The following is a 288,358-nucleotide window of genomic DNA, read 5'->3' as shown; positions in this document are numbered from 1 at the left end:
ATCAGGACGACGAGCTGAGCACGGTGGTACCATTCAATTTATTAGAAAAAAAAATTTGGCGGTCCCAATTTTTCATCAAGTTGGTGTATGGTAGAAACTAGAGCTCAAGCGATGGCCAATGAAAGGCTAGACAAAATTGAAGCAGATATGGATGACCTCAAAACTATGATTAGCGGACTAACTCGCCAGGTACAGCAAGCACTCGATAAGGGCAAGGAGCCAGCCCTCGAGGAACCGTATAATGGCCATGAACACCATGAGGGTGAGTCTAGCCACTCTCCTCACGTCTGGCACACCCATTCACCACCCAGTCAGCGACCTCCCAAGTTGGATATGCAGAAATTTGACAGTTCTCACACGTCCGCATGGCTAGCACAAATGGACCAGTATTTCAAATTGAATCGCCTCCTAGATGATTGGACTAAGCTTATGGTGGGGACCATGTACTTGGACAATGAACGATGGCAATGGGCGGAATGTTATCAACGTCGCAATGGACCTTTTCAGAGTTGGGCCCAATTTACCAAAGCTCTTCGAGATCGCTTTGAACAGGGAGACTCATTTTTGGGACGTCTCACTAAGCTCTGACAGATGGGTACAGTGGATGAATATATCACCGCTTTTGAAGCCTTAGCCTTCCGCACTCAGAGTCTCTCAGATGAGTTCTACACGGAATGTTTTATCAGTGGTCTTAAAGAAGCCATCAAAGCTCAAGTTCTACTCCACCACCCTCCCACGTGGATGGAGGCTTGCCAGGTAGCTCATAAGGTGGAACGTGCCATAACAGCCCAATACAGCTGCCCCAATTTCCCCACTAAAGGTCGTCCCCCACAAGCTCACAACATGACTCAAACACTTAAGGTCCAAAAGGTGTCACCTCAGGAAATGGCCGAAAGAAGGAAGTAAGGACTATGTTACTACTGTGATGAAAAATATTCCCCTGGTCATAAATGCAAGGAGCCCAAGTTTCTTCAAATAGATGCCACTGACTACAGCTCCACTGAGGAAGATCCACCACTTGAGGAACCGGAGGCGATCGAAGAAGAAAACCAAAAGGAGATTGTATCTGACGAACCAGTTATTTCGCTAAATGCATTGGCAGGAATTTCTTCCCCTCAAACTCTCAAAATCAGGGGTTTTCTTAAACATCGCCCAGTAGTAGTCTTGATTGATAGTGGAAGTACCCATAATTTCATCCATCAAAAAATCGCCGAAGCAGCGCATTGTTTTGTACGGGCAGTTTCTAACTTCCAAGTCCAAATTGCAGATGGGGGCACAATGAAATGTGAAGGCCGCTGTGAAAATGTCAAACTTCAAATGGGGGATTATCAGTTGAAAACTCACATGTTTGCCATACACATGGGGGGATGCGACATTGTCCTAGGCACTGAATGGCTCCGCACTCTTGGGCCAATCACAATGGATTTCCAGGAGTTATATATGAGTTTTAAGCAGAACAACTCCACACATACCCTCCGTGGCCTCCAGGCGGGAGCACCCTCTGTCATCAGCTCGCATCGGATGGAAAAATTGTTAAAAAAGGGCCATCATGGAGTGGTAGCTCAATTTAATGCCATCCAGGTAGTCGAAACCAGGTCTCTGCCAATTCATCCTGAGATGCAGCAGATTTTAAATAACCATCGGACGGTCTTTGACAAGCCTCATGAGCTTCCACCCTTGCGAGGGGAACATGATCATATCATCACCTTTTTTCCAGGGGCCCAACCCCAAATGTACGGCCATACAGATATCCGTTCACGCAAAAGAATGAAATAGAAAAAATCATCAAGGAATTGTTGGAAGCAGGTGTCATTCGTCCCAACATTAGTCCTTATTCATCCCCAGTGGTCATGGTCCTCAAGAAAGATGGGGAGTGGCGGATGTGTCCCGACTTCAGGGCCCTCAAGAAGTTGACAGTCAAAGATAAATTTCCCATTCCGGTGGTTGACGATTTGCTGGACGAACTCAATGGGGCTCAATTCTTCACTAAGTTGGATCTTCGCTCCGGCTACCACCAAATTCGCATGAAGGAAGTCGACATTCCCAAGACGGCTTTCAGAACTCATGAAGGCCATTATGAGTTCTTCATCATGCCATTTGGTCTCTGTAATGCCCCTTCTACTTTTCAGAGTCTTATGAATCACATCCTCAAACCATATCTCAGAAAATTTGTCCTTTTCTTCTTCGATGACATTCTCATCTATAGTGGCACTTGGGCAGCACATCTTCAGCATGTAGATCTACTCTTGCAACTTCTCTGCAAGCATAAATTTTTTGTCAAGATGTCTAAGTGTTCGTTTGGAATGGAAGAAGTTGAGTATTTGGGCCACATTGTGGGGTGTCAAGGTGTCAAGGTGGACCCCAAAAAGGTCCAGGCAATCCAAGAATGGCCTCAACCTAAGACTTTGAAGAGCTTGAGAGGATTTTTGGGTCTCACAGGCTATTATCGTAAATTTGTCCGCAACTATGGCCGCATAGCAAAGCCCCTCACTCAACTCCTAAAGAAAAATTCCTTCTTCTGGAACGCGGAAGCACAACAGGCATTTACCGCTCTAAAAAACGCCATGTGTTCCACTCCAGTCTTAGCACTACCTGACTTCACCAAATCCTTTGTCATTGAATGTGATGCTTCGGGTACAGGTATTGGGGCGTTCTTAATGTAGGAAGGGCGACCATTGGCCTTCACAAGCCAACAACTCAGTGGGAGGAATATGGGCCAATCTACCTACGAGAAGGAAATGATGACCATCTTACATGCATTCGAGACCTGGCGACCTTACTTATTGGGGCGACATTCCCAAATCCGCACAGATCATCACAGTCTTAACTATTTTTTGGAGCAACTCCTATCCTCCCCACAACAAAATAAATGCTTAGCCAAAATACTGGGATATGATTATGAGATCACTTACAAGAAAGGGAAAGACAACAGTGTAGCAGATGCATTATCACGCCAATTTGAGGAGGAAAGTACTCTGCTCGCAATTTCCCTTCCCATTACAGACTGGATTGAAGAGGCTCGCAGGGAATGGTTTTCACACCCAGGGCTCTCCCAACTCATTTCTCAATTGCAGGTAGATCCTAATTCCAGCAAGGGCTACTCGTGGCAAGATGATATTCTTCGCTACAAGGACAGAGTCGTAATATCACCAACATCTACCCTCAAAAGTCGCATTTTGGTAGAATTGCACTCATCTCCCATTGCAGGACATTCGGACTTTCAGAAGACGTATGCTCGCACCAGAAGATCATTCTTTTGGACAGGCATGAAAAAGGACATCCTTACTTTCGTAGCAGAATGTGATGTCTGTCAACTCCACAAAGGGGAAACCGTCAACACACCAGGCACATTACAACCATTTTCCATTCCGGCATCAATTTGGACGGAGGTTTCTATCGATTTCATTACAGGTCTTCCAAAGTCAGCGAACAAGTCAGTCATCATGGTGGTTGTGGACCAACTGTCAAAGTATGCTCATTTCTGCGCCCTACCCCACCCGTTTACACCAACTTTGGTTTCTCAATCTTTCACGGATCAAATCTTCAAATTACATGGCATGCCCACTTCTATAGTGTCCGACCGCGACCCGATCTTCACCAGCAATTTTTGGCAGGAACTCTTCAGAATATAAGGCACTCAACTCAAACTCAGTACTTCATATCATCTGCAAACAGATGGTCAAACCGAAGCCGTCAACAAATGTCTAGAAACCTACCTTAGGTGTTTCACTTCAGAAAAGCAACACCTTTGGGCACAGTGGTTACCTCTGGCTGAATGGTAGTATGACACCAACTATCATGCCACCACCAAAATGACTCCCTATGAAGCAGTCTGTGGTCAACTTCCGCCTTCCCCTACATCTTATCTCAAGGGATGCTCCAAAGTACAAGCAGTGGATCAACTCCTACAACACCGCGCAACCATGCTTGCCCATCTTCGCGAGAATCTTCATCAAGCTCAGAACCGCATGAAGCAACAGGCCGACCAACATCGCTCAGAGCGCCAATTTCAAGAAGGGGATCAGGTCTTTTTGAGGCTGCAACCATATAAGCAAACATCACTCAAAGACAAGGGTTGTCAAAAGCTCTCTCCAAAATTCTACGGACCATACCAAGTACTTCAGCGCATTGGAGAAGTGGGTTACAAGTTGGCTTTGCCACCTACGGCAAAAATCCATCCAGTGTTCCATGTATCGTGCCTCAAGAAAGTGATTGGGAGCAATTGCCGAGTTCAAACCAGTCTACCTGAATTAGACGAAGAAGGGTCAATCTGGCTTCAACCCAAACAGGTTCTAAACACACGAGACAAGAACCTGCGTGGCTGCATGATTAAGGAAGTCCTCGTCAAATGGAATGACACCTCTCCGGAAGATGCAACTTGGGAACCAGCCACTATTCTTCAGCAGTTTCCGCAGCTTCAGCCTTGAGGACAAGGCTAGTCTTAAGGGGGAGGGAATGTTAGGGTCCCACCCTAACCCCCTTATTTATGTCATGGGATCACGTCATAGTCAAGAGTCAATAAAGCCCATATTAATATTTGTAAGTGGTTAAGCCGCAATTAATGACGGGACCACAATTAGTTGCAAATGGGCGGTAGTATTAGATAGATGGTATTAATAAAACCCACGGTATTGGCCCGTGGTATTGCATGTATGAGTCATATATAAAGGATAGAGACTCCCTGCGAGGAGCATCGTGTCTTATTTTGTAATCGAGCTTTGCTCTATTGGAGGTGGCCCCCTCGAAGAGGCATGTGAACATTGCTCTTTGAATAATAAAATCATTGCTATTCTGTGTTCTGGGTATCTATTCTTCGCATATTCTGTGTTCTGGGTATCTTTTCTTCGCATATTCTGTATCTGGGTATTATTTTGCAGGTTAAGAGCATAACAAGTGGTATCAGAGCACTTTCCAGGGCTCGGTGGGATCTCTAATTTTTAGCAAATCTTTTTTTGGCTAGAGACGTGTTCCGGCGTCTTTAAACCACGAGATCTATCGTTAAGCGCATAAACCTACGGATTTGGGGAGGCATGCACGCAGGAAATACAAGAGGTGGTCACGTCTGTTAGACTTCCTTGTAACCCCTGTGGGTACCCCTTCGAGTAGTAGGGCATTAGACAGAACCGCGCATGGACTGTCTTCCACGTACCCTCTGGGTATATAGGAAGCCCCCTAGGCTCCCTTGAAACCTCGCCCTAGATAAACCTTCGGTCGTCTTGTGGCTACAGTACACCGAGAACAACACTCGGAGAGATTACTCGCCCGTACGATAGGGTAGTCGGGTTGTACGACTAAGGGTACGGTCGATCCTCCTTAGTTAGAGCCCTGAAACATTGGGTCGAGTACTACTGTCAGACCCTTATGTATATTGTGATATGTACCACCTGACACTCCTCTCGACCATAGTTCCTTTTTCTATCAGGGATCACATATTAGATCAGTGTGTGCAAAGACGTGTTGCAGTAGCAGACATCAGTCCCGCAGCTCCATCAGATCCGCAGCAGCAGTTGTTCTACCATTCAGATCTCTCAGATCCACCAGATCGGAGTGTTGTGCAGGGTTCCTATACAGGGGAATACTTTTCGCAGGACTTTTGGCAGCATTGACATTTTGAGGATTTGGCGACTGTAGTATTGAAAGGAGTAAAACTCCATTAGGAGTTTTCCAAAAAAAAAAAAGGAAGTCTGAGATCTTCCAAAGCGCTTATTTGTAATCTAGCCCATCAGCATCAGGACGACGAGCTGAGCACGGTGGTACCATTCAATTTATTAGAAAAAAAAATTTGGCAGTCCCAATTTTTCATCAAGTTGGTGTATGGTAGAAACTAGAGCTCAAACGATGGCCAATGAAAGGCTAGAAAAAATTGAAGCAGATATGGACGACCTCAAAACTATGATTAGCGGACTAACTCGCCAGGTACAGCGAACACTCGATAAGGGCAAGGAGCCAGCCCTCGAGGAACCGTATAATGGCCATGAACACCATGAGGGTGAGAATAGCCACTCTCCTCACGTCTGGCACACCCATTCACCACCCAGTCAGCGACCTCCCAAGTTGGATATGCAGAAATTTGACGGTTCTCACACGTCCGCAAGGCTAGCACAAATGGACCAGTATTTGAAATCGAATCGTCTCCTAGATGATTGGACTAAGCTTATGGTGGGGGCCATGTACTTGGACAATGAACGATGGCAATGGGAGGAATGGCATCAATGTCGCAATGGACCTTTTCAGAGTTGGGCCCAATTTACCAAAGCTCTTCGAGATCGCTTTGAACAGGGAGACTCCTTTTTGGGACATCTCACTAAGCTCTGACAGATGGGTACAGTGGATGAATATATCACCGCTTTTGCAGCCTTAGCCTTCCGCACTCAGAGTCTCTCAGATGAGTTCTACACAGACTTTTTTATCAGTGGTCTTAAAGAAGCCATCAAAGCTCAAGTTCTACTCCACCACCCTCCCACATGGACGGAGGCTTGCCGGGTAGCTCGTAAGGTGGAACGTGCCATAACAGCCCAATACAGCCGCCCCAATTTCCCCACTAAAGGTCGTCCCCCACAAGCTCACAACACGACTCAAACACTTAAGGTCCAAAAGGTGTCACCTCAGGAAATGGCCGAAAGAAGGAAGCAAGGACTATGTTACTACTGTGATGAAAAATATTCCCCTGGTCATAAATGCAAGGAGCCCAAGTTTTTTCAAATAGATGCCACTGACTACAGCTCCACCGAGGAAGATCCACCACTTGAGGAACTAGAGGCGATCGAAGAAGACAACCAAAAGGAGATTATATCTGACGAACCAATTATTTCGCTAAATGCATTGGCAGGAATTTCTTCCCCTCAAACTCTCAAAATCAGGGGTTTTCTTAAACATCACCCAGTAGTAGTCTTGATTGATAGTGGAAGTACCCATAATTTCATCCATCAAAAAATCGCCGAAGCAGCGCATTGTTTTGTACGGGCAGTTTCTAACTTCCAAGTCCAAATTGCAGATGGGGGCACAATGAAATGTGAAGGCCGCTGTGAAAATGTCAAACTTCAAATGGGGGATTATCAGTTGAAAACCCACATGTTTTCCATACACATGGGGGGATGCGACATTGTCCTAGGCGTTGAATGGCTCCGCACTCTTGGGCCAATCACAATGGATTTCCAGGAGTTATATATGAGTTTTAAGCAGAACAACTCCACACATACCCTCCGTGGCCTCTAGGCGGGAGCCCCCTTTGTCCACAGCTCGCATCGGATGGAAAAATTGTTAAAAAAGGGCCATCATGGAGTGGTAGCTCAATTTAATGCCATCTAGGTAGTTGAAACCAGGTCTCTGCCAATTCATCCTGAGATGCAGCAGATTTTAAATAACCATCGGATGGTCTTTGACAAGCCTCATGAGCTTCCACCCTCGCGAGGGGAACATGATCATAGCATCACCTTGGTTCCAGGGGCCCAACCGCCAAATGTACGGCCATACAGATATCCGTTCACTCAAAAGAATGAAATAGAAAAAATCATCAAGGAATTGTTGGAAGCAGGTGTCATTCGTCCCAACATTAGTCCTTATTCATCCCCAGTGGTCATGGTCCTCAATAAAGATGGGGAGTGGCGGATGTGTCCCGACTTCAGGGCCCTCAAGAAGTTGACAGTCAAAGATAAATTTCCCATTTCGGTGGTTGACGATTTGCTGGACGAACTCAATGGGGCTCAATTCTTCACTAAGTTGGATCTTCGCTCCGGCTACCACCAAATTCGCATGAAGGAAGTCGACATTCCCAAGACGGCTTTCAGAACTCATGAAGGCCATTATGAGTTCCTGGTCATGCCATTTGGTCTCTGTAATGCCCCTTCTACTTTTCACAGTCTTATGAATCACATCCTCAAACCATATCTCAGAAAATTTGTCCTTGTCTTCTTCGATGACATTCTCATCTATAGTGGCACTTGGGCGGCACATCTTTAGCATGTAGATCTACTCTTGCAACTGCTCCGCAAGCATGAATTATTTGTCAAGATGTCTAAGTGTTCGTTTGGCATGGAAGAAGTTGAGTATTTGGGCCACATTGTGGGGCGTGAAGGTGTCAAGGTGGACCCCAAAAAGGTCCAGGCAATCCAAGAATGGCCTCAACCTAAGACTTTGAAGAGCTTGAGAGGATTTTTGGGTCTCACGGGATATTATCGTAAATTTGTTCGCAACTATGGCCGCATAGCGAAGCCCCTCACTCAAATCCTAAAGAAAAATTCCTTCTTCTGGAACGAGGAAGCACAACAGGCATTTACCGCTCTAAAAAATGCCATGTGTTCCACTCCAGTCTTAGCACTACCTGACTTCACCAAATCCTTTGTCATTGAATGTGATGCTTCGGGTACAGGTATTGGGGCGGTCTTAATGTAGGAAGGGCGACCATTGGCCTTCACAAGCCAACAACTCAGTGGGAGGAATCTGGGCCAATCTACCTACGAGAAGGAAATGATGGCCATCTTACATGCATTCGAGACCTGGCGACCTTACTTATTGGGGCGACATTTCCAAATCTGCACAAATCATCACAGTCTTAAATATTTTTTGGAGCAACGCCTTTCCTCCCCACAACAAAATAAATGGTTAGCCAAAATGCTGGGATATGATTATGAGATCATTTACAAGAAAGGGAAAGACAACAGTGTAGCAGATGCATTATCGCGCCAATTTGAGGAGGAAAGTACTCTGCTCGCAATTTCCCTTCCCATTACAGACTGGATTGAAGAGGCTCGCAGGGAATGGTTTTCACACCCAGGGCTCTCCCAACTCATTTCTCAATTGCAGGTAGATCCTAATTCCAGCAAGGGCTACTCGTGGAAGAATGATATTCTTCGCTACAAGGACAGAGTCGTAATATCACCAACATCTACCCTCAAAAGTCACATTTTGGTAGAATTGCACTCATCTCCCATTGTAGGACATTCGGGCTTTCAGAAGACGTATGCTCGCACCAGAAGATCATTCTTTTGGAGAGGCATGAAAAAGGACATCCTTACTTTCGTAGCAGAATGTGATGTCCGTCAACGCCACAAAGGGGAAACCGTCAGCACACCAGGCACATTACAACCATTGCCCATTCCGACATCAATTTGGATGGAGGTTTCTATCGATTTCATTACAGGTCTTCCAAAGTCAGGGAACAAGTCAGTCATCATGGTGGTTGTGGACCGACTGTCGAAGTATGCTCATTTCTGCGCCCTACCCCACCCGTTTACACCAACTTTGGTTTCTCAATCTTTCATGGATCAGATCTTCAAATTACATGGCATGCCCACTTCTATAGTGTCCGACCGTGACCCGATCTTCACCAGCAATTTTTGGCAGGAACTCTTCAGAATATAAGGCACTCAACTCAAACTCAGTACTTCATATCATCCGCAAACAGATGGTCAAACCGAAGCCGTCAACAAATGTCTAGAAACCTACCTTAGGTGTTTCACTTCAAAAAAGCAACACCTTTGGGCACAGTGGTTACCTCTGGCTGAATGGTGGTATAACACCAACTATCATGCCACCACCAAAATGACTCCCTATGAAGCAGTCTGTGGTCAATTTCCGCCTTCCCCTACTTCTTATCTCAAGGGATGCTCCAAAGTACAAGCAGTGGATCAACTCCTACAACATCGCGCAACCATGCTCGCCCATCTTCGCGAGAATCTTCCTCAAGCTCAGAACCGCATGAAGCAACAGGCCGACCAACATCGCTCAGAGCGCCAATTTCAAGAAGGGGATCAGGTCTTTTTGAGGCTGCAACCATATAAGAAAACATCACTCAAAGACAAGGGTTGTCAAAAGCTCTCTCCAAAATTCTATGGACCATACCAAGTACTTCAGCGCATTGGAGAAGTGGCTTACAAGTTGGCTTTGCCACCTACGGCAAAAATCCATCCAGTTTTCCATGTATCGTGCATCAAGAAAGTGATTGGGAACAATTGCCGAGTTCAAACCAGTCTACCTGAATTAGACGAAGAAGGGTCAATCTGGCTTCAACCCGAACAGGTTCTAAACACATGAGACAAGCACCTGCGCGGCTACATGATTAAGGAAGTCCTTGTCAAATGGAAAGACACCTCTCCAGAAGATGCAACTTGGGAACCAGCCACTATTCTTCAGCAGTTTCCGCAGCTTCAGCCTTGAGGACAAGGCTAGTCTTAAGGGGGAGGGCATGTTAGGGTCCCACCCTAACCCCCTTATTTATGTCATGGGATCACGTCATATTCAAGAGTCAATAAAGCCCATATTAATATTTGTAAGTGGTTAAGACGCAATTAATGACGGGACCATAGTTAGTTGCAAATGGGCGGTAGTATTAGATAGATGGTATTAATAAAACCCACGGTATTGGCCCGTGGTATTGCATGTATGAGTCATATATAAAGGATAGAGACTCCCTGCGAGGAGCATCATGTCTTATTTTGTAATCGAGCTCTGCTCTATTGGAGGTGGCCCCCTCGAAGAGGCATGTGAACATTGCTCTTTGAATAATAAAATCATTTCTATTCTGTGTTCTCGGTATCTATTCTCGCATATTCTGTGTTCTGGGTATCTTTTCTTCGCATATTTTGTATCTGGGTATTATTTTGCAGGTTAAGAGCATAACAATGCATGTCTAACTTCCCCTCACACTTTTCCCAAAAACACTTACTAACCTCCCCCAAGGATATTGAGATTTGCTCAATATTCCTAAATCATTCCATTTCATGAAAAAAGCCTGAGAAGTATAACATTCTTACTTTAGGCAAAGAAACCACATTTCTTGTGTAAAAAAATTCTCTTGTTCCCTCAGCCTAAGTTATCAAACTTTATAGCTTGGTGCCTTTTTCACAAAACCATATTAACTGCTCCCCGCGCATAAAAAAATGTTCCAAGGTTAATTAACACCTAGTTAATTAACCATTAAAATACGCCGACAGCCAATCAAACCCGCTCCGATATGGTTAAAAAAATCATTATTTAACACATGGGCCCCGTGTCGTACCCCTCCGCCAGCTTTGTTGAGCACCAGCCATCAGATTCGGTCCTGTTGATCGAATGGCTATAGATTATATCGCGAGGCCCTTCCCTTCCGATGATTACTGCCCGGGAAGCCGGCAGTATTCTCGCCGTACCTGGGACATGCAGTGCCCTCCCGACATTCTCGCGGCCCCTCCACCCAAAACCACCTTAGTGCTTAAGTGGTGCGGGACGATACCGCTTAGCACCTTCCCACTGACCCTGCCCGCTTACGTCATCGCCACATCACCACTGAGTCAGCATCCGTACCCTGCGCCGCGACAAAACATCACATCATGTTGATGTCATCCAACTCAAAAGCGCCAAAAAGCCCGCGAAGCTGATTTTTGTCAAAAAACCCGTAAAAAACGTTATTTTCGTTCATTTTCATTCCTCTGTTTCCCAAGATTGTTGCATGCAAAATTATGTTCAGCAACTGACGAAGCTCCAGTCCGCCACCCGACCAGCAAAGTCTAGCATCCTGCTCTCAACTCATCAGTCAACCTGCAACTTACTCTCTTGCGCTGCCAAAACACAGGTATTTACCCCGTTTAACCTCCTAAACCTATTTTTTTGATTTTCCTCTGCAAAATTGTACCTGTAAGAGCCAAATTCAAGCCAAGCAGTCCATAGTTGCCATACCGGCCCATTTAGAACTGTTCTTTTGTTCTTTTTTGCAAAGAAATTCAACCCCAAGTTAAAAACTCAGACAATTGAACGATGGAAACTCCTGTGGCCCTCAATGTAGCGCCCCTCAATGCACCTCATACAGACCAGCATCATTTATCCTTAGCCGACAGGGATTTCCAAATAAAAGACCCAATTGGTTTACAAAATCATCTTCATACCTTCTGTCTTATCAGAAACATTCATTTGAACAATTCTGATATCTATGGAATATGGGAATCCTATATCACCAGGTATTACCTACCCTCAGTCAATATATTCCCAGATATTGTTCGCCACTGCTGTGCCAATTATGACCCTGTCAGTAAAGCAATTATGACTCCATCACAGATTGTTCTCTTTTACATAACTGCTGAGTCTATCAATGAAATGTTGCACTTCCTTCCAGTTCAGCCTCTTGCTCCTCTTTCCATGGGATTTTTGCTGGAGCAAGGCTCTCAACTGTCCAGTGCAGAAATAGCCTGGATTGTTAAGATATTCATGAAACTAGAATGCCATCCCCAAGGCCCACCTCCTTACATATATGTCTCATTTAATGAGACTGGAAGAATTCTTCTTGACATGATATCAGTAATTTTGGGATTCAGGTCCAGTTAATTTGTGGATGAGATGGTCCTGGTTGTGTTATCCACCTTTACTCCAGAACAACCCCCTACTATTAAGTATGACTATGCCTCTTTCATTGCTGATAAAATCTAGCAGATGTTGTACAGCGAAAATCCGAGGAGGACATGATGGACCTGCTCATGAGGTTGAATGAGAAATTGAGTGAGATAGAGCAGGCATTGGATAAAGCACTACAAGAAAAGCAAGGAGAGTTGACCTCCTAGCCACCTGAATTAGCTCCAACAGTCACAACTACCCCTCCCATAGTTATAACAGTACTGCCTTCCACTGTCCCAGCATCAACTGCAGAAATCACCACAGGTACCTCAGCAACAGCAACAACACCAGGTAGTAGTACAGCCATGACCACATAGAAATTAATAAAAGCCATGGAGGAGTTGAAACTCCAAGTATCTGAATTGAAGCAAGTCAAAGAAAAACTGGCAAAGATTGATCAAAGCTATGATAAATCTAAAATGAATGTGGCAGAGAAAACAAGGGAAGTCATAGCATTGGAAAATAAGGTAAGAGCCTTAGAAAAGGATCTCTCTCTGCATAAGCCTCTGGCAGAAATTAGAGGAATTTTGTGGACCAACATCATATAATCACTTAGTGGTGTATGGAGGTCTATTCAGACCATTTATGAACAGATTGATTTGATAAAAGTAGCCCAAGTAGAAAATCTTCCATCTAGCCAGTCCCTATATGACAGCCTGGAAAATCTTTTTTACATAGAGCATGAGGTGAGGCATCTGTTCACCACCCCACCTAATTTCTTCAGGTACACAGAGACTGATGAGACTTTAAAGAAGCTATAGAGAGATAAAATACCAAGACCAGAGTGGTGGCAAAGTATGTTAGAAATCCTGTAAATTTATCATTGGTCAAATCAAAATTGTGCACCCTTTGTTATAAATGCGCATAACAGAAATGAACCACGGTCCTGCAAATCAAAGCGTATCACATTAGCATTAAAGGAAGTCCGGCCAAAGCAAAAATATCAACGCAGAGGATTCGTAGGAAACAACTGGGAACCAACTTGCAGCACCTACTTTTAGTACTTCTCATAAAGACGGATCAACCAACACAACACGAATTTATTGCATCTATTTATTGTCTTCCTATTCTCGAGATTGTCTGTCTCTATCTATGTAAAAGAAACATTAATTGTTAGCAGATATTTATTTCTATCAGATATTTTGCATAATATCTTTGCATTTTTGTATAAATACCCCCCCAGACGAGGTATTTGGGGTTGGTTTATGGTGGATGTTCATAGCTTTGAATATAACACTGAACAATTTTTGGAATAAAAGGTTGTTGGTACCATTTTGTCTTGCGCACTGGATGAAGAATTGATGCTAAGGACCATGTTGCAGAATTCTTGAATCATTTCATGGACCAATAAGTCCCTTATAACTTTTGTTTTACATTTTCTGTGTTTATTATATCTATGTTTCATGATCTAAATAACAGAGAAAAAGAATAATTCAGAATTTACTTGTCTGCACTCTATGTTCAATCTTTGTTATTTTCTATGTTTTCTTCAGAATTAGCATTACAGTGAATTCTTAAATGCTCCTATATCCCCTGATTCTTCACCTTGAATATTTGCTAAGGAATTCTTAACTGCTCCTTGACAGTAATCATCCATTTTCCCTTTGTCAAACATGATGAAGGATTCTTAATTTCCCTTCATCTATTGACTCCATTCCATCTGATTTCAGCTTATAAATTGTTCCCTATTTGAGCACCTTGCTCTGTGATACCTCCTATGATAAGAAAATTGCTCTAGGAAACTATCCTTCTTTGACTCCATCATGCCCAATGGACTGAAGCTCTTTAGTTTTACCTCACAGTTCTGTTGAATCTTCACCCCTCCAACCAAAGCTCAAAACCAAAACTTTTTGCACTTCATAACTAGCCTAACACACCTTAAAACAAAGCTAAATTATAAAGAGAGAGCCCTCTCTGGATACAGATTGGCTAGAATCTGTGTCTAAAAGATTGGTTTGTGGTTACCTCGGCCGTATTCCCTTTCTTACAACTTTTGGGAACAACCTGAGTGATAACAGGTTGTAAGGTTCATTTTTATAAATCCTAGCATGGTGGGAGATGTTCTTCTTAATGTAACAAGTTATACCCCCAATGTATCTATGGGAGGATCCGTTGTTCTAGGTAGACCATAGTGCAAAGCCATCTATGTTAGTGACCTTAGATTCTTCGTGCTCCCAAGTTTCAACAAGCAATATAATATCAACATTCTTCGAGATCCAACTTAGCTTGGGGCCTTTGTTCCATGGAAAGCCCTGGCAGTTCCAAGAAAGAATCTGGAGCATGTTGAATTGTTATTTATTACTATATTTTTGGTTTCTATCTCGAATAATAACTTTTCTATTTTTTATTATTTCCCGTTTTCCTTCCTTCCTAGCTTCGTTTACGTTTTGAACCTCCTTTCTTAATTCTACTTGATCTTCTAGAATGATATCTTCATTTATAAATATTATCATTCCTTTTAGACTTGAGGTTTTATTAAGTATGTCATATTTATGGTTAGTAGAGCTCACGTTTATTCGGATTAGCCTTCCTTTATTCTCGATTAATTTCCCCAACCTTGTTACTTCTGTGAGACACATTGCTTTAATTTGTAATCTATTATGTAATTCTGTCTAGGCTATGGCTAAAGTATCCTCGTCTACCTCCTCTTTCAAACTGAAGATTATAAGGTTCAAGGCCCTTTTGTTATGCTCATGGTCTAATTCTATCAAATTTTTTATTTCATCTTTCATTGGTTTGATATTTAATTTACCTACCACACTATTGAGGGTGAGGCGGCTATTAACGTTTTCTTCTAGTTCTTTAATCATGTCCTTCATTTTAAGACTCTCTAAAGTATCAACATTTTCTTGCTGGGATGTTTGGTCTGTATCTTAGTTTTGTTTTTCTATAACCTGCAACCTAGTCTCCATTGCCTCCATTTTATTCTCCAATAGTTCTATTTTGTTTTCTATTTTTTTTTGGATTTTTTCTTCAAGAGATGTGAATTCATTTTCCAACATGGCTTCTAATTCTGTTTGTAGCTTGACTTCTCTTTCTTCTCTATGTTTCTCTAAAGACTCTATATATTCAAAAAGGCTCTGTAGAGTAATTGTGCAAGGTCTACCTTTGGTAATCTTTGGTAGTTGTGGTGAATTATTCATACTTGAAAATATATGAGCATATATGTATTAGAAAAAGATAAGGAATGTGTGCACCTGATATCCGCAAACCGGACCGCAGACTGCACATACCCCGGATTGGATCGAATCACAGCCCGTAGACTGGATTCAAATATTGTTATCACATAAGCATATATTATCACCTCATAGTAGATCCATGTTTCACTATTATCACAGAGGTATTTAAGAATTCACCCTCGTCGTAGATGCACAACGATCAAGGTTCTTCAACGATCAAGGTTCTTCCTCACCACAGATCAAAGCACATAATAATTCACCCTCGTTGTAGATCCGCAGAGATCATAGTTTAGATAGTTAATATTAAAAATAAAATGTTTCTCATCGCGAGAGTTGATTAATTAGTTTTAGACCCAAAAAAAATAAAAATTATGGATTTTTTTTTATATGATTTTATCTTTTTTCTGAGATATTTAAATTTATATGTTTATAATACCATTGATTCATCAAATAATATTCTAATAGCTCTGCGACATGAATGGCATCCTTTTTGGTGTTTCGGTTTTTTTAATGTCAAGTTAGTGGTGGTTTCCATGATTATCAATATGCAGTGGTTATAACGTGGGTGTCTCATCTTGAAGAGAAACTTCGCATTGCCCAATTTCTCACACTTCCAGTTTTTTTAATGTAGGGGAGGTTCTCGTCATAATATGCAAGGGTTATAACGTGTTTGTCGTCAGCTTGAAGAGAAGTTCGCATTGCCCAATTTTTAGTGTGAAGTTATCGGTAGTTTCTGTGATTATCAATATGCAGTTGTTATAATCTTGGTGGTGGTCAAGTTGAAAAAAAAATTGTATTTTCCAATTTTCCATGCCAATATACTAGAGGTTATATATATATTATTTTTAGTTAAATTTTTGTAGAATTTCGTAGAGATTTATTGAAATAACGGTGGACCTTTACATTTTAAGTATTTTAAAAGGTATATATATATATATATATATATATATATATATATATATATATATATACATTAAATCACAAAAAAAATATAAATTGATTAAAAATTATTTAGCCAAATTTAATGACAAAGAATGGATCGTGGAGCAGGGATTGCTTTCCCAATATTTAAAATAGTTAAATAGAATATATAGAAAACACCAACAATAAATCACTGGAGTGAAATTCGACTTTGAAGTAAAACTGAATTGTCTATGACACCTGGCAGACAAGATAATCAAATGTGATGACACCTAATATCAATTGTTACAAGTAGAGGCACTTACAATGCCTATGACACCTGAATTGTCTATGACACCTAGCAGACAAGATAATCAAATGTGATGACACCTAATATCAACTGTTACAAGTAGAGGCACTTACAATGCATAATTGCTCGCTTTGAAATTCAAATACATTTTTTCCCAATGGCTTTGTGAAAACAACTGCAAGCTGATCTTTAGAACCACAAAAAACAAGTATTATGTCCCCATCATTGACAAGATCAAGGATGAAATGAAAATGTGTCAATGTGCTTGCTCTTTTGTGGAAAACATGATTTTTTGATAAATAAATTGTTGAATTGTCGTCACAGTAAATAGGAGTTGTCTCCTTTTAAAGATTTGATAGATGTTTTAAGAATCTTCTCAACCACACTGCTTGACCAGCTGTTGAATTTACTGCTATCTATTCTGCATCTGTAGAAGATATTGAAACGTTTGATTGTTTCTTGGATGCCCGTGAAATCAGATTAATTCCAAGATGAAAAACATATTATGAGGTTGTAACACCCTCATTCCACATCTATCCAAGTAATCGGCCAACCGGGGTAAATATGCAATGAGATACCACTATGATGGGATTCAACCTCTTAGGTGACCTTAAGGAAGTGGAATCGATGAAAACACACCACAAAGCCCTTCCACATCAGAAACAAAACACCCAAGAGCTATCCCAACCACTCAGGTAACCAGCCCCTAAGACCAACTAAAGTTTTAGACCATTAAACCCCTGGATGATCCCTTGATGTGGACAAGGGTGCATCTGGGAGGCTCGAGACGCTCGCACAGCAAGGCATGCATGCATCTGAGGATGTTTCTCCTCCAACCTGTGCGTGTGACTTCCAAATTTGTGCCACTATTCTAAGACCAGAGGACTGCCCAGAACTCAATGACATGTTCATAAATGAATTTACACAACATAACAATGATAACTTTGCAAAAACATTGACAAGGTCTAGATTGTATCCCTACTAGCCATGACACACATTTCATCAAACATGTCACAAATATGTAATCTACAAGCTTAAACAATAGATATTAGCATAGGGGTATCATACTTATCTGAGAATCGTTAAGAATCATTGTTCCCTTATATCATTAGCTTCATTATCATCTATTAGGTCATATATACATTATTCATTCATTTATAAATCAAAACATAAGGAGACCCATACATCATCACTGTCATAATACATCCTTATAACCATCATAATAACAAAAAAATTATCAATGATACATCTATCGTAGAATCCACATATAAACCAATACATTTACACATAATATGTCAAGCAAATAACCTCTTATTAATTAATGCAAAAGGCAACTTGGGATGGGACTACCATGTTCCACCCAACCATAGGTTGACTGAGCCAAATATCTCTTTAGCCAATCACTCCTGTGCCATATTTCAAGCATGAATGTGGGACTCAAACCAAAAGAACCAACCAGGGCATCCCAAGGCTAAACCACTTCACCCTCATCAATAGAAACCATGCTTTACCGTAATCCACAACGGATCACTAGGTCAAACAATAAACATGTAATAACAGACTTGAACATGATCTCCACCAGGCCACTAGGCCAAAACAAACATGGATCCCACCGAATTTCTCCACCCACACCGTGAGGAATTTTCTTGTCTCCTAGTCTCTCAAGCTTTATCGCAATCAATACATGATCACTAGGCCTTAAACCGAAACTCTTCCCTCTAGGCTTTATAATATATCTTGCCATTCATTGGCAAGGATTCTATTATGAAACCAACTCACAAAAAAATAGAAAAGATAAATCAATGCCTTAGAATTCAACCTCTTCAAGGGGGAAACCTCCTTTACATTACACAAATGAACAATTCTTGGATGATACAAATGACAGTGCCTCCTTTATATATATAGGAGTCTAAGAGTTCATAATATAATTAGAGCCGACTTAACAATAATAATGTAAGGGAACAATAATAAAAATAGTGGGCTTCTATGGGGCACAATAATAACAACATGGGGACTACATGGGCACAGTAATATAATAAAGGGGATGCAATAATAACAATAAGGGGTTACACTAGTAGTATAGGGACCTAACATCCCCCTCTCCTTCAAAAAGTGGTGTCCTCAATGCTTGAGTAGTTATGGATGCTTATGTATAAAATTCTTGTCCTCCCATGTGCAATCTTCAGTGGGTAAGTTCTTCCACTTGATGAGATACTCTGAAATTGGTCGATTTTGTAGCTATCAGGTTCTTGTTTTTGTGACTGCTCCAGGTTCCAAAATTACTTTTCCTTCCTCGTCAAGTTCTAGAAATATTGTTTGAGCTGGGATCTTCTCATTATGTAAGGTCACCATTTATTAAGTGCATGTAGTCTTGCCAACATTTCATTCTCATAGATAGCTTTGTGTAAATACTTTCCTTTAATTAGACGACTTTCGAAAGCAATGTGTCTTTCTTCTTGTGTTAAAACATCACCAATTCCATTTCCTGATGCATCATATTCCACAATAAAGGTTTTTGTGAAGTCTAGCGTAGCTAAGACCGGTGCTTGGCACATTACCACTTTAAGATGTTCAAAGGCCTTCAATGCTTCTGGAGTCCATGAAAATGCATCTTTCTTCAATAATGTTGTTTTTGGAATGTCTTCAGTCTTCATTCTTATTTGATGATATCTTGAATGAAGATCCAACTTGGTGAAGTAAATTAATCCATGAAATTCATCCAATACTTCATGAATGACAGGAATGGGAAATTTATCTTTAATAGTGAGTTTGTTAAGCTCTCTATAATCTGGACACATGTGCCATGACTCATCCTTCTTGTGCATCAATATTGTTGGAGCAGAGAAAGAACATTGACGAGGTTGAATTATACTAGCCTCTAGCATTTCTACAACCATATGTTCAATTACACCCTTTTGGGCATAGGGATATCTGTAAGGCTTGATGTTTGGAGGAACACTTCCTGGAATCAAATGAATAGAATGATTATGATCACGAATAGGTGGGAGGCCTTTGGGAGTCTCCAATACCTTGGAATGATTGTCCAAGACTTTTTGGAGATTTGGAGAAATAGATGATTTCGACGTGGGAACCTCTAGCGAACATAATTGTGCAATTACACCTCGTTTTTCTTTCTTTAGAAGCTTTGTCAGTTTGTTAGAGCTGATTATCTTTCCTGGTTTCCCTGTGATACCCCATAATTCAACTTTGTTTCCTTCCTAAGAAAATTTCATGAGAAGTTCTTGAAAATTAAAAGCTATTGTACCCAAGGATTGTAGCGATTGGACACCTAGTACAACATTAGCACCACACATTGGAATGAAAATCATTGGGCTATTCAATACATATTCTCCCATGGATAGCTTGATATTATGGCACTTTCCAGAGCAATTTATGGTTCTTCCACTTGCAACCATCACTTGAAACTGTGGCACTAGATATAGGAAGCAATTCAATTCCTTGGCTATCTTACAATGAATAAAATTATGGGTGCTTCCCAAATCAATCAACACTACTACCTTTTTCTTCTTGATATATCGAGGAGTGGTAGTTCTAGCCAATGCATTACAAAATATGGTCGGATTCATTTCTTCTTTCTCGATGTGATATTTCACTTCTTGAACCTTTTTCTTCTTGATATGTCATTCTATATTAAGAGTTTGGGGAGTGGTAATTATTTCCAATGATTTACAAGATATGGTTGGATTCATTTCTTATTTCTTTGGGGTTGGTCCTGGTGTATATCCTCTTCTTTTGATGTTTCTTGATCCTTTTCTTCCCCCTCTTCACAATCTATGTAAAATAATTTCTTCTCAGCACACTTATGACCTTTAATGTATTTGTTATCACAATTGTAACAAAGCCCTTTTACTCTTTTTTCTTCCAATTTTTTGGTGCAAACCTTGTAGGTTGTGGAAGGCTAGGAGAAACAACACTTCCATATTTATAGTTGTGAGGGTTAGACTTCCTTGTTTCCATAATTTTGCTTTCTACTTTTCTTGCCAACCTAAATTCCTTCTCCAATGAATCAGGTTCCCAAAGATGTACCTCATGTTGAATGTTATCCTTTAAAGTCTCTATGGAGACATTAATCCTCTGCTTCTCTGGAATATCATTTTCCCTTATATTCAATTTTTGAAAGTCCTCAATGTGCTTTGCCATTGAACACTTTTCTTTGAGATTTAGCAACTGGCTAAAGAAGGTGTTTCTCATTGTATCCTCATAATGTGCTATCATTTCCTCCATGCAAATTGACCACGTAACAAGTGGTTTATGAGAACAAAGCCCTTTATACCATAAAAATTGATCCATTTCTAAATATGAAGATGCAATACGTACCTTTTGTAACAGTTTCACCTCATGTAGATCAAAATATTTCTCCCTCTGTAGTCGCCAATTTACCAGATCCTTGACATCAAACTTCCTCATATCGCCTTTTCTTGATTTTAGAAGCTCGATCTTGAAACGATTGTAACTCTATAATTTCATATCTCCAAGTTCTATAATTGTGTCCTGCAGTAGCCCTATGAGTGTTCTTTCCAACCCTGCAAGTCCGATCAAGATTGGATTCTGCAAGGAAGAGTTATGTCAAATCTCCCATGATGACCTGATTATAGACTAGTTGAGTAGAGCACAGTTGTATGAAGTGCCACGTGTCACTGTTTCAACCTTAGGACCTGAAACAGATACACAGAAAACTAAAGTCCGTCCTCATTCTTCAAATTCTTATGAAATTTTAATCTGATGCTCAGAGAGAAAGTTATGTCGATTATCCCAAGGTCACCTGTTTAGCATGTAATTTGGGAGCCTGCAGAAACCCTAAACGTCTTGCACTGTATCTCCGAAAATATAGCGAAACAAGCTCTGAAATTTGGGGGCAAGCTTTAACAAAATTGTGGCTCAAGTGCGTTTTACTTTCAGAGTCTGAACCTTTGTAGAAAAACAATTATAGTGAAAATTCCACGATGACCTATTTGAGATGGAATTCTGGAGTTTTTCAAAACCCTAACTTCCTCAAATCATATCTCCACAAATATAGCGAGAAAAGATTTGAAATTTTAACTCGAGGTGCAGAACAATTTCGGCTCAAATGGGTTTGTGTTTTAGCTTCTGAAACTTCGTAGCAAAAAAATTATAGCGAAAATTCCACGATGACCTATTTAGAGCAGCAAAACTGTAGAATCCAAAGCTCTAATACCAAATGTTATGAAACCAGCTCACAAAATGATAGAAAAGATAGATCAACACCTTAGAATTCAGCCTCTTCAAGGGGGCAACCTCCTTTATATTACACAAATGAACAATTCTTGGATGATACAAATGACAAGACCTCCTTTCTATATATAGGAGTCTAAGGGGTCATAATATAATCAGAGCCGACATAACAATAATAATGTAAGGGAATAATGATAACAATAGTGGGCTTCTATGGGGCACAATAATAACAATATGGGGACTACATTGGCACGACAATATAATAAGGGGGATGCACTAATAACAATAAGGGGTTACACTAGTATTATAGGGACCTAACAGATTCCTAGGCCTAATCAAGGGCAACCACCTCTGGGCTTTACCGTATATCCTTTCATTAACTAGCCTAGGATTCCTAGGCCCACCGAAGCACATAATACCTAGATTTACCGCAACCCACAGTCCGGTTCAGGGGTCACTAGGCCAATGGCTTTACCCAAATCCATAGTTCGGTTCAAGGATCATTAAGCCATGTGTTCTTTCTTTCGGAGATCCACCTCACTCAACTTGGAATCCATCCGGAAATCCAGCTCAACCAAAACATGATGACCCCATCACACCATGGTTATCTGGAAATGACAAGGCTAAGTTGAAAAACACTGTCACACGTGGGAAAACCCATTCCATAACAACAAATAACCACATGCATTACCATGCATGCCAAATATAGCAAGGAAAACACACATGCAAATCGATACCTACAAAGAATCCTATTGTAGTTGCTTGATCTTGCTCTTCCTTGCTTGCTCCTTCCTTCCTCTTGCCTCCTTTGTCTTTCTTGATCCAATGCCAAAGTTCTCCAAGGAAACTCTTTGTCCAAGAGTGAGAGAGAGAGAGAATAATGAGAGAGACCTAAAACTAAACTGACAAAAGCTACCAACTAATCCTCCAAAGCCTTTTTATTAATGAGGCCTCTATTTTCTTCATTTTCCATTATTTTCCTTCATTTTCCTCCTCACATGCAACTTGTGACCTTTCATCTTCCTTTTCTCCTAATTTCCATTGTTTTCATAAATAAATGTGCCAAAAATGTCAATTTTCCTTTCCAAAGCTTAGTTATTGCCTTTGCCAATTTCCTTAGGCATAATAAACCAATGAACACCCACACTAGCATGTCTTGCCCAACATTCATCTTCGAATAACTGTCTCATAACATGTGGTTATTATTTTTCATTTTTTAACTTTTATTAAATGGATTTTTCACCAGGGCTGATACAGAACCCTCCCCCTTGGGGGACACCGTCCTTGGTGTTCAACCACACCTATACATTAGTAAAACCGCTAAAAATAAAACATACTTCCCATGGAGCTTTATAACATAGCTCGATGCAGTATTTACAATGATCACCTTGCTGAAAAGAAAACCAACATTACACCATAACAACATGACAACTATAATGACATGACACCCATACCACTTATTAGAGATTTATAACATAGCTTATGGTGGTATTTACATCCATATACATACGTACATATACTGAAACATTACACCAAAACATATGCCAAAACATATACCAAACATCATGCCAAAACTACTTTGCCTCAACCAGAAAATAATGAAGGATATATAGCCCACATCTGACCCGCCATCTCCTATGTAGCTTCATCGAGCCTAAAGTTCTTCCACTGCACTTTAACCCATTCGAATGCTTGGTTCCAAAGCATGAGCACCTTTCTCTGCAATATACACTAAGGTTCTCGATGGAATTCTCCATCTGGTTCCATGTGCAATACAAACCATTCAATCACATGATCAACATCTTTAACATAATTCTTAAGCAATGACAAATGGAAAACATCATGGACTTTCACTATTGGAGGAAGTGCAAGTCGATAAGCTACTGGTCCGATCCACTCAAGAATCTCGAAGGTTCCACAAAGTTGTGGCGCCATCTCTTGAGCCTCAAACCTGCACTCATTTACCTATCCTCCCAACAGCTTTCTCCTACTCACTTCTCTCTTTTGTCATCATTTCCTCCATCAACTTGTTCAATTCATTGCATTATATGTATTTTTAACATGATTTGTTGACTGTGCTAATGATTGACTGTTGGTTTAGAATTTTGGTACAAGTGCTGCAATTCCGCAGCTAATACAGCGTTTCCGCAGCCGATCAGAGATTCCGCAGCCATTTTCTTGTTTGCTATGTTCCACGTGTCCTCCAAAGGAAAGGGCCACATGGGCAAGTTGGTATGACTGTGTACATGGTTCGTGTGCTATCAGCTAAGCCAACTCGCTCATATATACCCCCGGTCAACGCAGATGTAACCACGGTCAAACAGCAAGGTTTCAAGCGGTGGCACGGCTCTGCGTGAGCAGGTGAAGCACGTAACCACAGCTGGAATCTTCTTTGATCCACGAAGATGGCAGGGGATAAGAATCTAACCGTGGATTTATCATCCACAATGATCTTTTCCTCAAACAGTGCACGGTGCTGCTGCGTGTCCTTTGCACAGTTAATTAGTTAGCTGGTTGTTAGCTTAGTTTACGCAGAAGACAGTTTGTCTCTGCTGCTATAAATAAAGCGTTTGCATACGCTTAGTAGTTAGTCTTCAAGTTCAGTTTTTGACTGTAATCATTTTGTTTATAAAACTCTGTTTTAAAGACTGTTTTATACAGCGTTTACACTTTTGTATTTTGTGACATGCTGATTTAATATCAAGAAGACTGTTTTGCTCCTATCCGTGTAGATGATTTTTAACTGATTGAGTAGATGGAGGGCCCCCGTCTGCCACAACCTATGTACAATAGTTTTTAATTTCATTTTCCTGCACTTCTTTTTGTTTTCATTTTCACATGTATACTAATGTACAGTTTGATTTCTGCAATTTTCATTTCTTTTGACATGTATAATATTGTACAGTTTGAATTATGCCTTTACATTTCCAGCATTTTTCAGAACTGATCAGTTTGTTCTTGCAGGTGTGTTAGGAGCCCGGGATAGTGTGTTTTTTTCTTCTTTTTATCACTAGTGGCATTTGATGTTGTCTTATCTAAACTGCTGATTTTTACCTTGACTTGCATTAGTTTCATTGCTTAGTTTACTTTATCAAGTTTTGTCAAGTTGTTAATCTCTTGATGGTTCTTTTTATCATAATTTACTAACTTTCATGGGACCAAAATATCATTTAATTGCAGCTTGGTTTATTTAGTTTTAGACTCATATTGCTAATTCACTCCTAACTCTTTTTCACATGATCAACTAGCTAAAGGCAGAATGTTAAGGGAGAATCAAGTAGTGTGATTTGTCACTTAATCTTTGCATTGCTTTAGATTCAATAGAGGAGTTAGAGTAGTGTTCTTGCTTTCAATTGAGTTAATGTAGATGTCATTTTCATTCTTATCAGCAGTAAAGGTATTGGACTAGTGCCATTGGTCTTTTGTTTGATGCTTTACTTTCATTTGAAGATTTAATTTCATTCCAAGTTATTGTTCAAGTTTTCTCTTTAAATTTCAAGAAGCATTTAGAAATTGCCACATACACACACATTCACTCACTTGTTTATAACTTCATCACATCAAATTAGGAAGATAAGTCAAACACAAACTAAAAACGACAAAAGAACTAGGAAAGGCTGCTTAAGTATATATTGTACACTTCACTTCATCAGCTTACGAGCCCCGGGTTGACAATTTATGATAGCAATTTAGACAACACTAAATTGACCAAACGTTTTGGCGCCGTTGCAGGGGAAGTGAAATTAGGTAGCCAATTTCTAAAAAAAATTAAGAAAATTTCAAGAAAGGGAAATTGATAACCTCTCAAAGTATGCTCTCCTCTTGCACCTAGAGTGATCTGGAGGATCAGAAAAGAGAAAGTTATTGGTTTAATAGTTTCTTAAGTATGCTCTCTTCTTGCACCTAGAGTGACCTGGAAGATCAGAAAGAGAATTATTAGCCTGACTTGAAGAAAAATAAAAAAAAATGACATGCATAGAGCTAGAGATTCTAGGGGAAGGTTTTTAGCTAGAGCCAAGAGTTCGATTTTTACAAGTCCATCTACTTCAAGGGATAGACAAGAGACACCTCCCTCATCTCCAACTGACACTCCTAGCCCTAGGATTCCTGTAATTCAAGAGGCAACAATTGACTCTCCCACACCTTCCATCGAGTCTGAATTAGAAAGAGATCCTTTCCTTCTTTCTCCAGAGAGGCAAATTATAATTGAAGAAGTAGAAACACCTGAAGAAGAAGGAGGGAATCCTTCTCATACACCCTTAGTAGAAGAACCAGAAGACTCTGAAGTCTCTGGGGAAACTACCATGGCAGAGGAAGGAGCACCTGGATTTGGTAGAGGTAGAGGTAGAGGAGGAGGAGGAAACAATGGAGGAGGTAGAGGTAATATTGGAGGAAATAGGGATGGGGATAACTCATTCGGGTTCCCTATAGTCGATGAGGATTCCCGAGCCACCATGAAGAACATCTCACCATATGTCCTCCCGAACTTTCATGGATCAAGGAATGAAGACCCTGAAACCTTTCTATTTGAGTTTGAAGTCGTATGTCGAACTTATGATTATCTGGATGACTCTCAAAAACTCAAACTGTTTCCTTCAACATTGAAAGGACAAGCTTTGAAATGGTTCATGGGATTACTCACTCAATCCATTAGGTCCTGGAATGATATGAAACAAACGTTTTTGGATAGGTACCTGGACTATTGTATGCCCACCAATCATAAGGATGAGGTATTCAAAATGGTACAAAAGGAAGATGAGAACTTGGAGGAATTGATTCAAAGATTTCAATATAATTTGAAAAGAGCAAAAATGAGTAACTTAGATGAAGAGACCTTGAAAGCCCTATTACTAAAAGCCATTAGAGATGAATGGATATATCTTTTGAATATGATGGGGAAGGGAGATATATCTCAGCTTCCACTTTTTGATATAGCAGAATTATGTGTCCATCTCTCAAGGGGGAAATCCAAAACTCAAAAAGGGCCTAGAGATCCTTCTCTCCTCAGAGTAAACAAATCTGCAACTGGATCAGTAAGTAGGGCTGAAATCGGCAATATGCTTGATGAATTCAAAACTGACATCTTAGGGAGTCTTAGTGAACAATTAGACACCCTTAAGATTCACAATAAACAGAAAGCAGAAGCCGAAGCTTTGGCCATCTTTTGCCCGAAGTGTAGAAAGAAACATGCTCTAAGGGAATTCCCCTTGGATGCAAAAGTTGTAGAAACATGTGTAATCTGTTCAGAGAACCATGAGACCAAGGATTGTCCTTCAATCCCTGGGCTCAAAGCTGTTTTTCAAGAAGATCCAAATACACTTGAATCTCTCTGTTTTGTTGCAAGGAGACCTTGGCAAGGACAAGAAAATCAAGGGTTTAACAACTCTATGAATTTTCAAACCCCACCAAATTGGAATCCTTGGCAACAACCTTGGCCCCAACCTCAAAATTCCTTTCAATCATGGGTACAAGGTATGCAAAATCCTTATGGGAGATTTGCTCAGTTCTACCAATATCCTCCATATTTTCAAAACCAGCAAGCTCCACAACTTCCAAATCAAAGTCAACAACTATTATTGCCATTCCCTCAACAACAACAACCTTCTCCACAAAATCAAAATTCTCAACTCTTGCTTCAATCCCAACAGAAGTCAAATCAACTTCCTTCTCAGCCATTGCCAAACCCCAATAATAGGAACCCTCAAAATTCTTACATGATGGAAGGTCAACCATTCCCTACCTATATGATTGTTCCTCTCAATGAAGTACAACTCAGATCAGGTAGAATCCTAGATCAACCTTCTATAAATGTTCAACAGCCAAGCATTTCTGAGGAAGAGTCTCTTAAAGCCAATAAGGGTTCTGAAGCATCTCTTCAAAACCCAAACACTCAAAAAGAAAAAGAAAAAGAATCAACCCCCACAACTCCCATAGTTGAGCAACCTACATCTTCATCCACACCTCCTTTTCCTGAAAGGTTACAAATTGACAAAGGCGTGGAAAAACAAATTTGGTTGCCTGACTATAATTTTCTAGATGAATTGAAGAATGTCTGTATCAATATTCCCTTGTTACAAGCCATTAAAGAGATTCCTATTCTAGCAAAAACAATAAAGGAGTTGAGTCTTAAAATACCAGGAAGGAAACCAAGAGATACCAGAAGGATCCACCTGGTAGGGAAAATTGCAGACATCATGATGGGAAAGATTACTATGCAGAAATATGTAGACCCTGGTAGTCCAATTGTCAAAACACATATCAATGGGGTAGAAATACCAAATACTTTGATTGATTTAGGGGCTGCTATCAACATTATGAGTAGACAGACCATGGACCAGTTAAAACTTCCTAACCTTCTCTTTACACCTACTTTAATGCAACTTGCAGATCGATCAATCATTAAACCTAATGGTGTATTGGAAGACATTCTAGTCTCCCTAGACTCTTGGGAATATCCAGTTGATTTTATGATTTTAACTCCCAAGAACAATCTAGGAGGACATCCTCTTATTTTAGGAATACCTTGGCTAGCCACAGCTGATGCTTTCATAAGTTGTAGGTCTGGGGATATGTATATTTCTGATGGTAATTCGACAAAGAAGTTCAATCTGTATCCTCCAGCGAAAGCAATTACAGAAATAGGAGATAATGAGTGGGTTGATGATGAAGATACTATACAACCTGTCTTTACCATTTCTGAGATTAGTGAAGATAGTCAAATTCTGAACACATTAGAAAATTTTGAACCATCTTCAGGAAGAATTTGGTAGTTCTGCCATTGAGATCTTTCCAGGAAAAACATTGAACATTAACAAAAACTTGGAAAAATCCCAACAGGAAGAGCTAACCAAAGTCTTGCAAAGACATTCTACTGCTTTCGCATGGGAGTATACCGACATGAAAGGTATTGACCCTAAGACTTGCATTCATCACATCTACATTGAGGAAAACAGTAGACCAATCAGACAACCTCAAAGAAGGATGAATCCAAACCTTAGGGAGATAGTGAAAGAAGAGCTCCAAAAGTTACTCAATGTAAACTTCATTTACCCCATTTCAGATAGCCGATGGGTTTCTCCTTTGGTTATAGTACCTAAAAAGAATGGTAAATGGAGGGTTTGCATTGATTACAGAGAATTGAACAAAGCAACCTTGAAGGATCATTTTCCTTTGCCCTTTATTGATCAAGTATTAGATACTTTAGCAGGCAAAAATTATTTCTCATTTTTTGATGGTTTTAGTGGTTACAATCAAATTCAGGTAGCACCTGAAGATCAGGACAAAACCACATTTACTTGTCCATGGGGAACTTTTGCTTACCGAGTACTTCCTTTTGGATTATGCAATGCACCCGCTACATTTCAAAGGGCGGTACTAGGAATCTTTTCAAATCTAATTCATGATTGTGTAGAGGTCTACATGGATGATTTCACAGTTTATGGTAACACATTTGAAGAAGCATTAGAAAATTTGGAAAAAGTCCTAATTAGATGTAAAGAAACAAATCTTTCATTAAGTCATGAAAATTGTTTTATGATGTTTACTGAAGGGATTGTTTTAGGACATCATATTTCAGGAGATGGAATTAAAGTTGATAGATCCAAAGTTGCAGTCATCTCCAAGTTACCTGTTCCAAATTGCCAGAAAGATGTTAGAAGTTTTCTTGGGTTTACTGGATATTATAGAAGATTTATTGAAAACTTCACCAAGATAGCATCTCCGCTCTTCAAATTACTTACCAAAGGCTGTGAATTCAAATGGGATCCTGAATGTCAGTCTGCATTTGAAACTTTAAAGACTAGAATACCTGAAGCACCCATTTTGAGAGGGCCAAATTGGAAACTCCCTTTCCACATTTCTACTGATGCTTCAGATACAGCTCTAGGAGCTGTCTTGGGACAAAAGGATTTGGTCCCTTATGCCATTTATTACACCAGTAAAAATTTGACTCCCACTGAGTTAAATTACACTGTGACTGAAAAAGAATTCTTAGCCCTTGTTCATGCAATTAACAAGTTTAGATATTATATAACCGGCTATGAAACTTTTGTCCATACTGATCATTCTGCAATTAGATATCTTATGAACAAACCTGTTACTAATGGCAGAGTTACAAGATGGCTTTTACTTTTACAAGAATTCAACATTACTGTGTTGGATAGACCAGGGAAAGCCATTGTGCAAGAGTCATACCCTTCACCTGAGCCCTCAATTGAAGAAGAATCCCAAAAACTAGCTGATAGACTTGCTCAACTCCATGCTACTGCCCTCTCTAAAAAGAAACAAAAACAAAAACAAAACTGTCAGCCAAAGAGTACTAGCATGCAAGTGAGAAGAAGCAATAGACTTATAGGGAAGAAGAGTGTGACTAAAGAGAAACAGTCCCATTTCATTGATTTGGGCACACCTGAGAAGACTCCAATTCAGCTAGATATTGAGCTAAGTCCTCCAAGAGAGGAAAGTCCTTTCCAGCAAGAGAGAGAAAGCAGTTTTCAAGATTTTGAATTTAGGCCAAGACAAACACCTGACATTGACCCTGACCAGCAGGAGGCATATGATTATTTGGAAACATTAGAGCAATCTGCTGCTGGTCCTAGCACTGTCTTGCCCCTTGAACAACAGGTTCAATCTCTGAAGCAAGAAGTATTTGAGCTAGAAGTCCTGAATCGCCATATCAAACAGGAAAATGAAGCATTGAGAGAACAGAGCAAAGTGGACAAAATGGTTCACGACAACACAATGCTTCATTTGGGTCTTTGGCAGAGAAAGAACAGGAAATTGAAGAGGAAATGCAAGAAATTGAGCAGAGCCTTGGTTAACTTGAAATTCAGGTGCTTGGTTAGGAAACCAAGAGCAAATTTGGTAACAAGGAGGAAAAGGAGAAGGTTGGATGTCTTGGCAGAGGCATCTGAACATGTGGACTGAAAGATTTTGACAAAGTTTTGGTTGCATGAGGACATGCAACACCCTCACAGTGGGGGTATGTTGAGCCTCAAACCTGCACTCATTTACCTATTCTCCCAACAACTTTTTCCTACTCACTTCTCTCTTTTGTCATCATTTCCTCCATCAACTTGTTCAATTCATTGCATTATATGTCTTTTTAACATGATTTGTTGACTGTGCTAATGATTGACTGTTGGTTTAGAATTTTGGTACAAGTGCTGCAATTCCGCAGCTAATACAGCGTTTCCGCAGCCGATCAGAGATTTCGCAGCCATTTTCTTATTTGATATGTTCCACGTGTCCTCCAAAGGAAAGGGCCACATGGGCAAGTTGGTATGACTGTGTACATGGTTCGTGTGCTATCAGCTAAGCCAACTCGCTCATATATACCCCCGGTCAACGCAGATGTAACCACGGTCAAACAACAAGGTTTCAAGCGGTGGCACGGCTCTGCGTGAGCAGGTGAAGCACGTAACCACAGCTGGCATCTTCTTTGAGCCACGAAGACGGCAGGGGACAAGAATCTAACCGTGGATTTATCATCCACAATGACCGTTTCCTCAAACAGTGCACGGTGCTGCTGCGTATCTTTTGCACAGTTAATTAGTTAGCTGGTTGTTAGCTTAGTTTATGCAGAAGACAGTTTGTCTCTGCTGCTATAAATAAAGCGTTTTCATACGCTTAGTAGTTATTCTTCAAGTTCAGTTTTCGACTGTAATCATTTTGTTTATAAAACTCTGTTTTAAAAACTGTTTTATACAGCGTTTACACTTTTGTATTTTGTGACATGCTGATTTAATATCAAGAAGACTATTTTGCTCCTATCCGTGTAGCTGATTTTTAACTGGTTGACTAGATGGAGGGCCCCTGTCTGCCACAACCTATGTACAATAGTTTTTAATTTCATTTTCCTGAACTTCTTTTTGTTTTCATTTTCACATGTATACTAATGTACAGTTTGATTTCTGCAATTTTCATTTCTTTTGACATGTATAATATTGTACAGTTTGAATTATGCCTTTACATTTCCAGCATTTTTCAGAACTGATCAGTTTGTTCTTGCAGGTGTGTTAGGAGCCCGGGATAGTGTGTTTTTTTCTTCTTTTTATCACTAGTGGCATTTGAATTTGTCTTATCTAAACTGCTGATTTTTACCTTGACTTGCATTAGTTTCATTGCTTAGTTTACTTTATCAAGTTTTGTCAAGTTGCTAATCTCTTGATGGTTCTTTTTATCATAATTTACTAACTTTCATGGGACCAAAATATCATTTAATTGCAGCTTGGTTTATTTAGTTTTAGACTCATATTGCTAATTCACTCCTAACTCTTTTTCACATGATCAACTAGCTAAAGGAAGAATGTTAAGGGAGAATTAAGTAGTGTGATTTGTCACTTAATCTTTGCATTGCTTTAGATTCAATAGAGGAGTTAGAGTAGTGTTCTTGCTTTCAATTGAGTTAATGTAGATGTCATTTTCATTCTTATCAGCAGTAAATGTATTGGACTAGTGCCATTGGTCTTTTGTTTGATGCTTTACTTTCATTTGAAGCTTTAATTTCATTCCAAGTTATTATTCAAGTTTTCTCTTTAAATTTCAAGAAGCATTTAGAAATCGCCACATACACACACATTCACTCACTTGTTTATAACTTCATCACATCACATTAGGAAGATAAGTCAAACACAAACTAAAAACGACAAAAAGAACTAGGAAAGGCTGCTTAAGTATATATTGTACACTTCACTTCATCAGCTTACGAGCCCCGGGTTGACAATTTATGATAGCAATTTAGACAACACTAAATTGACCAAACACCATCTTCGCACGTGATCCAATCCTCAAGGCTCTCTTCTTCGATTTGATGTGTAAGTACACCTGTTACCCAACTTGGAACTCCTTGAACAACCTATTATGATCTACATAGTGTTTCTTCCTATCATGTGGTTCTTTCAAATCCTTCTTGATTACCTGCATTTCCTGCTCAATGTCTGCCATCATGTCCGGTCCAATCAACACCCTGTTAACCAGATCACTCCAACTAATTGGAGTATTACAACTCCAAATATACAATTCCTCAAACAAACTCATCCTCAAATATTCATGATACTCATTGTTGTAAGTGAACTCTACCAGTGGAAGATACTCTTCCCACTTTCGATGTTGATGCATCACGTACATCCTCAACATGTTCTCCAATATCTTGTTGATCCTCTTAGTCTGTTCATCTTTATGGGATGATAAGTTGTGCTAAGGGCCAACTCTATGCCCAAACCTGCAAACAAATCCTTCCAAAACTTGGAAGTGAACTTTTCATCCTAATCTCACACAATCTTCTTTGGAACTCCATGCAATATGACCACATCCCTAATGAAGACCTGTGCTACATCACTCGATAAGAATGTAGACTTCACAGGAATTAAGTGCACTACCTTTGTCAAACTATCCTCAGCAACCTTGTAATAAATTCAATGGAAATGGCCTTCCATTTCCATTCTAGAATCGCAATCGGCTGTATCAGTCCACCTAGATGCTTACACTTTGCCTTCAGCTACTGATAATCTAAGCACCTAGCCCCAAACTCTACTACATCCTTCTTCATATTTGACCAATAATAAAACTTCTTCAATACGGTCAATGTCTTTTGATAGCTTGGATGACTTGAATATGGTTTCACATGAAACTCCCTTAAGATCATCTTCTTGAGTTCATTGTTGTCTGGCACATATATCCTGTTCCTAAACCTAATCAATCCATCTTCCCTGAGACAATAGTCCATATTCTATGCACTTGCACTTGCACCTATACCTGTACCCGTGCTTGTACTCTGTTGTAACTTGTGCCTAAGCTCCATGTACCCGACATCCTCCTGACCTTCCTCCAAGATCCTATCTTGTAGATCTGTCCCATATGAACTCATAGATTCTATATGAGTTACCTGTATTCGCCTGCTAAGAGCATCTACGACCCTGTTCTCTTTTCCTTTTGATGTATCTGATCTCATAATCAAACTAATTGATGAGGGACAACCATCTAGCTTGTCTGTCATTTATATTTGGCTAGTCAAATAGATACCTCAACCCTTTGTGATCACTCATCAATACAAAGCTCATGTAGAGAAGATAGTGCTTCCACATATTCAATGCATGTATGATCGCTGCTAGCTCAAGATCATGTGTGAGATATTTCTTCTCATGCTCATTCAACTTCTGTGAATTATAGCATACCACTTGTCCATCCTACATAAGGACTCCACGAAGTCCTCTCTTGTAAGCATCTGTACATAATACAAACTCTTTGTCCGGATATGGGAACTTTAACACTGGAGCATGTGTCAACAACTACTTAGGCTGCTCAAAAGTGGCCTCACACTCCTCTATCCATTCAAATTTCTTACTTCTCCTCTACAATGATGTAATAGGATAAGAAATTTGTGAGAAGTTCCTGATGAACCTTTTGTAATAACCTACCAATCCCATGAAGGATCTCACCACATCTACATTTCTAGGAGCTTCCCACTCCATGATAGCTCTTACCTTTTCTGGATCCATTGTGATGCCCTCCTTGGAGACAAAATGTCCCAAGTAATGTACCTAAGTCTGAAAGAAACTAAACTTGTTGAGGTTAGCATACAATTGATACTCTCTCAACAATCTCAAAATTCTCAGCATGTTCTTCCTCATTTTTATAATATATTAATATGTCATCAATAAACACAATGACAAACTTATCCAAATAAGCATGCAACACCTTATTCATCAAACACATAAAGATAGCTGGAGAATTAGTCAAACCGAATGGAGCTACAACAAACTCACAATGCCCATACATGCCCCAAAAAGTTGTCTTGTAAATTTCCTCCTATTTAATGTGTTCCTGATGATATCCGGATTTGAGATCAATCTTCGAGAATATTGTTACTCTATTCAGCTGATCCAACAAGTCATCAATCCTTGACAACATATACCTATTCTTGATGGTCACTTTGTTCAACTACCTATAGTTAATGCACAATCTGATAGTACAATCCTTTTTCTTTACAAACAACGATGGTGCACCCCAAGGTGATACACTTGGTCTAATGTATCACTTTTCAAGCATCTCTTTTAGTTGCAACTTTAACTCTACAAACTAAGGTGTGCCCATCCTATAAGGTGTTTTTGATGCTACAGCTTCCCCTGAAACCAACTCAATAGAAAAATCTACTTCCCTGTGAGGTGCAAACTCTAAAATATCTACAAGAAATATATCCTGAAACTTCTGTAGAATTGGGTACTTGCTCAAAACATTCACATCCTTAGCTTCCTTATCTTTTTCATTAGAAATGTGCACTACAAATAACACACACCCTTTTCTGTGACTACGCTTGGCCTGCATAACTGTCACCATCCTAACTAATGTGGCTTTCTTCTTTACCTGTAAGACTCTTGGTTCCCCATTGTCATCCAAGCACTCAATAGCTTTGTCATAACAATCCACCTTGGTCCTCTGAAGGTATAGCTAATCCATACCCAATATCATACTATATGATCCCATTGGAAATATGTTCAAGTGCGCTACTATAGACATGCCATTCAACTCAAACGCTCAAGATATTACCCAATGTTGAACTCTTTTCTTTGTACTTGTAGCCAACTGCACTAACCAAGATTTTGCATGCACTTCTTTATTCAAACCACACTTATCCACCAAGTCAGGACTAACATAACTATAATTAGATCCAAGGTCAATCAAAATAGAAACAACTTAATCACAAAGCTTACCATCCATCTCAATGATAGATACATGATGGTCTACTTGTTTGTTTTCCAATGTTGCATAGATACGAAGAATGATCTATTCAACATCCGCAACAGTCTGTGCCTTTGGTGTACTATAGATATGAGGGCTACCACATTGATTCTGTGGACAATATCTCTTAATGTGTTCCTTACCGCATGTCCAACAGTCCAACCGTCCAGTACCATCACCTCTATGTTGCTTCTTTGATCCATGTCCTTGTCTAGTTGCATTGAACTTCTTTTGTGGTGCCACATTTTATTTCTCTTTTGCATTTTGAGGCATTTTTCTTTTTGGCCACTATTTACCTTTATCTTTATCCTTCCCTTTCCATCCTTGTTGAGATTCATTCTTACACTTTGATTGTTCATATCAATGCTTCAATTTCCCAATAACTTCCTCAAGTGACCGAAGCTCATCACACTCAATCTGATCTATAAATGCTAATGGAAAACCACTAAAAAATCACTAAAATTTAATCTTCTCATCTTTACGATATGGTACATACCTCAATAACTCATGGAACTTAGTCATGTACTCTTCATCCTTCATTAATCCCATCTTTACCTCATAGAATTCCTTGGCCTTATTGTCGTAGTACCTTTCTGACAAGTACTTCTTCCTGAAAATACTCTTGATCTCATGCCAACTCAAGTTCTCTGTCTTGATGTCTCTGACCCGCTTCACATCTTCCCATCAGATATCTGTTTTTCCTTTCAGGAAGAAGATAACAATTATGGCCCTCGTGTTTTATGTGTACTCATCCAACGCAAAGAACTTGTTCATCCCAACTATCCAAACCTCTACATCTTCTGGTTTCTTTAAGTATCCATCAAAATTAGGTGGCTTCGCTTTCTTAAATTCATCTGGAAAGTATCCCCTATCACTCCTCCTACAAGGATGATAATGATGATGATCATAATGCCCATCAGAAGCAGAACTAGATTACTACCTGTGTCCATCTGTTATAGACATTTTTGTGCCTTACAACTCCAAGCATGAAATGTCCATAAACCAAGGGCTCGTAAGTCCCTAAAAGTGTTGTTCTAACCCCTAAAGGAACAATGTCAACAGATTACAGCTTCTCCCAGAAGTTCTCCACCAGAAACTGCTCAGAATAAGTCAAAACAGGATCATTTCAGCTCCTCCACTGGCTAGTTGCATTGCATTGCACCTAAATACACTGGCTAGGTGCGTTGCATTGCACCTAAATACACTGTGAGGGTGCGTTGGGTGAGAAATGACAAATGGCAGTGTCATTCCGCGAGGTGGAGAGACAATGGAAGCTTCCAGAATCTTCTCGTGTGACACTTGCCTCACTGAATTCGACCAGGGATGAGTAAGAGGCCTTCAGTCTCCAAGTGGAAGCAAGAACTGACAGAGAGAAGACGCTAATCAAATCACAAGCTGATTCATCCTCCTTACACATATCTATATATGGATCCCTCATCTCAGAGATCCAGAGGCTGGAATTTGCATATTGTAAGGAATTGCTGTTGGTTTTGAGACAAACATCAGAGTATTGGGTGATCTATGATTTGTTGGAGGTGAAGAGGGGCTTCTTTGCTGGGAGGCTGATGCTGGGTCAGGAACCATCGGTTGTAACTCTTCCTGGATGTTTTCTTGTTTATCAATAAAAACTATTTGAGTTTTTCCTCCATGCTTTTGTATCATTGATGCTTGTTACATTTGTATGGTTAACTTAAATCTGATCCTAAGTTGTTTATGAATATAGATCCATGTCTTTGTATAGTGTTCTTCTTCTGTGATCTTACAGGTACTTGGTGAAGCTGGGCAAGTAAGGGAGCAGGTAGCTGGATACTGTCAAAGAAGAGAGGGATTGGATCAGAGGACTAGCGCAAGACACAGGTTGGTTCTTTCTATTCATCTCTATCTATAGTTCATAAAGGAAATACAAAAGTAGTTTTTCTCTATTTGTTTCTAAGGCAGCTATCACACCTTAGTGGGATAGAGCAGTTATAAATAGACACTTTTCCCGGTAACAAAATGGCGACTCCACTGGGGAGAATGTCTAATTAGTTTGTTTGTGTATCATTCTTTGTTGTTTGTTTCATAAAATTATAAGTGGCGTTCGAACTGCATTTGCCATAAAAAATGCAAAGTAGACATCTGTTGCTTCAATCCATTCACTGGATCTGTTTATGATTTGAACAGCTGATTCACAAACTATCTGATTTCCCTTGTGATAGCTCTTAGACCCTCCTTAGATCTACCCCTGATTGTGCATTACTGATTGCATTTACTCGGCCAAAAACCAAAGACTGAACTGCAAACTGTGACCCAGAACCAGGACAGATTCTCGTTTCTGGCCCAGCGCAGGTACTCTTAAGAGATCCTGCATTTCAGCACACTTCCCGAAAGGGCAACCTGCACTGCATTGCAGTTTCTCTGTGTTACAGGTGCGCTGATCAGACTAGCCCTATGCAGCTGTGGTTCTTGTGCTTCATTCTTTCCAGTTCTGTCTCTGAATTTTGCTGCCTGTGATCAGTATATGTCTATTTAAAACCCATTTTCCTTGTTGTTATTCCACCTCCTTTGTACAAAAGAACTGTAGATGCTTTTGTGTGTTTGTTGAGTCGTTTACAGTTTTCCATTGCAAAAGTAGAATATTCGTACTATCGTCCTTTGATTTGGATTTGTCGCAAGTGTCGATTTCAATCATAGGAGAAAGTTTGATTGCTATTGATGGTCGATTATACTATTACTATTGCCTTTGGTCTGAATTTGTGATTTTCTAGTGTCAAAACGATTATTCATTTCAAAATCGTAAAGTGTCGTAATCGTCTCTATCTTTTGATTTCGAAAAGAAGCTTGTTTGTGTTTGTCGCTTGAAAGAAAATTCAGATTTGTACATCAACTTTCTTTTTAGCATCAATACTAAGAAAGTCGAAAACAAATACATGCATGTGCATTTGCATATAGACAGTCTGTTTGGCTTGATTTAGGAAAGTGCATTTACAGTGTGCTCTTTGCTCTTTGTGAAAAGATTGTGTCTTTCTTTTCCTCTAGTAGCTAGGATTTTCATTGCATAAAAGAGATAAAAGTTTGTTTATCATCTTTAGATTGCATTTTAGAAATTACATCTACATCTCGTGGTGAACCCAAAAGGCAAACTTCATAAGCAAGATCAACTTAAAATAAATTCAATGAATCTAACAACGCTTTGGAGCTTAACGCACAACATTTAGACGTCTAGGCTAGAGACGTATTCCGGCGTCATAAAGCCTGGTAACTGTTGTCCTCACTGATGGTTGGGTGATTCCTCCACTTTGAGACGATAAGTGCCAGTACGGACTTGTGCTCCCACGTACTGTCGAGTATATTTTGGGAGACCCCTATAGGCTTAAATCCTTTATCCTTAGGAAGTCGTGTCTGACGCCTTATCGATCGCAATGCACTGAACACGACATTCGGGAAGATTGACTGTCGTACCGTAAAAAGTATTCTGCAGTTTTGCGATTGGTTTGGTACTCCCTCTACCTAGATCTCCAGAGCAGTCCCTCTCGTTCCTTTTCAGACTCCTTAACGGAAAAGGTCCATCTGAGAACTTGTCACTTCAGGCTCATTAAAAATCGAAGGAGACTAGAGTCATCTTTTGTTTTTTCTCGACTCTTAAAAACTGAAAAAACAAGTTGTGTCAAAGCGTATAAAAATTTATTTTAAACGGAATACTCATTACCCTTTCCTACGTTGATCTTGGGTTGAGAAAATGGAGTCTACGAACCAAGGAATTCCCCTTGGAGGAAATCCTAGTCCCTTCTCCTCTTGGCGAGATGTTGGTGTGCCCCATATGGCCACATTGTCGCTTCCAAGGCTGACAATTGGTTTGCCTGTATGGCTCTTCTCAACCTCTGTCGTTCAGAACACCACTATTCCTAAACAATTGAATCAACAATTAGACGAGTCCAGAGTTGCCCACCAACCTTATACTTCCTCTAATTCTTCCTCTCCTCCTTCCTCTTCGCTTGATGGGGCTGGTAAAGCCAAAAGTCAAGTTCCCAAGGAGAAGAAGGAAAAGAAGAAGAAAGAGAATAAGAAGAAGGAGCCAAAGGCGAATGGGGGAAAACGAGCGTCGTCTAACGAAAATCCACACACTGCACTGACCAGGCCTAAATCGCCATGTGTCATTTGCAAAGGAGACCACTTTCACAGAGATTGTCCTTGCATCCCTCGGATATTAAGGGACTGGTCTCCTCGTTTGCACAACCCGGTGTCGTCAACCTCTGATGATCATGTTGAAAGCACACCATCAACTAGTGAAAGTGAAGCCCCAGGACAAAAAGGGAAATGTAGATTTCCTTGTAAACTGTGCGAAGGCGATCATGCCATCCACCATTGTCCCTTCTTAGACGAAGCTAAAAGAATTTTGGATGATCGTCTGGTTTCACCGTTACGACTTCCTCCTGGATATAAAAAACTCTTGCTGAGTCTGCCACTAGTTGAAAATCCGGCTGGCCCGCTCAGGTGGTCGGCTGAAGCACCTATCATTGAAGATAAACCATCTGGATCCATACCAGACGAAAGTCAAAAGGTCGAGGTGGCAGTTGACCCGATCTTGCCTTTAGAGGTTTCATCTTCAAATGATACAGTCACTGAAGAGAACAAGGATGACATCGTCCAAATTCTCTTCATAAACACAGACTCTGATGAACAAGGGGGCAATTTACCCGTTCCTTTACCGCAGGAAGGAAGTTCGTTAGATCCGTACCCGACCGTCTATTCTGTCCCACCTCCAAGCAACCTAGTTGTCTCCTTCGACTGGAATCAACTAGGCAGACCCCGTTTACCAGCAAGCGTACCATTCCAAATTATCGTTCAAATATATAGAATGGTTATGGCTGGTACCATCATAGATGAAGGGGCTTCTGTGAGTATCCTTTCCTCAACTGCTTGGAAAGCACTTCGTTCACCATCGCTTTTGCCTGAGATGAGAAATCTGACAGGCTTTGATAAAGGAACCAGTCGACCTTTAGGGATCCTTCCCGATGTGCCCATAATATTGAGAAGGAAAACAGTTCACATGAATGTAATGGTAGTTCAAGGACCCCTGGATTACAATCTACTCCTTGGACGAGACTATATTTATTGCATGGGAGCGATTGTCTCCTCACTCTTTAGAGTAATGTGTTTTCCGCAGGAAGGAAGAGTGGTCAAGCTCGTGGACTAGCTTTCATTTCCCGGATCATACAGAGAAAATAGTCATATACCATCCCTGAATGGTCTTTTCACGCAAGAAATGTCTCAATCTCTAGTCGGTCCTCCCGATGAGCGCGAGTAATTCGGAGGGATATGACTAAAACCCAGGGGGCATGCACCCTGGTCTGCTTCGGCAGGAAAACTTCGGGTATAGGGTAGGTTTCCACGGGAGAATATGACTAGTCTGTATCCCCGTCCGTGATTGGAAGAGGAGGTTATTCTAGAACAATATTCTCTTGTCAAAGTTATGTGAGTGGAGTAGCCTCCTTCACTCCCCTTTGTTTATCTCGGTAGACATCGCCAAAGAAGTGTTTTGTTTGCACTGTGAATAAAACAATCTTTGGGTAACCTGTAAGAGGTATACCCTTCCTGATAAAACAAATGTTTTGTCAGCTCGAATAGAGGGTGACCTTGAAACTCTATTTTATAACTGGGGGCATGCAAACCTTTTGGAGTGCAAACAAAGAGCGATCATTTATCTGTTTTTTTGGATTGTTTGTTTCCTAACTTGCATAAAGAAAGGATGTGGGGCAAAACTCTAAAAGTTGCCATTTTTATATGAGACATTCTTATCATACTACTGGATTAATCAAGCAGTGTTACCGCAAGGCTCAAGCTCGTTAAAAAATAAACCCGCATCGAGCAGTTTTAGCACATAGTTCAAGCTCGTTAAAAAATGAACTATTCCCCGGTAAATAACCACCATGAATGTAGTACTTCAGCCATTAAAGCCTTGGTCGTGTTTGCACCATCACCTCCACTTTTTCATTGGCCGATCATTCACCTCCATTTGATTGTTTACCCATTTTGAGGAACAGCTGCGAAGAGTGATTTCACTAGCCATCCTTGTGACACTGCCGTGATTGGAAAATTCCAAACCTTACCTGGAATCAGCTGCTACCCGTTTTATCACTCGTTACTCAAAAGACGAGTCTTCTTTAAGCTCTTTTCAATTGACTCGTAGAATATGAAAAGATTGCTGAGTCCTTGGCCTTCCAGCTCGTTAAAGGGACAGGAAGTGCTATCCCTCCTCTAGATTTTAATCTTTTTGAACCTGAGGGATTATTATACAAAAAGATCGAGTGCTTGTTTTGTTCGGCGTGTTAAAACTATCGAAAATTCATCCCTTCTGTATTGTTTTATACTTTTTCGAACTTAAGGGATTAGATGACGAAAAAGGAATTTTGGAGTTATCTTTACGTACCTTTTCAGACTCTCTAAAATTGAAAAGGACCGAGATATCTTTGTCGTTATACTCGTTAAAAAGATTAATAGCGACAAACTTGTCTTTAGACGAGAACAAGTTTCACTATCGCTAGGCTCGTTAAAACATAGCGATGGGTTTGCCCGAAGGGAAAATTATAGAACAAGCATATGTTATCCTCCTCAAGCTTGACAAACATAAAGAGGTACTGGTCAGCAATGACTGGGGAAAAATTGGGAAGAAAACTCAAAGAGTCTTTATTGGTAGCAAGTTGCTCTTGAACATGACACTTCCACTCCGTGTCCGAGTCGGGTTGGGTTGTTTCATTCACCGGTCACATCGCCATGGTCACACCATACCATCCACATTTGGGGTTAATGCTACCAATCCATCACATCAGTGTCGCTGACATGTTCAAGAGAAGTCATCCAGAGAAGCCACCTATGTCTCACCCACTACCATACATTATACTCCATTCTTTCATGACCGCCACCCTGAACCGTATATCATTAGATCGTTTTCACCTCCATCAAAATCATTTGCTCCGTTCCGTGTCATTGATGTGGGATTCATTAAGGCCCTCCTTTGACGGATCACTTCTTGTCGACATCAGCTCATATCCAAGAAGTTGGTCTAGGAACACCCCATTCAGTACTTTGAAGCTTGCATGCCTCAATGGCAAGTTTCTCACTTCCGGCGACAGGTTTACATCAATGGCCTTCAACCGAAAGATTTTGTGTGGTAGTCGACGCCAAGTCCTTTATTCACACCACGTGAATTGTACTGCAGTACCTTGAGGATCATTATCATTATCGGTGATTCCTCTCGCGCTTGTTAACAGTTTACATCATTGACTGGTAATCAAGCGATGTCTTTCCATGTTTGACTTCAGAACATTTCTCACATGGATCGACTTGTACTTCGAGTGAAGATCGGACGAGATTGAAGACCCCGGATCTAGTTTCATCCATCAGGGCTGCGATATATATCCAGGGAAATAAAGACATTAAATGTACAACATTGCAGCACAGATAATCATCCTACCAAAAGGATGATGGCTCTATCAGAATCATCAGTCTACACTCAGACGATTGTCTGTCCTATGTACATGAAAATGAATTTATAAAGCTGAGCATGGGAATTCCCGCCTCAGCTAGATCATGAAAACAGTATGAAGATAATGTATTGTATTGTATCTTATTATAGGTCTCCTCCCAGCATTGAAAGAACTTCGGATCCTCATAATAAAGCATTTCACCCGACACCAAAAGGTTAACGGCCTCATACTTTAGGGGGCAACTGTTATAGACATTTTTGTGCCTTACAACTCCAAGCATGAAATGTCCATAAACCAAGGGCTCCTAAGTCCTTAAAAGTGTTGTTCTAACCCCTAAAGGAACAAGGTCAACAGATTACAGCTTCTCCCAGAAGTTCTCCACCAGAAACTGCTCAGAATAAGTCAAAACAGGATCATTTCAGCTGCTCCACTGGCTAGGTGCGTTGCATTGCACCTAAATACATTGGCTAGGTGCGTTTCATTGCACCTAAATACACTGTGAGGGTGCGTTGGGCGAGAAATGACAAATGGCAGTGTCATTCCACGAGGTGGAGAGACAATGGAAGCTTCCAGAGTCTTCTCCTGTGACACTTGCCTCACTGAATTCGACCAAGGATGAGTAAGAGGCCTTCAGTCTCCAAGTGGAAGCAAGAACTGACAAAGAGAAGACACTAATCAAATCACAAGCTGACTCATCCTCCTTACACATATCTATATATGGATCCCTCATCTCAGAGATCCAGAGGCTGGAATTTTGCATATTGTAAGGAATTGTTGTTGGTTTTGAGACAAACATCAGAGTATTGGGTGATCTGTGCTTTGTTGGAGGTGAAGAGGGGCTTCTTTGTTGGGAGGTTGATGCTGGGTCAGAAACCATCAGTTGTAACTCTTCCTGGATCTTTTCTCGTTTATCAATAAAAACTATTTGAGTTTTTCCTCCATGCTTTTGTATTATTGATGCTTGTTACATTTGTATGGTTAACTTAAATCCGATCCTAAGTTGTTTATGAATATAGATCCATGTCTTTGTATAGTGTTCTTCTTCTGTGATATTACAGGTACTTGGTGAAGCTGGGCAAGTAAGGGAGCAGGTAGCTGGAGACTGTCAAAGAAGAGAGGGATTGGATCAGAGGACTAGCGCAAGACACAGGTTGGTTCTTTCTGTTCCTCTCTATCTATAGTTCATAAAGGAAATACAAAAGTAGTTTTTCTCTGTTTGTTTCTAAGGCAGTTGTCACACCTTAGTGGGATAGAGCAGTTCTAAATAGACACTTTTCCCGGTAACACCATCACCTCTCCTATCCAGAGTATCCAACAACCTTTCATTTATCACTCTGTCATCTCTATCCGACCTGTGACTAGAAAGAGACCTACTGCCATATGCCCCATTAGTTCTATCCTCCCTCCCATGGCTGATCCAAAGTGGCCCTTGTCGCTGCAATTCTGACAAACGTTTAAGGAGTATTGCATTAACCTCTACTTGTTTGTCCTGTGCCTGCATGATTTTTTCATTATCTGCCTTACAACTCCTTATTTCTTCCTTCAAGCTTCAAGGTATCTACTAAATCAAAAGAGTTCCCAACACCACACTACTCATCTGATTCATAGGGATAATCTTTGTAGTCTACCATCTTAATAGTCATTTTGATATCTTTCCTACAAGACATACTATGTCAGCTAAACCAAATCACAATAAACTAACGTACCTTAGAAAAATTCAGGGAGGATATCTCATCTGCAAGATCAACCAGTTAGCGTAGTACATGTATAACATAATCATGACAACATATATACATATAATACATAAGCATATAAGCATATAACCATCATTCTAGCTAGAGTCCAGTCATCAATGTATGACCATATCAAAAACACATACCATGACCTCATGCATGATAACGACAACCATACCATTGTACAGTAACAATATGCAAGCATAAAAAACATATAACCAATCATACACTCATGACGACACACTTCACAACAACAACATCCTCTTTCACATGGTGACATCACTCCAACCATGACTGACACCATGCATACACAACAAGCATATAGACCACAAGGATGATTAACAAATGTGCAATTGACATGAATGCATGAACAACACACACTTCCCATCTAGTCCAAGGGGTGAACCATTCTCTGATACCACTCTGTAATGCTCTTATCCCACATCTACCCAAGAAATTGACCAACCAGGGTCAATATGAGATGAGAGACCACTATGATGGGATTCAACCTCCTAGGTGACCTTAAGGAAGTGGAATCAATGGAAAGACACTGCACAATCCTTCCACATCAGCAAGATAACTCCCAGGATCCATCCCAACCACTTAGGTAACTAGCCCCTGAGACCGACTAAAGTTTTAAACCATTAAACCCTCGGACGCTCCCTTGGTATGGATAAGGGTGCATCTAGGAAGCTCTAGACGCTCACAGAACAAGGCATGCGTGCGTTTGGGGACATTTCTCCTTAGACCCATGACTATGGCTCCGAGAGTTGTGCCACTTTTCTAGGCCCAGAGACCAAGTCACTTTCTAGAACTCAATGATAGGTTCGTAAATGAATTTACACAACAAAACAATGATACCTTTGCAAAAACATTGACAAGGTCTAGACTGCACCCCTACTAGCCATTACAAGTAATTTTTCAAACATGTCACAAATATGTAATCTATAGGTTTAAACAAAATATACGAGCATAGGAGTGTCATACTTATCTAATAATCACTAAGAAGAATTGTTCCCTTATATCATTAGCTGCATTATCATCTATTAGGTCATATATACATTGTTCATTCATTTACAAATTAAAACATGAGGAGATCCATACATCATCACTGTCATAATACATGCTTATAACTAGTATAATAACAACATAAATATCAAGGATGCATCAGCCATATAATCCACATATAAGCCAATCCATTTACACATAAGATGCCAAGGAAAGAACCTCTTATTAATTAATGCAAAATCCAACCCAGGATGGGATTACCACATTCCGCCCTACCATAGATTAGCTGAGCCAAATCTCTCTTTAGCCAATCACCCTCATGCCATATTCCAAGCATGAATATAGGACTCAAACCAAAAGAGCCAATGAGGGCATCCCGAAGCTAAACCACCTCACCCTCATCAATAGAAACTAGGCTTTACCGTAATCTACACTCGATCACTAGGGCAAATAATAAACATGTAATAATAGGCTTTACCATGATCTCCACCATACCACTAGGCCAAAATAAGCATGGATGCGACTAGATTTCTCCACCTACACCATGAGGAATTTTCCTATCTCCTAGTCTCTCAGGCTTTACCGAAATCCACACCAAATCACTAGGACTTAAACCGAGACTCCACCCTCTAGGATTTACCATATATTTTGCCATTCGCTGGAGAGGATTCCTAGGCCTAATCAAAGTAAACCACCTCTACGCTTTGTCGTATATCCTGCCATTAACCAGTTGAGGATTACTAGGCTCATCAAGGGACAAAATACTTGGATTTACTACAACCTACAACCCGATTTAGGGGTCACTAGGTCAGTGGATTTACCGCAATCCATAGTTCGTCTTAGGGATCACTAGGCCATGTGTTCTTTCTTTTGGAGATCCACCTCACTCAGCTTCGAATCGGAAATCCATCTCAACCAAAACATGAGAACCCCATCACACCATGGCTATTTAGAAATGGTAAGGCTAGGCTGAAAAACACTGTCACATGTGGCCAAATCCATGCCATAACAACAAAGAACCACATGCAATACCATCCATGCCAAATCTAGAAAGGAAAACACACATGCAAATCGATACCTGCAAAGAATCATGTTGTAGCTGCTTGATCTTGCTCTTCCTTTCTTACTCCTTCCTTCCTCTTGCCTCCTTTGCCTTTCTTGATCCAATTCCAAAGTGCTCCAAGAAAACTCTAAGTGTCGAAGAGTGAGTGAGAGAGAGAGAGAGAGAATAATGAGAGAGCTCCAAAACCTAATTGAGAAAAGCTACCAACTTACCCTTAGAAGCCTTTTTATTAATGAGGCCTCTATTTTCTTCATTTTCCATTATTTTCCTTCATTTTCCTCCTCACATGAAACCTATGACTTTTCACCTTCCTTTTCTCCTAATTTCCAATATTTTCATAAATAAATGTGCCAAAAATTCCATTTTGTCTTTCCAAAGCCTTATCCATTTCCTCTTCCAATTTCCTTAGCCACAATAAACCAATGAACACACACACTAGGATGTCTTACCTAACATTCAATTTTGAATAAGTGTCCCATCAATCGTAGTTATTATTTTTCCTTACTATTTTTATTTATTCCCACCAAAGGGTATCCTTACCCCTTAACTGATATACTTCCAGTCGTGCCTTCAGTTTATCGGTGTACTCATAAATTTGAAAATATTTGCCCATATCAACTAACCAAGCTTCCACTGCCTCTTTAGATTCCTCTTCAAAGAGTGATGGTTTAATCTTTTTAAATTCTCCTTGTAATTCAGATTTATGTCTTTTTGTTTTGCGCTAGGCGGAGACATTGTTCGAGCGTCCTTCTTCGTCTTCCCCATGTTTTTCATCTGACTTAGCATTTTCCTCTTCATGCTGAGTTTTTGGGGTCTTCTCGTTGTCTTTGACACTAGGGTTTGGATGTCATTGGTTTTGTCAATTGGACAGACTTATGAGAATTTTATCCTATTCTAGACGTAACCGTTCATTCTTTGTTCTTAAATTTGTCATCTCAGCACGCAGTTGTTGAACAGTTTCAAGTAAAACCACATTAGATTGACGAGATTCCTCACCCAGCTATATCCAAATATCAGGATTAGCATTCACATACGTTGTTTCTGGCGGGTTGGGTGGTCCTGGGCTCCTTTGCATTCTAACCTTTTTGTATTGATGCAACACACATATATTTACTTAGTAAATTTTAAAGAAATCACATCCATATCAAATCTATATATATATATATATATATATATATATATATATTCCCAAAGAGTCTCAGTGTATGAACCTGAACTTTGATACCATTTGTAACCACTAAAAATTTTAATTCTACGGAAATTACACACATAATTTTTTTTTATAGCCATAACTATGACCGGCATCCGACATCGAGTAATGGGTCCTCTCGGAAGGTTACAAAACTTATTAAAGTGAAATTGAATTTCAATCCGTAGCACTCGACAACATTCATAAGTCTTTCATGTGTGATCTGACATTATGCAATTAACAAAGTATAAATGGTGGCTAAAATTTATTGTGCACATGGCCTCTGGCGTGGTAGCCGACCTTGACCAAGCCTTTGATAGCTGGCCCTTGTACACTAGAACACGCGACATGCTAGTATCCGAGGTTGATGCATGTGTCTACCAGTTGATAGCAATCCCTTGCAACACCTGTCTTGCATCAGGTCCATTGATCTCTGTTAAGCGATCCGACGGTGGAGAGGGTTTAGGGTTTAACCCCCTAACTAATTTTTCGTGCCCGAAAAATGGTGGAGTCATTGTTATCATCGGCCATTGTGTCATTCTGCTATGCAACGCAATCATCTGGTGAGGGTTCCAGGTCGATATATGATCCTTCTGTGGTTCCCATGGGCGCTACGATCAACCTTGCAGAGGCAGGTAATCCCAAACATCCTAACATTACGTGTGGGCTCATATTCTGATTTGGACCTCCGCTTGGTGTCAAGTTTGATTGATTGCTTCCATTGTTTAGGGTGGCTCAAAGGTCTTCTGTTTTGGCGGGAAATGCTCTGCTCCGACAATCCTTTCTGGAAGGTAAGCCTGCCAATCTCAAAACTCTGAAACTATAGAAGCTTTCTCCTAGGTGTTTATAGACTTTCGGTTCCATATTTGGTTAATGATGAGTTTTCTTGTCATGTAGGTGGGTTGTTCGATGCGGGAACCCTCTAGTTTCAGGTAAGGATACCCCTCTTCTCGGCATCGTGCATTACACATATTTCACAAGGTTAATATTATATTAACTCCATGGTTTTTTGGTTCTGTGCAGGTAGTTTACAATATCTGCCTATTTAATGATACCTTGGACTGCATTCTTCCAGGGTTTAGGAGCTTACATTCTCTGTGGTTGTTTCTAGGTTGGAAAAGCTCATCTCTAGTTCTTGAATGTCTAGCTCTTAAAGGTTTGATTTCTCGGTGAAGGGAAACTAAGTCTCGAGCTGAGGCCTTACGTCGAGACTTGATGGTTTCTCTGTTAATTAATTAACTATATAAAAAAATGTTGAACGCAGTGCACTGCAGTTAGCACTTGACCGACTGCGAGTTTTCCTAAAAATTTCCTTTGTTATGCATTTTTATAGCTGCAGTTGTATACAAGGTCTTTCGGGGTTTTCTGTCATGTTGATGAATTCAAACTGTTGAACACGTGCTATTATTAAAACTTTATTTTAAGTTATATTTTCCAGTGAATTATAAAGTGATTAGCCTATATTGTTTCTGTAATGTTTTTGTGGTACATTACTTCAAAATCTCTACGGTAATTTTGTCACATTTTACGTAGATTACTTCTATAGTAATTTTGTAGCATAGATTATTTCTTCTATAGCTTGTAGCCTTTCACATAGATTATTTCCACTATGACTTATCTCTACATTAACCTTGTATCATTTTACACAAATTATTTATATGCGACTTTATAGCATAATACATAGATGAATTCTACAGTGACTTTATAGTGTTTCATATAGATTGTTTCCACTGCTTATTACAAGAAATTACTCTTAATGCTTTAAGAGCATATGAATGTTTATATGCTTTATGAAGTTATTTCTCCATACTTTACTAGTATTATTTGCTATCTTTTATGCATTGCCATAACATACTCTCTACTGTTTTTATTGCCAAACTAGTAATTTCTATTCTCTATTTCAATGCATTTTCAAGGAATTTCTTTCCTTTGTTTTTATTGCTAAACTAGTAATTTCTATTCTCTCTTTTAATGCATTTTCAAGGAATTTCTTTCCTTAGTTTGTTCTGTCATTCCTTAGTTTGTTCTGTCATTTAAGTAATTCTTCGAGCATCAATTTTGTAATGAAAAGCTTTATTTTATCATTTAAATAATTTTCCACAGTCTAGCATTAATTCATAATGGAACTTTCTATGATACTTATCTGTTCAGTATTAGCAAACGTGTAATATTCAATCCTTACTAGAAAGTCTCTCCTCCCAGCCATGAGCTTTCTAATTACGTCAAGATCCGCCCCCAAGCACTTTCTTCTGTTTTACAGTTAAGATAATTCCAGCCATAGTCAAGTAACCTGGGCCTCCGTCCTGCCTCAAGTTCTGTACTTTTTACCGACTGTTCTTGAGAATTCTCCCACTGGTTTATTCCACCCAGCTCTAGGATATCTCTTGGATTCTTTCCCCCCATCTAAATCTCCCTTCAAGGAAGATGGGTAACTCTTTTTTGTAACTGTTTCTTTTAATCAATGCAAACAATGTCTATTTGTTGTTAAAGTATCTGAACTCCCAATTACCAATAATTTAGGTAACCAAATATATGTCTCTTGGCCTTGCAGCGTCAATCATTTATTATTTATCATAGAATAAAAAAACTAAAGTAATAAATAGTAAAAATCAAACTTAGTAACTGTTGGGTATTTTTTTTTGAATGGAGAAAATACCAAAACCAGACAAGAAAACACAGAGGCAATGCTCTGTTTCTACCTCCACAGGATCTTTTGTGCACAGGGAAGCCCAATTTTTTTTTTACTGAGAACAGAGTATTACACAGCCATAAAAACATTTCTATTCATTAAAATATAAAGCCTGAAACAACATTCATCCTCTTTCACTCAGAGGGATTTACCAAAAATTATATTCAGATAAACTCTGTTACATATTCATCCTCTTTGCTGAGAGGGATTCACCAAAACTTACAGTCACCTACCAAAAACAAAAAACTCTTCTTTTCTCTCCACCTGAGAGTTCACTGTGTTGGGTTTACTGCAGTAAAACCCCTTTTTTACTTTACTGGTGTAAAGCTATTTTTACACATACTCAGTAAAAATTTCATTACATTCACCATTAAAAAAAACTGTGCATTCTTTTCTCCTACATTTCAATGCAAATCCAATTCATTAATAAATCTATGCACTACTGTGCAATGTCTTCACCTACTTCATGTGCGCTCCCCTGTTCTCCTTTTTTTTTTATTTTTTATGCACTGTTGTGCATTACCATAGTTTTCATGCAAGTCAACACACTTTTTTTCTGCTGCAGCAAAAACTATTTTTACGCACTCTCATTTTTTCGCTCCCCAAGCTCTCATACAAAAATGGTCAATGCATAGCGAAGTTTATGCACACAAGCTCACTGGTCTTTCGCTGTTGCGTTCTTACATATCTCCATGTGCAACGACACACCAACTACACATTACGAGTTTCATTTGATATCTTCTTTTCATAATGGTCAACGCTTCTTTAAAAAGATATGACACATGTAATGTATACCCATACCTCCGTGTAGTTGAATTTTAATGCTCTTCCAAAACTTACGAACAATAATAAATTCCATTTAATTTCCTTTTACGGCGGTCAGCGGGAATCCTAACACTCCACGCAAACCTTGAATTGACGTTGGTCGTATGCAGGTGTGCAGGTTTCATTGATCGACGGCGGAGGACTATCAGGCAGATCGGACAGCTCACAAGAATATCGGAAGGCATCATATGACTGAACAATACCTCCCGAGAAACTTACGTTGGCTGATGTCAGGTCAGAAACACGTGGCGCCACCATAGTTTATCGGAGTCGCATATACGGAAACAGCTTTTCGCTGGAAGGCGGTCCGAGAAATAAGACGGTTTTGCTGCGGTGGTTTTGGGTGACTGGTACGGCTGCGTGCTTGCTGAGTTGATGGCTGATTTGGCTGATCACTGCCTTGCCATCGCTGTCACGGTCCACGTCCGCACTCTCTGCTGCAGTTGGAATTAACATTCCAACACTCCCCTTTAATTTCAACTGTTGGGCATTCAATCTTACCCAAACACTTCCTCTCATGGAGGGATTCCCCAACACTGCTGTTACAAAAAAAAATATCTTCCTCACATAGAGGGATTCACCAACTGCTTCTGATGCAGTTCATAAACAAACAAAGTTGTCTTCATCTTAATAGAGGGATTAACCTGAAACTGTGCTTTAGAGCACCTTCCTCATGACAGAGGGATTCACCATAACAATGTGTTGAAGAGCACATTCCTCTTGACAGAGGGATTCACCTGTGACTATGCTGAAAAGCATCATCCTCTTGATAGAGGGATTTACCACACTATGCTGAAAAGCATCTTCCTCTTGACTGAGGGATTCACCATGACACTGTGCTGAAAAGCACCTTCCTCATTAACAGAGGGATTAAAAACAGACACTGCTTTACATGCAGTTTCAAAAACAAACAATCATTGCACTGCTGTGTGTGCAAACTCATTACATTGTTCTTTTATGCTGCTGCATATTCTCTGCTGCACTGTTGTGCCATCTTCTTTACTGTGTCTATCCCACACTGCTGTCTCTATACTTGCACTGCTTCTGCACTTTTCAAAGACAAAATACTTTGTCTTTCTTGGAACAATTACACTGTCCCAATTTACAAATTTACACTGCTGTGTGTAAACATTTCTTACACTCACTGCTGTAAAAGAAAAATTTCTTTTACATCTGCTGATGTTCATTACCTTTCATTTCTTCAACAAAAACTTCATGCTGCTGCATTTTCTTATTTGCATTGCTGTGTGCTTCTCCTTCTTCACGATGGGTAAACTTTTCTTCAAGCTGCTGCTGTCCATACACTTGTTGTTGTGTTGCTGCTGCAATTTGCACTGTTGTGTGCACATACACTTGGCACTTCATTCTCCACGAAAAAATAACACGGGCTGCTGCCTTTTCTTTTTACACCCTTGCTTCACACAATCTTCATCTTCATTTTTTTTTATTTTCATAATGCACTGCTGTGCAGTTCCTTTCATTTTTCTGCTGCCACACATTATCATTCACCCATGTGCATTAAAAATCTGTTGTCCCTGTTTTTTTCTTTATGCATTTCTGTGCATGTTGCATTGCATACAAAAAAACATTACATTTTTCACTACTGTGTGAAAAATTTCATTGCATTCTCAGCCACTGGGTATTTATGCTCTGCTGCGTTTTGCCTTCTTCTCATTTTCTTCTCACTGCTTTGCATTTTCATTCCCAATACAAAACATTTCATCTGCTGTGAATTACACTCACTCTACTGTGAGTATATTCTCTCACATTACATAAAAATTCCATTGCTATGCATTTCAATGCATGTGCTCCACAAAAAATTTAAACTGCTGTTCATTCTAATCCATGTGATCCAAAAAAATTTCCAAACTGCTGTCTTATGTTCTATCTTCCCACTGCTGTGAGGGTTTCCATGCTTTGCATTTTTCTCTTATCTCGCTGCTGCTCTTTACATTTCAGCGCTGCCATCTTTTCTTCTTTATGCATTTCTGTGCATATTGCATAAACATAAAGCAAAAACATTGCTGATTTCATCACTGCTACATATTACCTTTTAGAGGGATTAGCAAAGATTTCATTTGCAACTGCTGCGCTGCAATACATCCTCCATCAACAAATGACTGTTAATACAGTTCAGCAAACAAAAAAAATTCAAGCTCCCCTTTAGTGTATGCTTGTCTTCTTTTGGCAGACTCTTCTCAAAACAAATTTAGATCCACTGGGGAGTTCAAGGGGTTTTCAGATTGCCTTTCCTTCCTTCTCCATACTTGTGTAACTTTCTTCTTTTGCATGGGTCTAGCTTGTGTAAGAGCCCATGTCAAGTTACAGTCACGTGCCATATGCCCAATGTTATGACACTTGAAGCATTTAACATTGTTCATGAATAAAAATTCATGATTTCTTCTTGTGAAATTATTTCTTGGAGATTGTCGGGACTACAACATTTATCTCTATGAAATGTTCTACAGTTTTTTTGCCATATGACCAAAGTTTGAGCAAGCATAACAATAACCATAAAATGAACTTTGGTACCTGGATGATGGAGGTTTCCTTGATGTACTTCTGAAGCCTTGCTGCCTTGAGATCCTTTGATGATCACCATTGCCTCTTGCCTCTTTGACATCAGCTACATTTCTTCTTGGAGCTGGTTTTCTGCTTGGAGCAGGATTTCTTCTATTGCAGCCTTCATTTTTCTCCTTGCTTTTGCTGGAACTAGGAGCATCGCCATCTCTTTCTGGCTTCTTCACATCTCCTTTGCTTAAAGCATCCTCATCCTTGTTTGAGGGTTCACCTACATACCCAAGTCCTGATTTATCAAATGGAGATCTGTGATAGCTGAGCATATCATCCAAAGCTTGAGAGCTCTTCATGATCTTGTTCATCCCTTCAACCTTCTTCCTGAGGAGGACAATCTCTTCTTCCAACTTTTCACATTCATTATTTTTCTTTGCTAGTTGTCCCTCAGTTTCTTCCTTGCTACAAGTAGCTTCAGCTGCTACTATTTTAAGAGAGATAATATCAGACTTCATTTTGAGATTTCTGCTTGACTGCTCTCCATTTTCTTCTCAGCTCCTTGTGCCTGCTTCCTGGCTTCTTGTAGTTCGGACTTAAGGGAGGAGACCTCTACCTTGTACTGTCCAATCTCTTCCACAAGTTTGTTCACTATCTTGTGCCTTTGTTCAAGTTGACTTGACAAGGCGTCTTCCTACTTTTTTGCTCTGTTCAACTGATTTGTCATAGACATGACTTCTTCATGATGCTTCCTCTTGCATTGATCCAGCTCCTTCTTGAGCTTGGCAAGCTCTTCATCCCTTTCCTTTACTTGAAGCTTGATGAGGTCAAGCTTTTCATTCTCAGCTTCTATGATGGGTTCTTCTTGACTCATTGTCATGGTCAGTGCTCCCTTTGCATGAAGGTCATGCAGTCTGTCCCATATATCTTTTGCTGATGTATATTTTCCTAGATTCTTCTTTACTGAATCAAGGAGTCCATCCAAGATTAGTTTTGCTGCTTGTGCATCATACTCCATGGATTCTTTATCCATCTTGCTGTCATCAATCACTGACTCCCAGACTTCAATCCCCTCAGACATTAGGAAAGCCCTCATCATTATTTCCCATACATCAAAGTTTTCATCAAACTTTGGGGTTTCAAATAGAATGTATTCTAATGGATTGCCTTCTAGTTTAGTAGAAGGGGGAGACACATTTTTAACAGGCCTGGAGGCTTTCTTCTTTGACCTTGCCATTCTTATCTAGGCTTTAAATACTTGACTGTGTTTTCTTTTAAATCACTGACTGTTCCTTCAACAATAACACAAAGGAAAGCTTTGAGAAATACCTTACCCCTTTTGGCTGTGGCTTCACACTGCTGGAGAGCCTTCACTACTGCAACAAGAGTCCTTCCTTCAGCATCTTTGAGCCTTCAAAGAGCCTAGACTAGCTCCGATACCACTGTTGGGTATTTTTTTTTGAATGGAGAAAATACCAAAACCAGATTTTCTTGCAAGTCAACACACTTTTTTTTCTGCTGCAGCAAAAACTATTTTTACGCACTCTCATTTTTTCGCTCCCCAAGCTCTCATACAAAAATGGTCAATGCATAGCGAAATTTATGCACACAAGCTCACTGGTCTTTCGCTGCTGCGTTCTTACATATCTCCATGTGCAACGACACACCAACTACACATTACGAGTTTCATTTGATATCTTCTTTTCATAATGGTCAACGCTTCTTTAAAAAGATATGACACATGTAATGTATACCCATACCTCCGTGTAGTTGAATTTTAATGCTCTTCCAAAACTTACGAACAATAATAAATTCCATTTAATTTCCATTTACGGCGGTCAGCGGGAATCCTAACACTCCACGCAAACCTTGAATTGACGTTGGTCGTATGCAGGTGTGCAGGTTTCATTGATCGATGGCCGAGGACTATCAGGCAGATCGGACGGCTCACAAGAATATCGGAAGGCATCATATGACTGAACAATACCTCCCGAGAAACTTACGTTGGCTGATGTCAGGTCAGAAACACGTGGCGCCACCATAGTTTATCGGAGTCGCATATATGGAAACAGCTTTTCGCTGGAAGGCGGTCCGAGAAATACGACGGTTTTGCTGCGGTGGTTTTGGGTGACTTGTACGGCTGCGTGCTTGCTGAGTTGATGGCTGATTTCGCTGATCACTGCCTTGCCATCGCTGTCACGGTCCACGTCCGCACTCTCTGCTGCAGTTGGAATTAACAGTAACCATAGTGATTTTTATCCATCTTGGTGTGTTACAATTTCTTCCGAAAAAAAAAAGTAACAGTTGATCATAATTACTTTACTCTATATATATATATATATATATAATTTTTCTGAAATATTTAAATTTATTGGTTTATAATACCATTGATTCATCACATAATAGTCTAATTGCTCTGCGAAGTGAATGGCCGCTATTTTTATCCATGTGTTACAATTTCTTCCGAAAAAAAAAGTAACAGTTGATTATAATTACTTTACTCTATATCTATATATATATATATAATTTTTCTGAAATATTTAAATTTATTGGTTTATAATACCATTGATTCATCACATAATAGTCTAATTGCTCTGCGAAGTGAATGGCAGCCGTGGCGGCCGTTTTGAGGTTGCGGTTTTTTTAATGTTAAATTAGTAGTGATGGATACTATTAAAAGTAATTGAAAATAATATGTTTCTTCCCGTAAATAACGTGACAGTTGATTATAATTAATTTGTATTGGATCCCCAAAAAAAATTACCACGCACATGATTTGACATTATATACATGATTTTATCATTTTTCCTGAATATATTTAAATTTATTTGTTTATAATACCATTTATTCATCAAATGATATTGTAATTGCTGTGCCAAGTGAATGGCGGCCTTTTGAGTTTGCAGTTTCTCTTTAATGTAAAGTTAGTGACGGTTTAGAATGATTATCAAGATGTAGAAAAATGATGGTTTTTTTGAAAGTTGGAAATTTTGATTATATTTTAAAAAAATTGGTAGATATTTTTGTAAATTTAAGTAAAAGTTATTAAAATTTATAATTTTAAGTGTTTCACATGTTTTTTGGAGAGTGCTGAACCATAAAAATATGATTAAATACAACATCTACAAATTTTTTCGAAATGTCTACATAATTCTTCGACCGCCCACTCCCATTATCAATGTGCAAACGTGGGTGTTGCCGCGGGAAGAGGCAGTTCGCATTGCCCAATGTCCCGCACGTCTCGCACTATCGGTTTTTTAATGTTAAGTTTGCGGTGATTCCAGTCATTATAAATATGCCGTGCTTATAACGTGGCTGTGGAAGCGTGAATGTCCCGCACTTACGGTTTTTTAATGTTAAGTTTGCGGTGATTCCCGTCATTATTAATGTGCCATGCTTATAACGTGGCTGTCGTTAGCGTGAAGAGGAAGTTCGCGTTGTTTAATTTTCTACATATATATATATTTTAATATTTTTAATATGTGTAGGAATTATGAGTTGAATCTTGAATTTTATATCATTTAAGTGTTTTTGAAATTTTACAGAATATTAAATTCATATATATAATAAAAAATATATTATAATTATAAAAATGACTTGTATGATAATTTAGTTTCTGATATTTAAATTTGAAATTATGTTTTGAAAAAGAGTTGTATGATAATTTAGTTTTTGTTACTTAAATTAGAAATTATGTTTTGAAAAAAAATATAAAAAGTTTTACTTTATAAATAAAAAATATGAATTATGAAATATGTGATAGAGATTAATATCTTTGTTATTTATGACATTACATAAATTCAGTGTCTTATTGCAACTTTAATATCAACTTTTGTCTATATATAGGCTAGCAATTTCCCCCAAAAATGAAAAAAAATAATTAAATTATACTTAAGCGGGCAAAGCCATAAATTTAACTGACTGACACTGATATAACCATAAACAAACAATAACAATGATAACTTTCGCGAATTGTCACAAATCATGAAACGATTTTTTTTAAATGACAAAAGCAACCCCACCTTGCTTCGTTGCCTTTTCTCTCTTCTACAAACATTTAAAAAAAATAGAACTAGCAATTGCACCAAATGTTGCAAAGGAAACGTTGTAAGTAATAGCATATGAAAAAAGAGCATAAATGAAGATGATGAGATATGTTATAGACCCTTATAAACACATGCAACATAACCCATTCTAATACACTAATTCATTTATGAGAATTACGTTATTTGAGATTGTTAATAATGTACTTGTTACACATTCAAGTAAAGGAAGGGTGTTGCATTAGATTGTTATTACTTTACTTGTTTTGTTGTTGATCACCTCTCTATCATTCACACTTTTACTCCCAAATTATTAGTAGGCTCAATTTATGCATAGATAAATGAAACCACAATCTACACATAAGAAGCATAGCGCTATCCATTATATTTCACTAAAAATCCCTACTTTTTCTTACAAGAAAGCAGTTAATGTATTACTCCTTTGTGTTCCAACATATATGTAAAAATGCATTGACAAAGCTTCAAAATATGCAAAGGAAATGGATGTTCTCATTTTCACTTTCTATGACATCAAAATTTCTAGTTAACAAAGGGGTTAGGTAGATGTTAATGGTCTAATTGTGTTAAGTTTCTATCAACATACTTCGAAAAATGGGTGTGGTTATTTTAATGGGTGTTCTCATTTTCACTGTTCATGGCATCAAATTTTCTAACTAAGAAAGAGTTAAGGTCGATGGTAAGAGCCTAATTATGTTTAGATTAGATTTTGCATGGTGATTTCTTAATTGGATTAGATTTTGGGTGTGGTTATTTTAATGGGTGTTCTCATTTTCACTATTCATGGCATCCAATTTTCTAACTAAGAAAGAGGTAAGGTTGATGGGAAGAGCCTAACTATGTTTAGATTAGATTTTTCATGGTGATTTCTTAATTCGATTAGATTTTGCATGGTGAGTAGTGAGTTTGATATAAATTTTTTAAATCAATATTTTGATAACCGTTCATTCATATCTTTCTTTTTCCTTTAGTTCATTTTGAAAGCATAATTTTACCAAATTTATTAATGAAAAGAAGGCATAGTTTTTAATTTTCTGCAATTTCTAGATCTCAACAATTTCAAACTCTCAACTTCTTTCCACTTCTAAATCCAATCTTAGAACTATGCCACTAGTTAGAACCATTTTAATCAATATAAAAATGCCACTTACTGTAGTATCTGTAATCATTAGATGAATTATTAACATGATATTAGCCCAAATGCCAAATTTGGTGGATGAAGGTAATGTTCTGCACAATGGACAAATCTCATACAGTTTGTTGGTTAGTTTATCAAATTATGGTTACCTAATTAATTGATCCGGATTTAAACAGGAACGCAATAAAATATAGAGATAACCATAAAGACAGATATGCAGCGGAAATAATACCTCAATTCATTACTGTAAAATACTGAAATATGCTTACAAACAGAAATGGAAATAAACCAACTAGGGCGATGGTAGTTTATCTCTAAGAAGAGATGTGGTGGCTACATGCCTCTGAACTGTCTTACAATGAGGCTTGAAGGCCTATTTATTGTTGATAAACAATGGAAAACCCTTCACATTCCAAAAACCTAACCCTAGAAGATGAAACGCCAAATTGTGGGCCCCGTTTTTGGGTAAGTTGGTACATCAACTTCCCGGGGTCACGAATTGGTCGTACTATCTCCATTTGATGTGCATGATAGCCCGTTGGAAAGATCTCTTCGAGGACTACGACGGAAAAGACTATTTTTATCAGAAAAATCGTTGGCGGTGGATTTCCCAAAAAACGTCGTTTAGGGCCTCAAAACGGCTCTGGAAGTTTAGGACCCGAAAAACTGCTAAAAATAGTAAACTGTGCTATAATTAAGGAAACTGAAAAAAACTGTAAGAAGCACTAGAGGGGATCCAAGTGGAATTAGCGGGTGGCCACCAATATCCACCTGGATCATTAATAACCATCTAACCAATTTTGATTCCAAATGTTGTAGTATTTATTTACTCATAGAATATTTGCACAATAAAATCGTGGGTTAATCGAAATCAGGTAGGACAACGCATGAAATATGAGTATGTGACTTATAAAATGACATTGGTCTAGAAATAAGACTTAGTGAGGCCCATCATATGTATATAATAAGAAATGATTTGGACTACACTTGAAATATACTTAAAAAAGAAAAAATATTGCACTACTATTTTCATATATGGATAAAACCTAATTCTTCTAACATTTTCTTTTAATTACCAGAATATTAAAAATACAGAGTCTAAGGTCTAGCATACAATCGGGAACAAGGAAGGAGATTCAAATTTCATATGCCTCAATAGCATCACTGTCCTCTTTCTTATACACACTCATATAATGTGAACACTACAAATCCTTCAAGCTCCATTTCCGACCCTTTGGAAATCCATAGCGCAAGAACCCAACAAGGAAGAGGAGCTTTGAACCTGCTCCCTCAGCCCATCAAATGCAGGGAAAATCCCATACAGATTTTTGGCAATGCACAAAAAAGGTATTGGTGAGTACACTACACTAGATATGTGGTTAAAAGACTTTCAATTTAAATATCTAGATAACATGGATCATGAACGAATGAAGCAGCAATATCACAAAGAATAAATTGTCATCATTCACTTTGGGGGAGGCGATGAGAGCAACATATAGTCGAAGGTGATCTTCTTCTCAGGAAGAAGAATAAATTTTGGTCAGTGGTCTTCGTAGCCGAACAAGGAGAGGGCATTAAGAGAGGAGCCAGGGACAACTGAACTTGCTTTGTAGTGTTGCCACGCCAGTTGGATGGCAACGATCGCCCATGTCCTCCACCCAAGATACTAATACCACATTGTTCCCTTCAGGTTCTCGCTCAAAAACGTGTACCAGAAGTGCTAAGGAGTGTTCTTAGACGACTACATGAGTGTTCTTACACAATTCATAATACTTCTAGGAGCAATTGAGAAGAAGAATGGTTTGTGGGGTGTGGGGAAAGGAGAGAATCTGGTGAGAAAGATAAATGATATCAGATGGTATTGAGACAAGAGAAAGTAGACATGGAGGGATATGAGATTGTCATATCTTCTCTTTTTGCTGGAGAAATTAACTACATAACACAAAATATTGTTCTGCGACACTAGAGATGATAGTAAGACAAGGGATGGTATTATTGTAATCGTCCAACACAATGGTCCAATTTCTCTAATGAACCTCCTCTTTTTGCTGGAGAAATTAACTACATAACACAAAATATTGTTCGGCGGCACTAGAGATGATAATAATACAAGGGATGGTATTATTTTAATTGTCTAACACAATGGTCCAATGGTTCACGACTACACACCATGGCATGAGAGGGAACTTATTATCAGAGGGAACACCTTAGGAGGTAAATATATATAATTGTCTATAATTAAAACTATTGGAATTTAGTAGCATGTTATTGTTTAGATTGCGTTTTCAATTTCAAATTTATTTTTCTATTATTTAACTTAATTTTGATAAACATGTATTCATTCATTCATTCATTGTTTGCTTATATTGATATTATATTTCATTCTTATTCTTTGTGGAAGCTTGGTTTCTATTTATGTTGCTTTTGTTCTATTTATATTAAATCAAAATTTTATTTTACATCATTGATTTTATATTTTCATATTATAATAGTTGCATTGTTAATAAATTTTCTCACTATCAATCAAGAATAACATATGTATAGTAGTATAGTATGTTCTACCTAGTTATTATTTCCAAATTCAATAGCATGTTATTGTTTAGATTGAGTTTTCAATTTCAAATTTATTTTTTTGTTAAACGAAAATGAAAATGTGATGACATTTATTTATTTTTAGTGTTTATAGTTTTATTTTTATTTATGAGTGTCAAATTTTATTAATCATTTTCATTATATTTTAGTATTATGCCATGCTTCATCACTTTAGTTGTTTCCTTTTTTCCAGTTGTTTTATTTTATTTAAGTTAATATTACAAGTTGCACATACTACTAAACAAATCACAATTAAAAGATTATAGAATTTCAGTTCAATACAAATTTTTAAAAGCTTCAAATTTTAAAATATTAATATTACATTGAAAGGGATAATTTCATAACCCCGTCACTAATATAACTTTGGACAATTTTTTTGATAATTGTTATCTCATTTTCATTACTAACGACTACTTTTGCTCCCATTGATATATGGTGCTCTATGCCTATCTCTATACAATGTACATGTATGATAGCCTCACTTAAAGGTTCGGTGAGGGGACATAGCTTAAACAAAAAAAAATTAGTAAGTAGCAAAGTAACATCATTATTTCATTATAATAATAAAAGATTGTAGCTATATGGAAAAATGTCTTCTTGATATTTTTTGATAGTTTTTTGTTTTAGGCAGTGATTGCCTATTTTTAACGACTTTTAGATTACTAACCAGTAAACAAAACACTTGTTACCGAAATATCGTTACAATTATGCAATGATTTCATTATGCAATGTGATGATAAATGTAAATACCAAAGACATTAAATCATATAATATCATTAATAATATATTAGACTAATCATATTTGAAATTCTAAATTTTAAAATAACCGATTCATTTTGAAAATTGAGTGAGTAACTGATATATCTTATTACTGAAGTGGAACTAAGCCAATCAACGAGAGCGGCAAAAAATTAATAACCATCTAACCAATTTTGTTTCCAAATATTGTAATATTTATTTACTCAGAATATTTGCATAGTAAATTCGTGGGTTTAATCGAACTCAGGTAGGACAACGCAGGAAAGATGAGTACGTGACTTTAACGGTGATCTATGCCTGGATAAAATCGCATTGTTCCGGAAATAAGACTTAGTGAGGGCCATGGTATGTCTATATTAAGAAATGATTCGGACTACGCTTGAAATATACTTTACTTGTAAAAGAAGAAATATTGTGCTATTATTTTCATATATGGACAAAACTTAATTCTTCTATTTTCATATATGGATAAAACTTAATTCTTCTAACGTTTTCTTTTAATTACCAGAATATGAAATATGAATTCTGAGGTCCGGCCTACTATCGAGAGCCAAATTCTATATCCCTCAATAGCGTCACTGGGCACAGCAACCCATCATAGAAGAGGGTCTTCGAACCTGCTCCCTCAGCCCACCAAATGTAGTGCAAATCCCGTACAGATCTTGGAAATGCACAGAAAAAGGTATTGGTACACTACACAGGATATGCCGTTAAAAATCTTCCAATCTAAAAAGCTAGATAGCATAGATCATTTTCATGTATGGATAAAATCTAATTCTTCTAACATTTTCTTTTAATTACCAGAATATTAAAAATACAGTTGGAGGTCCAGCCTACTATTGGGAACAGAGAAGGAGAGCCAAATTCTATATGCCTCAATAGCGTCATTAGGCGCATCAAGCCAGCTTGGAAGAGTGTCTTCGAACCTGCTCCCTTAGCCCACAAAATGTAGTGCAAATCCCGTACAGATCCTTATAATGCACAGACCTCCACCCAGGATACTAATACCACATTGTTCCCTTCAGGTTCTCGCTCAAAAACGTGTACCAGAAGTGCTACAGGAGTGTTCTTAGACGACTACATGAGTGTTCTTACACAATTCATAATACTTCTAGGAGCAATTGAGAAGAAGAATGGTTTGTGGGGTGTGGGGGAAGGAGAGAATCTGGCGAGAAAGATAAATGATATCAGATGGTATTGAGACAAGAGAAAGTAGACATGGAGGGATATGAGATTGTCATATCTTCTCTCTTTGCTGGAGAAATTAACTACATAACACAAAATATTGTTTTGCGACACTAGAGATGATAGTAAGACAAGGGACGGTATTATTTTAATCATCCAACACAATGGTCCAATTTCTCTAATGAACCTCCTCTTTTTGCTCGAGAAATTAACTACATAACACAAAATATTGTTCGGCGGCACTAGAGATGATAATAATACAAGGGATGGTATTATTTTAATTGTCTAACACAATGGTCCAATGGTTCACGACTACACACCATGGCATGAGAGGGAACTTATTATCAGAGGGAACACCTTAGGAGGTAAATATATATAATTGTCTATAATTAAATCTATTGGAATTTAGTAACATGTTATTGTTTAGATTGCATTTTCCATTTCAATTTTATTTTTCTATTATTTAACTTAATTTTGATAAACATGTATTCATTCATTCATTCATTGTTTGCTTATATTGATATTATATTTCATTCGTATTCTTTGTGGAAGCTTGGTTTCTATTTATGTTGCTTTTGTTCTATTTATATTAAATCAAAATTTTATTTTACATCATTGATTTTATATTTTCATATTATAATAGTTGCATTGTTAATAAATTTTCTCACTATCAATCAAGAATAACATATGTATAGTAGTATAGTATGTTCTACCTAGTTATTATTTCCAAATTCAATAGCATGTTATTGTTTAGATTGAGTTTTCAATTTCAAATTTATTTTTTTTGTTAGACGAAAATGAAAATGTGATGACATTTATTTATTTTTAGTGTTTATAGTTTTATTTTTATTTATGAGTGTCAAATTTTATTAATCATTTTCATTATATTTTAGTATTATGCCATGCTTCATCACTTTAGTTGTTTCCTTTTTTTCCAGTTGTTTTATTTTATTTAAGTTAATATTACAAGTTGCACATACTACTAAACAAATCACAATTAAAAGATTATAGAATTTCAGTTCAATACAAATTTTTAAAAGCTTCAAATTTTAAAATATTAATATTACATTGGAAGGGATAATTTCATAACCCCGTCACTAATATCACTTTGGACAATTTTTTTGATAATTGTTATCTCATTTTCATTACTAATGACTACTTTTGCTCCCATTGATATATGGTGCTCTATGCCTATCTCTATACATGTATGATAGCCTCACTTAAAGGTTCGGTGAGGGGACATAGCTTAAACAAAAAAAAATTAGTAAGTAGCAAAGTAACATCATTATTTCATTATAATAATAAAAAGATTGCAGCTACATGGAAAAATGTCTTCTTGATATTTTTTTGTTTTACTTTTATCACGGCAATGTTGGAGGTAGTCATTGCCTATTTTTAACGACTTTTAGATTACTAACCAGTAAACAAAACACTTGTTACTGAAATATCGTTACAATTATGCAATGATTTCATTATGCAATGTGATGATAAATGTAAATACCAAAGACATTAAATCATATAATATCAATAATAATATATTAGACTAATCATATTTGAAATTATAAATTTTAAAATAACAGATTCATTTTGAAAATTGAGTGAGTAATAGATATATCTTATTACTGAAGTGGAACTAAGCCAATCAATGAGAGCGGCAAAAAATTAATAACCATCTAACCAATTTTGTTTCCAAATATTGTAATATTTATTTACTCAAAATATTTGCATACTAAAATCGTGGGTTTAATCGAACTCGGGAAGGACAACGCAGGAAAGATGAGTACGTGACTTTCGTGGGTTTAATCAAACTCAGGTAGGACAACGCAGGAAAGATGAGTACGTGACTTTAACGGTGATCTATGCCTGGATAAAATCACATTGTTCTGGAAATAAGACTTAGTGAGGGCCATGGTATGTCTATATTAAGAAATGATTGGGACTACGCTTGAAATATACTTTACTTGTAAAAAAAGAAATATTGCGCTATTATTTTCATATATGGACAAAACTTAATTCTTCTAACGTTTTCTTTTAATTACCAGAATATGAAATATGAAGTCTGAGGTCCGGCCTACTATCGAGAACCAAATTCTATATCCCTCAATAGCGTCACTGGGCACAGCGACCCATCATAGAAGATGGTCTTTGAACCTGTTCCCTCAGCCCACCAAATGTAGTGCAAATCCCGTACAGATCTTGGCAATGCACAGAAAAAGGTATTGGTACACTACACAGGATATGTCGTTAAAAATCTTCCAATCTAAAAAGCTAGATAGCATAGATCATTTTCATGTATGGATAAAATCTAATTATTCTAAAAATTTCTTTTAATTACCAGAATATTAAAAATATAGTCGGAGGTCCAGCCTACTATCGGGAACAGAGAAGGAGAGCCAAATTCTATATGCCTAAATAGCGTCATTAGGCGCAGCAAGCCAACTTGGAAGAGGGTCTTCGAACCTGCTCCCTTAGCCTACCAAATGTAGTGCAAATCCCATACAGATCCTGATAATGCACAGAAAAGGGTATTGGTACACTACACTGGATATCCATGTCCTCCACCAGGGATAGTAATATCTGGTTGTTCCCTTCAGCTTCTCGCTCGGAAACTTGTACTGGAAGTGTTGCGTCAGTGTTTTTACACAGGGAGCAATTGAGAAGAAGAATGGTATTGTGGGGAAGGATAGAATCTGGCGAAAAAGATCCATAATATCAGTTGCGATTGAAAGAAGAGCAAGTAGACATTGAGGGATACGAGATTGTCATATCTTCCGATAACTTCTCATATCTTTCTGTTCTCCTGTTAAACGTCCTGATCCTCTCTAACGAACCTCCTCTTTTTACGGGAGCAATTAACTGTATAACACAAAATATTATTTGGCGGCACTAGAGATGTTAATAATCCAATGGATGATATTAATTTAATCGTCTAACATAACGATCGAATGGCTCACGACTGCACACGTTGGCATGAGAGGGTACTTAGTCTCAGAGGGAACGCCTTACGGCATAACTAGACATGTTAATAATCCAATGGATGATATTAATTTAATCGTCTAACATAACGATCGAATGGCTCAAGACTGCACACATTGGCATGAGAGGGTACTTAGTCTCTGAGGGAACGCCTTACAGCATTGATTACCTGAATGACCCTTTAACGGTACATTGACCACACCACTGTCCACGATTAAATTTGGGTTAACACCGTCGGATTTGGAGGAAAAACAATGCCAGTTAAACTACACGAGCCTTTTACAACGCTTTCCATTTACGCTGTGGTGAAAAATTGAAAAACCATTGGCATTTTGGGTTTATTACCTTTTAATAGCCTTTACAACGCTTTCCACTTAGGCTGAGTTGAAAAAATGAAAAAACCTTCGGCATTTTCAGTTTATTACCTTTTACCTGGAGTTAAAAGTTTCATGGTTGTTTCAATTTTTATAATTTTCGATTTTCGAATTTTTTTTTTGCCATAATGGTCTCAATATTTTATAATTTTCGAGACTGATTTACTTTTATTGTAATTTTCTATTTTCAATTTTTACGCCGTAAGGCGTTCCCTCTGAGACTAAGTACCCTCTCATGCCAACGCGTGCAGTCGTGAGCCATTCGATCGTTATTACACCGTAAGGCGTTCCCTTTGAGACTAAGTACCCTCTCATGCCAACGTGTGCAGTCGTGAGCCATTCGATCGTTATGTTAGATGATTAAATTAATATCATCCATTGGATTATTAACATCTCTAGTTACGCCATAAGGCGTTCCCTCTGAGACTAAGTACCCTCTCATGCCAACGTGTGCAGTTGTGAGCCATTCGATTTTTTTTTCAAGTGCTTCAAAAATGAACATTTACATCTATCCATGGCTCCTTGCAAAACATTGACCAGAGATGGAAGGCATATAAATTTGGATGAGTATTGGAAATTCACAAAAATTTGGAAATAGGTCAGGTATTTCATAAATATTAATTTTCATGGATGAAAAGTAATAGTTAATTGTTAGTAGCTTATGACAATGTGTGACAATGTGTGAGAGTGATGATAGTTTTGAAATCTTACAAATTTCTATCTGCGTTTGTGCTTACATGACTCTCATCTTGAGGGCCAAGTATTACTAAGCTGAAGGAGGCTTGCATTATTTATTGGATTTCGACACATTTTCAACAACAATATTTTCAGAATAGGACAGTAAATGCTCAAAAGGAGTTAAAGCTTTGCTCGTAAAGCCTATAATCTTATAGGTAATATCTCCATCATGCAATACACATACTCTAAAAATGTACTAAAGAATGAAAGAAAGAGAATGTTCAATATGCATTTATTTCTCTATTATTAATAATGCATATTTGAGAAATCATATTGTAGGAATTTACAGGGTAAGTTCCTCAGATAGAACACCAAAGGACACCGCTCACAACCAGATCGCAGATCAATACACCAGTATTTTTGACGTGGTTAAAACCCTCAAAGAGGGAAACAGTCCACAGCCTGAACCAACGCGGCCACTTCAGGCAATTTATTAATAAAAGAATGAAAATTTACATATGCTTCTCTCATGCACCGATTACCCTACAAATGACCGTCCACGCGCTTTAAATAGAAATCATGGAACAATCGGGTGTCAAGCCATGGATCAAGTGTCGGTAATACCGAGGAGAGAATGAACCATCGGATCACTACATATCGTGACTGTCGGATTGTAAGTTACAAAATGTACAAGGTAAAGAAACACACTTTACCTAACTCTATACTAGACCAAGTTGTACTTAACTATTTCCTATGTGTCGGAACATCCTAACATCCCCCCTTAAGAACAACTTGGGATAGGATTGAAGGATTTACAAATATGACACAATAGGAGAAGGAAGGAGGCACTAGAGCCTATCCCCCCTTAGTGACAACTTCCTGAACTCCAACCATAAATCGAAGTTTAGTGAACTTCGCCTCTGTGAGGGCCTTTGTGAAGATGTCTGCAACTTGATCATCTGTTGAACAATATTGCACTTCAAGAACATGGTCATGAATGAGCTTTCTGATGAAGTGCATGTGCAGTTCAATGTGTTTGCTGCGCTGATGTTGGACTGGATCTTTGCATAGCTGAATGGCACTTTGATTATCACACCAAAGTGTAGTCGGATGCTACTGCTGAAAGCCAAACTCTGACAGGATCTGACGAAGCCACAAGGCTTCCTTACTAGCTTCTACAGCACCACGATATTCTACTTCTGCTAAAGAAAGAGAAATGGCACCTTGTTTCTTGCAAGCCCATGTAATAGGTCTTAAACCAAGAGTGAACACATAACCTGCAGTAGACATCCGATCATCAGGGTCACCAGCCCAATCAGAATCAGTGAAACCAACCAATAGAGGAGATGCTTCGGCACTGTAATGAATCCCAAATTGAACTGTACCTCGAACATAACAAAGTATTCTTTTAGCTGCTTTCCAATGACTTTCACATGGGTTTTTCATAAACCGAGCAACAAGGCCAACAGCAAAGGAAAGGTCAGGACGAGTATGGGTTAGATACAAAAGTTTTCCTACAAGTTGACGGCATAAGGTAGCATCAACTTCAGGAGAAGTACAAGTGACTGAAAGTTTGACTCCAGACTGGAAAGGAGAAGGGGCTGGCTTACAGTCTTCCATGTGAAAATGTCGTAGAATATCACAGGCATACTTGGACTGGGAAAGGGAAATACCCTCCTTGGATTGTAAGACTTGAAGACCGAGAAAATAATGTAAGTGTCCTAAGTCTATCATTTCAAATTTATTTTTAAGGCTAGACTTCACATGGTCTATAAGGTTGGGATCACTACCGGTAAGGATAAGATCATCAACATAAAGAACAAGAATGATAAGAGACTTGCCCACTTTCTTGGTGTAGATAGTATTGTCAGAATGACACCTAGAAAAGCCAGATTCTAAAAGAAAGCTATCCATTTTGGCATACCAAGCTTGAGGAGATTGCTTGAGACCATAAAGGGATTTCTTAAGCCGACATACAAGGCTGGAGTCTGTTTTTATGAAGCCAATGGGTTGTTCCATGTATATTTCTTCATGCAAGTCCCCATGCAAGAAGGCAAATTTAACATCCATCTGATGGACTTCCCATTTGAACGAGGCAGCAAGGGAAAGAACAAGGCAGATAGAGTTCATTTTGGCAACAGGGGAGAAGGTTTCAGTGTAGTCAATGCCTTCAACCTGTGAAAAACCTTTAGCAACAAGACGAGCTTTGTGTTTATCAACTTTCCCATCTAGTCCATACTTGGTTCTGTAAACCCATTTGCATCTAACAAGTTTTCGTCCCTTTGGTAGAGGAACAAGATCCCATGTATCATTTGCCAATAATGAATGATATTCTTCATTCATAGCTTCTTCCCAATCTAGATGGCCTGAAGCTTCTGCAAAGGTGTCAGGATCATAATTTACTGGAGCTTGAGCCAGTAAAGAAGAGGCTCTGTCAAACTGAGAACGTGTGCGGCGCTGATCTGTAGGATCACCGACAAGATCACCTGTTGCATCTCGAGTAGCACGAACCCATTTTGGAAGCTGAGGAGCTGAAGGAGGATCCTGAGATGGTGGGGGATGATTGTCATCCTCACTGTCATCATCTGAAGAAGAAATGTTTTCAAAAGTAGAAGAGATAGGGAGAGGTGGCACATCCGCCGGACTAGGCTCGCAGGCCGATATATTTTCATCAAATTTTACATCTCTTCTAATGATAACATTTTTGGACTTAAATGGAATAAGTCTATAGCCTTTGACATCTTTAGAATATCAAACAAAAGTACCTTTTTCACTCTTAGATTCTAAAGCTTTATGCATTTCATCTAGAATATGGGCCCACGCTTCACTTCCAAAAACACGAAAGTGACTTACATCTGGTTTGATTGAGCTCCATGCTTCTTCCGGAGTGATATTCTTTAAAGCCTTAGTAGGAGTGCGATTTATTATGTAATTTTCACAGTTAATTTTTTCTGCCCAAAAACTAAGACCAAGTCCTTTAGATTGTAGCATACAATTAGCCATTTCCTTTAAGGTGCGATTCTTCCTTTCAGCTACACCATTTTGTTGTGGAGTATATGGAACAATATGTTACATTTGAATTCCATTCTCAGTGCAAAAGTTGATGAATGTGTTTTTAACATATTCTCTGCCATTATCAGATCTTAGCTTAAGAATTTGATGTCCATATTGTTTTTCAACAAAGGCCTTGAAGGCCAAAAATGTGTTAAATACTTCACTCTTTAGTTTTAAGAAGTATACCCAAGTGCGTCTAGAGAAATCATCAATGAAAGTTAAGAAATACTTGCAGCCAGAGAATGAAACAACTGGAAGTGGACCACATAAATCACTATGCACAAGCTGTAAAGGGGCTAAGGCGTGCCAAGAGGCATGTTTTTCAAAGCTGTCCCGATGATGTTTTCCGAGTACACATACAGAACAAACACCATCTCTGCAAGATACCATAGGAAGACCTGTCACCCTATTTTCTTTACATAGATGTTGAAGGGAGCAATAGTTTAAGTGACCAAATCGCTCATGCCAAAGTTTGCTCACTTCATCGTTATAAGCAACAAATAATGAGGGAAGATTCAATGATCCAAAGTTGTGAAACTTATACAACCTTGTAGAATCATCAGCAATACCAGTAGCTAAAATCTGTTTAGGATCTTTTAGGTCCTTGATTACAACATCATGAGGTGAAAATTCAACGATTTTACCTTCACCTGAATGAGTTATCTGATACAGATAGAAGGTTGCAGGATAAGGTTGGAACACATATTACATCATTAAACTGACCATTGTCTAGATGAACAGTTCCAGTCCCTAAAACACTAAGAGATCTATCATCACCAACATATATATTTTTGGTGTTACAATCATTTAAAGAAGAAAACATGGCTTTGTTTTTGGCCATGTGATAAGAAGCTCCAGAATCAATGAGCCACTCATGAGAATGAGAAGAAGAAGATACATTTAATGCATAACCAGACCGAGATGATTGACAACAACATGCAGAAAGTGCCATTCCTGAAGATGAAGTTGAAGTAGAGGAATTCTCCACATGGATGTTATGTTTCTTCATCGCTGCTTCCAAGGCTTCCATCTTCTTAAAGCATTTGGATTCTAAGTGACCATCTCGATTACAAAAGTTGCAATGTCTATCAGTCTTCTTCCATTTGTTTTTATTTGTCTTATCATTTTGTTGAAATGATTTTTCATTTTGAGGCTGAGATTGCTTAGGACCCCTATTTGGTTTAGGACCATTCTTTCTAGGATATGACTTCTTAGGATTCTTTGAATTTGGTTGCTACTGGGCGGCTAACGCTTTGTTGGAAGAGTTTCCAAGATTAAGAAGACCAAGGTGTAAGAGTTTTTCTTGTTCTCTTATTAAAGAATCACAAAAAGAGTCAAAGAAAGGGGACTTGTAGTCTGTTCCTTGAGAAATGAAGGCTTCTCTTGTAGAATGGAAGGTGGAAACAAACACAGAGTAGGCTGGTCCCAACTTAGTAAGAACGGAATAGATAAGGTTACTATCTTCTTTCTTAACTTTAACACCTTCCAAGAGATATCTAAGGGTATTGAACTTGGACAAGAAATCTTCAATGCAAGAAAAATTATTAGGGTCCAATGTAAGCAACTCATTTTCAAGTTGATGGGCTCTAAGTTCATTTTTAATCCCAAAAACTTTATTGATTTGTTTCATTGCTTCATCAGGAGTATCAAGTTCTGCAATATGGAATCTAACATCTGGAGAAATAGAAATCCCTATCAATCCACGTGCTTGATCTTGCCTATTTTCCCATTTAGCAGCCTTATCTTCATCCTTCGGTTTCTTTTCTTGGCCTGAGGCTATTCTGTAGAGACCTTTACTTCTAAGTAAATCCTCAATGTAGGACAACCATTGGAAGTAGTTGGTGCTGTCAAGGGTAACTTAGCATTGACTTTCCATTTCAATGGAAAATGAAGCTAAAAATGCTGAAACTAAGTGTTCCAATGGATAGATCTCGAAAAATTAGGCTGGTTTAAAAAAACGACTCTGAAAACGGCTTCCGGATGAAGAAGTTATGGCTTTTTGAAAAAAAGTTGATGAAGTTGCCGACGAAGTGCGGGAATGTGCGGAAGTGAAAAAGTCTGCCCCCACAAAATGGAGACTTGAACCCAAGACCTCTAAACCAATTGAGCTATACAAAAAATTTGAGAGAGAGAGAGAGAGGGGTGCTTTGGGTGGGTTGCGTGCTTGCTTTGAGAAAGCTCTTTTTCCCTACAAAACAAAAAACACAAAACCCAACACAGACATGCAAATAAAACGAACCTTACAGCTCGAAGTTAGGTTTAACCGAAAAACTAAATATTTTCAAAAATGAACCTTGCAGCTCAAAGTTAGCTTTAGCCGGAAACTAAATATTTTTCTCAATGTTTCTGATTTTCCAAGATCACACTAAGGCGCAGGGAAAAGAGCATACGCATGAGAAAAATCCTTCATTTCTGTTTCTGATTTGCCCAGATCACACAGAGTCGCAGGGAAAAGAGCATACGCAGAAATGAAAGGTATAGATCCAGTAATAAAAAAGGCTAAATAAACCGAAACCGAAATAAATAGAGAGAAAATAACTGTAAACTGCAAATAAACATTGTATACCTCCAGATCTTAAAAATGACGCAACTAGGGCTATCGGAAACCTTTTCGCATGAAACGAAAGGGGTTCCTCACTGGAACATATGCTCCCAACACAACAGAGTAATCCTCTTGGCCCGGAAGCAGTCAGAAATAGTAGATCTAGGAAATGATAGTCGGATGCAGTTCTACCGGCTTCAGATTTGGATCACCAATGGACGCGGCCCTCAAATAGCTCCGATACCATGTAGGAATTTACAGGGTAAGTTCCTCAGATAGAACACCAAAGGACAGAGCTCACAACCAGATCGCAGATCAATACACCAGTATTTTTGACATGGTTAAAACCCTCAAAGAGGGAAACAGTCCATGGCCTGAGCCAATGCGGCCATTTCAGGCAATTTATTAATAAAAGAATGAAAATTTACATATGCTTCTCTCATGCACCGATTACCCTACAAATGACCCTCCATGCGCTTTAAATAGAAATCATGGACCAATCGGGTGTCAAGCCACAGATCAAGTGTCGGTAATACCGAGGAGAGAATGAACCGTCGGATCACTACATATCGTGACCATCGGATTGTAAGTTACAAAATGTAGAAGGTAAAGAAACACACTTTACCTAACTCTATACCTAACTCTATACTAGACCAAGTTGTACTTAACTATTTCCTATGTGTCGGAATATCCTAACAATGTCTAGATTTGAATATCAACCAAATAAAAGAAAACCATCACTGATTACTAGGGACTCACCATCGACCAGAGAAATCATATAAATTGTATTTTCTATGTACCAAAATTCAAACAACACTAAGGTCTATAAACCACAGGATTTTGCACCTATCACTCTAATAAGAAAAAAAAAACTAACTAATGAAATACATGGTATCAATCTCTAGTTTTGTTTAAAAAAACAACAAAAAATAAAATAAAAACAAAGCAATGTGCAAACATGGGGCCTATCTTCTGCAACAAAGATGGAAAATTCCCTGGGGAAGGTGTTGAGTGCTACCATTTTATCATGAATTTTCTCTAGTGATACATTTTGGCTCTGCCCCTCTAGTTATGAGATCATGTTGGAGAAATAGCCAAAGGCAACATCTGTGGGAAAGATGTTTCTGTCTGCTTTATTCACATCTCTTTGATTACTTCTGATATGCTGCAAATGTCTGTGAAGTTAATGAAACATTCCTCTAGCTATCAGTCTTACCACTTACCCTTCTTCAATTAATTTGTTCTTGAACACCCACTTGGTGCCTATAATATTCTTGTCCTTTAGTCTAGGTATATGTTCCCAGGTGTTATTCTTCTCAATTTGGTCCAACTCTTCATCCATTTCCTTCACCCAATATTTGCCTTCACATGATTGACATAAGTTTTTAGGCTCAATTTGGGACAACAGGAAAATATGTGCATGAATTGGGTTGTCGATGACTCTTCATTTTTTTTGGACATCGAGTTCTCGATCACCAATTATTTGGCTTTTTGGGTGTTATTTTAGTACATACCTCGATTGGGTCTTTTGCCTTCGAATTGTCTCTTCTTCAGTTCTTTTATGTATTTGAAACCAGGGTCTTCATCTTCATCTAATTTCTCACCTACTTTAGAATTTGTTGAATGGGCACAATTTCATCCACTCTAATGCCAATGCAATCCTCTATCCTTGTTTTCCTCTTGCAGTAATAGTTGTAGCTTCTTCTCTTAATTGAATATCAAAGGAAAATTCCCTTCTCTACTCAAGAGTCAAACTTATCAAGGTCGATATCATTTCCTTTGATGTAACATTTGTTGTTGAACAACTTAATATGTTTTATAGATGTTGGCCTTCATTTCTATAACTAATAGGGAGTCTCATCACTATTGGGCCTAATCTATGTTTTGTTTTCTAAGTAAAAAACTTCTTGAGTTGCTTCTCCCCAGAAGGTGTGTGCAACCTTCCCTTTGTTGATCATTGCTATGGCTATCTCTTGAATGGATATATTTTTTCATTCAAGTACCCCATTTTGCTAAGGAGTTGTGGCTACCAAGTATTTCCTCCTTCAAACGCTCTTTAGAGGAATTCTCCTCCCCTATCATATCTCAAGCATTTAACCTTAAGATCCTTCTTATTTTCAACTTGAGCCTTGAATATTTTGAACTTACTTAGGGTTTCTAATTTTTATTTCAACAAAATTATCCAAATAGCTTTGGTAAAATAATCAATGAACAAAATAAAACACCTTTCTCCTCTTAGGCCTTTTGTACTTGTAAGACTGCATATTTTACTATGAACCAGCTCCAAAGTTATAGAAATATTAATACTCCATTGTTTTAAAATGTACTCTTTCCTTATTACCAAATTTATAAGACTTATATATTGGACTGCCAGGCTTTGATAACTTGGGAAAACCTTTGTTTGCTTTTGTTTTAATGATCCTCACTAGGCTGTCAAAATTTATGTCCCCCATCCTTCTATGCCACAAAAAAGGTTAATTTATTTTTCTTAGACAACATTTTACTCTTGAATCATTGAACACATAAACATTGATTGGAGTTCTTATTTTTTTCCTTGCAAGTTTCCCATTTTCTGCATTTCTAATTTCACAATCCTTTGATCGAGGGATCAAATCATACCCATTATCATTCATCTAGATAAGAATCCAAAGATTATGTTTGAGTCCATCCACATACAAAACATTATGAGCCTGAGTTTTCTCATCCAAAATGACTACACCTCTTCCTTTTATTCAGGCTAGGGAATTTTCTCCAAAAGTAACATTTCCCTTCTTGACTTACTTCGGGAATAGAAGCTTACTCTTATTTCTTGTCACATGTTTAGAGAGACCATTTTCCACATACCAATTTCCTTTTATGTCCCGAGGATACAAAGAAAACCCACATTCTTTTATTTTCCCTACCTTTTCTGTCCATTTCTCTATGCTCTTTTGATGTGCTAGTTGTTCTAGGGTCTATTGTTGGAGAGGATAGTTAAACTTTCTTCTACACTCATTGGAATTGTGGAAAAATATATTACATATGAAGAACTCAATCTCAATCAATAGAGGAGAAATGAATGTATACTCCCAACAACCAAATTCTTCTAGAACTAGAATCTAAGAAATACCTCAATCTAAAATTTTGATCTCTTTCAACTTTATCAGTGCTACAACTAATTACTTTATGCCCAAAATTATGACAAGAAAAAAATCATAAAATAGTATTTGGTACCTGAACTGTGGAGATCATAAATCTTGTGTAAATGAATTGAAGCTTAGTTGATGTCTTTGTTGATTAGCAGCGTGGAAGAGAATTTATGCTTTGATAAATTTTGCTCCTTGATGATTGCTTCTCTTATTTGTCTTTTTGTTATATTTATTGGCTTTCCCTTGAAGTACTTATGCATAGATATTAATGTCTTCATTTCCTATGGACATGGTATTTCCCTTTCCTTTAAATTTTGTTGCATATCTGTGTGTCCCAAACTTGCCTTATTTGTAGGAGATATTTGACTGCTAAAAAAGTTGTTTAAGTTATTTGTTACTTTAGAAAAATTAAGGTCCAAAACCATCTTTGCTTTGGACTTTTCAAGATATATCCTCAAAGTTATAACCTCTTCCTCTACATTGTGGCAATCCTTTTCCAATTCGATCATTTGTTAAATAAGAACCTCCTCTTTCCTATTTTCTTCTTCCAGCTAAACTATTAGTCACATAATTCATGTTTATATGCCTTTGGGACCTTCTTCTCGTGTTTCTTGGTCAATTCTTGTTTAAAGTTTATTCTCATTCTTTAGCTTATTAAAATTATTTTGTTTTTCTTCTAGTTTTGAGCTAAGATTTTGTTACAGTTAACAACTTCTTCTAGTTTCTCTTCGTGATAAAAAAAATCTTCATTATCAGAATTGTACATTCCTTGTTCAGCTCACAACAACTACTCTTTCAAATATTGTTTTTTCTTCTTTCTGACATTCTTTAATTCATCAAAATCGTTGATGACCTCCCCTTCTAGATCCACTACACCTTCTCTTCTTCCTCAAATTTTGAGTTATCTTTCTATTTTGATTTTGATTCAAATTCCACACGAAGACATTCATCATGCTCTTACTCGGAGTATTCTTTAAATATTTCTTTTTCTGCTATTTTTGAGCATTATCTGTATCCTTTTGATCTTTTTCTTTATTTGGCTTCCTTGACTTTGTATAAGGGCACTTGGATGAAAAATTCCCAACTCCACTACCTGAGCTTTTCTCCAATTTTCTAATGTATTGGGTCATCTCCTGCTCTAAGTCATAACTGGAGAAGACTTGATATTTTTTATGTTCCTTAGTCTTCTTTGAGGCTTTGAATGCCTTCTCCTTTGGCTTTACCTTCTCTTTTACAACTCTCATCTCATACTCTGTGAGAGTTCCATTCAACTGATTCATTATGATGGATTTCAATCCCGACATCTCTTCTAACGTTGAGACCTTGGCAATGATATCAATAGCTTCAAATCGACTACTTTATTTTTGAGGTCTTCAGCAAGTCCTCAAAGCATGTTGTGAACCTCATCAACCTAATAAGTTAATATGCTATATTCTCATATTCATTCATCCTCAAGCTTTCAAATTCCATTCTCAAAGCTATAAGCTTAGCTTGCTTGACTTTCTCATCCCCTTCATAATTATTCTTAAGGTTGTCCAACACTTCCTTAGTTGATCAATAATGCATTACTTTAGATAACTCAGATTGATTAAGACCAAAGAGAATAACATTCTTACCCTTTCCATTATTCACATAAGTTTTCCTTTCATTTGGATCTAGTGGAGGAGTTGATGGAATAATATATTCAACTAATCCAAAGCCCTAACCATCTACTGCAAGGGAGATGAGGTAGGATTCCATTCTAAAATTCTAGAAGAAATATTTTGTTCCATCAAAGACTAATATTTTGCTTGAATAAGCATCCTGATTTTCCTGTCTTTCCACGATTCCCTATCGATCTACCTTTATGTGGTTAAGTTGTTCCTTAAGGAACCCAATCTCATACCAATAGTTGGGAATCAAGAATTTCTAAGGGGGGGGGGGGGGATGAATCCTTAATTTACAATTTTTCTTTTTATGCTAAGCAATTATACATTCAATTGTGAATAATTCAACAACATATGAGAAAACAACAAACCCACAACACTTGAACACAATGAGTTAACATGGAAAACCTTTTAAGATAAAAACCACCAAGTATGTTTTATATTATGATGTGAATCAAAAGCACCAACTATGATTACATCAATTATTTGTGAGCACCAAGTCACATGAGGCCCCAACCCGCTCAAATTATCAAGCACCAACCTTCCTAGAGGCACTAACCTCTGATAAGTGTAGGAAACAACCTGATACAACCAAGAGTTCTATACTTTTATAGGATTTTCAAACTCAGAAATTTTGGCCTATCTTTTCAACTTAGAAATGGAAAATATTGGCTTTGTGTTCTCTATAGATTCATTTGATTTAACCATATCTCTTAGCTTTAGCTAGAACTCACTCAATTTCCCTTACTATGTTGCGCGACACCTCTTAGCTACAATCAATCATGTTCACTACTTCTTTCACTCAACATGTACTTATCTCTCACTCTACAAAAAAAAAATCACACATGAGCAACAAATCTACACACTCCACTCACACCATACACAGAACTAAATTTGCAAACAAATTCTTCCTCTCTTTAAAGAGAAAACTCCAACAATCTTCATGTAGATCGAGAAGGGACTACATTGAATTTCCCATGGTTTGAGATGGAGTTGTAGTATGCTTATAGGGTTTAAAGAAATACTTAGGTATGTATCACCCTGCTTAGAACATAACTCCATTACTACCTATAGAGCTCAATGATTGTCTCCATTTAATTTTGCATGGCACGAGGAGTACTTGAGTAAGGCTCATCTTACATAGAATAGAACTCCATTAATTCTTTTACAACTCAAGGAGTGTATCCATTGAATAATACATGGCTTGAGGAGTAATTCAGTATGGCTCACCTTACATAGAGCATTGTTGGATGAGGAGAACTCATAACTAAATCCACCAACACTACCTACTCCATTGAAAGCTTGTACTGGTCCACACTACATCTCCATTTCACTATGTTGTATTTTGGTGCTTGGCCATGTGTTCACCAAAAACGGTTGTGTCTCTAACTTTATCACATTCTATTGAATAATGCTAAATAGGAAATTGGTCAAAAATGTTTTAGAAATCACTTTTTGGCCCTGATGTAGCGGCTACAACCACCCTCCAAAATTTTACCTTCACTTCATTTTGGAGCCTACCTCCTAGAAATCATAACACTTATCCTCCATTGATTAGGTACTTGCATTTATTTGATTTTTTTCTATTGCTTAACAACTTGGGTTCACTTACTCGTTCTGTCAACTAGCCACAAGCCAACCCAACACTTGGTTCACATCTGGTCTTTGTGCTATCTGGGAAAATTGTGTAATCCTGGAGGGCAGTTTGTCTCCCCCTCAGATTTTGCACATAGCAACCCAAAAGATTCCCTGCACTCATAAATTGCATAGAGCAGGCCAACCAACCTTACTCTAGAAAATTGCATAGAAAAGGCCAGCCAACATTGCTCTCCAGAAATGTGTAGAGCAGGCCAGCCAAAACTTCCCTCTAGAAATGCACAGAGTAGGCCATCATCCTTGCTTTTGAAAATTGTGTAGAGATGGCTAGCCAGCTAGGGCCACACAACCTAGCATAAGCGCAGAAGGTTTTCCCTCAATGACTATCCATTGCATGTTTTGGTAGGTTTCCCAGTTACCTCCAGAATTGCACAATCCTTCCTTGCATGCGAGACAAATTTTCCCAAAAAATAAAAAAAGAAAAAAGAGAAAAAAACGTCCCTAGATTTTAGGGATCTATTTTTAGTAGCGAGAGTTACATGCAAAGTCGATTTTAGAAACTTCTCGCCAAGTGTCGCTTTTCCTAGATTTGTAGCATGCGCGCCATAAACCCGAAGTTCACCAAATCTATTTAAATGATGCCTCAAAGCTCATTCTTCACATTCAATCTTGGATCTCTGGCATTCGTGAGGCATCTAGGAACCTTCGGCACAGTCAGCACAAATTTTCTGGGTAAGTTTTGCTTTTCATGTCTTTTGCCACTTTTTATGTCGCTTTTTATTTATCGGCTTGTATGAGTGTTGTTTTCCTTGTTTTATTAAATGACCGTTGGTGTTTTAATGTGTTTTAACTTATAGAAGTGATGTTTCAAGTTTTGCATTACATTTCATTAGTGTTGCATGCATAACACTGTTTCTACACTAACAGCCGCTGTTACGAAGACTCTCTTCATGAGCTTCATGGTTTTTCTATTTCACTGATTTCTACACTTATCTAAATTGCATTCATGTCCATTCACTCAGATCTGCACCAACTTTGCCCACACATTCAGTCCTTCAAATTTTCATGTTTTCTTTGGGCAAATTTGGGTTGTCTTGGCCCATATCTTGCTTGTCCCAGCATGCACTACACATTCTTAGTAGTCAAGGCTCTACCTTGTCTCCAGGAATTGCGCAGAGGCTGCCCACAATGGCTCCTAGTTGTGCTTTGCATAATCTTGGGAGGTAGTGCCCAAGTCCTGCCTAGTGGAATTGCACATTCCGCAGTTTTAGTCAGCAACCCAGCCTGACTGAACTACACATTGCACAGTTCCAGTCAGCATTCAACCTTTCTGGATTGTGCATTGCACTATTCTAGTCAGAAGTGAGCCTCACTGGCAGCTGAGACTGTGTAATGTGCAGTTCCAACTGACAACCTCCCAGAGTTAATGCTATGCAATCTTACCCAATAGTCACCCAGTTCATTTCCCAATTGATTCTTGAGTTGCTTTATGTTTTTTAGCTGACATTGCCTTGCCGTGAGTGTCTTCTCTATTCCAGGTACCACTGGTTTTTGAGCAGATTCTCAGCAGTATAGGTATCATGGCCTCCAAGAGAGCTAGATCAAAAGACATAGTTGAAAGAAGTACCAAAGATGTCATTGAGCAGGTGTCTATGAGCTTTCCCATGTACAAAAACACACACCTGTTCATTGAGAAGGACATCAAGATCATAAGGAAAGACATCAACACTATTTTCACAGGCAACTTTGAGGAGAATCTAGAGGAATGACAAGTCTATGTAAATATTCATAAGTCAAGATTGTGCAAGGCTTCATGCAAGTATCCCACCTTCCCGTGCACAGACGTGATCCACTGGATTCACTTACACACTGATCCTGAGATAATGATACTGAGCAGTTTCAGTGGAGTAGAGCTTGCTATCTTCAATGCTGAAGATTATCAACAGATGTATCATTTTCCACAACCGATGAACATGATGGATGCACCGTTCTAGACTCCCAACAACAACATGAATACGAGAGACATCTTGAATCATTGGGTAAGGGAGCCATCAAATTTCAAGATGACACCCAACCAGATATACACGATGAAGGCACTCAGGAAGGCTTAGAAATTCTTGGTCATCTTTGCATGTCACTTGTATGGCCAAGAGAGTACAGAGACCTTCTCACAGAGTTGGGTTGTTATGTTGGATCAACTAGAAAGTGAAGGAAAACCTTTTAACTGGTCCAAAATGTTGGCTCTCTAGCTGAAACTGTATGTATCCCATGCCCGAAGTCTACCCAAGGATCAACAAGCAAGATTCTTCATGTCTTCCTACCTTCTTGATGCGATCTGTGCCCATCAACAGTTTCCTGACATGGGTTGGGCATTAACACCTTCAGAGAATGTTGTGAATGTATATTGCAAGTTTCTCTCAGAGTGCATCTACTGAGGAGTCATGGATAGACAATCTGACCACTTCATCTCCCTATATACATCATGATATTTGAACAAGATCCACCTTGCATGTCCCAGGAAGCAATGGAGTCATTGTTGAACATTGCAAATTGGTACGCCTCACCTGATGGAACCTTCATCAGGATGTAAAATGCAAAGAAGGATTTGCATTTTTTGTAGAGGTTTTCCATGGACAAGTTTGTCATGTAGGAGGTTTCATACCACATCTCGACAGGGTCATCAGTTGAACTGCATAGGAAGAAGAAGGCACCATGGCATATCCTTCCTTTGTAGATTAGGTTGTACGTGATCCAGATTTTGAAAGAAGTGGATGCTGAGTTCGAGGACCTCAAGAAGTTTCATTTGACACCAAGAGTTTCAATCCATACGATCAATATGGCTTATGCAATGACCACTGTGTGAGAGTGTACTATTCTTGGTTCCACAGGGCATGTCATTCACCAGAGGAAGACCCATGGATACATGTCTATAACTCCTCCAGGCTCAATGAACCAGACAGCATGGTAGTAGAGTGCCTAGCAGCACCACAAGGAACAACAAGAATAGTAGCAGCAAGCAGCAAACTAGCGCAAGACAAAGGCAAGAGGAAGATTTCTGACAACGCAAAGGTAGAGAAAAGCTATAATTTTAAGGAAGACCCACTTGTGGAAATAGTAGCTTTTGAGATAGAAGCAAATAGGTGACAACGTGATAGGGGGGGAGTGTAGAAAATGAGAGATAAGAAAAGGCTTGAAGAGATGGAGAGGAATTTCTAGGAAGTAGAGCATGAGCTCAAAGAAGAACAAGAGTTGTGCAAAAGAGAGAAGGAAGTGCAACATGAACAGGAACAGGAACATGAACAGGAGGAAGTGCAAGGAGCACATACAATACAAATTGCACTGATACAGGTTGTGTGAAAATTTCTAAATAGAAATTCTATTACTGCAGTAACTGATTTATTTCACCTACTTATCATTCCCCATAAGTTATTTATGAAATCCCTTCAGTAAACCTTAAAATAAATTCTACTACAGATATCACATCATTAAACAGAAATAAATATATGCACAAGAATCAATCACATCAACAAAGTTAGTTTTGGAAAATTGTCCCTAGAAAAACCCAATGCGGGAAAATCGGTGCAATAGAGGAGGGTTTTATTAATCTTCATCGGCAATCACTTTTACAGAAAAATTTTCATAGACATTGGGAGAAAACACTTGAGAGTTTTTCTTCGAGACTTTCTAACATCCTGCAGAGCTCCCTTTCTCTATTGTGTTAGCCCTACGCAACTCTGGTCTCTCTTTGCGTCATCCCTGTGTCTCTCTGATCTGCTTCTCCCTCTGTGCTATCTCTCAGAGTCCCTGCGTCACTTCTTTTGAGTTCCCTGACTACTTCTAATCCCCCCTCTTCCTCCACCCTGCAACTCTCCCTCTGAAATTGATCTCCTTTTCTTTGAGAATCGATTTTCCTTGAGATATTTAGTATTTGTTGGTGTGTCTCCAAATGACCTTTAAGTCTTCTCTTATACTTTTCCTGTTGATGAACCAATAGACGAGATTAAGTCTCTAATCAATGGCTAAGATTAAAACATATTTGATCCTCGTCTCTTAGAACCTTCCCATCCTTATCTTATTAATACCATTAGTATTTTTATTTTCCTAAGTTTAGACTTAGGAACCCATTAAAAATATTAATTATTTTAATAACTCCTCATCCGGATGTAATTTCTCAGAACTATTTGTGGGTCTTGGATGTCTCATGTGCCTTAGCGTCTCCAACAATTTTCATGGCTATAGCACATAAGATGCTACCAAAAATCAAAATTTTGAAGACTCGGAACCAGTAGCAAATGAGGAAGAGGGTGAGAAGCCGTAAGAATAGGAACTTTCTCAGCAAGATGAACCGATAGTAGAACATATGGACATGGAGATGGAGCAGCCGAAACAAGATCAAGACACTGACCTCATGCCATAAGCAACTGAGGTCACCTCACAAGTTTCACTAGCTGCAATAGTGGAGCAAGTCCTAAGTGAGCAAGGGGATATTGTTCTCCTTGAGGATAATTAGGGAACATATGTGTACAACATAGCCTTTGATGAGTCACATCACAAAATTGTACAAGCACGTAGAGTGCACACCCCGGATGAGCATGCATCACCAACGCACTTTGAAGAACGGGTGATTGTGTCTGATGTGCAAAGGCATCCATCTTCCTTGGCTGATGATACGAAGGCTTATGCCGAAGCCATGAGCTTGAGTGTGAAGTTCTTGATAACCAAAAATGAGCGCATGGCTAAGGAATTGCAAGTATCCAGGCAGAGAGAGGAACAATCAATAAGATCCGCCAGCGAAGAGATGAAGAAAGCGATACTAGCTGAAGTATCATCTCTTGAGACAGTCATGTGGAGACTGTATGACAAGTTTGTCACCATGCATAAGTCAGATGTCCATCAACAGCGTTGTAGCAAGATAACGTGGAAACTCACAGATATACATGTTGTTGTTGATCATGTACAAACCATGTACAAACATGGACAATGAGGTACAAGGGAGCCCCACTTCACTTACACGAGATGATGAAGCCACATATAGAGATGGACAAAGCATGCATCCAGAGTCTAATTTGGAACTATGAGGAAATTCTGCCGCTCATCACCAATATTGAGGCTTCATATGCATGGTTGTACAAGATTTTGGATGTCGTTGTGAGAAAGTATGGAACCCCGTCAATTAGAACACTCACCGAGGCCAAAGAGAAGAACCAAGTCCGACTGGAGCTTGACGTGTACTTTGATCAGTTGATGCTCATGGCCACCAGCACAGATTTACAAGTCAGCACAGATAGCATGAAGATGTATATCACATGTCTGCCCTTGCTCAGGACTAAGCTACGCGTGTTACAATATGAGTTGGACAAAGGTTCCAAATCAGTATACCCGGAAGCAATGGAGGTAAGAGTTGGTTTCCATGAAGACATCATCAAAGAGCATGTGGAAACCATTGCACATTATCAAGCATGGCATCAGTTCATCGCTGAAGATCACAGAGAGGATGTTGATGAGCTGGTCTTTCAACAGCCATTCGAGTCTTAGTGTTGTCATGTCTAGTTGACTCAAGCCTATTTTTGTCTCACATGGGTATATGTGGAAAGTGTATTGTTTGTAAACATGATGTAAAGCGAAATTCCAAGTATCATTAGTGGAATGCAAATAGTCATATGTAATGTAAAGAGTTATATGTAATGTAAAAATTATTTAGCCAAATTTAATGACAAAGAATGGATTGTGGAGCAGGGATTCTTTCCAAATATTTAAAATAGTTAAATAGATTATATAGAAAACACCAACAATAGATCACTAGAGTGAAATTCGACTAAACTGAAGTAAAACTGAATTGTCTATGACACCTGGCAGACAAGATAATCAAATGTGATGACACCTAATAGGCAATGAGATTAGTATCTCAAAGTCACCTCCTAATCTCAACTGTTACAAGTAGAGACACTTACAATGCACAATTTCTCTCATTGAAATTCAAATACATTTTTTCCCAATGGCTTTGTGAAAAAAACTACAAGTTGATCTTTGGAACCACAAAAAACAAGTATTATGTCCCCATCATTGACAAGCTCACGGATGAAATGAAAACGTGTCAATGTGCTTGCTCTTTTATGGAAAACATGATTTTTTGATAAATAAATTGTTGAATTGTTGTCACAATAAATAGGATTTGGATCCTTTTAAACATTTGATAGATGTTTTAAGAAGCTTCTCAACCACACTGCTTGACTAGCTGTTGAATTTGCTGCTCTATATTCTGCCTCTGTAGAAGATATTGAAACGTTTGATTGTTTCTTGGATTCCCATGAAATCAGATTGATTCCAAGATGAAAAACATATTATGAGGTTGTAAAACCCTCATTCCACATCTACCCAAGTAATCGGCCAACTAGGGTAAATATGCAACGAGAGACCACTATGATGGGATTCAAACTCTTAGGTGACCTTAAGGAAGTGGAATCAATGAAAACACACCACAAAGCCCTTCCACATCAGAAAAAAAACTCCCAAGAGCCATCCCAACCACTCAGGTAACCAGCCCCTGAGACCAACTGAAGTTTTAGACCATTAAACCCCTGGAAGATCCCTTGATATGGACAAGGGTGCATTTGGGAGACTCTAGACGCTCACAAAATAAGGCATGCATGCATCTGAGGATGTTTCTCCTCAAACCTGTGCCTGTGACTTCAGGATTTGTGCCATTATTCTAAGACCAGAGGACTGCCTAGAAGTCAATGACATGTTCATAAATGAATTTACACAACATAACAATGATACTTTTGCAAAAACATTGACAAGGCCTAGATTGGATCCCTACTAGCCATTACACACATTTCATCAAACATGTCACAAATATGTAATCTACAAGCTTAAACAATAGATCTGAGCATAGGGGTATCATACTTATCTGAGAATCATTAAGAATCATTGTTCCCTTATATCATTAGCTTCATTATCATCTATTAGGTCATAGATACATTATTCATTCATTTATAAATCAAAACATAAGGAGAACCATACATCATCACTGTCATAATACATCCTTATAACCATCATAATAAAAACAAAAATATCAATGATACATCTACCGTAGAATCCACATATAAACCAATACATTTACACATAATATGTCAAGGAAATAACCACTTATTAATGAATGCAAAAGGAAACCTGGGATGGGACTACCACGTTCCACCCAACCATAGATTGACTGAGCCAAATCTCTCTTCAGCCAATCACCCCTATGCCATATTTCAAGCATGAATGTGGGACTCAAACCAAAAGAACCAATGAGGTCATCCCAAGGCTAAACCACCTCACGCTCATCAGTAAAAACCAAGCGTTACTGTAATCCACAACAGATCACTAGGTCAAATAATAAACATGTAATAACAGACTTGAACATGATCTCCACCAGGCCACTAGGCCAAAACAAACATGGATCCCACCGAATTTCTCCACCCACACCGAGGGAATTTTATTGTCTCCTAGTCTCTCAAGCTTTATCACAATCCATACAGGATCACTAGGCCTTAAACCGAAACTCCGCCCTCTAGGCTTTACCATATATCCTGTCATTCATTGGCAAGGATTTTGTTATGAAACCAACTCACAAAAAGATAGAAAAGATAAATAAACACCTTAGAATTCAACCTCTTTGAGGGGGCAACCTCCTTTACATTACAAAAATGAACAATTCTTGGATGATACAAATGACAAGACCTCCTTTCGGTATATAGGAGTCTAAGGGGTCATAATATAATCAGAGTTGACATAACAATAATAATGTAAGGGAACAATATTAACAATAGTGGGCTTCTATGGGGCACAATAATAACAATATGGGGACTACATGGGCACAACAATATAATAAGAGGGATGCACTAATAACAATATGGGGTTACATTAATAGTATAGGGACCTAACATGCCCCTCTCCTTCAAAAAGTGGTGTCCTCAATGCTTGAGTAGTTATGGATGCTTATGTATAAAATTCTTGTCCTCCCATGTGGAATCTTCAGTGGGTAAGTTCTTCCACTTGATGAGATACTCTGAAATTGATCGATTTTGTAGCTGTCAGGTTCTTGTTTCTGTGACTGATCCATGTTCCAATATGATTTTTCCTTCCTCGTCAAGTTCTAGCGATATTGTTTGAACTGGGATGTTTTCATTATGTAAGGTCACCATTTCTTAAGTGCATGTAGTCTTGCCAACATTTCATTCTCATAAATTGCTTTGTGTAAATACTTTCCCTTGATTGGATGACTTTCGAAAGCAATGGGTCTTTCTTTTTGCATTAAAACATCACCAATTCCATTTCCTAATGCATCATATTCCACAATAAAGATTTTTGTGAAGTCTAGCATAGCTAAGACTGGTGCTTGGCACATTACCTCTTAAGATGTTCAAAGGCCTTCGTTGCTTCTGGAGTCCATGAAAATGCATCTTTCTTCAATAATGTTGTTTTCGGAATGCCTTCAGTCTTCATTCTTATTTGATGATATCCTGAACAAAGATCCAACTTGGTGAAGTAAATTAATCCATGCAATTCATCCAATACTTCATCAATGACAAGAATGGGAAATTTATCTTTAATATTGAGTTTGTTAAGCTCTCTATAATTTGGACACATGTGCCATGACCCATCCTTCTTGTGCATCAATACTACTGGAGCAGAGAAAGAACATTGACTAGGTTGAAATACACCAGCCTCTAGCATTTCTACAACCATATGTTCAATTTCACTCTTTTGGGCATACGGATATCTGTAAGGCCTGATGTTTGGAGGAACACTTCCTGGAATCAAATGAATAGAATGGTCATGATCACGAATATGTGGGAGGCCTTTGGGAGTCTCCAATACCTTGGAATGATTGTCCAAGACTTTTTCGAGATCTGGAGAAATAGATGATTTCGATGTGAGAACCTCTAGCAAACATAATTGTGCAATTATGCCTCATTTTTCTTTCTTTGGAAGCTTTTTTAGTCAGTTAGAGATGATTATCTTTCTCTATTTCCCTGTGATATCCCTTAATTCAGCTTCCTTTCCTTCCAAAGAAAATTTCATGAGAAGTTCTTGAAAATTAAAAGCTATTGTACCCAAGGATTGTAGCCATTGGACACCTAGTACAACATCAACACCACACATTGGAATGGAAATCATTGGGCTATTCAATACATATTCCACCATTTATAACTTGATATTATGGCACTTTCCAGAGCAATTTATGGTTCCTCTACTTGCAACCATCACTTGACACTCTAGCACTAGATATAGGAAGCAATTCAATTCCTTCGCTATCTTATAATGAATAAAATTATGGGTACTGCCTAAATCAATCAACACTATTACCTTTTTGTTCTTGATATTTCCTTCTATATTTATAGTTTGAGGAGTGGTAATTCTGGCCAATGCATTACAAAATAGGGTCAGATTCATTTCTTCTTTTTCGATGTGATATTTCACTTCTTGAACCTTTTTCTTCTTGATATGTCATTCTATCTTAAGAGTTTGGGGAGTCGTAATTCTTTCCAATGCTTTACAAGATATGTTCGGATTCATTTCTTATTTCTTTGGGGTTGGTTCCTAGTGTATGTCCTCTTCTTTTGATGTTTCTTGATCCTTTTCTTCCTCCTCTTCATAATCTATGTAAAATGATTCCTTCTCAGCACACTTATGACCTTTAATGTATTTGTTATCACAATTGTAACAAAGCCCTTTTACTCTTTTTTCTTCCAATTTTTGTGGTGTCAACCTTGTAGGTTGTGGAAGGCTAGGAGAAACAACACTTCCATATTTATAGTTGTGAGGGGTAGACTTCCTTATTTCCATAATTTTGCTTTCCACTTTTCTTGCCAATCTAAACGCCTTCTCTATGAATCAGGTTCCCAATGATGTACTTCATGTTGAATGTTATCTTTTAAAGTCTCTATGGAGACATCAATCCTATGCTTCTCTGGAATATCATTTTCCCTTATATTTAATTTTTGAAAGTCCTCAATGTGCTTTGCCATTGAACACTTTTGTTTGAGATTTAGCAACTGGCTAAAGAAGGTATTGCTCTCTGTATCCTCATAATGTGCTATCATTTCCTCCGTGAAAATTGACCAAGTAACAAGTGGTTTATGAGAACAAAGACCTTTATACCATAAAAATTGATCCGGTTCTAAATATGAAGATGCAATACTTACCTTTTGTAATAGTTGCACCTCATGTAGATCAAAATATTTCTCCCTCTGTGGTCCCCAATTTACCAAATCCTTGCCATCAAACTTCCTCATATCACCTTTTCTTGATTTTAGAAGCTTGATCTTGAAACGACTGTAACTCTATGATTTCATATCTCCAAGTTCTATAATTATGTCCTGCAGTAGCCCTCTGAGTGTTCTTTCTAACCCTGCAAGTCTAATCAAGATTGGATTCTGCAAGGAAGAGTTATGTCAAATCTCCCACAATGACCTGATTATAGATTGGTTCAGTAGAGCGCAATTGTACAAAGTGTCACATGTCACTATTTCAACCTTAGGACCTGTAACAGATACAAAAAAAATGACAGTTCGTCCTCTTTCTTCAACTTCTTATGAAATTTCAATCTGATGCTCAGAGAGAAAGTTATGACGATTTTCCCAAGGTCACCTATTTAACATGTAATTCGGGAGCCTGAAGAAACCCTCAATGTCTTGCACTGTATCTCCGAAAATATAGCGAAAAAGGATCTAAAATTTGGGCCCGAGCTTCACCAAAATTGCGGCTCAAGTGAATTTTAATTTTAGAGTCTGAACCTTTGCAGAAAAATAATTATAGCGAAAATTCCACGATGACCTGTTTGAGATGGAATTCTGGAGTTTTTCAAAACCCTAACTTCCTCAAATCATATCTCCACAAATATAGGGAGAATAGATTTGAAATTTTGACTCGAGGTGCAAAGCGATTTTGGCTCAAATGGGTTTGTGTTTTATCTTCTGAAAATTCGTAGCGACAAAATTATAGCGAAAATTCCACGAGGACCTGTTTGGAGCAGCAAAACCCTAGAATCCAAAGCTCTAATACCAAATGTTATGAAACCAACTCACAAAATGATAGAAATGATATATCAACGCCTTAGAATTCAGCCTCTTTGAGGGGGCGACCTCATTTACATTACAAAAATGAATAATTCTTGGATGATACAAATGACAAGACCTCCTTTCTATATATAGGAGTCTAATGGGTCATAATATAATCAGAGCCGACATAACAATAATAATGTAAGGGAAAAATAATAACAATAGTGGGCTTCTATGGGGCACAATAATAACAATATGGGGACTACATGGGCACAACAATATAATAAGGGGGACGCACTAATAACAATAAGGGGTTACACTAGTAGTATAGGGACCTAACATATTCCTAGGCCTAAGCAAGGGCAACCACCTCTGGGCTTTACCGAATATCCTTTCATTAACTGGTCTAGGATTCCTAGGCCCACCGAGGCACATAATACCTGGATTTACCGCAACCCACAGTCTGGTTCATGGATCATGAAGCCATGTGTTCTTTCTTTCGGAGATCTACCTCACTCAACTTGGAATCCATCCGGAAATCCAGCTCAACCAAAACATGATGATCCCATCACACCATGGTTATCTGGAAATGACAAGGCTAAGCTGAAAAACACTGTCACACCTGGAAAAACCCATTCCATAACAACAAAGAACCACGTGCATTACCATGCATGCCAAATATAGCAAGGAAAACACACATGCAAATTGATACCTGCAAAGAATCCTATTGTAGTTGCTTGATCTTGCTTGCTCCTTCCTTCCTCTTGCCTCCTTTGTCTTTCTTGATCCAATGCCAAAGTTCTGCAAGAAAACTCTCTGTCCAATAGTGAGAGAGAGAGAGAGAGAATAATGAGAGAGACCTAAAACTGAACTGATAAAAGCTACCAACTGATCCTCAAAAGCCTTTTTATTAATGAGGCATTTATTTTCTTCATTTTCCATTATTTTCCTTCATTTTCCTCCTCACATGCAACTCGTGACCTTTCACCTTCCTTTTCTCCTAATTTCCATTATTTTCATAAATAAATGTGCCAAAAATGTCAACTTTCCTTTCCAAAGCCTTAGTCATTGCCTTTGCCAATTTCCTTAGCCATAATAAACCAATGAACACCCACACTAGCATGTCTTACCCAACATTCATCTTGGAATAACTGTCTCATAACGTGTGGTTATTATTTTGCCTTTATTAACTTTTATTAGATGGAATTTTCACCAGGGCTAATACAGAACCCTCCCCCTTGGGAAACACCTTCCTTGGTGTTCAACCACACCTATACATCAGCAAAACTGCTGAAAAGAAAACATACTTCCCATTGAGCTTTGTAACATAGCTCGATGCAGTATTTACAATGATCACCTTGTTGAAAAGAAAACCAACATTACACCATAACAACATGACAACTATAATGAAATGACACACATACCACTTATTAGAGATTTATAACATAGCTCATGGTGGTATCTACATCCATATAGATACGTACATATACTGAAACATTAAACCAAAACATATGCCAAAACATATACCAAACATCATGCCAAAACTATTTTGCCTCAACTGGAAAATAATGAAGGATACATAGCCCACATCTGATCCGCCATCTCCTATGTAGCTTCATCGAGCCTAAATTTCTTCCACTGCACTTTAACCCATTCGATTGCTTGGTTCCGGAGCATAAGCACCTTTCTTTGGAATATACACTAAGGTTCCCGATGGAATTCTCCATCTGGTTCCACCTGCAATACAAGCCATTCAATCACATGATCAACATCTTTAACATAATTCTTAAGTAATGACACATGGAAAACATCATGGACTTTCACTGTTGGAGGAAGTGCAAGTCGATAAAATACTGGTCTGATCCTCTCAAGAATCTCGAAGGGTCCACAAAACCGTGGTGCCATCTTCGCACACGATCCAATCCTCAAGGAGCTCTTCTTTGATTTGATGTGTAAGTACACATGTTCCCCAACCTAGAACTCCTTGAACAACCTATTATGATCTACATAGTGCTTCTTCCTATCATGTGTTGCTTTCAAATCCTTCTTGATTACCTGCATTTCCTGCTCCATGTTTGCATCATGTCCAGTCTAATCAACACCCTATTAACCAGATCACTCCAACTAATGGGAGTATTACAACTCCACATATACAATTCCTCAAACAAACTCATCCTCAAGTATTCATGATACTCATTGTTGTAAGTAAACTCTACCAGTGGAATATACTCTTCCCATTTTTGATGTTGATGCATCATGTACATCCTCAACATGTCCTCCAATATCTTGTTGACCCTCTTAGTCTGTTCATCTTTATGTGGATGATAAGTTGTGCTAAGGGCCAACTCTGTGCCCAAACCTGCAAACAAATCCTTCCAAAACTTGGAAGTGAACTTTTCATCCCTATCTCACACAATCTTCTTTGGAACTCCATGCAATATGACCACATCCCTAATGAATACCTATGCTACATCACTCGATAAGAATGTAGATTTCACTCGAATGAGGTGCACTACCTTTGTTAAATTGTCCTCAGCAACCTTGTATAAAATTCCATGGAAATGGCCTTCCATTTCCATTCTAGAATAGCAATCGACTGTATCAGTCCACCTAGATGCTTACACTCTTCCTTCAGCTACTGATAATTTAAGCACCTAGCCACAAACTCTACTACATCCTTCTTCATATTCGACCAATAATAAAACTTCTTCATTGCGGTCAATGTCTTCTGATAGCTTGGACGACTTGAATATGGTTTCACATGAAACTCCATTAAGATCAGCTTCTTGATCTCATTGTTTTCTGGCACATATATCCTGTTCCTAAACTTGATCAATCCATCTGCCATGAGACAATAGTCCACATCCTATACACTTGCACTTGCAGCTGTACCTGTACCCGTGCTTGTACTCTGTTGTAACTTGTGCCTAAGCTCCATGTACCCGACATCCTCCTGACCTTCCTACAAGATCCTATCCTGTAGACCTATCCCATATGAACTCATAGATGCTATATGAGTTACCTGTGTTCACCTGCTAAGAGCATATGCAACCCTGTTCTCCTTTCCTTTGGATGTATCTAATCTCAGAATCAAACTAATTGATCATGGCCAACCATCTAGCTTGTCTATCATTTATATTTGGCTGGTCAAATAGATGCCTCAATCCACTGTGATCACTCATCAATACAAATCTCTTGCAGAGAAGATAGTGATTCCACATATTCAATGCATGTATGATCGCTGCTAGTTCAAGATCATGTGTGAGATAGTTCTTCTGATGCTCATTTAACTTCCGTGAATCATAGCATACCACTTGTCCATCCTACCTAAGGACTCCACCAAGTCCTTTCTTGCAAGCATTTGTACATAATACAAACTCTTTGTCTAGATCTAGGAACTTTAACACTAGAGCATGTGTCAACAACTACTTAAGCTGCTCAGAAGTGGCCTCACACTCCTCTATCCATTCAAATTTCATACTTCTCCTCTACAATGATGTAATAGAATAAGAAATTTGTGAGAAGTTCCTGATGAACCTTCTATAATAACCTGCCAATACCATGAAGGATCTCACCTCATCTACATTTCTAGGAGCTTCCCACTCCATGATAGCTCTTACCTTTTCTAGATCCATTGCTATGCCCTCCTTGGAGACAAAATGTCCCAAGTAATGTACCTCATTATGAAAGAAACTGAACTTGCTGAGGTTAGCATACAATTGATACTCTCTCAACAATCTCAAAATGCTTAGCATGTTCTTCCTCATTTTTATAATATACTAATATGTCATCGATAAACACAATAACAAACTTATCCAAATAAGCATGCAACACCTTATTCATCAAACACATAAAGATAGTTGGAGAATTAGTCAAACCGAATGGAGCTACAACAAACTCACACTGCCCATACATGCTCCAAAAAGTTGTCTTGCAAATTTCCTCCTATTTAATGTGTTCCTGATGATATCCGGATTTGAGATCAATCTTCGAGAATATTGTTGCTCCACTTAGTTGATCCAACAAGTCATCAATCCTCGACAACGGATACCTGTTCTTGATGGTCACTTTGTTCAACTGCCTATAGTTAATGCACAATCTGATAGTACCATCATTTTTCTTTACAAACAATACTGGTGCACCCCAAGGTGATATACTTGGTCTAATGTATCACTTTTCAAGCATCTCTTTCAGCGGCAACTTTAACTCTACCAACTAAGGTGTGCCCATCATGTAAGGTGTTTTTGATGCTATAGCTTCCCCTGAAACCAACTCAATAGAAAAATCTACTTCCCTGTGAGGTGAAAACTCTAAATATCTGTAGGAAATACATCCTGAAACTGTTGTAGAACTGGTACCTGCTCCATAGTGCCCATTTCCCACCTGCAAAACGCAGCGCCATATGATAAGCAGCTCAGCAAATTTCCAAACTAAATTTTTCTCTGCCATTGCACTTTCCCTCGGTTGTTTCTACTATATTATGTAACACAAATTTCATGTTATCATTATAAAGTAAGTACGTTCCAGTTATATATTGTCAACGATATTCCTAGCTTGTTGAATTTTCTTTCTAATGCAGTGCGGAGTTATAATATAAAATGTATTGGCCTATCTTTCATTCTTCATATACTACCACAACTTTTCCAATTATCTAATTGTGGATGCAGAAGTGGGTTTGTGTTTGAATAAGTAGAACCGGATAGTTGAAGCTTCTGATCGTGGAGGAACGCACCCTAACATTATTAAGGAGAACTGGTTGTGTGAGCTTGAAGAGCCCAAGAAAGGTTATGGTAGTTTAGACGAATATCATGTAACGAGGATACTCTAGGAACACGACTGGATGGAATTTCAAATGCAAATTTTCTCTCATACAGTACCTAGGAACTGAATGATGTAGCAAATTTTCTCTCATACAGTACCCAGGAATTGAATGATGTAGCAGAAGGTTTGGGTTTAAGCCTCAACGATCAAGAATGGCCTGCTGAGAAATTTGACAAACCATTGGAGGGAACCCTTGTGTATCCGCCTCCCTAGGTATGATGGTCAATCATGAGAGCTCCATTTGTTTAACTACCTTATCTCAAAATATAGTTGCGCATGAAAATTATGTTTACGATATCAAATAACTAATAAAATCGACGACAGCTATAGAAAACTTTGGTAAACAGTCAAGAAGCTAATTGGCTGGATGACTCGTTTTGTCTAGATTCTCATAATGGCAGTTTCCAATATGGGGGACTGATTTGATTTAGAAGGTAAAGATATAGTTTCTGCTTTTTGATCCCCTAATTAGCTGGTATAAAATATAAACTGATTCTCAGCGGATTGAATTCACCATTACACTGATTGTTTTTTGACTTTACAACTTCCTTTTATTAGATAACCAATCTAACAGAATATATTTGATATTATTGTATTATACTGTACACAATATTTGTCACATACCCATACGCAAATATATATATATAAATAATTTTTTTTTTTATTTAACTACTATAACCGCACCCATTCATTGGTTAACACCTTTATAGCAAAATGAATGCATTATGTCTATATCAATGCCATGGTTTTATATGCATGCCTGAACACGGCAATGTATAACATGGCAGGTGCACAGGGTATAAGTTTCCAGCTGTCACACCACTAATGAATGTTCTGGTTGATGTGTTAATCATATGGTTTGTGATCTTTACGCATATTCTTCGTATGTACCAAGGCGGTACTACAAACCTCTGATGGCGTCTCCTACATTGGCCAACTGGCAGTGACTTAAGGCTACCTCTGACAGGTCATGTGATGAGAACACGGTTTCTAGACTTAGGTTTTTCCCGCGCTGAATTCATGGATAAAATCGCCCTCATCAACGGTGCTCCGTCATCGGATGCAATCGACGGTGGACAGAGCTCCACGTTTCACCACTGCTCATCAGGGTTTATAAGGTTTGTTCTCCGGTTATTTCGAGTTTTTGTCTTTCAGTTTCATTCGTTTCCGCTCCTTATCCTTTGCTGCCATGGTTGCTCCTTCATTCTGCGCCAAGCCCTACACGATTTCAGTCTCATGCGCCATTCGAGAGGTTTTCCAACTGCAGTTGTGATATTACTGAATCGGTCAGGTGATTTCATTACCAGTTAATAGATTTGTTATGTTTATAGCCATTGATGATTTACGCCGAGTCCTAACTCACTTCTCTGGCTTGACAGGTTGCACATCAGGCTTCCGGCATCTATGGTTTCACGAGGAGTCTGTTCTGCTAAAGCCCGCCAAGTCTTTCACAGGTATTTACCCGAACCAAGGGCTTGTTTCATGGTTAGACTTTCTGGGTTTTGATTTGGGTTTGCCAGAGTTTTCTCTGTGCAAGAGCAGCGACCCCAACCTCATTTCACTTAGTTGGTCGCAGGTCTCGATGGACCTTACCCCTTATTTGGGTACCGAGTACTTCTGGAACCGCTTCAAGAATCGGGTCCCTCCCATCCATGGTGAATACCTCTGTCTTTTCTGAGGCCGGACTTCTATTGACTACTTACGCATGTATATGTATTTTCTCTTTGGTTTAAACACCGAAACTAAGGCTTATTCGGTGACTGTTTACAAACCCTGGTTTGAAACCAGTGGTCTAATTACTTTGTATCATATAACCCGTAAGCCGAGGGTTACTGTGCCTTTCTATTACAGCTATACAGTGTATTAATGTTCCTTATGAATGCGAAGAAGTGTCTATTATGCCGAGTAGGGTTTATATGTTTTTCGGCTGTGTAATATTTCCTTTTTCTGGAAACTTATCGTTTGGATTCTAACATTCATGTTTTAGTAACGGTGAAACTCTATAATGTTATCGCATTTCGCTATTTTTATGAATGATTATATAAATGATACCCTGCCGTGCCAACATTTGTCTCCATAGATGTATGGCGGTCTGGCTGAGGGTTGAACGAGGGTTATGTTGCCGCATCATCATCTGTTCCGTAGATGATTGGTTGACGGTTATGGCTCTTCATGAAAAGAAGTATGTAATCTGAGATATAAGTTTTCGTTTCCATTTACTTTGACTCATCGTATGACTATTTGAGGTTCTGGTTATTATGAACAGTCATTACCTTTCGAACTCCTTTTTATGCAGTATGTTACCATATTGTTTGCGGTATTATTGATGCGGCTCTGCCACTTAGTCCTAGACTCTTTTCTGTTGATATGTTGGTGTTATTTTTCCTCAATGTCAAACCCAGGTTTATTCCTAGGTGATATTCACAGTCTCTCTTTAACATTAAATTTTCCTATGAGCCACCTCTTACGGCTATACCGAATTCGGGTTCCGCATACTATACGTTCCTCATTGTTTTACTAATCTTTCGGTTAACAGATTATTCTTAAAAGTGAAGAGGGTATCCTAAACGCTGACTGCGTCTGCGACCCTTGGGGTCTTGATACCATTTTGATCTTTGTCTATCGTTTTGCATGAGGATTCCGGTCCTTCTGACTCGGGTATGCTTAAAGAGAAATGTAAACATTATCTGTTATATATAGACTCATTTATCAATACCTTGTTTCACTTGTTCCACGGTCACTGTATTCTTTTATCGAGGTTTACAGTTATACTATTTAGACTTCTCTTTCTTCGCTCATAATATATCAACCTTTTCATCTTTGGTCTTATGTTATAATAATGATACTGTATGGAGTTCTGTTCACATCTTTCCCGTCTTCTGGTATCTTGCAACGAAGAAACTGTAGACTAATACAGCTTCTTTACAGTATATCGTCTTTTAAACTGTCCATATTCTGTACTAGATACGTTTTCACACTATCTTTAATATTACAGAGATTGATACAGTTTAGACCTTTGACTGTCTTCTAACACAGTTTGGACCATAACTATCTATAAAAATGGTACAGATAATCACAGTTATTTTTCCAACTTCACAGATATCCTAACTCAAGAGGGTTCCGTTACTTACCTGGTTTCTTTCTGGTAAGATGGAATCTGGAACAGCCCTCCAGCCAAATCACTGTGTGATGCTTGTTTTCCTCCCAACCGTGAGACCAGTCCTCCAAGACTTGAGTCTCTCCCCCAAGCTTTTGCTTACCGGATCACAATCCTCAGTAAGCCAGCACTCTGTGCCTGACTATCTGGTCCTAACCAGACTTAGTCTCTCCAGGGTCTTTTCTTCCCTTTCTTTCTTTTCTTGCTCTGCCTGTCTCTACCAGCACACCATTCTCCATCCACCTTCTTCCTTTTTTTGTTAGGGTGCTCGCTGATCCATTTAACCAATGCCAAGAATTAGTTGTAACTGATATGTAATTTAAAATTACTTTTACGCAGGTTTGATTAACTGATTGGTAATTTAAAATTACCTTACGTGGGGTTAATCACAATAGGTATATTACATACTCCCCCCCTTAACAGGAACACCTTCCTCGGTGTTCATCTTTCGTTGGAACTTGATATTTTACTCGTGGTATTACCATCTAATCCACACAAATTGTGATCCTTTCTTTTTGAGATCAACGATTTCATTGCAAGAAAAGACGACAAACAAAATAGTAATGATATAGTTTTTAGAAATATCATTAGTTATAAGCATCAATAGTCATAATCATTCATAATTGCAAAAATATGCAACTTCTAATCGCCACCACCTGGCCCTTATTCATTCATAATAAACAATTCTCTGTGTCAACTTACCATAACTTACCATCTTATGCTTGAAAATCATGAATACTTTCATGTAAGCCTGTTAATAGAGGTTGGACAATTCTTCAACCTTCCATGGTAAGTAGTTCCTGCAATATATGACTAACAAATTCAACCACATTAGTCACTATGTTTTGAGTCAAATGAGACACTTTTGACTAGCAATCAATTGTGCAATGTTAGATGCTTTCTAAATCACAGTACTTTTACAAGTACTTAAAGAGCACTAACACTAATCATCAAATGATAAATCACTGCTCACGTGCACACTGAACGAATTCTCACTAGAGACACTCGTAAAGTACTTCAAGAAGTACCAAAAGAGCACCTAGCTCTCTAATCATCAAAACAGTCAATCACTGCATCAAGCAAGAATTGTCTTAGCTCCCACCAAGATGTTCACAACATTAATAACACAATAAAGGAGTTAACATTTCCATTTATTCTTTATTGAGCACTAAGCTCATTTCTCATTAAATGTGCATAACATATTTTACACAACTATATGTAAAATTCATTTTTAACATAACATATAGCTGATTAGTTAATTCCTTTAGCCATGAGTCCACATTGGACTAAAGAATTCCCAACCCATGGAAACTGGTTCTCACAACCAAATCGAGTCATTTTCACATCCAGACAGTTTCTTTGATAGAGACCTTACCAGGTCTAACATGGAATTCCACTGGCCAACCAGCTCAAGAATTCCAGGGAGAGGAAATCTGGGCAGACAAGTACCATCAACCCCTCCGGGCAGGTAGCTGCCATCAACCCAACTCCGGGCAGACAAGTACCATCAACCCCTCTGGGCAGGTAACTGTCATCAACCCAAGGCATTCCAGCCTTTCACAATCCGGGCAGACAAGTACCATCAACCCCTCTGGGCAGGTAACTGTCATCAACCCAAGTATCCACAACTGTCTGTCATGTTAAATTTCTCTTTTATTACTCTTTCTCATAGTAATTTACACAATGAACCATATGAACATTATCATTAGCATAACAAACATGCATGTATACCACGCATTTACACTTAACCCCCGACATGGGTCCACAACATCAAGTTTGATGGGAAACATATCCATCATCCACGTTGTATGCATGCAAATTTTCCAAATAGCATAATTCATGCATATCATATAACATCATTCTTTCTCATTTATAACTGCATTTCACATTGCAGCAATTTATGTGATGAGTTTTCTTGTTGCCATTAAGCTACCACTACTTAATTCCATCAGCAACGTTAGTTATAAATATGCATCAATTAACACGTATTCCATTTCCCAGAATGTTCATGCATACAATATTGTCATGTATAAAAACATATGCAAATACTCATTAATGTATAAATGTCAACAACAGTTGAGTTAATACCCTCAACATTCCCAATTTTGCCATAGTCTGTTGTTCCAATTCAAATCATCATTAACGGAGTATTATCTTACGTTTACTATGGCTAGCTTTATTCATGCATTGTTAGTGTAATTAAACATAATTTCTCTAACATACAAGAACATAGCTCTTATGTCCCAATGACTAATCTTTGTGCATACTATTGCTTATCATATAAGTCCTTCTTTAATGTATGCAACACTTATTCCCTTCACTAGAAGACCACCATCATTTCATATGACAAACCACATACCTCTTTCTTAAGGAAGTCATTTTAATCCTCATTTCTCTATCTCCCGATGTGAGGATTTCTCAAGATTCCCTTTCAAGAATTATTAAAGATGTCTATCTTTCGGCATAAAAACCAAGATACAAAAACAAGGTTTACTTATCCTTTATGCATCAATTCAAGCAATCAACCCAGCTCTTCCAACAAGACAATCTCTCCAAGAGATTATTATTTTCAAGGAAGCTATCATGACCACTGTCTCTAAGTACGCACAGTCTCATAATTCCAAAGTCAAAATAGCCACCAATATGCAACATGTGTTCTCCTAACACAATACTTTACTTTAATGCACATAGTTCCTTTCATGAAACAAGTAAGGATTTTGGTTCTTGTATGAACACTATTCTAATGTGTCTTTAAAGGAAAGAACCTCTATTTCCATTTTCAAGAACTCTCATAAAATCCTTTATCTTCATACATGAAGTATGCATACTCTTAGGATGAGACTATATTTGTGTATATATGTAATATACTCTTTCCTCAAGAAATTAGGGATAAATATCTATATGCCTAGAAGCACATCCTTAGTTATCTTTTATCATGCATGTAATGCATAATCATTTCACTAGAACTTAGAGACTAACTAGAATCATAATGCAATTAGGATATATATATATATATATATATATATATATATATTTCAAGAAGCTTTTATCAAATAAAGATACATATTTTAATTCAAGCAAACTTGGCCACCTTCCATGCTATGTTCTCAGGACATTTATATACCTCATCCTCTTTCTCAAGAAGATACTTGGCTATATTTAACAAGGATTTTATAGACCAGAGACAAGAATTTCACACACAAGACTCACGTGGAGTCTTTCTAATAGGAACTACCTATTTTCTTTACCAAGAAAACATACAAGATAATCAATCCTTAACTGCATGCCTTAACACATTTTCTTTACCAAGAAAATCTATAAAAGAACCATTCTTTTATTGCATGCATTCAAATACTGTCTCTACTAAGAAATCATATAAAACATTCATACGTGTTCTTCAAGTAAGTGAACAAGACACTTATCTTATCCTTGGATCAACATGCATAACTAACAAGTTATACCACCCCTACCGGAAGCAATTGCTCTACTTATGCAATTAGAAGCATAATCTCCTAAGTGTCACACATGCACTAGAGCTACCATTTGGTGCTATATGCAACAACTATCATAACACTACTATGTGACCATCTCAGAATAATGAGTTCAAGGAGACATTATGAAAATCATTAACATTAATACTCTATAGTTATCATTTTCCAACTCCTTAAGCATGGTCAAAGGAATACTCATATGCACATCGAGCGCTTATCTAGTCATCCCAAGACTTAGAGTCTTCCACGAGATTCTAACACTCAAAGCTTGCTTTATCTGGTCATCACCAGACTTAGTGATTTCTTTTTCCCATCTCCGTCTGTCCCTACAGCACGGTCTTCTTCCTTCTCCTTGCTTCCTTTTCTTTTGGAAGCATCTATGGTTGGGGAAGGTAATTAGAGTTTACTGACAACTGTATTAACACAGGTAGTCTATTTATGAATAATTATCACATGTAATTATACCCTGAATGGGTCCTAGAAATGTTACCCACTGAACATGCCTCTACCCTTAACTTCACACTGGAATGCAACATGCACAAGGAATCCATCATTCCCATAGTAGAGATAAATTCAACCATCATTTAATCGAGGCTCCAATGGTTTTTGTCTCCCAACAAGTAATGATTAACATCAGCACATACCATGCTAATGGATTTCAGTCAATTAGAGGGTAATCATCATTAGAACTATTAGGACATAAGCATATACTATTCATCATGCACTCTCATGGTGAATAAAATTAAGACTCTTCTCATAAACAACTAGAACTATAGCACAGAGAGAGTAAGAATCTTCACACACACATTCCATGCATGTGACATCAATCAACTTTACTTGTTTACGAATTGTAGCAATCTTAGTCCAATTCAATTAATGCATATAAGTTCTATGGGTTAGTCATACAACACTAACCAATCTCAACTACCAATCATCTTCATGTATCCATGACAAGGCTAAATCAAAAGTTAGTTATGACACTCAAGTCTCGCTGCTTGACCCATTGCATGTTTTTTTTTTTTTCCAATATCTAAAGGGGTTCTTCTAATGTCTTTTTTTTGTAAAACAATTTTTTTTTCATCCTATTCAAGGATGTTTCCCCTGATTTATATTCATGCATTGGCCTATTAAGTTTCGTTCATTGTAATTTCAATCTAGTTCAATATATGCATTGTTGTTATTGCCATATTTGCAAATCAAAAGTTGGTAGTTGATCGTCACTTCCTCACTGAGTGTTCAATATTGTTCTTAAGTGCGACAAAAGTTCATTGTCTTTTATCCTCATCAGGAATCCAACGTTATGAACGTAGTTATGCAACAACTTATCACCCACTTCTCAAAGAAGTTATAAACCTGAATCACACCTATCATGCCAAAAGTAGTGTACGACATAAATGAATATGCGAATGATTAAACTCATACCTGAGTTAATGCCTACTGATGGTGTACTTCAATATCCTATCCGCTTACCAATTCCCAAAGGCGCCAATATTGCAACCTTTGGCTCTGATACCAATTGTCACATACCCATACGCAAATATATATATAAATAAATTTTTTTTTTATTTAACTACTATAACCGCACCCATTCCTTGGTTAACACCTTTATAACAAAATGAATGCATTATGTTTATATCAATGCCATGGTTTTATATACATGCCTGACCACGGCAATGTATAACATGGCAGGCGCACAGGGTATAAGTTTCCAGCTGTCACACCACTAATGAATGTTCTGGTTGATGTGTTAATCATATGGTTTGTGATCTTTACGCATATTCTTCGTATGTACCAAGGCGGTACTACAAACCTTTGTTGGCGTCTCCTGCATTGGCCAACTGGCGGTGACTTAAGGCTACCTCTGACAAGCCATGTGATGAGAACACGGTTTCTAGACTTGGGTTTTTCCCGCGCTGAATTCCTGGATAAAATCGCCCTCATCAACGGTGCTCCGTCATCGGATGCAATCGACGGTGGACAGAGCTCCACGTTTCACCACTGCTCATCAGGGTTTATAAGGTTTGTTCTCCGGTTATTTCGAGTTTTTGTCTTTCAGTTTCATTCGTTTCCGCTCCTTATCCTTCGCTGCCATGGTTGCTCCTTCATTCCGCGCCAAGCCCTACACGATTTCAGTCTCATGCGCCATTCGAGAGGTTTTCCAGCTGCAGAGGTGATATTACTGAATCGGTCAGGTGATTTCATTACCAGTTAATAGATTTGTTATGTTTATAGCCATTGATGATTTACGCCGAGTCCTAACTCACTTCTCTGGCTTGACAGGTTGCACATCAGGCTTCCGGCATCTATGGTTTCACGAGGAGTCCGTTCTGCTAAAGCCCGCCAAGTCTTTCACAGGTATTTACCCGAACCAAGGGCTTGTTTCATGGTTAGACTTTCTGGGTTTTGATTTTGGTTTGCCAGAGTTTTCTCTGTGCAAGAGCAGCGACCCCAACCTCATTTCACTTAGTTGGTCGCAGGTCTCGATGGACCTTACCCCTTATTTGGGTACCGAGTACTTCTGGAACCGCTTCAAGAATCGGGTCCCTCCCATCCATGGTGAATACCTCTGTCTTTTTCTGAGGCCGGACTTCTATTGACTACTTACGCATGTATATGTATTTTCTCTTTGGTTTAAACACCGGAACCAAGGCTTATTCGGTAACTGTTTACAAACCCTGGTTCGAAACCAGTGGTCTAATTACTTGTATCATATAACCCGTAAGCCGAGGGTTACTGTGCCTTTCTATTACAGCTATACAGTGTATTAATGTTCCTTATGAATGCGAAGAAGTTTCTATTATGCCGAGTAGGGTTTATATGTTTTTCGGCTGTGTAATATTTCCTTTTTCTGGAAACTTATCGTTTGGATTCTAACATTCATGTTTTAGTAACGGTGAAACTCTATAATGTTATCGCATTTCGCTATTTTTATGAATGATTATATAAATGATACCCTGCCGTGCCAACATCTGTCTCCATAGATGTATGGCGGTCTGGCTGAGGGTTGAACGAGGGTTATGCTGCCGCACCATCATCTGTTCCGTAGATGATTGGTTGACGGTTATGGCTCTTCATGAAAAGAAGTATGTAATCTGAGATATAAGTTTTCGTTTCCATTTACTTTGACTCATCGTATGACTATTTGAGGTTCTGGTTATTAAGAACAGTCATTACCTTTCGAACTCCTTTTTATGCAGTATGTTACCATATTGTTTGCGGTATTATTGATGCGGCTCTGCCACTTAGTCCTAGACTCTTTTCTGTTGATATGTTGGTATTATTTTTCCTCAATGTCAAACCCAGGTTTATTCCTAGGTGATATTCACAGTCTCTCTTTAACATTAAATTTCCTATGAGCCACCTGTTACGGCTTTACCGAACTCGGACGTTCCTCATTGTTTTACTAATCTTTCGGTTAACAGATTATTCTTAAAAGTGAAGAGGGTATCCTAAACGCTGACTGCGTCTGCGACCCTTGGGGTCTTGATACCATTTTGATCTTTGTCTATCATTTTGCATGAGGATTCCGGTCCTTCTGACTCGGGTATGCCTAAAGAGAAATGTAAACATTATCTGTTATATATAGACTCATTTATCAATACCTTGTTTCGCTTGTTCCACGGTCACTGTATTCTTTTATCGAGGTTTACAGTTATACTGTTTAGACTTCTCTTTCTTCGCTCATAATATATCAACCTTTTCATCTTTGGTCTTATGTTATAATAATGATACCGTATGAAGTTCTGTTCACATCTTTCCCGTCTTCTGGTATCTTGCAACGAAGTAACTGTAGACTAATACAGCTTCTTTACAGTATATCGTCTTTTAGTTTTGTCGTTAAACTGTCCATATTCTGTACTAGATACGTTTTCACACTATCTTTAATATTACAGAGATTGATACAGTTTAGACCTTTGACTGTCTTCTAACACAGTTTGGACCATAACTATCTATAAAAATGGTACAGATAATCACAGTTATTTTTCCAACTTCACAGATATCCTAACTCAAGAGGGTTCCGTTACTTACCTGGTTTCTTTCTGGTAAGATGGAATCTGGAACAGCCCTCCAGCCAAATCACTGTGTGATGCTTGTTTTCCTCCCAACCGTGAGACCAGTCCTCCAAGACTTGAGTCTCTCCCCCAAGCTTTTGCTTACCGGATCACAATCCTTAGTAAGCCAGCACTCTGTGCCTGACTATCTGGTCCTAACCAGACTTAGTCTCTCCAGACTTAGTCTCTCCAGGGTCTTTTCTTCCCTTTCTTTCTTTTCTTGCTCTGCCTGTCTCTTTTCTTTCTTTTCTTGCTCTGCCTGTCTCTACCAGCACCCCATTCTCCATTCACCTTCTTCCTTTTTTGTTAGGGTGCTCGCTGATCCATTTAACCAATGCCAAGAATTAGTTGTAACTGATATGTAATTTAAAATTACTTTTACGCAGGTTTGATTAACTGATTGGTAATTTAAAATTACCTTACGTGGGATTAATCACAATAGGTATATTACAATATTCCTATGACTTTCTCCATTTTTTGGCATTAGAGAAGGCAGTTTCTGGTGCACCAAAACCGATAACGGAGAAGCGTCACACATTTATTTTTATTCACTGTAACAAAAGCTTCATTAACCTAGCACCCTACGAGATTGTTGTATATTTATATCTATTAAATTGAAAAAAACAAAACCGATATCTAACATTTTGTATATTAACTACATAGTATTCCGCCTCTCATCAATTTTGATTAAAAAAAATCATATTAGTTATTGAACTTCTGTTCAAGTTGAGATTCGGGTTCTGAAGTATAGAGTGATGGAGTGAGGCTTTGTATAATAAATTTTTAAGGCGACATAACACATAGCTACACATAGCTATAGGATGGCAATCCTCCCATCCAACAAAGATATTTGTAGAGAAATCTCTGTGATTCAAATAATTTACTATAGATCTTCCTTCCATTCTACCCAGCAAAGATGGGTTGTATGCAATGTTTTTAAAATAATAATATTTTATCTTATTTTTCTCTGATGGAAATTGTTCACATATTATAAGATCAGTTCGTGTAGCCGTCTACTCAAAAGTGGTTGCGAAACGAATGAACTTGCAAATTTAACCCTGAATAACACGACATATCCCCAATTGATATTCACAGTAAATTTGATATTAATGTTAACTTAAAACGGTAATCAACATCATTTTGAATCACAATTATTCAAAAGAATTTAACACATATTTTTTATTATTTATAAATTTAGTTTCACTAAATATTAAAATAGGTTTATTTTATTTTTTTACGGTCAAAATGTGTATAAACTTTCTTCAGTTTAAAATAAACATCGTAATTATGGATACTAAAAACTATAATCTATAAATAATTTTATAGATAATAAAATCAAAAGTTCATTTTAAAATTAATTATATTTTGAAAATTATTTTATTATCAAGTTAAAAATTAAAGATTTTTGTCAAGGTAAGATTTTACTGATTAATTTGTCCAAAGTAAAATTTTACTGATAAATTTGTAATTTAAAAATTCAATTCATATAACTATATAAACCAATTTTATTGTTGTAGATACACCTGGTTAATTCAGAACACACCGCGCAACCGTCAAAACCCAGGGCACTTCACGAAAGACAAATTACAACATGGCCTTCTCAATGGCCAATTTTATGCTAAGTGTTTAAGCTGTAAACATGTCAACTATATATAATATAGATACTTTTGGTTACGAAGGGTATTTATTCTATTTCTTAGGGTAGATAATAAGCAAGTTGAAAGCATAGTTACCAAGTTCGAATTCGATTCGATTCGATACGATAAAAATTCGAATGAAAAAAACTCAATTCGCAAAAAATTCGATAATAGCACATCAGAAAAATTGTTTTTTTTATTAAATTTTTCTCAATTTATTTTGAATTATGAATATTTTTTATTAATTTTAAATAATATAATTATCTAAAAAATTTACTATTTATCTTTTCTCTCCAGAACATTCTAATATCAATTTTACTTTCTATTTTGCTCTGCCTTTTTAACTTTTTATTTTTCTTATTTATATATGCCATAAACTCTATTTATTTCTATTCATAAAATCTTATAACAAAGAAAGAATAAGCTACTTTCACTTATTTTCTGTTTTTTTTCTAAATCGAAGATTGAAAAAACAGATTTTTCCTAATTTCACTGATATTTTCAATTTTTATTTTCTCTATTCGAGCAAGGGAAATTAGAAATGTTCTCTAATCGATAGAAATACTACCAATCTCACCCTCCTTAATAATACCAAGTCCACGTCAGTTCTATGAACCAATAGCCAATAATCTCAAAGTATATAGATGTTTGCATGCATTTGCTTATATATGAAGGCGATTTGTAATAGTCTCGTAAAAAGAGCAAATGGCGGGCTTATCAGTCTCCTTTCAGCAAAGTAAAGACTAGTTTCCTGCCCTACTCGAGGTCTTGCGCTTCAGAGGGCGGGCTTATCAGTCTCCTTTCAGCGAAGTAAAGACTAGTTTCCTTCCCTACTCGAGGTCTTGCGCTTCAGAGGGCTAGGTGTAGTAGTTTAGCTCTTTGATTATAATCAGATTTCATATTCAGATTACCAATTACAATGGCAAAGTTTCAACCTCACACTCGTAACCTCGTATGAGCCCCTCCGGTCGTAGAGATGCAATATCAATGGATACCACTTCTTGCTGACGCTCAGGGGAGTTCGCTTATGCTCAGCTATGAAAGTAAGTTTTCCGTCAGTTCTATTATTTGGGAGAAGAAACCAATCACCGAACCGAATTTAATCGTATTAATCACCGAACCGAATCGAACTGCCGAATATTCGAATTTTTCAAGCCGATTCGGCCGAATTTGGTAACTATGGTTGAAAGCCATGTATGTGTTGCTTGTCTTTTTTTGTTTGATAATTAATTTAGTTAGTTCGTAGTTGAAAAACATGACTTAATTCTCGATGTTTTGTGGGTTGAATAATTGTGATTAAGTTTGATTAAAAAAATAGCATGTATTGATGTTTTGATGTTTTGTTGGTCGAAAAATAGTGAACCCTTATTCCAGAAGTTTTAGAAAATACTAGAAAATATCCAAATTAATAAATATTAGAAAATACCCAAATTAATATCCAAGTTGGCGGAGAATCTTCCTGAAGTTTTAGAAAATACTAGAAAATACCGAAATTAATATCCAAGTTGGTCCATCCTAAAACCCTCAACCTTATTAAAATGTGTGTATCCTTTAAAACATGACTTAATTCTGGATGCTTTGTGGGTTGAATAATTGTGATTAAGTTTGATTAAAAAAATAGCATGTATTGATGTTTTGATGGTCGAAAAATAGTGAATCAATCCTTCTTCCTATCGATCCTGAAACCCTCAACCTTATTAAAATGTGTGTATCATTTAATTTCTTTTCCTACAATGGTATTTTCTATGAACACACAGAAAGAATGACAATGGGATCTAATGGTTTTTTATATGTCTGGATTTTTCTTGAATTTGACAATGGGATGTAATGATTTTTTATATGTCATGATTCTTCTTGAATTTATGCCTTACGGCGTTTCCTTTGCAACATCTGATGCAAATGCTAGTATCATTTTTCCTAATATATTTAATTTTATTTGTTTATAATACCATTTATTCATCAAATGATATTATAATTGCTGTGGGAAGTGAATGGCAGCCTTTTTGGGTTTGCAGTTTCTCTTTAATGTAAAGTTAGTGATGGTTTAGAATGACTATCAAGATGTAAAGAAATGATGTTTTTTTGTTTTGAAAGTTATGGAAATTTTGATTATGTTGAAAAAATTTGGTAAAGTTTTTTGTAAATTTAAGTAAAAGTTGTTAAATTTTAAGTGTTTTACACGTTTTTGATGATGCTGAATCTATTTCCAGAATAAAAGTATGATTGGAATGCGATATCTACAAAAAATTTTGAAATATTTTTACCCAAATTCCAACCACTTTTAACCATCTAAGCAATTCTTCAACCTCCCACTCCCATTATCAATGTGCAAACGTGGATGTCACCAGCAGGAAGAGGCAATTCGCATTGCCCAATGTCCCGCACTACCGCCTTTTTAATGTTAAGTTTGTGGTGATTCCCGTCATTATGAATATGCCGTGCTTATAACGTTGCTGTCGAAGCGTGAATGTCCCGCACTTACGGTTTTTCAATGTTAAGTTTGCGGTGATTCCCGTCATTATTAATGTGCCATGCTTATAACGTGGCTGTCGTTAGCGTGAAGAGGAAGTTCGCGTTGTTTAATTTTGTACATTTTATGTTTTTAATATGTAGGAATTATAAGTTTGAATCTTGAATTTTATTGTTTTTGAAATTTTACACAATATTAAATTTATATATGTAATAAAAAATATATTATAATTATAAAAATTAAGTTGTATAATAATTTAGTTTCTCTAACTTAAATTAGAAATTATGTTTTGAAAAAAGATATAAAAATTTTTACATTATACATTAAAAAAATATGAAATATGTGATAGAGATCAATATCTTTGTTACTTATGACATTACATAAATTCATTGTCTTATCACAACCTTAATATCAACTTTAAAATGAAAAAAAGTAATTAAACTATACTTAAGCGGGCAAAGCCATAAACTTAACTGAGTGACACCGATATAACCATAAACAAACAATAACAATGATAACTTTCGCGAATTGTCACAAAACCATGAAACGATTTTTTTTAAATGACAAAAGCAACCCCACCTTGCTTTGTTGCCTTTTCTCTCTTCCACAAACATTTAAAAAAAATAGAAAAATAGAAAATAGAAAATTACAATAAAAATAAATCAATCTCGAAAATTATAAAAGATTGAGACCGTTATAGGAAAAAAATTCGAAAATTGAAAATTATAAAAAATTGAAACAACCATGAAACTTTTAACTCCAGGTAAAAGGTAATAAACTGAAAATGCCGAAGGTTTTTTCATTTTTTCAACTCAGCCTAAATGGAAAGCGCCGTAAAGGCTATTAAAAGGTAATAAACCCAAAATGCCAATGGTTTTTTCAAATTTTCACCACAGCGTAAGTGGAAAGCGCTGTAAAAGGCTCCTGTAGTTTAACTGGCACTGTTTTTCCTCCAAATCCGACGGTGTTAAGCCAGATTTAATCGTGGTCAATGTACCGTTAAAGGGTCGTTCAGGTAATCAATGCCGTATCGAACTCGCCGTTAAGTCAAACGACATTGCGTTATTATGTATCTCCAATACTGTATTTAATCCTGGGGACAGAAAAGAACGGGGAGAAACCAAAACCATATACACAGTGAAGCATTTATATTCATTCATTTGCATTTCGCGATCCTGGCGTACCGGACGGACAAACTCCGCTAGATTTAGAGACCCCACGGATCGATCTCGACACCTCCTGTTGGTCTCGGGTAAAATTTGTCACCGATTTCTCTTCCCTCTGTAACTGATCTGCAAACCCTGGTTCATTTGAAACCCGAAAACCCATCCTCAATAACCCTGATCCTGTTGCCAAAGGCGTTTCACCGGCGGTCTGGTTTGGCGGTTCCACACAGTATGTTATGTTCTCCGACAGACCATACAAATCAAACCCACCCCGAATACCCCAGTGCGTCGCAAGTCGCCGTTGAAGAAATTCGAATCAGCAAAAGTTGTTCAACTCCACGTGTCATATTTTAATAAGTTTGAAGGACGACAAAGGTAAGCTCACTGATTCGCTGCAGTGAGCAGTGTTTGCACATGAAAGGCCATAGAGAGAGCTCGGTGTAATTATGTGTAAAGAAACAAAAAACCATGGTGATCATATGAATATGCGAGACAAAGGCAAGAGATAATAATTCAAAAATTTTCAAATAATTGAAATATGAATTTTTCTTTTTCAAGTGCTTCAAAAATGAACATATACATCTATCTATGGCTCCTTGCAAAACATTGACCAGAGATGGAAGGCATATAAATTTGGATGAGTATTGGAAATTCACAAAAATTTGGAAATAGGTCAGCTATTCCATAAATATTTTTATGGATGAAAAGTAATAGTTAATTCTTAGTAGCTTATGACAATGTGTGAGAGTGATGATAGTTCTGAAACCTTACAAAGTTCCTCCTGCTTTTGTGCTTACATGACTCTCATCTTGAGGGCCAAGTCTTACTAAGCCGAAGGAGACTTGCATTATTTATTAGATTTTGACACATTTTCAACAACAATATTTTTAGAATAGGACAGTAAATGCTCAAAATGAGTTAAAGATTTGCTCATAAAGCCTATAATCTTATAGGTAATATCTCCATCATGCAATATGCATACTCCAAAAATGTACTAAAGAATGAAAGACATAAAATGTTCAATATGCATTTATTTGTCTATTATTAATACTACATTACCAATGATATCCTTTGGATTGGAAAAAAATGCTTTTATTATTTAGAGAGTAGTTGTAGAATTCCCTCCCCTATCATCTTCTCGTTAGTAATAGTTCCAATAATTAGGGCTTATCCCCAACAATAATGTCTAGATTTGAATATCAACCAAATAAAAGAAAACCATCACTGATTACTAGGGACTCACCATCGACCAGAGAAATCATATCAATTGTATTGTCTATGTACCAAAATTCAAACAAAACTAAGGTCTATAAACCACAGGATTTTGCACCTATCACTCTAATAAGAAAAAAAAACTAACTATTGAAATACATGGTATCAATCTCTAGTTTTGTTAAAAAAAACAACAAAAAATAAAATAAAAACAAAGCAATGTGCAAACATGGGGCCTCTCGTCTGCAACAAAGATGGAAAATTCCCTGGGGAAGGTGTTGAGTGCTACCATTTTATCATGAATTTTCTCTGGTGGTACATTTTGGCTCTGCCCCTCTAGCTATGAGATCATGTTGGAGAAATAGCCAAAGGCAACATCTGTGGGAAAGATGTTTCTGTCTGCTTTATTCCCATCTCTTTGATTACTTCTGATATGCTGCAAATGTGTGTGAAGTTAATGAAACATTCCTCTAGCTATTGCTCTTACCACTTACCCTTCTTCAATTAATTTGTTCTTGAACACCCACTTGGTGCCTATAATATTCTTGTTCTTTAGTCTAGGTATATGTTCCCAAGTTTTATTCTTCTCAATTTGGTCCAACTCTTCATCCATTTCCTTCACCCAATATTTGCCTTCACATGATTGACATAAGTTTTTTGGCTCAATTTGGGACAACAGGAAAATATGTGCATGAATTGGGTTGCCGATGACTCTTCATATTTTTTGGACATCGAGTTCTCGATCACCAATTATTTGGCTTTTTGGGTGTTATTTTAGTACATACCTCGATTGGGTCTTTTGCCTTCAAATTGTCTCTTCTTCAGTTCTTTTATGTATGTCAAACCAGGGTCTTCATCTTCATCTAATTTCTCACCTTCTTTAGAATTTGTTGAATGGGCACAATTTCATCCACTCTAATACCAATGCAATCCTCTATCCTTGTTTTCCTCTTGCAGTAATAGTTGTAGCTTCTTCTATTAATCGAATATCAAAGGAAAATTCCCTTCTCTATTCAAGAGTCAAACTTATCAAGGTCGATATCATTTCCTTTGATGTAACATTTTGTGTTGAACAACTTAATATGTTTTATAGATGTTGGCCTTCGTTTCTATAACTAATAGGGAATCTCATCACTATTGGGCCTAATCTATGTTTTGTTTTCTAAGTAAAAAACTTCTTGAGTTGCTTCTCCCCAAAAGGTATGTGCAACCTTCCCTTTGTTGATCATTGCTATGGCTATCTCTTGAATGGATATATTTTTTCATTCAACTACCCCATTTTGCTAAGGAGTTGTGGCTACCAAGTATTTCGTCCTTCAAACGCTCTTTAGAGGAATTCTCCTCCCCTATCATATCTCAAGCATTTAACCTTAAGATCCTTCTTATTTTCAACTTGAGCCTTGAATATTTTGAACTTACTTAGGGTTTCTAATTTTTATTTCAACAAAATTATCCAAATAGCTCTGGTAAAATAATCAATGAACAAAATAAAACACCTTTCTCCTCTTAGGCCTTTTGTACTTGTAGGACTGCATATTTTACTATGAACCAGCTCCAAAGTTATAGAAATATGAATACTCCATTGTTTTAAAATGAACTCTTTCCTTCTTACCAAATTTGTAAGACATATATATTGGACTGCCGGGCTTTGATAACTTGGGAAAACCTCTGTCTGCTTTTGTTTTAATGATCCTCACTAGGCTGTCAAAATTTATGTGCCCCATCCTTCTATGCCACAATAAGGGTTAATTTATTTTTCTTAGAAAACATTTTACTCTTGAATCATTAAACACATAAACATTGCTTAGAGTTCTTATTTTTTTCCCTGCAAGTTTCCCATTTTCTGCATTTCTAATTTCACAATCCTTTGATCGAAGGATCAAATCATACCCATTATCGCTCATCTAGCTAAGAATCCAAATATTATGTTTGAGTCCATCCACATACAAAACATTTTGAGCCTTAGTTTCCAAAATGACTACACGTCTTCCTTTTATTCAGGCTAGGGAATTTTCTCCAAAAGTAACATTTCCCTTCTTGACTTACTTCGGGAATAGAAGCTTACTCTTATTTCTTGTCACATGTTTAGAGAAACCATTTTCCACATACCAATTTCCTTCTATGTCCCGAGGATACAAAGAAAACCCACATTCTTTTATTTCTCTACCTTTTCTAGCCATTTCCCTATGCTCTTTTGATGTGCTAGTTGTTCTGGGGTCTATTGTTGGGGAGGATAATTAAACCTTCTTCTACACTCATTGGAATTGTGGAAAAATATATTACATATGAAGAACTCAATCTCAATCAATAGAGGATAAAATGAATGTATACTCCCAACAACCAAATTTTTCTAGAACTAGAATCTAAGAAATACCTCAATCTGAAATTTTGATCTCTTTCAACTTTATCAGCGCTACAACTAATTACTTTATGCCCAAAATTATGACAAAAAAAATTCATAAAATAGTATTTGGTACCTAAACTGTGGAGATCATAAATCTTGAGTAAATGAATTGAAGCTTAGTTGATGTCTTTGTTGATTAGTAGGTCTATGTGGAAGAGAATTTATGCTTTGATAAATTTGGCTCCTTGATGATTGCTTCTCTTATTTGTCTTTTTGTTATATTTATTGGCTTTCCCTTGAAGTACTTATGCATAGATATTAATGTCTTCGTTTCCTTTGCACATGGTATTTCCCTTTCCTTTAAATTTTGTTGCATATCTATGTGTCCCAAACTTGCCTTATTTGTAGGAGATATTTGACTGCTAAAAAAGTTGTTTAAGTTATTTGTTACTTCAGAAAAATTAAGGTCCAAAACCATCTTGGCTTTGGAATTTTCAAGATCTATCCTCAAAGTTACAACCTCTTCCTCTACATTGTGGCAATCCTTTTCCAATTCGATCATTTGTTAAATAAGAACCTCCTCTTTCCTATTTTCTTCTTCCAACTAAACTTTTAGTCACATAATTCATGTTTATATGCCTTTGGGACCTTCTTCTCGTGTTTCTTGGTCAATTCTTGTTTAGAGTTTATTCTCATTCTTTAGCTTATTAAAATTATTTTGTTTTTCTTCTAGTTTTGAGCTAAGATTTTGTTACACTTAACAACTTCTTCTAGTTTCTCTTCGTGATAAAAAAAAATCTTCATTATCAGAATTGTACATTCCTTGTTCAGCTCACAACAACTGCTCTTTCAAATATTGTTTTTTATTCTTTCTGACATTATTTAATTCATCAAGAGCGTTGATGACCTCCCCTTCTAGATCCACTACACCTTCTCTTCTTCCTCAAATTTTGAGTTATCTTTCGATTTTGATTTTGATTTAAATTCCACAAGAAGACATTCATCATGCTCTTACTCGGAGTATTCTTCATTACTTGCTTCGTATGAATGACTGTCCTCTTTGGATTAGAAACTCTTTTTCTTTAAATATTCCTTTTTCTGCTATTTTTGAGCATTATCTATATCCTTTTGATCTTTTTCTTTGTTTGGCTTCCTTGACTTTGTATAAGGGCACTTGGATGAAAAATTCCCAACTCTACTACCTGAGCTTTTCTCCAATTTTCTAATGTATTGGGCCATCTCCTGCTCTAAGTCATAACTGGAGAAGACTTGATATTTTTTATGTTCCTTAGTCTTCTTTGAGGCTTTGAATGCCTTCTCCTTTGGCTTTACCTTCTCTTTTCCAACTCTCATCTCATAGTCTGTGAGAGTTCCATTCAACTGATTCATTATGATGGATTTCAATCCTGACATCTCTTCTAACGTTGAGACCTTGGCAATGATATCAATAGCTTCAAATCTACTACTTTATTTTTGAGGTCTTCACCAAGTCCTCAAAGCATGTTGTGAACCTCATCAACCTAATAAGTTAATATGCTATATTCTCATATTCATTCATCCTCAAGCTTTCAAATTCCATTCTCAAAGCTATAAGCTTAGCTTGCTTGACTTCCTCATCCCCTTCATAATTATTCTTAAGGTTGTCCCACACTTCCTTAGTTGATCAATAATGCATTACTTTAGATAACTCAGATTGATTAAGACCAAAGAGAATAACATTCTTACCCTTTCCATTATTCACATAAGTTTTCCTTTCATTTGGATCTAGTGGAGGAGTTGATGGAATAATATATTCGACTAATCCAGAGCCCCAAACATCTACCTCAAGGGAGATGAGGTAGGATTCCATTCTAAACTTCTAGAAGACATATTTTGTTCCATCAAAGACTAATATTTTGCTTGAATAAGCATCCTGATTTTCCTGTCTTTCCACGATTCCCTATTGATCTACCTTTATGTGGTTAAGTTGTTCCTTAAGGAACCCAATCTCATACCAATAGTTGGGAATCAAGAATTTCTAAGGGGGGGGGGGGTATGAATCCTTAATTTAAAATTTTTCTTTTTATGCTAAGCAATTATACATTCAATTGTGAATAATAAAACAACATATGAGAAAACAACAAACCCACAACACTTGAACACAATGAGTTAACATGGAAACCCTTTTAAAATAAAAACCACCAAGTATGTTTTATATTATGATGTGAATCAAAAGCACCAACTATGATTACATCAATTATTTTTTAGCACCAAGTCACATGAGGCCCCAACCCCCTCAAATTAGCAAGCACCAACTTTCCTAGAGGCACTAACCTCTGATAAGTGTAGGAAATAACCTGCTACAACCAAGAGTTCTATACTTTTATAGGATTTTCAAACTCAGAAATTTTGGCCTATCTTTTCAACTTAGAAATGGAAAATATTGGCTTTGTGTTCTCTATAGATTCATTTGATTTAACCATATCTCTTAGATTTAGCTAGAACTCACTCAATTTCCCTTACTATGTTGCGCAACACCTCTTAGCTACAATCAATCATGTTCACTACTTCTTTCATTCAACATGTACTTATCTCTCACTCTACAAAAAAAAATCACACATGAGCAACAAATCTACACACTCCACTCACACCATACACACAGAACTAAATTTGCAAACAAATTCTTCCTCTCTTTAGAGAGAAAACTCCAACAATCTTCATGTAGATCGAGAAGGGACTACATTGAATTTCCCATGGCTTGAGATGGAGTTGTAGTATGCTCATAGGGCTTAAAGAAATACTTAGGTATGTATCACCCTGCTTAGAACATAACTCCATTACTACCTATAGAGCTCAATGAGTGTCTCCATTTAATTTTGCATGGCACGAGGAGTACTTGAGTAAGGCTCATCTTACATAGAATAGAACTCCATTAATTCTTGTACAACTCAAGGAGTGTATCCATTGAATAATACATGGCTTGAGGAGTAATTCAGTATGGCTCACCTTACATAGAGCATTGTTGGATGAGGAGGACTCATAACTAAATCCACCAACATTACCTACTCCATTGAAAGCTTGTACTGGTCCACACTACATCTCCATTTCACTATTTTGTAGACGTTTTAAGAAGCTTCTCAACCACACTGCTTGACTAGCTGTTGAATTTGCTGCTCTATATTCTGCCTCTGTAGAAGATATTGAAACGTTTGATTGTTTCTTGGATTCCCGTGAAATCAGATTGATTCGAAGATGAAAAACATATTATGAGGTTGTAAAACCCTCATTCCACATCTACCCAAGTAATCGGCCAACCAGGGTAAATATGCAACGAGAGACCACTATGATGGGATTCAACCTCTTAGGTGACCTTAAGGAAGTGGAATCAATGAAAACACACCACAAAGCCCTTCCACATCAGAAAAAAAACTCCCAAGAGCCATCCCAACCACTCAGGTAACCAGCCCCTGAGACCAACTGAAGTTTTAGACCATTAAACCCCTGGAAGATCCCTTGATATGGACAAGGGTGCATTTGGGAGACTCTAGACGCTCACAAAATAAGGCATGCATGCATCTGAGGATGTTTCTCCTCAAACCTGTGCCTGTGACTTCGGGATTTGTGCCATTATTCTAAGACCAGTGGACTGCCTAGAAGTCAATGACAGGTTCATAAATGAATTTACACAACATAACAATGATACTTTTGCAAAAACATTGACAAGGCCTAGATTGGATCCCTACTAGCCATTACACACATTTCATCAAACATGTCACAAATATGTAATCTACAAGCTTAAACAATAGATCTGAGCATAGGGGTATCATACTTATCTGAGAATCATTAAGAATCATTGTTCCCTTATATCATTAGCTTCATTATCATCTATTAGGTCATAGATACATTATTCATTCATTTATAAATCAAAACATAAGGAGACCCATACATCATCACTGTCATAATACATCCTTATAACCATCATAATAAAAACAAAAATATCAATGATACATCTACCGTAGAATCCACATATAAACCAATACATTTACACATAATATGTCAAGGAAATAACCACTTATTAATGAATGCAAAAGGAAACCTGGGATGGGACTACCACGTTCCACCCAACCATAGATTGACTGAGCCAAATCTCTCTTCAGCCAATCACCCCTATGCCATATTTCAAGCATGAATGTGGGACTCAAACCAAAAGAACCAATGAGGTCATCCCAAGGCTAAACCACCTCACCCTCATCAGTAAAAACCAAGCGTTACTGTAATCCACAACAGATCACTAGGTCAAATAATAAACATGTAATAACAGACTTGAACATGATCTCCACCAGGCCACTAGGCCAAAACAAACATGGATCCCACCGAATTTCTCCACCCACACCGCGAGGAATTTTATTGTCTCCTAGTCTCTCAAGCTTTATCACAATCCATACAGGATCACTAGGCCTTAAACCGAAACTCCGCCCTCTAGGATTTACCATATATCCTGTCATTCATTGGCAAGGATTTTGTTATGAAACCAACTCACAAAAAGATAGAAAAGATAAATAAACACCTTAGAATTCAACCTCTTTGAGGGGGCAACCTCCTTTACATTACACAAATGAACAATTCTTGGATGATACAAATGAAAAGACCTCCTTTCGGTATATAGGAGTCTAAGGGGTCATAATATAATCAGAGTTGACATAACAATAATAATGTAAGGGAACAATATTAACAATAGTGGGCTTCTATGGGGCACAATAATAACAATATGGGGACTACATGGGCACAACAATATAATAAGAGGGATGCACTAATAACAATATGGGGTTACATTAATAGTATAGGGACCTAACATGCCCCTCTCCTTCAAAAAGTGGTGTCCTCAATGCTTGAGTAGTTATGGATGCTTATGTATAAAATTCTTGTCCTCCCATGTGGAATCTTCAGTGGGTAAGTTCTTCCACTTGATGAGATACTCTGAAATTGATCGATTTTGTAGCTGTCAGGTTCTTGTTTCTGTGACTGATCCATGTTCCAATATGATTTTTCCTTCCTCATCAAGTTCTAGCGATATTGTTTGAACTGGGATGTTTTCATTATGTAAGGTCACCATTTCTTAAGTGCATGTAGTCTTGCCAACATTTCATTCTCATAAATTTCTTTGTGTAAATACTTTCCCTTGATTGGATGACTTTCGAAAGCAATGGGTCTTTCTTTTTGCATTAAAACATCACCAATTCCATTTCCTGATGCATCATATTCCACAATAAAGATTTTTGTGAAGTCTAGCATAGCTAAGACTGGTGCTTGGCACATTACCTCTTTAAGATGTTCAAAGGCCTTCGTTGCTTCTGGAGTCCATGAAAATGCATCTTTCTTCAATAATGTTGTTTTCGGAATGCCTTCAGTCTTCATTCTTATTTGATGATATCCTGAACGAAGGTCCAACTTGGTGAAGTAAATTAATCCATGCAATTCATCCAATACTTCATCAATGACAAGAATGGGAAATTCATCTTTAATATTGAGTTTGTTAAGCTCTCTATAATTTGGACACATGTGCCATGACCCATCCTTCTTGTGCATCAATACTACTGGAGCAGAGAAAGAACATTGACTAGGTTGAAATACACCAGCCTCTAGCATTTCTACAACCATATGTTCAATTTCACTCTTTTGGGCATACGGATATCTGTAAGGCCTGATGTTTGGAGGAACACTTCCTGGAATCAAATGAATAGAATGGTCATGATCACGAATAGGTGGGAGGCCTTTGGGAGTCTCCAATACCTTGGAATGATTGTCCAAGACTTTTTCGAGATCTGGAGAAATAGATGATTTCGATGTGGGAACCTCTAGCAAACATAATTGTGCAATTATGCCTCATTTTTCTTTCTTTGGAAGCTTTGTTAGTCAGTTAGAGATGATTATCTTTCTCTATTTCCCTGTGATACCCCTTAATTCAGCTTCCTTTCCTTCCAAAGAAAATTTCATGAGAAGTTCTTGAAAATTAAAAGCTATTGTACCCAAGGATTGTAGCCATTGGACACCTAGTACAACATCAGCACCACACATTGGAATGGAAATCATTGGGCTATTCAATACATATTCCACCATTTATAGCTTGATATTATGGCACTTTCCAGAGCAATTTATGGTTCCTCTACTTGCAACCATCACTTGACACTCTAGCACTAGATATAGGAAGCAATTCAATTCCTTCGCTATCTTACAATGAATAAAATTATGGGTACTGCCTAAATCAATCAACACTATTACCTTTTTGTTCTTGATATTTCCTTCTATATCTATAGTTTGAGGAGTGGTAATTCTGGCCAATGCATTACAAAATAGGGTCAGATTCATTTCTTCTTTTTCGATGTGATATTTCACTTCTTGAACCTTTTTCTTCTTGATATGTCATTCTATCTTAAGAGTTTGGGGAGTCGTAATTCTTTCCAATGCTTTACAAGATATGTTCGGATTCATTTCTTATTTCTTTGGGGTTGGTTCCTAGTGTATGTCCTCTTCTTTTGATGTTTCTTGATCCTTTTCTTCCTCCTCTTCATAATCTATGTAAAATGATTCCTTCTCAGCACACTTATGACCTTTAATGTATTTGTTATCACAATTGTAACAAAGCCCTTTTACTCTTTTTTCTTCCAATTTTTGTGGTGTCAACCTTGTAGGTTGTGGAAGGCTAGGAGAAACAACACTTCCATATTTATAGTTGTGAGGGGTAGACTTCCTTATTTCCATAATTTTGCTTTCCACTTTTCTTGCCAATCTAAACGCCTTCTCTATGAATCAGGTTCCCAATGATGTACTTCATGTTGAATGTTATCCTTTAAAGTCTCTATGGAGACATCAATCCTATGCTTCTCTGGAATATCATTTTCCCTTATATTTAATTTTTGAAAGTCCTCAATGTGCTTTGCCATTGAACACTTTTGTTTGAGATTTAGCAACTGGCTAAAGAAGGTATTGCTCTCTGTATCCTCATAATGTGCTATCATTTCCTCCGTGAAAATTGACCACGTAACAAGTGGTTTACGAGAACAAAGACCTTTATACCATAAAAATTGATCCGGTTCTAAATATGAAGATGCAATACTTACCTTTTGTAATAGTTGCACCTCATGTAGATCAAAATATTTCTCCCTCTGTGGTCCCCAATTTACCAAATCCTTGCCATCAAACTTCCTCATATCACCTTTTCTTGATTTTAGAAGCCTGATCTTGAAACGACTGTAACTCTATGATTTCATATCTCCAAGTTCTATAATTATGTCCTGCAGTAGCCCTCTGAGTGTTCTTTCTAACCCTGCAAGTCTGATCAAGATTGGATTCTGCAAGGAAGAGTTATGTCAAATCTCCCACAATGACCTGATTATAGATTGGTTCAGTAGAGCGCAATTGTACAAAGTGTCACATGTCACTATTTCAACCTTAGGACCTGTAACAGATACACAAAAAACGACAGTTCGTCCTCTTTCTTCAACTTCTTATGAAATTTCAATCTGATGCTCAGAGAGAAAGTTATGACGATTTTCCCAAGGTCACCTATTTAACATGTAATTCGGGAGCCTGCAGAAACCCTCAATGTCTTGCACTGTATCTCCGAAAATATAGCGAAAAAGGATCTAAAATTTGGGCCCGAGCTTCACCAAAATTGCGGCTCAAGTGCATTTTAATTTTAGATTCTGAACCTTTGCAGAAAAATAATTATAGCGAAAATTCCACGATGACCTGTTTGAGATGGAATTCTGGAGTTTTTCAAAACCCTAACTTCCTCAAATCATATCTCCACAAATATAGGGAGAATAGATTTGAAATTTTGACTCGAGGTGCAAAGCAATTTTGGCTCAAATGGGTTTGTGTTTTATCTTCTGAAAATTCGTAGCGAAAATTCCACGATGACCTGTTTGGAGCAGCAAAACCCTAGAATCCAAAGCTCTAATACCAAATGTTATGAAACCAGCTCACAAAATGATAGAAATGATATATCAACGCCTTAGAATTCAGCCTCTTTGAGGGGGCGACCTCCTTTACATTACAAAAATGAATAATTCTTGGATGATACAAATGACAAGACCTCCTTTCTATATATAGGAGTCTAATGGGTCATAATATAATCAGAGCCGACATAACAATAATAATGTAAGGGAAAAATAATAACAATAGTGGGCTTCTATGGGGCATAATAATAACAATATGGGGACTACATGGGCACAACAATATAATAAGGGGGACACACTAATAACAATAAGGGGTTACACTAGTAGTATAGGGACCTAACATATTCCTAGGCCTAAGCAAGGGCAACCACCTCTGGGCTTTACCGAATATCCTTTCATTAACTGGTCTAGGATTCCTAGGCCCACCGAGGCACATAATACCAGGATTTATCGCAACCCACAGTCCGGTTCATGGATCATGAAGCCATGTGTTCTTTCTTTCGGAGATCTACCTCACTCAACTTGGAATCCATCCGGAAATCCAGCTCAACCAAAACATGATGATCCCATCACACCATGGTTATCTGGAAATGACAAGGCTAAGCTGAAAAACACTGTCACACCTGGAAAAACCCATTTCATAACAACAAAGAACCACGTGCATTACCATGCATGCCAAATATAGCAAGGAAAACACACATGCAAATTGATACCTGCAAAGAATCCTATTGTAGTTGCTTGATCTTGCTTGCTCCTTCCTTCCTCTTGCCTCCTTTGTCTTTCTTGATCCAATGCCAAAGTTCTGCAAGAAGACTCTCTGTCCAATAGTGAGAGAGAGAGAGAGAGAGAGAGAGAGAGAGAATAATGAGAGAGACCTAAAACTGAACTGATAAAAGCTACCAACTGATCCTCAAAAGCCTTTTTATTAATGAGGCATTTATTTTCTTCATTTTCCATTATTTTCCTTCATTTTCCTCCTCACATGCAACTCGTGACCTTTCACCTTCCTTTTCTCCTAATTTCCATTATTTTCATAAATAAATGTGCCAAAAATGTCAACTTTCCTTTCCAAAGCCTTAGTCACTGCCTTTGCCAATTTCCTTAGCCATAATAAACCAATGAACACCCACACTAGCATGTCTTACCCAACATTCATCTTGGAATAACTGTCTCATAACATGTGGTTATTATTTTGCCTTTATTAACTTTTATTAGATGGAATTTTCACCAGGGCTAATACAGAACCCTCCCCCTTGGGGAACACCTTCCTTGGTGTTCAACCACACCTATACATCAGCAAAACTGCTGAAAAGAAAACATACTTCCCATTGAGCTTTGTAACATAGCTCGATGCAATATTTACAATGATCACCTTGTTGAAAAGAAAACCAACATTACACCATAACAACATGACAACTATAATGACATGACACACATACCACTTATTAGAGATTTATAACATAGCTCATGGTGGTATCTACATCCATATAGATACGTACATATACTGAAACATTAAACCAAAACATATGCCAAAACATATACCAAACATCATGCCAAAACTATTTTGCCTCAACTGGAAAATAATGAAGGATACATAGCCCACATCTGATCCGCCATCTCCTATGTAGCTTCATCGAGCCTAAATTTCTTCCACTGCACTTTAACCCATTCGATTGCTTGGTTCCGGAGCATAAGCACCTTTCTTTGCAATATACACTAAGGTTCCCGATGGAATTCTCCATCTGGTTCCACCTGCAATACAAGCCATTCAATCACATGATCAACATCTTTAACATAATTCTTAAGTAATGACACATGGAAAACATCATGGACTTTCACTGTTGGAGGAAGTGCAAGTCGATAAAATACTGGTCTGATCCTCTCAAGAATCTCGAAGGGTCCACAAAACCGTGGTGCCATCTTCGCACACGATCCAATCCTCAAGGAGCTCTTCTTTGATTTGATGTGTAAGTACACATGTTCCCCAACCTAGAACTCCTTGAACAACCTATTATGATCTACATAGTGCTTCTTCCTATCATGTGTTGCTTTCAAATCCTTCTTGATTACCTGCATTTCCTGCTCCATGTTTGCATCATGTCCGGTCTAATCAACACCCTATTAACCAGATCACTCCAACTAATGGGAGTATTACAACTCCACATATACAATTCCTCAAACAAACTCATCCTCAAGTATTCATGATACTCATTGTTGTAAGTAAACTCTACCAGTGGAATATACTCTTCCCATTTTTGATGTTGATGCATCATGTACATCCTCAACATGTCCTCCAATATCTTGTTGACCCTCTTAGTCTATTCATCTTTATGTGGATGATAAGTTGTGCTAAGGGCCAACTCTGTGCCCAAACCTGCAAACAAATCCTTCCAAAACTTGGAAGTGAACTTTTCATCCCTATCTCACACAATCTTCTTTGGAACTCCATGCAATATGACCACATCCCTAATGAATACCTATGCTACATCACTCGATAAGAATGTAGATTTCACTCGAATGAGGTGCACTACCTTTGTTAAATTGTCCTCAACAACCTTGTATAAAATTCCATGGAAATGGCCTTCCATTTCCATTCTAGAATAGCAATCGACTGTATCAGTCCACCTAGATGCTTACACTCTGCCTTCAGCTACTGATAATTTAAGCACCTAGCCACAAACTCTACTACATCCTTCTTCATATTCGACCAATAATAAAACTTCTTCATTGCGGTCAATGTCTTCTGATAGCTTGGACGACTTGAATATGGTTTCACATGAAACTCCATTAAGATCAGCTTCTTGATCTCATTGTTTTCTGGCACATATATCCTGTTCCTAAACTTGATCAATCCATCTGCCATGAGACAATAGTCCACATCCTATACACTTGCACTTGCACCTGTACCTGTACCCGTGCTTGTACTCTGTTGTAACTTGTGCCTAAGCTCCATGTACCCGACATCCTCCTGACCTTCCTACAAGATCCTATCCTGTAGATCTATCCCATATGAACTCATAGATGCTATATGAGTTACCTGTGTTCACCTGCTAAGAGCATATGCAACCCTGTTCTCCTTTCCTTTGGATGTATCTGATCTCAGAATCAAACTAATTGATCATGGCCAACCATCTAGCTTGTCTATCATTTATATTTGGCTGGTCAAATAGATGCCTCAATCCACTGTGATCACTCATCAATACAAATCTCTTGCAGAGAAGGTAGTGATTCCACATATTCAATGCATGTATGATCGCTGCTAGTTCAAGGTCATGTGTGAGATAGTTCTTCTGATGCTTATTTAACTTCCGTGAATCATAGCATACCACTTGTCCATCCTACCTAAGGACTCCACCAAGTCCTTTCTTGCAAGCATTTGTACATAATACAAACTCTTTGTCTAGATCTAGGAACTTTAACACTAGAGCATGTGTCAACAACTACTTAAGCTGCTCAAAGTGGCCTCACACTCCTCTATCCATTCAAATTTCTTACTTCTCCTCTACAATGATGTAATAGAATAAGAAATTTGTGAGAAGTTCCTGATGAACCTTCTATAATAACCTGCCAATACCATGAAGGATCTCACCTCATCTACATTTCTAGGAGCTTCCCACTCCATGATAGCTCTTACCTTTTCTAGATCCATTGCTATGCCCTCCTTGGAGACAAAATGTCCCAAGTAATGTACCTCATTCTGAAAGAAACTGAACTTGCTGAGGTTAGCATACAATTGATACTCTCTCAACAATCTCAAAATGCTTAGCATGTTCTTCCTCATTTTTAGAATATACTAATATGTCATCGATAAACACAATAACAAACTTATCCAAATAAGCATGCAACACCTTATTCATCAAACACATAAAGATAGTTGGAGAATTAGTCAAACCGAATGGAGCTACAACAAACTCACACTGCCCATACATGCTCCAAAAAGTTGTCTTGCAAATTTCCTCCTATTTAATGTGTTCCTGATGATATCCGGATTTGAGATCAATCTTCGAGAATATTGTTGCTCCATTTAGTTGATCCAACAAGTCATCAATCCTCGACAACGGATACCTGTTCTTGATGGTCACTTTGTTCAACTGCCTATAGTTAATGCACAATCTGATAGTACCATCATTTTTCTTTACAAACAATACTGGTGCACCCCAAGGTGATATACTTGGTCTAATGTATCACTTTTCAAGCATCTCTTTCAGCGGCAACTTTAACTCTACCAACTAAGGTGTGCCCATCATGTAAGGTGTTTTTGATGCTACAGCTTCCCCTGAAACCAACTCAATAGAAAAATCTACTTCCCTGTGAGGTGAAAACTCTAAATATCTGTAGGAAATACATCCTGAAACTGTTGTAGAACTGGTACCTGCTCCATGGTGCCCATTTCCCACCTGCAGAACGCAGCGCCATATGATAAGCAGCTCAGCAAATTTCCAAACTAAATTTTTCTCTGCCATTGCGCTTTCCCTCGGTTGTTTCTACTATATTATGTAACACAAATTTCATGTTATCATTATAAAGTAAGTACGTTCCAGTTGTATATTGTCAACGATATTCCTAGCTTGTTGAATTTTCTTTCTAATGCAGTGTGGAGTTATAATATAAAATGTATTGGCCTATCTTTCATTCTTCATATACTAATGAAATTTAGAATCACAACTTTTCCAATTATCTAATTGTGGATGCAGAAGTGGGTTTGTGTTTGAATAAGGAGAACCGGATAGTTGAAGCTTCTGATCGTGGAGGAACGCACCCTAACATTATTAAGGAGAACTGGTTGTGTGAGCTTGAAGAGCCCAAGAAAGGTTATGGTAGTTTAGACGAATATCATGTAACGAGGATACTCTAGGAACACGACGGGATGGAATTTCAAATGCAAATTCTCTCTCATACAATACCCAAGAACTGAATGATGTAGCAAATTTTCTCTCATACAGTACCCAGGAATTGAATGATGTAGCAAAAGGTTTGGGTTTAAGCCTCAACGATCAAGAATGGTCTGCTGAGAAATTTGACAAACCATTGGAGGGAACCCTTGCGTATCCGCCTCCCTAGGTATGATGGTCAATCATGAGAGCTCCATTTGTTTAACTACCTTATCTCAAATATAGTTGCGCATGAAAATTATGTTTACGATGTCAAATAACTAATAAAATCGACGACAGATATAGAAAACTTTGGTAAACAGTCAAGAAGCTAATTGGTTGGATGACTCGTTTTGTCTAGATTCTCATAATGGCAGTTTCCAATATGGGGAACTGATTTGATTTAGAAGGTAAAGATATAGTTTCTGCTTTTTGATCCCCTAATTAGCTGGTATAAAATATAAACTGATTCTCAGCGGATTGAATTCACCATTACACTGATTGTTTTTTGACTTTACAACTTCCTTTTATTAGATAACCAATCTAACAGAATATATTTGATATTTGCTAATTGCCCGCAGGTTGTATTATACTGTACACAATATTCCTATGACTTTCTCCATTTTTTGGCATTAGAGAAGGCAGTTTCTGGTGCACCAAGACCGATAACAGAGAAGCGTCACACATTTATTTTTATTCACTGTAACAAAAGCTTCATTAACCTAGCACCCTATGAGATTGTTGTATATTTATATCTATTGAATTGAAAAAAACAAAACCGATATCTAACATTTTGTATATTAACTACAGAGTATTCCGCCTCTCATCAATTTTGATTAAAAAAAATCATATTAGTTATTGAACTTCTGTTCAAGTTGAGATTCGGGTTCTGAAGTATAGAGTGATGGAGTGAGGCTTTGTATAATAAATTTTTAAGGCGACATAACACATAGCTACACATAGCTATAGGATGGAAATCCTCCAATCCAACAAAGATATTTGTAGAGAAATCTCTGTGATTCAAATAATTTACTATAGATCTCCCTTCCATCCTACCCAGCAAAGATGGGTTGTATGCAATGTTTTTAAAATAATAATATTTTATCTTATTTTTCTCTGATGGAAATTGTTCACATATTATAATATCAGTTCTTGTAGCCGTCTACTCAAAAGTGGTTGCGGAACGAATGAACTTGCAAATTTAACCCTGAATAACACGACATATCCCCAATTGATATTCACAGTAAATTTGATATTAATGTTAACTTAAAACGGTAATCAACATCATTTTAAATCAGAATTATTCAAAAGAATTTAACACATTTTTTATTATTTATAAATTTAGTTTCACTAAATATTAATATAGGTTTATTTTATTTTTTTACAGTCAAAATGTGTATAAACTTTCTTCATTTTAAAATAAACATCGTAATTATGGATTACTAAAAACTATAATCTATAAATAATTTTATAGATAATATCTTTTTACCAGTAAGAAATCAAAAGTTCATTTTAAAATTAATTATATTTTGAAAATTATTTTGTTATCAAGTTAAAAATTAAATATTCTTGTCAAGGTAAGATTTTACTGATTAATTTGTCAAAAGTAAAATTTTACTAATAAACTTGTAATTTAAAAATTCAATTCATATAACTATATAAATCAATTTTATTGTTGTAGATACACCTGGTTAATTCACAACACACCGCGCAACAGTCAAAACCCAGGGCACTTCAAGAAAGACAAATTACAACATGGCCTTGTCAATGGCCAATTTTATGCATGTGTTTAAGCTGTAAACATGTCAACAATATATAATATAGATACTTTTGGTTATGAAGGGTATTTATTCTATTTGTTAGGGTAGATAATAAGCAAGTTGAAAGCCATGCATGTGTTGCTTGTCTTCTTTCATACAATATTTGATAATTAATTTAGTTAGTTATTAGTTGAAAAAGATGACTTAATTCTCAAAAAAAAATATGGAATATGTGATAGAGATCAATATCTGTGTTACTTATGACATTACATAAATTCATTGTCTTATCACAACCTTAATATCAACTTTAAAATGAAAAAAGTAATTAAACTATACTTAAGCGGGCAAAGCCATAAACTTAACTGACATGAACAAACAATAACAATGATAACTTTCGCGAATTGTCACAAAACCATGAAACGATTTTTTTTAAATGACAAAAGCAACCCCCACCTTGCTTTGTTGCCTTTTCTCTCTTCCACAAACATTTAAAAAAAAATAGAAAAATTGAAAATAGAAAATAGAAAATTACAATAAAAATAAATCAATCTCGAAAATTATAAAAGGTTGAGACCGTTATGGGAAAAAAAATCGAAAATTGAAAATTATAAAAAATTGAAACAACCATGAAACTTTTAACTCAGGTTTTTTCATTTTTTCAAACTCAGCCTAAATGGAAAGCGCTGTAAATGCTATTAAAAGGTAATAAACCCAAAATGCCAATGTTTTTTTCAAATTTTCACCACAGCGTAAGTGGAAAGCGCTGTAAAAGGCTCCTGTAGTTTAACTGGCACTGTTTTTCCTCCAAATCCGACGGTGTTAAGCCAGATTTAATCGTGGATAGTGGTGTGGTCAATGTACCGTTAAAGGGTCGTTCAGGTAACCAATGCCGTATCGAACTCGCCGTTAAGTCAAACGACATTGCGTTATCATGTATCTCCAAGACTGTATTTAATCCTCGGGACAGAAAAGAACGGGGAGAAACCAAAACCACATACACAGTGAAGCATTTATATTCATTCATTTGCATTTCACGATCCAGGCGTACCGGACAAACTCCGCTGGATTTAGAGACCCCACGGATCGATCTCGACACCTCCTGTTGGTTTCAGGTAAAATTTGTCACCGATTTCTCTTCCCTCTGTAACTGATCTGCAAACCCTGGTTCATTTGAAACCCGAAAACCCATCCTCAATAACCCTGATCCTGTTGCCAAAGGCGTTTCACCGGCGGTCTGGTTTGGCGGTTTCACACAGTATGTTATGTTCTCCGACAGACCATACAAATCAAACCCACCCCGAATACCCCGGTGCGGCGCAAGTCGCCGTTGAAGAAATTCGAATCAGCAAAAGTTGTTTAAGTCCACGTGTCATATTTTAATAAGATGAGGGACGACAAATGTAAGCTAACTGATTCGCTGCGTTTGCACATGAAAGGCCATAGAGAAAGCGCGGTGTAATTATGTGTAAAGAAACAAAAAACCATGGTGATCGTATGAATATGCGAGACAAAGGCAAGAAATAATAATTCAAAAATTTTCAAATAATTGAAATATGAATTTTTCTTTTTCAAGTGCTTCAAAAATGAACATATACATCTATCTATGGCTCCTTGCAAAACATTGACCAGAGATGGAAGGCATATAAATTTGGATGAGTATTGGAAATTCACAAAAATTTGGAAATAGGTCAGCAATTCCATAAATATTTTTATGGATGAAAAGTAATAGTTAATTGTTAGTAGCTTATGACAATGTGTGAGAGTGATGATAGTTTTGAAACCTTACAAAGTTCCTCCTGCTTTTGTGCTTACATGACTCTCATCTTGAGGGCCAAGTCTTACTAAGCCGAAGGAGACTTGCATTATTTATTGGATTTTGACACATTTTCAACAACAATATTTTTAGAATAGGACATTAAATGCTCAAAAGGAGTTAAAGATTTGCTCATAAAGCCTATAATCTTATAGGTAATATCTCCATCATGCAATATGCATATTCCAAAAATGTACTAAAGAATGAAAGACATAAAATGTTCAATATGCATTTCTGACTATTATTAATACTACATTACCAATGATATCCTTTGGATTGGAAAAAAAATGCTTTTATTATTTAGAGAGTAGTTGTAGAATTCCCTCCCCTATCATCTTCCCGTTAGTAATAGTTCCAATAATTAGGGCTTATCCCCAACAATAATGTCTAGATTTGAATATCAACCAAATAAAAGAAAACCATCACTGATTACTAGGGACTCACCATCGACCAGAGAAATCATATCAATTGTATTGTCTATGTACCAAAATTCAAACAAAACTAAGGTCTATAAACCACAGGATTTTGCACCTATCACTCTAATAAGAAAAAACAAACTAACTATTGAAATACATGGTATCAATCTCTAGTTTTGTTAAAAAAAAACAACAAAAAATAAAATAAAAACAAAGCAATGTGCAAACATGGGGCCTCTCGTCTGCAACAAAGATGGAAAATTCCATGGGGAAGGTGTTGAGTGCTACCATTTTATCATGAATTTTCTCTAGTGGTACATTTTGGCTCTGCCCCTCTAGCTATGAGATCATGTTGGAGAAATAGCCAAAGGCAACATCTGTGGGAAAGATGTTTCTGTCTGCTTTATTCCCATCTCTTTGATTACTTCTGATATGCTGCAAATGTGTGTGAAGTTAATGAAACATTCCTCTAGCTATTGCTCTTACCACTTACCCTTCTTCAATTAATTTTTTCTTGAACACCCACTTGGTGCCTATAATATTCTTGTTCTTTAGTCTAGGTATATGTTCCCAAGTTTTATTCTTCTCAATTTGGTCCAACTCTTCATCCATTTCCTTCACCCAATATTTGTCTTCACATGATTGACATAAGTTTTTTGGCTCAATTTGGGACAACAGGAAAATATGTGCATGAATTGGGTTGCCGATGACTCTTCATATTTTTTGGACATCGAGTTCTCGATCACCAATTATTTGGCTTTTTGGGTGTTATTTTAGTACATACCTCGATTGGGTCTTTTGCCTTCGAATTGTCTCTTCTTCAGTTCTTTTATGTATTTGAAACCAGGGTCTTCATCTTCATCTAATTTCTCACCTTCTTTAGAATTTGTTGAATGGGCACAATTTCATCCACTCTAATACCAATGCAATCCTCTATCCTTGTTTTCCTCTTGCAGTAATAGTTGTAGCTTCTTCTCTTAATCGAATATCAAAGGAAAATTCCCTTCTCTATTCAAGAGTCAAACTTATCAAGGTCGATATCATTTCCTTTGATGTAACATTTTTTGTTGAACAACTTAATATGTTTTATAGATGTTGGCCTTCGTTTCTATAACTAATAGGGAATCTCATCACTATTGGGCCTAATCTATGTTTTGTTTTCTAAGTAAAAAACTTCTTGAGTTGCTTCTCCCCAAAAGGTATGTGCAACCTTCCCTTTGTTGATCATTGCTATGGCTATCTCTTGAATGGATATATTTTTTCATTCAACTACCCCATTTTGCTAAGGAGTTGTGGCTACCAAGTATTTCGTCCTTCAAACGCTCTTTAGAGGAATTCTCCTCCCCTATCATATCTCAAGCATTTAACCTTAAGATCCTTCTTATTTTCAACTTGAGCCTTGAATATTTTGAACTTACTTAGGGTTTCTAATTTTTATTTCAACAAAATTATCCAAATAGCTCTGGTAAAATAATCAATGAACAAAATAAAACACCTTTCTCCTCTTAGGCCTTTTGTACTTGTAGGACTGCATATTTTACTATGAACCAGCTCCAAAGTTATAGAAATATGAATACTCCATTGTTTTAAAATGAACTCTTTCCTTCTTACCAAATTTGTAAGACATATATATTGGACTGTCGGGCTTTGATAACTTCGGAAAAACTCTGTCTGCTTTTGTTTTAATGATCCTCACTAGGCTGTCAAAATTTATGTGCCCCATCCTTCTATGCCACAATAAAGGTTAATTTATTTTTCTTAGAAAACATTTTACTCTTGAATCATTAAACACATAAACATTGCTTGGAGTTCTTATTTTTTTCCCTGCAAGTTTCCCATTTTCTGCATTTCTAATTTCACAATCCTTTGATCGAAGGATCAAATCATACCCATTATCGCTCATCTAGCTAAGAATCCAAATATTATGTTTGAGTCCATCCACATACAAAACATTTTGAGCCTTAGTTTCCAAAATGACTACACGTCTTCCTTTTATTCAGGCTAGGGAATTTTCTCCAAAAGTAACATTTCCCTTCTTGACTTACTTCGGGAATAGAAGCTTACTCTTATTTCTTGTCACATGTTTAGAGAAACCATTTTCCACATACCAATTTCCTTCTATGTCCCGAGGATACAAAGAAAACCCACATTCTTTTATTTCTCTACCTTTTCTGGCCATTTCCCTATGCTCTTTTGATGTGCTAGTTGTTCTGGGGTCTATTGTTGGGGAGGATAGTTAAACCTTCTTCTACACTCATTCGAATTTTGGAAAAATATATTACATATGAAGAACTCAATCTCAATCAATAGAGGATAAAATGAATGTATACTCCCAACAACCAAATTTTTCTAGAACTAGAATCTAAGAAATACCTCAATCTAAAATTTTGATCTCTTTCAACTTTATCAGCGCTACAACTAATTACTTTATGCCCAAAATTATGACAAAAAAAAATTCATAAAATAGTATTTGGTACCTAAACTGTGGAGATCATAAATCTTGAGTAAATGAATTGAAGCTTAGTTGATGTCTTTGTTGATTAGTAGGTCTATGTGGAAGAGAATTTATGCTTTGATAAATTTGGCTCCTTGATGATTGCTTCTCTTATTTGTCTTTTTGTTATATTTATTGGCTTTCCCTTGAAGTACTTATGCATAGATATTAATGTCTTCGTTTCCTATGGACATGGTATTTCCCTTTCCTTTAAATTTTGTTGCATATCTATGTGTCCCAAACTTGCCTTATTTGTAGGAGATATTTGACTGCTAAAAAAGTTGTTTAAGTTATTTGTTACTTCAGAAAAATTAAGGTCCAAAACCATCCTAGCTTTGGACTTTTCAAGATCTATCCTCAAAGTTACAACCTCTTCCTCTACATTGTGGCAATCCTTTTCCAATTCGATCATTTGTTAAATAAGAACCTCCTCTTTCCTATTTTCATCTTCCAACTAAACTTTTAGTCACATAATTCATGTTTATATGCCTTTGGGACCTTCTTCTCGTGTTTCTTGGTCAATTCTTGTTTAGAGTTTATTCTCATTCTTTAGCTTATTAAAATTATTTTGTTTTTCTTCTAGTTTTGAGCTAAGATTTTGTTACACTTAACAACTTCTTCTAGTTTCTCTTCGTGATAAAAAAAAATCTTCATTATCAGAATTGTACATTCCTTGTTCAGCTCACAACAACTGCTCTTTCAAATATTGTTTTTTATTCTTTCTGAAATTCTTTAATTCATCAAGAGCGTTGATGACCTCCCCTTCTAGATCCACTACACCTTCTCTTCTTCCTCAAATTTTGAGTTATCTTTCGATTTTGATTTTGATTCAAATTCCACAAGAAGACATTCATCATGCTCTTACTCGGAGTATTCTTCATTGCTTGCTTCGTATGAATGACTGTCCTCTTTGGATTAGAAACTCTTTTTCTTTAAATATTCCTTTTTCTGCTATTTTTGAGCATTATCTGTATCCTTTTGATCTTTTTATTTGTTTGGCTTCCTTGACTTTGTATAAGGGCACTTGGATGGAAAATTCCCAACTCTACTACCTGAGCTTTTCTCCAATTTTCTAATGTATTGGGCCATCTCCTGCTCTAAGTCATAACTGGAGAAGACTTGATATTTTTTATGTTCCTTAGTCTTCTTTGAGGCTTTGAATGCCTTCTCCTTTGGCTTTACCTTCTCTTTTCCAACTCTCATCTCATAGTCTGTGAGAGTTCCATTCAACTGATTCATTATGATGGATTTCAATCCTGACATGTCTTCTAACGTTGAGACCTTGGAAATGATATCAATAGCTTCAAATCTACTACTGAGGTCTTCACCAAGTCCTCAAAGCATGTTGTGAACCTCATCAACCTAATAAGTTAATATGCTATATTCTCATATTCATTCATCCTCAAGCTTTCAAATTCCATTCTCAAAGCTATAAGCTTAGCTTGCTTGACTTTCTCATCCCCTTCATAATTATTCTTAAGGTTGTCCCACACTTCCTTAGTTGATCAATAATGCATTACTTTAGATAACTCAGATTGATTAAGACCAAAGAGAATAACATTCTTACCCTTTCCATTATTCACATAAGTTTTCCTTTCATTTGGATCTAGTGGAGGAGTTGATGGAATAATATATTCAACTAATCCAGAGCCCCAAACATCTACCTCAAGGGAGATGAGGTAGGATTCCATTCTAAACTTCTAGAAGACATATTTTGTTCCATCAAAGACTAATATTTTGCTTGAATAAGCATCCTGATTTTCCTGTCTTTCCACGATTCCCTATTGATCTACCTTTATGTGGTTAAGTTGTTCCTTAAGGAACCCAATCTCATACCAATAGTTGGGAATCAAGAATTTCTAAGGGGGGGGGGATGAATCCTTAATTTACAATTTTTCTTTTTATGCTAAGCAATTATACATTCAATTGTGAATAATAAAACAACATATGAGAAAACAACAAACCCACAACACTTGAACACAATGAGTTAACATGGAAACCCTTTTAAGATAAAAAACCACCAAGTATGTTTTATATTATGATGTGAATCAAAAGCACCAACTATGATTACATCAATTATTTTGAGCACCAAGTCACATGAGGCCCCAACCCCCTCAAATTAGCAAGCACCAACTTTCCTAGAGGCACTAACCTCTGATAAGTGTAGGAAACAACCTGCTACAACCAAGAGTTCTATACTTTTATAGGATTTTCAAACTCAAAAATTTTGGCCTATCTTTTCAACTTAGAAATGGAAAATATTGGCTTTGTGTTCTCTATAGATTCATTTGATTTAACCATATCTCTTAGCTTTAGCTAGAACTCACTCAATTTCCCTTACTATGTTGCGCAACACCTCTTAGCTACAATCAATCATGTTCACTACTTCTTTCATTCAACATGTACTTATCTCTCACTCTACAAAAAAAAATCACACATGAGCAACAAATCTACACACTCCACTCACACCATACACACAGAACTAAATTTGCAAACAAATTCTTCCTCTCTTTAGAGAGAAAACTCCAACAATCTTCATGTAGATCGAGAAGGGACTACAATGAATTTCCCATGGCTTGAGATGGAGTTGTAGTATGCTCATAGGGCTTAAAGAATTACTTAGGTATGTATCACCCTGCTTAGAACATAACTCCATTACTACCTATAGAGCTCAATGTGTGTCTCCATTTAATTTTGCATGGCACGAGGAGTACTTGAGTAAGGCTCATCTTACATAGAATAGAACTCCATTAATTCTTGTACAACTCAAGGAGTGTATCCATTGAATAATACATGGCTTGAGGAGTAATTCAGTATGGCTCACCTTACATAGAGCATTGTTGGATGATGAGGACACATAACTAAATCCACCAACATTACCTACTCCATTGAAAGCTTGTACTGGTCCACACTACATCTCCATTTCTCTATGTTGTATTTTGATGCTTGGCCATGTGTTCACCAAAAATGGTTGTGTCTCTAACTTTATCACATTCTATTGAATAATGCTAAATAGTAAATTGGTCAAAAATGTTTTAGAAATCACTTTTTGGCCCTGATGTAGCGGCTACAACCACCCTCCAAAATTTTACCTTCACTTCATTTTGGAGCCTACCTCCTAGAAATCATAACACTTATCCTCCATTGATCAGGTATTTGCGTTTATTTGATTTTTTTTGTTTCTTAACAACTTGGGTTCACTTACTCGTTCTGTCGACTAGCCACAAGCCAACCCAACACTTGCTTCACATCCGGTCTTTGTGCTATCTGGGAAAATTGCGTAATCCTGGAGGGCAGTTTGTCTCCCCCTTAGGAATTGCACATAGCAACCCAAAAGCTTCCCTGCACTCAGAAATTGCACAGAGTAGGCCAACCAACCTTACTCTAGAAAATTGCATAGAGAAGGCCAGCCAACATTGCTCTCTAGAAATGTGTAGAGCAGGCCAGCCAACACTTCTCTCTCGAAATGCATAGAGCAGGCCATCATCCTTGCTTTTGAAAATTGTGTAGAGATGGCTAGCCAACTAGGGCCACACAACCTAGCATAACCGCAGAAGTTTTTCCCTCAGTGACTATCCATTGCACGTTTTGGTAGGTTTCCTAGTTCCCTCCAGAGCTGCATAATCCTTCCTTGCATGCGAGACAAATTTTCCCAAAAAATAAAAAAGCAAAAAGAGAAAAAAACATCCCTAGATTTTAGGGATCTCTTTTTAGTAGCGGGAGCTACATGCAAAGTTGATTTTAGAAACTTCCCGCCAAGTGTTGCTTTTCCTAGATTTGTAGCATGCGTGTCAAAAACCCTAAGTTCACCAAATCTATTTAAACGATGCCTCAAATCTCATTCTTCACATTCGATCTTGGATCTCTGGCATTCGTGAGGCATCTAGGAACCTTCGGCACAGTCGGCACAACTTTTCTGGGTAAGTTTTGATTTTCATGTCTTTTGCCACTTTTTATGTCGCTTTTTATTTATCGGCTTGTATGAGTGTTGTTTTCCTTGTTTTATTAAATGACCGTTGGTGTTTTAATGTGTTTTAACTTATAGAAGTGATGCTTCGAGTTTTGCATTGCATTTCGTTAGTGTTGCATGCATAACACTGTTTCTACACTAACAGCCGCCGTTACGACGACTCTCTTCATGAGCTTCATGGTTTTTTTGTTTCACTGATTTCTACACTTACCTAAATTGCATTCATGTCCATTCACTCAGATCTGCACTAGCTTTGCACACACATTCAGTCCTTCAAATTTTCAGGTTTCCTTTGGGCAAATTTGGGTTGTCTTGGCCCAGATCTTGCTTCTCCCAGCATGCACTGCACATTCTTAGCAGTCAAGGCTCTACCTTGTCTCCAGGAATTGTGTAGAGGCTGCCCACAATGGCTCCTAGTTGTGCTTTGCATAATCTTGGGAGGTAGTGCCCAAGTCCTGCCCAGTGGAATTGCACATTCCGCAGTTTTAGTTAGCAACCCAGCCTAACTGAACTACACATTGCGTAGTTCCAGCCAACACTCAGCCTTTCTGGATTGTGAATTGCACTATTCTAGTCAGAAGTGAGCCTCACTAGTAGCTGAGACTGTGTAATGTGCAGTTCCAACTGATAGCCTCCCAGAGTTAATGCTATGCAATCTTTCCCAATAGTCACCCAGTTTATTTCCCAATTGATCCTTGAGTTGCTTTATGTTTTTTATCTGACATTGCCTTGCCGTGAGTGTCTTCTCTATTTGCAAGTACCACTGGTTTTTGAGCAGATTCTCAGCAGTACAAGTATCATGGCCTCCAAGAGAGCTGGATCAAAAGACATAGTTGAAAGAAGTACCAGAGATGTCGTTGAGTAGGTGTCTATGAGATTTCCCGTGTACAAAAACACACACCTGTTCATTGAGAAGGACATCAAGATCATAAGGAAAGACATCAACACTATTTTCACAGGCAACTTTGAGAAGAATCTAGAGGAATGCCAAGTCTATGTAAATATTCATAGGTCAAGATTGTACAAGGTTTCATGCAAGTATCCCACCTTCCCGTGCACAGACGTGATCCACTGGATTGTCTCACACACTAATCCTGAGACGATGATACTGAGCAGTTTCAGTGGAGTAGAGCTTGCTACCTTCAATACGGAAGATTATCAACAGATGTATCATTTTCCACAACTGATGAACATGATGGATGCACCGTTCTACACTCCCAACAACAACATGAATACGAGAGACATCTTGAATCATTGGGTAAGGGAGCCATAAAATTTCAAGATGACACCCAACCAGATATAGACGATGAAGGCAATCAGGAAGCCTTACCAATTCTTGGTCATCTTTGCATGTTGCTTGTATGGCCAAGAGAGTACAAAGACCTTCTCACAGAGTTGGGTTGTTATGTTGGATCAACTAGAAAGTGAAGGAAAACCTTTCAACTGGTCCAACATGTTGGCTCTCTAGCTGAAAGTGAATGTATCCCATGCCCAAAGTCTACCCAAGGATCAACAAGCAAGATTCTTCATGTCTTCCTACCTTCTCGATGCGATCTGTGCCCATCAATAGTTTCCTAACATGGGTTGGGGATTAACACCTTCAGAGAATGTTGTGAATGTATATTGCAAGTTTCTCTCAGAGTGCATCTACCGAGGAGTCATGGCTAGACTATCTGACCACTTCATCTCCCCTATATACATCATGATATTTGAACAAGATCCACCTTGCATGTCCCGGGAAGCAATGGAGTCATTGTTGAACATTGCAAATTGGTACGCCTCACCTGATGGCACCTTCATCGGGATGTAAAACGCAGAGAAGGATTTGCATTTTTTGTAGAGTTTTTCCATGGACAAGTTGGTCATGTAGGAGGTTGCATACCACATCTTGACATGGTCATCAGTTGAACTACATAGGAAGAAGAAGGCACCATGGCATATCCTTCCTTTGTAGATTAGGTTGTACGCGATCCAGATTTTGAAAGAAGTGGATGCTGAGTTCGAGGACCTCAAGAAGTTTCATTTCGACACCAAGAGTTTCAATCCATATGATCAATATGGCTTATGCAATGACCACTGTGTGAAAGTGTACTATTCTTAGATCCACGGGGCATGTCATTCACCAGAGGAAGACCCACGGATACATTTCTATAGCTCCTCCAGGCTCAATGAACTAGTCAGCATGGTAGTAGAGTGCCTAGCAGCACCACAAGGAACATCAAGAATAGTAGTAACAAGCAGAAAACTGGCGCTAGACAAAGGAAAGAGGAAGATTTCTGACAACACAAAGGTAGAGCAAAGCTATAAGTTTAAGGAAGGCCCACTTGTGGAAATAGTAGCTTTTGAGATAGAAGCAAATAGGCGACAACGTGATAGGGGAGGAGTGTAGAAAATGAGAGATAAGAAAAGGCTTGAAGAGATGGAGAGGAAGTTCTAGGAAGTAGAGCATGAGCTCAAAGAAAAACAAGAGCTGTGCAAAAGAGAGAAGGAAGTGCAACATGAACAGGAACAGGAACATGAACAAGAGGAAGTGCAAGGAGCACATACAATACAAACTGCACTGATACAGGTTGTGTGAAAATTTCTAAACAAAAATTCTATTACTGCAGTAACTGATTTATTTTACCTACTTATCATTCCCCATAAGTTATTTATGAAATCCCTTCAGTAAACCTTAAAATAAATTCTACTGTAGATATCACATCATTAAACAGAAATAAATATATGCACAAGAATCAATCACATCAACAAAGTTATTTTTGGAAAATTGTCCCTGGAAAAACCCAATGCCGGGAAATCGATGCAACAGAGGAGGGTTTTATTAATCTTCATCGGCAATCACTTTTACAGAAAAATTTTCATAGACATTGGGATAAAACACTTGAGAATTTTTCTTCGATACTTTCTAACACCCTGCATAGCTCCCTTTCTCTATTGTGTTAGCCCTGCGCAACTCTGGTCTCTCTTTGCGTCATCCCTGCGTCTCTCTGATCTGCTTCTCCCTCTGTGCTATCTCTCAGAGTCCCTGCGTCATTTCTTCTGAGCTCCCTGACTACTTATAATCCCCCCTCTTCCTCCACCCTGCAACTCTCCCTCTGAAATTGATCTCCTTCTCTTTGAGAATCGATTTTCCTTGAGATATTGAGTATTTGTTGGTGTGTCTCCAAATGACCCTTAAGTCTTCTCTTATACTTTTCCTGTTGATGAATCAATAGATGAGATTAAGTCTCTAATCAATGGCTAAGATTAAAACATATTTGATTCTCGTCTCTTAGAACCTTCCCATCCTTATCTTATTAATACCCATTAGTATTTTTATTTTCCTAAGTTTAGACTTAGGAACCCATTAGAAAAACTAATTATTTTAATAACTCCTCATCCAGATGGAATTTCTCAGAACTATTTGTGGGTCTTGGATGTCTCATGTGCCTTAGCATCTCCAACAATTTTCATGGCTATAGCACATACGATGCTACCAAAAATAAAAATTTTGAAGACTCAGAACCAGTAGCAGATGAGGAAGAGGGTGAGAAGTCATAAGAATAGGAACTTTCTCAACAAGATGAACCGATAGTAGAACAGATGGACATGGAGATGGAGCAGCCAAAACAAGATCAAGACACTGACCTCATGCCATAAGCAACTGAGGTCACCTCACAAGTTTCACTAGCTGCAATAGTGGAGGAAGTCCTAAGTGAGCAAGGGGATATTGTTCTCCTTGAGGATAATCAGGGAACATATGTGTACAACATAGCCTTTGATGAGTCACATCACAAAATTGTACAAGCACGTAGAGTGCACACCCCGGATGAGCATGCATCACCAACGCACTTTGAAGAACGGGTGATTTGTCTGATGTGTGAAGGCATCCACCTTCCTTGGCTGATGCTACGAAGGCTTATGCCGAAGCCACGAGCTTGAGTGTGAGGTTCTTGATAACAAAAAATGAGTGCATGGCTAAGGAATTGCAAGTAGCCAGGCAGAGAGAGGAACAATCAATAAAATCCGCCAGCGAAGAGATGAAGAAAGTGATACTAGCTGAAGTATCATCTCTTGAGACAGTCATGCGGAGATTGTATGACAAGTTTGTCGCCATGCATAAGTCAGTTGTCCATCTACATGGTCATCAGCAGCATTGTAGCAAGATAACGTGGAAACTCACAAATATACATGTTGTTGTTGATCATGTACAAACCATGTACAAACATGGATAATGAGGTACAAGGGAGCCCCACTTCACTTGCACGAGATGATGAAGCCACAGGTAGAGATGGAAAAAGCATGCATCCAGAGTCTAATTTGGAACTATGAGGAAATCCTGCCACTCATCACCAATATTGAGGCTTCATATGCATGGTTGTACAAGATTTTGGATGTCGTTGTGAGAAAGTATGGAACCTCGTCAATTAGAACACTCACTGAGGCCAAAGAGAAGAACCAAGTCTGACTGGAGCTTGACGTGTACTTTGATCAGTTGATGCTCATGGCCACCAGAACAAATTTACAAGTCAGCATAGATAGCATGTAGATGTATATCACTGATCTGCCCTTGCTCAGGACTAAGCTATGCGTGTTACAATATGAGTTGGACAAAGGTTCCAAATCAGTATACCCGGAAGCAATGGAGGTAAGAGTTCGTTTCCATGAAGACATCATCAAAGAGCATGTGGAAACCATTGCACATTATCAAGCATGGCATTAGTTCATCGCCGAAGATCACAGAGAGGATGTTGATGAGCTGATCTTTCAAAAGCCATCCGAGTCTTAGTGTTGTCATGTCTAGTTGACTCAAGCCTATTTTTGTCTCACATGGGTATATGTGGAAAGTGTATTGTTTGTAAACATGATATAAAGCAAAATTCCAAGTGTCATTAGTGGAATGCAAATAGTTATATGTAATGTAAAGAGTTATATGTAATGAATTTTAAGAGTCATGAGGATAGTCCAAGAGTCACAAAGGGGAATGTCAAGTGTCACCCCACCCTTTGTTATAAATAAAACCTCATAAATCATAGAACATGCTTTTGGGAGCCAAGCTTTTGCTAGGCATTTCTTAGAGAGGTCTTGGAGAGTATTGTGATGAGCCTTGGCTTCCCCACAGTGCAGAGCAAGTACATCTCTTTGGAAGAGAAGGTGGGTTTGATTGTAACGTTCCACTATTAGGGATAGTGGTTGTCATGGTTGTATGTATGGATGGAACTTTCACTTTATATAATATAACAAAGCCAACACATCTTCATGCATATGTTTTTATTGTATTTCGACTATTCTGGTTACTTTAGAAATGTATATTGTTTAACTTTTGCATTTGTGTATGAACTATTTCGTATACGATTGTATGAATCTTGTTGAAGTCGTGCTATTAGTTTAACCCATTACTTTGGATTGTCAACTATTCGGCTTTCCAACTTGTGATGTCATTCAGCTCGCATGTTCCTTTTAGGCTGCGTACTATTACAGGCTTCTAAGGGGCACAATTCCTTTTCCCCTTCGTGTGTTAGAACCTCCCCATGCATCTCTCTTGATTCGGTGCAAGGTCACACACTTGCTTCTGATAAGGATATCTTGCTTACCTCTACGCGCTATCATAATCAAGGAATAACTTTACTACCCACTGCTGGGACTCCTACTCCAAATGGTCTGAGGTCTAGTTGGGACTTCTTATCGGGGGGATCCCCTGACATGTTGGCGGGTCCAGCACCGTCAACAGGCCCAAAGTGCTTTATCATGGAAAAATTCCTCCAAATGCCTCCTCGATACAAATCTCATGTATGGCCTTCATTGCATCTGAACAATTGGATCATTCCTTACTCACCGTTGGATCAATAACACTCTTTCCCATGCTATCTTGCTCCTGCCCGAGCTATCTCACTCCTGCCCATGTTAAACCATTTTTCCTTATGCTTTGGATCCTTATCTATTATATGCCTAGGGGATTTGACTTTGACCTTATCATGCTCCATGCCCATCGCTTGTATCATTGTAAGCCAAAGTGGTCTAGGGCACAAATTTCCCATCAAATCATAGAGTTAGGAAATTCTTTTGTCTCCCATCTCTCGTAAACTGTACCCAACTCCAACTTCATAACACTATAATCCTCAAGCTATTTATCAGGCCAGGAGTAAATCAATGAATAACTTGTTTCTTTTCATTAAGATAGAATATTACTATATGCAAGGAGAGGGAGACTATTGGGTTTCATGTCCCAATGTCTCTCAGTCTTCCAACTTCTCTTATTTTTCTATTTACAACGTTTACATAGGGTTCCTATTTCAAAATATTAGGTGTTCAACATTCCCCCCCTTAATCTGAAGGGATGTTGGTGAGTCCAAGCTGTTGGCATTATGATACAAGTGTTGTCCTTGATGGCAACTCACTCAGAAGCAGGTACAAGTGATGGAAACTTAATCAGAGGACAGATCTTAGTACAGTAGGACAAGAAAGAGATATACGCATGTTCATTAAGGAAAATCAACGTATACACATAGGTTGGCTTCAGTAAAAGCGCGTACATGTGAAAACATACCTTTGGTCCGTGGCGGTTAGTCCTTGGAAGTTGTGCCTATGGTTTTGGACCATGATGTCTCGACGGACGTGTTGATCCCTAGTTTTGAAGTTGATGGTATTGTGTTACTATGGTTTTGGACCATGGTATTATGAAGGGCCTAAGGCTATATAAGGAGAAGATCATTAGGAAAAGTTGTATGCAATGTGTGTCTGACGAAGTGAGAAGATCTGGGATTGTTGGTTATCTGTTCGGGACGCTTGGCAAGGGTCGGATCTGACAGCGAAGGTATAAGTAATTATTTCTAGATCTGCACGCGGGTTGCCTTTGGAGAAAGCGCGTATACACGCGGTTTTGGTACAATGAAGTAGCGTATACATAATAAGATTTGATATTTCAGGTTGCTGTTGATTCTGGTGGTTGTTGCAGAGTTTTGGGCTTTGGTTTGTGTTCTGTGTTCTTAATGACAGGGTTTCAGTGATTCAGTATTGGGTGGTTTAGTGAATTATGATGCAAGTATAAGTTGATGATTGTATTGCAGTAATGTTTGTTTTGTACTCATGGATCCAGTCTGAAAATTGATGAAACGTGGTCCCTGAAGGAAAGAAGGTTGTAGCCTTCTGTAGGGTCAGCACCTACGTGCTAGTAAATGGGTCGGCTAATACAAGAGCTGAGGGGGTTGTAGCTCCCTTCCAGAAGTAGCTGGAAAAAGAGAGAGGGTTGTAGCCCTCTGCAGGTTGTAGCCTGCGTACTGGTAAAGGACTGCACCAGTACATTGTAAAAGAAGTTTCTTATTAAAGAAGAAAGAGACGAATTGCAGCAGGTGGTTTTCACCCACATTGGGTTTCCACCTTATATCATGGTGTTCATGTGTGTGGCTTTTGTGTGATGATCTGTTATGTTATACTGCACCTATTTACTGTTAATATGGTTAATAATGTTCTGATGCATTTACTGAAGATAAGCTAACTGAATCATAAGATCTCTGGATATACGCTAGTTGCATTAGATACAGTAGCGTGTACACGCGGGTTCACTTAACTGAAGTAGCGTATATGTTTCTGAGTATGAAATTGGAAACGTTTTACTGATCTGATAATACTGATTCACCCCCCCCCCCCCCCCCCCCCCCTCTCAGTATTATTTCCAACAATTGGTATCAAAGCAGGTCCTTTAGAGGAAGCTTGATCGCTTGAAGGAAAAGATCCATCAGAATGGCTAATCCAGAAAGAGAGGCACACATCTGGCCACCAGTCTTTGACGGGAACAATTTTACTTACTGGAAGATAAGAACCACTGCATATCTACAATCACTTGGAGCAGAAGTTTGGGGAATCGTAGAAGGAGGATACAAATTCCCATCAACAACTCCTACAGATCCAGCAGAGAAAAAACAATATGAGCTCAATGCCAAAGCTGTTACTGTCCTATTGAGTAGTTTGACACAATCAGAATTTATGAAGATCATGCATTTCAAATCAGCTAAGGAAATATGGGACAAAATCGTTACAAGCTATGAAGGAGATGATCAGGTAAAAAGAGCAAAGCTTCAAACTCTCAGAATCCGGTATGAAACTCTTAAGATGCATAGTAATGAAAGCATAGCTAATTATTTCCTGCGTATGGATGAGATTGTGAATTGTATGAGGGATCTGGGTGAAGAATTTGAGGAAGTTGTCTTAGTTGAAAAGGTTTTGAGATCTCTGTCTGCTAAATTTGATTCTAAAGTATCCGCCATAGAAGAAAAGGAGAATGTGCAGAAAATCACCATGTCACAGCTTCACGGGATCTTAACTGCTTTTGAAATGCGACAAGAGGTACCATCAGAAGCCACATTCGAAGCGTCAGAGTAAGAAGATGAGGTAAATTTTGTCAAGAATCTTGAACGGGGAACTGGACGGTTCAAAGGTAAGCTACCTTTCAAATGTTTTCTATGTGGTAGAGTTGGTCACTATGCTGCTAGATGCCCTCATAACAAAGGAAAGATATCCGAAGAAGATGGTAGAAGCTATTATACCCATATTAAAAGTTCATTCAATGATAGTGAAGATATTAGAAGTCTCATGGCACATGAAAATAAGAATGCTTCATCCAATAATAGCGAAGATATTAAAAGTCTCATGGCACATGAAAAGAAGAATGCAGAAACTGAAGAAGTTACCAAATTAAACGTACAATTGGAGACAGAAATCAGGGTAAGGGAGCAATTACAGGATATAGTAAAGGATCAGAGCATAACTATTCAGAGACTTGAATCAAAGATCCTCTCTCTAAAAGAAGATCTTAAAAAATCAAGAGAACAGAACATAGAAGCTCTTGAAGATAAAGAGCATGATGTGATCAAACTAAAGCGACAAGTGGAAGAAGGAAGAAAAGCTGAAGAAGACCTAAGGAATCAGTATCTGAAAAAGGAAGAACAACATCAAGTTGAGGTAAATATCTTGAAAGGTAAACTAGAAGAAAAGGATAAGCTTTAACGATTTCAAGATAGTACTAAAGTCTTGGATGATATTCTTAATAGTCAAAGGTCTCCTGCTATCAAAACTGGTCTTGGTTTTCATGAATATGTTGAAGGTGAATCTAGTTCACAAGGTGAGGCAAGAAACTCTAATGAGAAATCTGAAATGCTCAACAAGGAACAACCAAGGAAAGAAATTCCTCAAGGAAGATCCTTTACTCCTAACTATGGACGTGATAGACGATTATTTCCTCCACTGAATATTGTTGAATGTTATGTATGTCATAATCTTGGACATGTTGCAGCCAGATGTAGAAGTAGAATGGTTCAAGACCATTACAAAAGATCATCGCATCCCAGGTATTTCAGAGGATATTGCTTTGCCTGCAATGCATATGGAAACAAAGCAATTGATTGCGATAGAAGGAACATGAAATATGTAAGATGTTATACATGCAACAAATATGGACATAAAGCAAGGGAATGTAGGAGCAGATTTCAAAATTCAAAACAAGAGGACCATACATCATCACAGTTCCAGGAATTGAAGAAGACAGAGATAAAAAAGTGTGGCATAACTCAGTCAGCTGACATAACAGACACAGGGGAATCTGAAAGTGATGAAATTCAGTATTCCATCTTGCATACGTTGATATAATGAAGACAAGTCGCGTATATACGCGAGTTACAGGCTTCAAAGTCTCGTATATGTAGAAAGGGTAGCAGAACAGACCCAGGAAATGGTTCAGTCATGGTTGGTTCAGGCTCAGGGGGAGCATAAAGGGCAGCAGAACAGACTTAGGAAATGGTTCAGTCATGGTTGGCTCACACTCAGGGGGAGCATATACTTCAAATAATTCATTGTTGGCATTATGGTTAGAAGTTGCTGATGAAACTAAATGATACATCTTGTTGTTTGATCAAAGGAATGATATTGTAGGCTTATGCGTATGGTACAGATCATTTATGATAAATTATAGTTATTACTGGTCTTAGAACCTACATCTGCTCAGGGGGAGCATGGATGGATTGATACAATTTGGCATATACAAAGGGGGAGCCAAATCAGAAACTTCAGCATGTACTCAGGGGGAGTATGGACAGCAAAATGGACAGCAGAAGGTATACCAAAGAAGAGAATATCTTGGTCCGCCCTTTGCCCTTGATGTCAAAGGGGGAGAGTGACTTGGTGTGGTGGTTGCCATCAAGTCCAAAGGGGGAGATTGTTGGCATTATGATACAAGTGTTGTCCTTGATGGAAACTCACTCAGAAGCAGGTACAAATGATGGAAACTTAATCAGAGGACAGATCTTAGTACAACAGGACAAGAAAGAGATATATGCATGTTCATTAAGGAAAATCAGCGTATACACACAGGTTGGCTTCAGTAAAAGCGTATACATGTGAAAACGTACCTTTGGTCCATGGCGGTTGGTCCTTGGAAGTTGTGCCTATGGTTTTGTACCATGATGTCTCGACGGACGTGTTGATCCCTAGTTTTGAAGTTGATGGTATTGTGTTACTATGGTTTTGGACCATGGTATTGTGAAGGGCCTAAGGCTATATAAGGAGAAGATCATTAGGCAAAGTTGTATGCAATGTGTGTCTGACGAAGTGAGAAGATCTGGGATTGCTGGTTATTTGTTCGGGACGTTTAGCAAGGGTCGGATCTGACAGCGAAGGTATAAGTAATTATTTCTAGATCTGCACGCGGGTTGCCTTTGGAGAAAGCGCGTATACACACAGTTTTAGTACAGTGAAGTAGCGTATGCATAATAAGATTTGATATTTCAGGTTGCTATTGATTTTGGTGGTTTGTTATAGACATTTTTGTGCCTTACAGCATGAAGCATGAAATGTCCATAATCTAAGGGATCCAAAGTCCCTAAACATGTTGTTCCTACCCCTAGAGGAATAAGGTCAGCAAACCACAGCACTGAATAACAATTCTCCACCTGAAAACACTCAAAAACAAGCTAATTCTGGATCATGTCAACTTCTCCACTGAGCATCTGCGCTGAATGTCAACTGCTCCACTGTCTACCTGCGCTGAATGTCAACTGCAAAGAAGGCTACCTGCGCTGGGCGAGTTTGGACAAGTGGCACAGTCATTCCTCAAGGTGTCAATGCCCAGGAAGCTTCCAAAATGACACTTGGATCAAGGAATTCGACTGGTGATGAGTAAGAGGGTCTAGATCTCCAAGTGGAAGCAAGAACCTCCAAGTGGACTCAAGAACTGAAGAATAACTGAAGTGGGAGAGGACACTAGTCAGCTTCATGCCAGCTTCAAGCTGACTCATCCTTTCTCCAAAACTCCTATATATAGAGCTCTCTCATGAGGTCTAGGGGGCTGGAATCTTGTGAATGTAAGGAAGTGCTGTTGGTTTGAGTATAGAACTATTGGGTGATTTGCTTTGAAGGAGGTGAAGAGGAGATTTCTTTCTGCTGGGAGGTGATGCTGGATTGGGCCTTTTATGGTTGTATCACTTCCTGAACTTTACTTCTTCCATTAATAAAGCATTTGAGGTTCTTCTATATGCATGTGTCTCAATGGTGTATTGTTATACTTGTGTATTTGATTTATTCTAATCCTTGAATCAATTATGAATGTATGCTTCTTGTAGTTTCCCTCTCTTGCCATTTTGCAGGATCTTGGTGTAGCTGGGCCAGTGAAAGAGCAAGGAGCTGGGAGCAAGCAGCAAGGAGAGAAGATTGGATCAACCATTAGCAAAAGACATCGGTTAGTGGATCTCTTTCTCCCCTATTTTACTTTCATAAAGAAGAAAACTTAGATATCTTTGCTTCGATTGTTGCTGAGGTACTATCACCCTTAGAGTGGGATAGGGTCATTCCGTATTAGATACTTTTCCCAACAACAAATTCGCGACTCCGCTGGGGATCGTATCTTGTTGGTTGTTTGTGTTTTTGCTATTCATTTCCTAAACACAGGGAGTACCGAATCGAACTGCATTTGAATCTTTCAAATGCAAAGTAGAGGGCAGCTACTCTAGCCCAGTTTATGGGCATGTTTATGATTTGAAGAGCTGATCCACAAGGACTCTGAATAGCTCTTAGTGATAGCTTTTCATCCTCCTAATTATCCTTTAGTGTGTACTTGATTGATAGCTTCTGATTTGGCCAAAAACTGTGAATTTTTGAGCAATCTGTGACCCGGAAACTGAGAAAAACGAAAGTTTATCTCTTCATTGCAGGCACTGTGAAGGCAGTCTGCATTTCATCGCAGGTCCCAAAGGGGCTACCTGCGCTGAAGGTCAAACTTCCAGTGTACTACCTGCGCTGAAGCAGTTTTGCCTAGTGCTACTGGGGTTCCCTCCTGTTTATTGCCCTGTTTTCATCCTTGTTTTTGCAGCCTGTTATCAGTCAATGTACCTATCTGAAACCAACTTTCCTTGCCACTATTCCACCTCGGTTGTATAAAGAAACTGTATTTGTTCTTTGTGTATTTCTTACATCATTTTCAGTTTCCCATAACGAAAAGTGAACTAGTCTTGCTGTGGCCTCTTAGATCTAGACCTGTGATAAGTGTCGTTTTGATCTTAAGAGTTAGTTTGTTTGCTGTTCATAGCTGATTGAGCTTTTGCTTTCGTCATATGGTTTGAATTTATGTATTTCTAGTGTCGAAACAAGTAAATCTTAAGGTGTCTTTTGATTTTGGACAAAGCTTGTTTACTTTCACTTGAAATTGAATTCAAAATTATACAACAGCTTTCTTTTTGTAGTACACCAACATTAAGAAAGAGAAAAGAAATACCTGCATTGTGCATGTGCATTTTGACAGCTTGTATGTTGATTTAGGGAAAAGTGCATTAGTGTGTGCTCTATGATCTGTGTGAAAAGATGATGTCTTTCTTTTCCCTCAGTAGTTAAGATTTTCAAAGTTGAAAGATTGAAAAGCTTGCTTATCATCTTAGACTGCATTTAGGAAGTTGAATTATACATCTCGTGGTGATCCATAAAGGAAAATTGCTAAACAAGATCAACTTAAAATGAATTGAATTTCATTAACAACGCTTTGAAACATAACGCAAACACATAGAGGTCTAAGCTAGAGACGTGTTCCGGCGTCGTTAAACGTGATATCTTAGCGTTGAGTGGTTGGGTGATTCCTCCACGGTGAAGCGATAAGTATCAATACGGACTTGTGCTCCCATGTACCATCGCGTATATATTGGGAGACCCCTATAGGAACAAAGCCTTTATCCATAGGAAGCTGTGTCGGCCGCCCTACTGATCGCAATGCAGTGAACACAACATTCACGAAGATCGACCACCCGTACCGTAAAACGTATTCTGTGGTTTTGCGAAAAGTTTGGCACACCCTATGCCTAGAACTCCAGAGCAGTTTCTTTTGGCCTTTTTCAAACTCTATAACTGAAAAAGTCCATCCGAGCATTTGTCACTTCGGGCTCGTTAAAACATCGAAGGAGACTAGAGTCATCTTTAGCTTTTTCTCGACTCTTAAAAAGTGAAAAAGAAAGTTGTGTCTAAAGCGTCGTTATAAAATTTATTTTAAACGGAACATAATCACCTCCTATTCCTGCGTTGATCTGTAGGTTGAGAACATGGAACGCCCCAACCAAGGAATTCCACATGATGGAAATCCTAGTCCTTTCTCCTCTTGGGGAGAAGTTGGTGCGCCCAACATGGCCACATTGTCACTTCCAGGACTGACAATTGGCCTGCCAATTTGGCTATTCTCAACCAATGTAGTTCAGAACACCATGGTTCCTGAATAGTCGAGTCAACAGGTAGATCAGTCTAGAGCTGCCCACCAGCCTTCTACTTCCTATAACTCTTCCTCCAATCCCTCGTCTTCGCAAGGTAGAGCCGGCAAAAGCCAAGCTCCCATGGAGAAGAAGGAGAAGAAGAAGAGAGAGAAGAAGAAGAAGGAGCCTAAGGCGACTGGGGGCAAGCAAAAGACATCTAACAAAAATCCACACATAGCACAGACCGGGCCTAAATCACCATGTGTCATATGTAGAGGAGACCACTTCCATAGATATTGTCCCTGTATTCCCCGGATACTAAAGGACTCGTCCCCTCGTTTGCACAATTTGGGAGCATCAACCTCTGATAGCCATGTTGAATGCTCACCGTCAACCAGCGAAAGTGAAGGTTCAAGACAAAGAGGGGGAGCAAGATCCCCCTGCAGACTGTGTGAAGGCGATCACGCCATCCACCATTGTCCCTTCTTAGACGAAGCGAAGAGAGTTTTGGAAGATCGTCCGGTTTCACCGTTGAGACTTCCTCCTGGATACAAAAAACTCGTGCCAAGTCCTTCGTTGGTTGAGAATACAGCTGGCCCACTAAAGTGGTCAGCTGAAGTGTCAGTCATTGAAAATGAACCTACTGAATCCAGACCGGACGAAAGTCCAAAGGTCGAAACGGCAGTTGACCCGGTTCTCCCTTCAAAAGTTTCATCTTCAAATGACACCGTCACTGAAGATTCATCTTCAAATGACACCCTCACTGAAGAGAATAAGGATGACACCATCCAGATTCTTTTCATCAACACAAACTCTGATGAGCATCAGGGCAATGCGCCCATTCCTTTATCGTAGGAAGGAACATCGTCAGGGTCATATCCGGCCGTGTATTCGGTCCCACCACCAAGCAACCTAGTTGTATCCTTTGATTGGAATCAACTAGGCAGAGCCCGGTTGCCAGCCAGTATACCATTCAGAATCATCGTCCAAATATACAGAATGGTAATGGCTGGCACTATCATTGATGAAGGGGCATCTATGAGTATCCTTTCCTCTATTGCTTGGAAAGCACTGGGTTCCCCGACGCTTTTGCCTGAGATAAGAAATCTCTCGGGTTTCGATAAAGGAACCAGTCGACCATTAGGGATCCTCCCCAATGTGCCTGTTACATTGAAAGGGAAGACCGTTCAAATGAACGTGATGGTCGTTCAAGGACCCTTGGATTATAACCTACTCCTTGGACGAGACTATATATATTGCATGGGAGAAATAGTCTCCTCAATCTTTAGAGTAATGTGTTTTCCACACGAAGGAAGAATGGTCAAGCTCGTAGACCAACTTTCATTTCCATGATCACGCATCGCAAATAGTCACATACCAACCCTGAATGGTCTATTCAATCAAGAAATGTCTCCATCCCCAGTCCTTCTTCCCGATGAGTGCGAGTGATTCGGAAAGATGGGACTGGAAATCAGGGGGCATGCATCTTGGTCTGCTTAGGGCAGAGAAAACTTTGGGTATAAGATAGAATTTCCGCGAGAGAATATGACTAGTCCATACCTCGTCCGTGGATGGAAGAGGGGTTGTTCTGGAATAAGATTCTTTTGTCAAAGTTATGTGAGTGAAATAAGCTATTTTTCACCTACCTTTGTCTATTTCGGTAGACATTGCCAAGGAAGTGTTTTGTTTAAACTACTAACAAGACAATCTTTGGTGACCTGAAAGAGGTAAGCCTCTCTCGTTAAAACAAATGTCTTGGCGGAAGAGAAGTAGAGGTAACCTTGAAACTCTGCTTTATACCTGGGGGCATGCAACCTTTTGGAGTGCAAGCAAGGGGCGACTATTTATTTTTAAAATTTTTAGGTCCTCCCTTTAAACCTGTAGGTCTAACCCTTTAAACTCGTAGGATTAGCCGTTTCTAAACTTGCATAAAGAAAGGAGCGGAGCAAAGCTCAGTGAGATGAAGCTCCATAAAAAATAGAGATCTCACAGGGGACATTTCTTATCTTATGACTGGTATATCGAGCAGTTTTAGCACATAGTTCATGCTCGTTAAAAAATAAACATAAGATTTGAGCAGTTTTAGCACATAGTTCATGCTCGTTAAAAAAATAAACATAAGATTCGAGCAGTTTTAGCACATAGTTCATGCTCGTTAAAAAATAAACATAAGATTCGAGCAGTTTTAGCATAAAGTTCATGCTCGTTAAAAAATAAACGCAAGATCCGAGTAGTTTTAACGCGGTCTTCATGCTCGTTAAAAAATAAATATAAGCAGTGAGCAATGTTTCCTCCAGAGTTTAAGCTCATTTTTAAATTAAAAATGAACCTATCCCGGTAAATAACCGCTGTGATCGTAAATTTATCAGCCATAAAATCCTTGGTCGTGTTTGCACCTGCCACCTCCACTTTCATTTGGCCGATCGTTCACCTCCATATGATTGTTTACCCATTTTGAGGAACAGCTGCGAAGAGTGATTTCACCTAGCCATCCTTGTGACACTGCCGTGATTGGAAAATTCCAACCTGTACCTGGAATCAGTTGCTATCCTTGTTTATCACTCGTTCCTCAAAAGACGAGTCTTCTTTGAGCTCTTTTCATCTGACTCGTAAAATATGAAAAGTTTGCCGAGTTATGGCCTTCCAGCTCGTTAAAGTGATCGGAAGAGCTATCCCTCCTCTAGATTTTAATCTTTTTGGACCTGAGGGATTATTGCACAAAAAGGTCGAGCGCTTGTTTTATTCGGCCCGTTAAAGTTATTGAAAACTCATCCCTTCTGTATTGTTTTATACTTTTTCGGACTTAAGGGATTAGATGACGAAAAAGGAATTTTGGAGTTAACTTTCTGTACCTTTTCAGACTCTCTAAAAATGAAAAGGACCGAGTTTTCCTTGGCGTTAGACTCGTTAAAATGATTAAATAGCGACAAACTTGTCTTTAGACGAGAACGAGTTTCCCTATCGCTAGGCTCATTAAAACATAGCGATGGGCTTGCCCGAAGGGCTAGTTATAGAACAAGCATATGTTATCCTCCTCAAGCTTGACAAAAATAAAGAGGTACTGGTCAGAAATGACTGGGGAAAAATTGGGAGAACCTCAAAGCTTTAATGGTAGCAAGTCGCTCTTGAACATGACACTTTTCCTCCGTATCACATCGGGTTGGGTTGTTTCATTCACCGGTCTCATCACCATGGTCTCGCCAAACCATCCACATTTGGGGTAATGCTACTGACCCATCGCATCAGTGTCGTTATATGTTCAAGAGATGTTGTTCAGAAAGAGTCAACCGTGTCCCATCCATTGCCATACATTATCCTTCATCCATTCATGACCGCCACCTTGAATCATATGTCACAGATTGTTTTCACCTCCATTAAAATCATTAGCTCCGTTCCGTGTCACTGATGTGGGATTCATTAAGGCCCTCCTTTGACAGATCGCTTCTTGTCGACTTCAGCTCATTATCCAAGAAGTTGATCTAGGAACAACCCCCTCAGTACTTTGAAGCTTGCATGCCTCAATGGCAAGTTTCTCACTTCCGGCGACAGGTATACATCAATGACCTTCGACCAGAAGATTTTGCGTGGTGTTCGACGCCAAGTCCTTTATTCACACCACGTGAATTGTACTGCAGTACCTTGAGGGTCATTATCATTATCGGTGATTCCTCTCGCGCTTGTTAACGGTTTACATCATTGACCGGTAATCAAGCGATGTCCTTCCATGTTCGACTTCAGCGCAATTCTCACATGGATCGACTTGTACTTAGAGTGAAGATCGAACGAGTTTGAAGACCCCGGATCTAGTTTCATCCATCCGGGCTGCGATATATATTCAGGAAATATAAAGACATTTGACATGTACATCATTGCAGCAGATGATCATCCTACTCAAAGGATGATAATTTCAGCAGAGAATTATCAGTCTATCATCAGACGATCGTCTGTTCTATGTACCAAAATGAATTTATAAAGCTGAGCATGAGAATGCCCGCCTCAACTAGATCATGAAAGCAGAATGAAAAATAATGTATTTTATTGTATTTTATTACAGGTCACCTCTCAGCGATTGAATGAACTTCGGATCCTCTTGATAAAGCATTCCACCCGATAAACAACCTCATACTTTAGGGGGCAACTGTTATAGACATTTTTGTGCCTTACATCATGAAGCATGAAATGTCCATAATCTAAGGGATCCAAAGTCCCTAAACATGTTGTTCCTACCCCTAGAGGAACAAGGTCAGCAAACCACAGCACTGAATAGCAGTTCTCCACCTGAAAACACTCAAAAACAAGCTAATTTTGGATCATGTCAACTGCTCCACTGAGCATCTGCGTTGAATGTCAACTGCTCCACTGTCTACCTATGCTGAATGTCAACTGCAAAGAAGGCTACCTGCGCTGGGCGAGTTTGGACAAGTGGCACAGTCATTCCTCAAGGTGTTAATGCCCAGGAAGCTTCCAAAATGACACTTGGATCAAGGAATTCGACTGGTGATGAGTAAGAGGGTCTAGATCTCCAAGTGGAAGCAAGAACCTCCAAGTGGACTCAAGAACTGAAGAATAACTGAAGTGGGAGAGGACACTAGTCAGCTTCATGCCAGCTTCAAGCTGACTCATCCTTTCTCCAAAACTCCTATATATAGAGCTCTCTCATGAGGTCTAGGGGGGCTGGAATCTTGTGAATGTAAGGAAGTGCTGTTGGTTTGAGTATAGAACTATTGGGTGATTTGCTTTGAAGGAGGTGAAGAGGAGATTTCTTTCTGCTGGGAGGTGATGCTGGATTGGGCCTTTTATGGTTGTATCACTTCCTGAACTTTACTTCTTCCATTAATAAAGCATTTGAGGTTCTTCTATATGCATGTGTCTCAATGGTGTATTGTTATACTTGTGTATTTGATTTATTCTAATCCTTGAATCAATTATGAATGTATGCTTCTTGTAGTTTCCCTCTCTTGCCATTTTGCAAGATCTTGGTGTAGCTGGGCCAGTGAAAGAGCAAGGAGCTGGGAGCAAGCAGCAAGGAGAGAAGATTGGATCAACCATTAGCGAAAGACATCGGTTAGTGGATCTCTTTCTCCCCTATTTTACTTTCATAAAGAAGAAATCTTAGATAGCTTTGCTTCGATTGTTGCTGAGGTACTATCACCCTTAGAGTGGGATAGGGTCATTCCGTATTGGATACTTTTCCCAACAACATGGTTGTTGGAGAGTTCTGGGCTCTGGTTTGTGTTCTGTGTTCTTAATGACAGGGTTTCAGTGATTCAGTATTGGGTGGTTTAGTGAATTATGATGCAAGTATAAGTTGATGATTGTATTGCAGTAATGTTTGTTTTGTACTCATGGATCCAGTCTGAAAATTGATGAAACGTGGTCCCTGAAGGAAAGAAGGTTGTAGCCTTCTGTAGGGTCAGCACCTACGTACTAGTAAATGGATCGTCTAGTACAAGAGCTGAGGGGGTTGTAGCTCCCTTCCAGAAGTAGCTGGAAAACGAGAGAGTGTTGCAGCCCTATGCAGGTTGTAGCCTGCGTACTGGTAAAGGACTGCACCAGTACATTGTAAAAGAAGTTTCTTATTAAAGAAGAAAGAGACAAATTGCAGCAGGTGGTTTTCACCCACATTTGGTTTCCACCTTATATCATGGTGTTCATGTGTGTGGCTTTTGTGTGATGATTTGTTATGTTATACTGCACCTGTTTAATGTTAATATGGTTAATAATGTTCTGATGCATTTACTGAAGATAAGCTAATTGAATCATAAGATCTCTGGATATACGCTAGTTGCATTAGATACAGTAGCGTGTACACGCGGGTTCACTTAACTGAAGTAGCGTATATGTTTCTGAGTATGAAATTAGAAAATTTTTACTGATCTGATAATACTGATTCACCCCCCCCCCCCCCCCCTCTCAGTATTATTTCCAACACAAGCATCATTATGAATCTTTCAAACTTTTCCCTTCCAAGCACTTTAGTGAAGATGTCTACAATTTTCTCATTTGTGGAACAATTTTGTAGGTGGATTGTTTTTGCCTCAACATGATGTCGAATTAGATGGTAGTTTGTATTGATTTGCTTCATTCTATCATGGAACTTTGGGTTATTGGCTAAATTTATTTCATAATTGTTGTCAATTAGAAGAGGAGTTGAATGCACTCGTTTCTCCTGAAAATTGGTCGAAACATTGATTGCAATTGTTGCCACATTGAGTTCTGAATGCTGGTGGAAACAATTCGTGATTGTGTATTGGAAGTGTCAAGTTGAGGCTCTTTTGGATCCGATTGGGAGTGGGATATCAACCCACGAACCTTTTGGACCAGAGTCAAGCTGCACAATAGTGGGAGTCATCCTGCATTGAATGGTGCATGACTGTGCATTGAATGGTATGTAATTTTTTGTGCATTGAACCTTTTTGGAGAACTGAACATTGGAAACTACAAGGGTTGAAAACTTGGCATTTAACAAGTGATTAAATAAATTTTTGAAGGGATGCGAGATGGCATATATGTGTGTCTTGACTAATGCATTGAATTTTTTTTGGGTGGCTATATGTAATAACATATAAATGAATCGAAGCTCTTTTTAATGGCTTAAAACTATGATTTGAAGTCTTTATGGTTATATGAATGGTGAAAGACGACACGTGTGTGTGTGTGTGTATATATATATAAGAGCTCATGTTGAGATTTTAAAACCATTATATGCATTAGAAGTTGGACGGATTTTTATATGAAAGGCATATATATCATATGGAGTGATATGAGTTATTATAAGTGGTGAGTGGTGATATCATTAAAAGTTTTGATATCCCTTGTAATGACGCCATTTCTACTAGTGTTAAGTCACAATCTTGAAAATCATTGAAAGTAATAGTCATGGCCCTTTAAACACAATAGAAAACTAGTTTGCACATAGAGATTCAATGCTTCAGGAATCGATGCAGAGGGACAAAGATTTTTTTTACTAATGAATTGACATAGGATACAAAGAATAATGGCATAGAATGCGGGAGTTGTTGGGCCGAAAATGTTAAAAATGGGGTTGTCTCTGATACCATATAAGACCAGGAGTAACTCCACGAATAACTTGTTTATTTTTCATTAAGATAGAATATGATTATATACAAGGAGAGGGAGACTATTGGGTTTCATCTTCCAATGTCTCTTCCCGTTCCAACTTTTCTTATTTTTCTATTTACAATATTTATATAGGATTCCTAATCCCAAAGATTAGGTGTTCAACACTATCTACGATGCATTGATGCAAAATTCTTATGGATGCCACCATGTCAGATCCTCTTCCATTACCTTTTTCCCAAAATAATTTAACATAAAGAACAAGCTAAAAATGCAACCTTGGTGTGAATTCCAAGGACTTGCCACATCACCTTCCACCTCATATGCTAACATCATCATTGTCATGTGGCTGCCTATGAGTGTTGCCATGTTTCATTTGGATTCAATCCACTTGGCCCCTTGAAAGGGCCATTCCTTCCTGCCACATGTCACTTTGTTATAGTGTCATGTCAATGAATCTGCTATGTCATTGCCAACTGGCTATCACAACACTAGCCAACTCGTCACCATCACTTAATAGGAGAATTCCATGTGTCTTCTTTTCTAATTCATTAAGTATGGAGGGTAATCGTAGGAAATTTTGTTTTGTGACTAATTTGTTTGTTAACTAAAAATGCTCCAAGGAATTAAATTAATAATAAAAACATTATTCCATATTGGGGGGATTCTCAGTCTACTAGAGTTCGTGACTTGTCATTATGTCTCACACCCTCCTTCTACTACCATGCCCTTCATACTTCCTCTGCATTGTAACACACATAATAAACCTCTCTTGCGCAAATGGAAAATTTCTAGATCTATCAATGAGAATATATTTTTTCCACTGATTCCGTCAACTATGCCATGATCTGGACTTATACAGGAACGCAACAAATTACAGAGATAACCATAAACACAGATATGCAGCAGAAATAATACTTCATTTCATTAATGTAAAAATACTGAAATATGCTTACAAATGGTAATGGAAATAAACTAGCTAGGGCGATGGTAGCTTATCTCTGAGGAGAGATGTGGTGGCTACATGCCTCTGAACTGTGTTACAATGAGGCTCAAAGGCCTATTTATTGTTGAGAAACAATGGAAAACCCTTAACATTCCAAAACCTAACCCTAGAAGATGAAACACCAAACTGTGGGCCCCGTTTGGGTAAATTGGTACACCAACTTCCCGAGGTCGTAACTTTGGCATACGATCTCTGTTTTACGCGTACAATAGCTCGCTAGAAAGATCTATACGAGCACTGCCACTTTGGGAGGCAACATAGGTCCGTGGACCCATGGTGCCCCAGATTTCCAAAAAAACGTCGTTTAGGGCCTCAAAACGGCTCCGGAAGTTCAGGACTCGAAAAACCTCTAAAAATAGTAAGTTGTGCTACAATTAAGGAAACTGAAAATGCTGCGAGAAACAATGGTGGGGGTCCAGGTGGACTTGGCAGGTGGCCACCAACATCCACCTGGATCATTCCTCCCCCGTTAGGAAGCAATGGTCCCCATTGCGTTGAGTTCCTCCATGAGATGAGGAAACTTTTGCTGAACTTGTTCCCTGGTGAGCCACTTGCCCTGGTGAAGGAGTTGGCCTGCTTTGACAACTCGATACAGTTGGATATTCTGTTGGCGAGTGTTCTTGATCTGTGTATCCATGATCTGATCCGTTGTAGCTTGTTCCATGCAATCTGGATTAATTCTGTGGGTGTGAGCTGTTCTGCAATGTCGGATGTGTCTAGCAATGGTGGAAAGTATGGCCGAAGGTGGTCCACATTGAACACTGGGTGCAGGCCAAGGAATGGGGGAATGCTGAGCTCAAATGCATTATCTCCCATAGCCTTAGTAATGGTGTAAGGACCATATCAGAGTGGTCTCATTTTCCGATAGGCTCTAGTAAGGCGTTCCTTTTGCAAATGCAACCAGACTTTGTCGCCCACATGAAACTTGTGTTGCACCCGATGTTGATCATGTCTTTGCTTGTACTTGGCATTTGATTTCTCGAGAATTTCATGGACTTGTTGGCGAATATGTTGGATGCACTCAATGAAGCTGGTGGCCTTATCTATTTCGGACTGGACATGAGCTGAATTTATGTGAGTAGCTGCAAGTGGCATGGCCACATCAATGGGGCATAGTGGCTGGAATCCCAAACCCACCTGAAAAGGGCTATGGCCAGTGGAGCTATGAAGAGCTCGGTTGTAGCTGTGCTGAGCATAGGAGAGGCTCTCGTCCCATGTGCGTCGATGCTTTGAGTTATACATGCGCAGAATGTGCACAATCATCCTATTGACAACCTCTGTCTGGCCATCAGTTTGAGGATGGAAGGCCGTGGACTTCGTGAGTTTGGTGTCCAGCATTGACCAGAGACTGGACCAAAATGTGCTGAGGAACCGACTGTCCCGATCTGAAATGATAGACTGTGGGATCCCAAAGTGCACCCACACTTGTTCAAAGAAGAGTTTAGCAGTGGCTTCTGCTGTGATATTCTTCTTGCAGGCCGCCATAATGGCCATCTTTGAGAACCTGTCGACGACCACAAAAACACAGTCATTTCCATGCTTAGTAGAAGGAAGGCTTGACATGTAATCCATGGAGATGGATTCCCAAGGTCGACTAGGGGTAGGCAACGGGGTATATAGGCCTTGCTTCTTGATGGTCGGTTTGGCAATGGCACAGGCAGTACATGATCTGATGTACTTCCCAACATCCTGTCGAAGATTCGGCTAATAGAAATAATTTTGCAGTACTGCCACTGTTTTCTCGACCCCAAAATGCCTAGCAGCCCGACTGTAGTGTGCTTCCCAAATCATCTTGGCACGCTCGCTTGAAGGAACACAAAGGTGACCGAGGTGGCATAACAGTGCATCCTGGAGGTGAAAATTTGGAACATGCTGACCCTCCAAGAGTGTCTGGTATGTGTGGCCGAATTCTCGGTCGCGTTTGTAGAGAAGTGGCCAATCAGAAGTCTCGTGCCCACAAGAGTTGAGCACGGTGGTTAACGCCATGATCGGTGGTCGACTGAGGCAATCTGCAACATTATTGGTGCTGCCCGTCTTATACTTGATATTCAAGTGGAACTGTTGCAGGTATGTAGACCACTTCTGGTGGCGATCATTCTGCAATTTCCCTTGGGTCTGTATGAACTGCAGGGGTCAGTGGTCTGTGTGGATGACTATTTCCTTCCCCAAAATGTAATGCTTCCATTGTCGGCAGGCCTGTACAATGGAATACATCTCTTTATCATAAGTGGGGTACTTCTGAACTGTGTCTGAAAGTGTTTCACTGTGATATGCCACTGGATGTCCATTTTGAGTAAGGACTGCCCCAATAGCATAGTCAGAGGCATCTGTCTCGACCTCAAATGGTTGTTATAAATCTGGTAACGCGAGCACTGGTGCCGTGCAGAGGCGATCCTCAACTCTATGAATGCCTTCTGTTGAGATTCAGACCAAAATAATTTTGCTTTCATCCCTCCCTTGTGTTGTTGGGAAAAGTATCCAATACGGAATGACCCTATCCCACTCTAAGGGTGATAGTACCTCAGCAACAATCAAAGCAAAGCTATTTGAGATTACTTCTTTATGAGATGTAAGAGAGGGGAGAAAGGGATCCACTAACCATTGTCTTCCGCTAATGATTGATCCAATCTTCTCTCTTTGCTGCTTGCTCCCAGCTCCTTGCTCTTTCACTGGCCCAGCTACACCAAGGATTAGAATACATCAAATAGAAACTACAAGAGAGGGAAACTACAAGAAGCATACATTCATAATTGATTCAAGGATTAGAATAAATCAAATACACAAGTATAGCAATACACCATTGAGACACATGCATATAGAAGAACCTCAAATGCTTTATTAATGGAAGAAGTAAAGTTCAGGAAGTGATACAGCCATAAAAGGCCCAATCCAGCATCACCTCCCAGCAGAAAGAAATATCCTCTTCACCTCCTTCAAGCAAATCACCCAATAGTTATATACTCAAACCAACAACACTTCCTTACATTCACAAGATTCCAGCCTCCCTAGACCTCATGAGAGAGCTCTATATATAGGATATTTGGAGAAAGGATGAGTCAGCTTGTAGCTGGCATGAAGCTGACTAGTGTCCTCTCCCACTTCAGTTATTCTTCAGTTCTTGAGTCCACTTGGAGGTTCTTGCTTCCACTTGGAGATCTAGACCCTCTTACTCATCACCAGTCGAATTCCTTGATCCAAGTGTCATTTTGGAAGCTTCCTGGGCATTGACACCTTGAGGAATGACTGTGCCACATGTCCCAACTCGCCCAGCGCAGGTAGCCTTCTTTGCAGTTGACATTCAGTGCAGGTAGACAGTGGAGCTCTTGACATTTAGCGCAGATGCTCAGTGGAGCAGTTGACATGATCCAGAATTAGCTTGTTTTTGAGTGTTTTCAGGTGGAGAACTGATATTCAGTGCTGTGGTTTGCTGACCTTGTTCCTCTAGGGGTAGGAACAACATGTTTAGGGACTTTGGATCTCTTAGATTATTGACATTTCATGCTTCATGTTGTAAGGCACAAAAATGTCTATAACAGTTGCCCCCTAAAGTATGAGGTCGTTTATCAGGTGAAATGCTTTATCAGGAGGATCCGAAGTTCATTCAATCGCTGAGAGGTGACCTGTAATAAAATACAATACAATACATTATTTTTCATTCTGCTTTCATGATCTAGCTGAGGCGGGCATTCCCATGCTCAGCTCTATAAATTCATTTTAGTACATAGAAAAGACGATCGTCTGATGGTAGACTGATAATTCTCTGCTGAAATTATCATCCTTTGAGTAGGATGATCATCTGCTGCAATGTTGTACATGTCAGATGTCTTTATATTTCCTGAATATGTATATCGCAGCCCAGATGGATGAAACTAGATCCAGGGTCTTCAAACTCGTTCGATCTTCACTCTAAGTACAAGTCGATCCATGTGAGAATTGCGCTGAAGTCGAACATGGAAAGACATCGCTTGATTACTGGTCAATAATGTAAACCGTTAACAAGCGCGAGAGGAATCACTGATAATGATAATGACCCTCAAGGTACTGCAGTACAATTCACGTGGTGTGAATAAAGGACTTGGCGTCGAACACCACGCAAAATCTTCTGGTCGAAGGTCATTGATGTATACCTGTCGCCGGAAGTGAGAAACTTGCCATTGAGGAATGCAAGCTTTAAAGTACTGATGGGGGTGTTCCTAGATCAAATTCTTGGATAATGAGCTGAAGTCGACAAGAAGCGATCCGTCAAAGGAGGGCCTTAATGAATCCCACATCAGTGACACCGAACGGAGCTAATGATTTTAGTGGAGGTGAAAAAAATATGTGAAATATGATTCAGGGTGGCGATCATGGATGGATGAAGGATAATGTATGGCAGTGGATGGGACACGGTTGACTCTTTCTGAACAACATCTCTTGAACATATAACAACACTGATGCAATGGATCGGTAGCATTACCCCAAATGTGGATGGTTTGGCGAAGACCATGGTGATGAGACCGGTGAATGAAACAACCCAACCCGATGTGATACGGAGGAAAAGTGTCATGTTCAAGAGTGACTTGCTACCATTAAGCTTTGAGGTTCTCCCAATTTTTCCCCAGTCATTTCTGACCAGTACCTCTTTATTTTTGTCAAGCTTGAGGAGGATAACATATGCTTGTTCTATAACCTGCCCTTCGGACAAGCCCATCGCTATGTTTTAACGAGCCTAGCGATAGGGAAACTCGTTCTCATCTAAAGACAAGTTTGTCGCTATTTAATCATTTTAACGAGTCTAACGACAAGGAAAACTCGGTCCTTTTCATTTTTAGAGAGTCTGAAAAGGTACAGAAAGTTAACTCCAAAATTCCTTTTTCGTCATCTAATCCCTTAAGTCCGAAAAAGTATAAAACAATACAGAAGGGATGAGTTTTCGATAACTTTAACGAGCCGAATAAAACAAGCGCTCGACCTTTTTGTGTAATAATCCCTCAGGTCCAAAAAGATTAAAATCTAGAGGAGGGATAGCTCTTCCGGTCACTTTAACGAGCTGGAAGGCCAAAACTCGGAAAACTTTTCATATTTTACGAGTCAGATGAAAAGAGCTCAAAGAAGACTCGTCTTTTGAGGAACGAGTGATAAACAGGGATAGCAACAGATTCCAGGTACAGGTTGGAATTTTCCAAACACGGCAGTGTCACAAGGATGGCTAGGTGAAATCACTCTTCGCAGCTGTTCCTCAAAATAGGTAAACAATCATATGGAGGTGGCAGGTGCAAACACGACCAAGGCTTTTTATGGCTAATAAATTTACGATCACAGAGATTATTTACCGGGGTATGTTCATTTTTTAATGAGCTTGAATGCTAAATCTTATGTTTATTTTTTAACGAGCATGAACTATGTGCTAAAACTGCTCGGATCTCGCTTTTCTATTTTTTAACGAGCATAAATTCCACGGTAAAACTGCTCGAATACATGGTCAAATTTTGATTTTTTACCATTACTAGCTTTTCTCTTTTCAAGTATAGTACTGCATTTTCAATTGCTGCAACAAACTTTGTTATAAATGAATAATATTTGCATGAAAATGAGATTATAACCCTAATATTTCACTTTAAACTACGTAAAAGCCATAAAAAGGTGTTTTTACCTCTCATTTACCATTTCATTTGCATTTGGTTTGTTGGAGCTCTAGAGGTGCCTCTTCCCCATTGATTTTCATCAGCTGATTCTGGGAGATTCTGCGGACGATTTTCGGTGCCGTCTGGACTAGGTAGGAGCTAAACCCTAGCTCTTTCTTTTCATGGTTTCATTTTCCAGTTTCATGCCTGTTTTTCAGTCTTTCTGGGCCTCAGGGGTTTTGCCAAATCGCCCTAACTTCAGCGCAGGTTCCCCTTTCGAAACCTGCGCTGAATGTCAAGCTGCCTTAAGGCATCCTGACCTTCAGCGCAGGAGGGACACTCTCTGCCTGCGCTGGGCTCAAAAAACTGAGTTTTCAGGTCATTTTTTGATGATTTTTCGCCAGTTTTTCATCAAAATCAGGAACTTACTCCTTCTTTGTTTGCTTTTCAGGGAACTTTGAACAAAATGTCCCTTACATGGCGAGAACGAGAACATGAAGAGGAGGACATAATTGCCCTCCATGACCCGGTCACGGTGAACGCGCTGCGGAACTGTGGCCTGTTGAAGTTTTTCCGTATCTCTAGCATGAGAGCACATATTACTTTGCTGCAGTATATGCTTGATGCTTGGGATCCTGTTAACCAAGTATTCCAGATTAGGGGAAAGTCCATCCCCTTGACCATAGAGGACATGTACTTCTTGACTGGGTTGTCAAGACGAGGTGCCCCCATTTCCTTGTCAGGTACGGCCCGGGGGACCAATTCCACCAGAGATTATGTCCGCCAGTATTGCAGGGAAGGTTCTCAGCCGAGCAGAGACGGAAAGATTGTTATCCGTGAGATTACTGACAGGTCTCTTAGGTCCATTCTGTATACCATTGGTAGGATGACCGGTAGCGCAGCTCTACATGTTTCCAACAGATCTTATATGCAGCACGCCTTGGAGTGTCTCCAACCGAAAGTATTCAACTGGTGTGATGCAGTACTTGTTCAGATGAAAAGTCAATTGACCAAGGTAAAGGACGGGAAGCTGAAGAACTTTGGATTTGGTTCTATTCTGATTGCCTTTGCCTTGGAGAAAATCCCACTGATGCAGCCTCAATACATCATACTCGACTTGCCTTCTCCGACCGAGCCACGCATGTAGAGGTGGGTTGATCACATGTCTAGGCATGCTGGTCAACCTCAGATTACTTTTACTGAGGCCTTCTTCAGGTGGTTCGAGCACGAGGAGATTGCGTTTTCCGAGTATCCATATGTGGGTATGGATTTCCGAGGTGATTTGGATTTGGTGCTACTGGATGGCGAACAGTGGGGCGTCATTGGTAAACTCCTTGACCATATTATTGTTTACTGTTCTTATTTATAATGTTGCTGTGCTTTATTCTATCAAGACTTTTAATTGTACTCTTGGGTGCATGCAGATATTGGTCCTGTTCGTCCAACAGTTCGTCCGAGACCGCCAGTTGCTGCCCCGACAGTGGAGCCTGCTAGGAGAGCTGTTATTCGCGACCTTGACGATACTGAGACCCTTACAGCTGTGCAGGAGCAGGTTGAGAGCCTTACTCTCGGCATTCCCGATGTGAGGATTGATGAGTTACCTTTACAGTTGCAGCGACACACTACCGGTGTACCTAGACGATGGACTCATCTCTTGCGCATGATTGCACAGGCCGTGACGTGCTATCATGAGCACCACTAGGCTAGGGTGCCCCCTAGCATCTTTTTGAGTTTTAGGTCATATGACCAATTTTGTCTTGGTTGCAGAACATTATGTATGAACTATATAAACAGCTTATATATTTTGATTTTCGAGTTTTATTCTGTTTGTGTTATATGATCCATATGTACCATCTTTGATGATGTGTCCCTTTTATAAATGTTGCAAATGTCTATCTAACACATAGTTTGCTAATGAGTCAGTTAATGTGTTTAAGTTTCTCGAAATATGTTGATATTGAATTGAATCAAATCATCTTTCCAAGATCTTAACCCTTAGGAACATGCGATAAATAGCTGGATTGCGAACATAATATATACCATTGAGTTGCAGTATTACGAGCTGTGAGTCCAGCCTGACAATTAGTCGGCGTATGCCACGTGTGATGGCATCAGAGAGTAGTTCTATCAACGCGCTATACTTAGCGATGTTATTCGTTGATTGCTCAATACACACCCCTCTGAAACTTACTAACTCGCCGCTCGGATCAAAAATGGCCCAGGCTGCGGAGGATAGGTTCCGCGAACTACGACTCGCTCCGTCGGCATTCCAACACATGTCTCCAGAAGGTTCGACATCTGCAACGAATGAAAAAGGTGGATCACTCGACCAGAACAAATACTTTAGCGAAAACAAAATACAACAAAAGCATGTAGGTTACTATTTAAGCATAGTAACGCTTGAGGTACAGCCCATTGCGGGGTTGCGCCAGTGGAATTCCGTCATAATCCATTAACTCGTAGGCTCCTTTTGCTAATACCCTTTTCACAATATAGGGGCCCATCCATAAGGACTTGAATTTACCTACTCCCAATTTATCGGATTCTTGGTCATAAAGCAAGACCAAATCACCTTCTGAGAAGACACGGGGTTTGACACTTTTGTCGAAATGAGCCTTGACTCGTTACTTATGAGCTTCGTTAGCCAAATCGGCATCATGACGGGTTTCATCCAATTGGATTAATTCCAAGAAACGAGCCTCTTCTTCTGAATTTCCAGGGAGAAGATCGATTGCGAGTTTAAGCGACGAAATTTCGCACTGGATTGGCAAGACTGCCTCCAGGCCATACACCAGTTGAAAAGGTGTGAACCCGGTTGCGTTCTTTATCGACGTTCGGTAAGCCCACAAGGCTGAGTACAGGATTAGGTGCCACCTTCTTTTATGAACCCCGATCATCCTTTGCAACATACGCTTCAGGACCTTGTTGATTGCCTCAACTTGTCCGTTGGCTTGCGGATAATATGGGGTAGAGCTGTCGTGAGATAGCCCTAGCTTGGCAGTTAATTCGACCATCATGTGATTGCGAAAATGCGACCCATGATCTGTAACTATAGCCTGTGGTACGCCAAACCTGGCAGCTACATGATTGAAAAAGAAAAGGGCAGCTGTTTCACCAATGTTATCCAATGTAGGCATCGCCTCGGCCCATTTGGTAAAATAGTCAACAACGACTATAATATACCCATACCCCCCGGTCGAGGTGGGGTTACATTGCATGAAATCGATGCCCCACTTGGCGAAGGGCCCAAGAGCAACTATCGGCTGTAAAGGTGCGGGTGGTCGTCTGGTTTTGCTATCAAAAATTTGACAAGCATGGCAACTTCTGACTACGGTTATGCAATCTTTGAACATGGTTGGCTAGAAGTATCCTGCTCGTAAGATTTTTTGTGCTGTTGCATATCCAGATTGATGTCCCCCACACGCGGCTGAATGAAATTCATTCAGGGATTTTTCGGCCTCCTCATGGGTAAGGCACCTCCTCAGAACTGTATCGACACCACGACGGTAAAGTGTATCACCGACGATCATGTAGTCTTTTGCTTGGTATCGTATACGTTTTTGTTCGGAGCGAGATGTGTTAGGCCTGAATTTTTGGGTTTGGAGATAAACTATGATATCTCCATACCACTCATCATTTACATATATCAGAAACAAACTTTCGTCCACGATTGACTCTTTCGATGTTTCATCGTTGGACAATGATGGGAGATCACACAATAATTCTGCGAAAACTAGAGCTTTCTTTGATTTGGATTTTACAAATTCCAGATCAAACTCTTGAAGGATCGCTATCCATTTTGAATATTTGCCCCCCAGCAACTGTCGCGACAGTATATAAGTCATGGGGTTGCAATCTGACAAGATGGTAGTTTTCCGAAAGAGGACATAATCTCAAACCTTTGAATCGCTTGAACAGCTGCAAGCGCTAGTTTTTCTACATAAGAATATTTAATTTCTATATCATTTAAATTTTTACTTAAATAATAAATAGGATGTTCAATTCCATCGACCTCTTGAACTTAAACCATCGCAATGGTCGTATCCGCTGCAGCCAGATACAGGTTAAAATCTCTTTGATAGTCTGGGGTGTACATTAATGATGCTTTTACTAGGAAATCTTTCAGAGCATCAAAGGAAGCTTGCGCCACCTGGTCCCAGACAAAAGGTACATCCTTTTTCAAAAGATGAGTATAACCCTTAGCAAGTTCTGCGTAATTTGGAATGAACCTCCTCAGAAAGTTTGCTTTCCCTTGGAGTTTCTGAACTTGAAGCAAATTTGAAGGTGGAGGCAAATTAATGATTGCCTGAACCTTGCAGGGGTCGAGACGAATCCCGTCCTTAGAGACTACAAAGCCAAGTAAACGACCAGAACCGACGCAAAAAGCACATTTGTGTGGATTGAGTCTTATCTTGTAGTGTTGGCAGCGTAGAAATATCGCTCTTAAATACTGCGGATGATCAGTCCGCTTTCGCGAATGAGCCGGAAGATCCTCGAGATAGGGTTGAACAATGTTCTTGATGTCATGGAAGGCATAATTCATTGCCCTCTGAAACGTCGCCCCTGCGTTCTTTAAACCAAAGGGTAATTTTCGATAAGCGAATGTGCCCCACGGACAAATAAATGCAGTCTTTGACTGGTCCTGTGGGTGGATATTTATTTGATTATACCCGGAAAATCCATCCATAAATGAAAAGATTTCACATCCGGCGCATTCATCAATTATCTGGTCGATGAAGGGTGTAGGGTAGTTGTCCTTCGGACAAGCTTGGTTTACATCCCTATAATCGACACACACTCTAATCGTCCCTTGTTTCTTCATAACAGGGACAATATTCGATACCCAATCGATTAGAGGAACCGGGTAGATGAATCCAGCATGGAGAAGTTTCTCAACTTCTGCCTTAATGGCAGCGGCTTTCTTGGGGTGCACCTGCTGAAGCCGTTGTCTTACTGGTTTGACATCAGGATTCATTTTAATTTCATGTTCAACGATACTCGAGTCAATGCCTAGCATTTCATCATATGACCAAGCAAAGACATCTCTGAATTCGCGAAAAAGAGCGTTATATACTTCCAGTTCTGAAGGGGAACAACCTTTGCCGACATAAATATTCTCTACAACATCTGTTTTAGTCGAGATATTTATGGCTATAGTCTCTTCAATATTGGATAGGTTTCGCTCGGAATCCACCGTATTTACAGTATTTGTTAGGAATTCAAAAACTGAAGGGTGATAAAGGTCACTTTGAGTATCTTCTTCATATTCCGGAAGAAGGGAACGATGGTGGTGATCATTCCATGGTGCCCCCTCAATCAACATTGATTGTAAGATTCCTTCGTCCATCCCATGTACTTTCGACCAAGGATCTAATGGGGTTCCATATTCTCTAGACCTATCTACCCAAACGCTTGACGAGCGTTGATTTGGGTTCGCCTCCCATGCTTGAAACATTGATTGCTACAATATTTCTAAAGGGCTTGGGGGCAGAACAATTGCACGATCCATGTCGACCTTCGTAGAAGATATCATGTTGCAGGTTGCTACAAACGGTACATTTCCTGTATAAATAGGAGGTGGTAGCGTGAAAGTTCCCATCAATGTGGGGTCTTTCAATAATCCTACTCCGATATCTTGAATTGAATGGTTGCTCTCATGGATCATGGGAATGCTTCCTGTAACTTGTGAACCATTAGGGAGGAAATTCTGTTGGTCGACGATCGTAATCCCTCCTTCAAACGGGAATGCGATCTTCCTAAAATAAGTCGACACAACAGCTGCCATGGCATAAATCCATGGTCTACCCAGTAGGATGTTATAGTCAAGATTTCTATCAATGACCTCAACATCAATTTCTACTGTCTTTCCTCCTAGTTCAACTTTCAAGTTATTAAGGATACCGTAAGGGGTATAAGTCCTTCCGTCGAAAGCTTTCAATGTTGTCGAAGATCGCGACAAGGTTGGAGATCCTAAAGTTTTCCAGCAACTCATCGACATAATACATGTTGATGCTCCCTCATCAATGATTGTTCTATGAACAGTTTTTTTTAGGGCTTTCACTTGAATAAGGAAAGCTAGTTGAGCTGGTAACTGAGGATCGTATCCTTTGTGATCAAAGGATACAAGATTGGAATCCTTAGGATCAACCCCACCAATTGCTGATAACAATGCCTGCCTCTGGGTTGGAAAATTTTGTAGTACTTCAAGAGTCGACATAGCGGATGGCGATTGGGCCAAATCTTCCACTATGTTATAATGCTGCGCCGCTCTGGCGCGAGGATTAAATGTCGACTTGTGTACTACACCCTTTGGCGGTTTTATTGTTAATTCAGGAATGATGGGTGGGACAACTTCTATCGAAGTTGTTGTAGAACTACTTGGTTGATCTTTACCTTTTTCGTTTGACAGCTGAGGATTCCCGTAATCTTTGTTCCTTGTCAAAATCAAAGCATCATTCTGCTGTTTTGAGACCAACAACATAAGTACTTGCGACGGGGAAGCATTTCCGCTATCAACCAGATTTTGACCTGGGTTGGGAAATGGATCAGTTAACACAGCTGAGGTTTGGGAATTTTTAAAGAACTTCTTTAACTCATCTTTGAATGGGCAATTATTTGTGTTATGATCCTTATCATCACATATTAGACATGCATAATTTTGTCTCCCTTTCCCAGGAGGGTTTGAAGAATTTTTTCCAGGGGATGACTCGCCCTGTTTCTTCTTCTTCCCTTTGTTTTTCTTTTTCTTGCTTCCTGGTTGATTGGTTTCTTTGCCCTTATCTTCTGATACGGCATTTAATTCCGAAGCAAGAATTTCTTCTTTTGCATTTTGATCTGAATTCTTACGGGCTTTCTTTGACGAAGCCTTTATCGATTTCGCGTTTGTCGTGCCAATCACACCGTCACCGGCATGAGAGTCACTATTTGATTTAGGAGGAGGAGGAATTGAAAATTCCGGTCTAGGGGCGTCAGGTATTTTGTCGTAGAGTGTGCCGAACTGAGTATAAACTAAGTCCAAATACTGTGCACGAGAAATGACTTGCTCTTTTGTTACGACTCCCTCCTTGGCCACATCTTCCGTTATAGCAGGAAGTAACGACTTTATAAACCATTCAGCTAATAGCTGATCGGGAACGTATGTTTTCACCATCCTACGACGACGACGCCACTCATGTATATGATCAGATATATGAGTGGCAGTTGTCTGCTTGAAGTTGGTTAATATTTCTGTTCCCGTTTCATACCTTATCGGTAATTGAAAATGGGTTAAGAAAGTCGTGGCCAGGGAGCTAAAATTGTATTTGATTTATTCTAATCATTGATCCAATCTTCTCTCTTTGCTGCTTGCTCCCAGCTCCTTGCTCTTTCACTGGCCCAGCTACACCAAGATCCTGCAAAATAACAAGAGAGGGAAACTACAAGAAGCATACATTCATAATTGATTCAAGGATTAGAATAAATCAAATACACAAGTATAGCAATACACCATTGAGACACATGCATATAGAAGAACCTCAAATGCTTTATTAATGGAAGAAGTAAAGTTCAGGAAGTAATACAACCATAAAAGGCCCAATCCAGCATCACCTCCCAGCAGAAAGAAATCTCCTCTTCACCTCCTTCAAGCAAATCACCCAATAGTTCTATACTCAAACCAACAACACTTCCTTACATTCACAAGATTCCAGCCTCCCTAGACCTCATGAGAGAGCTCTATATATAGGAGATTTGGAGAAAGGATGAGTCAGCTTGTAGCTGGCATGAAGCTGACTAGTGTCCTCTCCCACTTCAGTTATTCTTCAGTTCTTGAGTCCACTTGCAGGTTCTTGCTTCCACTTGGATATCTAGACGCTCTTACTCATCACCAGTCGAATTCCTTGATCCAAGTGTCATTTTGGAAGCTTCCTGGGCATTGACACCTTGAGGAATGACTGTGCCACATGTCCCAACTCGCCCAACGCAGGTAGCCTTCTTTGCAGTTGACATTCAGCGCAGGTAGACAGTGGAGCTCTTGACATTCAGCGCAGATGCTCAGTGGAGCAGTTGACATGATCCAGAATTAGCTTGTTTTTCAGTGTTTTCAGGCGGAGAACTGATATTCAGTGCTGTGGTTTGCTGACCTTGTTCCTCTAGGGGTAGGAAAAACATGTTTAGGGACTTTGGATCCCTTAGATTATTGAAATTTCATGCTTCATGCTGTAAGGCACAAAAATGTCTATAACACCTTGGTGACTTGACTCAAGGGCCAAGTAATATGAGAAAACCCCAACACAAACCTGTGGTAGAAGTTGGCAAGACCTAGAAAGCTGCGGAGCTCTCTTAGAGTGGTTGGAGATGGCCAATCTCGAATGACTTGGATCTTGGCTAGATTGACATGCACCCCCTGTTCATCAATGATGTATCCCAGATACTGAACCTGGGTCATGCCAAAAGTGCGTTTCTCCAAATTGGCACATAGCTTGTGTTGCCGCAGTGTTTGGAGAACTTGTCGGATGTGGTGGAGGTGCTCTTCCCAACTCTGGCTGAAGATCAGAATGTCATCCAAGTATACTACTACAAAGGAGTTGGTGAATCGCCGCAAGATGTCATCCATTAGCCTCATGAAGGTTGCAGGAGAATTCGTCAATCCGAAAGGCATAACCAACCATTCGAAAAGGACCTCCTTGGATTTGAAGGCAGTCTTCCACACATCAGAGGGTTCGATTAGTACCTGGTGATATCCTGACTTCAGATCGATCTTGCTGAAATATTTCGCCCCCTTTAGTTGGTCCAGGAGGTCATCAATCCGCGGGATCGGGTACCTATTACGGACAGTGATCTTGTTCAGCGCCCAATAGCCAATACAGAGTCTCCACGTCCCATCCTTCTTCTGTACCAACACGATCGGGCTCCCACAGGGTGATGAACTCGGACGGATGTGACCTTTCTGCAGGAGCTCCTGAATCTACCTCTTGATTTCATTGTTCTCCAGAACGGAGCACCGATAAATAGGTCCATTGGGCAGCGGTGCACCTGGGGTCAGATCGATGGAGTGCTTGACCTGACAGTGTAGAGGAACCCCTGCAGGGGAGGTGAAGATGTCCTCGTACTCCTCCACAACCTTGTCCATCTGTAGTTGTCGTGCAGAGGGACCCCGTCTGGAGGCCGCGGCCACCGTCTTCTTCTTTCCTTGAGGGCGTATCATCGAGAAAACAAATTTCCTGGTTTTGGAAATGATCTTACTGCATTGTTTTGCAGTAATCGAAGAGATGGTGGTAGGTGGTGCTACCTCTGGTATCCTGTACAACTTATTTCCCAATGTAATAATAACAGCACGGGGCCTTGATTCATACACAGCATGTCGCTTCCACAAGTATGGCTGTCCTAATAATACATCACAAACTTCAAGGGGAGCAATGTCACACAATACCTCATCCGTGAAGGGCTTGATGTTGTATGGAAGGCGACACTGCTGGCTCACGCGAAGATCTCGTCCTTGGTGAAGCCACCCAGTGGTGTATGGTTGTGGATGTGCTGTGGTCGGTAAGCCCAACCGCTTCACGACCTCTGCCGAAATGAGGTTCTTTTGACTCCCGCTATCAACAATGAACTGTATCAGGGAGCCCTTTACCCACATCTGGGAGTGGAAGAGACGCTCCTCCTCCTTTGGATCTTCGGGTTCATTTTTCTGGATCTTCGCGGTAGCAACAGTGGCATTGGGATCCGCATCAATGATCTGCTTCCCTTTGTCATTCCCGTTATCGGGTTCTAAATCAGAGTTGGAACATGCATCTGATTCTGAAACCTTTAGCTCAGCCACCAGTGACTCCTTGGCCCGACACTCACTTGTGTTGTGAGTGGAGCTCTTGTGGAACTCAAACCATTTTCCCGTGTCCTTTTTCGGCTTCGCGGCGCTGTTCTTTGCTTGCAGCTTCGACGGGTTGTCTTGGGCTGTCCCGCCTTGGCTTTGTCCTTTGTTTTGTGGTTTAGGGGCACCTTTTCCTTGCTTTCGATTCACAGATCCAAAGTCTCGCTTCTTTTGTTTAAACTTCTGCTCGACCTTGACGGCATATCGGTATGCTGCGCCGAGAGAGGAGATGTTCAGGAATTGTATTTCTTCCTGGATGTACTTGTGCAGGCAACCACGGTATTTGAGTATCAAATGTTGCTCCGAATCTTTGATACCCAACTTTGTGCGAAGGGTATGGAAAAGATTGGTGAACTCCAGCACGTCTTGGTCCCTTCCTTGCCGCAGTGTGGTCCACTTTATGTATTCATCCTCATAGCTTCCGACAGGGTAGTACTGCTCCTTGATGGCATCCCGGAATGAATTCCAGGTGGGTGCGGCTGAAAATAGTGAGCCAGTATTTTCATCCTTCTGCTCGCAGTAGGTTTCCCACTAGTCCTTGACGTGGGGGGCTGCTTTGAGAAGAGTGAAAACAATCTTTTCCCGACTCGAAAATTCATGAACAGAAAAATAACCCTCTAGCAGATTTAACCATTTATCTACGACATCTGCGTCTATCTGACCCTCGAATATGGGGATTTCAAAATTAACTTGTACCTTAAAGGGCGTGGCATTTCCAGAGTAGCTACTGGAAGATGATGCGTCGCTTCTGGGTAGCTGCTGAAGGATCTGGGCAAAGCTGTCCATCATCGCGTTCCGTTGTCGCTCGAGGGCTTCTTCGAGCAGGATTTTGATGGGATCTCCTGCCCCCTCGTCTTTCTTCTCATCTGCCATGGGAGGCCGTCGGGATTTGCGAGGCTGGTCTTGCAAAGGTTCGACCAGTTGAAGCCCTAACTCTTTATATCCCGACCTTGTTGGGGACATGCAAAAAAAAACGGAGAAAAAGCCGACCGCTCTGATACCACTGATCCAGACTTAAATAGGAACGCAACAAATTATAGAGATAACCATAAACACAAATATGCAGCGGAAATAATACTTCATTTCATTAATGTAAAAATACTGAAATATGCTTACAAATGGTAATGGAAATAAACTAGCTAGGGCGATGGTAGCTTATCTCTGAGGAGAGATGTGGTGGCTACATGCCTCTGAACTGTGTTACAATGAGGCTTGAAGGCCTATTTATTGTTGAGAAACAATGGAAAACCCTTAACTTTCCAAAACCTAACCCTAGAAGATGAAACGCCAAACTGTGGGTCCCGTTTGGGTAAATTGGTACACCAACTTCCCGGGGTCGTAACTTTGGCATACGATCTCCGTTTGACGTGTACAATAGCTCGTTAGAAAGATCTATCCGAACACTGCCACTTTCAGAGGCAACATCGGTCCATGGACCCATGTTGCCCTAGATTTCCAAAAAAACGTCGTTTAGGGCCTTAAAACGGCTCCGGAAGTTCAGGACCCGAAAAAATGCTAAAAATAGTAAGTTGTGCTACAATTAAGGAAACTGAAAATGCTGAGAGAAACAATGGTGGGGGTCCAGGTGGACTTGGCAGGTGGCCACCAACATCCACCTGGATCATGCCATCACTAGCTCTAGGAACCCTGCCAAATTTTGACCTTGAATAACTTTTTATTACTTGGGAGATTTTCATGATGCCACATGTCATTGGAAAGGTCTCTTAGAGGGATATCCCATTATGTAATTTTTGGGGTCACCTAGCTTGATCTGATGCAAACAAAATACCTTCAAATATAGGCCATTGAACTATATAGTCATCATGTTTTTAAGTATTCATCACTTATATTGCTACTGTGATGATTCTCAACTAAGTGCCTCAACTACTATCTAGTTGCCCATGTTTTTGACACTATTTGACATCGATGACTATGCTTTTGACATAAATTCCAATGAAATACTACATATAGGACAAATTTGGAATGACATAGCCTGACAATATGGCCCATACTATTGCAAAAAATCAAGAAAAATATCATTTTTTTAGTTTTGTTGCTCGTGTTTGTCACAATTATGATGACATATTTGTAGCGTGTCATAATTGCAACATATGATTTCTAAGCCATTTGATGACATAGTTGTTCATCGTAAGTGCGATGGACTATGTTTGGTGTAATGAGAGATATCGACTTCAAAAGTTAAAGTATAAAAGTTAATATAGTTTAAATCAAATTATTATTGTTAATAGAGTTGTTAATATATAGTTTAACTCAAAGTATAGTTGTTAATAATATAGTGTATCATTGTTTTCTCTTAGGTTTGTAAAGTCTATTTTGTCTATGTTCAAGCCCTTGTGGTGGGGTTTTAACAAATACTCATCAAGACACCTTTGCCAGAGTCAAGTGGTGACAAAACACGTTCAAATGGCCATTGAAGCGGGGATCCAAGTGCATATTGGTCCTTTCTAGTGTTTTATCTCTTTTTAGTACTCTTTAGGGAGGGCATTCCTCCTGACCTAAATGCATCATTCATTATACTAATTGGATATAGGATATAGTTAGATATTTGTCTCATTTATTTTAGGTAAGGTAAAGGTAAGGAATCTATATGTTTTGTAGTGCTCAGTTGTTTGTTCTCAGGTCTCCAAACGTGTGTTTGATTAAGACACCTTAGACGTCTTATCACTACTACAAGTGTTAGCGAGAAGCGTTTCCTCCTTCCCATGAACTCACCAGTCAATCCCAATGGTTGGGGGCCATAATCAAATGGTGCTAGGCCATCAACCTGCATCATGATTTTAAATCGCAAATGAGACAATATTTCTTGTTTACGGTCGCTTTCCCCTCGTGCAAATAATTTTATTTTAGCTGCCATCCTATCATTTACCGAGATTCGCCATAAAGAACCACTACTCTTTATAGGGTAGGTTTAATATTTTGAACATTTAGTTGGAGCTTCGACTAGTATTGAGTTAGATATTAGAGAATGGAGTAGTGAGTTAGAGCCCTCAGGGAAATTGCAAACTCATTATTTCATATTTTGATTGGAAAATGGGAACACAGGGTTAAAACAATGTCAGGACAGATCCTCTATAGGCATGTCCTCAGCCTTCCGACAATTTCATACGAGTTTCCTTAGAGAAGAACTCAACTCTTATTCCCACTCATCCCGCCTTACCCAGGTGTTGGGCTGTTCTCCCATCCTTGCTAATCCAAATAGCCCTTCACATACCTACACAAAATCATTAGTAATGATTTATGCTACATCAGAAAAAGCACTTCAATATGTCTAGGAGATTATTTTGTAAGAAAGAGGGGAATAGACATGAGGGGTTTCAAAAAGCTATAAGGTCCCCCTTCCAACATCATCCCCCACAATGACCCTTGGAAATTATGTTCCCTATTCAAACTTCTAAGTGCATTAATGAGGAGTAGCATAGATGGAAGCCTAATTAGTGAAATACCTTCAAACAATTTACAATCTCTGTTCGAAATCCAGGGTAAGATCCTTTTGATTAAATACCTATTAAAGTTGTGGAAACATATCCTATTAAACAGACCGTTTAATTAGTTGAAAAAGTCTCATAACCAACAAAGGCAGGGTCTAGGGAACAACCACTTATGTCACGTCTATTACACACAACTATCACCCAAACCAATATTTCGTAAAGCTAGCTCCATTTGCCATATATCCATTCTTAAGAGCTAGGGATTTCTTAGAGTATCCCTTTCTTCACCCCAAGAAAAGGTTCGAACAATATCTGACTCATGTAGGCAATGACACTTGAATAAATAAACCTAATAGTGTTTTCTATCTATAAATTAAAAAAATGATAATAGATTGAAATAATACATAATGTAAATAATCATCAACCTGAATTTTGAAATTTATAAGAAAACTCAAATAGTATAAGAAACATAAATAGATCAAGAAACACATTCACTGTTATAACATTGGAAAAAGAAGTAAAAGTAGATCCAACATTACATGGTTATAATTCATAAGAGGTTCATCATAGTTTGGTACTGAAGGCGTAATAAATTTAGGATATGCATATGAAAAAAGTTCTTCATACATAACCTCATCACTTCTTTGCTTTCTTTCCATCTTCTCTTTTAGTTGATTGTTCACATTTTCCTCAACAAGCTTCATTTATGGATAGATAGAGAGGTGTATAGCTAATATAACATACATTTGTTCATTGTTCTTCATAATTTGGTCAAACTATGGAGACATTTGATGGAATTGTTTGGTCTTATAGAACTTGATTGAAGGCCACATAGCACAAAAAATTGATAACATGTTCTTATTCATCAAACGTGTATTGGAATAATATCCTCTAAAAATACAACATAACCACAAGATTGACTTTAGCTACTATTCCCTTCATGAAGTTCCTTATCCACATAGTTATTGCCTTAGCCACAATGCCATTGCAACCTTTAGATGTGGGCCCTAAAGAGTCAATGTTTACTAAAGAAAAGTCATTGAATTGCGCTTGTTAAGTAATTCGGCCAAGAAATCCAATTTAGAGGAACCATTTTCTATAGGAAATGAGACTAGATAATTCAATACTTTTTCCATCCATTTTGATAGAACTTAGGAAAGAGAGACCTTCTTATTCATGACAACACCTTTGGATCTTGCCATAATGGTTGCTTCTGGATGGTAATAGATAAAGTGGCGTTGACGGTGCTAGACCTGCCAACATGTAAGTGGATTTCCCTGATAAGAAGTCCCAACTAGACCTCAGATAGTTTGGAATAGGATTCCCAACAGTGGGTAGTAAAGCTATGCCTTGACTGCGATATCGTGTAGAGGTATGCAATATATCTTTGTCAAAAGCAAGTGTGTGACCTTGCAGCGATTCAAGAGAGATGCATGGGGACATTCTAACACATGGAGGGGAAAAGGAGGTTTACCCCTTAGAAGCCTATAATAGTATGCAACTTGAAAGGAACACACGAGCTGAATGGAATCACAAGCTGGAAAGTAGAATAGTTGACAATTCAAAGTGATGTGTTAAACCAACAACATGACTTCAACAAGATTCATACAATCATATACGAAATAGTTCATACACAGATGTGTAAGTTAAATAATGTGCATTACTAAAGTAACCAGAATAGTTGAACTACAATAAAAACATATGCATGAAGACGTGTTGGCTTTGTTATATTATATAAAGTGAAAGTTCCATCCATACATACAACCATGATAGCCACTAACCCTAATAATGGAACGTTATAGTCAACACTGCCTACTCCATAAAGATGTACTCGCTCTGCACTGTGGATAAGCCAAGGCTCATCACAATAATCTGCATGCCCTCTCTAAGCAATTCCTAGAAAAACCTTGGCTCCTAGAAAGCCCGTTCTATGAGTTATGAGGTTTTATTTATAGCAAAGTGTAGGGTGACCCTTGAAATTCCCTTTTGTGACTCTTGGACTATCCTCATGACTCTTCGACTTCATTACATAACTCTTTACATTACATATGATTGTTTGCATTCCACTAATGACACTTGCAATTTCACTTTACATCATGTTTACAATAACAATACATTTTCCACATATAACCATGTGGGAAAAAAATAGTCTTGAGTCAGCCAAACAAGACAACACTAAGGCTCGGATGGTTGTAAAAAGACTAACTCATAAACATCCTCTCCATGATCCTCGGTGATGAATTGATGCCATGCTTGATAGTGTGCAATGTTGTCCGCATACTCTTTGATGATGTCTTTCTTGAAACAAACTCTTGCTTCTATTGCTTCCGAGTACACTGATTTGGAACCTCTGTCCAACTCATCCTGTAACATGCGCAGCTTAGTCCTGAGCAAGGTCAAGCTGACGATGTACATTTGCATGTTATTTGCGCTAGTGGTCATGAGCATCAACTGATCAAAGTACATGTCGAGCTCCAATCTGACTTGGTTCTTCTCTTTAGCCTCGGTGAGCATACCAGTTAATGAGGTGTCATACTTTTTGACCATGACATCCAAACTCTTGAACAACCTTGCGTATGAAGCCTCAACACTGGTGATGAGTGGACAAAGTTATTCATAGTTATGGATCAGACTCTGGATGCATTCTTTGTCCAACTCTACCCGCGACTTCATCATTTTGTGCAAGTGAAGTGGGGCTCCCTTATACCTCATTGTCCATGTCTGTACATGATCAACATGGCATGTATATATGTGAGTGTTCATGCTATTTTGGCATAGCGTTGGGATGACCATGTAGATAGAAAACTGCCTTGTGCATGGTGATGAACCTGTCATACAGTCTCCACCTGACTCTCTAAAGAGATGATAATTCCACAAGTATCACTTTCATCATCTCTACCTTGGCGGATCCTATTGTTTGTTCCTCTCTCTGCCTGGCTGCTTGCAACTATTTATCCATGTAGTAGTTTTCTGATATCAAGAAATTCACACTCGAGCTTGTGGCTTCAGCATAAGCCTTTGTAGTATTAGCCAAGGTAGGTACATGTCTTTGTACATATGACACAATCACCCATTCTTCAAAGTGCACAAGTTATGCATGCTCATTCGGGGTATGTGCTCTACGTGCTTGTAAAACTCTATGTTGTGACTCATCAAAGGCTATGTTGTACACATCTATTCTTGTATTATCCTCAAGGAGAATGGTATTCCCTTGTTCACTTGGGAATTTCTCTACTGTTGGAGCTGGTGAAGCCTGTGGGGTGACCTCGGTTGCTTTTGGTATGAGGTTGGTGTCCTGATCCTGTTTCGGCTTGTCCATCTCCATGTCCATTTGTTCTACTACTGATTCATCCTACGAATAAAGTTCTTGTTCCTACTGCTGCTCACCCTGTTCCTTATCTGCCTCTAGTTCAGAGTATTTAACTGGTATCAACGTGGTTTTCACTGTCTGTGTGCTTTGCACTTCCTCCTGTTCCTGTTCATGTTGCACTTCCTTATCTCTTCTGCGAACCTCTTGTTCTTATTTGAGATTTTTCTCTACTTCCTGCAACTTCCTCTCTTCTTCTTCGACTCTTTGCTTCTCCCTCTTTCATTGGCTACTCTCTTGTCGCACTATCGCCTCTTTGCATCTATCTCCAAAGCTACTCTTTCCATAAGTGGGTTTTCCTTGAACTTGTAGCTTTGCTCCATCTCTGTGCTTTCAACAATCTTCCTCTTGCGTTTATCTTGCATAGGTTTCTTGCTTGCTGCTACTATTGTTGCTATTCCCTGTGGTGTTGTTGCCTTGAGCGTTGCTAACCACTCTACTACCATATTGACTGGTTCATTTAGCCTAGAGGGTTTATAAAAATATCTCCATGGGTCTTCCTCTGGTTAATGACACGCCCCGTGGATCCAAGAATAGTACACTCTTGCACAATGATCCCTGTATAAGTCATGTGGATCATACGGATTGAAACTCTTGGTGTCGAACTTAAACTTCTTAAAGTCCTCAACCTTGACATCCACTTATTTCAAACTTAGGATTGAATACACCCAATTCGCAAAGGAAGCATAATCCATGGTTCCTTCTTCTTCCTATCCAATCAAACTGATAACCATGTCGAGATGTGGTGTGAAACCTCTTGCATGACCAGCTTGTCCATGGAAAACCTTGGCAACACGTGCAGAGCTTTCTCCACATTGTACATCCTGATGAAGGTGCCATCGGGTGAGGTGTACCAATCTACAATGTTTAGCAACGCCTCCATTGCTGTCTAGGACATGCAAGGTAGGTCTTGTTCAAAGATCATCATGTACATAGGGGTGATGAAATGGTCAGATAGTCTGGCCATGACTCCTCAGTAGCTACAGTCTAAGAGCAACTAGAAATATCCATTCACAACATTCTCTGAAGGTATCCATGCCCAACCCATGCCAAGAAACTATTAACTAGCACAGATTGCATTGAGCAGGTAGGAAAACATGAAGAATATTTCTTGTTGATCCTTCGGCAGACTCTGGGCATTGGATACATGCATTTTCAGCTGGAAACCCAACATGTCAGACCATCTCAAATGTTTTCCTTCACTTGCCAGCTGATCCAACATAACAACCCAGCTTTGCAGGAAGGTCTCTTTACTCCCTTGGCCATACAAGCAACATGAAAAGATGACCAAGAATTGATAAGACTTCCTAAGTGTCTTCGTCTTGTAGATATGGTTGGGTGTCATCCTGAAATTTGATGGATCCCTTACCCAACAATTCAAAATGTCTCTTGTATTTGTGCTTCTGTTGGGAGTGTAGAACAATGCATCCATCCTATTCATCGACTATGGAAAATGGTACATCTGTTGATAATATTCCATCCTGAAGGAAGCAAGCTCTACTCCACTGACACTGCTTAGTATCATCATCTCAGGATTAGTGTGTGAGACAATCCAGTGGATCACGTCTATGCATGGGAAGGTGGGATAAGTGAGGAGTCCTGACTTATGAATATTGACATAGAATTGACGGTGCTCCAGATTCTCCTCAAAGCTACATGTGAATATAGTGTTGATGTCTTGCCATGTGATATTGATGTCTATCTCAATGAACATGTGTGTGTCTATGTACATGGGCAAGCTCATAGACCCCTGCTCAACCACATCTCTAGTACTACTTTCAATTGTGTCTTTTGATCAAGATCTCTTGGAGGCCATGACCCTTGTATTTCTCAAAAGTTGTTAGAAAACCTATGGTACCTAGACACAAAGAAGACACTCACAACAAGACAATGTCAGGTAAAAACATAAAGCAAATTGAGAATCAATTGGGAAATAAATTGGTGAATGCTGGGAAATATTGCGCAAAATTGACTCCGGGAGGTTGGGAGACTGTCTTTTGGAACCACGCATTGTGTAGTCTCAGCTGCCAGTGAGGCTCACTGCTGAATGGAACTGTGCAATGCACAATCCAGTGAGGCTGATTGCTTACTAAAACTACGCAATGAGCAGATCAGTCAGGCTGGGTTGTTGGCTGGAACTATGCAATGCATAGTTTTAGTGGGCAGGACTGAAGCACTACCTCCCAGGATTGTGCAGAGCACAACTGTGATCAAGTGTGGGAAGCCTCTGTGAAATTCCTGGAGGTAAGGTAGAGCCTTGTCTGCCAGGAATGCATAGAGCATGCTAGGAGACACAAGATCTGGGCCAAGACAGCCGAGATATGCCCAATGGAAACCTAAAAACGTGAAGGACTAAATGTGTGTGAAAATATGGTGCAGATCTAAGTGAATAGAATTGCATGTAATTGAAGCAAGTGAAAAAATCAGTCAAACGACAAAACCATGAAGCTCATGAGATAGTTGCTGCAACGACGACTGTTAGTGCATAAAGAATGTTATGCATGCAACACTAAGGAAAGGCAATGAAAAAATCGAGACAACACTTCTAAAATTTAAAACATATTAAAAGGCCAACGGTCATTCAATAAAACATGGGAAACAACACTCATACAAGGTGGGAAATAAAAAGCGACAGAAAAAGCGGCAAAAGGAATGAAAAGAAAAACTTACCTGGAAAAGTTGTACTGATTGTGCTGAAGGTTCATAGATGCCTCAGGAATGGCAGAGCTCCAAGATCGAATGTGAAACAATGAGCTCTAAGGCACTGTTTAAATAGATTTGGCGAACTTAGTGTTTATGACATGCATGCCACAAATCTAGGAAAAAGCGACACTTGGCAGGGAGTTTCTAAAATTGATTTTGCATGTAACTCCTGATGCTCAAAATAGATCCCTAAAATATAGGGATGCTTTTTCACTTTTTTCTTTTCACTTTTTCGGGAAAATCTTCCTGACATGCAAGGAAGGATTGTGCAATTCTAGAGGGAACCAAGTAACCTACCGGCACATGCAATGAACATTTACTGAGGGAAAATCTTTTGCGCTATTTCTGGGCTGAGTGGCCCTGCTTGGCTAGCCAACTCTACACAATTTTCCAGAGTAGTGTTGTTGGCCTGCTATGCAAATTTTTGGAGATCAGTTCTCGCTGGCCTGCTCTACGCATTTCTAGAGAGCAGTGTCGGCTGACCTACTCTATGCATTTTCCAGAGAAAGGCTGGCTGACCTGATCTGTGCACTTTCGAGAGCAAGGCTGGCTAGCCTATTCTGCGCATTTTCAAGAGCAAGGTTGGCTGGCATGTTCTGCACATTTTCAAGAGCAAGGCTAACTCGCCTACTCTACGCAATTTTTGAGTGCAGGGTAGTTGTTGAGATGCTCTGCGAAATTCCTGAGGGGAAGATAGACTACAATCTAGGATTGCGCAATTTTGTACGACAACCCAAAGACAGGATGTGAACCAAGTGTTGGGTAAACTTGTGATTGATCGACATGACAAGTGAGTGAACAAAAGTTGTTAAGCGACAAATAATCATCAAATAAACACAAGTACCTGATCAGTACAAGATAGCTTCTATGATTTTGAGAAGGGAGGCTCCAAAACAAAGAGAAGGAAAAATTTTGGAGGGTGGTTGTACCTGCTATAAAAGGTGGATGTGATGGAGTTTCATCACATGATTCAAGAATAGAAAGAGAAAATGAAAAATATGTTGGTTATTTCTTCTCAACAAGTTGAAAATGAGACAAATTATATAACAGTTCCATGATGTGAGCCTTCTATGCATTATACAAATTACATGTGCTAAAAAAATGTAAACCAAGTATGTTGGGATGAATTAATGAAATCTTATGAACTATATAATTTTTTAGGCAAATTAATTACCTATCATTTAATATTCAACTTGGGGGTTTCGTAAAACTTGAGAAGCATGTGTGCACTGTATATGTTAGAAATTAACTTCCAATTTAGATCAATCTAACTACAAAACCAAATAACGACAAACCAAATTCACCTATTCTATTTCAACAATCAATTCAAAATAAATTATAGTACAATGTGTGGAATTGAAATCTTAATCTATCACACTTGCAAGAATTGAAAATCACACCACTCTTTCAGAAATGAAATTGCATGAAATGAAATCTACTCTAAGGGATCATGTTTGCATTATCAAATTAGGATCCTATGAAATGAATAATCAAAACCACATGATATTAAATGAAAGGAAAAATAATCATTCTTAACCTCTAGATATGAAAGCAAATAAAACTAATCACTATTAACCTCTCACACAGGAAGAGACATGAAAGAAATAAATATTAATCTTGAAAGAAATAAATCTTAATCTATGAAAAACAATAAATCTCACACATTATAGGTGGCCAATCTAAAAGCACGAGGGATGGAAAGTGGAGAGGCTCCAAATACAAGCATAACCAAATCAAAGTGAACATCGCTCATGAGCATGGTGTAAAATCCAAATTCTATATTCAAAACATTAGCATTTCCCCAACTTTTAACATGCCTTTGAAAGGAGGAGGCTCTCCTATTTATACAGAAACATAATAAGCTACCTCATTAACGGAGGTCCATTATTCTCTCCGTAGATCCCTAGAAAATCTCATAGAGTTACAACTCAAATAGGTAATGATGAGACACATATCCTCTTTGACCTTTATCCAAATCTTCTTCCATATCTTGAAGGGAATTCGAATTTGAGCATTGGAGGCCACATAAGGGTGCCTTGGAAGCTTCCAAATGACCTACACATGTCATGAAACTCAATCCACTTTTAAGTATTAGCAAGTATATTCCATTTTTATAAGTTTTAATCATTTATTCACTTATAATACTAGAAATCATTAACTTTTGGAAAACACAAATGGAACCCATATAATTATGAAAATGAAGGCTAATGAAAGATTATATGGCTATGGAGTTGCAACATGTGAGTGAAATGGTGGCGATAAAGGTGAAAGTGGATGATATTTTGAATACAGTTTGGAGACTCTACATGCCCCCAACTAACGTTATTGCATGTCCTCATGCAATTTACTACATTGCTTAATCATGATTTTATTTTGAATGAGCTTGGCTTATATCATTTGTCCTTAAACTTTGCATTTGGCAATTTCATTTATTTTGCAAAGTATTCCTTGTCATACATTGAATTGAAACATGTTTGGTTGGTTCTTGTGTGAAAACCAAATCATAATTGGCATTGGTTCTTGTGTTTCAATACCTTGTTTCTTTTTTTTTGCAGCAAGATTCACTGAACATATCTAAGAATGGATCTTTAAATCGGCCATATAATATGCTCATCATTTAGGCATTTATTTGCAAATCACATAACTTTTGAACTATAATGCAATCATAAATGATTAGGACAAGTATGTTAGGATGAAATGAAGTGATATGGATGTGGTAATAAATGGATATCCCTTCCCCCAAACTAAAGGTGTTTAATTTTTTTTTTTAAGGAGAAAGGAGATATGGTGAATTATTTTCCAAAAATTATAATTTTAGTATTCAAGGAATTCGATGATTAAAATCTAGAAAAGAACATACCTTTACTTACCTAGGAAGTGGACAAACTGTGCATATGTAGAAAAGTTGTAGCTGTTGCTGGATTACGAAATAGAATGTAGAATTTCAGATGCTTCTTGGTTGCATAAATGGTGGATGAGGTGGTGAAAGTGGATTCTTTATTGCTGCTGCTAAATCTATTGTATCTACTGCAAAATTCTAAAATGATATAGTCTTCACCTACTACAAAATCCGATGGTAAAATTCTAGTCATGTGAATAAATGTCTTGTTGTCGAGCATGAAGAGAGGTCATTGGATTATCGACCATTAATGAATGTCGTTAACCAATGCGAGGCAAAATCTCCATTAATGTCAACGAGTGCCAAGGTACCTAAGTGCATCTTGTAAAGTGCGAATAGATGAGCTGATGTTGAGCCACTTGCAAGATCTAACGATCAAGGGACATTAATGTATTCCCATGATTGTCAGTGACAACACTTGTCATTGATGGATACAAGCCTTAAGGTACTAATAAGGACTCTAGCCCTGAATTTAGATAATGTGTTGATGTCGATAGTCCAAGACTCGTTAGAAGGGAGGCCTGAAGGAATCCTCCATCATCTAACGTGAGCATAAAACAATAATTTTGAAGGACTATGGATGAAATTTTTTGTAGTGGATCAAGGTTTATTTGAAAAAGAAAAAAGGGAAAATGGAATGAATCAACTTTGTAGGGGAGCTTAATTATTTTATTGTTGGTTTAAAATTTTAGTGAAAGCGAGGCAAGAAAATGACTGTGAAGGAAAATGAGATTAAGATTTTATTAACTGAATAAGTACGAATGTAATGGTAAGACTGGTATCTGAAAGGCTTCCAAATGGTGTGATGGATCTGATTCGACATTTTTTTAATCCAAAATCATGTTCTAATGCTTGGATATTTCATCTTTGATGTTGCTTTGATCATGTTCTATTGAAAGAAATGTGGTCTTTGAGAGACACTATTTGTTTGTGTCCATCTGTTTATTTTCCTTGAACCTGCAAAAACTTAGTACTTTTTCTGCAATGAAATCTAAGATTATCAAAAGAGAGAGGTGATTAATCTCTCTATTTATGACATTTACACAAAAAAAAAACTGAGCATTGGTACTAATAAAAAAAATTCACGAAAGAAAATCAAATGAAATTTTACCTGTTTGGAAACTAGTGCCTCGGGTTACCTGTTGTGTCCTTTCAGTAGTTTCTTCATTCTTTATCATTTCAAACCCTAATGATAGCTTTCTCATTGTGTATATCTCGTTGAGATATTTCCAACGATGCTTGAATCGTCGAAATCCAATGTCGTATGAGAAAGTTAGGATGATTTGAAATTTGGGTGACATGGTGACAATTGTCATGCTTAAGTGTGGCATGGGAACATGATGCTAATGTGAAGGATGAAGTAGGAAAAATAGATGACATGCTGCTCATGATTTTTTATTAGAATACGTTGTCACAAAATAAATCATTGAATTAAATATAGAGTTGCAGAATTGTTGTTCAGTTGCAGAATTACGCAGTTTTTGTAGCTAAAATCCTAAATAGATAGTTAAGTGCACACAACTATGCATTTTTCTTATGAACAAATAACCAGTCCAATCTTGAAATTGATCAATATCTCTTCCATAAAAATTAGCAAATAAAACAATTATTATTATTATTATTATTATTATTATTACACATAAAATATAACAAAATCCATTAAACAAACTTACACACAAAATGGTGGCTGCAAGGAAACCGTTGACACTTGAAAATTTGTTGATCATGAATCCAACTTGCAGAATGGTGATGATCATCATAATGTTTGAAAAAAATAAATTCCTGATATCTTGCATCCAAGAGCTGTTGGGAGCGTTCTTTCTTCTGGTGAAGGCGATTAGAAATAATTTCCTTTGCTCCATGATGATGGCGACCAAAGTGTAGCACAGCTTGACTTGGTTTCCCACTTGCTTGTGGAGCTTTTTTGAAGTTCCCATGTCCTCATCCCACTACTTCATTGAGTCCGAGATAGTTTCTGTGTGAACATACTTCAATTGGTCTGAGACACAGTGAATAAACCATAGAGCTGTGGATGGTATGAGCATTGGTGTTACAACTTTACATGAAAAGGTCTGAGATTTCTTGTTATGTTCTTTCCCTGCCATATTCTCAGCCTCTATTCAAGAGAATTTTTAACAATTGGATAGCATTGGAGCCTTCGTTTTGACTTGTTCGTAGCAGTGTATTCTAGAGCCAAGTGCTGGCAATGCCCACACCACAACGCATGAAATTCGTAATAGTTTCTTTTGCTTGAAGCTGCTCTCCTTCAACACCAAGACATCTTTCTCGTTCGACCTATGCCTACCAGTGGTGGATCTACCTCCTGTAGATCAGGGAGACTGAATTCTTGGCAGATTGTTTGTAGGAGAAAACTGAATGGTCGCAATTGTCTCTATGCATTAATTAAAAACCGTTTTTTTCTCACACAATTTGCCAAGTAAGGCTCCATAGAACCCCGCATATCTCCCAATCAGCTACGAATTTTAGAAAATCGTTTTTTTGTATTATAATTGACCCTTTTCTAAGAAAAACCCACATTTTATTTTTTAGAAATTCATTTTGAGTTTGCCCGAAATCGTGTTTTAAAATGATGTGTCAAAAAATGCTACGCATCTCTGGGAAATGCTCAGGTAGCTGATGGGTCTTGAAATTAGATAATGGCTGCATTCCAAAATAGAATTGTTGGAGATTGTTATGGCTCATTTCTGGTGCAAATCAAATTTCTTTGTAACCTTCAGCATTTGCAAAACATTCATTTTCCCATGGTAAGATATGTCCACTGAAACCCAGTTTACAAATTGAGATCTGAGATATAAATCGGAGCAGAGTTTGAAGCTTGACGAAATTTATAATGAATGTTTTATTTGCAGGTTTAAGGGAGGCGAATCCTGAGCAATAAAAAATAATTCCAAATTCAACCAATCTGTGTGGGAGACTTCAAACTACAATTCGGCATTCAAGGAGGCTGACCTCAGCTCCGTGGCATAATAACAGGAGAATCTCAACATAAATCAGAGTGTAGGTGGGCAGGCTTGCCAGAATTATGTGAGGAAGGATGGTATTGAGCTCCATCGAGAAGCTTTGAAGTCCCTCAACATTTTTTCTCCTCCCAATGATAGGTAGAGGATTACATGCCCTTTCACGTCCTCTATTATCCTCCCCTTTCCAGGTAATTGCAAGCCGAAGTCACATGAGAAAAAGCTTGTTTTGTTGCAATTGATACTATATCTCAGGAACAAAATTTGGGTTGCTACAATTGACACTATTTTGTTAGCTAGTTTTGTTCAATTTTTCTCTCGGCATTCTTGGGTGCACAAAGAAAAAGCTCCAATGAAGCATAAGGTGTTTGGTTTATGCTTTCAATCTTTAGAATCAGTCTCTCTTCGTAAAGATATCCTTTTCGAACTTTAATCTTGCTCATTGTGCTTTATGTCTCATCTCAAAGTGCTTCAAATAACATCCCATTTTGTTTTTATTGTTTTGTTTTGTATATATTTTTTTATTATTAATTTTTTTTTGTTTAAATAAATAAATTTAACAATTTTTTTTATATGTTCTAAAATTAAAAAGAAACACTTCATTGATTTTTTCTTTTTTATTATATATATGTGTTTCAAATGATTAAAATGAAATATCTCTCTCTCTCTCTCTCTCTCTCTCTCTCTCTCTCTCTCTCTCTCTCTATATATATATATATATATATATAATCTAAAAATTTTAAATTCTAAAAAAAAATACAATGAAGGAAAAAAAAATGCAATCATGTTTGATTTTATTTTTTTTAAGTATATGAATGTTTCCAATGGAGCCATGCGTGTAAAAAATGATAGATATACTCATATGTAGGTTTGAAATATTTCTTTGATACATACCAGTGTATGAGAGACCAACTATCTTGATTGAGATGATGTCAAAAGATACTGAAGAATGGAACACTGGGATCCAATGACTGTCTTGAACCAAGATTCAATATAATCTTGTCTTCCTTGGCTTCCTTCTATCATTCCATGCAAGTCCTCACATATTTGATCTCCATTCATAGAATCTGGTGATAGGCATGCATGAAACTTTTCAATCTTAGGTTCGAGCAACTGCTCGTTATCGACGGGCATCCATGATTCTTGGACCCTATCTGAATCTTCTTCTTCTGATTGTTGTTCTTCAATGGCAGCTGGTGAATCATTTTGCAATACGTCAACATTGTAAGTGGATTGAGGTGTTTTATTGTTGGGGATTCGAAATGGTTGTGTAGGTAGTGGAGTGGGAATGGATCTTTGGGGTGTTTGTGTGTGTGGTAATGGGAAAGGTTGAATTGAGATTAACTGAGGGTGAAACTGATGTTGTGGTGGAGGTGAATGGTATGGATAATGTTGATATTGGTATTGAGGATAGTGAGGGAAAGATTTAGTATATGGTGGATTCCCTCTGTAGCACTCTTCCCAACCCTGTTTCCAAGATCGGTTTTGAGATTGGGATTGAGATGGCCAAGCTTTCCAAGGCAAAGGTGTTTTCCAATTCCTTTGAGATTGTTGTGCATAACCCTGAAATTATGCACAAGGATATTGCATAATATTGGGTTGATAAGGCTACTATGGTCCTCTTGGAGCTTGATTCGCTCCATTATCCTTTTGGTAAACTTCCTTTAACCCTGGTAATGATGGGCAATCTTTAGTAGCATGTGATCCTACACAAATTTTACAAATTGTAATGTTATCAAGTGGACATTCATGCAAAGCAACATTTTCAACTTTTTGCTTGTTTTGCATTCTTAGCATCTCAATTTTTTCATTTAAATTACCAATAATGTTTAGCAAATTGTTAATTTTAGTTTTACTTACCAATCCCATTGTCAACTTACTTTCCCTTGCTGTAACTAGATCTTGAGGAGATCTTCCATACTTTGCTTTTCCTCTTGACATGTTATTGCATAGTTCACAAATCTCTTGAAATGACAATTGATAAACATCTCCTTTTCCCATCAGGTTAAGAAGATCAATCCATTCATCCTTTATAGCATTTAGTAGGAGAGTTTTTAATATGTCTGATCCTAAATTATGCATTTTAGATATTTTGATATTATAAGTAAATCTCTCCACTAAGTCTTCTATATTTTCATCCTCTTTTTTATTCATCTTAAAGAATTCATTTCTAAGGTCATGGTGTTTGTAATGATTTTTATATTTTTCCAAAAATACTCTTTCATATCATCCCATGTCCTCATAGAATTTGTTCCTAAAGTCATGAACCATCTAAGATCCTTATCCTTCAATGTTGTTGGAAACAAATTCAAGTTTTGAATGTGTAATGAGTAGCCATAATATCTACAAATGATTTCAAATTCAAAGAGAAAAGTTTCCAGGTCTTCTAATCTCATACCTTTGAAGTTAGGAAGTATGGATGGAGGGATGTTCTTCATTTAAACATTGACATCAGTTTCTTGAATGGGAAATCCAAAAGGATATCCATCCATTTCTTCATCCTCCTTTGTCATCTCTTCTACCTACAAAAATAAGAATTCATGATGTGGATGTGTTGCCCTTATTGCACCACGTAATATAGTGGGGGTGGTAGGTGATTGAAGGTTTATATATATATTATATGCAACTAATGATTTATGCATCTACATGCTTTAATCATGCATCTAAGTAAATAAAAAATAAACTCTAGACTGAAAGCTAGTTCCTATGCACACTTCCCTGGCAACGACACCAAAATGTTGAAGCAAATTAATTACCTATCATTTAATTGTCAACCCTGGGGTTTTGTAAAACTTGCGAAACATGAGTTCATTGTATATGCTAGAAATTAACTTCCAATTTAGATTAATCTAAATACAAAACCAAATAACAACAAACCAAATTCACCTATTCTATTTCAACAATCAATTCAAAAGAAATTATAGTACAATGTGTGGAATTGAAATCTTATTTTATCACACTTGCGGGAATTGAAATCTTGATCTACCACACTTGCAAAAATTGAAAATCACACCACTCTTTCAGAAATGAAATTGCATGAAATTAAATCTAATCTAAGGGATCATGTGTGCATTATCAAATTAGGATCCTATGAAATGAATAATCAAAACCACATGATATGAAATGAAAGAAAAAACAATCATTCTTAACCTATAGATATGAAAGCAAATAAAACCAATCACTCTTAACCTCTCACACGGGAAAAGGCATGAAAGAAATAAATCTTAATCTATGAAAGCAATAAATCTTAGTCTATGAAAAACAATAAATCTCACACATTATAGGTGACCAATCTAAAAGCATAAGGGATGGAAAGTTGAGAGGCTCCAAATACAAGTATAACCAAATCAAAGTGAACATCACTCATGAGCATGGTGCCAAATCCAAATTCTATATTCAAAACATCAGCATTTCCCCTACTTTTCACATGCCTTTGAAAGGAGGAGGCTCTCCTATTTATACAATAACATAAGAAGCTACCTCATTAATGGAGGTCCATTATTCTCTCCATAGATCCCTAGAAAATCTCATAGAGTTACAACTCAAATAGGTAATGATGAGACACATATCCTCTTTGACCTTTATCCAAATCTTATTCCATATCTTGAAGGGAATTCGAATTTGAGCATTTGAGGCCACATAAGGGTGCCTTGGAAGCTTCCAAATGACCTACACATGTCATGAAACTCAAGCCACTTTTAAGTATTAGAAAGTATATGCCATTTTTCTAAGCTTTAACCATTTAATTCACTTATAATACTAGAAATCATTAACTTTTGGAAAATACAAATGGAATCCATATAATTATGAAAATGAAGGCTAATGAAAGATTATATCACTATGGAGTTGCGACATGTGAGTGAAATGGTGGCAATAAATGTGAAAGTGGATGATATTTTGAATACATTTTGGAGACTCTACAATAATTTATCAATATTGATTTGAAATTATACTAAATTTGGAGAGAGATTGTTGTTTCCTAGTTTTTAACGGGTGACCTTTACTATGTTATACTTGAAATAACAACCTTATGCATTACTGTTTGGGTATTTTCATGAGCACAATAACCTTGAGACTTAATATGGAGTTTTTTCCCCTAAGTGTCAATTCTAATGCTATGTTTGAATTGAAATTATATCATCTTTTGAGGAAACTAGTGTTTCTTAGTTTTGAGTTGGTGACCTTTAATGTGTTATCCTTGAAATAACAAACTTATGCATTACAGATTGGGCATTGTCATCTAATGGTAACTTTGGTCATAATACTCTCGTTTGTGGATCTTGGAGAAGCGAGTATAATTCATGGAATGTTAATACATTGAACATTAGTAAAATAAGATTTTTAAGAAACCAATTTTGGCCAACATCAAGGTGCATGGTATATACTCAACATATGAGCATGAAAGAAACATCTTGTCACATATCTCATGCACATGTCACAGGAACTAGAAACACACACAAGTTCACAAAAGATGGAAGGCCTTCAATGATACCATATTCTCAAAGATTTTCATCAAAACTACTCTTATTACTTGACCATATTTACTAAAAATCCTTCTTGTCTTAGAGGGAAAACATGAAGAATATTTGAATTGAGCCTTTTTTAATAAAAAAAATTTCAACTATCCATACATTGTCCACATCTATCAACTGCATTTTCATATTTACTTGATCCCATTTTATGGAATTAACATTTTGATGTAGTGTGTCCAATCCAAATTTATGTGAGCTTGATCATGTTGCATCATGAGAATAACATTTTGGAGTTGATATTAAGTATTTAACATTTTTTTGGTAGCTCATTTACATAGGACCCCTACCATGGCAGCTCTTACCTGCTCAAAGAAAAGCACCTAAACTACAACAACTACAATAAGTAGTCACATGCGTTCATTTTGAGCAACATGCATGCAAGTTTCCATTGACAACTTCTTACAATATAGAGGGAAAAAAATAATTTTCCTCTCAGATTTAATCAATTCACTATGTTCCTAGAGGTGTATATCAAGTTTTCTATGCAAGTCATCATGTACAGCGCATGCAAAACTTGGTATAGTCTTTACAATAACTAAAAATTTTGAAATGGGTGGAATTTGTATCTTGAATTGTCACTATAAAATATGCATCCATGAGTTTTGATACTTTCAAATTTGCATAATCAACCTTGTATCACTAGTTGTAATAACCTGTTGTAGCCAACAACAACCCCCCCCCTTTTTTCATTTAGTATCAAATCATGATACCGAATGAACGTGGACCCTTAGATAGAATTTTTAAGAAAAGCTAGACTTTCTTTTTTGAAGTTACAAATCATAATTTAGAAAATGCATCTTAGATATTTTTCTATGGAAGACGATAGGTCTTTTAAAGTCGCGTATGCAAAAAGATAGGAAACATCTCCGTTACTCTTCTAAAATCAAAATACGCGCCACCCTCATGATTAATAACGACATCGCATCGCACCATACTGATGTCCATAACGAAAAGCCAAGAAATTCGCCGATCTGCGATATTGCGATCGCTAGATCGCATATCGCAGAAACAAGCCAGACGAGATTTGGCAAGCACTAGGTTTTGCGATCTGCGATATTGCGATCGTGCGACATGCGAGGGTACGTCAGCAAATCATAAAATCACCTTAGTACGAATCCTTCGGGCGCGCCTTTCAAAGGAAAAGCCACTTACCATTACCTGACCTGAAATCATGCGCTTTTAATGTTAGTAAGTAAATTGGTTGTCAGTCATTAAGAGGATTAAAGATGCATGCCTTGTTGGATATTTGCTTCACGTAAGGTGGCGTAATTGATTTATCTCTTGCATTTAAAACTCTCCCATCACCTTTCTGATCGGACATTACATTTCACTTGTAATCTGCAGGAACAAAGTGCAAAGATGACTCAGAAAGAAACACAAAGTAAAAAATGGGAAAGAAGAACAAAGCTCAGAGCTCCGAAGCAAGAGAGAAGACCAAGGAGATGACGCCCCTATACACAGATACAACCTGCAACCGAGATGCAAGAATCTCCACATGGGAAGGCATGTACAGGATATTAGAAGAGGAGAAGCCGAGAATAATGAAAGTGACTACCGTTGCAGGTGCACCACGCTCCTCTGAAGAAACCCTAGAAGACCTAGCATGTTCATTCCTTCACAGAATAGCGGCAAGGCCTAAGATTCTACCATACACAGATATGGTCAAGTGGATTCTGGATGATGCAGAATTAAACAACAGACAATTCAAGATTCAGGGACATGGGCTCGTGGGATCTTTCGTCGCCCAAGATCTAAAGCTAATGTACCATCTGCCCGAACCGCAAGCGACCTATAATGCAGAATTTCTTAGGAAGTTCGCAATGGAGAACCCAGATCTATCGGACACCACTAAAGAATGGTCTAGAAGAGATGAGCCGTTAAAGAAGGATAAGAACGGTATGTACAGCACTGGTTCCCTTACTTCTCCATATTGTTTTGCTGCAGCCATGCTGTGTAGGTTGTTTGGTATGCCCGATATCAACAAGTTTTCATCTGAGTGGCTGCCATTAATCGACGCTGCCACAAATGCCGATTTAGTAGATTGGGCTAAAATTCTTTCCGATACTCTATATACGGCTGTGGTTAGTTACAGGTCCAAAAGATCCTTTTCTCAAAGGGTCTATCCTCCTTTCTATTTGGCTGCCTATGTTATGGATTATGTTTGCCTTGTATCTAATTTCCCCATTATGGGATGGAAATGGACTACCCAAGACCCGTTGCCTATTCACGTCTATCACAAAGTCTTGTGGGATTCCCAGTTTGCCCCTCATTTTTACCAGATTTGCCATGGGCTTATATTGCCCATATATAGAATGATATATGGTAAGGACCCCCCAAGGTGCTCTCCCGAAGCCGAGACCGACATCATCTCCATTGCAAGATGGTTTGGGGAAGAATGGTTTACTTACATTCGAGTTTATGGAAGCACTATACCTCCACATGTCCTACCCTTGTATGTCCCAGATAAGCTTTTGGCTCGAGAAATCGCTTATCAAACCTGCTCTGAAGGCGGCTTAACCAAAGAATTAAAAGATAAGAAAAAGGCCATTTGGCCTCAATTTCCCGTCAATTGTGGGGCCTTCTCTTTATTCGATGTAGGACACGCTTTTGGTGAGGTGGAAAACGTGACGTGCCTTCAATTATATAAGTTCCCGATGAGGCCATTCGACCCAAATAAAGTTGCCCAAGAGTTTACTACGAACGTCAAGATAAGAGTGTTCTTCGGACACAAAGATTTGTTTGACGATCTCTTTCAGGGTAAGAGCTCACTCAAAGAGATTTTGCGAGAAGCTCAGTCAAGGTTATCTCCAGGTGAACTCCAGAAATTCACATCATATAGAGATAGAAGGTTGGCCAGCATTCCACTAGAAAGGCTGCGAATACCTACTAGAGAGCCAACTCCGAGCATCAGCCTCAGCGAGAACTCCAGCACTTCCAGATCTAAGTCCAACGCCGCGCGAGAAGGTTCTGAACATCCTGAAGAGTATGTGCATGACAAAATAATTAACAAAGAAGCAGTCAAAGATACAGCTCGGTCAAGTATAATGTTTCAGCAACAAGTTATCACCTCGCCACCAAGAGATGTTCCCCCTCCGGTTATCGAAGCTCCTCTTGTCACAGCAGAGCTGGATAAAGAGTGGGAGTCCTTCAACGAATTAATCAACCTCGAAGGGCAAGTCCCAAAGATGCCTGTGAGCGATACACAGGAGGTGCAAGAAGTTGCTCCAACCATAGTTAGCATTACCACAGAAGCAGAAGATCTCTCCATCACTCCATCCTCAGAACTTCTACTTAACGTAGAAGAAATTCCCCCACTAGATGTGTTCTACAGTCCCCAGCACAAAGCAGTTATGAGAAGACAAAGAAAGAAAAGAAAGCTCGAAAATGCACTGTCTCAAGACGCTGAACATTTAGACGTCTTGTGGAAAGACCCAAGTAATAATCCTATAGAAAATCTTACGAAGCTGTCTCAAATTGCAGGAGCGTATGCTTCTGCAACTATTGACAAGGCCTCTGAAGTTCAGCAGCTCTTAAAGGAACGAGAAAATCACATACAACTGCTACAACAACAGTTATAGCAAGCCAACGCAAACGATGAAGCTTCCAGACAGCTCGAAAAGCTCCAAGAAGACTTCCAACAGATGCAAATAGGCTACCAAAAGAGTCTTGAAGAAAAAGAAAAACAACTACAGGCGGAGCAAGAAATGCACAGAGATGAACCTAAGCTTGCAGAGTTTATTTCAGAGTCCATCGGCTTGAACGAGCAACTACTGCAGCAACAAGAAGAATTGGGGCGTAAAATACCACAGTGGAGGCACTTCTGTGAGCTAAGCGACAAAATCACCAGTCAGGTGGTGGAATTGCGAAGCGAATATGATCAGAACGACAAAAGAGTGACAGTGTATCTGACTTGGCAAGACGATGAGAAGGGAAAAAGAGCAGGAGAACCTAGAATTAATGAAAATCATAAAGAAATGCTCTTCAATAAATCGGACGAGTAGATCACGCAGGCAGAGCAAGCAGCAGAGGCAGCAGCGACACAGGCAAGTATTCTTATCGACTGTGTAAATGAAAATTTACACAGGGCCAATTTGATTTCAGAGACCACCCCGGGATACCTACCAAACAGTTGCAACTGGAGACGGAATGGAGGCAAAAGGCACAGGCAAAAGGGAAAGCTATCCAAGCACTGGCTAGACTGAATTGGGAAAGTTACTGGATGTACCTGGTTAAACCACATAGCCAATGGATGACGGTAAAGTGTATCATGAATGCAGCCGAGAAGGTAGCGCCAGCTCTTATAGATGTCGTTTTCACAGCCCAGCTCAAAACGGAAATTAGCCAGCCGACTCTTCTCAAGCCTATGTTAGAAACATGCAACTTCAAAGACCAAGTCCACAAGTAGTTTTGTTTAGAATGTTGTTTCTTTTTTGTTTTAGTTATATTAGAAAAAGGACGGTCATTTGAAAACCAAATCCTTAATTTTGTAATAATACTATTATTAGGATTAGGACATAGTATTTTAACCCTTCTCATTGCATTGGAGAAGGGTCCAGAAATTTGTCAAAAACTTGTCCTTAGAACATGCATTTCTGCACCTCAGAGGAGGTTTTGATGAATGGAAGGATCGGATTTATTTATATTTGCATCTTAATGTCTGCTACTGATGTTGCATTTCTATACTCTTAGTAGGTGTTAGAAGTAAGTAGAAGTAAATCATTATTGCTTGAAGTTTGTGAGTAAAAATCAGTCATAAATGGTACTTTTATCTCTTGATGAATTTCTACTTATTTGCTTAAAGTGATATACAGCTGATGTTATTTATATGTTAATGCATAAATGTGTGGTTACCATTTGGCACTTTTGTACGATGGAGTCATTTGTTCATGCTTGACATATGAATTATTTATCATGCGATATGCAGTCCACAACTGTCCTGTTTAACTTCTTATGCAGAATGGTTTATCTTAAATGGTTTATATTCTTATAGTAGCTGAATAATCTTCATTACCAGTTATTATATGAAATCTTTTTAGATCGCATGATGGAAAAGATATACCTCGGGTTAGCGTATATTGCACATGTTGTTTTCATTAGATTTCAGCAGCTTATAGTCAAATCATGAGTTAGATTTAAATTAGCTCTCAAAAGTTCTCAAAGAAACAGCATAATCAAACCCTACACACACACACACCCCCTTAGATCGGGAAGCTGGTCCCGTTATCCCCAGTCGGACCCGCTACACCAAACGGGCAAGGAGCCGCCAACCAGGTTCCCGACCGGGTGGGTATCCCCCTTGTTGTTGACCCAATTTCGGGGCCCTCAACATAACCTATGCTTGATCCCCCATACCTTCATCAAAATTCTTTAGGTGTGGCTTCATTTGGAAGCTCGATGGTTCTACATCATTTTCATTTATTCAACAATAAATATAACTATAGTAGTATAAGTATTTAGTTGCATATGGTGGTGCAACTCTTTGAATGTTAGGACCCTATAATACTAAGTGATTCCCCCATTACTATTGTCATTGTATCCCTTATTGTTATTATTATGCCCCTATTGTCCCCATATTGTTATTAATATGACCCATAGAAACCCACTATTGTTTTTTTTGTGCCCTTATGTTATTACTGTTATGTCGACTTGATTATATTGTGACCCCTTAGACTCCTATATATAGAACGAAGGTTTCGTCATTTGTATCATCCAAGAATTGTTCATTTGTGTAATTTAAAGGAGGTTCCCCCCTCGAAGAGGCTAAATTCTAAGGCGTTGATCTATCTTTTCTATCTTTTTTTGAGCTGGTTTCCTAACATTTGGTATCAAAGCTTTGGATTCTAGGGCTTTGTTGCTCCAAAAAGGTCATCATGGAATTTTTGCTATAACGTTTTTTATTCAATGTTTCAGAATCTACAAAAAAAACCCATTTGAGCTGAAATCGTTCTGAACTTTGGATCAAAATTTCAAAGCTCTTCTTGCTATATTTGCGGAGATATGATCTGAGGAAGTTAGGGTTTTCCAGACTCCCGAATTACATTCCAAATAGGTAACCTGGGGAAATCATCATAAAATTTGTTTTGAGCATCAGATTGAAATTGCGTAAGAATTTTTAGAAAGAATACAACTTGTAGTTTTTTGTGTATCAGTCTCAAGTACTAATATCGAAATAGTGACACGTGGCCTGTCGTACAAGTTAGCTCTACTGAACTAGTATATAATCAAGTCACCATGAGAGATTTGGAATAACTCTTCCTTGGAGAATCCAATTTTGATCAGACTTGTAGGGTTAGAAAGAGGACTCAAAGGGCTATTACAGGATGATATTTCAGATATTTGAGATCCGCAGTTACAGAGATACAACGGATTCAATATCGAGCTCTTACAAAGTGAGAAAAAGGTGTGTATTTTTTTTTTAAATTTTGCATAAGATTGGTTTGAAAAATTAGTTTGAAGGCATTCAAAGGGAATAGTGAAGAATTATTAGCATTAATTAATTCCCTGAAGAAAGAAAATGGAAACAACTACTAAGCAACCTAAAAGCTCTAGCATGACTCGTGAAGAAAAGGAAGAAATGCAACATGATATATCAAAATTAGAAGACCAAGTACAACAAATTTCACTCTCACTAAAGGTAAATTAAGCCAAGATGAATGGCGTGGAAGCTAATATGAATGGCATGCAAGTTAAGATGGATGGCATGGAAGCTAAGATGGATGGCATGGAAGCTAAGATGAATGGCATGGACGATAAGATGGAAGAATTGAAGATAAATTTGAATAAGTTGCTACAAGAAATGGTCAGTAATGGTGAAAGGGTACTAAAGGAAACTCATGATGAGAACAAAAGAAATGTTAATCATGATTTCATAGACTCTAATGTTGGATTGAAGACCCACCATGTTCCAAAATCAATATGAGGAAGTTTGATGGCAAGGATCCCAGAACATGGATAGTATAGATGGAGCAATTTTTCGATCTCCATAATGTGAAAAACACACAAAAGGTGTTGAAAATGCAACAATATGATGGAGCTTAGTGGAAAGGAGTCACCTTCACTAAGTGTGCCCGCAGGCTATTTTGGGCGCAAAGTCTATTTTTAGACTATGTCTATTTTTAGACATATGGATCATGGTCTATGAGTTGCAGGATGCTGTTTATGGATGATTGGTCATGTTGGGAAAAATAGATAGACTTCTATTTTTGGTTCACAGCAGGGTGATCAAAGTCTATTTTTAGACATCCAGGCTAAAAATAGAAACAGTCAAATATTATTAGCCCTTAGTAATATTTGGACTCTAAACATTATCTTATTCTCTTGGAGCACTTCAGTTCGAGCTACAGATGTGGCACATGCAGCTATAAAAAGGAATCACATGGTTTCTTATGTGTTAGTTGAGCTATTGCATGGAGGACTTCAGTTAGAACTCATGCATGTGAGTTCTATGGTGTTGGATGTGGAGTTGATGGAGTTGTGTTCAGTTTGACTTAGTTGAACTAGTTGTATTTAGTCTAACTAAATAATACACTAGTGATGAGTTGTGTGAATTGATTGTTAATTAATTCACTAATTATTAACTCATAAAGAAACTAAAGAATACATCAGTTAACTCAGTGCATGGACAGTTCAACAGAGACAGGTGTTAGAGGTAAGTGAAAGGGTGAGTTGTGACTATCAGTTGTGCATGAGATTTGCACATGCATGGATTGAGTAATGCCAATGAGGATTGCGCAGTGTGGGCCAATACCAAGGCAATTATAGCTTGTGCTCACGTGATTTTTACTTTGGATTGTGCAGTGGAGGCAGGAAAAGCAGTAGAGGAGATTTGAACCTGTGACTTGTTCGGATCTGAGCTAGTTTTGTGTGTAACAGGTGGAGATAGTACTGAGTACTTGTGAGGAGTATTGTACTATGTATTGTTACATGTTCTCAATCAATATAATATACAGATAGTGTGGGGTCTTCAGATGTATGCTTTCCCCAGGTCACATACTGTGTTAATGTGTGCATGCGATTGATGTTTCATTATTTTTGATGCTGCTAAATTGATGATCAAAGTAAAGGAGGTTATGTATTATGCATGTATTCCGCAATAGTGTATAATCGGGATAATCTCTGTGAATGAGTGTCATATGATTCAAAATTTCTACATGGTATCAGAGCAGAGTTGATCATCAGATCTATTATTCAGAAAGTGTTTACATTTTATTTCTTTAGGCAGAGTCTGTAATCGGGCCAGGTAGCCTCTAGATTCATCCTTTTTTTGGAACGTGAGATATCCGGTAAAAGCCCATACAATCAATCTCTGTACGAGAAATACTTTGCTCTCACAAATTTTAGATCAGAAGCGGTTGAGTTTTGAGCTGGTAGAATTTGAATTTTCAGCAGTGTGTTCTTGGTGTCAAAGTTGAAATGTCTTTCAACGGATTGCGATTGGAGTATGCTCTTGAGGGCAGCTCAAACTATATTGCATGGAAGGACAGGATGGAGGTGGTGTTAGATGACAATGGGTTGAAGGATTTCATAGATGCTAAGGTCCCAAAGCCTACTGATACTGCTCAAGTTGATGCTTGGCAAAAGAAGACAGCAAAGTGTTGAACGATTATGTTGGAGGGCGTGAAGGATCACATTGTGTCTAGCCTGCATGGAAAGGCTTCTCCATACTTGATGTGGAAAGCGTTGACAAATCTATTCCAAAGAAAGAGTGACCAGAGGAAGTTGGAGCTCAAGGATAAACTCATAAACATTAAGTGTGAGAATGGAGACAGTATGCCCAGGTAGCTCATGAAGTCCACCCAGTGCCGGGATGAGCTTGGAAGTGTGGGGGTGACTGTCGATGATGAGGAATTGGTGAGCTTGGCTCTCCTTGGTCTTCTGAAGAGTTGGCATTCCTATCAGGACTCTGTCAATGGTCGGGAGAAATTGCCAGGATGGGAGAGACTTTGGTCGGATCTTGAGCAAGAGGAGATCAGGCAGAATACCAGGGACGGATCTTCATCAAAGGCATCTGATGAAGAAAATTGCACTTTGGCTGCCAAAGCAAAGAAGGGGAAGGAGAAGGGTTCTCTTTCCGAATCCAGTTCTTCCAATGATGGGAAGAAGGTTGAAAAGTCGAAGGTGAGATGCTTTCGTTGTCATGAGTTGGGCCATTATGCTACTAATTGCCCAAAGAAGAAGTCCAAGAAGGGATTCAGGGAAGGATCTGAAGGTGAGGCACTTGCTTCACAGTTCGAGTTGGATTTCACACTCTTCGCATGCATGGTTTCATCCATGGTGGGAAGTGGTTGGCTTCTTGATAGTGGAGCTTCTTTCCACATGACCGGTGACAAAAGTTTGTTCAGTACTTTGGAGGAGAAAGATCTCCAGATTCTCATAGTGATGGGTAATGATGAGAAGTATAGTGTCTCAGGTGTAGGCATAGTTATTTTTCAGAAGGAGCATGGAGCTCATATTACTTTGACCGATGTCAAGTATGTACTAGGACTTAAGAGAAACTTGGTGTCGATCGTGATGCTGGAAGACAGAGGCTGTGATGTAGTCTTCAGTAAGGGAAAGGTTTTCCTTAGACACATCATCACTGGACAGGTGAAGCAGATTGGTTCACAGGTCAAGAACCTGTATGCTCTTGAGGTTCAAGATGCATGCAAAGCCTTGACTAGTGAGGCAGTTGATGGAGACTTGGTGGTTGAGAGGGAGCGTATATTACCTCTCAACATGCAGAGCCAGAAGAAGTCTCAGACGATTGCGGAGGAGCCACGATTGGTGCAACAACTTCAGGAGGTTGTGGAGCAGCCACAACAAGGGAAGCTGAGAAGAGATCAAGTAGAGACATCTACTCATGTAGAGACCTACAATAGAGGGAAACTTCGAGCCAGGTGGGCAGAGGGATCGCATGCAGCCATACCTATAGGTAGGAGGTGGGTTGATGTGGATTGATCGTCCCAAGGAGGAGGGGCAGGATCCTTGAGGTACCCAACCTCTTGGATGAGACCTTGCTACAGGATCCCCGATGTGGAGTAGTAGGAACTGACTAATTGGGTAGAGACATATGCAGATGGAGCGGCAGAGAGAGTGACAATGTAGGGAATCCCAGGACAGCGCATAGCTAGCAGGCTGCAGCAATGCGAGAGGCACAAGTGTTTTGCACAGTGCTAGGTGGCACAGAGAGGTGTGCAATGGTGCGAGATGCATGGAGATGTTGCAGTAGTGCAGATGTCAGAGAGGGAGCACTTGTCAGCAGTAGGTGGAGCTTCAACATCAGAGTATGTTCCTAGCCCAACAGAGTGGTTAGTTGGGAGTGTTCTTTTTGTTCCAAGTGTTGTTGGAGCAAGTGGACTGGGCAAATGAGTTGCATGTAGAACATTCCAGAGTTGCAGGATAGGGGTTGCAGATAATCCATATCTTGTTGAGAGGGAGTGTTGAAAATGCAACAAGATTATGGAGCTTAGTGGAAAGGAGTCGCCTTCACTAAGTGGGCCCGCATGCTATTTTTGGCGCAAATTCTATTTTTAGACTATGTCTATTTTTAGACATATGGATCATCATTTATGAGTTGCAGGATGTTATTTATGGATGATTGGTCATGTTGGGAAAAATAGATGGACTTCTATTTTTGGTTCACAGTGGAGTGATCAGAGTCTATTTTTAGACTGCCAGGCTAAAAATAGAAACAGTCAAATATTATTAGCCCTTAGTAATATTTGGACTCTAAACATTATCTTATTCTCTTGGAGCACTTCAGTTCGAGCTACGGATGTGGCACATGCAGCTGAAAAAAGGAATCACGTGGTTTCTTATGTGTTAGTTGAGCTATTGAATGGAGGACTTCAGTTAGAACTCATGCATGTGAGTTCTGTGGAGTTGGATGTGGAGTTGATGGATTTGTGTTCAGTTTGACTTAGTTGAACTAGTTGTATTTAGTCTAACTAAAGAATACACTAGTGATGAGTTGTGTGAATTGATTGTTAATTAATTCACTAATTATTAACTCATAAAGAAACTAAAGAATACATCAGTTAACTCAGTGCATGGACAGTTCAACAGAGACAGGTGTTAGAGGTAAGTGAAAGGGTGAGTTGTGACTATCAGTTGTGCATGAGATTTGCACATGCATGGATTGAGTAATGCCAATGAGGTTTGTGCAGTGTGTGTCAATACCAAGGCAATTGTAGCTTGTGCTCACGTGATTTTTACTTTGGATTGTGCAGTGGAGGTAGGAAAAGCAGCGGAGGAGATTTGAACCTGTGACTTGTTCGGATCTGAGCTAGTTTTGTGTGTAACAGGTGGAGATAGTACTGAGTAATTGTGAGGAGTATTGTACTATGTATTGTTACATGTTCTCAATCAATATAATATACAGATAGTGTGGGGTCTTCATCTGTATGCTTTCCCCGGGTTACATATTGTGTTAATGTGTGCATGCGATTGATGTTTCATTGTTTTTGATGCTGCTAAATTGATGATCAATGTAGAGGAGGTTATGTATTATGCATGTATTCCGCAATAGTGTATAATCGGGATAATCTCTATGAATAAGTGTCATATTATTCAAAATTTCTACAAAAGGTATGTATTGCAACTTTATATTTGGAACCAAATCAGTTAGTATGGTATCGATGGCTTTGTTCTCGTAAACAATTTGTAACTTGGGAAATTTTTACAGAAGAAATGATAGCACATTATGAGGATACAAAAAACAACACCTTTTTTAGCCAATTGATAAATCTAAAACAAAAGGGTTCAATGATGGAGCACATTCAGGACTTCCAAAAATTGAACATAAGGGTAAAAGATATTCCAGTGGAGCATAGGATTGATGTGTTCATAGGGAATTTAAAGGATAATATCCAACATGAGGCTTGCCTTTGGGAACTTGATTCATTGGAGAAGGCATTCAGGTTAGCAAGAAAAATGGAAAGCTAAATTATGGAAACTAGGAAGCCTACCACTCACAACTATAAAGATGGAAGTGTTGTTGCCCCTAGCCTTCCACAACCTACAAGGTTGACACCACAACAATTGGAAGAAAAAAGAGCAAAAGGGCTTTGTTACAGTTGTGATAGAAAATACTATAAAGGTCATAAGTGTGTTGAGAAGAAATTATTCTACATAGATTGTGAAGAGGAGGAAGAAAAGGAACAAGAAATGTCAAAAGAAGAGGATATTCTCCAGGAACAAACCCCAGATAAAGAAGAAATGAATCCGACAATATCTTGTAATGCATTGGCTGGACTTACCACTCCTCAAACTATCAAGATAGAAGGACATATCAAGAAGAAAAAGGTAATAGTGTTGATTGATTCGGGAAGTACCCATAATTTTATTCGTTGTAAGATAGCAAAGGAATTGAATTGCTTCCTATATCCAGCACGAGAGTGTCGAGTGATGGTTGCAAGTGGAGGAACGATAAATTGCTCAAGAAAGTGCCATAATATCAAGCTATCCATGGGAGAATATGTATTGAATAGCCCAATGCTTTCCATTCCAATGGGTGGTGCTGATGTCGTACTAGGAGTCCAATGGCTACAATCCTTGGGTACAATAGCTTTTAATTTTCAAGAACTTTTCATGAAATTTTGTGCAGAAGGAAAGGAAGTTGAATTAAGGGGTATTACAGGGAAATCGGGAAAGATAATCAGCTCTAACGGTATGACAAAGCTTCTAAAGAAGGAGCAACGAGGTGTAATTGCACAATTATGTTCACTAGAGGTTCCCACATCGAAATTATCTATTTCTCCAGATCTCCAAAAAGCCTTGGACAATCCTTCGAAGGTATTTGAGACTCCCAAAGGTCTCCCACCTATTCGTGATCATGATCACGCTATTCATTTGATTCCAGGAAGTGTTCCTCCAAACATCAGGCCATACAGATATCCCTATGCCCAAAAGAGTGAAATTGAACGTATGGTTGCAAAAATGCTAGAGGCTGGTATAATTCAACCTAGTCAAAGTTCTTTCTCTGCTCTAGTAGTATTGGTGCACAAGATAGATGGATCATGGCACATGTGTCCAGATTATAGGGAGCTCAACAAGCTCACTATTAAAGATAAATTTCCCATTCTTATCATTGATGAATTATTGGATGAATTACATCGATCAATTTACTTCACCAAGTTGGATATTCGTTCAGGATATCATCAAATCAGAATGAAGACGGAAGACATTCTAAAAACAACATTTAGAACTCATGAGGGTCATTATGATTTTTTGGTGATGCCTTTTGGCCTTACAAATGCACCTTCTACATTTCAAGGTTTGATGAATTCTATTTTCAAACCCTTCCCTAGAAAATTTGTGTTAGTATTTTTTGATGATATACTAATCTACAACAAGTCTTGGAAGGATCATGTTGAACATGTTGATAGGGTGCTCAAACTATTGGAGGAGAAACAATTATATGCAAAAAGCTCCAAATATTTCTTTGGAGTACAAGAGGTGGAATATCTGGGTCATATTCTATCTCATGAAGGTGTTAAGGTAGACCCTAGCAAAATTAAAGCCATTAAGGAATAGAATATCCCCACACCCATAAAGCATCTGTGAGGATTTCTTGGGTTGACCGGGTATTATTGAAAGTTTGTTAAGAAATATGGGAGAATAGTAGCACCTCTAACAACATTATTGAAGAAAGATGCATTTTCATGGACTCCAGAAGCAACAAAGGCCTTTGAACATCTTAAAGAGGCAATGTGCCAAGCACCGGTCTTAGCTACGCTGGACTTCACAGAAGCCTTTATTGTGGAATGTGATGCTTCAGGAAATGGAATTGGTGCTGTTTTAATGCAAGATGAAAGACCCATTGCTTTCGAAAGTCATCCAATCAAGGGAAAATATTTACCCAAAGCTATTTATGAGAAGGAAATATGGGCAATACTACTGCACTTAAGAAATGACGACCCTACCTAATGGGAAGACACTTCAAGGTAAAAATGGATCATGATAGTCTAAGATACCTTTTAGAACAAAGACTATCCTCTGAAGAGCAACAAAAATGGGTCACAAAGATGTTGGGTTATGAATTTTAAATCATCTACAAAAAAGGGAAGCAAAATGTTGTGGCAAATGCACTCTCAAGAAAGGATGAGGATGTGGAAGCACTGTTGTGCGCCATTTCTATTATCCAACTAGATTGGATAAACGAAGCAAGGGAGGAATGGAAGAATGACGAAGAAGTGTGGGCACTCATTCGAAAGTTACAACAAGATCCCAATACATCTGATACATTTAGCTGGAAAAATTATTCGTTATGGTACAAAGATCACTTATACCTATGTAAGAATTCCCAACTCAAACAAAATATTCTTATGGAGTTGCACACTTCTCCATTAGGAGGGCACTCAGGATTTTTAAAAACTTACCATAGGGTTAAGAGGGATTTTTTTTGGGATGGCCTTAAATTGGATATTCAAAAGTTTGTGGCAGAATGTTTGGTTTTCCAACAAAATAAAGTTGAAACAATTAACACCCTAGTTCCATTACGACCTTTATCCATTCCAAGCCAACGTTGGGAGGAGGTTTCAATGGATTTTATCACAGGTTTACCCAAGTCCGAAGGAAAGAGTGTCATCATGGTGGTACTTGACAGACTTACCAAGTATGCACACTTTTGTGCATTATCACATCCATTTAAAGCTAGTACAGTTTCTACTGCATTTATGGTAACAATTCAAAAGCTACATGGAAACCCAAAGATTATTGTAAGCGACAGAGATCCCATTTTCATTGGAAATTTTTGGACAGAATTATTTTCTTGTCTCGGTACTCGATTAGCTCATAGCTCATCTTATCATCCTCAATCTGATGGGAAAACTGAGATAGTAAACAAATGTTTGGAAGGATATCTTCGTTGATTTGTATCTGATAAACAAACACAATGGGTCAAATGGTTGCCTCTGGCTGAATGGTGGTATAACACTTCCTTCCATACCGCAACAAAAATGACCCCATTTATGGCACTTTATGGATATCATCCACCATCCATCACATCATATTTAAGAGAACATTCTAAGGTTCAAGTAGTGGAACATCACATCAAGCATCAACGAAAAGTTCTCCAACTCTTAAAGGATAACCTCATGTTGGTACAGAATAGAATGAAACAACAAGCAGGTCAACATCGCAACTAAAGAAGTTTTGATGTAGGTGACTGGGTATTCCTCCGACTATAACCATGTAAACAAATGTCCCTCAAGCAAGCTAAGAAGGATAATAAATTATCACTAAAGTATTATGGTCCGTACAAGGTGTTGCAAAAGATTGGTACTATGGCATACATATTGGAGCTTCCTGCAGCTTCCCGAGTGCACCCAGTTTTCCATGTTTCATGTTTAAAGAAGGTTATAGGTGACAAGCTCCCAGTTCAAACGATATTGCTAGAACTTGACGAGGAAGGAAAAATCATATTGGAACTGGAAGTAGTCAAAGAATCAAGAACTCGATAGCTACGAAATTGATCAATTTCAGAGTATCTCATCAAGTGGAAGAACTTATCCGCTGAAGATTCCACATGGGAGGATGAGAATTTTATACAAAAGCATCCAGAACTACTCAAGCATTGAGGACAACTCTTTTCAGAAGGAGAGGGGCATGTTAGGCCCCTATAATACTAAGTGATTCCCCCATTACTATTGTCATCGTATCCCTTATTGTTATTATTGTGCCCCTATTGTCCCCATATTGTTATTAGTATGTCCCATAGAAACCCACTATTGTTATTTTTGTGCCCTTATGTTATTACTGTTATGTCCGCTTAATTATATTGTGACCCCTTAGACTCCTATATATAGAATGGAGGTTTAGTCATTTGTATCATCCAAGAATTGTTCATTTGTGTAATGTAAAGGAGGTTGCCCCCTCGAAGAGGCTGAATTCTAAGGCGTTGATATATCTTTTCTATCTTTTTGTGAGATGGTTTCCTAACTGTTTTTTTCTAGCTCATTTATAATTTACAACAGTTGAAGCCTCAAGTCAACTTGAAATGACATTTTTTGGTATTCCATTTGATTTTCCATTATTTAGTCCACATTTATTTTGATTTCATACAAATGCATGTATTATTACTTCGAGGGGAATTTATGAATTCCTTGACTCCACTCATTTCTTTATTCCTATCTTTATACTTTTGGATCTCAATTTCAACTTCCCATCCAACCACATGACTACCATTTGTAATCTAGATGGATCACTTTCAGCACATGGCAGAGATTACCTATGCATATCTCTGTTTATTTCCTATATACATATGAATAGAACTCATTCTATGGTAAAGTAATTTGTGTGTTTTCTTTACTTAAATTAATTTGACATGATGGCATGATGGCTATTAGGATATTGTCACAATTCTTTTAGGAATGCACTTCTGTAAATATGAAAACCTTGCTTAAGTGAATTTGGCAAGGAAAATTTCATCTTCTGTTTATATGTTGAGTCATGATGCCTTGTAGTGTTGTATGTGTACAATTGAATGATTAGCTTTCCATGTTGATTATTATGAGATAATTAGTAGTAGCACATATCATAGCTTTAGTTGCCAACAATCCTGAATTAATTATCCTCAGATCATTGAAGTCCATGGTATACAACCTCAACATTTTGTGCTCTGGTTAGATTGGATGTCCTGAATCCTATGGGATAGATTCATGAAATTCTAGATTCATTTCTTGACATAGTTATTCCTTGAATTATACCTTACATGAAAGAGGTATGTAGTAAATGCGTGCAGTGATGCCTTGTGAAATGATCACTTGTGCTTGAAGATAATAGTTGTAGAGAGAGTCAGCTAGGGAAAAAACTGTAAGATTGAATTGGTGTGGTCTGTAAGGGGTTTATAGCCCCATATAGGAAAACATATATACCAAGGAAATATTCCTTCTCCTTTTAAGAGAACAAGAGAAAAAAAAGGAATCTTCCAACTGTTATAAACATGTTAGGAAATTCCATCTTCACAGAACAATTGAATAGAAATTAATTATAATCCCTAATAAAGAATATGATTCTTAGGTATGGTAATCTTGAACTATTAGTCTTCACTTTGATTATCAAACCTCCTTGTGTATTTAAGATGTTATGGACAACTGAATTAAATGGGTAGGAGAGTTAGGGATGACTAGATGTTATTCATATCAAATCTGACCACTAGGGTTACATGTAGCAAGAAATATTCATGATAATTTTGATTCTCTCTTTTTAAATTCAATTTCATTTCATTATTTACATGACTTTAAATGGTGGTAAGGAATATCCTATGTCACTCTTACTCTTCCTATATGACAGATTGCAGATATTGGATGGCACTCTTGTTGATACCATCCATATCAATTTCTCTCTTTGAAAATAAATACAAAGAATAATACTGATATATGTGTGTGTGTGTGTGTGTGTGTGTGTGTGTGTCTTTAATGGTCAACTTTATGCTATTAAAACACTAACTAGTTATTTTGATTTTATGGAGGAAATTGATGGGTGTCCTACACTTGTCTAATGATTTAAATGAACTTGGACTTTTGTACAAAACTATAAGCTCAAAATATTAGACTATAATGGATTTGGAGTGACTTTATCACCTAGGTGATGGCCATTGTGAAAATTATAGATTTTGCTAAGACCCCAAACTACAAATGCATGTAGGAAATCATGGGTGAAAATGGATGACATGTAGTGTTAGCATATAATAGAACACATCTTCACAAAGAATTCCAAAGATTTCTTATTCACGGTTGACTTACCTTTTCCTTATAAAACTAATGAGTTTACATATATGTACAAGCTCTAGAATATGATATTAGGAATGCATGAAACTATAGAGCAAAGATACTCTGTGAGCCAAAAGGATGTTTGATACAACTTTGTGGCATAATGTTGTGTTTTTGTAGTCACACTTGAACTTATGAGCATTGTGTGAAGACAAATTTTAATGGAAAGATTTCCAACCCAAGGATGGTGATGACTAGTACCCCATTTATGTAACAATCACTGAAGCGGTTCAACCAACTATTGTGAAGATTCATATTTTGATAATCTAGAGCTATGAATATTTGTAGATCCACAATGGAGCCTTGCATCTAAGTGAATATTACAGTGAAACAATGAGCTAACACTTACTAGAAAAAATCCATTTCAAGATTAGAAACTAGTTGTATTTGGAGGCTGGGAGACGGTGAACCATTATATCTCTAGTTTCAAGGACGACTTGTAATATCAGCTACATTTGCTGGTCACACTTCTATGTACAATGTAACTTATCTTGATTGAAATGTCCATGACGCTCCTAATTCATAGGATATTCCTAGGATTAGAGTTCTTAGTTTTTCATTATTAATGTGACAGGATACTCCTCAAGTAGGCATTTCCTTGATTCCTTAAAGACGCTTGATTTGTTGGCTTCTGTGTGAATTTTCCTTGAGATGACATGTATTTATTAGTAAAGGGTGATTATGTTGAATCTTCATTTTAAAGTCTCCATGCGGAATCTCCTTAGCAAATTTGTGTCAAGTTACCTAAAAATGAGTAAAGGGATGAGGTTTCTGAGATGATACCAGTTTTGGAAATGCAACATTCAAAGTTTTAGGAAACAGGGAAATATTTTTATATATATATACAATATCCCAAATATTAAAATAAGTTAATAAATATTATTTTATAGTTGTTTAGACCAAGGCCCAATGCATAGTTTGAAAACAGTTTCTAATTGAATGTTGTGTAGGGTAACAATTTTGAAGACTTGACAATAATTTTATCCTGTTATTAATCCCCATTAATAGCTAACTTGAAAATAATTTTATCGTGTTATTAATCCCCATTAATAGTTGAAAGGGAATATGCTTAAAGCTTAACTTGTAAAATATAAACTTTTTAGGCTTTCCTTTAAATTTAATTTTATATTATAGAAATATGCACACTTTGCACCAGAGATAAATGAATTTGAGAGAACACAAAAGATCATTGAGGATGTATTGGAAATTTTTTTTCTTCTCTCTCAATTTTTTTACTTTGTAAATTCTTATTTGGTTATGCTGAAGCAATGGAGAGATTTTTACACATTTTTATCATAATCCTTTTTATGGAGTTTTAGAGTTATGACGTGTGGAGAAAGTAATGGAGAAGGTATCAACCACGTGGGCCTCCTATTTGTTCCTCATTATCTTCAAGGTGGTATTTTATATACATGTTAAAATTCGAAGTAGATATGTTGAATTGCAAAACATCCCAGCAATGTAAGGGTTTCGACACCCTAAGAGTTTGCAGTTGGTTATTCAAAAATGGTTGAATTCTAGCTAACCTTGAAAGTCCATTTTAGGAAATTAAGGGTTGTACCTTTAGAATGGATAAATTTCATGATATTTGTAGAGGATTATGAGTGGTATTTATTTCAAAGTAGTGAAAATAATTAATCCCATATGTTGAAGAGAAAAAACAGGGAATGGATTCTAAATTTTGTGAATTGCAATTGATGTGTGGAGATTGCTTAAACATAGTTGAGTGTTTGAGAAATAGGTGCAAGGAGTCAAAATTGATAGTGGTTTAATAAATTTTATTTAGTTTGGGATCAACATTTAACCAAGTTGGGAAGAAGGAAATTGGGCCCAAGTTGATGTTTTGTGAAATGTTAAGAGGTGGGCATAGGTTGACATAGATTGGAGAGAAACTAAATAAATGTTCCTATGGTTTAGGGTAGTCTTTATGTGGGAACCAACATTTCCAAATGGTGGAAAGACAAAGGGATTCCCTTAGCTAGTATTTTATAATATATTGGCCATGTTAGAGTAAAGTGCTACAACTAGGTGTCAGCCTAGATTATGTTAGGGGTTATGTCCAAGGAACTTGAGGGAGAGCATATATTTATGTAGATACCATGTGGAAAGTAATATCTTACCTAAAGATTTTAAATGATGAATGTGTATTAGTTGATAATATTACATGGATCCAATATGTCAACCACGGGGGCTTCACTCAATGAACCTTTGACATAGCATATGCATTCATGGCATAATAAACAATACCCTTAATTTGACTACATATTGGAAAATACCTATAAAAATCACTTTATTTAACCCCCTACCAATACGAATACAATACACCTTCCCAATATAAAAAACCCCTACTTTCACTAGATATTGTAGATATCCAATTTTTACACCCCTTTATATTTTTTCATTAACTTTGAGCTCCATTTTTTATACACAACATATAAAAACCCTTTACCCCGAATATATGCTTAATATATTATGTCATTTTTTCCTCAATATATATACCCAAATATGAACACACGTGATATATTATTTCTCCCCCAGTGAAGCTCCCATGATGTCAGCTCACGTCTCTTTATTGAAATGTAAACAAATGGGTATATATCCTTTCAAGGTCTTGATGAAGTCCCAACTATCCCTAAGTAAAACTTGGGGTAGACATACTTTTCACAAAGTTTCATTAGTAATGTTTTGTTTGAAAAGGATTTTCTTGGTTTATCCTACTTTGAAAATTGTCTGTGAGTTGCATATGAAGAGGATTTAGCATATTGATTGAATGTTAGACTTGCGCTTGTATCATGTATTTTAACCTTGATTGGTTACATTTTGAAAATATCGCACTTATACAATGATGATAATTTCACTTGCAATACCTTATGCATGATTTGAATTTTATTTTGCATCCTACTTGTATGACTTTAATTGTGCATGAAAATGTCTTGCCTTTTTAACATATTGGATCATTTTGTGGCTTTTTAGGTTTTCAAAGTTTAATTTTATTTCATATGTATGTACATAAGTGCTTAAATATTATTTTTTCAAGTTATAATGAAAGAAATAATAGAGTATAGCCATAAAATGGCAGATGCAAGATTGTCGCAGAAACAAGTTTGAATTGGTGCTTCCAACCATTAATTAGAGAATATCAACGTCTCCTATGCTAAGAAACAAGTAGTTTGATGATCAAATGTTGTGTGGATTCCTTTTACGTATAGATGCTTTATTCATAATGTTTGTATGTGTTTGTATGTCCCTCAATTAAATGTTTAAGTTGATAACTATTCTTTAACATTTTTAAAAAATATTTCACTGCTCTAATTATATTATTATGTGGTAGTTTCATCCATGTGGAAAAGTACCTCCACCGTCAAAAGTAAACAAAATACAATTTCGGTTTACATTTAATGTGAAATGGTATTTTTTTGTTTATATAATTGAAATAATAGCTTATTTTTGATTGACATATTTAGCCTAAGCACCATGATGATGATTTTCTTAATGAGGAAGACTTGTCATTCCCAAACCTTGTGGTGACAATAAGAAAGTGTTTGGTGAAAATGAATAGACAAATTATGGAGTTGATTCACAATAAGAATGGAAATCGTATGACTAAGGCTAGGATCAATTGAAAAAAAATATTCAGTCATATGAGGTAATAATCATATTTTAAAGTGAGTTTATTTTTTCCTTTTTACATCATAAGTTTAATTCTAAATCTTTTCTTTTTTAAATTTTACATTATTTAATCAAAAACATATTCATTTCTTATTAGTGTTATTTTGAGGAATCTCGCTGCCAGTAACGGTCAGCTAATCCTCAGCCTAGTGTTGGTACTTGTAGAATTAAACAGACACAATGTGAGCATATGGAAAACACTAGCACCCATTATATATTTGTGAGGCAACTATTCACTACTCTACCTTTGAGTGGACACGCTCTTAGTAGTGACACTAGGTCCACATCAATGGTTGTGACCAATGAGCACATGACCCCCGAGCCAAACACTCAACCAGGCTCTGGATCAAGTTGTGGCATAGTTGACCCTAGTATTGATGACATTATGGGTTCCTTTTGTGGAGCATCAGGTGTTAAGAGTACAGGGAAGATTGACTGCACATTTTTGGTGAATGAAGAAGGAATTCCAATATGAACACCAAAGTTCATGCTATTTTTTGATGTTTTAAATGTTTCATGTTTTCTATATATAACATAAGTCATCTATATTATTATTTTCAAACTAATGATCATATATTTTTGCATGTAGGTAACAAACCATTTTATAAAAGAATGGATGACAAAAATTTGGAAATTTTTGGGCCCATCATAAGAAAAAGGTGAAATTGCAAAAATTCCAACCTTAAAAAAGTGCTTATGGAGTACCTTGATGATCTATTCGGGGTAGATATCTTCAATAAAGTCATGATATCTGCTGCAATTGGAAAATATTTAAAACATACATGGTACCACTACAGGCGAAAATCACTAGAAAATGCTAGGTATGAGCGCCCTTCCATGATTTTTGATATGGCATGGAAGGGCCTCATTAAGGACAAAAATGAGAAAGAATTTAGATTAAAAGGGAAAACAACACCTGGTCAACTAAGGTACAATTTACATCTTGAATTTGATATGCTTAATTTTATTTAGTTTTCAATAAAATTGTTGTATATAACATACTTGAAACTTTTCATAGGCTTGGTAACACATCAAAGGCAACCAAGGAAAGGCTTGAGAAGCATGGTGTTAAAATTGGAAACTAGGGCCAACTTCTACCTTAGGACAACTGATATGATGGAAATGATTATCGCATTGGATTCCTCTTTCGGAGAGGTAAATTTTTTATATAAAGATCATCTCATTGTGACAAGAAGAAATGGAATTATGAATTTATTTCTCCCATGGACAAAATGTCAAGGTTGGCCACAGTCAATTGTAGGCTCATGTAGCCCAATAGATGGGTTTCCTCACCCTCAACGAATTATATAAATAGAGATGACCTTTTCGTCATTTGGACATCATCTCATCACATCATATTCTCTCTCTTGATTGGTTAAAACAACTTGGAGGTCTACCTCTCTTCTTCACACATGTAGCAGGAAGCTCTCTCTCTCTTCCTCGCACATGTGGTAGGATGTTGATTTTTTTTCTGAGTAAAATAGGTCAAATTTTTTAGGTCGTTGACCAACTTTGACTTAGGGTGATTTGACCAATGTTGACTTTGATTTTGGGTCAGAAGTTTGATTTCTCTAGGCTGGATTTATTTGCAAAAAAATCGAGAAGTTTGGGACATGTTGACCAACGTTGACTTCATATTTGACTATTGAAAATTACATCAGTGTTTCTCTCTTTTGATTGGGTTTTACCAACTTGTTTTGGGATGATTTTGACTCTCCTGGAAGGCCGAATTGGGTTGTTGTTGACCGATCTGACTGTAGGACATTTTGGGCAGCTTTGACCACTGTTGACTTTCTAGTTAGGGCTACATTGACTGCTGGTTTGTCTTGTAATTTGGAAAATCTATTTTGGGCTTACATTTATGATATTTGTACTTTCTCTCTCTCTCCTGAACTATTGAAGAATAATAAGAAGATTTGATCAAAGGGTTTCCTTGCATTTGGGTTTTTTCCTTGCATCCACCACATCTTGTGTCCTCTTGTCTTGGTTTGTTTTCTGCATATGATTTTATGTTCCATATGCATTTACTGTCAATGTTTATAAGTTAATGCGATTGCTACTAGATATAATTGGAATTTGTCGTTGGGATGCTAAAGGAACATTGGAGTAAATTGTCTTAAGAATAGAACATACCATTGTTATCTAAAATTAACATGGTATCAGAGTTGAGGTAAAGACAAAGCCCAAGAAAGAGTGAATCAAATAAATCACAAAGGGAAGTTGTTGGAAAAGGACTTAGAACTAGTCCCAATGACGACTACATATTTTTTCAAAATCGAGGACAAGCCTAAGGACAAATCTGACTATCATGCATGGAACTTGACTCTAGATTTGACTTTGGAAGAGAATGATGCCATGGAATATGTCAAAGGAAGAATAGTTGAGCCTCCTTCAAATGCATCCACTGCTACTGAAACCAAGTACAAGAAAGGTGAGGTAAAAGCTAAGAAGATTATTATTGATTCAATTCATAAGCCTTTGGTTGCATATATTTCTGATTTGGAAACAACTGAGGAGATGTACGAAAGGTTGGTTGGGATGTTCAAAGTAAACGATGCAAATAAAATTCTATTTATCAAGAACAAGTTGAAAGACATCAAGATGGATAGAGGATAATACATCCAATCCTACTTCATGAGGATCACTGAGATCAAGAACGATCTCCTATCTATTGGAGAGGTCATTGGTGACAGGGAGCTCACTCTTATTGCACTCAGATGTCTTACAAGAGAATGGGATTTGTTCAACACTACCATCCTTAACAATGATAGGATTCCAGGATTTGAGGGACTATTGTCCAGAATCACTCAAGAAGAAATAAGGATGATGGAAAGAGACAAGCCCTCAAATGAAAAAAATCCTACTTGCCTTCTCTTCTCATTCTAAAAGCAGGAAAAATGTTGGTACAAGGAATCAAGGACAAGGGTTCAAGCCATTATTCAAAGAAGGAATAAAAGGAAGGTGATTCAATTGTAACAAGTTTGTCCACTTCACTAGAGAGTGTCCTCAAAAGAAGGATACTCCAAGAGATGATGACGACAATAAAAACAACTTCAATGACAATGGAAATCGAACGAACAACAGGTTCAATTAAAAAGGAAAGAGGAATGCTCCTGTTGCTCAAAATGGAGGTGGATGTCCTCCCAAGAAGTTGAGAAACTCCAGGTATTATGAAGCTAATGTTGTAAAGAAAAAATAATTTTTTTTTTTTTCTACCCTCTCCACCGCCTCTCCTCCGAATACATTGGACCATTGGTTGATTGATAGTGGTGCCTCATTGGGTACAAAGAACCTCTCTCAAAGTTGGTTGAAAATAAGACAAATATGGAAATTATACATGGGGATAATTCCACTTATCCCATGAAAGGAACGTGGAACATTACTCTTCACTTAAATCAAGGTAAAACCCTTCACCTACAAAAAGTGCGATATGTACCTTACTTGAAAAAGAACTTGGTTTCTATTTCTACGATGGAAGACAAAGGTTTTAAGGTGTCATTGATTGATGGGAATGTTCGTCTTTGGCAAAGGAATCCAAGAGATGCATTCGTTCAAGGATTCAGGGTTGAAGGTCTCTACCAGGTTGGAGGAAGTCCATTGGGAGAAATGATTTGTGATACCTCTCTTTAATCTGAATTTTGGCATTGAAGATTTTCTCATCCTCACTGATGTAAGGAAGATGGTCACATGGATGCCCGAATTCAAATTAAATAATGAATGTGTTTTTTAGGGATGTGAAGCTAGAAAACATACAAGGGGACAATTCCCCTCAAGTGAAACTCAAACCACTGATATTCTTCAATTGGTCCATTCTAATCTACCAGGTATGTTTCCCATGATATATTTGGGTGGATATTTATATCATGTTATTTTTGTTGATGACTTCTTTCGTAAGACATGGATATATTTATTAAAGAAGAAGAATGAAGTATTCAAATGGCTCCTCTCCTTCAAATCCTTGGTTGAGAATCAAATAGGGAAGAAAACCAAAATTCTAAGGACCAATAATGGGACTGAATATGAGTCTAATGATTTCAAAGACTATTTTAGAGAAGTTGGAATTAAGAGGGACACTACCAGCGCATATACTCCTGAACAAAATGGTGCTGCCAAAAGGAAGAATGTTATACAACAAAATGACCTCCTCATCAACTTAGAGGGGAAAGAGAGGATGACTGAAGCAAAGACCACAATTACAAGCCTTGATTCCACACTAACGCTGGTTGCACACTGAAAAACTTCTTTATAAAGCTTGTTACCAAGCCTAAGGGTGCATTAGTGACCTTAATAACTCAAGTTGTTAGGCAGGTGACAACGTTAGTGAAACTAAATGCAGTTCCAAGGGTCAAAGGAATGAATTGACTCACAAATATCTAGATATTTGTTCCTAAAATCGCTCAAGAAAAGCAAGAAAATATCTAAAATTGACCTATTTTGAGAAATTCTAATCTGAACAAAGGAGGCAAATAGCAAAGAGCTGAAAAGCAGGGCAAGTTCATTGCTTTTGCCCCAGTGAACTCTCTGAGGAACTTGGCAACCCTAAACTCGATTGCTACATAAGCAATGAGAGGGTAGTTGTGAAAGGGGTCAGAGAATTTGAAAGGATAGCCTACTTAGCTGTTGAGAACTGTCTCATATCTGAAGAAGTGAGAAAGAAGGGAGAGAGAGAGAGAAGCGAAAGGGGTAAAGGAATACTGATATAACAGATGGTTGTAATCACTCTTCCGTTATTAATACAGAATTGCGGTTGTGTTCCCTACTTTATGGTGTTGGTAACATAGTTCATTAAGTTGTTCATTCAATACTTGTTTATAAGAGTAGCTTAATTGTATGCAAATATATGTTCGTTATGTATTCATATATTGGTTTTCAAGGTTGTATGCGGTGATTGTGTTTGCCTTTCCTTTGTGCAGGAATTGATTTGGAGCCGGCTTTGAGGGTGTTCTGCTTGGCTGCATTGTGATCTCTACACAAATCTAGAAGGGGACTTGAGGTAATCCTCTTTCCATACTTTGTTAATTGATATTTGCCTATGAACATGTGTATAACTTGGTAGCATCTGTAGATAATCTTACGGACTGTCGAAGGTCCCGGGAAGGCCTTTGAGGGTAGTTTTCATTCTCCATACACCGTGCATTTTACCCCATAACAGAATTGGCGACTCCGTTGGGGACTATACATCTAGTTCCTGGATTACCTAGACTTTTCTTTGTTTTCTCCTCCTTCTAAAAGCTCCCTATACTTCTGCAATCCTTTTCTGACCCACCAAAAATCTTGCTGCATCTTGCCTACAAGTATTCATCTCTGAATCTGATCTTGAAATCCCTTTGTTTGACTGATTTCCCACACTAACATAGGTTAGCAGGCTACACAGAGCTTTATAAAGCACTGTGCCTGTTCACAGGGAGCGTTAGTGGACCTATTAACTCTTTGTAGCCACTGTTACAAAGCCTTAGTCTCCCAATACCTTGATTTTTAGCTATGTCTAGAAGCCAAAAGGGATAGGAAGCCTTCTCATGGACTGAAAGAAGATCTGTAACTACATTTTGCTAGCAAAATAGGTGTCCTAGAAATTTATTTTTAGGAAAAAAGTTTTGTTTTTCTTTCTTAAAAGCATTTTTTATAAAAGAAGGACTCACATTTTTTATTCATCCTTCTGTTTAGCTGGTTAAAAGCTGCTCTATTTTGGTTTCAAGTAGTTGTTAAGAAACATTGGAAAGAATTCTTTTGGTTATGCATGTGTTAAATGACTAAGATGCATGGAACGAATATGAATATGTGGAAAATATGATATGTAGAATACAACTTGTTTTCATCGAATTGAAATTTTTTCAAAGCATTGTTTTGTGCATGATTTCTTGAGTAAGAGTCTCATCACATTTCATACGTCAACTCCCCTACCGAAGACAATAATCAAGTACACATAAAATTTACCTAAAATCAATCAATAATGTTGAAAATGAAACAAGATGATGGAGCTTAGTGGAAAGGAGTCACCTTCACTAAGTGGGCCGCAGGCTATTTTTGGCGCAAAGTCTATTTTTAGACTATGTCTATTTTTAGACATATGGATCATGGTCTATGAGTTGCAGGATGATATTTGTGGATGATTGGTCATGTTGGTAAAAATAGATGGACTTCTATTTTTAGACATATGGGTGGAGTCTATTTTTAGACTGCCAGGCTAAAAATAGAACAGTCGAATATTATTATCTCTTAATAATATTTGGACTATAAACATTATCTTATCCTCTTGGAGCACTTCAATTCGAGCTACGGATGTGGCACATGAAACTGCCAGAAGGAAATATTCTTTTCTTATGGGTCAGTTGAGCTATTGCATGATGGACTTCAGTTAGAACTCAAGTGATTGAGTTTGGTGGAGTTGATTGAGGAGTTGATGGAGTTGTGTTCAGCTTGACTTGGTTGAACTAGTTGTATTTAGTCTAACTGCAAAATACACTAGTGATGAGTGATGTGAATTAATTATTAATTAATTCACTAATTATTAACTCATAAAGCAACTAAAGAATACATCAGTTAAATCAGTGCATGGACAGTTCAGTGGAGACAGGTGTTAGACATGGAGACTGCTATCAGTTGTGACTATAGTTGTGCATGAGATTTTCACAATCAATGATGGAGATTTCCAATGAGGATTGCGCAGTACAAGCCAAGGAAAAATGAGCTTGGATCATTCCTATTCTCACATTGGATTGTGCAGTAGAGGCAGGCAGGCAGCGGAGGAGATTTGAACCTATGACTTGATTCAGATCTGAGCTAGTTTGTGTGTAGCAGGTGGAGATAGTACTGAATACCTGTGAGGAGTATTGTACTATGTATTGTTACATGTTCTCTATCATTATGATATATAGATAGTTGGGGGTTTTCAGTTGTATGTTTTCCCTAGTACATACTGTGTTAATGTGCACATGTGATTGATGTTTCATTGTTTTTAATTCTGCAAAATTGATGATCAACATAGAGGAGGTTATGTATTGTGCATGCATTCCGCAAATAGTGTATAATTGGGATAAGCTCTGTGAATAAGTGTTATATTATTCAAAATTTCTACATGGTATCAGAGCAGAGTTGATCATCAAATCTATTATTCAGAAAGTGGTTACATTTTATTTCTTCAGGTAGAGTCTGTAATCGGGCCAGGTAGCCTCTGGATTCATCCTTCCTTTGGAAGGTGAGATATCCGATAAAAGCCCATACAGTCAATCTCTATATGAGAAATAATTTGTTCTCATGAATTTTAGATCAGAAGCGATTGAGTTTTGAGCTGGTGGAATTCAAATTTGCAGCAGTGTTTTCTTGGTGTCAAAGTTGAAATGTCTTTCAACAGATTGCGATTGGAGTATGCCCTTGAAGGCAGCTTGAATTATATTGCATGGAAAGACAGGATGGAGGTGGTGTTAGATGACAATGGGCTGAAGGAGTTCATAGAGGTTGAGGTCCCAAAGCCTACTGATGCTGCTCACGTTGAGGTTTGGCAAAGGAAGATAGAAAAGTGTCGAAGGATTCTGTTGGAGGGCGTGAAGGATCACATTGTATCTAGCCAGCATGGAAAGGCTTCTCCATACTTGATGTGGAAAGCATTGACAGATTTGTTCCAAAGGAAGAGCGACAAGAGGAAGTTGGCGCTCAAGGATAAAATCAGAAACTTTAAGTGTGAGAAAGGAGACAGTATGCCCAAGTATCTCATGAAGTTCACTCAATGCCGGGATGAGCTGGGAAGTGTGGGGGTGACTGTCAATGATGAGGACTTGGTGAGCTTGGCTCTCCTTGGTCTTCTGAAGAGTTGGCATTCCTATCAGGACTCTTTCAATGGTCGGGAGAAATTGCCAGGATGGGAGAGACTTTGGTCAGATCTTGTGCAGGAGGAGATCAGGCGGAATACCAGGGACGAATCTTCATCAAAGGCATCTGATGAAGAAAATTGTGCCTTAGCTGCCAAAGAAAAGAAGGGGAAGAACAAGAAAGCCTCTCATTCTAGTGCAAAAGGCAAGAAGCAGGACATGTCCAAGGTGAAGTGTTTTCACTGTCACCAGCATGGACATTATGCCACAAATTGTCTGCAGAAGAAGAAAAATAAGCAAGCTGTTGGATCTGCAGCGGGAGAGGCCTTAGCCTCACAGTTTGAGCTATATTTTTCATTGATCGCATGCTTGGTATCAAGTGTGACGGGATCGGTATGGTTCTTGGACAGTGGTGTGTATTTTCACATGACAGGAGATCGAGATTTGTTTTCTGATCTGGATGAGAAAGATCTTGGAGTGCACATTGAGATGGGCGATGATGGTAGATACAATGCGACCAATATCGGTACCATTTACTTTGAGAGGGAGTCTGGTAAACCCTTTGTATTGAAGGAAGTGATGCATGTTTCAGGATTGAAGAAGAATATTATCTCTGTGGTGATGTTAGAAGACAAGGGATATGATGTTGTTTTCAGTGAGGGAAAGTCTTTCCTGCACAGTAAGACAACTGGAGAAACCTAGAAGATAGGGGTTCGAGTCAGGAACCTTTATCAATTGCATGTAGATGGATGCGCAGCAATTGCATGCAAAGTAGAAGGATTGGTGAGCCAGGATGATGGCGAGCTGTGGCACAGGAGATTAGGCCACCTTCACCATGGAGCCTTGAATATACTGCAACAGATTTCTACTGGGCTTCCTAAAGGCACTCTTGCGCAATCAGAGCAGTGCAAGGGGTGTAGTTTGGGAAAATTTGTGAAAGCCACCTTTCACAAGAAGGATAGTCACGCCACGACAATCCTTGAGAGAATTCACATAGACGTGTGTGCACCTTTCTCAATAGCTTCGACAGCAAAGCACAGGTACTATGTGATCTTTGTTGATGATTTCTCTCGGAAGTGTTGGATCTTCTTCATGCAGAAGAAGAGAGAGACATACTCAAAGTTCTATGAGTTCAAAGCACTGGTTGAGAAGGAATCAAGGAAGAAGGTGAAGGCTCTTAGGAGCAATAATGGTGGTGAGTTCATCTCTGGCGAGTTTAAGGACTTCTGCAGTGCAGAAGGGATTCGAAGAGAGCTCATAGCTCCCCATAACCCATAGCAGAACAGGGTTGCTGAGCGGAAGAACAGAACGATCGTGGGTGCTGCACGAGCGATGTTGCATGATCAGGGCCTACCCCTTCATTTGTGGGCGGAGGCATGCAATACTGCAGTATATGTGCAGAACCGTTGTCCTCACAGGATACTTGGCATGAGTACACCTGAGGAGGCTTATTCTGGTAAGAGGCCTGATGTTTCCCATTTGAGGATTTTTGGTTCTAACATTTACATGCATGTGACGAAGGATGCCAGGAAGAAGCTGGAGCCAACTGTAGAGGTTGGGATATTTGTGGGGTACACTGATACGCCCAAAAAATATTGTGTGTATTTTCCAGACAGTCACAAGACTGTTGTGCGACAGGATATCAAATTTTAGGAGGAGAAAGCCATGAAGTGTTCGCTTGAGAGGGAGCCACACTTGCATGCAGAGGAGGAGCTATTAGTTCCTAAGGAGGAGCTTCAGGACATGGATCAGACACAATATGAAGTTCATGGAGTAGAAGAGACCACTCATGCAATGCCAACCATCAGAGGGCGAAAGTGCACTACAGAAGCTGAGCGACTAGCTCAAGATGCAGAGAAGGTTGTAGGACCACCTACGGGACACCGTAGATAGAGACAGTCACCTGATCGGTACACTGGATACATGGCTCTTGTGAGCAAATGTGTCATGACTGAGCCATCCTCTTTCGAGAAAGCTATGGAGGATCCCGCATGGGTAGATGCCATGGTGGAAGAGTATGATTCGATTGTCAGAAACAGTGCATGGGAGATTGTCCCAAGACCGGAGGGGAAATCAGTGGTGGGTTCGAGATGGATCTACAAAGTGAAGAAGGCAACTGACAGGAGTGTGGAGACGTACAAGGCAAGATTTGTTGCCTGAGGCTTCTCACAGATAGAGGGGATCGATTATGAGGAGACCTTTGCACCTGTCGCAAGGTATTCTTCTATACGAATGATTCTTGCTCTCTCAGTGCAGATGGGGTGGCACATTCATTAGATGGATGTGAAGACTGCATTCCTCAACAGAGTCATTGAGGAGGAGGTGTACATAGAGCAGCCCGAAGGTTTCGAGATCTTCAACAGCGAGTCGCATGTGTGCAGGCTCAAGAGAGCGTTGTATGGGTTGAAACAAGAACCGCGTGCTTGGTACACATGGATAGACAGTTATTTCACTGGACCTGGATTCTCCAAGAGTGAGGCGGATCCTAACCTATACTAGATTGTGGTGGAGGGTAAGTTGCTTATCATTTTACTTTATGTAGATGATTTGATTTTGACAGGAGACGAGCTATTGATACTTTCATGCAAGGATGATCTTGCTATAGAGTTTGAGATGAAGGACCTGGGCCTCCTTCATTATTTCCTGGGAATGGAATTTTGGCAGCGCAGTGATGGACTATTTGTTTCTCAGGGTAAGTATGCTTGGGAGATACTGGAGAAGTTCAACATGCATGGCTGCAAGCCTCCTGATACTCCTCTTCCTGGAGGTTGGAGGAAGGAGGATGCTACTTCAGGAGAGGTAGTGGATGCCACTGTTTATCGATAGTTGGTGGGGTCGCTTATGTATCTGGTCAATACACGACCCGATATATGTTATGCTGTTAACCAACTTTCAGAAGCTATGGTTAAGCCAACCAAGCTCTTTTGAAAGGCAGGAAAGCATGTATTGCGTTATCTCAGGGGCACATCAGGATATGGATTGTGGTACAGAGAGGAGGATGAGGTGAAGCTATGTGGCTTCACAGATGCAGATTGGGCAGGGAGCCCAACGGATAGAAAGAGCACATTTGGAGAGATTTTCAGTATCGGGTTGACAACAGTTTCTTGGTACAGCAGGAAGCAGAGATCCGTGGCACTCAGTTCAACAGAGGCCGAGTATATGGCAGCAAGTTTGGCTACATGCAAGGCTATGTGGATGAGGAAGATCCTGGTCGGGTTGTTCGGGTCACACTTGGAGCCTACAGTGATTTATTGTGATAACCAGAGTTGTATTAAACGCTCGGCTAATCCAGTATTTCATGATAGATCCAAGCACATCCACATCAGGTACCATCATATCAGATATTGTGTGTAGCGGAGAATCATGTTACTTTCATACATTCCAACGGAGGATCAGGATGTTGATCTCTTGACGAAGGCGCTCACCAGGAGAAAATTCGAATACCACCGAGGCAAGATAGGGGTTGTAGATAATCCATATCTTGCTGAGAGGGAGTGTTGAAATGCAACAAGATGATGGAGCTTAGTAGAAATGAGTCGCTTTCACTAAGTGGGTCGCAGGCTATTTTTGGCGTAAAGTCTATTTTTAGACTATGTCTATTTTTAGACATATGGATCATGGTCTATGAGTTGCAGGATGCTATTTTTGGATGATTGGTCATGTTGGTAAAAATAGATGGACTTCTATTTTTATACATATGGGCAGAGTCTATTTTTAGACCGTCAGGCTAAAAATAGAGCAGTCGAATATTATTAGCTCTTAATAATATTTGGACTATAAACATTATCTTATCCTCTTGGAGCACTTCAGTTTGAGCTACAGATGTGGCACATGCAACTGCCAGAAGGAAATACGCTTTTATTATGGGTCAGTTGAGCTATTGAATGATGGACTTCAGTTAGAACTCAAATGATTAAGTTTGGTGGAGTTGATTGAGGAGTTGATGGAGTTGTGTTCAGTTTGACTTGGTTGAACTAGTTATATTTAGTCTAATTGCAGAATACACTAGTGATGAGTGATGTGAATTAATTGTTAATTAATTCACTAATTATTAACTCATAAAGAAACTAAGGAATACATCAGTTAACTCAATGCATGGACAGTTCAGTGGAGACAGGTTTTAGAGGTGTAGACTACTATCAGTTGTGACTATAGTTGTGCATGAGATTTGCACAATCAATGATGGAGATTGCCAATGAGGATTGCGCAGTACAAGCCAAGGAAAAATGAGCTTGGATCATTCCTATTCTCACATTGGATTGCGCAGTAGAGGCAGGTAGACATCAGAGGAGATTTGAACCTGTGACTTGATTAAGATCTGAGCTAGTTTGTGTGTAGCAGGTGGAGATAGTACTGAGTACTTGTGAGGAGTATTGTACTATGTATTGTTACATGTTCTCTATCATTATAATATACAGATAGTTTGGGGTTTTTAGCTGTATGCTTTCCCCATTACATACTGTGTTAATGTGTGCATGCGATTGATGTTTCATTGTTTTTAATTCTGCAAAATTGATGATCAACGTAGAGGAGGTTATGTATTATGCATGCATTCCACAAATAGTGTATAATCGGGATAATCTCTATGAATAAGTGTTATATTATTCAAAATTTCTACAAATAACTCTTTATTGAGCAAACAAACATTAGTGCATGCTAGGATCTTGGGCTAAGCAGTGTGAGTAAACTGCCCAAGGTCGAAAACCAAACTAGTGTCATTAAAAGAGAGAAAAATTCCTTCTGCACTCATACTACCAGGACCACTCCAGTAAAGGTAGAGCAAAATACGAGACAACATCGAATTGTAAGTGAAGGTAGCCCGCCTTCTCTTACAAATCCCTTGGGTATTCTGTGTATTGGGTATCCCTATAGGGATTTCAGAACTGAGTCGGGGACTCAGGTATCCTGCCCACACAGAGTGCTGTCTACGACTATGTCCCCCCGGTGGTGTCTATGATCTAAGGTATCTTTAGTGGCAAAATTTTTAGGGACTTACACAAGGTTACTGGGACGGGCTATCCTGGTACCTAACACAGATGGATCTACTCCATCTTCAGTTTTTGGGAGGGTTCTCATCTTCACGAGAGTACTTGGCCCCTCAATCTCAGGTTCGGGTGAAGCTCTAGAGTAACTGCAATCGTAAATCTAGCCATCCTTCTCTGTTATTCATTGAGATACTGGGTTTCATCTCCGGTTATTGGTGCTTATCAGACAAGGCAATTTCCCTCTGTTTGTTGATTGATCCATTTAGTGTTTTTTTATTATATATTATTAGGCACCCGTGTGTTATCATTTTGAGACTTTAACAAATATCATGATAAAATTTATTGATAAAAATTAACGGTCACCGTGGCTACATCTGGCCCTCGTCGTCAATCTAGACGATTGCTAGGACTTCCTCCACTCATTATGGAAGATCCGCCAAGCTCCAGTGAACCGAATTCCCCATCTTCGGGGAATCAGTCTCCCAGATCTCACTCGGGATCTATTTGGACAACCAACGATTCAAGTTTGCCGGAGAATTTCTTTACCGAAGGATTCCTTCCTCCCTTCAACCCTCCACTTACGAATTCGTCGGACCCAATCTTGGATCCCGCGGTACTTGTACTTCCTGCTTCAGTAGTTGGAACATTTCCATCTATCCCGTCGATGTCTAACAGGTTGTGGGACTTTAGGGACACTTTTGGTCCTCCACCACTTCCTCAGTCGACAGTCACCACAACACCGGTAATGGCGAACCCCGCTATCCCATTTTTCCCAGGTACAACCACTCACATGACACCCTCTACGAGCGCGACCTAGCCGATGCCGGGTGTTATCACTCAGGTTGTCCCTTTTGACTCCCAAATGGATACGGCCGAGGTAACCACAAACCAATCTTTGGACTACAGGTCCTAGCCTACCTGCAATCAGAGAGGGCTCTCTCTTTATAATTTATCTTTGTTTTAGGTTGATTTTAGGCTAGTTATTGAGTTCAGGGGTTTTGTTTTGATTTTGGTGGGATGGAGGATTCTTTCAAACAGAGTTGGGATGCATAGTGTGAGAAGTTCAAACCATTGGGCATGGAGTCGTGGATTAGGCTTGCTGTTGCGTTTTCTTGGTCACAAGAGGAATACAGAGCAGGATAGCTACACATAAAACAATATCGAGCTGGAATAGAGATGGAACGAAGGTCAGAGAATGAAAGGCAGCTAAGTAGCTCTCATTATGGTAACAGAGGGAAGGTGAATGAACATTTATATAGGAGCAATAAAGGATTCCTAAACAACATTCATATATGAAGGAACTAGTGTAAATATGAGCAAATCAATATTCATATTTAGGACTAATTCAGAGGAAAACATAGATAAATCACAGAAATTGAGAACAAAATACAACTAAGTGAGCTTTGAACTATTCTTTCTTTCTGTTATTTAGATAGTGAAACAATGATGGCATAAACACATATAAACTGTAAACAGAGATAAGAAACAATTATTGGGCTATGTAGAAGCGTTAGGATTCCATAGTCACTCTTCAGTCATTAAAACACAACAGCCAGTTCATCTCCCAAACATTCCAGCGATCTTTGATTATAGAGACTCTCAGAAAATACAATGCAAGTCTAGAGGAAGTTATCGACCAACCAACCCTTAAAACAGTGCAGAGGGTGGTTTAAATAGAAAATATTTACAAACATCCCTTGAACAGGTGTCAAGGGAGAAAATATCTCAAAATATCTATCAAAACAGATTCAAAAGAGATCTTGTGCAATAATTGCTTCTAATGCTAAGTTGTGCTGGAAATAAATGCAATAAAATATCTAAAACAGGTGTTCATGAGGGAGCAGCCTCATCAAAATGGCTCTTTAGGGCTGCGCATGGTCCTGCAACTTCAAAAATGGACTAAAAGAGTTCCTCGAGCCATGCGCTCTCCTCTGTGTGATAACTATGCATTTAAGGAAGCAGCGCTGCTCCAAAAATATGACTGGGAACAATGTCTTTGCAAAACGGAGGAGAAATGCATGCTGACAGATTGCCGAGACGAAACCATGCGTTTGGATGTATTTGGCCTGGAGCGATCTCAAAATGGCTAAGGAAACCATCATTTCCTTTATACCCGGGCGGGCACGGGCGCTACACACAAAACATTAAAAATGGCCCTTTTATTATAAACAGGCGGAATGCCATAAAAACATGAATTTTCATTGAAAAATGGCCATATAGCGACACTGTTCATTGAATTAAATTGTGGTCGTTGGATCCGGCGTGGGCCGATCCAACGACCCAGATCTTATCGCAATATCAGCGTCGGGCGGACCGAGGGGTGGCACATAAAACTTGCGATGAGCGAAACAAAGGGCGGACCCGGAATCCTCTATAAGCCCACTTTTTATTGATATCGGGTCCGGCCCATCGCGAAACTCTTATCGGCGGGACAAACATATGACCCCCGAAACCATCGGACCCGAAATGCTTTTACAGGCCCTCTTTATTTTATTTCGGGTCCGGCCCATCGGCGAACCCAAATCGGCAGATTTTAATGAAAATGATAAGTGGACACGATATTCATTAAGCTCTGCTTTATTGTATTTCGGCTCTGGAATATCGGAGCACTCCCATTTCGCTGTACAAAGGGCTCCTTTCAGACCCGAAACTTTTATATGTCGTGCCTTAATAATATTTTGGCTCCGCTGGTCGGAGCCATATACATGGGGTGATCGCCGATATAATATGGGTCATTGATCTGGGGCCCAAAAATGGATGGTTGAGATTAACTCGGCAGCTTTGCAATCGGGGAAACCCGGGGGCGGGCCTTAACAATGGAGCGATGCGATATGGTAATATAAGCGATAATGTTATTGCAATGCGATATATGAAAATATAACAATCGGCGATAAGGTGGGGCATGTTATATATAATATATGCAATGAAATAATGTGATGCGACTACCGACTGCCGATCCGATATCGCAATCGGCGATCGGCGGTCCACCATCGACAAAGAACCCATTGGCAACACACATATATGTTTGTTTTAATGCATAACTCCCCCTCCCGATTGCGATATCGCATCAGAGGGGGTCCAAAAAGGGAGCTTTTCATTCGGAGCAAGGCTATAACACTAAAGGGAGGCTTTGTGAAATCAGAGGGGCCTTTTTTTAGTGTTTTGAATGGATTATAAGGCGTCGGAGGGGGTCCGATAGCCCAAAAGGAGGAATTTTCAAGCATATGAAGGATTTTCATGCCTTGGAAGGAGTCCTAAGGCACTTAAGAGGAATTTTATGCGGTTTGAGAAGGGTTTTAAGGCCAAACAAGGGATTTATGCCTTAAAAAGGCAAACCAAGGGCAGAGGGATGATTTTTATACATATGAAGGGAAACTATGCAAAGGAATGAGTCCTTATGCATTTGGGAGATGGTTAGAGGGGGTATTGAGGGCTCTTGCTAAGTTTCAGATAAACTTAGCAATTCCCGAGGATGTATATGGTTATCTTTCAACCAGGGGGAGGGGATAAGTATATAGGGGAGTAATATACATAGTTTTAGTAGGGGAAGGGGAAATAGATAGGGAGCTACATAGTAAAGTTAGTAGTTAACATGAAAAGTGATAAGAAAGCGCTAAGTATGTGAATCTTAGGCTATTAAGAGGGAAAATGACTCATAGAAGCAGTGTGTACATTTCTTGAGTGAAGCAGATCTTCACCAAGGCAAATGATATGGAGAATGATGAAACTAAGAGGTATCAAGCAGATCTTGACCTCTTTTAGGGGAAGTTAGTGAGAGATTTGGGAAAAGAGGAAGAAGGGGAAGTTAGACATGCCTCGCTTGAAGTCCTCCAACTGAAAAACTGCCTCAAACCAAAAATGAATTGCTTACCAAAAATTGGAACACAGCAGTGGCATTGAGACTAGCACACTCTCATGGACACTTCTTTTGGCCATCTGTAGCAAATATGGAGCATTGCAGCATGCATTGTACGACATATTTGGCATGTAAAAATGTCGATCATGAAAGATGATTAACCTGCTGCAGCAGGAGGCTAACAGTGGCTCCACTTGGGGATGGCTTTTCCTTGTGACAAGCCAAGAACAGCAGGTCAGACTGCCTTGTATTCAATTGTTGTTGTGCTCTGCAAAATTCCCTTGGCTGGCTGCCTTATTGATCCTACCTACCTACCTACCCTAACCAACACTTACTTTGCTGTTAGGTGAAGTGAAATAACCAATGCAGCCATTTAAGCAAAATAGACATCAGTGAGCTTTGCTGCTTGTGCCTGCCGGTGAGAAAAACCGAGATCTTGCAATCTGATGTGGCTTTGTTAATCTTTGAGAAGATCAGGAAGCTACTGACCTCCTTTGCTGTGTTTAAACACTGTACAAAACTGTCCTGCAACATATATATACAATTGCTAGGCTGAAATAAAGAACTGTACAAAATTTTGGGACAACTATCATGCTTTGAAATAGAGAAATCATTAACAACTTGATACTGAGCCTTGCAGCCTGCTAATGGAGAAGAGCGCTGATCTCTTTCATCATTCTGCCTGCCAGCAGATAGGTCATTCAAAACTTGCAGAGGTGCTTGCAATTTATTACAATCTGGCTCGAATAGGACTTGACTGATCTGCGCAGGCTGCTTCTCTTCTTCTTCTTCGAATAACTCAGATGGCTGAAAACAAAGAGGCAGGGGATCCACTTGGATCATTGGTCATATGCTGCTGCTTCTAAGTATTCCTCAATCTGATATTCGATGGCTCTTTGGGGTTGAAAACTAGAGGCAATACCTTTGGAACAATATTTTGATTAACCTCCAGGCGGTCAATAGCAACACAAGGTGACACTTGATCATACACAGCATGATAATTATCCCTGATAAATTGAAAAGACTCAAAACAAAATGGTAAAGTTCCTTCACTGAAATCAAAATTTTCTGCGCTTTTCTCCTTTACTTCATAGCTGAACTGGGCAAGCTGATCATTACATTCAAGTTGCTGAGCCTAAACTTCGATTCCTGACAAAATAGGATCTAATTCCTCTGCAAGGCTGATTTGGTCGTTAGGCTCATAATCATCATCATACAGATCATATTTGGGCAGACAGTTGAAAGAAGAGAAGCTATTATATTCACACAGTATATCAGGAGACTCCTCCTTCACATATGGCTTTATGAATATGTCATCTAATTTGTGGTAGGTTTGTTCGTGAATGTCACTACTTTCCTCATGCACAACAGATGTGTTCTTGTGCTCTAAGCATTCCACTTTCATTGTGATCAGCTGCATCATTTCCTCTGTCCTTTGTAACACACTATGAAGTCTCTCTTCTTGCTCTGCTTTGCGTTGTTCCTCCCTCCTCTTTAGATTTGCCTCCACGTCCACGGCTACGTCCTGCATCTGTTTCAAAGTGGACGGGCATCTTTCTCTCAAACAAAATTCCATTTCTGGATCAAAAGCTCTTGGATATTGCAATAGAGCCAGATCAGGGGGAGGCCTAATATTCAATGGCATAGAAAGATAAACTTGATTGAATCGATCAGAAAATTGCTGAACAGATTCATTTGGAAGCCTTTTTAACTCATCATAGTCTTGAATGAGTGAGAGGAAACTAACTTTGATCATCCATCTATCAAGGAAGAGCTTGGAACACTGCTGAAGCTTTGAGATGCTGGCCTCAGGCAATGCTTTAAACCAAGTCCTAACTTCGCTTTGCAAAGAAAGGGAAAATAGTCTAAGACTAACATCTTCATCTTCCACTTCAAATATATTAAGATAATCTTCAAAAGCCTGGATATGTTTCTGGGCAGTAATACCATTCTCTCCATCAAATCTAGGGAGATACTCAGGATGATTTGCAGGAAAAGGATTCAACACAGGAGGCAAAATGAGAGGTTTATATCTATCAGGAACTTTACGAGACACAGGAGTATATACAGGAACTGTAAGACTAGGCTCTATTTTTGGTTCCTCCTTGGCTGTATGATGATCTTCAACAACATTTGAAGACTGCTGCTCTAATGTGCAAGGAGGCTTTTCAACAAGATTCTCCAAAGGAAAAACATAAAAATCTGATATAGAATCGTCTTTAAAATACAATATACACAACAAAACTTTATGGAGAAAAAACATGACCTCTTGGATAGTAATCCAGGTCAAAAGCCTGATCTGCTGATATATCTCTTTTGGGTTCATTTCTCCAGTGGAGTCTCTATTATGAGGATGATGTGGAGTCGCCAGGTCGATGAATTAACCTTGAAGTGCCTAATCTCTGTCCACCGTCACATATCAGAGCTAAACATGAGAAGCTCTGAAGAAAAGGAACACTTTCTCCAGAAAACAAGGCAAACTGATCAAAATTGGGGGTATACAGTAATAAACAAATGATTTCAGGTCCCCAGTGGAGTCGCCATTATGTTATCACTCAGGTTCTCCCTTTTGACTCCCAAAGGGATACGGCCGAGGTAACCACAAACCAATCTTTGGACTGCAGGTCCTAGCCTACCTGCAATCAGAGAGGGCTCTCTCTTTATAATTTAGCTTTGTTTTAGGTTGATTTTAGGCTAGTTATTGAGTTCAGGGGTTTTGTTTTGATTTTGGTGGGATGGAGGATTCTTTAAAATAGAGTTGGGATGCATAGTGTGAGAAGTTCAAACCATTGGGCATGGAGTCGTGGATTAGGCTTGCTGTTGCGTCTTCTTGGTCACAAGAGGAATACAGAGCAGGATAGCTACACATAAAACAATATCGAGCTGGAATAGAGATGGAACGAAGGTCAGAGAATGAAAGGAAACTAAGTAGCTCTCATTATGGTAACAGAGGGAAGGTGAATGAACATTTATATAGGAGCAATAAAGGATTCCTAAACAACATTCATATATGAAGGAACTAGTGTAAATATGAGCAAATCAGTATTCATATTTAGGACTAATTCAGAGGAAAACATAGATAAATCACAGAAATTGAGAACAGAATACAACTAAGTGAGCTCTGAACTATTCTTTCTTTCTGCTATTTAGATAGTGAAACAATGATGGCATAAACACATATAAACTGTAAACAGAGATAAGAAACACTTATTGGGCTATGTAGAAGCGTTAGGATTCCATAGTCACTCTTCAGTCATTAAAACACAACAGCCAGTTCATCTCCCAAACATTCCAGCGATCTTTGATTATAGAGACTCTCAAAAAATACAATGCAAGTCTAGAGGAGGTTATCGACCAATCAACCCTTAAAACAGTGCAGAGGGTGGTTTAAATAGAAAATATTTACAAACATCCCTTGAACAGGTGTCAAGGGAGAAAATATCTCAAAATATCTATCAAAACAGATTCAAAAGAGATCTTGTGCAATAATTGCTTCTAATGCTAAGTTGTGCTGGAAATAAATGCAATAAAATATCTAAAACAGGTGTTCATGAGGGAGCAACCTCATCAAAATGGCTCTTTAGGGCTGCGCATGGTCCTGCAGCTTCAAAAATGGACTAAAAGAGTTCCTCGAGCCACGCGCTGTCCTCTGTGTGATAACTATGCATTTAAGGAAGCAGCGCTGCTCCAAAAATATGACTGGGAACAATGTCTCTGCAATAACTCTGCCTTGAAAGCCTTCATCTATGCCTTTAGGTGGCTTTAAAGCAACAAAAGAAGTGTTGGTGAGCCTTAATGGCTGAATGATGCTTTGTTGACTTTTGCTGGGCTTGCTTTGCTTTCATCTGCTTTGAAAAACTGGACTGATACTCTTTAAACTGTCTAATCACCCCTTTATCTGCCAATTTAATGCAAGAATAACTGCTGCAAATGCTTCCGTGGCCTTAGGGATGCTATCGGCGCTTGGCCGATCAAAAAATGATGCTTAAACCTTCAAAAAATGCTGCGAAACAGAGGAGAAATGCATGCTGACAGATTGCCGAGGCGAAACCATGCGTTTGGATGTATTTGGGCCTGGAGCGATCTCAAAATGGCTAAGGAAACCATCATTTCCTTTATACCTGGGCGGGCACGGGCACCGCACACAAAACATTAAAAATGGCCCTTTTATTATAAACAGGCAGAATGCCATAAAAACATGAATTTTCATTGAAAAACGGCCATATAGCGACACTCTTCATTGAATTAAATCATGGCCGTTGGATCCGGCGTGGGCCGATCCAACGGCCCAGATCTTATCGCAATATCGGCGTCGGGCGGACCGGGGGGTGGCACATAAAACTTGCGATGAGCGAAACAAAGGGCGGACCCGAAATCCTCTATAAGCCCACTTTTTATTGATATCGGGTCCGGCCCATCGGCGAAACTCTTATCGGCGGGACAAACATATGACCCCCGAAACCATCGGACCCGAAATGCTTTTACAGGCCCTCTTTATTTTATTTCGGGTCCGGCCCATCGGCAAACCCAAATCGGCGGATTTTAATGAAAATGATAAGCGGACCCGATATTCATTAAGCTCTGCTTTATTGTATTTCGGCTCCGGAATATCGGAGCACTCCCATTTCGCTGTACAAAGGGCTCCTTTCGGACCCGAAACTTTATATGTCGTGCCTTAATAATATTTCGGCTTCGCTGGTCGGAGCCATATACATGGGGTGATCGCCGATATAATATGGGCCGTTGATCTGGGGCCCAAAAATGGATGGCTGAGATTAACTCGGCAGCTTTGCAATCACTGAAACCCGGGGGCGAGCCTTAACAATGGAGCGATGTGATATGGTAATATAAGCGATAATGTTATTGCAATGCGATGTATGCAAATATCACAATCGGCAATAAGGCGGGGCATGTTATATATATAATATATGCAATGAAATAATGTGATGTGACTGCCGACTGCCGATGCGATATCGCAATCGGCGATCGCCGGTCCACCATCGGTGAAGAACCCATTGGCAGCACACATATATGTCTGTTTTAATGCATAACTCCCCCTCCCAACTGCGATATCACATCGGAGGGGGTCCAAAAAGGGAGATTTTCATTCGAAGCAAGGCTATAACACTAAAGGGAGGCTTTGTGAAATCAGAGGGGCCTTTTTTTAGTGTTTTGAATGGATTATAAGGCATCGGAGGGGGTCCGATAGCCCAAAAGGAGGAATTTTCAAGCATATGAGGGATTTTCATGCCTTGGAAGGAGTCCTAAGGCACTTAAGAGGAATTTTATGTGGTTTGAGAAGGGTTTTAAGGCCAAACAAGGGATTTATGCCTTAAAAAGGCAAACCAAGGCCAGAGGGATGATTTTTATACATATGAAGGGAAACTATGCAAAGGAATGAGTCCTTATGCATTTGGGAGATGGTTAGAGGGGGTATTGAGGGCTCTTGCTAAGTTTCAGATAAACTTAGCAATTCCCGAGGATGTATATGGTTATCTTTCAACCAGGGGGAGGGGATAAGTATATAGGGGAGTAATATACATAGTTTTAGTAGGGGAAGGGGAAATAGATAGGGAGCTACATAGTAAAGTTAGTAGTTAACATGAAAAGTGATAAGAAAGCGCTAAGTATGTGAATCTTAGGCTATTAAGAGGGAAATGAATCATAGAAGCAGTGTGTACATTTCTTGAGTGAAGCAGATCCTCACCAAGGCAAATGATATGGAGAATGATGAAACTAAGAGGTATCAAGCAGATCTTGACCTCTTTTAGGGGAAGTTAGTGAGAGATTTGGGAAAAGAGGAAGAAGGGGAAGTTAGACATGCCTCGCTTGAAGTCCTCCAACTTAAAAACTACCTCAAACCAAAAATGAATTGCTTACCAAAAATTGGAACACAGCAGTGGTATTGAGACTAGCGCACTCTCATGGACACTTCTTTTCGCCATCTGTAGCAAATATGGAGCATTGCAGCATGCATTGTATGACATATTTGGCATGTAAAAATGTTGATCATGAAGGATGATTAACCTGCTGCAGCAGGAGGCTAACACCGGGATCCACTCCTTTCGTGTCAAACTGCATACCTTCAAAAAGTGCCACATACAATGCTCGCTATAATGCTCAATATTGCACTATAGGCGCGGTTCCTGTCTAGCAATAACATGGTCGGCTACTGTTGTACAGTTCAAACCACCAGATTCATATACCTGGTGGGATTCCCACTATGCACATGCTGGTAGGGAATGTAACAATTCCCACTCCGTTATCAACATGCATGGTCATTCACTAATTTACATGAGCATTCCCTTTGTCACTCAAGGACAAATGGTTAGTTTTGTCTTGGCCGTGAATACTCAAGGGATTCCCTACCAATCCATGGGGGCACCCTACTCACATACTCAAATGAGTCAAGGGGGCACTACTTACATTGGGGGAAATTTTATACCCTAGTATCAAAATCCTCATGGAAATCCACTCTACAACACCATACCTCAAAGCAACTGCTACACCACACAACCCATGTATAATATGGGGAACCAAACGATGGGAGGAGCGCAAAGCTCCTCAAGTCATCCGTCATCACCATGGTTCGAGTTGGGGGCTGTTATAGACAATTTTGTGCCTTACAGCAACAGGCATGAATTGTCAATAATCCAAGGGATCCAAAGTTCCCTAAACATGATGTTCCTACCCCTAGAGGAACAAGGTCAGCAAACCAATAGCTCTCAGATCAGTTCTCCACTTGAAAACACTCAAAAACAAGCAATCCTGAAATCAAAGCAGGTGCTCCACTAGGCTTCTGCGCTGAAACGCAGATCCTCCATGGTGTACCTGCGTTGCAAAGCAAGTGGAACAAAGGCCACCTGCGCTGAGCGAGATGGGACAAGTGGCACACTGAGTCATTGCTCTGGAATCTTCCAAAAATGACACTTGGATCAGGGATTTCGCCTTGTGATGAGTCAGAGGCTCTGTTTCTCCAAGTGGAAGCAAAGTTCACCAAGTGGACTCAAGAACTGAAGATCAACTAAAGAGAGAGAGGACACAAGGCAGCTACACATCAGTTGCAAGCTGACTCATCCTTTCTCAATTCATCTATATATTGAGCTCTCTCCTATGAGCTCAGGAGGCTGGAATTTTGTGCAAAGTAATTATATGCTGTTGGTTTCACTATAGAGCTATTGGGTGATTGCTTGAAGGAGGTGAAGAGGAGAAATTCTTTCTGCTGGGAGGTGTTGCTGGATTGGGGCCTTCAATGGTTGTAACTCTCTCAGAACTTTACTTCTTCATTAATAAAAGCTATTGAGGTTCTTCTATATGCTCTTGTTTCAATGATATATTGTGATAATTGTATATTTGATTTACACTAATCCTTGAATCAGTTATGATTGCATGTTGCTTGTAGTTTCCTTCTTTGCTATTTTGCAAGATCTCATTGTAGCTGGGCCAGCAATAGAGCAAGGAGCTGGGAGCAAGCAGCCATAGAGAAGAGTTTGGATTCGACATTAAGCGCAAGGCAACGGTTAGTGCATTCTTTCATTCTCTTTTGCTTTCATAAAGAAGTAAACCTTCAGTAGTTTCCTTTACAGTTGTTGATGAGGTACTATCACCCTTAGAGTGGGATAGGGTCATCCGAATCGGATACTTTTCCCTACAACAAACTGGCGACTCCATTGGGGAACGTGTCTATTTGATTGTGTTTGTAGTATTTTTCTATTCATTTCCTGAACAAAAGAGTACCAAATCGAAAAGCTTTTGACTATATCAAAAAGCGAAGTAGAGGGCAGCTACTCTAGCTCATTTCTGAGCATGTTCATGATTTGAAGAGCTGATCTACAAGGATCCTTGTAAGCTCTTAGTGATAGCTTTTCACCTTCCTAATCATCCCTTTGAGTGTGCTTGACTGATTTCTTCTGATTTGAGCAAAAACTGTGCATTTTTGAGAAAATTGTGACCCGGAAACTGAGAAAACGCAACTTTCGTTTTCCAAAGTAGGTAGTACACAGGCTACCTGCTTTGCAACGCAGGTCTCGAAGGGGCTACCTGCGCTGAGAGCCAGACTGGCTGTGCAGCACCTGCGTTGGCCCAATTTTGCCTAGTGCTGTTGGGGTTTCCTCCCTTTCTCTTGCCTGTTTTCACCATAGATTTGGCTGCCAGTTACCAGTCTTGTACCAGTTCTGAAACCAACATTACTTGCCATCATTCCGCCTCTGTTATATAACGAAATTGTACTTGTTCTTTTGTATTTCTTATTTCATTTACAATTTCCCATAACGAAAAGTAAACTAGTCTTGCTTTGGCCTCTTAGATCTGAACCTGTGTTAGGCATTTTGCTGGTCTAAAGAGTTAGCTTGTTTGTTGTCCATAGCTGATTAGTCATTTTACTTTCGTCATTATGGTTTGATTTCATGTATTTCCAGTGATTAAACAAGTAAATCTTAAGGTGTCTTTTGATTTTGGACAAGCTTGTTTACTTTCGCTTTAAATCGAAATCAAAGTTATATAGCAACTTTCTTTTTGTAACCAATCAACATTAAGAAAGGGAAAAGAAAATACATGCATTGTGCATTTTGCATTTGACTGTTTGCATGACGATTTAGGAAAATTTTGCATTAGTGTGTGCTCTATGATCTGTGAGAAAAGATTTGCCTTTCTTCTCCCTCAGTAGTTAAGATTTTCAAAGTTGAAAGATTGAAAAGATTGCTTCTCATCTTAGACTGCATTCAGGAATTTGTTACACACATCTCGTGGTGATCCTTAAAGGCAAACTGCTAAGCAAGATCAACATTAAAATAAATTCAATATACATAACAACGCTTTGTAACATAACGCAAACATATAGAGGTCTAGGTAGAGACGTGTTCCGGCGTCGTTAAACATAGTGACTGTCGATCTCTACGAAGGTGGGTGATTCCTCCTGAGAGTCGGTGGCACTAATACGGACTTGTGCTCCCACGTACCGTCACGTATATATTGGGAGACCCCTATAGGAACAAAGCCTTTATCCATAGGAAGCCGTGTCAGCCGCCCTACTGATCGCGATGCAGTGAACACAGCATTCACGAAGATCGACCACCCGTACCGTAAAACGTATTCTGTGGTTTCGCGAAAGGTTTGGCACACCCTCTGCCTAGAACTCCAGAGCAGTTTCTTTTGGCCTTTTTCAAACTTTATAACTGAAAAAGTCCATCCGAGCATTTGTCACTTCGGGCTCGTTAAAACATCGAAGGCGACTAGAGTCATCTTTAGCTTTTTCTCGACTCTTAAAACATGAAAAAGCAAGTTTGTGTCTAAAGCGTTGTTAATAAAATTTATTTTAATCGGAACATAATCACCTGTTATTCCCACGTTGATCTTTCAGTTGAAAAGTATGGAGCCCACCAACCAAGGAAGTAACCTTGGTGGAAGTCCAAATCCCTTCTCCTCTTGGGGAGATGTTGGTGCGCCTCATATGGTCACATTGTCACTTCCAGGATTGACAATTGGCCTACCTGTATGGCTCTTTTCAACTAATGTAGTTCAGATCGCCACTAATCCTGAGCAGTCGAATCAACAGTCAGACCAGTCTAGAACTACCCACCAGCCTTCCACTTCTTACAATACTTCCTCTGATCCTTCATCTTCGCAAGGTAGAGTCGGCAAAAGTCAGCCTCCCATGGAGAAGAAGGAAAAGAAGAAGAGAGAAAAGAAGTAGAAGGGGCCTATGGCGAAGGCGACTGGGGGCAAGCAAAAGACATCTGACAAAAATCCACACACTGCACCGACCGAGCCTAAATCGCCATGTGTCATTTGCAAAGGGACCCACTTCCATCGTGATTGTCCTTGTATTCCCTGGATACTAAGGGACTGGTCCCCAAAGTTGCACAATCCGGTAGCATCAACCTCTGATAGACATGTTGATTGCATTCCGTCAACTAGCGAGAGTGAAGGACGAAGAGGGAGACCAAGATCACCCTGTATGCTGTGTGAAGGCAATCACGCCATCCACCGATGTCCATTCTTAGATGAGGCGAAGAGAGTTTTGGAAGATCGTCTGGTATCACCGTTACGACTTCCTCCTGGATACCAAAAACTCGTGCCTAATCCCTCGATAGTTGAAAATCCAGCTGACCCGCTCAAGTGGTCAGCTGAAGTGTCAGTCATTGAGAATGAACCTGCTGAATCCAGACCAGACAAAAGTCTAAAGGTCGAAATGGCAGTTGACCCGGTTCTTCCTTCAGAGGTTTCATCCTCAAATGACACCGTCATTGAAGATTTATCTTCAAATGACACCCTCACTGAAGAGGATAAGGATGACACCGTCCATATTCTTTTCATCAACACAGACTCTGATGAGCATCAGGGAAATGCGCCCATTCCTTTATCGCAGGAAGGAACATCGTGAGGGTCGTATCCGGCCGTATATTCGGTCCCACCACCAAGCAACCTAGTTGTATCCTTTGATTGGAATCAACTAGGCAGACCCCGGTTACCAGCCAGTATCCCATTCAGAATCATCGTCCAAATCTACAGAATGGTGATGGCTGGAACTATCATTGATGAAGGGGCATCTGTGAGTATCCTTTCCTCTATTGCTTGGAAAGCACTGGGTTCCCCGACGCTTTTACCTGAGATGAGAAATCTATCAGGTTTTGATAAAGGAACCAGTCACCCGTTAGGGATTCTCCCCAATGTTCCAATTACATTGAAAGGGAAGACAGTTCATATGAACATCATGGTCGTCCAGGGACACTTGGTGTATAACTTACTCCTTGGACGAGACTATATATATTGCATGGAGGCAATAGTGTCCTCGCTCTTTAGAGTCATGTGTTTTCCGCACGAAGGAAGAATGGTCAAGCTCGTAGACCAACTTTCATTTCCAGGATCACGCATCGCAAATAGTCAAATACTATCCCTTAACGGTCTATTCACTCAAGGAATGCCTCCCCCCCCGGTTCTACTTCCCGATGAATGCGAGTGATTCGGAAGAAAGAACTGGGACCCAGGGGGCATGCACCCTGGCCTGCCTTGGGCAGAGGAAACCTTGGGTATAAAGTTAATTTCCGCAGAAGAATGGGCTAGTCCGTACCTCGTCCGAAAAAGGAAGAGAGGGTTGTTCTAGGATAAAATTCTTTTGTCAAAGTTATGTGAGCAAAAAGATCGACTCCCTTTGTCTAAAAAAGTAGGCTCTCCTAAGGAGGAGATCCATTTGTGGCGGCAAGTAGCCACCATCTTTGAATGTCAAGCCTCACCCATTAAAACATATGTTTTGAAGGATAAGTAGGGGCAGTCTCCAAAGAAAGAGATGAAATTGCTGCAACAAGTAGTCACCATCCTTAGCAACCTAATGATAGACATCGCTGAAAAGAGAGTTTAGTTTGCGGCAGCAAACAAAACCATTTTTCGGATAATAAGTAAGAGGAAGAATCTCAAAATTATACTTTATACATGGGGGCATGCGAACCTTTTGGAGTGCAAGCACGGGACGACTATTTATTTTTTAAATTTTTAGGTCCTCCCTTTAAACCTGTAGGTCTAACCCGTTAAACTCGTAGGATTAGCCGTTTCCAGCTTGCATAAAGAAAGGATGTGGGGCAAAAGTTAAAACTTGCCAAATTGGAGTAATTAGTGAGGTATCGCTCCTTAAATAAGATTACCTCACCTGAAGCATTCCTTGTATTAAGACTGGTATAATTGAGCAAGGTTTGAACGTATTCAAGCTCGTTAAAAAATGAACTGCCCCTTAAAGTTTAGGGAGCATATGCCTCGTCTGCATTATTATGCTGGGGGCATCATCGAGCAGTTTTTGTACAGAGTTCATGCTCGTTAAAAAATAAACATAAATTGTGAGCAATCTTTCCCTACAGTTCAAGCTCATCCAGAAAAAATGAACCGGTAAATAACCTTGAGAAATGTAACCTTTGACAGCCATATTAAAAGCCCTTGGTCGTGTTTATATGCCATCACCTCCATCCGTTCAGTTGGCCAATCGTTCACCTCCATATGTTTGTTTACCCATTTTGAGGAACAGCTGCGAAGAGTGATTTCACTTAGCCATCCTTGTGACACTGCCGTGATTGGAAAATTCTAACCTGTACCTGGAATCTGCTGCTATCCCTGTTTATCACTCGTTCCTCAAAAGACGAGTCTTCTTTGAGCTCTTTTCACTGACTCGTAAAATATGAAAAGTTTGCCGAGTTTTGGCCTTCCAGCTCGTTAAAAGGATTGGAAGAGCTATCCCTCCTCTAGATTTTAATCTTTTTGGACCTGAGGGATTATTGCACAAAAAGACCGAGCGCTTGTTTTGTTCGGCTCATTAAAGAAATCGAAAATTCATCCCTTCTGTATTGTTTTATACTTTTTCGGACTTAAGGGATTAGATGACGAAAAAAGGAATTTTGGAGTTAACTTTCTGTACCTTTTCAGACTCTCTAAAAATGAAAAGGACCGATTTTTCCTTGTCGTTAGACTCGTTAAAATGATTAAATAGCGACAAACTTGTCTTTGGATGAGAACGAGTTTCCCTATCGCTAGGCTCGTTAAAACATAGCGATGGGCTTGCCCGAAGGGCAGGTTATAGAACAAGCATATGTTATCCTCCTCAAGCTTGACAAAAATAAAGAGGTACTGGTCAGCAATGACTGGGGAAAAATTGGGAGAACCTCACAGCTTTAATGGTAGCAAGTCGCTCTTGAACATGACACTTTGTCCTCCGTATCACATCGGGTTGGGTTGTTTCATTCACCGGTCTCATAACCATGGTCCTCGCCACACCATCCACATTTTGGGGTAATGCTACCAATCCATCACATCAGTGTCGTTATATGTTCAAGAGATGTTGTTCTGCAAAGAGTCAACCGTGTCCCATCCACTGCCATACATTGTCCTTCATCCATTTCATGATCGCCACCCTGAATTATACATCACAGTTTGTTTTCACCTCATCACAATCACTAGCTCCGTTCCGTGTCACTGATGTGGGATTCATTAAGGCCCTCCTTTGACGGATCGCTCCTTGTCGACATCAGCTCATTATCCAAGGAGTTGATCTAGGAACACCCCCTTCAGTACTTTGAAGCTTGCATGCCTCAATGGCAAGTTTCTCACTTCCGACGACAGGTATACATCAATGACCTTCGACCAGAAGATTTTGCATGGTGGTCGACGCCAAGTCCTTTATTCCCACCATGTGAATTGTACTGCCGTACCTTGAGGGTCATCATCCTTATCGGTGATTCCTCTCGCGCTTGTTAACGGTTTACGTCATTGACCGGTAATCAAGCGATGTCTTTCCATGTTCGACTTCAAGAAATTCTCACATGGATCGACTTGTACATCGAGTGAAGATCGGAAGAGATTGAAGACCCCGGATCTAGGTTCACCCATCCGGGCTGCGATATATATTCAGAACATAAAGACATTTGATATGTACATCATTACAGCAGATGATCATCCTTTTCAAAGGATGATAATTTCAGCAGAGAGTTATCGGTCTACAATCAGACGATCGTCTGTTCTATGTACCAAAATGTATTTATAAAGCTGAGCATGGGAATGCCTGCCTCAGCTAGATCATGAAAATGTATGAAAAATAATGTATTGTATTGTATCTTATTACAGGACACTTCTCAGCAGATTGAATGAACTTCGGATCCTCTCAATAAAGCATTTCACCCGATAAACGACCTCATACTTTAGGGGGCATCTGTTATAGACAATTTTGTGCCTTACAGCAACAGGCATGAATTGCCAATAATCCAAGGGATCCAAAGTTCCCTAAACATGATGTTCCTACCCCTAGAGGAACAAGGTCAGCAAACCAACAGCTCTCAGATCAGTTCTCCACCTGAAAACACTCAAAAACAAGCAATCCTGAAATCAAAGCAGGTGCTCCACTAGGCTTCTACGCTGAAACGCAGATCCTCCATGGTGTACCTGCGTTGCAAAGCAAGTGGAACAAAGGCCACCTGCGCTGAGCGAGATGGGACAAGTGGCACACTGAGTCATTGCTCTGGAATCTTCCAAAAATGACACTTGGATCAGGGATTTCGCCTTGTGATGAGTCAGAGGCTCTGTTTCTCCAAGTGGAAGCAAAGTTCACCAAGTGGACTCAAGAACTGAAGATCAACTAAAGAGAGAGAGGACACAAGGCAGCTACACATCAGTTGCAAGCTGACTCATCCTTTCTCAATTCATCTATATATTGAGCTCTCTCCTATGAGCTCAGGAGGCTGGAATTTTGTGCAAAGTAATTATATGCTGTTGGTTTCACTATAGAGCTATTGGGTGATTGCTTGAAGGAGGTGAAGAGGAGAAATTCTTTCTGCTGGGAGGTGTTGCTGGATTGGGGCCTTCAATGGTTGTAACTCTCTCAGAACTTTACTTCTTCATTAATAAAAGCTATTGAGGTTCTTCTATATGCTCTTGTTTCAATGATATATTGCGATAATTGTATATTTGATTTACACTAATCCTTGAATCAGTTATGATTGCATGTTGCTTGTAGTTTCCTTCTTTGCTATTTTGCAAGATCTCATTGTAGCTGGGCCAGCAATAGAGCAAGGAGCTGGGAGCAAGCAGCCATAGAGAAGAGTTTGGATTCGACATTAAGCGCAAGGCAACGGTTAGTGCATTCTTTCATTCTCTTTTGCTTTCATAAAGAAGTAAACCTTCAGTAGTTTCCTTTACAGTTGTTGCTGAGGTACTATCACCCTTAGAGTGGGATAGGGTCATCCGAATCGGATACTTTTCCCTACAACAGGGGCACCTAACGCTTTGCCTTTCTTGGCAACGTTGGATATACCTGACTTATACAAGCTGACAAATGACTCCATCTATCACAACTTACAATGGTTGCCGATCCAACATAAGATACCAACGGACATCCCAAAGTTCGATGGAAAACAAGGGGAGGATCAGGGCACCCATATCACCACCTACCATCTCTAGTGTGTTTCAAACTCTATGGTGGATGATAGTTTCTGGTTACGTATTTTTCCCTGCACCCTCACCGGAAATGCAGTGAAATGGTATATTGAGTTACCACACGTGTCAGTAAACACCTTTGATGCTTTAGCAATGGAATTCCTAAAGCACTTCCAGCTACCCATCCGCTATGAGACTGGGACAGAGCTCCTCACTTCATTTCGTCAGGATACTGCCACCCACATCTTTGATCATATACATGAATGGAGACATAGGCGGAGGTTAGTCAAAGCTCCCATCCCAGAGTTTCTCTTAACGGACTGGTTCTGCAAGTCCTTACTCCCGCAAATCGCTAGAGATGTCGCTCTAGGTGGTGCGGTCACAGAAGGCCAGTCCATACGTCGTGCCCGACACTTAGATCTAATATATTCACAGTCTGGCACTCTTTATGACATAATCCCCAATGCCCATGGTAACCCGAATGCTTCTGCCACTCAGCACCCCAGAGTGCACGCCGACGGGATTGTTGGCACAGCCTATGGGGCCGCTGTAAAACAACTCAGTGGTCACATTGCCAAGATGAAAGTGCACCCCTCTACCAATGCGATTTCCCTTCTTGCCACTGCAATAAACTCTGTGTAGTCTATGAAAAAAATTGGTGGCAAGAACAAGAAGAATAAGAAAAATAAAACTCCTTCTCAAGAGCAGTCAACAAAGCATCCAAACCTAAAACAGAAGGCTTTTGCGCCTACTGATGAGGAAAAGGATAAACCCACAAGATATCCATGCAAACTCTGTGCTGAAGACCACATGACCTGGCGCTGTCTATGTCTTCAGGAATGCACATAATACCTTGAAAAAAGGGATTCTGGTAAGACCCCCATTGTCCTTAGAAATCCTTTTCCCACTTAGCAATAGTAAAATCTTATTGGAACCCAATTGTAAACCCCACAAGGGGGCAACGATGGTTCCCAACATCCTTCAGCTGGTGAAGGATCTTCTACCGTTTACACATTTGAAACAATAGAACTCGCCGCAAGAGACAATTCTTATGGAGCTCCTTTCGATCCTGTAGCAAAACCTTCCTCAGGCCAAAACCCACCGCTGCCCAATGATTTGCATATCGAAAGGCTAGTTGAGGACCTTGTAATTCAACCCCCAAAAGGGGCACTTCGACACACAATGCACAATACATATGCACTTGCTGCCCAAAACTACAACATTGTAGAATATTTGGTGCAAGCATCATCGGTTATGTCGGTGCTCGAAGTATTACAAACATGCCCAACACAATGGAAAGCTTTGCTTTCAGCTATTGGTGGCATCGACCCAGAGGATTCCATGCTTGCTATTTTCGACATGGACAAGTGTAAACCTCCCCTTTCTCACTAGCTTGCATTTCAGATGCATATAACTTCGAAAGGTAAAGGTATACACAGAACTGTCATCGGCGAATTTGCTTCTACCTGTGTCATGTTGGCTTCACATTGGCTCGCTTTGGGTTCTCCGACCCTAACCCCGCCGTCGAATTCCCTTAAAGCTTTTGACGACCACACTTTCATCCCAAAAGGTTACCTAGCTAGCTATCCCATCACCTTGAGTGGGAAAACGGTAACGGTAGATATTGAAGTCGTGGATCATAAACTCGACTATAATCTACTTTTGGGTCGCACTTGGACTTATGCCATGAAGGCCATTGTGTCTTCGGTCTTCCATATCATCCTCTTTCCCTTCGATGGAAAGATAGTCACAGTAGACCAACTGTCCTTTTGCACCCCAGATTACTCTCCGTTACCTAGCAGCTTTGTACCCTTAGTGGGTGGTGTACCTGACTCTTACGTCAGTATTAGTACCAGTCTATTGAAGGTTTCTTCCCTCATGGGTTGTTTCCCTCTTCAGCCACCGAAGGTTTCACAGATGGTCAATATGCTTTCATCTATTCTTCATGAATAGACCGATCCATGGATCCTATCGACTCCTTCAGACATTGACACATACGGAGAAAAAATGCCACTGTCATCAGCTGAATCAGCCTACCAAGCCATTCAATTGGCATCTGAATCTCCGGTGACTTTGGTTTCGACCAACAATACCACTACCCCTCCACTAATCGCTCCTTCTTTCGATCCACTCAATCAAGTCCTACCTATGGACAAAGCTATTAGAGAGATCCCGAGTTTAGAAGAGGGAACTTGGGAGGACTCGCACCATCATGTTTTGATATCTGATTTAGACATGATGCCTATTCAAATCCTGTCACCTGACGCACATGAAATCATTTCCTCACCATACATGACTATCCAACCTTTGGACTTGGAAGGAAACAGGGGCAATATTTCAAAAACATTGCTCATCGATATTTCTGTCATGACAAGCATCGTGGAAAACATACAGATTGGAGCCAATCACAATCCTGAGGAAATTGTGAGCTTCACCTACCCTTTTAAGGACTTCCGCGATGTTTTTCCTTGGTCTTATGAGGAAATGCATGGCATAGACCCTTCTATTGTCAAGCAGGAGATCAAGGAAGATCAAGCATTCTTTTTATGGTATTTTTCTTCCTTGTTAATCCGAAAAATCCTCGAGTCTCCTTCTTGAGGCTCGTTAAACTACCATGAAGAAGATCGAGCATTCTTTTTATGGTATTTCTCTTGCTCATTAATCCGAAAAACCTTGAGTCTTTTTCTTTGGGCTCGTTAAAACTACTACAAAGAAGATAGAGCACTTTTTGCGATATTTTATTACTCTTTAAAAAATATAAACATCTCTGAGTTTTCGTCGTTGAGCTCGTTAAATCTATACAACGATGGTCTGAGCAACTCTTTTTTGATCTTTTTCTAGCTCATTAAACTGAAAAAGACCAATGGAGCATTCTTTTTAGGTGTTTTTTTCTCGCTCTTTAAACTGAAAAAATCTTGAGCTTTGTCTTTAGGCTCGTTAAACTTTATAAAGATGACCTGAGCATTCTTTTAGGTGCTTTTCTCGCTCATTAAAACTGAAAAATCCCGAGTTTTTGTTACCAGGATCGTTAAAAATATACGGCAACAGCAAGAGCACTTTCTTTTTTGGGACCATTTCTCACTCTTAAATTGAAAAATCCCCAAGTTTTTCCCCTCCTTCGAGCTCGTTAAATCTATGAAGAAGGAATGAGCAGTTCTTTTCCCTCTTTTTCTCGCTCACTACACTAAAAACGATACCATGAGTTTTCTTCATTTGACTCATTAAAAATTTTGATGAAGGTATTGAGTTTGTCGATGCATGACCCATTAAAAATTCACGATGAAAAATGAGTTTAGTCCGTCACCTTGTATTTGTAACAAAATGAGGTCGACATCTATTGAAAATATGTTTCTCTTTATCCAGATTCAATAGATTAACTAACGGAAAAGTAACTGATCTGGGTATACTATTAACCTTTTGTCGCACCCGGTTAATAACTATGACAAAGCGACCACCATGGAGTTGCTCTTTACGATCTTTTCAGACTCTCTAAATATGAAAAGACCACTGGTTTGTCTAGTCTGGACTCTTTAAATTACACAGACAAGATATAAAGCCGTTCTTTGTACGATACTTTTTAGACTCTTAAAACATGAAAAAATCGACGACTTTGCCTGTTTGTATGCATTAAACTAATCAGATAGGGTAGAGAGTCGCTCTTTTTGCGGTCCTTTTCAGACTCTTTAAATATGAAAAGATCGATGAGTTTACCCGTCTGGACTGATTAAATTAATCAGATGGGGAAAGTGGACAATACAATTGTATTCTGTATTAGAAAGCGTGGTTTGGCAGTAGTCGTTCCCTTGAACATGGCACTCCCTCAGATAAACCTTCCTTTTGACGACCTCTCAATATGAACCCTACCATCCTATGAGTTTAGCCTATATACCCTGATGTAATTGCATCTCTATATCCTAACACTCTGTAGTGTTCATGAGTCTAGTGTTGTCTGTTTAAAACTGTTGTCATGCCTTCTATTGTTCAAGGGTTAACCATTTGTTTCCTCCATCAACCCATTAAACATATCCTTCCATCATGCCCTCCATTGTTTAGACCCAAATGCTCAAAAGATTCCTCAAAAAACAAAATCATTCTTGTCACATTTCATGTTGATTGATGTAGGACACATTACTACCTACCTTTCGACAAGTTTCTTCCTATCGACTTCAACACTCTATCTAGGAAGATAACCTAGAAACACATTCAGTGCCTTGGTACTTGCAGACATTAGTGGCAGGTTGCCTTGTGTTTGGTCAGGGGTTTCCATTATTGGCTCCTGGTTAAGCGATTCTATGGGTGTTTGTCGACAAAGACATCTTTCACACTCGTTAGATTGCATTGTGCATCTTGGAGACCATCACCATTATCATTGGCCTTCCTCGTGTCTATTAACGGTCTCCATTATTGGCTAGTAATCAGATGATTTCCTGCATGTTCGATGTCAACGCATATTTTCACATGTATCGATCTATGCTGTTCGGTGAAGCGGAAATCAAGACCTTGGGTAGAGGCTTGCATCATTCAGCCTTGTTTCCTCTCCCAAGCTGCGGATATTGTTTTTTGGAGACAGTTGTTTCAAGATGATCCTATTATGACACTGGACCCACATTGTGCTTGTCAGCGGCAAGTATCGTCATATGTCTTTAGAGAAAATCAATCTGACATAGCTACTAAGCATGGGAATACCCGACTCAGGACATGATTTTAGCATTTATATATATATCTGTGTGTGTGTGTGTGTGTGTGTGTGTGTGTTGTATCAGGTTTTCCTTGCCACCCGAAGCTTCTCTCTCTCTCATTTTGACACGAAAAATTACAGTTTACGTAAAGTATTTCGGCCATCGTGACAGCCTCTGATCTCATACTTTAGGGGGCATCTGTTATACAACAAAATGACCTCCTCATCAACTCAGAGGGGAAAGATAGGATGACTGACACAAAGACCACAATTAGAAGCCTTGATTCCACACTAACACTCGGTGCACACTAAAAACCTGCTTTATAAAGCTTTGTTAAAAAGCCTAAGGGTGCGTTAGGTACCCTACGAACTCAAGTTCTTAGGCAGGGGACAATCTTAGTGAAGCTAGATGCAGTTCCAAGGGTCAAAGCAACGAATTGACTCACAAATATCTAGATATTTGTTCCTAAAATCACTCAAGAAAAGCAAGAAAATATCTAAAATCGACTTATTTTGAGAAATTCTAATCTGAAAAAAGGAGGGAAATGGGAAAGAGCTGAAAAGCAGGGCAAGTTCATTGCTTTTGCCCTAGTGAACTCTATGAGGAACTTGGCAACCCTAAACTAGATTGCTACATAAGCAATGAGAGGGTCATTGTGAAAGGGGTCAGAGCATTTGAAAGGATAACCTACTTAGCTGTTGAGAACTGTCTCATATCTGAAGAAGTGAGCAAGAAAGGAGAGAGAGAGAGAAGCGGAAGGGGCAAAGGAAGACTGATATAACAGATGGTTGTAATCACTCTTCCGTTATTAATACAGAATTGTGGTTGTGTTCCCTACTTTATGGTGTCGGTAACATAGTTCATTAAGTTTTTCATTCGATACTTGTTTATAAGAGTAGCTTAGTTGTATGCAAATATATGTTTGTTGTGTATTCATATATTGGTTTTCAAGGTTGTATGCGGTGATTGTGTTTTCATTTCCTTTGTGAAGGAATTGATTTGGAGCCAGCTTTGAGGGAGTTCCACTTGGCTGCATTGTGATCTCCAAACAAATCTAGAAGGATACTTGAGGTAATCCTCTTTCCATACTTTGTTAATTGATATTTGTCTATGAACATGTGTATAACTTGGTAGCATCTGCAGATAATCTTACAGTCTATCGAAGGTCCTGGGAAGGCCTTTGAGGGTAGTTTTCATTCTCCATACACCGTGCATTTTACCCCATAGCAAAGAATCATACTATCATTAAAGCCACCTGGGCTAGGCTTCATGATCAAGGGTTTTTGAATTTCTTATGGGGAGAAGCTACCAACACCGCTATGTATGTCCAAAAACGATTCCCACATCAAGATTTGGACTTCAAGACACCCGAAGAAGTATTCAATGGTAAGAAACCTGATGTTTCTCATTTTAGAATTTTTAGTTGTCTCATATACTTTCATGTGATGAAAGAGAAAAGAAACAAACTAGATGGATCTGGGAAGAAAGGAACATTTGTTGGCTAGAGTGAAACTTCAAAGGCATATAGAATCTATGTTCATGGCCAACGGGAAGTGGAATTAAGTCATGATGATAGTTTCGATGAAGATTTTTCACTTAGAAAGATTTGAGATCTTCCTATTCCTAGGAAGGCCAATGATGACGCTGATGCAGAAAAGCAGGATGAATCTCCATCCAATGAACCGGTGCCCAATTTGAAGGTCCAATGGATCCCATTGAACCACCTCCTAGTGAGCCCTCTACTACAAGAAGGAGAACTAGTTGGCTTAAAGACACTCTTGAAGATGTTGAGAAATACATTTCACCGAGGGGGACATTTCGTGGAAGAAATAATGCGAATAGGCACCAAGGGTACTTAGCTGTCATGAGTACCATTATACAATATGAGCTGTATACATTCGATGAATTTGTGAAGAAATAGGTTTGGAAGGATGCAATGAACGAAGAGTATGAATCGATCATGAAGAATGATGTTTGGGATGTGGTTCCTAGACCAAAGGATAAGTTTGTGGTCACTTCGAAATGGATCTACAAGATCAAACATGGAGTTGATGGGAGTGGTGAGAAATTCAAGGCTATATTTGTAGTTTGAGGTTTCTCTCAAAAGGAAGAAGTAGACTATGATGAGATATTTGCACCAGTTTCAGGATATATCAAAATCCATTTGATCATAGCCCTTGCTGCCTCGTAAGGTTGGAACCTTCATCAGATGGATATCAAAAATGCCTTCTTGAATGGTTCACTTAAGGAGGAAGTATTTGTGGAACAACCCAAGGGGTTCAAGGTTCAAGATCGTGAGACACATGTAAGAAGGTCAAATAAATCCCTCTATGGGTTGAATCAAGACCCTAGGGCTTGGTATGAGAGGATCAATAGTTATCTTATGAAGAAGGGGTTTACAAGAAGCGATGCTAACCTGAACCTATACTTCAAAGTTGAAAAGGAAAGACCTCTCATTCTGGTACTTTATGTGGATGATCTATTTTTTACTGGTGATGACCTTGTCATTCATCAATGCAAGAGGGAGTTGGCTTCTGAGTTCGAGATGAAGGACCTAGGGCTAATGCATTATTTCAAAGGGTTGGAGGTCTAGCATAAGCGAGGTGAGATTTTCCTTTCTCAGGGAAGATATATTATTAAGCTACTTAGAGATGTGGGATAGTGGACTGCAAGTCTATGACTACTCTGATGGAATTCAACTTTAAGAATCTATGTGGAAGTGCTGCTGGACTCGGATTGGCAAATCCTACCGAGTATCATCAAATTGCGGGAGCACTGATGTTCTTATTCAACTCTCGTCCTAACATATGCTTCACTGTGAACATGTTGAGTCAATATATGGTCGAGCCTCATCAAATTCATTGGACTACTGCCAAGAATATTTTTAGATATCTTTGGGGCACAATCCACTATGGACTGAGATAAACCACCAAGGATTTGAGGCTACATGGCTATACATATGTTGATTGGGCTAGAATTGTGGTTGATAGTAAGAGCACATCTGGGTGCTGCTTCTCTTTGGGGTTTGATTCTATATCTTGGATGAGTAGGAAGAAGAAATTGGTTGCACTAAGCATCTTTGAGGTCGAATACATTGCTACGAGTATGGCATGTTGTGAAGCAGTTTGGTTGAGGAAGCTCTTCAGTGAGCTATTTGAGCACGTGCTAGATACCACCGTGATCTTTTGTGACAACTAGAGTGGGATTCTTCTATCATAGAATCATGTTTTTCATGACCACTCCAAGCACATTGATATCAGGTACCACTTTATTTAGGATAGGGTACAATGGGAGCAGTTAGGCTCCAACATAAAGGTTGCAGACATTCTCACGAAACCTCTCGCGAAGGTCAAATTATTAACCTTCTGAGAGAGACTTGGAGTCATGGAACAACCCTCTTATGAGGCTCCCTATGATTTGAACACAGAGCTCTAGGAGCTCCTGGGGGCATGGGGTACTTCTTGGAGCTATCTATGAGTGACCATAGGGTGAGTGGTTCACCTTCCCCTAGTGGTGTGCTACGTTAGGTCCCTATACACTAGTGTAGACCCTTATTGTTATTAGTGTAACCCCCTTATTGTATTGTTGTGTCCATGTAGTCCCCATATTTTTATTATTGTGCCCTATAGAATCCCACTATTGTTATTGTTGTGCCCTTACAATATTATTGTTATGACAACTCTGATTATATTGTGACCCCTTACACTCCTATATATAGAAAGGAGGTCTTGTCCTTTGTATCAGTCGAGAATTTTTCATTTACGAAATGTAAAGGATGTTTCCCTCTTGAAGAGGGTGATTTTGAAGTTGTTGATCTATCTTTTCTATCTTTTTTGAGCTAGTTGCATAACATTTGGTATCGGAGCTTTGGATTCTAGGGTTTCGCTGCTTCAAACAGGACATCGTGGAATTTTCACTATAACATTTTTTATACGAATCTTCAGAAGCTTAAATTAAAACCCATTTGATCTAAAATCGTGTTGCACCTCTTGTACCAATTTCAGAACTTGATTCTCTAAATTTTCAGAGATATGATCGAAGTAAGTTAGGGTTTTTGTAGGCTCCCAAATTCCATCTCAAACAGGTGACCTTGGGAAACATGTCATAACCTTTTGACTAAGCATCATATTCAAATTTTGTAAACAACGAAAAAAAAATGGACGGATTTTAGCTTCATGGGTATCGTTTTCATTGGACAAGGTCGAAACCATGACACATGACACTTCTTACAAGTTCGCTCTACTGAACCAGTATATAATCAGGTCATCATAGGAAATTGGGCATAACTCTTTTTTGAAGAGTAAAATCTTGATCAGACTTATGGGGTTGGAAATAGGACTCAAAGGGCTACCATAGGATGAAATTTCGGAACTTGGAGATTTGAAATTACAAAGTTAGAACCTATAGGAGATCGAACTCCTAAAAGCAAGAAAAAAAGATATGAGGAATTTTGATGGAAAGGATTCGGTAACTTGGATACTACAGATGGAGAAATATTTCGATATGCATGATGTGAAACTTTTAAAAAAGGTATGTATTTCATCTTTATATTTAGAACCAAATAAGTTTGTATGGTATAAAGGTATTTCTTCTCATAAACCACTTGTCACCTAGTCAATTTTCACGGAGGAAATGATAACACATTATGAGGATATAAAGAGAAACACCTTCTTTAGCCAATTGATAAATATCAAACAAAAGGGTTCAATGGAAGAGCACATTGAGGACTTCCAAAAATTGAATATAAGGGTAAATGATATTCTAGAGAAGTAGAGGATTGATGTCTTCATAAGGACTTTAGAGGATAACATTCAACATGAGGTTTGTCTTTGGGAACTTGATTCATTGGAGAAGGCATTCAGGTTGGCAAGAAAAACTGAAAGAAAAATTATGGCAACAAGGAATCCTTCCTCTCGCAACTATAAATATGGAAGTGTTGTTGCTCCTAGGCTTCCACAGCCTACGTGGTTGACACCACAACAATTGGAAGAAAAAAGAGAAAAGGGCTTTGTTACAGTTGTGATAACAAAGAGACTAAAGGTCATAAGTGTGATGAGAAGAAATTATTTTACATAGATTGTGAAGAGGAGGAAGAAAATGATCAAGAAATGTAAAAATAAGAGGATATACATCAAGAACCAACCCCAGAGAAAGAAGAAATGAATTTGACCATATCTTCTAGTGCATTAACAAAAATTACCACTCCTCAAACTCTCAAGATAGATGGACAAATATAGATATTGAGCAAATGTTTATAAGGATATATTTGTTTCTTTGAATATGTTAAAAAAAAAAAATGGGTCAAGTGGTTACCCATGGTTGAAAGGTGATATAATGCTTCAGCAAAAATGACCCCATTTATGGCACTTTATGGATATCATACATCATCTGACACATCATCTTTAAGAGAAAATTCTAAGGTTAAAGAAATGGAATATCACATCAATCATAAACAAAAAGTTCTCCAAATCTTAAATAATAACCTCACTTTGGCGAAGAATCAAATGAAACAACAGACAGATCAACATCGCAACAAAAAAAGTTTTGATGTAGGCAATTGGGTATCTTTACGGCTACAACCATACGAACAAATGTCCCTCAAACAAGATAAGAAGGATATTAAATTATCACCAAAGTACTATGGTCGTTACAAGGTGTTCCAAAAGATTGGTACTATGGCATATAAATTGGAGCTTCCTGCATATTCTCGAGTGCGCCCACTTTTCCATGTTTGATGCTTAAAGAAGGTTATAGGTGACAAGCTCCTAGTTCAAACAATACTGCCGGAATTTGATGAGGAAGGAAAAATCATAGTGGAACCTGCAATAGTCACAAAAACAAGAACCTGACAGCTATGAAGTCTATCAATTTTAGAGTATCTCATCAAGTGGAAGAACTTACTTGCTAAATATTTCACATGGGAGGATGAGAACTTTATACAAAAGCATCCAGAACTACTCAAGCATTGAGGACAACACTTTTTGAAGTAGAGGGGCAAGTTAGGTGCCTATACACTAGTGTAGACACTTATTGTTATTAGTGCAACCCCCTTATTGTATTTTTGTTTCCATGTAGTCCCCATATTGTTATTATTGTGCCCCATAGAAGCCCAGTATTGTTATTGTTGTCCCTTTACAATATTATTGGTATGACAACTCTGATTATACTATGACCCCTTAGACTCCTATATATAGAAAGGAGGTCTTGTCATTTGTATCATCTGAGAATTTTTCATTTGTGTAATGTAAAGTAGGTTTCCCCATCGAAGAGGCTGATTTTAAAGTTTTTGATCTATCTTTTCTATATTTTTGTGAGATGGTTGCATAACACGCTAGATACAGGTTGAGTAGTTCACCTTCCCCTACCCGGATACATGGATGTAGGGTGAGTGGCTCACCTTCCCCTACGATTGACATATGCATATGATGGGGGTTCAACTTCTCATATGGAATACGAGCAGGATGAGTGGTTCACCTTCTCTTGCTAATACCTTGACACACATCCTACCCATAGAGTTTGAGACTCATGGGAAGTATCTCTCATCTGGGCAATGAGTTGGTAAAAGCTAGTTAGGGACCATAACACTATTGATGGATGCACAATGTACTTTCGTACTCCCTATGACTAGGATGCATGGTGTTCAACAACTTGATCTAGAATCATGGATTGAATTTAGTAAGGGGAGAGTGGTATGATACACTCTCGATCACTTCTTCTTCACTATTAAATCATAGTTCAACAGAGCATACCAGAGAAAAATAGAGCATTGATGGTATGATGGTTGAGGATGGCAGGTTGGCATGATGATGGATTAGCCGGTGGAATTATCCTTAGTTGAGAGGGAGTGTTAAAATTGGAAACTAGGGCCAACCTACACCTTAGGAAAACTCATATTATGGATATGATTATTGCATTGGACTCCTCTTTCAGAGAGGTACAATTTTGGTATAAATATCATCTCATTCTGAAAAGCAGAAATGGAATTATGAATTTATTTCTCTTATGGACAAATTGTCAAGGTCAGCCACAGTCAAATGTAGGCTCATGAAGCCCAATAGATGGGTCTCCTCACCATCAACGGATTGTACAAATAGAGGTTACCTTTTCCTCATTCGGACATCATCTCATCACATCATCTTCTCTCTCTTGATTGGTTCAAACAACTTAGAGGTCTCTCTCTCTTCTTTGCACGTTTGGCAGGTACCTCTCTCTCTCTTCTTCACACATGTGGTAGGAGGCCTAGTTTTTTATGGGTAAAATAGGTTGAAGTTTTGAGGGCATTGAACAACATTGACTTAGGATGAATGACTAGAGTTGACCTTAATTTTTGGGCCAAAAGATAAATTGATCTAGGCCACATTTATTGGCACAAAAATTGAGAAGTTTCAGACATGTTGACCAGTGTTGACTTCAGGTTGACTTCAAATTTGACTACTGAAAATTACAACATTGTTTATCTCTCCTTTGACTAGGTTTTACCGACTTGTTTTGGGGTGATTTTGAATCTCCTCGAAGGAAAAATTGGACTATTGTTCACAGAGTTGATTGGAGGACTTTTTGGGCATCTTTGACCACCATTGACTTTTTGGTTAGGGCTACACTGCCTACCAGTTTGTCTGCTGATTTGGAAAATCTGTTTTAGGCTTACATTTATGATATTTGTACTCTCTCTCTCTCCGCTGAACTATTGAATAATAATAAGAAGATTTGATCAAAGGGTTTCCCCACATTGGAGTTTTTCCCTAGCATTTTCCACATCTTTTGTCCTCTTATCTTGGCTTGTTTTCTGCATATGATTTTATGTTCTATTTGCATTTACTGTCAATGTTTATAAGTTAATTTGATTGCTACTGGATATAATTGGAATTTGTCATTAGGCGGGTAAAGGAACATTATATAAATTGTCTTAAGCATAGAACATACCATTGTTATCTAAAATTAAAACATGGGAAGCACAAATTGGGCCAGGGCGGCTATTTGATGCTTCAAGCACAAATTGTAAGTACCCAAATTTTCTTAACAATATTATATGTGATATAGCCTTCCAACATTATGGTAACTATGCTAGCAAATAAAAAAAAATACTCTTATGCAATCTAAGGTGATGTATTCATAACTGAAGCCACGAGGGAAGACTTCTACATTGGTTTCAAGTTCGGATCTAAAGGTTTATTCAAACATCAAAAAAGCATGGGGTAAACCCCAAGATCAAGTTTGAAGGAGAAGGTAAATAAAAATCAATCTAGATTAACCTTTCATTAATTATAAAATACAATCATGTTTGATATAAATCTAATATATTGCATTACTTTAATATGTAGGAGAGTAGTATAAATATAGATTATCCCATGACTACTTAGCATCAATACTCTGATAGTCATGGGGGCTTCACTAAATGAACCTCTAACATATCACGTGCATTCGTGGCACATTAAACAATAACCTTAATTTGACTAAATATTAGAAAATACCTCTAAAAATAACATTATTTAACCCCCTACCAATACAAACTCAATACACCTTCCTAATTTAAAAACCCCTATTTTCACTAGATATTGTTGGTATCCATTTTTTCCTTAAAATTTTTAATACCCCTTTATATTTTTTTTGTTAACTTTGGGCTCCATTTTTTATACCTTCCAATAGAAAACCCTAGACCCCCTATATATCCCCCAATATATTATGTCATTTTTTCCTCAATAAATGCCCCCCAATATGAACCCAGTGGTATGGTATTTCTCCCCCAGTGAAGCCCCCATGTTGATAGTGTGTACCAGCTAAAACATTTTGTTGTTCCCAAGGAACCCCATGATAGTGTGGTGCAACCTTACAATGAGGCTCACAATGGAAATTGGGTTGTATATTAATCATATGATTAATAATTTTGTTCTCATAAAGTTTGTACTTTTTTTTACTTATTCATTTATGATTTACTACTTATAAATTTTGTGGTTTGAATGGTAGAGCATGTCGTAGAGGAGGATCCTCAACTAGAAGGGGACCATGAGGAAATGATTTAAATGATGTTGACTAGTGCACAAGGTAAATAATTACATTGCAAAGGTATTTTTTATTATTAGAAAATGACTTCAATGATATTCAATAACTGCCCATATAAATTTAATACTTTTTGTAGGTGATTCTCCCCCCCAACATCCTCAACTCTATGATAACATCACGACCAAGGGTCGAATGCATCAAAGGAGCCAATTATAATCATCATCAAAACATCTCGAGCTAGAAGATGAAAATGCATAAATGGTTGAAATTTTTTTGAATTACATGGCTTGTAATAAGAAGAGGCAAAAAAGATTGATGATGTACAATGTTAAAATGTATAGTAAAAAACTTATTTTTGTAAAATATTTTTCATGTGAAAAAAGAAATATTGATGTATAAATATGTTATGAAACCAGCTCAAGAAAAGATAGAAAAGATAGATCAACGCCTTAGAATTCAGCCTCTTCGAGGGGGCAACCTCCTTTACATTACATAAATGAACAATTCTTGGATGATACAAATGACAAAACCTCCTTTCTATATATAGGAGTCTAAGGAGTCACAATATAATCCAGCCGACCTAACAATAATAATATAAAGCCACAAAAATAACAATAGAGGGATTCTATGGGGCACATAAATAACAACATGGGGGTAATAGGGGCACAACAATATAAATAAGGGGTATAACTACAATAGTAATGGGGTAATCACTAGTATTATAGGGACCCAACATGCCCCTCTCCTTCAAAAAAGTGTTGTCCTCAACGCTTGAGTAGTTTTGGATACTTCTGCATAAAATTCTCATCCTCCCATGTGGAATCTTCAGCGGATAAGTTCTTCCACTTGATAAGATACTCTGAAATTGATCGATTTCGTAGCTGTCGAGTTCTTGTTTCTGTGACTGCTTCCGGTTCCAATATAATTTTTCCTTCCTCGTCAAGTTCTGGCAATATTGTTTGAACTGGGAGCTTGTCGCCTATAACCTTCTTTAAACATGAAACATGGAAAACTGGGTGCAATCGAGAAGCTGCAGGAAGCTCCAATTTGTATGCCATAGTACCAATCTTTTGCAACACCTTGTACGGACCATAATACTTTGGTGATAATTTATTATCCTTCTTAGCTTGCTTTAGGGACATTTGCTTATATGGTTGTAGCCGTAGGAATACCCAATCACCTACATCAAAACTTCTTTCACTGCGATGTTGATATGCCTGTTGTTTCATTCTATTTTGTGCCAACACGAGGTTATCCTTTAAGAGTTGGAGGACTTGTTGTTGATGTTCGATGTGATGTTCCACTGCCTGAACCTTAGAATTTTCTCTTAAATATGATGTGATGGATGGTGGTTGATACCCATAAAGTGCCATAAATGGGGTCATTTTTGTTGCTGTATGGAAGGAAGTGTTATACCACCATTCAGCCAGAGGCAACCATTTGACCCATTGTGTCTGTTTATCAGATACAAAGCAACGAAGATATCCTTCCAAACATTTGTTTACTATCTCAGTTTTTCCATCAGATTGAGGATGATAAGATGAGCTATGAGCTAACTGAGTACCAAGACAAGAAAATAATTCTGTCCAAAAATTTCCAGTGAAAATGGGATCTCTGTCACTTACAATAATCTTTGGGTTTCCATGTAGCTTTTGAACTGTTTCCATAAATGCAGTAGAAACTGTACTGGCTTTAAATGGATGTGATAATGCACAAAAGTGTGCATACTTGGTAAGTCTGTCAACTACCACCATGATGACACTCTTTCCCTCAGACTTGGGTAAACCTGTGATAAAATCCATTGAAACCTCCTCCCAACGTTGGCTTGGAATGGATAAAGGTTGTAATAGACCCGGTGTCTTAATTGTTTCAACTTTATTTTGTTGGCAAACCAAACATTCCGCCACAAACTTTTGAATATCTGATTTAAGGCCATCCCAAAAAAATTCCTTCTTAACCCTGTGGTAAGTTTTTAAAAATCCTGAGTGCCCTCCTAAGGGAGAAGTGTGCAATTCCATAAGAATCTTTTGTTTTAGCTGGGAATTCTTACAGAGGTATAAGCGATCTTTGTACCATAACGAATCATTTTGCCAGCTAAATGTATCAGACGTACTGGAATCTTGTTGTAGCTTTCGAATAAGTGCCCACACTTCTTCGTCATTCTTCCATTCCTCCCTTGCTTCGTTTATCCAATCTGGTTGGATAATAGAAATGGCACACAACAATGCTTCCACATCCTCATCCTTTCTTGAGAGTGCATCTGCCACCACATTTTGCTTCCCTTTTTTGTAGATGATTTCAAAGTCATAACCCAACATCTTTGTGACCCACTTTTGTTGCTCTTCAGAGGATAATCTTTGTTCTAAAAAGTATTTAAGGCTATCATGATCCGTTTTTACCTTGAAGTGTCTTCCCATTAGGTAGGGTCGCCATTTCTTAAGTGCATGGAGTATTGCCAACATTTCCTTCTCATAAATAGCTTTGCTTAAAAACTTTCCCTTGATTGGACGACTTTCAAAAGCAATGGGTCTTTCATCTTGCATTAGAACAACACCAATTCCATTTCCTGAAGCATCACATTCCACAATAAAGGTTTTTGTGAAGTCCGGTGTAGCTAAGACCGGTGCTTGGCACATTGCCTCTTTAAGATGTTCAAAGGCCTTTGTTGCTTCCGGAGTCCATGAAAATGCATCTTTCTTCAATAATGTTGTTAGAGGTGCTGCTATTCTCCCATAATTCTTAACAAACTTGCGATAATACCCTGTCAACCCAAGAAATCCTCGCAGATGCTTTATGGATGTGGGGATTTTCCATTCCTTAATGGCTTTAATTTTGCTAGGGTCTACCTTAACTCCTTCATGAGATACAATATGACCCAAATATTCCACCTCCTGGACTCCAAAGAAACATTTGGATCTTTTTGCATATAATTGTTTCTCCTCCAATAGTTGTAGCACCCTGTCAACATGTTCAACATGATCCTTCCAAGACTTGTTGTAGATTAGTATATCATCAAAAAATACTAACACAAATTTTCTAAGGAATGGTTTGAAAATTGAATTCATCAAACCTTGAAATGTTGAAGGTGCATTGGTAAGGCCAAAAGGCATGACCAAAAATTCATAATGACCCTCATGAGTTCTAAATGTTGTTTTCGGAATGTCTTCAATCTTCATTCTGATTTGATGATATCCCGAACGAAGATCCAACTTGGTGAAGTAAATTGATCCATGCAATTCATCCAGTAATTCATCAATGACAGGAATGGGGAACTTATCTTTAATAGTGAGCTTGTTGAGCTCCCTATAATCCGGACACATGCGCCATGATCCATCCTTCTTGTGCACCAATACTACTGGAGCAGAGAAAGAACTTTGACTTGGTTGAATTATACCAGCCTCTAGCATTTCTGCAACCATACGTTCAATTTCACTTTTTTGGACATAGGGATATCTGTACGGCCTGATGTTTGGAGGAACACTTCCTGGAATCAGATGAATAGCATGATCATGATCACGCATAGGTGGGAGACCTTTGGGAGTCTCAAATACCTTGGAATGATTGTCCAGGACTTTTTGGAGATCTGGAGAAATAGATGATTCCAATGTGGAAACATCTAGCGAACATAATTGTGCAATTACACCTCTTTGCTCCTTTTTTAGAAGCTTTGTCATACCATTAGAGCTGATTATCTTTCCTGGTTTCCCTGCAATACCCCTTAATTCAACTTCCTTTCCTTCCGTAGAAAATTTGATGAAAAGTTCTTGAAAATTAAAAGCTATTGTACCCAAGGATTGTAGCCATTGGACTCCTAGTACAACATCAGCACCTCCCATTGGAATGGAAAGCATTGGGCTAGTCAATACATATTCTCCCATGGATAGCTTGATATTATGGCACTTTCCAGAGCAATTTATTGTTCCTCCATTTGCAATCATCACTTGACACTCTGGTGCTGGATATAGGAAGCAATTCAATTCTTTTGCTACCCTACAATGAATAAAATTGTGGGTGCTTCCTGAATCAATCAACACTATTACCTTTTTCTTCTTGATTTGTCCTTCTATCTTGATGGTTTGAGGAGTGGTAATTCCCGCCAATGCATTACAAGATATGGTCGGATTTATTTGTTCTTCATCTAGGCTTTGTTCCTGGAGTATATCTTCTTCTTTTGACCTTTCTTGCTCCTTTTCTTCTTCCTCTTCACAATCTATGTAGAATAATTTCTTCTCAGCACACTTATGACCTTTAGTGTATTTGCTATCACAACTGTAACAAAGCCCTTTTGCTCTTTTTTCTTCCAATTGTTGTGGTGTCAACCTTATAGGTTGTGGAAGACTAGGGCAACAACACTTCCGTCTTTATAGTTGTGAGTGGTATGCTTCCTGGTTGCCATAATTTTGCTTTCCATTTTTCTTGCTAACCTGAATGCCTTCTCTAATGAATCAGGTTCCCAAAGGCGAACATCATGTTGGATATTATCCTTTAAAGACCCTATGAACACATCAATCCTATGCTCCTCTGGAATATCTTTTACCCTTATGTTCAATTTTTGGAACTCCTCAATGTGCTCCATTACTGAACCCTTTTGTTTGAGACTTATCAATTGGCTAAAAAAAGTGTTGCTTTTTGTATCTTCATAATGTGCTATCAATTCTTCCGTAAAAATTGCCCAAGTGATAAATTGTTTACGAGAGAAAAGCCATTGATACCACAAACTGATTTGGTTCCAAATATAAAGTTGCCATACGTACCTTTTGTGTGTTTTGCACATTATTGAGATCGAAGAACTGCTCCATCTGTAATATCCATGTGGCGGGATCCTTGCCATCAAACTTCCTCATATCGATTTTTGGAATATGGTGGGTCTTCGATCCAACATTAGAGTCTATGGAATCATGATTAACATTTCTTTTTTTCACATCATGAGTTTCCTTTACAACCTTTTCACCATTAGTAAGTATTTCTTGTAGAAAATTTGTCTTCAAATCTGCCATGTATGTCTTCAAATCTGCCATGTCTGTCTTCAAATCTATCTTCAAATCTGCCATGTTTCTCTTCAAATCTGTCTTCGAATCATCCATCTTAGCTTCCATGCCCTTTATCTTAGATTCCATGCCATTTATCTTAGATTCCACGCCATTTATCTTAGATTCCACGCCATTTATCTTAGCTTCTGTTAGCTTTTGTGAGCGTGACATTTGTTGCACTTGTTCTTGTAATTTTGATATATCATGTAGCATTTCTTCCTCTTCTTCATGAGTCATGCTAGAGCTTTCAGGTTCCTTACTAGGTGTTTTCATTTTCTTTCCTCGGGGCATCAGTTACCGATAATAATGCTTTACTATGCCCTTTGAATTCCGTTAAACCAAGCTTACACAAAAAAAAAAAAAAACTACACACCTTTTTTCACTTTATAGAAGCCTGATATTGAATCTGATGTATCTCTACAATTTCAGATCATCCAGTTCTGAAATTGCGACTTGTAGTAGCCTTCTGTGTCCTCTTTCCAATGCCACAAGTCTGACCCAAATTGGATTCTCCAAGGAAGATTTATGTGAAATCTCCCACAGTGACTTGCTTTTAGACTAGTTTAGTAGAGCAAACTTGTACGACGTGCTACCAGTCACTGTTTCAACCTTTCAATCTGAAACACATACAAGAAACTACAGTCCATCCTCTTTCTGTACCTTCTTATGAAATTTCAATCCAATCCCCAGAGAGAAAGTTATGACGATTTTCCCCAGGTCGCCTGTTTTGAATGTAATTCAGGAGTCTGCAAAAAGACCAACTTCCTCAGATCATATCTCCACAAATATCATGCGAAAAGCTCTGAAATTCAGACCCAAGGTTCAGCGCAATTTATTCTCAAATGGATTTTTTTTGCGACTTCTAAAACGTCACAGAATAAAAGTTATAGCGCAAATGCCACGATGACCTGTTTGGAGCAGCGAAACCCTAGAATCCAAAGCTCTGATACCAAATGTTATGAAACTAGCTCAAGAAAAGATAGAAAAGATAGTGTAGGTTTTAACCCTATACAGAAATTACCTGCATACGAATTCTTAAACAAAGAAAATAAACAATGCGAGAGCATAACCCATAAAACACATATGCACAGAGATTTTTCCCTGGACCCCAAAATCGGGACTACCAGCTTGATTTTTCATTATGTTCCTTTCAATGTTACAATACATATTTATACATGCCGAAGCATCCAATACCATGGACCGAAAAACCATCGCGTCCAATACCATGTGCGAAAATCATGCACAAAACCATAGGTAGGTTCGCCCAACCTAATATAGGGTCCAAAAAAAATTTTCCCGGGGCGCTGCCCCGGACCCCGTAGAGGGGGGCTACCCACCCCCCTCTAACCCCCCGTTAAACTACGTAGGTTAGTCGTGGAAAGAATATAACACAACCCAACAGATAGATCAACACCTTAGAATTCAGCCTCTTCGAGGGGGAAACCTCCTTTACATTACATAAATGAACAATTCTTGGATGATACAAATGACAAAACATCCTTTCTATATATAGGAGTCTAAGGAGTCACAATATAATCCAGCCGACCTAACAATAATAATATAAAGCCACAAAAATAACAATAGAGGGATTCTATGGGGCACAGAAATAACAACATGGGGGTAATAGGGGCACAACAATATAAATAAGGGGTATAACTACAATAGTAATCAGGTAATCACTAGTATTATAGGGACCCAACAAAATACATTTTAATGAGTTCTTGCATACTTTTTCGTACTTATGTTAGAAAAATATGAAATATACTAATTGCATATAAGTTTCGAGAGTATGAATGTAAACAAATATGTTTCTTTATCAATTTTTTTGTTTCACTAGTGTGTATGCATGAATCTTCATGTGTTCATATCAACTTTTTTTATAGTAGATATATTGGCTATATGGGAATGGAGAATGATGTGGCGGGGGGAAGGGTGGAGGAAGGAACATGAGAGGTTCCACCTTCACATGGTTGGCCTTGTTTAGTAAAGAACAATTTAGGATTTGGATAGTCTTGGAGAAAGCCTTCCTCGTTCTATAATATGAAAAACCAACTCAATGTTGAATTTGTTGCTACTCCATCAAATCAAGGAATGTTTGCTCCAAGATTAGACTACTCCAAAAAATTATTCTTTAAGCCAAGAGGATCTCATTCAGGGATTCATGCACCTTAGTCTTGTCTAATTTTTATTTAGTAATAAAAATGTTTCTTAATTTATTTTATTATTTTGCTTATTCTTTATCTACCTTTAACACATTTTATGTTCATTGCAGGAATTCTTATTCTAGAATGTTGTCATCCACAAATATAACATGGCTCAAAAGTAAGTGGATACATTGCTCATCTTGAGTATCCATTCCTTGTCAAGTGTGCACCCTACCTTTTTCATTTGAATTCTGATCCTCCTTTGTTGTTAATTATTTGCTAGTTAGTTGTCAATTATTTTCTAGTTATATAGTGCTTGGAGTCCTTTTTAATTCATGGACTACAACCTTCTCCACTAATCATATTTACCCTTGTAGGTACTCGGTTGAAAATAGCAACAAGAAATGTTAAAAATAGCATATAGAAACTCTAATTTAATTTGTCCTTGAATTATATTGTAATTCTTTTCTCATAGCAACTTGTAATAGTTAAACTAAGTTAAGTTGACTTAGTTAACTTATGAATTTCGAGTTGGAAGTCTATCTAGATACATCTAAGTGTGATCCGTAATTTTTAGGGGTCCATATTGAGTTTATTAGAGTTGTAATTAGATAACTCAGTTCAACTGAGTTATAGTTAGTTGAACTACTTCTAATCGTTGGAGGAACTAGTAGAGGTCTAGTAGTGAGTTGGTGCACTAGTGCATCCTTTGTGCCACATTAGCTAACTGAAGATTCACTCAATAATAACTCATGCATGTTAGTTTATAGTAAGACCTAGTTGAGACTAGAGTGTAGGGACAATGTACTATCAATTGTATAATTTTTCGAGTTTTACATATGGTGCATGCAATAATTTTTGGATCTAAGATTAATTGGCGCAGTTTTGGAAGAAGGATTTCCCAATTAAATATGGGATGATCCTCTCAGTAATTGCACAAGGAAGTGGGGGCGTGGAGAGTAGTAGAATAGGATAAGTGTTGGCTTGAGCTAGCTTGTGAGAAGAGAGTTGATCATACTTATGCATATATTTTTCAGGAGGAACATGATTTGTATTTTCTTCTCAGATCTTTTGGTTAATGCAATATAGATAGTTGTGGTTTTGAGCAGTTTCTTTCCCTAGAGAAATATTGTGTTATGTGCCATTGATATTATTTCTCTTTTTTATTATTTTTTTCATCGATCTAGCTTGGCTTCCACTGAAGAGTATAGTAGATTCTTCTCTTATGTTTTAGAAAATTACATGAGATGTTAAATATACAGTAAAAATATACATGGTATCAGAGCTAAAGACAATTTATAAGAGGTATATTTCGAGTTTGGGGTTACAAGTGAAATTGAAATTTGCAGTTCATACTTCAGAGTCGACAAATGGATTTCTATGGTTTGATACTTGAGTATGCCTTGGATGGAAACTCGAATTACATAGCCTGGAAGGACAAGATGGAGGCAGTGCTGGAAGACAATGGCCTCAAGGAGTTCATTAACCAAGACATGTCTAAGCCTCCAACATCGGATGCTAAATATTTGACTGAATGGAGCAAGTGTATGGAAAGGGCGAGGTGGATTATCCTTGAGGGAGTTTGAGCTCACATTGTCTCGAGTCTCTGTTGGGGAAATTATATATATATATATATATATATATATATATATATATATATATATATATATATATATATATATATATATATATATATCTATATATATATATATATATATATATATATATATATAAGTGTTTAACTAAATACTTAATTATCAACCAGGGAATCATAATCAATAGAGTTGATGCACTATATGTGCCGACAATAGATAAGTTCCGTTGTCTGCTGTGTATAGTCTAGATAGTGAGTATTACAAACTAACACTTCATTCTACAAACTGTAATTCATTTTGTCACACAATTAATGAAAAGCCACACAACGCTCAAGTACTGTAAACTAAATATTCTAAATCAGGTAACGAGTTCCTCCATTTATCGACTCATGAAATAACAAGATGGATCTAACTTCGTTTCCTGCAACTATTACTCTTAATCAATTCAATGCATTTAAACAAGGCAATCAAAATCAATATAAGAAATATGAGTCTTCACTAGTGGTGCATGTAGGTGAATGGTGAGATCTCAAGTTTTATCCTTCCTGTACTTCAAACAATCAATCATTAAATATACAATTCAAATACAACTTGAACTAAGAAATCATAACTCATAAACCAAAATTGGAAACACTAAACTATTTAATAAGTAAAAAGAAAGGAAAACTTGCCTTGATGGCTTCAGTAGGCCCTTGTCGAGCTATGAAGGTAAGCTAAAGACTTACAGAGCTAAGAAGTAAAATAACACACTGATCTTAACAACTACTACTCATATTATTAATGAAAAAGAAGGATTACAATATCAACATTACAAATCTCGGAGTGCTCTGTTTGCAACCTAATATTCCTTCTTGGATCTCTCTGAAGACTAAGAGATTGGCTATTAACCATTCAAAAAAAATATTTTGATTAACATAATAGTTCGACAGATCTCTCTTTTATAAAGAAAAGGGTCATTACAATTAAATTATAGGAGATAATCATCAATCTGTATAATAAAAATGAAATTACATTTGTAACTTCATCCTCATGACACAAAGTGCACGAGGAGGAAGTGGATCTCGAGTAACTAATTAAAGGAGATGTCTTCAACAACTTTGTTGGTTCCATCGTAGATTTTTTTTTGAAGCACTAAGTCTGGAGATGAAGTTTGGTACCAGAATTAGATAATAGACGTTGGTACTGGAACATAATAGTGGAATACAAGTACCATAATCAAACGAAGAATATAAGTACTAGAGTTAAATGATAGAACAACTTGATTAGTTAGTGCCAGAATCAAACATTGGAACAATTTGGTACCGGAATTGAAAAATGGAATGGATGTGATGAGTGCATTAGCCAAAAGCTCGGGCCACTGGTCAAGTGCCAGATGAGTGCACGCATGTGGTGAGCATGGTCATTAAGAAAGTAGCTATTGTTTGAGTACTGGATAGGTTCACAAGTGGTTGATGAGTGTCGGATTTCCGAATGAGTACTATACGAAATACCAGATCGCTCAGCTGCCCAAGTACCAGAATGTTGAACTAGCTGAGTATCAGAATGTTGAACTATTGGAGTACCAGAATGTTGAATGAGTACTGGAAGAGTAGGAAACCCATAGATCTGTGTGAACCAATCAGAGAAATTAGAGATTAAAATATCAAATAATGATATCTTTATTATAATAAAACATAGAAATTTCATTTTGAGATATAGATTACCCCACATAGACATCAAAAGGCTAAAAGGGCATATGCTTGGAGAAAGTAAGCGAATAGTAGGTAGATTTGAGGAACAATAGGTAAAAAAGAGAGGTTAATCAGGGCATTATAAATGTCAAAATGGATACCCAACATTCCCCCATGCTTAAGTTGTTGCATGCCCTCATGCAAAAAGGATCAATCTTCAAATTTTCAAAAATGAAGCCTTCCTTGCCTAGGTATCAATTATCTGGTTCTAAGACCTTCACACTTGATGCCTCTTCCTTGAGTTCCCTCCTAATGACTCTGGTAAAATGCACAATACAAAGAACCTTATTCAACTTAGTGTAGGCCTCATCACACTCCTCTTGTAGCCTCTATATATTCTCCTTAAGTTGCTCATTTTCCTTCTTAAGATAATTATCCAGCGTTCTGTACTCTTTCAGTTCTACCTTTAGCTTCACGTTTTTCTTCTGAATTTTTTCAATATTGGCCATCATATGTTACCTAGCTAAGGAACTATCATGTTCAGATGTTTTATGTTTAGCCAATATCCTCTTAGCTTCTACTTATTTCCTTAATTCTTGCAAAGCTTCTGTGACAAGTTCTTTTGTTTCATTCAATGTCTCTCCTTGTACATGTTCTCCTTCAGGAGAGGTAGAGATATATATCAAATGTACTGGAAGAGGAGGAGTGGGAGTAGTTATTACCACTTTTTCCATACTTCGAGTGGTTCGATGCAGGGGTGTTGATGGATCACTATCCTCGAACAACCTTCTCTTCTTTCCTTTTGTCGATGACAAGTTCTCAATAGCTTCCTTTTCCTATACATGTACCTTCTTCATTTCAGAACTTTCAGCCTTGTTACTCCCTTCATAAATTTTAGGCCTCTTTTCATCCTTAACATTGGGTGCAAGAGTTTCTTCTTTAGGTAATTCGGAAACTGCCTCTGAAGCGGTGCCTATGACTTCTTTTTCACTAATAGTTGACTTTTTCTTCTTCTTCTCACTGGTTGAAATCTTGCTCGGAGTGAATGAATCAATAAAAGGCTTCTTTCTCTTTCAATACTTGCCTATTGATGCATACATTTATTTCTTTCCTTCAACTTTACCCTTATCCAACTTGTTGACAGACCTCGATGAAGTATGGCTATCAATAGCCTCCTTGGACTTTAATTTCTTCTAATGCTTCTTGTTGCTTTCCTCTTTGTTGTCAATGTCCTTAGTGCTCTCTTCAGATAGGATTTCCTCCATGTGTTGCGAACGTTCTGCTTAAGAAAATTGATGTGATAGAAATGTGTTCCACTCACTGCCCTGTTCCTCGATTTGATGGACAACTAAAAATTTAATTAACCCATGGTGGTAAATATTATTTTGAACATTTTTAGAGGATGACTTAATTCCTTCGGCCATCTTGTTTAGGCTTATCCATAGAAAATAAGGAAAATTCATTTCAAGACCTCCCTCAAAATGTAACAAAAGTATCAAATGATAAAGGAAGGTAACAACATACCTACCCTCACGAGTCACAAACATCTATAGAGCATTAATCATTAATCGATACTATTATTTGTCCCAACTTGTCGAAATGCCTTTAGTCCAGTCTGGGTTTTGGTGTTCTAGAGTCAAAAAATTGTGACAAAGCTCCTTATTGATGGATGCACCTTTAAAATAATTCTCCCCTATGGCTAGTAAACACGTGGCCTCTTCTATGGTGGCCTCTGTTACTTTAAACTGTAAACCCCCAAACTGAACGTTCTCACCATCAAAATGCTAACTAAATGAAAGAGACACATCTTAATGATACCCTTTAAATTTGTTGAGGAATGAATTCCAACTGGCTCGCTTAAGCTTCTCCCTACCTACATGATTTTTACTCCTCGGTCTCTTTGTAAGATCGAAATTCTAGTTCGTGCCTATCCACTCCCATGCTTGTAGTGAAAACAAGTCTCAAACTTAAGAGGGGTTTGGTACAAGATAAGGTAAATGAGTACTGGAAATTCTTAATATAGGGTACCATAAGTAGTTTTACGGAGTAGCGGATGAAATTTACATACACGATATCGGAAATTGTCGACACACACAGTACTGAAAACATTTGACACACAGTGTTGTGAATGGGGATACAGGGGTACCGGAATTGGTTACATAGAGTACTGAAGGAAAAACAAGAAGGGAAATAACCCATGTCTAGATGGTGAAGCCATATAGAGGGGAATTTATAATTCAAAGGGAGAATGATAACGGCTACAATGTCTTCATAATTGGTAAGTGAGTGGTGTGTATGGCAATGATATGTCATATGCAGAACTTGTTCAGAAATTATTTCCATATTTGACATCATATTTATGGGAATGGGTGTTATATATGATACATAGGATGTGGTCGGGTACATAGGTATGACACGGTTCACATCAAATTTCCCTTAGTCCTTCTCATCATTCACCTTAACGGTTATGAAATAATGGGATCATCATTACTTAAACGACCCATGAAGGTGGAATATGGGATAATATATTTGCTTAGATTAGGATCAATACTTCAGTTAATAATTACATAGCCATCCCATTCGATCACACAAAAGGATTTTTTTCCGAAGGTAAATGGCTTTAGGATTAGGATAGGACTAGCAACTAAAGGGTGATAAAAATCAAGATAATCATATTTCATCACACAATTAATATGAACCCTTAATAGAAAAAAGTAAAAATATTGATCTTATACCTCCATTACCAGATTACACATAAAATATTTCCATTAGTACTAGATGAACGGAGAGAAATTATTTAGTACAGAATGAACACAATGAGCTCCTTTAGTACCAGAAGAACACAGAGAGCTTCCTCAGTACTAGATGAACATAATGAGTTTCCTCAATACTGGATGAACACAATGAACTTCTTTGGTACCTGATGAATGTAAATGTCTTAGTGAAATATCCAAATTGATATTTTACAAGCTTCCTCTTGTAACTTCACACATTCTGAAGGTCTAGCTAGAGTAGATAATGATAATTGTGGATATTGTATATGGATCCATTTATTAGAACAACAAGGAAATGAATGATACACGTTGGTGCAGGAATCTAAAAATTGCAATGGAAGAGGTGGAAACTAAAGAAAAAGAAGTCATTGATTAGGTTCCAAGGTTCTGTAATGGAAAAAAAAAATTGGAGCTAGATATCTTCCTCTTCTCGGGATCAATATGACCTTTGTTTCCTGTTTCCATTTCCATTTTATTAGGAAATCACCTAACTATTACTGTTCTATGGATTTTTCTCAAGCCCAGATTAGTCAATGCTCGTTGGTGTTTTCAATTTTAAGGAGTATAAAAAACTTAAAGAAAACTCCATAAGCCCCCCTTTCCATAGATAATCTACCTGGGCTGGCTAAAGGAATAAACCTACTCCTGGCAGATGTTCTCCTTATTGCTTATCTACATGAGAACACATTCAACTTTTTCTTTTATTAGTAACACAAAAAACATCGTATACATTAGCACACCTATATACATATCTGTACAAAATTAAATTAATTATGCAAAAAAACTTACAGAGGTGGATGAGTGAGAGGAGGGTTCCTCTCTTCGACCAACTGTATTCCAAAATTCTGATGAACATTATTGGAAAAGTCCTCTTTTGAGAGTGCCTTGTGATAATTTTCAATCTGTGTCCATTGATGGCAAAACAGGTCTGCTCTCCATCAATAGTCTTGATTTCAACTGAGCCATTATTATATATTGTCTCTATCTCGTAAGGTTTGAGCCATCTAGTTGACAACTTCCCTTTGAAGTTTTTAAATCTGCTGTCATATAAAAAGCCCTATCACTAGGTTGAAAAAGTTTCTTTTTGAGGAACTTATCATGCCATTTGGTTCTCTGATCTTGGACAAGAATGGTTCTTTGAAATTCATCTTGTCTGATTTCATTTAGTGCATTCAACTCCATCAATATTTTTTTTTGCCTCATCCAAATCCATTCCTATCTGCATGGTTTTTCTGAAGGCTTTAAACTGGAACTCTATAGGAAGGAGTACCTATTTTCCATAAACGAACTCATAAGGCGAGTGTCCCATCGTGTTCCTCTAGGTTTTCCTATAAGCCCACAAAGCTTCAGGTAACCTATTGGCCCAGTCTATGTGATGCAACTGTGCTATCTTGGTGAGAATGGATTCAATAACTTTATTAGTGGATTCTACCTACCCATTCGCATGTGGATGATAAGGGGTCGATTTCTGGTGTCTGATTTGATATTGCTCAGTGACGGTTTTGACCAATTTAGAGGTAAATTGGGTTCCCTGATTAGTTACTATTTCTCTCGGTACTCCAAAGCGAGTAAATATTTCCTCAAATAAGAAATCAACAATCGTTTGCTCATTAGCAGAGTATAATTCTTTCGCTTCTACCCACTTGGTTACATAATCCGTACATACCAAAATATACTTTCACTTTTTAGGCATAGGAGAAACTAGACCAACAAAATCTAATGGCCACTTGTCGAAGGGTTCAATAACTACATTTGGTTGAAGAGGAATTTCATTTTTTGGGGTTGGGTTTCCCAACCTTTGACAATTGTCACAACTAACCACATACTTCTTTGCATCTTTAAAAATAACGGGCCAATAATATCCGGACTGTAACACTTTGTATGTTGTCCTTTTGTCAGCGAAATGTCCACCACATGGCTCATTAAGGAAAGATTTTAGGATATCCTCCATTTCATCCTCTCGTACGCATATTTTAATAACAAGATCTGGTCTAATATGGCACAAACTATCATCATGCCACATATAATTAGTGTTGAGTTGAATGATTCTTTGTTTTTTATTTGAGGACAAATTCTGTGGCAGTTTTCCTGTAACAAGGTAGTTGGCTACATCTGCATACTGAGGAGCATAAGTACAAATAGAAAATAAATTTTCATTGGGAAAATCATCAGCAACTGGTGCAATATCACCTATATGAACAAGTCTAGACAAGAAATCAGCAACAAGATTATCTCTTCATGGCCTATCAACAATAGTAATATTAAATTCATGCAATAGTAACAACCATCTAGTAACTCAAGCATTAGTGGCTGGTTTATTCATTAAAAATTTAATATCTAACTGGTATGTATGTACAAACACTTCATACCCAGTTATATAATGTCTAAACTTATTGATGCCATGAACTACTGATAAGAATTCATTTTCTGTGACTGTATAGTTAAATTCGATAGAGAAGAGATTTTTGCTGACAAAGTAAATGGCATAGGGGATTTGATTTTCCCCTTGGCCTAGAACAACCCCCAAAGCTTTGTCCAAGGCATTAGTACAAATGTGAAAATGGAGGATCCAATTTGTTCCTCTTAGAGCTGGAGCAGTTGAAAATTTTTGTTTAAGAGCTTCAAAGGCAATTTGACACTAAGGACTCCACTAAAAATCCGCATATTTAGTTAGAAGTTTAAACACAGGGACAACTATTTTGGTAAAATTTTGAATAAATCTTCTATAGTATCTGGCATGCCCTAGAAATCTTCTAACTTCTCTTTGAGAGCCGAGAGTTTTAATTTGAGCAATTATTTCAATTTTAGTAGGATCCACTCTTATCCCAGTTTCATAAATATGATGACTTAGCACAATACACTTAGTAAGCATAATTCTATATTTTCATTGCTAAGGGCAAGGTTAGTCTCTTGACATCTGATTAAGACTTTCTCGAAGTTGTCTAAAGCTTTCCGAAAATCTTTCCCATATACTGTGAAGTCATCCATATAGACTTTGACATAGTCTTGGGTTAGATATGAAAAAATGGCAAGGAAAACCCTTTGAAAGGTGGCCGGGGCATTATAGAACCTGAATGGAAGAACCCTATAGGAATAAGTACTCCATGTAAACGTAAAGGTGGTTTTTTCTTGGTCTTCAGGTGCATTTTGGATTTGGTTATAGCTGCTAAATCCATCTAGGAAGGAAAAATATTTCTTCCCATTCAAGGTACCCAATACCTAATCAATGAAAGAAAATTGGAAATAGTCTCTAAAGGTGGTCTTATTCAATTCCTTAAAATCCACACAAATCCTCCATTGTTTTTCTTAGGTATGATGATTAGTGGTGACACACACTTGCTATCAGAGATAGGGTAAATGAAGTCATCATTTAAGAGTGTTTGAAGCTCTTATTTTACTATTTCTTTTAGGGTTGGGTTCATTCTCCTTTGAGGTTTCCTTACTGGTCTAATTTCAGCATTTTTATAGATATGGTGTATGCAGGTATCTGGAAGAATTCCTTTCATATCATAGTAGTCCCATGCGAAAGTGCCACATAGCCTTTTAATCATTTGGGTTAGTTGTTCTTGTTGTTCTAACCCTAGAAGAATTAATGTATGGAGACTTCCGAGGATAAATTTCAACATCATGGGTAGATGAATCCTTTATTTCATTTTTTATTTCTATTGTAAACAATGAGGAGGTAGAAGGATGACATGTTTCCTGAAATTTAAAACTAAAAATATGCTCATATTCTTAGAAAGATTGTGGGAACTCAATACATCTCATTATGGCTAAGAACAAGTTCAAAACTTGATCCTCGGTTTGTTCTTGAAGACCTTTAGACTGCTCAATTGTTAAAAATGGTTGTGTACATTCCTCTTCTCCATATAGGATTTTTGACCGCAGAGGAAATTTTGTAGCAGGTTGGGCAAGAGGAAATAAAACAATATTTTTAATTAACATCCATTAGAAATTTTCATCTCTCCAGACCTGCATCCAATGAAGGCATCAACAATAGTGAGCCAAGGTCAATCGAATACTACTGGATGTCTAGGTTTGGATGATTTTTGATGGATCACAAAGTAATCTACTAGATATTCCTAGGAAGCTAGTACAACTGTTATGTCATCTACACTTCCTGTAGGTTTAAGAATATTTTTTTTTTCTAATTCTAATAAAGTTTGAGTGGGCCTTAAGCCGTCTAACTCAAATTTTGCATAATATCCATAGTCATGGAATTTATTGCTACACCTAGATCAATAAGGGAATTTGGTAAAGAGATATTGTTGATCTGTATGGTCACTACTGGGTTTCCAGGATCAGTGTATTTAGAAGGCATCGCTAACATGGTTTCCGATAATTGGCCAACTAGCTTGATAACAGGGGGATCCTTCCTCTTTCTTCCTGGAATTTTAATGCAAAGGTCCCTTATAATCTTATCATAAATGGGAATATCCTTGATGGCTTGCAGCAAGGGTATCCTCAAACATTTTTTAGTTTGACCTCCAAGTCATATTTTGGCGAGACCTCATGCTTTTTAACAAGGAAACTTTCTCGGTAAGGTGGTTGAGAAATTTCTTGACATGGTTCAGGTGGTGTAATAAAATTGCTTACTCCTTCAGGAGAGTTTTCTTCTTCACCAAGAGGAAAATATTCGTCCATGTTCTCGTTAAAAAATGGTTCGAGCTTATCCTATTTTGTAACATATTTTTCTACACCATGCGGGCTATATGGTCTATTTAATATGGTTGGAAAATTAAAGGATTTAAATTGTTAAATCTCAATTGAAGAATTCCTGAAATTTTCTAAGGAATAGCTGCCACAAGAAATAGGAAAACATGCCAAGTGAATTTCTTTGCATCTTTAATTACTTTAGTTAAGCCGTTACCAACTGTTTGATAAGTGAATTCTTCGGCCAACAACTTATCTGCGACAAAAAGTGGCAAAACATGAGGATGGGAAAAGCTACCAAAAACACAAATATAGGTTAATGATTCTTCCCCAAATGACTTTCTTCTAGGCTTTAGGTCTTTATTGGCTTCTACAGTAAGTCTAAGGGCTTTTCTGCCAAAGACTTCTTAATGGATGGGGAGCATGACTTCATGACAAATTTTGTATAAGTGAGCATGGTATTTCGATTCCCCAAGGATATCGAGATAAAAATAAATAGGGCTAGGAAATTGGTTTGTCCATTTCCATCCAAGAGATGGAAAATCATAAGAAAAATAAATTGCATCCATGACATAGGTGCTCATAAAGAAAGGAGGAGACATTATTTCAAGAACATTACGCTTTTGTCTATAATTGCGTATTTGGGTGGTCAAATTGTTGGATAATATAGTCACCCAATCCATGATATAGCCCTCAACAGAGGCTTATATCAATAACACCCATTTTTCATATAATTTCTGCGTATTTGGATAACCGTAGAGGCAACATAACATAACAACAATATGAGAGAAAGGGCCAACAATGGAGGCTAATGAATACATACCCCTGTCCTCTCGCTTATGTTTGTTTGTGTCCCTTCTCCATTTTCTGATTAGGTCCACAGGGTTCGGATTCTCTTGCATGAATTTATGGATGAATTTTGTATCATACCTCTTCTGAGGTGGAGGTAGATGATACATTTTCCTTAAATCCTCAGCTTTAAAATACCCAATAAATGTCTTCCTCAGTGTTATAAACATTCTATTTGTAATGTCTATTTGGTTGACAACCCATCTCACCATATCTATATATGGTAGGATTTTAGGGCGAGCAACAATTCTATAAAGAAAATAATTGGCCACATCATTCCATGCGACACCATTACTTGGATGAGAATCATTAGTAGTAGAAGTCTGTTTCACAATTACTCTTGGCTTTTAATCCTCAAATGGTTTGTATATCATCTCCCAAGAGGCGGAATCTGCGTCCGAAGTGCATGTAGTATCTGTAAACAATGGAGACATTTTGGACAATTCTTCAGGTGGCAAGGCCCATTCTTGTTGTGTTATGGACTTCCTCCTTGCCTTGATTATTCTTGACATGTCCTTTAACTGCTCTTTATTAGAATTTACCTGTAAAGAAACCAACCAAGATAAGTAGCAAGAGTTTCGAGGTATGCAAATGGTCATATCGATTCAATGCGAGTTATATGGAAATCCCTTCACATTAACTAAAAATTATTACCAATCAATAAAAACCTCGAAATTAGAACTACGCAGAGTGGTCATTAAATTTCCAAACGTTTGTTCACGTGATACTGACACTTGTCATTATATCGGAAAATATTTTATCGGTGTGTGGTATCGGGTGACATAACATAGCTCACCGATATGTGATTTCCAAAAATCATATAGGCATGGGATGTATATTAGCGAAAGACCGAAATTTAATAGAACGCAATATCGGCATCCATCAATTGACGAAATGCCATATCGACTCTTGAGGGGATGCGATATCAGCACAACATTTCACAATTTGGTTTATCACAATCACAAGTTTGCATTTCGGCCTTTCACAGTTTTAGCTTTGCGTTTGTTCTTTGAAATTGTCGATACTATGTGTATTATTTAGTAAGACCTATTCTTTTATAGCCTTTTCATTAATTTCAAGATTCATTTAGACTTGTAATTCATCTTTTAAAATTACAAAAGGATTCCTAAAAGGTTTTATGACCTTATTCATAAATTTTTTTGTTTTATTAAAAAATCAAAGAGTAAAAATAAAGCTTATCCTATTTTATCTAAAAAAAGAAGGATTCTATCCTAAAATTTTTAAAGGGTCCCCATTATTCTTTCTCTCAAGTCTAAAGATAATGGGTGGTTGTTGAGTACCACAACAATTGGTGACACACTAGATGAAATAGTTAATCTCTGTAAAATGTTAACCTTTATCAAGAAATTTCTTTATTAAATTTAAAAGTAATTGAAATATAGATCGATATAGATAACTTTGAAATTAAATAATTTGTCTCATCATAAAACTTATCAAGGTTTGTGATAGATGAAAATATTTTTTGTGTAAATCATTAGCTAATAGGTTGAAAAGATAAAGTAAAAACTATTAGAATCTTGGTGTATTGAATAATCTTATAAGTCATTGGTAGAGCCACTGCTACCAACAGGCGTTCATAGCCTCGACAGGTTTACCATTTAACCAAAATGAACCAGTATCCCATCCATGTTATAATAACATTCTTTAGAGGCAATGAAGATCCTTTTTTGTTTTTTGTTTTTATTATTTTTTTACTTTGAAGTCATTATCATGGTTTGGTAGCCAGAAAATGATAATGCCATTCACAAGTTGTAATAAAATTGAACAAGCCGACTCGTGATGAGATCTCTTGTCTCAAAGTCTAGTGACTAAGAGCTACTATCTTGGTTTGGTTGCCAATAGTGATAATGTCAATTTTATTAGTTTCCCATATCATGGTAAGAAGGCTCATGATGAGACTTCTTAACTTTTAACTTTTTTATATTTTTGAATTACGCTTTGATTTTTTTTTTAAATAAATGGATGGGGAGGTTTCATTTACTCTTTACGAGTCTTAGATGAACTTATTAAGTAAAATATGCTAAAGACTTCATAGTAATTTCTACTTTTATAAAGATAACTTTTCAAAACCAATTCACAAAAACAATTTTTTTAATGAGTTTCAAACCAAAAGATTCCATAACTAAATAATTATCTTATTTCAAAGCTTTAAAATAGATTCAATACTTAGATTCCAACTTAAAGTTTTTCTTTCTAAATTGTTCCTTAAATAAGTTTAACAATTCAAAAATAAAGAGAAACTTCCAATGTGTTTCTCAAAAGTATAGTACTTTTAATAACAAAAAGAAATGATATATAAAAAATAATTACATAGTGTACAAAAGAAATTACGTTCCTTTATGAAAAATATGTTTTGAGTATAAGTCCATTAACAGGAAGAATTTCCTTGTTCCCTTGTAAATCTTGCAAAATGAGGGTTGATGGACCTATCTTTTCAAAAATATGAAAGGGACCAAGCCAGATTTTTTGAAATTTTGTATTTTTTCCTTCGTCCTCATGCACTTTATCCCATTTTAAAACTAAGTCTCCGATTTCAAATTTTTTATTTTTGATTGAATTAACATCAAAAGAAGCTTTGACCAATTTTTGATAGTGAGCATGGACTGTAGGTTTTAACCCTGTACAGAAATTACCTGCATACGAATTCTTAAACAAAGAAAATAAACAATGCGAGAGCATAACCCATAAAACACATATGCACAGAGATTTTTCCGTGGATCCCAAAACCGGGACTACCAGCTTGATTTTTCATTATGTTCCTTTCAATGTTACAATACATATTTATACATGCCGAAGCATCCGATACCATGGACCGAAAAACCATCGTGTCCAATACCATGTGCCAAAATCATGCACAAAACCATAGGTAGGTTCGCCCAACCTAATATAGGGTCCAAAAAAAAATTTCCCGGGGCGCTGCGCCAGACCCCGTAGAGGGGGGCTACCCGCCCCCCTCAGACCCCCCGGACAGGGGGGGCTGCTGCCCCCCCTGTGACCCCCCCACTGCGCAATCGGCGCAATGAAGGGGGGCTACCACCCCCCTCTAACCCCCCGTTTAACTATGTCCATTAGTCGTGGAAAGAATATAACACAACCCAACAATCTCCCACTTGTTGTTTTCTTTCCACAGGGGGCCACACGAGAGTTTAGTCATTTTTCCAGCCCCGAAACACCCATTGTTTCTCTACACCAAGAGAACTTCTCAGAGCTCACAGATTTTGTCAATGCATCTGCAGTATTCTTCAAAGTGTCCACCTTTACCAGCAACACCTTTTTGTCTTCTATCATATCCCTCACAAAGTGATACTGAACATCAATGTGCTTTGTCTTTGAATGATAAGCAGGGTTCTTTGCCAAGAAAATTGCACTTTGGCTGTCACAGTCTATTTTTATAGCTCCCTGTACTAACCCCATACTTGAACACAATCTCTGCAACCAAACTGCTTCCTTGCTTGCATGAGTGGCTGCCATGTATTCTGCCTCTGTAGTTGATAGTGCCACTACAGATTGTTTCTTACTCATCCAACTGACTGCACCTCCAAATAGGTTAAACACATACCCACTTGTAGATCTTCTCTGATCCAGATCTCCAGTCCAGTCCGCATCAACAAAACCATGAATATCCAACACTCTGTCCAATCCTGGTCTTCCTTGGTAGCACAAACCATAATCACTAGTGTCACGCAAATACCTGAAAACCCGCTTCACTGTTGTCCAGTGCTCCTTCCCAGGTTTTGACATAAACCTGCTCAATACTCCCACTGCATGTGCAATGTCTGGTCTAGTACAGACCATTGCATACATCAGGCTACCGACTGCACTTGCATATGGAACACGGGACATGTCCTCTTCCTCTTCTTTTGTCTTGGGACACTGTTCAGCAGATAACCTCACACGTACAGGAATAGGAACCTTCACCGGTTTACTATCCTGCATATTAAACCTCTGCAGTATTGTCTCAACATACTTCCTCTGGTTTAACCAAAGCTTCCTCTTTGCCTGATCTCTTTTAATTTCCATGCCCAAAATATAGTTTGCAGCACCAAGATCCTTCATGTCGAATTTGGAGGACAATTGGGTCTTCAAATCCTGGATAATTTCTTTGTCATTTCCAACCAGCAACATATCATCCACATACAAGACCAGATAAATAACACGGTCACCAATTAATTTAAAATACAAACAATGATCTGGTTTGCTTCTGGTGAAGCCAAGTCCCCGTATAAATGTATCAAATTTCTGATACCACATCCTTGGTGACTGTTTTAACCCATACAGAGACTTCTTTAACTTGCATACCAGTTCTTTCTTACCCTTCACTGCAAAGCCTTCAGGTTGCCTCATGTAGATTTCCTCTTCCAAATCCCCATGAAGAAATGATGTCTTCACATCCATCTGTTCTACCTCAAAATCAAAAGCAGCAGCAACAGATAAAAGTAATCTAATAGAAGCTACCTTGGCAACAGGAGAAAAAATATCACCAAAATCAATTCCCGACACCTGGGAATAACCTTTTGCTACCAACCGAGCTTTGTATTTCTCCACCTTTCCTTCTGCATTAGTCTTCTTCTTGAACACCCATTTGCTGCCAATGGGTTTCCTTCCAGCCGGCAACTCTACCAGATCCCAAGCCTCATTTTTGTGCAAAGATGCCATTTCATCAACCATGGCCTCTTTCCAGAGTTTTCCATCCTCTGAATCCACTGCTTCCTTCACAGTTCTGGGATCATCATCAGTAACAGACAAAGCAAAATTTTAACTAAAAGCAGATGGAGTATACCTTTCTGGCTACCTTCTTTCTCGACCTGATCTTCTCACAGCCGGAGTTTGTGGCTCTTCATCTTCTGATTCCTCCTCTGCTGCAGAGTCTGATTCTTCCTCCTTTGGCTCAAACTCTATCTTCTCAGGTTCCTTTGGCTGGACTTCAGATTGAATAACATCTTTTACCTCTCTGAAAACCACATCTCGGCTGTACACAACCTTCCGTGTGACTGGGTTCCAAAGCTTATAACCCTTTAAACCATCCTTATACCCAATAAAGATGCACTTTTCAGATTTACTATCCAACTTGGTTCGTTTCTCCTTTGGAACATGTACATATGCATCACATCCAAATACCCTCAAATGTGAAAGAGAGGGTTTCTTACCAGTCCATACTTCTTGTGGAGTCTTATCCTCCAACGCTGATGAGGGTGATCTGTTGATCAGGTAACGTGCAGTATCCACCACCTCTGCCCAGAATTCCTGTCCTAACCCGGCACCACTGAGCATGCTTCTTGCCCTTTCCATCAACGTCTTATTCATTCTTTTTGCGACTCCATTTTGCTGAGGTGTATATGGAGTAGTCTTCTGCCGTGCTATACCACACTTCTTACAAAATTCTTCAAATTCCTTGCTGCAAAATTCTTCACCATTATCTGTCCTCAGAACCTTTATCTTCTTCTCTGTCTGATTTTCCACCAGAGCCTTAAATTCTTTAAACCTGTCAAAGACTTCAGATTTCTTCTTAAGGAAATATATCCATGTATTCCTTGAGAAGTCATCTATGAATGATACATAGTACACAGACTTACCCAGTGATGGAACCTTCACAGGTCCAAACACATCACTGTGCACAAGCTCTAATATTTGTTTCATCCTCTTACCACCAGAGGGGAAACTCACTCGATTCTGCTTCCCATACACACAATTTTCACAGAAATCGAAATCCAGAGAGCTATCATTCATACCTTCTACCATACCTTTACCATGAAGTATTCAAAGGCCCTTCTCTCCAATATGTCCAAGCCTTTGATGCCACAACATGGTCTTCTCTCCAGAGACCACTAGATTTTCTACTCCATTTTCAGGAACCATAGAACTACTGCACCCATCAACAACAGTGCTACCTTGCAGCTTGTACAAAGTTCCAGTCCGAACTCCCCGCATCAATATCAGTGCTTCTCGAACCATCTTGCAGGTATCTTTCTCGAACATCGTCTTTACACCTGCATCATCCAACTTGCTTACAGAAATCTGATTTCTGGCCAATGCAGGAATATGTAGAACACCCGGAAGTGTTCTAACCCTTCCACCTTGCAACTTCAACTTTACTTTTCCCCGACCAATGATTCTAGCCTTCCTATCATCTCCTAAGAAGACATCACCACCATCGTATTTCTCATACTCGCAGAACCACTCTCTATGGGGAGTGAAGTGAAAGGATGCACCTGAGTCAATCAACCATGCCTCATGATCTACATGTGTACTTGAAGAAGCCAAGTACACATCCCCACCTTCATCTGAGGTGGTTTTCGCCTTTGCAGAAGGAGCATCATCAGATCCCTTTCCTTTATCAGGAGCTTTAGATTTACAATCCCTTCTGAAGTGCCCTTCCTTTCCGCATTTCCAGCACACCACCTTTGTAGGTTTTCCTTGAGATTTAGATCTCCCTCTAGATTTAGATCTCCCACTCGATGACTTATTTTTGTTCCTGTTCTGGGACCGTCCTCGTACAGACAAGGCATCACCATTCTGGTTGTCCATATTATTCCGTCTCATCTCCTCCGTCAGCAAGGCTGAGACTATTTCATCAAACTGCAAAGCAGTTGCATTGCTACCTATTGCAATAACCAGACTATCCCACGAATCTGGTAGAGAACACAATAGACTGATGCACTTATCTTCATCTGAAATTTTAATATCAACAGATAATAATTGACTTACCACAGTATTAAACGCATTCAGATGCTCTGTCACCGAGTCTCCATCTTTCATCCTTAGGTTATACAGCTTTTTCCGCAGGAACAGTTTATTCACCAAAGACTTCGATTGGTACAAAGTCCCTAACTTGACCCACAAAGCCTTTGCCGTAGCTTCCCCTGATACATTCAGCAATACTGAATCTGAGACACATAATCGTATTGTGCTCTTTGCCTTCCGATCCAACTTCTTCCATTCTTCATCGGTCACTCCCGATGGTTTAGTACCCGGATCTACCGCAATCCACTGATCTTTATCGACCAACAGATCCTCCATCTTGAGTTTCCACAACTCAAAACTTTGACCATTGAACTTCTCAATCTCGATCTTTCCACTGCTCGCCATCTTCTTTCACCACCAGAATCGATCTCGCAGATCTCCCACTGAACAGGGTCTACCACAGGCCCGAGCGAAACCCCTCAGCAACAAAGGCATCCCCTTGAAGCCAAAACAGCTCTGATACCAAATGTAGGTTTTAACCCTGTGCAGAAATTACCTGCATATGA

At 38.5% G+C, this 288,358-nt stretch overlaps 2 long non-coding RNA genes across 4 annotated transcripts; both read left to right on the top strand.

Moving 5' to 3' along the window:
- Positions 1-48,507: 48,507 nt before the first annotated feature.
- Positions 48,508-49,429, top strand: LOC149147306 (uncharacterized). 2 transcript variants are annotated; one of them, XR_016263646.1, is made up of 4 exons: positions 48,508-48,794; positions 48,889-48,950; positions 49,057-49,091; positions 49,271-49,429. It is a non-coding gene; the product is annotated as an uncharacterized LOC149147306 (long non-coding RNA). The 2 variants fall into 2 exon arrangements; XR_016263647.1 differs by having other exon boundaries at positions 49,183-49,429.
- A 54,894-nt stretch (positions 49,430-104,323) lies between these two features.
- On the top strand, positions 104,324-105,828 carry LOC149147305 (uncharacterized). Of its 2 annotated transcripts, none has more exons than XR_016263368.1 (3): positions 104,324-104,617; positions 104,711-104,785; positions 104,908-105,828. It is a non-coding gene; the product is annotated as an uncharacterized LOC149147305 (long non-coding RNA). The 2 variants fall into 2 exon arrangements; XR_016263369.1 differs by having other exon boundaries at positions 104,380-104,622; positions 104,908-105,823.
- Positions 105,829-288,358: the final 182,530 nt, after the last annotated feature.

This window comes from Pinus tabuliformis, chromosome 9, assembly GCF_031772625.1.
Source record: "Pinus tabuliformis cultivar Carrire ecotype Pingquan chromosome 9, CPIR1, whole genome shotgun sequence".
Taxonomy (NCBI): Eukaryota; Viridiplantae; Streptophyta; class Pinopsida; order Pinales; family Pinaceae; genus Pinus; species Pinus tabuliformis.
This window is presented reverse-complemented; position numbering and strand designations above follow the sequence as displayed.